This window comes from Pipistrellus kuhlii, unplaced genomic scaffold (genome assembly GCF_014108245.1).
Source record: "Pipistrellus kuhlii isolate mPipKuh1 unplaced genomic scaffold, mPipKuh1.p scaffold_m20_p_4, whole genome shotgun sequence".
Classification (NCBI taxonomy): domain Eukaryota; kingdom Metazoa; phylum Chordata; class Mammalia; order Chiroptera; family Vespertilionidae; genus Pipistrellus; species Pipistrellus kuhlii.
Genome location: NW_023425540.1, coordinates 46738901 through 47027258, shown reverse-complemented (window position 1 = coordinate 47027258; position 288358 = coordinate 46738901). Strand labels below are relative to the sequence as shown.

Genomic DNA, 288358 nt, shown 5'->3' with positions numbered 1-288358 from the left:
TGATATTTTAAAATGCAGACATATTCTTAGAGAACCAGAGAGCATGTTCTTATTTTGTAACTTCAGCAACAATCATCCGAAATCTTCAAAAGTGTTACTCTTTAGAGTAAGGGAATGTAAGTTCTTTGTAAGCCAGGTGGAGTCACTGTTGTGGAAGTTTGCTTTTTATTATCTTATGTTGGTTTAAATTTTTATATGCTAGTGCCAACATGATCCAATGAGAGTCTGTTTGTAAAATATAATTTAGAAGAAGGTAGCAAACTACTTAATAATATATGTGAAGAATTGAATTAGCATATTATTTTATGTTCTTAAAAATATTATTGGTATTGCAAGGTGAATTTTTGTAGTGATATTACATGTTGATAACTGACATTGATTTTAAGATTTCCGTATTATATAAGCAGAAAACACTGTGAATGAAGATTAAGGTGCAGAGATGCTGCTGAGGCAGCATTAACATGAATAGATTCCTATTAGGTAGGTAGTGCTCAGTGGAAGGGGATGTGCAAATGCAGGGTTTAAAGAAACTTAAAAGCAAGAGAGACATTTTTAATTCAGAATGCCAAGCATCGTTTGATATACGAAGTATAGCTTGCAATGTTTTTCCTACAAGCTTTCATCACCATTCAGAATGCTTCCTTTTTGAAATGTGATACTATATTTTTATATAAAATTTATAAAATTAACTAAATTATAGAGAAATCACTTTTTTTAGAGGGAGAAAGAAACATCTATACCACATGTGTCAAACACAAGGCCCGCGGGCCAAATCCGTCCTGCCAGGCCTTGCAATGTGGCCCGCACCATGCTGTCATCACTGCCCTCCGCTGCGTTTCCATCACAATGACAGTTTATGACTGTTCAGTAAACCATTCAGCCCGCGATTTAGGCTGGATTTTAGATTTTGGCCCCTTCTCTGATTGAGTTCGACACCCCTAATCTATACTAATAAAAGGGTAACATGCTAATTAGACCGGGAGACCTTCCAGGCATCCTTCTAGACAAAGCCATGGTGGCGGGACCAAGGCAGAGATGGTTAGAGGTGATCAGGCTGGCAGGGGAGGGCAGTTGGAGGTGAGAAGGCTGGTGGGGGCAGCACAGTTGGGGGCAAGCAGTCCAGCAAGGCGGGGGGTGGGGGGTTTGGGGACAAGTAGTCCGGCAGTGGGGGGCAGTTGGGGGCAAGCAGGCTGGCAGGGGGGGAAAATAGGGGCAAACAGGTGGCATGGTGGGCAGTTAGGGGCAAGTAGGCCGGCAGGGGGGTGCAGTTGGGGGCAATCAGACCAGCAGGGAAGGGCAGTTGGGTGCATGCAAGCTGGCGGGGAGAAAGTTGGGAGTGAGCAGGCTGGAAGTCAGAGTGGTTGGGGCAATCAGGCAGGCAGGCAGGTGAGTGGTTAGGAGCCAGCGGTCCCAGATTGCAAAAGGGATGTCCGGCTGCCAGTTTAGGCCCTAATTTCGTGCACTGGGCCACTAGTCTGATATAAGGAAATAGAGCATGCTGTAAAATTCAAAGCTTCTACTTATTGTATTTTAACTAATTTTTATTAAGCTTTCTTACATTTGTTTTGTTAAATTAGGGTCACTAGTGTTAGTAAATTAAAACTTTTTATGATTCTTTTAATCTGGAACTTTTATTTTTCAATTTATTTATCTTATAGACCATTGATGAATTCATCAGTTTCTTCAAGCGGCTCTTTTTCAATTTTGATAACCACTTAATTTTCTAGGAATATTCTTCAGGAAGAAGTTAAAGTGAATAGTTTCTTGACATAAATAAGTATATTAGAAAACAGATTTATATTGCTAGGCTTTGAAGAAGAAGATCTTTGTGGGCATATAAAACACCAAGAAATTACAAAGCCATGGTGAAGAACAGGCTAGTTAACTAGAAGTTAAAGCAAGATATCATTTTTTACAGATGTGCCATCAACTGAAAATTAACATGAATTAGTCCTGTTGCTAACAGTGAGCTATGGGTACTAACTTCCCCAAAGCACTGAAATAGGAAGTGGTAGAAGAAACTGGTGAAAGAAACCCCCAGGGCATCCTCTTTCTTACCCCTATGATCCCTTTAATCCTTGAATTGTCAAACCACATAGAAAATGACAGAACTGCATAGTTCTAAGACTAAAGTGAAATTATCTTTTTAAAATAAAATATTAGGTCATTTCATATCTCTGGACAAGAATAAGGCATGTATTCCATGCAGAAAGAATAACTTGGAACAAGAGATGCATATTGCTTTTGTATTTTTAATACAATATTATTATCTATGACTAAGCAGGCTGCACCCAGTAGAAAAAAATTATAGCCAATATTTTATTTTATTTTTTTTGAAACAGATGATTCAACGAGAAGCAGATGTAAAAAACAAGGTAACTGCTGTAGCGCTGACAGACTCTTGTCACAATGTGTGGCATCAAGAAGCTGGCAAAACGATTCGAGAATGGATGAGAGAGGTAAGACTGGGTTTTTTTCAATGCTGAGATGAATGAGTGTGAGACTTTATATCCTGAGCCCCCACCAATGTATATCACCTTCCACCCGCAAACACCCTTTCTAGAGGCAGGAATAGGGAGGAAAAAAAAAAAATAGGGAGAAAAAAAGAAAAAAAAAGACATCTACACTAATAAAAGAGAAACATGTAAATTGACTGTGCATCTACTACGCCCACAAGCCATGCCCACCAGCCAATCAGGAGAAGGATGCAAATTAACCCAAACAAGATGGCTGTGGCCACAGAGAGAACAGGAGGCTTAGGTTGTCTCTGGCAATGGAGGAAGCCAAGCTTCCCGCCCTGCCCTGGCTAGCCCTGGCCTCCGCTCAAGGCTACAAAGTTTCAATTATAAAAGATAAATAAATCTCAACAAAAATGGCAGCAGCCACAGAGCTAGTGATAGCAGGAGGCTTCAGTTGCCCCTGGCGATGGAGGAAACCAAGCTTCCCACCCTGCCTGGCTAGCCCTGACCTTTGCTCAAGGCTACATAGTTTCAATTATAGAAAATAAATAAATCACAGATACCAAGGCCTCCGCTTGGGTCACTGGGGGACATGGCCAGCCTGCAAACCACCACAGGCCCTTCACCCAGGCTGCCCCACACCCCAAGGGAACTCCCATCCTGTTCTGGGACACCCTTCAGGGCAAACCAGCTGGCTCCCACCCATGTACCAGGCCTCTATTCTATCTAATAAAAGAGTAACATGCAAATTGACTATCCTGCAACAAACAAAATGGCTACCCCCACGAGGTCAAAGATGGCTGTCCCCATGTGGACACAAGATGGCCACCACAAGATGGCCAGTAGGGGAGGGCAGTTTGGAGGGACCAGGCCTGCAAGGGAGGGCAGTTGGGGGCAATCAGGCCTGCAGGGGAGTGCAGTTATGGGTAACCAGGCCAGCAGAGGAAGGAAGTTGGGGGTGACTGGGCCTGCAGGGAAGGGCAAGTTGGGGGGTCCCAGGCCCTGCAGGGGAGAGCAGTTGTGGGGGACCAGGCCTGAAGGGGAGGGCAGCTAGGGGCAATCAGGCTGGCAGGGGAGCAGTTAGGAGGTGATCAGGCTGGCAGCAGAAGCAGTTAGGGGCAATCAGGAAGGCAGGCAGGCAAGCATTTTGGAGCTAGCAGTCCTGGATTGTGAGAGGGATGTTCAACTGTTTGTTTAGGCCTGATCCCGGTAGGGTCACCGGAGGGCATAGCCGGCCTGCAAACTACCACAGGCCCCTCGCCCAGGCCACCCCACGCCCCAAGGGACCCCCTATTCTGCTCTGGGACACCCTTCAGGGCAAACCAGCCGACCCCCACCCATGTATCAGGCCCAGTAGGATTGGGCCTAAATGGGCAGTCGGATATCCCTTAAAGGGTCCCAGATTGGAGAGGGTGTAGCCTGAACTGAGGGACACAACCCCCCCCCCCCCCCCCCACAGATTTCATGCACTGGGCCTCTAGTATTTGAAAAAAATAAGAGAAAACCCTTCTGAAGAGCAAGTACTCTGAAAGCCCTCTTCCCTTTTTTGGCTTTCTATAGAATATTATATATGCACACGATATACTGAAGAAGTTTTGGCTGAAGAAGGTCATGATCTGTTAAGAGGTTATTATCCCCTGATATTTAATTTTCCCACCAGTGATTTAGCACTGGTGCACTTAACTAAAAGAAAGGAACTTGGCTATACTTTGGTCTCCTCCTTTCTTGAGTTCTTAAGTGAATTGGCTTACCACTGCCAGTAGGGGGAGAAGAAATAAAAAGTTGAAATAGTGTTTTGGCAGACTCTTGAGCTAGAAGAAACCCTGGAGCTGGTCAGGATCCAGCCTTCAGTTAAGAAAGCTTCTTGTCATTTTTTTCAGGGCTATTGAACTTGAAAACTAACAGGGACTCATTGACTATGCTCCCACTTAAAACAAAACAAAACTTTCAGCTCATTATTCCTTTTATTTCTATCTACTGGTGTGTGTGTGTGTGTGTGTGTGTGTGTGTGTGTGTATGTATATATATATATATAAATATATATATATATATATATATATATATATATATATATATATATATATATATATGCCTAAGCATCCATTTTGACTGAACTAATGGAACGACCAGTTGCTATGACACACACTGACCACCAGGGGTAAGACGCTCATTGCAGGAGCTGCCCTCAACCCTCAGTCACTGATCATTGATGGGGCCTGCCTGCCAGCCACCTGGTCCCTACCTCTGGCTGGCAGGCCCCAATGACCTGATTAGGGCTGGGCCCCAGGTTGGGATGGGATACGGGGGATGGGTGGTGGCAGACTCAGTCCCTTTCCCACAAGGGCCGAGGGCCAGCTCCCTCCTTGGGACTGGCAACCTCCTGGGTTTCTTCCCCAGGCTGGCAGGAGCCTCCCCCTCCCCCTGAAGCCAACAGGCCCTGATTGCCCAATTGGGGCCAGGCTCTGGGCTGGGATGAGGAGCTGGGGAGGTGTGGTGGCAGATGTAGGCGGTGAGGGAAGGAGGAGGCAGGGAACTGTGCCGTGGCAATGTGTGGTTAGCAAAGGGAAGGAGGACGCAGGGAGGCAGGCAATTTGATTGGCCCTGATTGCCGGCCAGGCCAGGGACCCCACCGGTGCACAAATTTCATGCTCTGGCCTCTAATTATAAATAAACAGCTGAAGTTTTTATTTATAATTACCTTTCTGATATTATAAGCAGTTGATATCAGCCACATCTTGCTATAGCAGTTGTTTAGTCAGATCATATGCTTATATGCATAAGCTGGTTGATTTTTATTTTTTTCTCAGTTTTTGTTGATAGAACACCCAGACATTTATTCAGCTGACTGCTCACCATAGTTGTGGTGGGTAATGTCTACCAGCCCTCATGGTGCACGGTAGGAACTGAGTTGACATTGGAAGAGTTTCAAAAAATAGTACTAGGCCAATAGTGGGCAAACTCATTAGTCAACAGAGCCAACTATCAACAGTACAACAATTGAAATTTCTTTTGAGAGCCAAATTTTTAAAACTTAAACTTCTTCTAATGCCCTTCTTCTAAATAGACTTGCCCAGGCCATGGTATTTTGTGGAAGAGCCACACTCAAGGGGGCAAAGAGCCACAATTTGACAACCACAGGACTAGGCTATATAATCCCATAGTGGGGTTATAATACCACCTATCTGTTTACACTGTTGTTGTCATTCTCCATTAGAAGAAGTACCTTTATCATAAAAAGTCCAAAATAGTTTTACTCCATTCCTCATAATGCTGTAAACATATAAAGGTGGATTTATTTTTATCTATTCTAACACCCAGGTGTTTCTGACCACATTAATTTTCATATTTCTTTTTTTTTTTTTTTTACTTGTATCTAAATCCTTAATTGTCTCTTCCAAGGGCTTAAACTTTTTCTAGAGACATTTTATGTATTTCATGCTGATAATTTTTGTGTGCTATTTCTCTGTTCAAATGGATACATGGACAGCTTCCAGCCTATGTGGAATTTAGGGCCTCTCCCAAACTAGAAACATCCCTGACCATTCTTTTTTTTCAACTGGGCATTCATTGTGTTTCTTTCTAGCTGACAAATATAACACAATTTATTTATTTACTTTTTTAGGTATTTCTTGCTAAGACTAGATTAGGTGTCCCCTTCAAAAATCAGAATATATTCTTTGGATTTTATCTGACTGAAATAGGCAGTAATTTAAAGCATCTTAATTTAATCAAAACTGCCAATTATTTCTTTGCTAATAGCCTTTGTTAAAAAAAATTCTAATGTTATAAAATTTTACAAATGGCCTATCTCTTAAATAGTTCCTTCAACTCCCTTGATTATGCCTTAGGCATGAAGCAGCGTGAAGAGTTTTGCATTATGACATACCAAAATTCAAACTACCAAAAAGTAGGCTCAGTCCCCTACTTAACTGTAGTCTTAAACAAGTTGTTTAATATGTTGGATATTCTCATCTATAAAATGTAAAACCTACCTTGTAAATATTGTTGGCACTGTAAAGAAGTTTAATAAATCACAGCTATCGTTGTTGTAGTAAAATTCACATCCCCAAATGTGAAATACATGAACTGTATTTTCCTTTGATGGTATGAATGATTTTCATATTCAAAACACCTTACAAAAGAACAGGAGTTAGGAGAACTGAATTTTGATCATGTTTCTGGCTTTGTTACTCTTTAGGTAAATAAATAATTAAGGATCAAGCATGTTTTGGGAAAGCCACTTTTTGTTCTTCTGAGCCTATTTCATAATTGTGAATTAGAGATAATTTCTATCCCATCTACTTCCTGAACTATTTTAAGAATCAAAGATGATGAGCAAGAAAAAAAAACAAAACTCCTTGAAAAGCATGGCACTATATAAATAAATGAAATGTATTATTATAAAAAAAACACTATAATATCCCAAAAATAAAATTTATATCAGAGTTGATGGAGCTTTAAAATTATCCCTGCTCAGAGTTCATCCCTAAAGCAAGAACAAAAACAGAAACTATAGAAGACTATGCCAGGTGTCCTTGTAAGAACTCAATAAATGTGTGACCCCCTTATAGATAATTTATGTGGTTTGTCAAGATAAGAGTCCAGTGTTTTCCAACACTTAGGATGAAACTCCATCCCCTCTTCTTTCACCTTTATTAGTCCTTATCTATTCTGCAAGACTCCTTGAAATAATGAAGATAAACAAGCCTGGGGTCAGTAAACAGAAAGGACGGTTGTCTTGAGCACGGGTAAGCATGGGTATTGGGAGAAGGTGTGGTAGGGGAGCCTTTGTGTCCCTTGGTGTCCACCTCCTCCTCGCCCCTGCTCTAGCCTCATTTAGAATTATCTCAAAAACAGATATTTTGCAAATATCCCTCCCAAGAAAAACACCTTAGCCAAACTGGAATGTCGTCCCTAAAAACAGCAGTCGAGTTATAGATGAAGCCACAGCACTTTCGGCCTCATGGCTGGCTCCATTATTTCACCAAACACTGCTTTAAAATGTGATAGTAGGACAGTGGTACAAGTTGCCGACTCATCCCTATTAGATTGCAAATTAGTAAAACCGTCTTTTGTTCTGTAAGCCAGTTTAAATTAATATTTTAAAGTTATTGATGTTAAGTACTTGTTTTCTATAAAAAGCTGATTTTTCAGTCCTGTTCATTAGCATACATAAAGAATGTTAAGGACTATATTTTTGTATTACTTGTATAATTGTAAAATAATTTTTTTTAAAGAAGGAATGTCGGAGAAGGTTACTTTTGGCAATTACTACAAGTGAAACCTACTCACACAAAAGGCCCAGTACACATACTAACCCTCCTCACGAAGAGCGGTCAGAGGCGGCCAAAGGCAGCTCTGGAGAGACACTTCTCACATCAGGCCCCAGGACGTGGGCTGTGGGGGCAAGGACGATCCTGGGGACCGTGTGCCAAGCGCAGTAAGCCAGACCTAGGAAGGAACATTCTCCATAATCTGACATATATGTGGCATCTAAAAAAGTAAACACACAGAAGAGAGTAGACGGTGACTACCAGTGGCAGGGAGGTGGAGGAAATGTGGAGATGTTGGACAAAGAGTACAGAGTTGCAGGTATGCAGGTTTCATAAGTGGTCAGCATGACGGTCAGCATGACGACTGTACTTAACAGTATTGGATTGACACTAGAAATTTGCTAAGAGAATAGATTTCCATTTTTCTCACCACACACACACACACACACACACACACACACAAATCTATGTGAGATTTGTTATTTAGCTTGACTAGAGTAAGAAATTATTTTACTATGAAATATATATATGTATATCACATCATGTTATATACTTTAAGTGTATAGTTTTTATTTTAAAAGGCTGAGTGGGCAAAAGGCTGACTTACCCCTAGCTTCTGAAAGTCTTCAGCCAAGCCAGATGTATGGTCTCCATAACCTTCAGGAACCCTTACCTATCACCACGCAGCTCTGTGTGCCGGTGCTGAAAACTCAGCTGGCGAATTGTTCTTGTTCTTGTATGATAATGTTCTTGTTCTTGTAATGTACAATACCTGCCACATTAAAGATCAGTGTCTAAGGCATTGGTGATTTACTACTCAGACAAATGAAATAAAAGTGAATAAACCCCTAAGCTCCAGATACTTCCAAATACCTTGCATAGGAATACCTACTATCTATTTCCTCTTTAAACATAATATACTTTCATAAAAAAAATTTAATTCATTTCATATCTACACTAAAATATTGCAAACCCTTGGTTCAAATGTCAAAGAGAGCCACTCAGTACTGTGGCCAAAGGCACTTCTAATCATTATTAATAGTTCCCAAGCTTTTGGATTTCACAAAGAAGACAATTTACCATCTCCAAATCCCATAAGGTCATAATTTCAGAGTAAAAGACCTTTAAATTGAAAACACTTAACTTTAAGATCACTCACTTCTAGTGACTATTTTTCTCTTTTCCCCTCAGACTCAGAGAAACTCGAGTTACATGATCTATCCTCCTATGCTGGCTCTGGTCCAGGGCTTCTTTCTCCATGCTTGTTGGATGGGATGAGGCTCAGACATGGCTCTGTTGGTACCTCTAGTCCAGTGTGCCCTGTGTTGTCTGCTTGGGCACCTGAGAATAAGATCTCCAGGGAATGGGCATACACTCGTGCATGTTTTGAGTTTAGTTAGGGAATCCATTTTCCTTTTTTAAGTATGTTGAGAAAGAGAGAGAGGATAGGTGGAGAAAGTGAGAAAGAGAATCATCAATATGAGAGAGAAACATCAATCAGTTGCCTCCCATACATTCCCTGATCAGGGATTGGACCCCCCACCTAGGTGTGTGCCCTAATTGGGAATCACACCGGAGTCTTTTGGCATACAGGACAACTCTCCAACCAATTGAACCACCTCGCTGGACTAGATAGTGCTTTCCCACTGAGCTCTGTCACCAGCACTTTGCTAGCGTTCATCTCAACTGAAGAACTGGGGTGGGTGGGGAGAGGGGCAAACTCGGACATTGAGAAGAGTGATAGAATAAGCATTCAAACAGGATAGAGATTTGATTTCTAAATTATAGAACACATCTCAGAATAGGGAATTATATTTGACTAGTGACCTGTTGCAGGAATATTCCTGCAAGACTTCTTGTGGGCTTCCCTCCTGCCACCGCCCCCTCTCCTGCCCCCCTACCTCTCCCGCTGCAGCAGGCGGGGCAGGGCAGGGCAGGCAGGGCTCCCCTGACCCACCGCACCCACCATCCTCGCTGCCTCCTGCCTCCTGCTGCCTCAGAGGCCACTGGGTGCTATGCGCCTCGCCACCCCGTATGTGCTGCCAGTGCTTTCCCTCCAGCAGCCAAAGCTGCCTTGCTTCAGCTTACCCTCCCTCTTCCTTCTATGCTGTCTTCAGTCTTCACCCCTCCCAACCTCCTCATATGCAAATTAACCGCCATCTTGGTTGGGTTAATTTGTATACTCTCTCTGATTGGCTGGTGGGTGTGGTTTGTGGGTGTAGCAGAGTGATGATTAATTTGCATACTACTCTATTAGTAGGTAGGATAAGATAGAATTTCAGATAGTTTGACGTAATGTATTTAGCTGTATGTCTTTCTCATCTTTCTTTACATATGTATCCCAGTGTGCTTACATTATTTTATTTCATTATACTCTATGACATGGAAAGTATATTTTTAGCTTGTTTTGCCCATTTTTCTATATATTTTTCCCAGGGTGGATTGGGGGAGGATAAAGATTTCACAGGTGCACACTTTCACATGTATAAATTTGTGGTATCAAATCTTTACCATTCTACTCAGGTACTTTGTCATTCCTGAGAATTTTTTTACATATTTTTTATCTGTAAAGTGTTTATTTTCTACCCTATTTTTATGATAAATCAAAGTCCAAACATGTGCTCTGGCTGATGTGGCTCACTGGTTGAAAATTGTCCTATGCCTCAAGAGGTCCCTGGTTTGATTCCCAGTCAGGGCACATGTCCAAGTTGCAGGTTTGATTCCCAATCAGGGACATACAAGAGGCAGCCAATCAATGTTTCTCTCTCTCATAGATGTGTCTCTCTCTGCTCCCTTCTTTCTAAAATAAATAAAAATATACTTTTTTAAAAAAATTAAAGCCCAAAGTTATGCCTAGATAAAAACTGAAATTTTAGAATCATAAAATGTTAATTCACATTTTACTTTAAATGTTTAAGTTAAAGGTGACCTGGATAAAATCTATTTTGTTCAGCTTTTTAAAGTCAGTGGTAACGAGTTAAAAAATGATTAATTGCCTGAACATTGTAATGTACCATCACTTTTATTAATACTAGAAATATCCTATAAGACATAGTTTTACATATGTGAAGTGTATGTGAGCAGTATTAAGAGTGACATATCACCTGGGTAATAGCTGACTTTCATCAGATTTGGAGGTACTACTAGGATGAATAATAATTAAAATATATGCCTAATCGCTGCCTGTCTGTCGGTAGTGCTAATTGCTGTCATTGAAAAGACTGAATTGTTTAAGAAAGAGAGAGAGAAAGAGAAAGTCATTCTTCATTGAAGCTATCTCCCTGTATCATTGGGAGCCTATTTTTAGTACCTATAGAAGCCATGATTTTTGAATTTATTAGGGGCTGTGATGAATGATAAAACAAATCATCCATTTACATATCTTGACACTGCTTTGGAGAATGCTTATTTCTTACAAGCAAGTGTCACATTGTATATAAAAGCTGGCTAATTGTCTGCTAATCTTCTGCATTATCCAGAACTCTCTGATGTGGTATTCTATCAATAGTAATATTAATTTTACTTATTTCAAATGTATGAAATATCTTCTAAAACCCCATTTCTTTTATAATTCCTGTTCTTTTGCATTGTATAATTTTTCATTCAACTGCTAATTAATATTAGGAGTGCAAGTTAAGAATACAAATCCACTTTAAATCCTCAAGCTTTTATAATACATGAAAATACTAATATTTTATCTATTTTAAATGTAAAAAAAGAGAGAAAGCATTTAAGAACATTACTAGATGTTGTGTTTGTTTTCATGGATTTTTTTCCACACAGTTCAATAGTTTCATTGATCTACTGTTTCTTACAAAAATCTGCCATGCTTTGTGAACTTCACTTTCTAATCTCATACAGCAACCCTTCCTTTATGTTATTCCTGCTCTCCCTGGTCCCAGAACAGTAGGGTTGCCTTGACAAATCTATTCAAAAGCCATTCCTCAGCCTTTATTGGTGGGGACTGGGGCCTTTGAAATTCTCTCCTCACTGCAACACAGCTGACATCTTCTTCCAGACAGAATGAATTAAGAAAATACAATAAGACACTTGATCTACCAGTCAAGGATCTTTCCACAGTGAGGACGGATTCCATGGTGCACAAGCAGGGCAGCAAGCATCTAAAAATACACAATACGTGGTTGTTTACCAGAATAACAATCAGCGATTTTTCCAACATGATTGATAGGATGATTTCTTTTAAAATAAAATCTGTCTGGAAATTCATTGTGTGTGTGTGTGTGTGTGTGTGTGTGTGTTTGGGAAGTTTTTTAAGAGCTACATATGAGGTTAATCACATTTTTTTAAGCCAGACTTCAAATCAGATTTAAAATGTATGGAAGAAATATAAATTATTTTTATTTCATTTGTCTGAATTATAAATTATTATTATCTTCAATATTGAAAGCTTTGTGTCCTCAGACACACAGCTACAATTCACCAGATTGTGCTTCTTTTGAATCCTTTAATACATCCTTCATTGATCCAGATGAAGTAAAAATTAAAAGATGGTATAAGGGCTAGATTTTGAGGAGTAAGTATAAAATCTATTTTCTTCTAGTATAACAAATACAAAGAATATAGTTTTAAAATCTAGATACTTTTTCACATGTTCAAAATAATATTAATTTCCATCTAAAAGTTAATAATGGACACCCTTTTTAGTTTCTTTTAATTATAGTCCTAGCCTTCTCTTGGAAATATATTACATCATCAGAGGCCCGGTGCATGAAATTCATGCACAGGTGCAGTCCCTAGGCCTGGCCTGCACAAGCGTCTGGTGTAGAAGGGTAAGTCCCAGCTGACCTGGGCCCCTACACATCCCCCTATGCCTGAGTCACAGCACCCAAGTCCCTACATGGAGATGCTATGAGCATGGCTGGATGCTGTGGGCCTCTGTGCCCCCCAGTGGTGCCGCACAGAAGCTGGGCAGGCTGCATGCTATTTCCCAGCTGGCCTTGTAACCCGGCTCCTGTGTGAACCCAACTGGCCCCTCTGATCCCGGTGGCTGCAGCCCAGCTCACTCAGAAGACCCCATGCCGGTGCAGGGTGGGATCCTCACAGGTGCCCAGCACCAGAGTACGGAGGCTTTCCTGGAGTGTAAGCCCTGGTGTCCTGGGGAAGGGTGGAATGGATAGTGAGAGCGAGTTTAGAGATCAACCTGCATTCTCACCTCACCTCTGTTCCCGTCAACCCCGCCCCCAGGTAGCCAGTGAGAGGTTGCAGTGTGCTGCAGACACCCACTATGTTCCACGTCACCCCCTGGTGGTCAGCACACATCATAGCAAGCAGTCGAACTCCCAGTTGAAGGGACAATTTGCATATTAGGCTTTTATTATATATAGGATGGTTTTTATAAAGGTCACGTGTCTTCTTAATATCAACACACGTGATTTGCTGAATTGTAGAAGATAAACTTTCACAGTTATGTTGGTCGTGAATAATTACAGAAAGTTTGCATAAGAAAACCTTTTATAGAGTGTGAAAAATAAATTGAGTATACTTCTAGTGGATAAATTAATCTCTACCACCTGAAAAGTTGGTCTTGGCTTAAATCATGCTTCAACAGGAAATTGTCTCTATTACATTGCAGAACTGCTGTAATTGGGTCTCTAGCTCAGAACCATTAGACACATCAGTGGAGTCCATGCTGCCTGACTGCCCCCGAGTTTCTGCAGGTATGTGTTTGATGTGATGTATGGGTTTTGTGTTTTTTAAGGTGGAAAAAAAAAATAAGCTTATGAGATGACTTCTGTTTTGCAAATTAATCATGTTGTTTGGCCATGAATCTTCAAATGAGTTATTGATAACATACAGCATGGGTCTGATCCACTACCAGAAATTTGTTAAGTAGCTGAAAATGCTTACCATCAAACTCTGTAAAGATGAATAGATGAAACAACCTGAGAGTACTGAAGACAGTTGCTGTTGAAGCTTAGGGAAGCAAGATATCTATAAATTAAAAGTTGATTATAAGACAAGGACTGGGTAGCCATTGCAGGATCTCAGAATATTTGTCTCTGATTGACTACCAACTAAATGATACAACAGCAGTCAAGTCTTTGAATTTGGAAATGAGACTGCTGTGACATAGAGTCTTTAGAAAAGGTTTTCATGCAAAAGATTTTGGCTGCACTCTGTGTGTTAGGATTTGGATTGTCAGAAGATATACAGGATGGCATTTTAGTCCAAAGAAACAGAGCAATGTGAGGAGCAAGTGCTAGGATAGATATGAAGATGTTCTCAGGAAACGAAGGCAGAACTGGCTGCTACTGAGTGGAAGGAAGTGGAGGGTGAGCCCCTTGGGTGGGCTCCAGACAGTGGACGGGTGGCTGACACCAGTTCCCAGACTGCAGGCTTTGTGCTTTGGTTTCAAATCTCTAGATTGCTCCTGGTTTGGGCTTTCACCAGTCTCAAGCATTGTTGATAGCAAACACAAGGAGCAATGATATCTGGTTATGACTACAGAACAGAAATGGGCTTGGTTTGGCCATAGACGCCAAAAAATAAGCAGAAGTTTTGAACGTGAACTACTCCAAACAGCATTCAGAGGAAAGAGTGAATCGCTGCATATTTAGAGTTGTGGACATGTTTATGCATTTGAAGGAAATGATTTGGACAACATTTTAAGTACTAGGTAAAGAACTGTTATAACTAAATTTCACTGTCATTATAGCTTAAAATTATGGGAATGGGAAGGAACAGTTTTGCTAGTAGGTCACTAAGGGTAGTAAGAAGAGAGGTCAATCCCATTTCCACCCCTTCATTCCCAGATCTGGGAGATATAGGACAGTCTATTAAATGCTGATTTAGAGAAAAATATCACTTCCTAGAGGTCATTGTCTCATCCTAGAAGACACTGTAACTGAGTCTTCAAAAAAATCATTTCGCCATTCTATCAAGCCTGCTGCGTAAGGGTCATGGGGAACATGGTAAGACCAGTGAATGTTGGCAGGACTAAGGCTCTTTTTTGTCCTGGCACTTGCTCTTTCTGATGGAAGCCAGCTGTCATGTTGTGAGCCGCTCTGTGGAGAGGTCCATGTGGCAAGAAATTGGTGTCTCTGGCCAAGAGCCAGTGAGAATCTGAGGCCTGCCAACAGCCACATGAGTGACCTTGGAAGAGGATCCTGTCCCAGTTGAGCTTTGTGATGCCTGCAGCCCCAGCAAACACCTTGACTGTGGCCTATGAGAGACCCGGTACCAATTACCCAGCTAAGCCATGCTCAGAAACTGTGGGTGATGTGTCTTGTTTTAAGCTTCCAAATTTTGGGGTGATTGGTTCCACAGTAGTAGATAATTATTAATGAAATAGGTTTAAACTTCAACTCTCTTGGTCTTAAGCTTAAGTAAAAGCAACCTTAACTTTTTTGAGACTAAAGCCTTATAAAGCTCATCTTTGTTCTGATACCTTAGGGTTAAGATCTAAAAAGGCATTAAAAAATTTATTGAAGGCAATTCATTCCTCTACCTGTTCCCCTACTGCCTCATTAGACTTGGCTGTTCAGTATATTAGAGAAAAGATGTTAAGTTTCTTATCACACTCATTTGATCTTACATGAAGTCACCTCACTATTCAGCTCTTCTCTGACCAAATTTTTCTTAGGGCAGAACTTACTCTCTGTAACCTTCTATTCTCTGTGGGATTTTATTACAACACATTTGGCTTACATGATGAGATTCCATATACATTCCCCTGCCTATTTCAAATATTTGTTGATCGTTTATTACATTCCAGGTACTAGAGACATAGCAACCAACAATAGCTTGTCATATTTTTCAAAAAAAAACAACAACACATTTTTTAAAGAACTGTTTCCTGGTCCTCTGCAAATGGGTATGTTCTTTCTTGTGAAGTTGGTATCAGCATTAGGTTGCATCAATTGAGAAAAGAAATAGTGCCAGCGCCCTATATTTTCCACACTGACTTACAAAAACTGAACAGCTTTCAGTCAAAATCAGTGATTTCCCTTAAGGAATCCATACAAAAATGTTAACAGGGGTGTAACGTGATCAAAATGGGATTTTAAACAAGAATAGAAGAGAGAAATGAGAAGCCAGAAAACAGTAGACTCAGCAGGCCGTGGTGATAGAGCAGGTCTATGAGGTTGATGGCATGTACCGGAGAGGTGGCAGTGGGAACGGAAAAGGTGGGAGAACTCCAACAAATAGGACTCAACACTCCTTGATGATAAATAGATAGATTGTGGAGGCTAATAGAAAAGGAAGAAACAATGGTAAGTTCCAGTGAAATGTTACTGGAATAATGAAAATATCATTGCTAGAATAGGGGGAAAGGAAAGGGTATCCAATTAAGAAGAAAAAAATGATGAAATTGTTTTATGACCTATTTAATTGAGGTGATAGCAATTCTGGTGATGGCAGGAAATTCAAATGGAAATAACCAAAGGTTGTTGAAATACGTTTGAATCACCTGAAATTCTCTGATCAATAATCCTGATATCTATAATTTAAAATGTTAGTATTATTTGAAGATTTCAACATGTGTACTGACCACTAGTTAGTAATGGGTATTCAGACTATATGTTCAATTTAGCGAAGTCAATTTTTGATGTTGTTGTAATATGCTTTTTATCTTTTGACTAGAAGTATCATAGTCATAGCAATAAAATTACCTATAAAAATTCATGTTAATTTAATAATGTATTTTTTCTATTATTACTACATATGTAGTAATTACCAAATTTAATCCTTTACACAAAAATAGATCTACTGATCATAATAGTTTAATTTTATGAATGTTGTTGCCTATGAATGTATATTTTAAGAATAGATACAATACAATTTTTAAATTATACTTAAAATGTCACTGATAATTATTTCACTATAGTAATATTGTTCTTTATTTTCTTTTGAAAGCAAATGTAATACTTGACAATGCCATGCTTAAGAGTGGGCAATGTTGCACCTTCTACTTAAAATGAAGTCTGACTTTTCAGTTGTCATAATATATAGTGAGTGTTGGAATTTTGATGAATCTTGAGTATGTGTCTAGTGCCCCATTTTTCCCTATTAATAGCGTTTCTTACTAGTAACATCAGCCAGCTAAAAACACTGTTACTCAGACAATTATATAATAGGTTAATAGGATCTGGTTTAGAGTACAGCCCACACTGATTGTTTGTACATTTGTTATAAAATGGCAACAGCAAATATCTGCTCATTTATAGAAATGTTATGAAGATAATTTTTTAAGTGTCTAGAGGGGTATTTGCGTTCATCAGAAGGAAGGAGCTGTAAAAAGTAATGTAATGCGATATATTTTCATTGGTCATTTTAGAACTTAAGACTATAATTTATTTTAGGAGTATTATTGATCATTTTAATCCTATAGGAGTGAAAAGGCATTTCTAAAAATATTCTCCCTTTCATTTCCTTATCTAATTTTATTTTTAAACAACAAATAACTTAGTTATTCATGTTTTCCTATGTTTTCTGTGACACTGATAGAGTCACAAAATACTACACAGAAACCAGAGTCACAGGAAAGTAGAAAGTATAGTGACAAAAATCAAAAGGCAAACTACCAGTGGAAAGAAGAATGTTCAGTAGGTCAAAGAAATCGGGGCACAGTAAAGCTTAAAGCAACATTTGGGTAGTAGCAAAGATGAAATTAGAAATGGTCTTGCATGGTATGCTGCTTCCCAAAGATAGCTAATATAATTTTTGACCATGTCTGAGGAGACATTCCCCCACAATGAACAAAAGGAAAGCAAAACTTGAATGTTGGAAAGCAGATGAGGTTACAGAGCATTGTCTTCTTCTGACTTCTTACAAGTCTGGACACAGCTTGTTTGCCTGGCGCATGACTGACAGGTTGCTCTTTGCCTGGCGGTCTAAGGCTGCTGCTAAGGCTCCTATACTTCCTGCTCCCTCCAGCTGTGCTCCTTACAGACCTCTCTGGGTATGTGCATTCAGTCCGCAGGTATTTGCTGTGGCCTAAAGCTGCTCCAGGGACAGACATAGCAGGGAGTTATGGCAGAGAAGGTCCTGCATGGAGCTTACCATCTAGCCGAGACAGGTATTAAACAAGATAACTAGGAAAGTATCTAGTGTGTTAGATAGTGGGAGTTGGTAGGAAAAATATAAAGCAGGAAGAAAGGACCTGAAACATGCATGTGGAGGGGAGGATTTGAGTTTTTAGGGAGGTGGCAGGAAAGACCTCACTGGGAAGATGACATTTCTAAGCTTCTAGTCCTGACCTCTACCATGTCCTATGGATAAAAACAATGGTATTGCCTTCCTGGCTTTAGAGATCCTTTTCCTAGACTTCAGAGTTTCTATTCAGCTCTAAAATCTGCCCTACTTCCTTCTCCATAGTCTCTTGTCCTGAGTCCTTGAAAAATCTGACCAACACATCACACCTATCTTACCCTAACGTGTATGGTAACCATAAAGCATAGCTACCAGCAAGTGATTAAGGCTATTCCTATCCCACTCTGCCTTACACAGCACACGTAGGAACATCTGCTTGGCACTCTGGAGTTCATAGACAGGGTTGCTTATATCCAGGGGTGAGGTGATGGTGCCCTCCTGGCTGACCTGCAGAATGAGGAGGCAATATTTTTAGATTCTGTGACCACCAGGCACACAGGATGGAAAGCACTGCCCCACAGCTTTAATTTTTCACCTGTTGCCTGAACCTAAATTCACTAAATGATGTGGTCCATGTGTCTTATGCCTATCAACATACTTCTTCCCAGGACTTGTATTATTCTCATTTTTCCTTGCTCTTGTCATGGCTTGAGACAGGCTTTTCTCTGTTATTTCAGCTTACCTAGAAAACTTGGTGTGAATTAGGGCACCTCACAATTAGACCAATAACACCAGAAATGTTTTTTAAAAAAAGAAGAAGAAGTGGGATTGAGGGTGGGGGTGAGAGCCTTAGTAGATCTCTTAAGAGTTAAGAACTAGCCGAAATCCATTTGGCTCAATGGATAGAGCGTCTGTCTGCGGACTGAAAGGTCCCGGGTTCGATTCGGGTCAAGGGCATGTACCTTGGTTGCAGGCACATCCCCAGTAGGTGGTGTGCAAGAGACAGCTGATAGATGATTCTCTCTCATCAGTGTTTCTAACTATCCTTCTCTCTTCCTCTCTGTAAAAAAATCAATAAAATATATATTTTTTAAAAAGAGTTAAGAACTAAACTTGAAAATGACTATATTTAGATGATCTTGTTTTGGTTGTGAATATAGGAGAAGGGGTCTGCTGATGACATTTTCCTAAACTGTCAAGCTCAATTCTCCTCCAGAAAAGACAATGGGAAATTAGTGATTTCTAGGTGAATTTGAATTGTAGAAAACCTGCTAATGTAATCCTGATTTCATTTAGATTGACTGTTTACATTGACTAAACTTACTGAATATTTGCTAAATATTCACTTCACTTTATTGCTGAAAATATGTCTTGAGGAAATGACACTACAGAGTTATATCTCTTTTTTTGTTAGTGAATAATCACTTCCTTCTAAAGATAGCAATGAAAAATCAACAGTAATTGCTTCTAGAATGTGGTGTCATTCAGAACGTATAGACAAGTTGAGTCGTCTAATATGTTTTTAGACTCAGCTCAAACTAATTAGGTAATTGAAAATCTCTACTTTGCCTCACAAGCAGACGTTAAAAGTCAGGGCATATTAGCATATATGATACTGTATCACTTTTTTACTCCATGTACTGCATAAGAATTGTTGCATTCCTCTTTTCATTTAAAGGATATATGTTTTAGTCCTTAAATGATGCTTTCAGTAATTAAATAATACTCAGTTTTTGTTCTTTACTCCAGCATTGGCCTTGTAGCTGTTATTCATCAGTTAGCTTCCCTATTCATTGTTCTATACTACCTAATAATTATTAGTCAATTTAAGGGATAAGTGTTCTAAAAGTTGACCACTAGAAATTCTTGTGCTTTCAGTGAATTATTCATGATAATTCAATGAAATCAGGAATTTTGGGAATTTAAGGAAACATTTAAAATAACATATCTAAATTCTATATGATATTTATGTAGATCACCAATATTTGCATACTTAATCAGATCCAATATGATCCTATGATTTTGACTTAGTTTTCCAATAATCACAGTGAATATAAGTAGTCTCATTCCAGAAATCTCACTTTTAAAAAAATTAAAAATAGCCATCATGTTTTTTACAGCTTTCTGAACCAGTTTGTGAAAATCCTTTCAAGAATTTGGCGGTAAAGGTGGCAATTTCCCTTTACTGAGCTAACTCTTCCCTTTAAAGATAAAAAATTGTAAAACTATTTTTTAATGCTTTGCGATACATAACTGAATAATATAAATTTGTATTTGTACTTGAAAGTTATGTTATGAATTGATTTGGAAGAGCTGTTAACTTCTGTCCCCACAGCAGTGTCTCATGGCTCTTAATGCTATGTTTCTAATTGTTGGAAAAGTAAGTTGAGGATCACTGGTACCTAAGACAGAAACTTTTGTCCTATCCTGTCTAAAAAATAGTCATATGCAGATTGACCATCACTCCAACACATAAGATGGCTGCCAGCAGGGAAGGACTGTTGGGAGGGACCCAGGCCTGCAAGGGAGGGCAGTTGGGGGGGACCAGGCCTGCAGGGGAGGGAAGTTAGGAGCAGATTTTGTTAGTGGATCGAACTGGCCTAAACAGGCAGTCAGACATACCTTGAGGGGTTCCAGATTGAAGAGGGTGCAGGCTGTGCTGAGGGACCTCCTCCCACCCCCATGCACAAATTTCAAGCACTGGGCCTCTAGTTTACCATAAGTATTGGTCTCCTTGCCATGGCTGTGCTTCACTTGTCCTCTATTTCTCTACCCCTGCGTGTCAAGTTCTTCCTGGGTCACTGCTCTTGATGGCTTTCCCTGTTGTGTGTATATATTTCTCTGTGTGTGTGTGTGTGTGTGTGTGTGTCTGTCTGTCTGTCTGTCATCTGGGCTAGTCTCTGTGTATGACTCTTACAGTTTTTGTCTTCTGTGTCCTTCTGACTTCAGTCTCCCCACCTGGGGATTCTTTGTCCCATAGCCTCTAGCATCACATATCCCCAGCCCATAGTCTCTGCCTGAGCCTGCCTGACCTGTGGGGTTCACTGAGTCCCCTGAGTTTTACTTTCCTTTGACTATGGGATACGTGCCTCCCTGAAGTCACAAGGTCTCTGCTCTTGACACATATTCTCAGTCTGCTCCCTCCTACACCCTGCCCTCCCTGCCAGCTCTGTTCTGACACTGAGAGACATCAAATCACCAGAGATAATCTATCAGCTGGCAAAAATACCCCAAAGCAAACCTCATCAGAAAAGTCGCATTGCTTTCTAGACATGATTCAGAACATCTAAGATAAATACTTTGGTATGAAGTAAAAATTCAAAATGAGCATTAGACACCATAGATAGGCCAAATATGTTCTATTTATAAATTCCCAAGATGTTCTAAGTTGATTATCAGTACTTAAAAGAATGGGTATATTTGTTTAAGGTTTTGTTTTATCAGATTCTTTTTTTTAAATATATTTTTATTGATTTCAGTCGGAAGGGAAAGAGAAAGAGAGATTAAAAACATCAATGATAACAGAAAATCATTGATGGGATGCCTCCTGCACACCCCCCACTGGAGATCAATCCTACAACCTGGGCATCTACCCTCTACCAGAATCAAACCCAGGACCTTTCAGTCCACAGCCTACGCTCTATCCACTGAGCCAAACCAGCTAAGGCTGTTTCATCATATTCTTAAAATACAGTCTTACTTTAAAGGAAAATAGTTCTATTTAATTATAAATTTTGAGAGATAATTCGTTTGATCAGTGACTTTAGTTTTTATGGATCAAAATGGATTTAACGGATATATCATGTGCAAATATTTTTTAAGAATTGGTACTACTATTTCTGTCCATGTTGTCTGTTAATATCCCCTCCAGTCATACATATCTCACCTCAAGTATTCAATAGGTTATACTAATAAAGAAATCATGTACCAGTTAGTTTAAGATACTTTGAATAATCTCATGGCACAATCCTTGACAGAATTTTGTTATATTACAGAATTTCATAATTTTTAAAATACCGTAGAAGTTACTTGTTGGAAATTTGGGCATAAATCTCACCACTCTACACCCCCCCCCTCGTGCATGAATTTTGTGCACTGGGCCACTAGTATTGTAATAACTGTTGGTAACAGATGGTTACTAGACTTACTGTGGTGATCACTTCATAAGGCATATAAATGTTGGATCACTATGTTGTATACATGAAACTAATATAATATTGTATGTCAACTATAATTAAAAATAAATTTAAAAAAATAAAGTATCATAATTCTCAATGTTTCTAAGTTTTAAATTGCAGTGTATTGAATACAACTATTTTTACATTTTTTTCATTTTCCTATTTATTTTTTACTTACAGTAACAGGATTGTTAATCTTTTGACAAAAAAAAAAAATAATTAAAAGCCACAAGACAACCATAGTTCCCATTCATTACTATTATTACTTTATTGGTTTCAGCTTGTACAGTCATTTTTATAGTCCCACCACTACTATGCAAAGCAACACATGGTAGTTATTTTATCCAGCCAGTCGATTATATATAGCTTTAGAGAAAGTGTTTGCTACTTTTCAATATTTGAGGAAACTTTCTGTCATTTCTCTCCTGCTTCTGTCTTTGTGTTTTCTATATTATGTAAGTCCTGTTTCTAGTGATGTCTCATTACAGAGGAACTCTCAGAGCCTCTCAGTATATCTGCTACAGAAGAAGTACAGCACTTAACCTTCTCAGTGTTTCTATTCTTCAGTATCCTACCTTATTTCTCATTCTCCTCAACCTACTTAAGTTCGGCGCTGACTCTTTTCCTTTCATTCTTCTTCCTGCTACTGTCCTATTCTTCCCTCTTCTCCACAATGCCTGTCAGTTCTTTAGTACATTGCCCTCCTTTCAAAATGACACCTGCCCTAACACATATTCTTATGAGAAGCTTTTTTAAATGCATTGGCTTCTTCCTTTATGTTTCATCTACATTTCTGTCAATCTTAAAAGACAAATGTTTTCCTTGAATTTAAATTATTACAAGAAAGTCTATGTGAGCAAAATGTCAAATTCTAGCTGGAAGTTGACCGCATTAATGCTGATAGGCAACAAAATGAAAATTGAAAATAAATGCTGCATATTTTCACTATATACCCTTGTATACTTCTTGAACCATGTGAATATATTGTTGGATATTCAGAAAATAATTAGTAAAACTCACATTAAATAAATAATGATAATTGTTTTCAGTTTTTCATTGGCAACTTGTTTGGTACAATTGCCTTCTAAAGTTCTGAAGCTCTCAGAAGATGAAACCTTCATCTGTCTGATGTCATCTGCACACACATAGAAGGAAGAGCAGCTACTGGGGCTGCATGGACTCTAGGCAAATAAATGTGGACTTGGGCATGAGTGTTGCTCAAAAGAGAAGCTGATAGCTTGGTTGCTTGTCTTTAAGACCTTGGGAATCATAGTGATGTGACTTTGAAAGAGAATTTGTTTTATCGGCTGATTTATTGCCTCATTGTCTGAAGCCAAGGGTTTTGTCAGGTTTACAATGCTACAAGGAGTTTTTTAATCTACATATTTAGATGAAGTAACTGTATTGGAACTGGTCATTTTAAGTCTGGTACTGCCTCTTGAATTTTCCATGGTCATTACTGCATGTCATGTTACTGAATCTGTTCTTTTGTTTTTCCCCAAGAAGATACTAGTGTCTTTGTTTCTCTTGCTTCCGTTCATAGCGTCTAAAAGAGATTCCACGGGAGATCACAGAGGCCCAAAACTTATTATAATAATGGCACCAAAATCAATTAATTGGAAGCTAGTTAACAAAAATTCAGTACCTAAAAGAGTTATCTCCTGTAAACAGAAATTTTCATCTATTTCTCATTCACTTCTCTGAGCCCATGCTACAGTCTGAATTACTGGTTCCATTAGTAATAAGCTTTTGGTTCTGTTGAGTGTATTTTACTGTGCAGCATGATAGAAACTTTTCATGTTAAACCAGCTGTGCATCTCCTGCTCTACAGTGGAAGCGGAGCACAGATTGGAATGCAGAATGTGGTGAGTGCGCCCCGAGTGCAGTAGTCAGTGCAAGAACATCCATAAAGCTTTGCTTCTGTAACAGGGCAAACTCACCTAAATCCTGTCCGTAAATCTTGCCTGGCATAACAAGACTTTATATGTCTGTGACTATCTGTGAATATACCTGACTCATCACCATAGTGCCTTTCAACCCATCCCTACTCAACTCAACTGCTCTTCCTGCCTTATGCAGATATTTAAAATTCTTTAAGACTTCTGGTGAAGCCATAGGGTTTTTATACTTAATATTACTTCATAGCACCAGAAGTTCATAACTCATGAATATCACAGATGTATAAAATAAAAGGGAAGATTTTTTTCTGTGTATTCTAAATCTCTTTGTTGTTGGATCATATGTGAGTCATGAGCTTTTATTTCAAAGTAGTAATTATATCACAGCAGTCATTTTTTAAAATGACAAGAATAATGGCAAAAAGTATGTGTGTGTTTTTTCTCTCAAAAAAAGTATTAGTGTCTCTGTTTTTCTTGCTTTTAAAAGTTTCTTCAGTCTTGATCTGAAAATGAGAAATTCAAGGAAATTCTACATTGGCAACATTCTAGCTTTTCTCTGTATTTTGTAAGAATAAAAGCATCTGGTATCACTGTCCTTTGGCCCCTCCTCCTGTTCTCTGTTATCACCTCATCAGAACAGTGCTAATTTTTATTTACCTTGTGAGTTATCTCATAGAGTAATAAATGACTCTGTTTAGTGGCTACACTGATTTGATTAACTCTTTTTTGTGTTATTACATCTTTAATGTTCTTGTATGTAATTTACCTTCGGGTGTCAGTTTTTCTTAACTGTATAACATCTTTGATGTCTCACTTTGTCTTACACTGTTTTCTACTTATAAATCCACACAGCAATTGATAGTTTAATTACTTCAGTTGTTTTGAAGTAGTTTTAGTGAACTAAATTGTTGGAATGTGTGGTGTTAACTGTCTCACTGAGAGGTGGAAAGTGTCACTCTTCTGTATTCAGCTGCCACAGTTTTACTGAATTCTTGATTCTGCTTCTTAGACTCAGAGGGCTTCCCAGTGGATCTTGTGTCCTGCCTTTGCCTTCTGTTTTGCCCCTTGAGTAGTGTGGTCTTAAGGATCTACGCCTGCCCTTTGGTGTCAGCACTGAGTTTTTAGGGCCTCTGCAGAGAGGGGGGAAACTATAAAATTAGCACCATCTCCTCTGCCTCACTCTCTCTAACTTTTAACCATTCTTACATCTGGTCTGCTCTGTTGAGCTAATCACATTTTAAAAAGTTGGGCTTTTATGTCGTGTCTGTGTGTGTGTGTATGTTATTTGGAAACATATATTTCACATATATGTAAAATGAAGCTTCACATACATTCTTTTTTAAGTTAAATTTATTGGGATGACATTAGTTCATAGAGTCATATACGTTTCAGGTATACATTTCTCTGATACATGACCTGTTATTGCATTGTGTGCCCACCACCCCAAGTCAATTCACCTTCCATCGCCATATATTTGGCCCCCTTTACCCTTTACTACCTTGCACCCCCTTTCTTCTGATAACCACCATGCTATTGTCTGTCTATTTCAATTTTATATTCCACATGTGAGTGAAGTCATATGTGTCATATGGTTCTTAGCTTTTTCTGACTGACTTATTTCACTTAGCATAATATTCTCAAGGTCTACCCACATTGTCACAAATAGCATCTTTTCTTATGGCTGAGTAGTATTTCATTGTATATATGTAGCACATCTTCTTGACCAAGGAGCCAAAAACACACAATGGAGAAAAGAACGCCTCTTTAATAAATAATGCTGAGAGAGTTGGAAAGCCAAATGCAAAAGAATGAAGCTAGACTATAGCTTGTCCCCTTGTACAAAAATTAATACACATATATTTTTAAGTGAAACTTGGTCCTGTCTGGAGCATGAGCAGCTCTCGGAGAGATGCTTTTGGGAAAATGAGGAAGCAAGGATTACCTTTCAAGCCAATGAGAGAATTGACCAGCATGTTGGAGTAAGTCAAAGCCAGACTTCCCTCACATCAGGTGTTTTATGCACTTGCTATGCTAAGAGCACTGAGGATAGCATGTGCATTAGCACATTTTTACACAACCACGTACAAAATAAATCATATCTGTAATGTCCGCTTGGGAGGTTCCATATTTTCTACAAAGAGAGCTAAAATATGAAGCTACAGCTAACTGTTTAGGGCAGCCAGAGTATCGAAGTGGAAAGGCGGGGAGTTCAAAGAGGTCGGAGATCACTGTGGTCCTGAGAATATGCCAAAGAGATGAGACTTGAGCCAAGCCCTATAAGGATGCTTGTTATTAACTTGGCCTCCACTATCCCCTGCTTCTTAACCGTTAATGGATCTTGGCAATTGGTTTTGCCATTTTACAATAAAAGATACTTAGGGAGAGCCTAATAATGTGTATCCTAACACTTTGTGCATTTCTGCTCACAAGTTAACTTCTCTTAATTCCTGGATCCTAATAATAGAAACTGTTAAGTTCTCATGCAAGTGTAGCCGTCCTGCTTTCCTGACAGTTTCTTTACTCTCCATTTAGAGACTAAATATATGGGGCCTGGGATCATGTGATTTTTATCCTTACTTCTTAATTCCCTAGGGATAAGACTGAGCTGCTTCTTACATTGTAATCTAATCACTTACTGAGAGGCCTCTGTATTTGTTGAAGGTGATGGATTAGCTTTTCAAGCACCAAGGCCCATACAGTGCTGGATGTCTGAGGCATCCCCATCACCTGCCTTCCCCTGAACTCTATTTCTGTTCCAACCAAATGTGCTCCTGCCTTTTTTCCCGGATCACCCCATTTCCATAGCCCATTAAATACACTTTTAAGGAGATGTCAAGACTTCCCCTAAGAGTATGGGCTTTTATTTGTGACAGCACATATGCATAACCCAGGAGATAGGCACCTTGGCAGATGCGATCTGACCCAGTACAGAAAAAACCTTAATTGAGAGCATCTAAGTTAATTTTTAAAAACTTCAAGTCAATATAGCCTTATTTTTTTAAATTAAAATGGTTTTAGGTACTACGTTTCAGCTCAGTTAATATAATAAGCTTTCCTCAAATTCAGTTGAACTTTTGTCCAATTCACTAAAAAACATTTTCAGTAAACTGTTGCTTTAGACAGCTAATGAGCTTTTTCTCTGTGGTGCTTTTACACAAAGGGGCTGGTTTCCATATGTGGGCCTTGATTTATACAGTTGATCTCTGTTGCTCCTCTTTGTGATCTTTCATTCTGTTCATTCTGGTTGCTTTGTAAGTTTGAAAAAAAATAGCATGCATGGAGACCTGGAAAGAGTAGGTATGAGCAAAATTATTCTTAAGCAAAATTTTATATATTGTAAACTATTTTTCATAGACAATCATCTTGAAACTTGTCTCAAAGAAATATGGAGATCTTTTCACCATTAACACTGCAGAGATTCATCTATTTAACGTTAAACAAATACCTAGTGGCTTCCCACTCTGTGCCAGATAGTTCCAGGTGCTGAGGATTTCACAGTGAACCAGACAAGGGCCCTGCTCTTGACCAGCACACATTCTGACTGTAGTTGCAGTGGAGATGCAGGCAACAAACAAATCATCACATACACAACCCTATCCACAACTTTATTACCTGTAGAGCTGTTGAATTTAGTCTCATGGTGCTAGCCCCCACCTTGAAAGCGGTGTTTGAGGGCTTTATTCTGGTACAGGAGAGAAAGGATGGGAGGGTCAAGTTTCTCATGGTTAAACTGGAGCTAAATGTTCTTTACTCTCAGAATTATAAAGATGAAAACTCATTCATTCATTCAGCAAACCTTTATTGGACAGTGTATCAGTCAGGGTTCTATTATGTTCCAGGCTTTATAATACCTATCGCATACATGCATGCCCTTAAGTACTTCACACTCTAGTTGGAAAGGTGGAGGCATAAAATAAATAATTTCAGATAAATGTTACAATGGAAACATGTCAATGGGAGAACAACAAAAGCAGTAACTAACTGCCTGGGGGAATGCTTTATCATACAGTGACCTCTGACCTGTATCTTAAAGGTGACTAGAAACTCAGCAGATGTTTACTGAGCACCTTCTGTGAGCCACGCACAGTTGTAGGCACTGTAGACAGAAGTGAACTAGGCATAGTCCCTGCTCTCTTGGCAACAGAGGAAGAGACAATAAAAATATAAACAACAAAAAATTATATATTAAGAGGTAATACTGCTAATGCCAAAAAATAAAGAGTACTGAAGTAAACAGAGATGATAGGTGCTGTTTTAGAGAATGTGTCTAATGAGATGACATTAGACCTGAAGCCCAAATGACATGAGAGATTGAGACCAAGAAGTAGGGGGAAGCCATTTCAGACAGAATGAACAGCATGAAAAAGGCGTAATAATCATGAAAGCATGGTATCTTTAGTGCAAAGTGGGATATTTTCACTGAGCATGCAGGTAGGTGGGGTGTAGGGAGTTGGGGGTGTTTGGTAGATGAGGCTGGGAAAGAATTGGCAGAAGGAGGCATGGAGAGAGGGAAAGGGGGAAAGAAGGAGGGGCCAAATGGTGAAAAGCCATGTGTTCCATTCTCAGGAGTTTCAATGTTGACATTGTTTACTGGGGGAAGAGCAGCTAGATTTTGGGGGACAAAATTAAGAGGAAAATGACATGGTTAGATTTTTGTTTGGTCATATTTGGTCTGGTTTTTGGCAAATTACTCTACCAGCAGTATGCAAGATAAAGTTGAAAGCAGATGCAGAGGAGGCTAATTATAATGTTACTAGAGGCCTGGTGCATGAATTTGTGCATGGCTGTGGATCCCTCCGCTTGGCTGGTGATCAGGGCTGACCTGGTGCGGAGGGACCGCAGAAGGTTGGCTGGCCACTGGAGGTTGGTTGTGGGAGCTCACTGGCAATCAGGTAACAGCTCCTGCTTTAAGCCTCTGCCCCCTGATGGTCAGTGTATGTCATAGCTACTGGCCAGTCATCTGGTTGCAACAGACGCGCGTAGGCTTTTATATATATGATGATAATGCAGGTGAAAAATAATGTGACCTAAATTAAAACAGAAAGATAAGGCTAGAGAGAAATGGCAGAGTTCAGATGTTTTAGAAGACCTATTAAATAAGATTTCATTCCCTACAAAGTATAGGCAAAGTCAAGAACCATTCCTAGGTTTAAGCTTGGGTATGATGCCATTAACCAGCTTAAAGAACCTTGGAGGAAAGCAGGTGTAGAAATGCAGATAATGAATTTTATTTGGGGCCCTGGGAAATACAGAACTGGAAATTAAAAGTCAAGACTGAAATCAGATTTGGCTGGGACCAGCATTTCATGGAAATTTGAAAAGGAGAAGGAGCAAGAAAATTAGTCAGCATTGTCCGATACTACACAGAAGTTTAATGGGATAAGGATTTTTTAAAAGCCATCAGATTTGACAGTTGGAAGTTCACCAATTACTTCAAGAAGACCAATTTCAATAGACGTAGGTGAGGCAGAGACACATCATGCTTGAATTGGAGAGTGAACAGGATTGTCCAGCCTAGGTCACTGTCTTCTTAAAAGCTTTGAACTTGATGTTTTTCTTCTCTTCCCCCCACCCCCTCTCTCATTGGCTTTTTCCACCCATACCCTAAAACTGGATGCCTGAACTGCAGACATAGTGAAGGGGAAAATATTGTAAGATTCTTAGGTCTTTGATCTGTGAGAAGCCAGGATTAGAGGAACCTGGTGTTGGTGAGTAGGCATTGCAGAGAGCGATCAGTGGGGAAGAGCTGGTAAGGCCAGGCCAGAGACCTGCCTCCAGAGGGGAAGGGAGATGAAGCACATAGGTCTCCAATATAGGCAGGAATTCTGAACCTGGAAGCTGAAGTAGGATGAGATGCAAAGGACTTGAAGGGCTGGTGGGAGAAACATGGAATTCGTCCAGAACTTGGCCCCAGTGTGAGAATGGAATCTAGCAAAGTGTGGGGGTGAGGGGTAGAACCTGACATCAAGTTAATGTTAACTGGAAAGTCAGGCAGGGTTGTTTAGGTTTCTTGGGGCACACACAGGGTGGGGACATGTGCAAAGGAGAGACTATCAGCAGTACTTGTGACCATCAAGATAGCATGAGGGACAGTTAATGAATTGAAAGCTAGTCCTAGAAATACCTGGCCCATAGACGTTTAACAAACATTTGTGAAGCCGAACTCGGCCGTTCAGATCATGTGGAGGAAAGGAATGAGATACCCGAGTTCTGAAGAGCTGTAAGTAAATTCTTAGGTCCCTTCAGGGATAGGATGGAGGCGGTAACTAAGGAATCCCAGGCAGCTTGGAGGTGCAAAGCCCAGGGAGACCTGCACCTCGGAGAGAGTTGGAAATAAAGTTTAGAGTAGAAGACCCATTCCCTTAAACCTGGAGATACCAAGACTTTACCAAGACTTTACAGGTGGGTCTGTTGGATTTCCCCACGGGGGAGCACACCCTTGGCCTGTTTCTCTTGCCTGCACTGCCATCTCAGCCCTCTGGGGGGCGGGGCTCGAGGGCAAGGCAGGTGGGTGGCTGTTCTGAAGCCTCGAGAGCCATCAGTTCCTACCAGACTTCCTGCGTGGAGTGCGGTTTTACTTCATGGCGGAGCGCAAGCCCTCCCTCTTGTCCCCTCAGCCAGTTGGCGGTGGGGGCGGGCCCAGAGGGCCAATGCTAGTGGGTGTTGACACCCCAATTTGGTTGAGTACCCAGGCGGCCCCTGGCAGCTTGATGGTCAGGCCACGGATCCAAATGGGAGTCTGCCCTGGCCTTGAGGTGTGGGGGGTGCCCCTGAGTCCCCCGTCATACAGACTGCGGTGCGGCGTGGTGCCCTGCGAGGCCCGGGTCGGAGCTGGCGAGGCGGGGGCCTGGCTGCAGGGCCCCTGGGAAGGCGCTCTCCGGGGGCCCCACAGCGCCCTGCGGTACATCCAGAGGCTGAAGCTGCCCGAGGACCTCTCGGCCGTGGAGAAAGAGATGGAGCAGCTGGCCAAGGAGCTGAGGGAAAGGAGGATGACCCTTGGCTACTCGCAGGCCGACGTGGGGTTCGCCGTGGGCGCTCTGTTTGGAAAGGTGCTCAGCCAGACGACCATCTGCCGCTTCGAGGCCCAGCAGCTCAGCCTCGCCAACAGGTGGAAGCTGCGCCCGCTGCTGAGGAAGTGGCTGGAGGAGGTGGACACCAAGAACCTTCTGGGCTTATACAGAATGGAGATGATCCTGCAGCAGGCACAGAAGTGGAGACGGGCGAGCAGGGAGCGGCGCATCGGAAACAACCTGGAGCAGTTCTTCCTGCAGTGCCCGAGGCCCACGGCCCAGCAGATGAGCCGCATCGCTGAGCAGCTCCGGCTGCGGAAGGACCTGGTCCAAGTGTGGTTCTACAACCGGAGCAAGATGGGCAGCCTGCCAGCTAATGATTTCCGCCTGCCGGAGGAAGTGGGGGCTGCCAGGCCTCCCTTCCCAGGGGGAACAGTATGCTTTCCCCTGGCACCTGGGCTCCGGTTCGGTCCTCCCAACTACGGGGGGCCTTACTTTGCACCCCTGTACTCCTCAGCCCCGTTCCCCGAGGGCGGCGCCCTCCTCTCTGCCCCCAGCACCACTTTGGGCGTCCCCCGGCTTTCCAACTGAGGGCCTGCCCTCTGGGGAGAGCCGTGCTGGGGAGCATTCGCATTAGTTCTGGGTCCCTGTCTAAAAAAGTTAAGAATCCACATGTAGGAAGGCGTCATAGGGTGGGAGTAAGTTTTTAAATCTTAGGAATGGAAATTGAAGTTTGTTCTGCTTTGTGTTTTTCCTTTTGTTTTTCCCTAGCATTGGTTTTAAAATACATTACAATACATAGATGGTTTGGATATTTTGTTTCTTTTTTGTGAATTGAATATTAATTGTGTCGCATTCCTTGTGGTTATTAGTAAACAGGGTTTAGTTTTTATACACGATAATGAATGAAAAACTCAAGGCACAGAAGACTTTCAGTATACCGTTTTTATCAAAAACAAGTAGAGCCTCATGAAAACCCAGGGTCCAGGATATTAGTTACCTTCAGGGGAGGGTTTGAGGAAGGAATAAGAGGAGTACACAGAACCTGCCTGGAGTCCTTGAAGAAACACACATGTTGCTTGTTCTCTCCTTCTTGAAAGATGCGGATTTTTTTCTAGTACACTTTTTCATGTAGAGTGCCCCAGCTTACAGTGAGGGTCTCAATTCAGATCTACACCTTATGTAGCACAACAGGTTTAGCTCCTGTCCTGCCGAGTCATTGTATTTTAGACCCATTTGTAACAGAGACTGGCAAACTGGATCGCATTGGCTCAGCTCCCGCATAACTCTGCTTTTGAGCTCCATTTGGTTTACTTCCTGGGAATTTCCCTTTCTAAAAAACCTCTTAAGACTTTTTTTTTTTTAATTCATTCTCACCCAAGGATATTTTTTCCATTGACATTTAGAGAGAAAGTGGAAAGGAGAGAGGATGGGGAGAGAAAGACATTGAGTGGTTGCCTCCTGCACACTCCCCAATTGGGGCTGGGGATCAAACCTGCAACCTAAGTAAATGCCCTTGACTGGGGATCAAACCCAAGATCCCTTGATCTATGGGCCAATGCTCTAATCTAGGGGTGTCGAACTCAATCAGAGAAGGGGCCAAAATCTAAAATCCAGCCTAAATCGCGGGCCGAATGGTTTACTGAACAGTCATAAACTGTCATTGTGATGGAAACGCAGCGGAGTGCAGTGATGACAGCGCGATGCGGGCCACATTGCAAGGCCTGGCGGGACGGATTTGGCCTGCGGGCCTTGTGTTTGACACATGTGCTCTAATCACTGAGCCAAATTGGCCAAGGCTTGAACTCACAGGCTATTTAGAGTATATTTGTGATAGATGACACAGCATTCCCTGGTGGCTTTTCTGGTAGTACATCTTAAGTTACCTTTCCAATCTCTTCTATAAAATTGGTCTTTACTGGCTTTCTATTTCTACACCTCAGTTCTGGTCATCATATGCCAAACAAATACCATTCAGACTCTATGTTTTCCCACATCTGGTGCCATATCTCTGCATGTGATATTTATTGTTTTATAACTTATCTGTCCCTAAATGTTATATCTCAGTGTGTATTCTTTTTGCTTACTAGTCTTGTCAGTTTTTCTTTCTCTACTTAATCAGTCTTACAAAGAAGTCATCCCTGAGTATTTTCAAAGAACAAGCTTTATTTTTTCCAGTTTTTCTGATTTATCTCAATGTATGTATTTTGCTGTTGTTCTCAATGTCTGAAGAAAGAGAGCTTAGTGAAAATGGAGCTAAACTTCAATTGTTTGGCCCTAGATTTAATAGGTGATTAATCACTAACCTACTAAAAGTCACACAAGGACCAACCCCATGCCTTTCTCTGCCTGGGCAGCCTCTGGAAAGCCTTGGAAGGGAGGTGTTCCTGTAGAGGGTCAGGCAGTGCTTACTGCCAGGATGAATGATTGCAACTGAGCTATGAACATCCAGCTCTAAAAGCTGCTAGGAGGGTGTGGGCCAGGCTGCTCCTTGAATTCTGCAGCCCCTGCAGATTCGGAGGAATGGTGACAGCTCTCGGTGTTCAGGAGGGCTCCCAGGGTCTGTCTACCCAGGGTCAGCCTCAGCACCTGTACAGCTGCCCCACTCACAGCTGCTGTGTCTTGGGCTAGGCAGTATCAGCCTTTACATCATTTAAAATGAGATTTTCCATCACTGGTGCTCTTGAAAGAGAAAAGGCTAGACCTTGGGGAAACCTTGATATTTAAAAATTTCAGACTTTTCAGAGATTTAAGATTGATAGTATGATTCCTCAAAAGTGACAAAGAACCACCCTTAGGGTTGGAAGAAAACCAAGTGTGATGTTGGTGGTTAACAGTGTCAAATGTACAGAAATCAAGTAACATCTATCAAGTAAGATATATCGTTTCACTAATAACTGTGCCACTGGTACTTTTAGTGACAGTGATTTCAGTGGAATAATAGAGGCAGATGCCAAACAACAGTCCAAAGTCTTCAAAGTTGCCAGATTTCCCCCTACCTCAATTAAAAGCATAAATTTCAACCACTTGCTTAATAGTATTGCACTGCCATTCTGGAAATGTTTCCTTATCAAGTGTTTCTTTCATCTTCTTTTCTTTAGACAAGGCGGGTATTTTTAACCTGAAGACACTGGGCCTCTTTAGAGTACAAGCAGAATAGTGTATTTGTACAATACATGTTCATTTTCTTTAAAGACAGTGATGATACCTTAATCACATTGTCAAAAGGTACCCTGACTGTAGATATTCAGTTTCAGATTTATGAAACACCTTCCCCTTGGCCACTTTACTTTCAAGAGTTTTCCTTCCCACAGTACTTGCCTAATAGGTCATTCCTAGTGTTCCAAATTGTCTGGGTATCTTTAGCACAGTATCCTGTAATGGCCCTGAAGCACTTCTTATGTAAGCCTTTCCAATTCTGACTAAATACTGTATTATCTATAATAATAAAAGTGTAATTAGACCGGACAGCCTAACAACCTTCCAGATGTCATTCCAGACATTCTTCCTAATGAAGCCGCAGTGGTTAGGGGCGATCAGGCAGGCAGGCGAACAGTTAGGGGCATCAGGCAGATGGGCATAGTGGTTAGGGGTGATTAGGCTATGAGCTATTCCTATCTAATACATAAAAATCTAGAAAGATCTAGAGAAAATAAAATAAAAGTTATTCCAGGTAAATATTGGACAGAAGAGCTGAAGTTGCTTCGTGAATACTGGATACAGGCTTAAAGCCAAAAACACAACTTATGAGATATCAACAAAAGGTTCCTTTCACTAAAGTGACAAGATGGTTCCCAATACTTATACACATAATAGAACATAATTATGTGTATAAGTATTGGGAACCATCTATCAATATTATGTGTGGGGGTTCAGAATGAGCCTCACCAAGATGTGTCTCAGTGGTATGCAGATTTTTGAACTAAGGGCAATTTTAGCTTCAGGCTCAAGTGAAAATTCTGACCCTCCCTTTAACTACCTTTAAAAAAAATTGAATCAGAGGCCTTGCCCATAATAACACATCATCTTATATAATAAAAAGCTAATATGCAAATTGACCCAACAGCAGAACAACTGGTCACTATGACATGTATTGACCACCAGAGGGCAAATGCTCAATGCAGGAGCTGTCCCCTTGTGGTCAGTGTGCTTCCATAGGGGGAGTGCTGCTCAGCCAGAAGCTGGGCTCATGGCTGGCTAGCACAGCAACAATGGTGGGAGCCTCTCCCACCTCCATAGCACCACTAAGGATATCCAACTGATGGCCTAAGCCATCAGTCAGACATCCCCTAAGGGCTCCCAGACAGCGAGAAAGTGTAGTCCAGGCTGAGGGTCTCCCCTCTCCAAGTGTATGAATTTTGTGCACCAGGCCTCTAGTCTATAAGGTTACATTTTAAGGTACTGGGAGATTATGACTTAAATAAATAAATATATATATTTATTTATATATATTTATATAAATATATATATGTGTGTGTGTACATACATACATATATATATATATATATATATATATGACTTGTTTATTTTATATATAAAATAAACACACACACACATTGGAGGATTGGAGGAGCAGGAACACAATTCAATTAATAAACATACCACTCCTGATATAAGGAAAAAACAATTGTGCGTTGGGGATTGGGGATGGGGTGACATAGGAAGGCAGAGAGACTTGTTTATTTTTTTGTACAAAGGAGTCAATATATAAAGGAGGAATAGTGATGGGAAGGAAAGGACCTTAGCTATAGAGTTAAGCAGCCCCAGATCTGCATCTTGTTTCTAGGCACTCACATAGGTAATGTCCCACCCCAGAGTTGCACAACTTCAAGAAAAATAACATTTTTACCTCCCAACCAATAACTTTATGGGTTGAAGAATTTCAGTGCCTACTTATTTCTATCTATTTTAAGAGTAGAACAATTAAACTCTCATCAGTGAAATTCAGAGGCATTATCTCAAGGGGGAAAAAATTAGATATTTTGATAGAGATAATGATTCCTGCTTTCCCTAGAAAAATTGATATGTAAACCAGTTGAGAAAACCCTGTCACTTTCTGTTCAGCATTGTCAGCCACGAATTTTCATCCAGCTAATGTAAACGGACAGTCAAGTGACTTGCCTTTAATTTATTGTGATTGGGTTATATTTATGAAAAGCAGACCTACAACAGCTAATAGTAAGTGTTTAGACACTGATTGTTTTTGTAGGTAGTTTTAAGACATTGCTAAAGCTAAGTAGACACCAAGTACGTTTGCTTAGTATATGAAATGTAAATCATTTTTTCTGTAATAATGAGTCTTTAAATGCATACATATATTATAAATGGTTACCTCATATCAGACATACTTTAATGGCACCAGTCTGCTCACTAAATATGTATTGCCTTTGAGAGTTAAACTAAAGAGGAGAGGTGGGAACAGACCTACCAGACAAAGATTTACCTGTTGTTCTTTTCTCTCCTGAAAAGGCAATCACCCCAACACCATGGATAGAAAAGAATGTTTTGCTCCTTCTGTGTCACATCATTAAAGTAGCTACTCTAAAGCCATAAATTTTTGAATTCTGGGCCAAGAAATTTTAAGTAAAATACTAACAAAAATGTTATGCTTTTAAATGAGAAGTGAAAGAATCCTTATCCTTTTTATTTGAGTTTCCAGAAATGGCACACTTCATTAAAAATATATATATATATCTTTTTTTATTTTTAAACTGAGTTTTTGCATTAGTCAGTAAACAATTTATTTGGTGGAATATTCTCTGTGAACATATATAAAACATGTGAACATTTAGGAAACAGAAGGTGCTTAAATTTGTGAGATTTAAATATTTTCTCACAGTTGATCCAGTGATACTACAGTTGAAATAAAACCACATATAAGTGAAATACCACTTTCTACTAAAAAGCAAGTATAGATTTTCTATCATTGTTTTAATGAGGACAATAATGATTTCACTTATTCAGCGGAACATCTTATAAATCTTTAGCATGTTTACCTCCATATGCATTTATTGACTCACCTATAAAACTCCATCTGTCCTAAACACAAATATGCATATACATTTAATTGCATTATCTGACTACACATATTCTTTTTCTTTTTTGTAAATATATTTTTATTGATTTCAGAGATGAAGGGAGAGGGGGAGATAGAAACATCAACGATGAGGATCATTGATCAACTGCATCCTGCACACCCCCTACTGGGGATCGAGCCTACAACTGGGGCATGTGCCCTAGACCAAAATGGAACCTGGGACTCTTCAGTGCACAGTCCGGGACTCTATCCACTGCGCCAAACCAGCTAGGACTGATTACATGTATTCTTAAACTGCTAAATATTCTTGTAAATATTATTAAAATTTGAGAGTATAAATAGAGCAGTGGTTTGTTTTCTCATTTGTTATTCAAGAACATGTGCACATATGTCCCGGCCTGGTGGCTCAGTTGGATAGAGTGTCGTCCTGCACCAAAATGTTGTGGATTTGATACCTAGCTAGGGCACATGTCTGCATTGGGGTTTGATCCCCTGTCGGTGCATGCAGGAGGCAAACGATTGATGTTTCTCACATCAAGGTTTCTCTCTCTCTCCCCTCACTTCTTATCTCTAAAATCAATAAAAACATATTCGAAGGTGAGAATTTAAAACAATAAAACATGAGCACATATATTTTAATGTTCATATTTCAAATATTATGCTAAATCTGAGCCATGTAGATAAAAGGTAGTTTGCCAGAACATGGCAGCAAAAGAATAATGCCCAGCATAGCAGCTTTTGACCATCTCCCGGATGTCCTTGCTATGGCCTCAAACCAACTCCTCTTCCTCCAGGTTCTACATTTTCACATTCTAGCAAGCAGTAGAGTTAAACCTCTGTACCCTCTCAGTGATTGAATGTGTACTAAGCACTTGTTAAGGGCTAGGCACTGAAGATTCTGGATTAGACAAAGAATATATAGGTTAGAGGAAAGAAGTGAGAAAACAGGTCTCACCCCAAGTCACCAATGTTAGAGGAATAGGCAGGAGAACAGTACAGAGGAAGGAGCACGTGATTCAGTAAGGCATGTCTGTGAACAATCTTAAAAACAGGGCTCTAACCGGTTTGGCTCAGTGGATAGAGTGTTGGCCTACGGACTGAAGGGTCCTGGGTTCGATTCTGGTCAAGGGCATGTACCTTGGTTGTGGGCACATCCTGCAGGAGGCGGCTGGTCAATGTTTCTCATAGATGTTTCTGACTATATCCCTCTCCCTTCCTCTCTGAAAAATTAATATATTTTTTAAAGGGGCAGGGACAACTTGAGCTAATACTTGAAAGTTAGCTAGGAATTAAAGTTGAGGTGTGAGAAGAGAGAGAGAGAGAAAAGACCCAAAGTCAGTAATAGGAGAAAAAGTGAAAAAAATTTGTTTCCAGTGAAAATCAGGCGATTAGTTACTTCAATTGAGAGTTGAATGTGGTGGTTAAAATCCTGACAGCAAAAAGTACAGTTCTCAGTACATGCACCTAATAACATGAGTCTTACAAAATGCATTAGAAGAAATATTGTTTTATCATTAAATGTAAAGATTAATATATCAATCTTAAAGAAACATTGAACAACCCAATAGGTCATTTAATTGTAATACTTTTGTTGATGTTGTTGTTGTCATTCAAGGCACACAATCATTCTTCATGTGGCTGGTTCTTATACTGACTTATGACAACCAAGTCTTAATAGAAAGATCTAAGGAAGTAAAATAATTTTGTGCTGGCATAACTCTTCCTGATGGTTTGTCTTGGCACTGCTCGTCAGTAAATCTAATGATGTACAAGGTTAGCAAATCCCCAGGCCTGTTCTTCTCAAGAGTCACTTGTCTCTACCAGACTTTTGTTAAAAAGTTGTTAATAAATTCCTTTAAGTTTATTACAGTATCATCAGAAACCCTGGGAAGGGTTTGATAATTTAAAAAACTATCAGGCACCAAAGATGTCTTAAGTAGTAGCCTACCTGACTTTGATGACAAAAAAATAATGTCTGATTAGAAAGCCCATTGATTGTCATGGAACACAGTCATCCTACACAAGAGAGTGCCTAGCATGATGCTCAAGGTAGAGTAGATATCAATATATTGTGTCCCAAACAAGTGACTGTAGACAAGTAATTGCTTCATCTGTTTTATTGTCATGGTAAATAGGAATGTCTAAAATAGTCCTGTACAGAGTCAGTCCAAGAACAACAATAACAACAAAAAACCATGAGGATTATTGAAAATTACTTAGGCATAAAGAACAGTGCAGTGCTTAATAATGCTCTTTTTTGCAAAATGAAAAACCCATGCTCTTTGGTTGTTATTCAGTTCAGTGTTGCTTACATCCATGAATATTGAAATGCTTTAAGACTTTTGATAATCCTTACAAACTTTCTATAATGAGTCCTTAGTATCAATGTAAAATTTGAAGATTAATTTTTTCCCAACGCATGCAAACTCACCAGTGTCAGAAGCCAACAATAAATTCATGAGTCTTGACACGCATGCTTTGTCTTTAATTACTGAGTGACACTTTTTAGCATAAGTTATTTCAGTAGACTAATTTTGTTTTGAAGGCAGGCCAAAAAGTCAATTAGGATCCAGTACTAATAGATCTATTTCTTAGTAATATATATTATTTCTGAAAATCCCCAAAGTACATATAATGAAACAGTTGTTAGGTGAATAACTGTGAGAAATCTGCTTACAGTAGCAGACTCCTATTTGATGCATTCCAATGGTCAAGTGCCTCCTCAGACCCTTAGCAACCCCAGAGAAGAGCCAGAAGGTAGATAGCCTAATGTAAGGTTTCTAAAAGGTTACTATTTGAAGTTGTAATAAGGATATTTAGGAAGTGGATGGTAGGTAATTATTCTGAGAACACAGAGATATTGTTATTAGAGTTTTTTATAATTCAACTTGAGGTGGAATATAGCTCATAGGAATCTTAATGCTAAATGACAGTTATTTTCCTGTCAGTTCTTAAAATGGTTTAAATGTTAGAATTTATGAAAATTCATTCTGGAAAACCATTTATTATCCAATGACTTATGCTGACTTGCCCAAGAGAAATAGCTATTCCTAGCTCCCCATTGTTGATGAGTGGCCTATTTATTCAAGGCACTATCTGCAGCACCACTGTGACCGTGGGCCGCTTTCCTTCATTTCCCAGTACTCTGTGCCACTTCCCCCTTCCCTGCATAACAGACTCCTGTGTTCTCAACAAGTGCAAACCTTTTAATTGTGCCAGGAAAACTTATAATCGGGAGGATAAATGCCTTCTTTGCTCCCTTCCCCTCCTCTTTTCATTATTTTAAGCATTAGAAAATTGAATACAAATTACTTTCGATTACTTACCCTTTTTTTTAGTTATCTTTATCACTTACGTGGATGATCCAGAAACTTCTTACCTTTCTAGGGGTGTCGAACTCAATCAGAGAAGGGGCCAAAATCTAAAATCCAGCCTAAATCGCGGGCCGAATGGTTTACTGAACAGTCATAAACTGTCATTGTGATGGAAACGCAGCGGAGTGCAGTGATGACAGCGCGGTGCGGGCCACATTGCAAGGCCTGGCGGGACGGATTTGGCCTGCGGGCCTTGTGTTTGACACATGTGCTTTAAACACACATTAAACATTAAAAAATGCCACCACTGTACAGTTATTTTATAGATTCATATATGCATACATGGATATCAATCTCACATTTTTTACAAGTCGAAGAGTAGAATACGGTCTACTTGTTTCAATTACTGTGCAAACTCTCTTTGTTGTAATTTACATAAGTTCAATTCAAGCGTCTAACAGAAGTAATTTATTCATGTAAATGGATAAACTACTGGACTAGATATTGGGGCTCAAACTCTGTCATCAAGACTTTCTTTCCCTCCATCTCCTTCTTTATTTTGCTTTGCCTAGTGGCTTGATTCTTCTTTTTTCATTAATTTAGGAAGGAAGGGTAGCTACAAGCAGATGTAGCATCTTCTATCATCATCCTATAGAAAAAGCTCTAGCATCAAATGAAAACTCTTAGTAAAAACTCTGATGGGCCCTACTTTGGTACAGTGATGTTCCCTGAACTAATTACTAAGCCAGAGAGATTAAATGTCTGTGCTGGGCCAGCCATAGCAATGAGGGAGTTGGGGCTGGAGCATGGCAGTGAAATTGATAGCACAGCAAGGACTATGTGTGTCGGTTGAGGAGGGGTCCTTCCTCAGAGAAGGGTTTTTGGACATGTCCATCCACCACACTTGTTCTTGTGTCAGTTCTCTCGTTTCTTAGAAAATTTAGGTATGTGCCACAAGCAGATGCTTATGTTACCTGATACGGAGAGAAGAGAAAATGTGGGATAACTAAATACAAAAAGGTCCTACCTTTGAAACACTTGAACTGATCCATCAGCAGACTGTTATTCGAGTTCACAATGCTGAAATACATCTAAATGTGCACAGTCCCTTGGATCATTTTTGGCTGTGTTTACTGATTGCTGTATAGAGCCTGAGTGAAGCCCACTTTGTGGAGAACGTGCTTGCAGTCATATTCATTCCAGTTAGCTTCTTCCACTGGGGTGATGCTCACTCATTTATCCACCTACATCCTGAGATAGTTTAGCAGCATCTGTTCCATAGACCAGTTTTAACATTTGAACATACACAGACTTCATCCACTAGCCAATAGTCTTCATTTTAATCCTACTTTATCTATTGGTACAACCAAATTAATTAATTTTTGCAAGAGAGAGCTACTGATATTTTGAGGTTATTTTTCTCCCCAGTATTTAATTTCTCTCAACCCTATTTTCATTTGGTATCTATCTTTCAACACTTACTAGTGGATTGTAAAAATCTGTGACATAGGAATTCTTTGGGATGAACAGGATCCTATACTTAATGCAAAATTGTCCCTCAACACTCACAGATAAATATATTATGCTTTATCTTTTTTAAAAATTAAAATCTAAGGCCTATTTTGTTATTTATAAATTATTTCTATATCTAATCAAAATAACATAGGTTCTTACTATTTTTTTCCCCAGTTCATTTCCTTTATCTTATTTCCTTAATTATTTTATTGTATGTAATCTTCTTATTTACCATAAATCCTTAGTGGGATGAAGCGGGGACATTAGTTAATCAATAAATTAGATAAGCAAACTGAAATCAGTAATGTATTAGCTGCTCTTTCTCCTCTTGTATCCTCAGAGAAGATAGGAAATAGATGGTCAATATCCTCTCAGTGTTTTATATACAATAAAATTATTTTATATCACCCAGTGATTATATTTCAGAATTGGATTGCTCTCACAAAAAACAATTTATTCATTAAATATATTGATAGAAAAGTCTATGTATTATAAAATATTAAATTTCATTGATTACAAGATACAATTTTAACTACCTATAGTTTGAATATATCTTGCAATCAACATATAAGAAAACATTATGTCATAGCTAAATTGGCAATTTTTCTTTTCTTTTTAAGTAATGGGGTAATGAAGAATTTGAAAATGAATGGCATTTTGGATTTGATAACACATACTCTAATGATCTGTCTTCATTTTCCCAAAAAGTTCATTTAAGTAAGAATTCTGTTGCTCAGCTTCCTTTAAGAACAAAAGGTTTGTTTTAAAGATATTCTTTTGTAAAATAAAGTTTATTTTTTTAACATTAATAGTATCTATTTCATATATTCAAAATTTTGTCATTGTCTTTATTAACTCACATGTAGATTGACTACACTCTTCAGCCATCATTTTCACAAATCTTTGATACTGTATCACGTAGATATTAGGAATTAATTTTTAAGATGTAATTTTATATGTTTCATTCAAAGTGAAGATAGTGTGATATTGAGAACCTGTAAACTGTTATATGTAAAACTATTTACATTAATCTCAGTAACTCAGTTATGACTCTCTACTTTTTAAACCTCTTTGGTATGTTTCTGTTCTGATTTAGTGCCTGGTTTAAAGATTAATGTTACAGAGTAATTTACTGCAACTTCACAGATGGTATTTGAATCTTTGTAAATGGGCTTAGAATCTGCACCATTCCATATAATGTTAGGTTAACATCAGTGTAAATGTTGAACTTAAAATGGTTCTAAAAGATCATGATAGAAAGTGCATTATTCCTTTCTAAAAACCATAAATTTTGAGGGAATTTCATGGGCTAAGTATTTTTCTTCAGTTGCATGGTTAAGATATAACTAGCTCCTTAAATTTGAAATCACACAGCCCCTATCTGTTAAAAATAAACATAAAAAATAAATTACCTTGTTTTAAACTATTCTTAAGTTCTAGTCACAGGAGAAGTTACTGTTCTTATTTTTACAGCTTCCTACATGAAATGCTTTATAGAATCCACAAACACACATTGCTTTTAGTGTCTTTCCTTTGATGTCTATAAAAGACCCTTTCAAAACTGGAGGTAAGTGCTCCTAATGTGTACAACAGAATTTGGCTGAAGTTATTTGAAGCTATTAGAGATAACCTTTCTCTACATGTCTTCTGAGGGGGAAACTGGTACCAACAATACCAGTTAAGCTGTAATTAGTGTAACTAACAACTAATATGAAAGAGCAGACTAGAGGTCATTCTTAAGAATTTAAAGGTATTAACAGGTTAAGGTTGTAGGGCATCATATCCCCTGGCTTAATCTGCTGTCCTAGCTGGTGAGATTTGTTGAAGTCATCAGTGCCCTCTAACCCCAAGGTGTTGCTCTCTCATAATTTATTGGTCACATGCCAAGTTCCTCTTTCCTGTCTAGTGAGATGACTTTGGGAATGGCAGATTCATTTCAAAGTTCTTGTTACAAATGCCTGCAGATTTTCAGCCTTTTAGTGTAGATAAAAGATTAGAGATTAATTTGCTTTAATGTTCTTGGCCTACCAGCCTTAGACTACATTGAAATTGTCATTTTGCTACATTACAGAAAATGATTTGTTGAGGCCATTTAATGTGTATTATAAGAGGAATGCTTAATATCTAACTATTAAATCAGATGTTGTATAACTGGTTCTAATACATACTGAATATTCCACTTTTTATGGGCCACTTCTTCACATTTAATTGCCCACCAGTGGCTTTTGTTTATATTTACAGTCAACTCTAATGCACTTAAAGGATAAGAATTTAATAGAGAAACAACATTTGTTTCCATGAGACATAGTTAACCCCTCCCTCCCAGCATATGACTTTGGATTCTTTGTCATCTCATTACACAATACCAACACATACACAAGAGGAATGCCATCGAACTTGAATCATTCTTTTCCTTTTGCATTAAAGTCATTAAATTTCTAAAATTGTTTCTGTGGCTTCTTTTTACCTAGAGAAGCTACAAACTTTTTTTTCCTTTTAGAGCAATAGGCAGCAAGACAGCACTATTAAAAAAGGAAACTTTTCCCTGTCAACTTTTTATGTTACTACTGTGGTCTCAGACTGTTGTTACTACAATATTATATGTATTACTAGAGGCCCAGTACACAAATCCGTGCACGGGTGAGGTCCGGCCGGCCTGGCCCCAATTGGGTGGACCGGGGCTAGGCCTGTCGGGAGGAGGGGACAGTGGGAGGTTGGCCGGCCTGCCCCAATTAGGGCCAGGCCAGCTGAGTGGAGGGGCTGCAAGCTATTGGCTAGCTGGCCCTGCCCCCTATTGGGAGGGCGGTCAGGGGTGGGGACAGGTGGGGGGTAAGGGTTGTAGGAGGTTGGCCAGCTGGCCTTGCCCCTATTGAGGTAGGGAGGAGGCAATGGGGGGGGCACCTAGGGGAAGGGGCTGCAGGCTGATTCAGGTGGGAGAGGCTGATCAGGGGCAGGGCTGGCTGGGGGAAGGGCCGTGGGAGGTTGGCCAGCCAGCTCCACCCCTCTCCCCAATCGGACCAGTTCACTGGCCACAGTAGGTGTCATAGTGACCAGTTGTTATGACATTCCAGATGCTGGCTTTTTGTATATATAGTTAGAAATGTGTAACTATAGATTATTTATTATCTATCAATTAATTTGGGGCAGGTTCTAATAACTAAACAACATTTTAAGATGATGTAAAATTCAGGTTATCCTGGGTCCTTGGGCACATAGGCATCTGAATACTTAAGGAGTACATACTTTAAAATTATAGTTCTCATATAAGTGACACAAGAAATAATTAGAGTATGGTCTTTCCTTGAGTCCTCCATATCAGTGTTTTATACATCTACTACTGGAGGTTCATGGGTGATCCATTTTTTATTTTAGTAGTTACTTGTTTAATATGAATTAGAAAAAGATGAATAATACATGAAACCCATTTAATGATGTTATTGCTTAGGACTATGCAAATAGAAAAAGTTAGTTGATATAAGCAAATCATTAAAATGGATATTTTAATAGTACTGGTAGTTTGTACATATGGCACAAATGCATAAAAGTGTTACACAAATGACTGAAGTTAGAGAAACAATGCTTTGTCTAAGCTTGAAATTCCCATAATATTTCTTCTAGCCAGCATCTCACAAAATGCTTTTGTCCCTTTATTTTTACATGCTGTCTGGTGGTTATGATTCATTTAATTTATGTGTATGTGTATATGTATGTGTGTACTTGACATCTTTTGTTTCCAAAGCAAGCCAGCTTCTCTGAACTTCAGATTTGTACTAGTTGATGTCTAAGGCTGCTTCCAGGCAATCATCTGTCCTCAGCAGATGAGTTCCTCAAGGTTGAGAAGCTCATCTATATAACTTGATCTAAATAATACTTAGAGCACAGGGACAACCTCAAATCATCATTAATATGTTTTTTCTTATTGGTTTACTGACAGATTTTCTAATAACAAATTTAAGAATGTTTTTGCATATCCATATGCATGCCCCAAACTAACAAATAATTTTAATGAATGCATCAATGATTTAAAACTTTTTAAAAATAAAGAGCAGACCAGTGCTTCTTAAAAGTTCGCTCAGACACCAATCTTTTTTCATGTTAGGATTTCCTGAGCAAGGACAGTATTTGAAAGTCTTATTTTTCCCCCCTTTTTCGTACTATCTTATGATTAGCTAGGAGAGCAAAACATCAAAGCTGAACTGACTTCAAAGCCTGCAGCACTTATGGTTTTCAGCTATTACTGTAACCAGCCGCTTCACCCTACCAGCAGTTCATCTTACAGAGCTGCCTCGCTGGGTTCCACCCCTCTGTTCACACCTTCCCCTTTCCCAAACCTGTCAAATTTAAAAGTGTCCTTAAACCAGCCTCAAAGTTAAGCCAGTCCAGGCAGTTAGCATATTGGCTTAATTTTAAGATTTTACCACTAAAAAATAGACCATATTTATTTACTTTCTTTTCCCAAAATTACTCCTTTTACCACAAGGCCTTAGGCTATGTTCACTATCCTATATAATAAAAGCCTAATATGCAACCAATCAAATTGTGATTTGCTAATGATAGGCTGAGGCCGCTCAACTGCTTGCTATGTTGTGCACTGATCACCAGGGGGCAGACACTCTGACCAGTAGGTTAGCTTGCTGCCGTGGCCTGTCTATCCAGATTGAGCGAGACAGGCTGGACAGCCCTGGTCCCTCCCTGACTGGGACAGCCATAGTCCCTCCCCGACTGACCAACCTCCTGCGTCCTTCCTTGGCCCCATTTTGAGATGTGTAAAAATTATGGATAAATCTTCTGTGAAGGATGAGAAGTGAGGATATCAGCAACACTAGACAATGAAGTAGTGCTAGAGAAAGCATTGCAACCTCATTCTTAACATTTTCATCCTAATCTACTCCCACACATAATGTACTTCTGCAGCAGTAAAAGGATATGTAAAAATCTAGAGGCAATTAACCATGCAATAGCTCAGGATCTACTGGGATCTTTTTTTTCTTGGTGTTCGAATTTAAAGCATTTGCTTAATAGATACCATCTCGTCCTAAGTTTCACATTTGAAAAGGTCTCCAAAACCTAAATTAAATACATAGTGCTCCATGTGAGTGTAAAGAAATGAGCCAGGTCTAAAGAAGACATACAAGACAGAAATGGCTGTGTTGCCTCGAGAACGGAGACCAGGAATTGACATCGGAAGTGAATCTGTAGATTTGATTTATTGGCAATAAAGTGATAGAGGAATCTCATTAATAGATGTTTTCCAGTGAAGAGGAAAGCATTACTACCAAAGAGCCTTTAGAGACATGAGAAGTTAGAAAATATAAAATCTATAAAGATGAAAAATAATTTGCATTGCCATTTATGCATAAACTCAGTAACATGTTTAGGCAGGCTTTCTCAGTGATAAACTACTCGCCAAACGTAAAATGGATAGGCCCTTTTTTTTGTTGTTTTTAAAGCAACTAAGCATTTTCCAAACATGTTAACTCATTTCCTGGGTATAGATTATATACTAGGGCCATACAACTAACTGGGATTTATATGTGACTGTTATTGAGGTAGCAGACTTTAAAGAGTCTACTTTAATACATGTGTCATTACTACTTGTATAACTTGGTATATTATTTTTCCAAGCGCTGGTATTTTAGGTTTCTGAATATCCATACAAAAACTTCTTATCAATGTTCTAAATCATGTTGTATCCTCTATTTTGAAATATAAATTATATTGAAATTATCATTTATAGCAGCACTAATATTATTCAACTCTTAAAATCATTAAATAGTTATTTTCTAATTGAGGACTTTCTGCCCATCCTCTTTTAAATGGTATAGTAATCTATAAATGAAAATTGTCCTATAAGTAACACAGTAACAGAAAGTTAGACATAAGTGTGATTCTGGTTTTTTTGTATCATTTTAAACCTTCAACACTGATTACTGACATGCTCTCCTCAGCTAATTGCCATTAATCCACTTACTGTTGTTCATTGGAATGGATAAAAATTCCTAAAGAATTTTCTATATGTTTAGGTGAATTCCCCTGTATATGTGGACACCTTCGCTTTCTTATTTTCCTATATGTATCGCCCTTTGGAAGATTCTGAATGCCAATCCTCTTTTTACTTTGGCAGGGGGTGGTGGGGGCAACTATGGCAACAGTTCTGAATCCTTTGGCTGAAGTCCAACTTACTGGCTGTTTTGCCGCACTTAGTTCCACACCGCTGAGTTGAGAAGGCAGAAGTGGCACCACTCTGCGATGACCTATTGGTCATGACCACTCCTACCTCATTCTTAACATTTTCATCCTAATTTGCTTCTACAAATAATGTTCTTCTGCAGCAGTAAAAGAATATATAAAAATCTAGAGGCAATTAACCAATGCAGTAGCTCAGGATTTATTGGAAATTTTTTTTTTCTTAGTGTTAGAATTGAAAGCATTTTCTTAATATCAATAGATACCATCTTGCCCTGGGTTTCACATGTGAAAAGAGACATTTGAAAACGTCTCCAAAACCTAAATTAAATACGTATATCAAAGTGTTACCATAAATAGAACTAAGTATATCTTTCTTTGGTCTAAAGAATATACTTTAGCCAAAACCAGTTTGGCTCAGTGGATAGAGCGTCGGTCTGCGGACTGAAAGGTCCCAGTTTCGATTCTGGTCAAGGGTATGTACCTTGATTGTGGGCACATCTCCGGTAGGGGGTGTGTAGGAGGCAGCTGGTTGATGTTTCTCTTTCATCGATGTTTCTAGCTCTCTATCCCTCTCCCTTCCTCTCTGTAAAAAAAAAATCAATAAAATATATTGTATTTAAAAAAAGAATATACTTTAGCCTTCATCAAGGAAAAAAATATGCCTTGTGAATGTCTGAGTGTACTGTGCACATTGAATCAGAATGTCAGAATCTTCTAAATAAATTGTTATTATGGAATAAGGCAGAACTTCAGTTCTGAATTTATATAATTCATTCCATTGTAGGGTTTTTCATTGAAGACTACATATCTCTGCCATAAATTGTACTGAGTATGAACAGCAGAGTCATTTGAGGTTCATTGAAAATATAGGAGAACATCATGTTTCCTGTCCTTTTGTTAAACTTGGCATATTGATTTTTTTTGCACAGCTTGCAGCACAGAAATGTGATATACAGCTATGGCAAGACAAGCTAACCACATGTGAATTTGTTAAGTACTGCTGGATTAGCAGAAATTGCCTGACTGTGCAAATAGCAAGATCTGACTTCTCCAGGAACTCTTTATGACTTAATCAATTAAAATAACAAGTTTTGATTTTATTGCCCAGAATAAATCATTAGCAAAACTCATTTTCTTCAGATCACTCATTTGTAGGATGTTTACATTCATTTCATTTCTGTATTTCAAGCAAAGTAATAACTATGTCAAATTTGAACCAAAAATTGAAAGTCAAATATGGAAAGATAAAGATGTAACAAACATTGCCAATTATTTTAATAATGATTCATATGTTTTGTTAAGAAGGAGATTCAAGGATTTTTGTTTAAATTTGCCATAGATTTTTTTTTTTTAAATACCTCTGTAGTGTTTAGCGCTTTTGTTCCTTTTAGGCTCAAAGGTAGCAAGATTTAGATTTGACTGATACTTTTACTGCATTTAAATATAGAACCTGTGGAGAGGGAGTTCCTAAAGTGGTCTGGTCTGCTCTTCTCTCCTCATCTTATTAAAACCTCCTTGAATGTGTCCATTACACAGTTCACCCTGCCTGACATCAAAGAGTCGAGCTAAAGAAAGGATGAGCTATAACTCAGTCGAATGGGTTGCCCATGGTTTCATAGAAGTGCTAATGCCTTATCTATCAGGTTTATGGAGTTCTCTGTGCTCTTCTGGGAGCAGATAAACCATTGTGTGGTGTGTGCACTGCAGAGCAAAACCGGCAGTCTATCTAAGCCAGGAAATGTCTGGAAAATCATGTACACGTGGTCGTGTTGTCATCTGCCTTTTCAGAAAATACTTAAAAAAAAACAAAAACAAAACTCAATCTCTCTAAATGTAGATTTCTTTTTCAACAAGCAGGATTTTTTTCAAAAAATTTTTCCCAATTTTTTTCTACTTGTTCTCATTACTTTTAAGCAGGTGGGCATCTTATGAGATTGCATGTAAAATTTATTAGAAACAAGTCTTTTAAAATTATCTGGTAAAAGCACAAAGCATGAGTTGTTCCCCTAATAAAAAAGGGGGAAAGGGTCAGAGCAAAGAAGAAAGTGCCACTGGTTTGTGTTAGGTGACACTGTGCCCTGCTTGTCTGATTTGATTACACAGAGCCCCTGAAGCCTCGGGCAAAGCTGATTTTAGCTATAATCAGCTTCTTAACCTTTGGAGAACTAACGTAAACACTACCTAGCAGTGGTTAATTATGTTGCTCTGCTGCACACTACAAAGTGCAAAGGTAAGTGTAGAACTACGGTAACACATGTTGTGACAAAATTTAACAAGATGACTTAAGGGGATAGCAGCAGAATGCAGTTCTATACCTGTGGTAAACTTTAAGTGAATTCAAGATCCTTAAGGATGCTTTTAAAAAAAAAAATTAGCTATAGTTTTTGCTTAAGTTTTACCTGTAAGTGCTGAACATTCACTACTTTTTTTTCCTCTTTACTGTCCTCACGTTTGTACCTTTCACTAAAATCCTCTTTTGAAATCCAAGTGTACTCATATACTTTTCACTCTTTCACTTTCAGAGTAAACAAAAATGATTGCAATGTTTATATAAGTCCTCTCGGTTCACTTTTATAAATAGTAAAAATTCATCAAGGGGAGAATGGAATTTCTTTATAGTTAAATGGAATATTGTGATTATATAGGCAATAGTCTTAACTTTTTTACTTAAAACTGGAGTTCCATTGCGCAGGAATCAGATGTGTCATATGGGAAATTAATGTTAAGGTGATTTTACTGTTCGTAGTTGGTGTAACTCTGGTGTGGCAATGTGACTAATGGGATAGAGAGCCATAACGATTGACTGATATACATATCAAGGCTATCTCCTCTAAGTCATATTTGCTGGGAAAACTCCAATAGGAATATTCTCCTGAGTAAGGATTCCAGGACAATATGGAGGGGATGGTTCAGACTAAAGATTAACTGTTTTTCTTATCTAGGTCATTCCCTCACGAATAACATGAATATGCTACAAGCTTATATTTTGCAGTGTAGTTCATACCGTGGTTACAGTGAGCTTAAAAATTACATGTAAAGAAGTGGATTTGGAGAGGTGGGCTTCTAAGGCCTTTCGCAATTTCTGAGGCATTTGGGGAGCATTCACTGGGCAGCACAGCCAGTTCCATTGGCCAAACTTGGCCACGTGGTAAATAAAGGTGACCTCATTTTAAATAACATAAATTTGCCGAAACTGGTTTGGCTCAATGGATAGAGTGTCGGCTTGGGGACTGAAGGGACCTGGGTTCGATTCCAGACAAAGGCATGTACCTTGGTTGCGGACACATCCCCAGTAGGTGCTGTATAAGAGGCAGCTGATCGATGACTCTCTCTCATCGATGTTTCTAGCTCTCTATCTCTCTCTCTTCCTCTCTGTACAGAATCAATAAAATCAATTAAATAAATAAATAACATAAATTTGTAAACCTAAATGCACCTAATAGGAGTTCAAGTGGTTTTTGTAGCCACATATAAAACTGTGGGATAATTGGAGCCAGATAGCCAATAACTAGACGTTTCTGGACCCTTGCAGAAATGTTTTAACTAAATTGTATTCTCTGTTTTGTAATGGAATTGTTAAAGAAACAATTATATTTAATGGCATGTTGTAGCTATTATAGGTATCTTTTAGACAATATGCTTTTTTGTTTTTGTTTGTTTGTTTGTTTTGTATTAATCCTCTCCTGAGGATATTTTTTTTCCATTGCTTTTCAGAAAGAGTAGAAGGAAGGGAGAGAGAGCGAGAGAGAAACATCAGTGTGAGAGAGACACACCTGATTGCCTCCTGCATGAGCCCTGACCAGGGCCTGAGTCGGGAGGAGCCTGCAACCAAGGTACGTGCCCTTGACCAGAAAGGACCTGGGACCCTTTAGTTTGCAGGCTAACTATCCACTGAGCCAAACCAGCTAGGGCTGGCTTTCTTAATTCCTTTTCATATTGTTCATTACTGATGTAAAGGATTAAATTCATTTTTGCATATGGATTTTCCTGTTCTGTGAGCTTGCTAAAATGTGTTCATGAGTTCTAGAATTTTTTTGGTAAAATCTAGGATTTCCTACATACAGAACCATGTCATCTGTGAACTTTCTTTCTAATATTCATGCCAATTGTTTCTTTTCTTGCCTTACTCCACTGTCTGTAAACTATAGTGTTGATTAGGAGCCGTGAGAGCAAGTCAAGATTCTGAAATTTCCCCTTGAGGATTGTTGTTGCTGATATCTTTTTTCTGTTTTTCATTTGTTTTTGTTTTGTTTTAAAAACATTGCCTGGACTCAATCTGAAGGTCTGTGTGCATGCTGATATTTCTGTATGTTTTTTTTTAATCCTTTTTTTAAAATTATTATTTCAGCGGTAGAACATCAGTCTGTGGACTGAAAGGTCCCAGGTTCGACTCCAGTCGAGGGCATGTACCTTGGTTGCAGGCACATCCCCGGTAGGGGGTGTGCAAGAGGCAGCTGGTCGATGTTTCTCTCTTATCGACGTTTCTAGCTCTCTATCCCTCTCCCTTCCTCTCTGTAAAAAATAAATAAAATATATATTTTTTAAAATAATAATAAAATAAAATAATTATTTTAGTCGGACTTTCTAGAGTTCACTCCTTCACCTGAATAGTTTAAGGGTCAGAGTTCTGTTCAGTTATACCAAGGGAGTGAGGCTCTATGGGTGGGTATATGTGTGAGTTGCAAGGGTATATTCCAAGTTCACACAGTTTCCAAGCCTACTCCAAGCTTTTACTTTGTGCTGGGCTTTCCTGGGACTTCTGTGCCCACACTCAGCCTCCCAGTCAAGCAGATGTGCCAGGGGTTCATCCAGTCCTTCAGGGGCTCTCTCATGCCCAGGCTCTCCCTGTTAAATTTCTGGCTAGTCCACTGGTCTGCCACGCATCCCAACCGAGATCACTCACTACCTCAGAGTAGCAGGACCACAGGTTTTGTGGTTAGTTTCCAATTTTGCTTTATTTACTGGTAACTCCTTTGGGCACCGGATTTTCTCCTACTCCACATCAAGTCAGGCCTCCAGCAGTGAAGCGGCAGGTCTGCTCAGCCAGTCCCACCTGGAGACACGGCTGTGCCAGCAGGCTACCTGCCACATGCTGCCGCTGTGCTGCCCTAGTCGGCGGTTTTCATGAAAACACTTCTCAGTGTGATGTTTGCTTTTATTTGATTTCTACACTGCTCACCTGGTTGTACTGGACAGTTTTGTTGACGTTTTTAGTATTTGGGAGAGGATTTGTCTCACCATCCTTTCTGGAAGTCCTACTTGAGTTCTTTTTGTAAGCCACCATCCTTTTTTGGAACAAGGCAAAACATTAAATACATAAATTTAAAAAGAAGTAAATACATAACATTAATACAGAATAAGATAAAAAAAAAAAAGAAAAGCAGGCAAAGGTAAAGGAAATATAAAAATAGGAAAATAAATTACTTATGAAGCCACAATAATTTTTAACTCCTATAACAGATTGTCCAGTGTGCTTAGGAACGGAAGTTATCTTGGTCTTGCAACAGGTAATTTTACTCTGCCAGAAAATCCAATGACCTTTCTCTCCTTGGGACATCAAAATGGGTTTGGGGGGATATGTATCTGATGTATATATTCAGTTGGATCAAAATGCTACCCTAGGATCCTTTTTGTTTCACTTCATTTTGTTTTCTTACAAAGGCCAGATCCTAAAACTTGTACAACTTTAAGTTGTAGGAAGGCCTGAGAAAATGTGTAGTGAAAGAAACTGCCAGATTGAAGGTTTCTTAAGTGCTACTGTCCCAAATCACTAGGCACACTTGAAACCAGTAATTCTCCTCAGAATACACACTCTTAGTGTGACTGTTATCTTCAGGTGGCAGAGCATATGTGTTAACACCAAAAAGCGTTGGGTGGCAAAGGGAGGGTATTCAACGTGTTGTGACCTATTGTTATTTTTAATGTTTTTCTTATAGTTGCTTAGTTCCGGCCAAAAGCAGACTAACTAAAATATTTTCAAATCTTAAGGGCAAAAAATGGTTCCAAATAAGTTGTGCCATTTTATTTTATTTAACACATGAAACAAGGTTATGAGACCAGGATTTCCCATACAGGAAAAATACAGTGATATCTTACGTAACTGAAATCCAGGGAGTGGGCTCCTCTTCACATGGATTTTCTGTTTAAATTGTCATTAGTCCTTGAAGCATTGCAGTGACTTTTCCTTTTTCCTTTTATAGCAATCTGTTTCCTCCATAGGAAATAGCTGCTTAGGTATGGCTAGCAAATAGGTATGGTTAGCAACCACCACGTAGTATTTTCCAAGAAGTATATTTCTTAATACGTGATTCAAAGTTATCATCTGTGTCTTACTCATAATTTAGGCCTAAATTGAGGAATTATAAATTCAAACACCAACTGATGAGTTAAATATAAGAGTGCAAGTTCAGTGTTGTCAGATTTTTCAGTTTTCCCAAAGAAGGCAGAATCTGTATCATTACTTGAAATCTCTCTTATTTTAGTGTTATAACTAACAAGTTTTCAAAACTATTATATGTCAGATAAAACAAGTACATCCAGGTCAGGCCGATAGCAGCCAGTTTGTGACCTCAGGGAAGAAAGACTAGTCAGAACCTGTTCTGACAACAGCCTCTGCCTGGTTTCCTGTTCATCATGTATCTCTTGCTCATAAAAGAAATCATAACATGCTCCCCAAATGGCGGTCTCCCTGGTTTTATTGTGGAATCATCATGCAGTGTGTGTTAGTGGAAAATGCACTAAACCAGTGGTCGGCAAACTCATTAATCAATAGAACCAAATATCAACAGTACAATTGAAATTTCTTTTGAGAGCCAAAATTTTTAACTTATAACGCCACTTCTTCAAAATAGACTCGCCCAGGCGGTGGTATTTTGTGGAAGAGCCACACTCTAGGGGCCAAAGAGCTGCATGTAGCTCTCGAGCCGCAGTTTGCCAACCACTGCACAAAACTAACCATACATAAACCTAAACCTTGGTTCTGCAGCAGATATCTCTAAAGTCCTTTTTTACATCAACCAGGCCATGATCTAAGCACATTAAATGTATTGACTCATTTATTTCTAGTTTGGGTTTTTTGTTTTAAAAGTTTTATGATGTTAGGTCAGTCATTTAACTTCTGTAGACGTTTCCTCACTTAAAAGAACATAGGATTGGAAACATATAGGATTGATCTAGACAATCTGTAAGAACTCTTTAATCATGAAAATTCTTTTACCTAGTAAACAAAAATAATTGTCAACCAGACTATAGTGTTAATTTGAATGGGTTTATAGCACATTATCACATATAACACAATAGTAGTAAATGTATATGATCTACAATTCATTTAAATTCCTTTGATAATAAGTATCATGCTATGAAGATTTTACTTAACTTGTGAAAGAACTTTAGTATACACTAACCATGGGGTAAAAAGGGCCTAGACACTATCCTGAAGAAGCTTATTATCTCACTAAGACAAAGCATCCTACAATGGAAATTTAGATTAAGCATAAAATTGATACCTAGATGTGGGTTATACCCAGCCAGGCTTTATATTCTAAGGTTCTCAGAATGAATGTATGAGTATGTGTCATGTGTTTATGGAAGTGAGACTTAAAAAAGGGGAAGATCTTAAATGAAAGGTCCAGGGGTCCCTTCAGGATAGAAAAAAATGTCTCGTAAGTTATAAATAAGTATGTTATCATGTCCAAAAAATAGAAGGTGTTGCCTTCATTGTGCTTCTTGTACTGTGAGAAATTTTACAGAAAAGTCAAGATAATTATTTTAATGCACTTCCCAACATTTACTGTTATGAAGGCGGATGACTATAATAATAAAGTATCCCAGTGCTACTCTTGTGACTTTAACAGGAAACAAGCACTTAAGTTGTAGTTGTTAATTTATTTTGTTTGCTGTTACTCAGATGATTCAAGAAAAAAAAGGTACATGGAAGCGATGAAGTGAATGTGGCAAAATATTAACAATTATTGAACCTAGGGGACAAGTATATAGGCAATCATTTTACTATTATAACTCTGATAGGTCTAAATATTTTTACAGTAAAAGGGAGGGAATAAAATAGTGGAGAAAACCTTAAAGAAAAAGTTCTTCAAATAAAATTAAAATATATTAAAATCAAATGTACTATACTAATTATAAAATAGATAAGAAAGTAATTAGATGCTTTCTGAATACTTTGGTAAGTTTAGTGCATTTCAAACTTTCAAAATCTTAAGTGGATCTTGCTTTGTATCCCATAGGCAGAATAAAAGACTGTTTTTGCAAAACCAGAAGGATAAATATGAATCCTTCACTTATTTATTTATTTGATAATTTAAATCTCTCTCTACATTTTGGTAAGATTTTTTTTACTTCTCTAAAGCAAAGCAGAGTTGCTCAGCTTCTAGTGAATTTGGGGTAAAGTATATTTATTCCCTCGTTTTTCTCTTGTTTTGTTTTGGCAGATTTGTAAATATATACTTATGATAACATGCTTAACTATCCAGATGATTCAGTAATCATGTCAGGGAGGCAAGCCTAATCAAACAAATATAGGAATTTTATGAGATTTAAGAAGAGCACCTATGGTACCATCCAATTTTTAATTTTAGCAGGAACTTATTTCACTAATATCTTTCTTCCCCAGAATTATAATAAATAAAATGAAAAAGAATTCTGGCCACATTTTTAATTTAAGTAGAATTCATATAACATAAAATCATCATTGTATTCATTGTATCCATTTAAATTATACGATTCAATGACTTCTAAAACATTTACAATTTTGTGTACCCATTAAGCAGGCATTGCCCTCTTCCCAGCCCTCACAACCACTAATTTGCTTTGTGTCTCTATAGATTTGCCTATTTTAGACATTTCTATAAATGAAGTTATACAATATGTGGCTTCTTGTGGCTGGCTTCTTTCACTTAGCATGTTTTCAAGGTTTGCCCATGTTGTAGCACTTTATCAGTTCTTCATTCTTTTTTTATTGGCAAATAATATTCTATTTTCTGAGTATACCACATTTTGTTTATCCATTCATCAGTTGATGGACATTGAGTTGTTTCCACTTTTTTACTATTATGAATAATGCTTCTTTGAACATTCATGCATAAGTTTTTATTTGGGCAACTGTTTATACTATAGTTCTCTTGACTATATTGGTGTACCTAGGAATGGAATTGCTGGGTCATATAGTAATTTTATGTTTAATTTTTTGAGAAATCACCAAACTTTTTCTAGCCACATTTTATTTATTTATATATATATATAACAACAACTATATATATATATGTATGTATGTATGTATATATATACATATATATATATATATATATATATATATATATATAGAGAGAGAGAGAGAGAGAGAGAGAGAGAGAGAGAGTTGTTGTTGATTTAAGAGAGAAAGGTAGAGGGATAAAGGGAAACATCAATGATGAGAGAGAATGAATCATTGATTGGCTGCCTCCTGAACTGGGGATCAAGCAAGTGCCCTGGATTGGAATCAAACCTGGGACCCTTCAGTCCACAGGCCAATGCTCTAACCACTGAGCCAAACCAATTAGGGCACTGAGCACATTTTTAATATAAGGTTTTAAGGCCAGTTTTTAGGAAGAGGACCTTAGAAATTAAGAACTTCCAAAAAAAAATTTAGCAAGTAATCTCAATTACAAAGTTATTTGAGTTCAACTCTCTCTTTTGGCATAACTAAGAATTTCTGTGCTTGCTTAATTGGAGGGCTTTTATTCTATGCTCTGACCAATAAGTGGTTAGTTGAAAAATATGAGGATGGGGGAAGGGTGGTTACTAGAGTTTGAGTATTTAAAATACATTTTTTCCCAATTTTTTGTCTTTAATTAAAGAGGACACATACTTTACCCAAGAACTTGGAAGCATAATCTCAGGAAGTTTCAGACCCTAATCTGATATGCCTTAAAATAGTTGTAAATTAGGGAGGTGTCTTCCAAGTGCTCAGTAACTGTTTTAAACTTTCTAGTGTGTTCCCGAGGGGGGAACTATCAACACATCTCCATTAGAATCCATGCCAAAATACTTCTCAACACTGCTAACCCTTTATATTTAAAATTCTTGTACTATTAAAATTTCTGAGATATTCTTTGAGAAATAAATACTGGACCTTTTAATGGTATCTATGCTTTGAGGTTTGAGCCTATGGTTAGCTTTCCCGATAGAGCTGAAATATTGTGTACTTGGAATTAAGCCAAATCTCCCAGTTGCATGCATTCAACTTATGCATCCAAGTCCTGGCATTTGAATGGTCTTTTTCCTTCATCAGAATACATCTAGCTTGAAGAAAATAACACTTTCCATTAAAACTTGCCTCTTTCCTCTCCTTCCCCTTTTCACCCCTAAGTAGATGCCTTCACATTGTGTACCTTCAATTCTTGGAGGAGAACAGGCATCTTGATATTTTCCAACTCAGGAAGATTATCCTTAAATAATCAGGCCTTGGGATCCACAGAAGAGCTTTGGGGAGTTCTCTAAGCCCTTTGAAATTCTGTGTTGGGTTGGAGTTATAGAGAGAGGAACCCAAGCTTTTATCATATTCTCAACGAGTGAAGTTGTGCTGGTTATAACAGTGGCCTGGAAACCAGAGAAGGAGATGCCCTTCCTGTGGTGCCAGGACACATGGGATGGTGTGTGGTTGAAGCATGAGTATCTTCAGCCAGGCTGTCACCTGCAGAGTCACAGTGGTAAGGACCAATGATGCTGGGTTATAAGGTCACTGCAAGTCACACTGCCTACTTGGGCAGATGTAAGAGAAAGATGGGTTTTCTCCGTTTGACTGGCTTGTCCATACTTACAGACATTCTCATTTTTAGAAATAAAAACAGATCTTTAAGAAAACTTATCGTTCTCTTGAGTGTTTTTGTTATCTTCAATCATATGCATGTCCCCTAGCAGGTGTCCTTAAATAGATTGAAGGGAGATATCAGTAAGGACTGTTAAGATGCCACTTTCAGTGGAGGACTACAGTACACTGCCACTCAGAGTAGAGCACTAGCTTAGCTTATCATTTCTGGACCTTCGAGAGCTCCTGGAGACCTCACCCAAAGCTCACCAGCTCTGCAACCCTGGAGCAACTGAGAGACCTCAGGGGTTCTGGGCAATCAAGTGGAGCTGCTGAAAGGGAGCCGTTTTCCAGGGGAGATGCTTGTGAACCTGGAGATGTCTTCTAGGAATGGGTTAAGGACTATGGGACTGTTAGGACACAGAGATGGACCAGCCAGAGGTAAGGGTAGGTGGGAAAGAATTGTTTTTTAATTGACTAATGAAACTATTTTTTAAAAAACATGAAAATATTGTTGAACTTGGACAAAGATATATACAATAGATATGTGTCCGGCATGTATTGGGGGTGGGGGAGAGCAGTGGTAAGATATGTACACACATAATTAATTTAATTTAAAAAATAAATACATAAATAAATAGATATGTGTCCAAATCCCTCTGATACATCTGGGAACCCCAGAGGTGAAATGGGCATATTTAAAAAGGAACAGAGCAACACTGGACTGAGAGGTAAGACAACCAAGTTCTTCCTCCACTCCACCTCTACCCAGCCCAACCCCATTAGCAGTCCTGGCTTTCTCCTTTCTTCATTGATTCAAAAAATATTTACAGAGCCCTCTTAGATATCAGATACTGTTCTAGATGCTAGGGATTTGCAGTGAAAGGGATAAACACAATTTCTGTTGCAAAGAGCTTCAGTTTTAGAAGAGAAAATAGATTACATACATACATATACATATACATATACATACACATACACATACACATACACATATACATATACATATATATAAAGTCAGTGACCAGAATGCCAGAATGACTGACTGGTCACTATGATGCCCACTGTGGCCAGTGAACTGGCCCAATTTGGGGGTGGGGCCAGTAGCCAACCTCCTACAGCCCCTTCCCCCAGCCATCTCTACCCTGATCTGCCCCCCACACCAATCGGGGCTGAGTCTGGCCAGCTAACCTCTCACGGCCCCTCCCCCAGCCACTGACTCCCAATTGGCCCCCCACACCTCATTTGGCCGTGGGGCCAATCAGCCCACTGCCCACAGCTCCTCCCCATGGCCAGCCCCATCTCCAATCAGCCCTCTCCTCCCCTCAGTCAGCTCGGCCCTGATGGGGGCAGGCTAGCCAGCCAACCTCCCTCTGTCTCCTTCTACCAATAGGCCTGGCCCTGATCAGCCCCATTTGGGGCCAGGTTGTCCAGACCCCCCCCCCCCGCCGTGCATGAATTCATGCACTAGGCCTCTAGTCTATATATATAAAAGCCTAAGCGACCATTCGACCAATAGCCATAACATGCACTGACCACCAGGGGGCAGATGCTCAGTGCACAGGCATGGAAACATGGAACAGAGGGAAGGGGGAGGGGTGTGGGAAGAGATTAATCAAAGATCTTATATGCACCGGTGGGGTCCCAGATTGTGAGAGGGCACAGGCCAGCCTGAGGGACCCCAGTGGTGCATGAATCTGTGCACCAGGCCTCTAAATAGGTAGAAATAGATATAATGTTTTACATAGATGTGTTAAGATTAAGAGAAAAAAGAATGAAAACCTGATAGATACAGACATCAGTATGATAATTACCAGAGGGAAAGGGGGGTGGGGCCAGGTGGAAGAGGGTAAAGGGGGATAATGGTGATGGGAGGAGACTAGATTTTAAATAGTAAACACATAATACGATCGATAGATAGATAGATAGATAGATAGATAGATGATATACTATAGAATTTTACATATGAAACATATAGCTTACTAACCAATGTAATTCTAATAAAGTCAATAAAAATATTTTTTTTTAAATTAAGTAGGCTAAACAGTGTGAGAATGGCTGGTGGGGGCTCATTGGGATATTTCAGATAAGGTTGTCAGGAAAGGTCTCTGAGAAGTTCCTTGGCTTATTGTTGGACCTTTTGGAGGTTCAATCTCTTCATATATGAAACAAGAGCATTGCTAGGTAGCTGCAAAATTGTGTGATTTCTTTAAAGAATATATTTTTGGGTCAAATAATCTGTTGTATGTAGAAGTTATGGTCTTTGTTGTCCATTGATCTCAGAATGTAATAAAAATGTCCATCGATTCCCAAGGTTTAATTTCATTTTACATTTGAGGAATTTAAACTGAGAGTTAAATGCCTTTCCAAAGATTGCATAATAGTAAAACAGGGATTAGAGCTTTCAATTCCTGCCATTCTCAGTCTGAAATTTCCACCTCACTATGTGATATAATAACTGGAGTTGAAATGTCAGGGCAGTTCAAAGTAGATTAGAGATGTGTAAGCTATGATAGACTAAAATATTTACAAATAAGGGGTTGGATAAGTATGTCCCACTGCACTCATTTATGACAGGCTAGTAAGCCATGTGATATGCTTTAAACCAGTAAAATAGCACACACACCCCAAGAAAAATCTATAATTTTAATCAAAAGTTTGTTTCAGTCATTGAAATTCTGTTATTGCTGCTTACAAACATTAAAGTCAATCAAAACATCAGTAGCTTTGCAAAATCAATATTTTTAATATGTTTGCATTGCAATGCTGCAGATTTTTGGCTAATGGATCGCACCCATATTGATTTCCATGGGAAATGTTAGTCTGATTCTGAAATAATTTTTTAAAAACATAGGGATTATTGGTTTAGAATTTTGAAGGAGATAGAAACGTAAAAATTGGTTATTGACTAAATTACTTGGGGTGAGTGAACCTTGGGCACTTGCAATAAACTTGGTAGCGCTCAGTCATTCCTGAATACTACCTCAGTCCCTTAAACTGAAAATCAATCAATAACCTATTATAACAATGCAAATTGTGGTGAAATATCATACTAGGCATGTGAGAATCACATTTTATCAAAACAGATATGCATAAGCATATGTATGGGCGTATTGAAAACGTCAACTGAAACATAGTGATTGATTTTGACTTTGAAATTCCTGTAGAAGATAGTTTGAGTAGCATTTTTAAAGAGATAAACTGCTACAAAATAAGAGCAAAAAGAAGCATACAATTATTCTATGAACAATAATGAAAGTACAAACACTACAGCATGTCAAATGACAGATTCTGTTATTTTGATTCAGAGCAAAATTACAATTGTTACTCTGTTCTCAAAGCATTGCAGTAATGTATGCAAGCATTAGATTAGATACACACACATTCCCCACAATAGGAATCTATTGCACATTACATTTTCTTGTTTTTCAGCCTTTCATTAGGAGAGCCATATTTCCATCTAGAAAGTTTACTCTGTATTTTCATTTGGTTACCATTATAAATTTATGAATTCTTTATCTCTCAGAGGCAATTTCATGTCTTAGAACATTTTGTAATGTCTCAATAAAAATTCAGACCAGTATAATAGTGCTTAGAAATAGCAGTTACAGATTTTGCTGTATATTTTTATTTACTTAACTTTAAAAACTGTCATTTATATATTATGGAAACATTTGCTTTGAGGGGGACATGGGATTAAGTTAAAAGATAGAACTGAAAATTAGGAATCAGAACTGTTGAATTTTGTTGCCATCTCTATAAGCCTGATCAATATTTCCTTTGGTAATAAGTTGAGCTCTCTTTATAAGTAGAAAATTTATCATGAATCTTTTCATTGTGATAGGTGATAACACTAATACAATCACATTGTCGGTCCTTTTCAATTTAGTGTTAATCTGATCGCCATCTTTGCCAAATTTCTTTCATCCTATTCTGACCTCTTTTTTACCTTTATCATTATAACTAGCATAACTCCCATATTCAGTTGATCAAATCTTATTTCTTTCTATTCCATTTGAAATTTTACCTAAATGTGACTTTTCTCAAACATTTTCTGTCTCTAGCATCAGCGAGGCTGTGAGGACATTGGTTTTGATGGATCAAACCTTCAGAGTGATTTAGGAGACAGGATGCTTCACTGTTCTAATGTTACATACATTATACCTGAAAACAGCCAAGTTACACAGTACATATATTTACTTGTAAGCTGTATAAATAGTCATATAGTCTCTGCTCAGTCATTCATGGCTTTCTGCTATAGGTATTATTAGACAAGTACCCACGGTCTTAAAAATGATTAGATTCTAATTCCCTAGCCTGCTGTCTTCCACATTTTCATATACAATTGTTCTTCCAATTGTTTGTCTTTCTAAGAATTCCAACTGGAATTTGTGTCACTTGTCATTGTCAGAAAATGTTGTTTCTTCAACGGAGAGAAATTTGTGCGATCCCCAGTTAGAATTGCCAGTTGTCTGGTCAGGGAGCTGGCATGATGAAAATGGGAAATCATCAACTCTTAGAAACCCAGCAGAGTGAATGCTAGTTCTGCAAAGCTCCACAGCCCACTCCCCCACCCACACATGCCTCTGCTCAGAGCCCATCTGGATTTGTCACCTAGAGCAGCCTGTACTCAAAATGCTTACCATCTGACAGCTCCCTGGTAACCTGGACGAAGGCATGTGATTTGTAATTGGATCCAAAACGCCCCTGGTGATTTTACTGACTCTAAGCGAAAGCCAGGCCACCATCTCTCTGGGAAGGTAGTGTTGGAGAGTAGGGGTGGGCTCTGGAGGACACATTTTTAAATGTATTTATGGAATTTGAACATTTGACAAAATCTAGTAGAAAGCACTCAAATTAAAAAAGGCTGCTCTCTATTGGAGAATATCAGAAGACGCGAGAGGTTTCCAAAGAGCTGCTGCTAGTGCAAATTTGTTACATTAATGGGTTAGTGAAAACCAGTGTCAGAAGTTCATGCCACAGTATGAACAAGATGATTTGATTTTAATTTTTAAACAAACCAGACTTTCTGAATTCTAGGTCATGCTGATAAAAAAAAAAAAAAAAAAAAAACTCATTCTATAATCACACTATTCAGATAATCCACAACAAGCCTCACCTATAAGCAGCTGGAAAATACCCAGACGACTTTATTTATTAGCGAAGTGTTACCCAAGCATGCTGCTCAGAGAGTATGTGAGATACTGGTTAAGAGTAAGCCTCGGGAACCGTACTGCCTGAGTTCATATCCTTTCTCTGCCACTTCCTATCTCAGCGAGTTCTGACAACCTCCCTGCGCTTCTACTCCTTCCCATATAACCTGACAACGATAATGAGACATACCTCACAGGTTTTGCAATCCTTTCTGATATCTATGCTGTCAGGGGCTGAAAGAAAACACTTTAATCTTAGGTAGTTTTCTCTCTAAAAAAAACATCTTCTGCCCTCTGTCCCCATGGCACCCTCCACCACCTCTACCATCATGCATAGTACTGTTAGTTCCACTAAACTAAGCTTCCTGAGGATGAAAACTATCTATCTTTTCATCATTATTGCTTTAATGCCTAGCATATAGTTTGTACTTTACAAATAATTACTATTAGGTCTAGTAATAATTAATGTCGTTTTCTAATACTTTTTTTTAAATCGAATTTATTTAAACAATACAACAAAATTTAATCAACAATATAGTTGCCGTTGTTTTCTACTACTTGTGCCCAATGCTCAGGAAGCACTTTAATCCCTCTGTTGTAAAATTCTTGTGATTTTGATGCAAAAAATTCGGTCAATGCATTTTTGAGGCATTCTTCATTATTAAATTTTTTTCCAAGAAAAAAGTTTTGCAAAGAACAAAACAAATGGTAATCGGAAGGGGCAATATCAGGAGAATATGCAGGTTGAGGGAGAATTTCCCATTCCAACTGGCACAGTTTTTCAGCAGTGATTCTTGTAGTATGCGGTCGTGCGTTATCGTGGTGAAGAATTACGCCCTTCCGATTAATCAGCGCGGGTTCTTTTTCTCTTAAAGCTTGGGCTAACCTTTCCAATTGGGCACTATACACTGCACTTGTAATGGTTTGGATAGATGGTAAAAGTTCATAATGAAGAATTCCTTTAAAATTCCACCAAACACACAACATCACTTTTTTCGCATGCAAGTCAGGTTTTGGCGTGGGCTGTGGAGCCTCATTTTTGTCCAACCATTGAGGCCACCTTTTCAAATTAACAGACAGCACCCATTTTTCATCTCCGGTAACAATTTGCTCTAAAAACGGCAAACGGTTTTGACGAGAGAGGAGCGAACTGCAAATTGTGACTCTTTGATTACGGTTGTTGTCGGTCAACTCATGAGGAACCCATTTTCCAAACTTTTGGACTTTGCCAAGTGCACGCAATTGATTGGAAATTGTTTTTTGTGAACAATTTAAAGTTGTCGCAAGCTCTTGTTGGGTAATTTGAGGATTTTGCACCAAAAGAGCTTGAAGAGCTTCTTGATCAAAATTGGACACACGGCCTCGACCACTCTTGTCATCTAACGAAAAATTTCCCTCGCGAAATTTCTCAAACCAACGCTGGCATTTTCTAGCGCTAACTGCATCTTGACCAAGAGCACTACAGATGTTTTTTGCAGCCTCACTTGCTTTTCTTCTTAATTGGAACTCGTAAAGCATGCAGTGCCGAATATGCTCTTCATCCACCATCTTCTTAGCCCTAGTTTTGCAACAAAAACCAAACCAAACACAAACTTTTTCAAGCAAAACTTGTTAATTGCACTTCACACGTTCTGTAGATACCACGTGTTTGAAGGTTATGTCAATACAAGTCAACGCCAAGCAAGATTTTAAACGAATGTTAAAAACGACATTAATTATTACTAGACCCGATCAATGTTATCTAAAATATAAAAGAAGTACCACAAATATGAGAAGAGTCATTTATAGAGTTTTCTTTGACTAGTTATTGCCCGGGTTCCACAGAGACTGGCATGCAAGGAATGATTTGTTTCAACTCCTTTGCAATGGCTTCTGCCTAGTATGGTCTACCCATCGATGTCCACAGGCCTCACTCCCTCATTTCCTTCAGTTCTGCATTCACCTGTCACTGCATTCTCAATGATTCCTACCCCATCTGCCTCATTGTAATTGCATCCTTGCCTCTTCTCTGTTCTGTTGTGTTTTGCTGTAGCATTTATGACAGACTAACCCTCTATGTATTTGAGAGATTTGTTTATGTTTATGATTTGTTGTTGGCCTTCTCCGCCCACCACTGAAGTATACGCTTTGTCGGTTTTGCTCAGCTATAACTCCAGCATCTGGAACAGTGCCTGGCCCAGAGTAGGCAGGCATTTTAGAAATGTCTGGTGAATTAATTAATAAATTCAGTGCATTGGGGCTGCCAATTTGGAAATAAGTGAAAGCAAAATTATGATTCAAGGAAAATCAACAAAATTAGAAACGAGAAACCTTGGGTTCCATCTTGAGAGCAGTCAGTGCATGGTTTTTGACTGTGCCAAGTATACAGACTTCACCTCCCTCAGCCTCCAAATTCTGAAAATCACCTTTACCAAAGTACCCCACAAGGTCACTCAGGAATATATTGCAAGTTTTTTATATGAAGTAATATATCTCTGAAATTATGTCTTTAATATGGGATCCCAGTGCTGGAGGTATTTTTAATGGTTAAGCCTGAAGCAAACTGCTTCTTTACATGTATGAACATGAACCTCCCTTAGAATATGAATGCAGAATCTCTGCATGGTTTTAATTATAAGTAATTAAAATAGTATCTGTATTAAGATATGTTTTAGTCTACCACTTAGTAGGAGTTTTATTTCAATATAAGTTTATTTTTTTTTACATGTTGCTGCATAAAATTCTGCATTGAGCCAGTATTAGCAGGGGAAATGTTGTATTTCCCTGGAGAGGTAAGAAACAATGTGATCTATAAATTAATTCCCTGTGTTATTTTTGTTAAAATTTTTTTCATTACGGTTAAACTTTCACTTGGGTGGTTAATTATTTGAATTCATTGTGAAGGCATCACAAAAAAACACACAAATTAGACAAGTTAATTCTATAGAAAGTAGAAAGGAGTTGTATATGAGGAAACATTTAAAAGTACATAGGCTCAGTGTCATATGTGAGCTGAGATTTTTCATTTAGCTTGGTGTTTGTAGGATTATTTAGCTATTTAAATCATATATCGCACAGTGTGTTTCCATCTGTCATTGTTGATCGTGAATTTGGTTCACATTTCTATTATAGAGAAAGTGCAAATAGCAATATTAAGATATTTCTACTAATTAATTTTTTTTCATTGTGCATGAATTTGTGCACTGGGCCACTAGTGGTATATAAAATGATTTTAGTATGCTTGGGTTAATAAGAAGGAAAGTTTCTTTATTATTATTTAAAGCATTATAAATAATAGTACATATGTCTCCTTTTTTCCCCATTTTCCTCCCCCTGGTCACCCCCACTGTCCGGCACACACACCTTCACCCCCCTAGTGTTTGTGTCCATTGGTTATTTTTATCTGCATGTATACAAGTCCTTTGCTTGATCTCTTACCACCCCCCATCCCTCCCCTGCATTCCCACTGAAGTTTGTTCATCAACTTATGATGTTCTTTATATTCCACAAATGAGTGAGATCATGTGATATTTATCTTTCTCTGACTGGCTTATTTCGCTTCACATAATGCTCTCCAGGTCCATCCTTGCTGTTGCAAATGATAAGAATTCCTTCTTTTTTACAGCAGCATAGTATTCCATTCTGTAGATGTACCACAGTTTTCTAATCCACTTATCTGCTGATGGGCACTTAGGCTGTTTCCAAATCTTAGCTATGGTAAATTTTGCTGCTATGAAAATGGGGTGTATATATCCTTTCTGATTAGTGTTTCTGTTTTCTTGAGATATATTCCCAGAAGTGGGATTACTGCGTCAAACGGAAGTTCCATTTTTAATTTTTTGAGGAAACTCCATACTGTTTCCACAGTGGCTGCACCAATGTGCATTCCCACCAGCAGTGCAAGAGGATTCCTTTTTCTTCACATCCTCACCAGCACTTGTTGTTTGTTGATTTGTGGATGATAGCCATTCTGACAGGTGTGAGGTGATACCTCATTGTTGTTTTGATTTGCATTTCTTTGGATAGTTAGTGACTTTGAGCATGTTTTCATATGTCTCTTGGCCTTCTGTATGTCTTCTTTTGAAAAGTTTCTATTTATGTCCTTTGCCCATTTTTTTTATTGGATTGTTTATCTTCCTTTTGTTAAGTTGCATGAGTTCCCTATAAATGTTGGAGATTAAACCCTTATTCAGAGATAAGCAAATATGTTCTCCCATGCAGTGGATTTTCTTGTTGTTTTGTTGATGGTTTCTTTTGCTGTACAGAAGCTTTTTCTTTTGGTGTAGTCCTATTTGTTTATTTTCTCCTTAGTTTCCATTGCCCTGGCAGCTGTATCGGTAAAGATAATGCTACAACAAATGTCTGCTATTTTGCTGCCTATGGCTTCTTCTAAGATTTTTGTGGGTTCTCATCTTATGTTTAAGTTCTTTATCCATTTTGAGTTAATTTTTGTGTATGGTATAGTTGGTGGTCTAGTTTCCTTTTTTTTTTTTTTTTTTTTTTCATGTATCTGTCCAATTTTCCCAACACCATTTATTGAAGAGACTGTCTTGACTCCATTGTATGCTCTTGCCTCCTTTGTCAAATATTAATTGAGTATAATGGCTCGGGTCAATTTCTGGATTCCTTGTTCTGTTCCACTGGTCTATATGTCTGTTCTTATGCCAATGCCAGTACAGTGGCTTTGTAGTATAGCTTGATATCTGGTATTGTGATCCTTCCAACTTTGTTCTAAGGTCATTATTTCTCAAGATTGCTGCAGCTACTCAGGTTCTTTTTTTTATTCCAGATGAATTTTTGGAGAGTTTGTTCTAGGTCTTTGAAGTATGCATTGGTATTTCAATGGGATTGCATTAAATCTATAGATTACTTTGGGTAGTATGGACATTTTAATGATATTGATTCTACCAGTCTATGAACATGGAATATTCTTCCATTTGTTTATGTCTTCCCCTATCTTTTTTTCAGTGTCCAGTAATTTTTTGAGTACAGGTATTTTACTTCCTAGGTTAAATTTATTCCTAAGTATCTTAATTTATTTATTGCAATGGTAAATGGGATTTTTTTTTAGTTTTTCTTTCTGTGAGTTCATTATATGCGTATAAAAAAGCCATACATTGTAGTATTTTTTATTTGTGCATCCCACCAAATAACTTTTTTGTTCCGTATTTTCCCACTTTCACTCACCACAACATTCCACATATGAGTCTCTATCACTAGTGGTAAAATATAAATGTCTAGAATGAGTAGCATATTGAAATAATAGCATCTCCATCCATGCAACAATATTTATTGAGCATTTGCTGTGTGTGCAGTATATTCTGTTCTTAGTAGAGAGAAGATAATAATTTATAAATTTAGTGACTCAAGGGTAAAGGGGATAAGGATCACAATGGAGATATTTAAATAAGTCATAGACAAATTTGGAAGATGTTATTCTATCAGATTATGTAATTCACAAGACATTCTGTGATTGAGGAGGGGAGGTTCATTAGTTGAACATTGAAAAATTGATAGGATTTGAAAACTCACAGAACAGAAAAAGAATATTTTAACTAAGTTTTCCAACATGGACAAGGGTTTGAAAGTGTCGAGTATATTACATGAGTATTGATAAGAGCAACAAGGACATTTGATAGATACATCATGAGTGTGAATGGAGGATAAGGAAAATAAGGTTAAAAGAACATTAAATGATAGGCTAAGGAGGGAGAGGTTTTCTTTAAACCCTGTGAGATCAAAGGTTTTTGAGGAAGGAAATGAACTATCAAAACTCTATTTCAGAAAGATTGATCTAGCCAGTATGAGTAAAATATATTCCGAAGGAAGGCTAACGATAGGGCAAATGCAGTTCAAAGGTCATTATTCAAGTCCCTGCAAAAGGTAATGAAGTCTAAATGCAGGTGATAAGAGTGAGAGTGAGGAGAGGGGATAAAATCCAGTGACCTTCTTTCATAGAATCCATGCGACTTGGCCATGAGAGTCATCTTAAATTTTTTTCTTCAAATATGTCACTTATTTAGTGGAATCACTCAAAGAATGGGACACAGTACAGGTCAGTTTGGTGGAGGTTCTCAAAAGATTTCATGCTTGGAGATTCCTACAAGTCTCGATGGTGCAATTAGACCAAAAATAGCTTTAAGACATGGGCATTGTACAGACTGATAAAGAAGAAGGTGTAGAAATTGGGACTTGAAAATAATTTCCTTGCATTCTTTCAGCTAGCATTATTTAAGTACTGTATGCTATTTCAGCGCACACAAAGTAATGTCAGGAAGCTTTGCTCTTAAGGTTCAAACAAACCAAAAGAAGAGAAAGGCCTATATTAGCTAAGATAAAGCTAAGCTGTTCTAATAAAAAGATCCAATACACACAGCGTATAGGTGTTTCTCTCTCAAATAACTGTCCAAAGAGGGCATTCCAAATAGACAAGTTGCTCCACCCTATACCACCAGGCTCAGAGTCCAGGTCCCTTCCGTTTTCTTTGTCTGACATCACCAGGTATTGTCATCTGCATGGTCACAGCTGGGTTACAGGTTCATCACAGGAAGGGAAAGATAAGAATATGGGGGAATCATACCCACTTTTTTCAAGGCACAAATCAATTTTACACTTGCTGGCACTGGAAACAACTTTGTCATATGGCCTCACCTAACTGCTGGGAATGCTGGGAAATGTAATGTATCAGGCATCCATGTGCTTGGTTACAATTATTTTAGCAAAGGTTTTCATGAACAGTTACCAGTCTCCACAACAGCATGTAAATAAATCATTGCAAAGAATGTGATAAGTGTTTCACTGGAAAAATATGCAAAGTGCTATGAATGCACAGTTGGGAGTCACTAGCTTAGCTTGAGTGTTTAGGGAGGATTTTCACAGGAAGTAAAATTTGAACTGTTTCCAGAGTAATGACAAGAGAAAAATAGGCATTGTACACAGAAAAATAAAATCATAGGCCCAGACACAGGATACAGTATAGGTTCAGAGAATGGCAGAAGTTTAGTATGGCTAAACAGAAGAGCTCATTAGGTGAGGAGTTATAGGAATGAGGACCATAAGATAGAGGAGCTTCGCTGAGGAGTCCTGGGCTTTATTCTCTAGGAGGGATATGGAGAGCCATCAGAAGTTTCCAAGTTTTATACTAGCATGATCAGATTTTGTGGTAGTAGTGTGAGGATAGACTGGAAGAGAAGAGATTAAATAAAAAGAGACCAGTTAGGAGTATGTTATGGGGGAAAGGGGACATGATGAGAATTAAATCAGTCGTAATTACAAAGATGAGAGAACAAGGAATAAATATCTAGGCCATAGAGATTATGACTTATCTGCTGCTTAAATAGAAAGGTTGAGAAAGAGAGATGAGTATTTCCTACTTTTGCAAGGTGATGACTGATGATGCCATTAACCAATACATGCCAATAAAAATAAGTTTCTTAGGGTAAGATTTTTTATTTATTTTTAGACATAAAGAATTGTGGTACCTACTAGATACCACATTTCTGACCCATTTTGCTATGCTTAAGAATAAAAGAAAAGAGAGAGTAGAGGAAGGATGCCTGACTGATGTGGCTCAGTTGGTTGAGCATCATTCCATATACCAAGAGGTCTGTGATTCAATTCCTAGTCAGGGCACATGGCCGGTTTGTGGAATTGATCCCCAGTAGACGGCATGCGGGAGATAGCCAATCACTGTTTATTATCGACATTTCTATCTCTCCCTCTTCCTCTCTCTCTCTATTAAAAAAACCCATAAAAACATTTTTTAAAAATAGAAAATAGAAGAGGGGGAATCTAAGGACTGGCTTAGATAAATATCTTTAATTTTTAATTATGTGAGCAGACTTCTGGGAGAATGTGTCTTAGAAATAAGTGAAACCAGTTGGCCACAGGGATTGGGCCTAAACTAGCGGTTGGACAACCCTCAAAGGGTCCCCGATTAGAGAGGGTGCAGGCTGTACTGAGGGAACCCTCCCTCCTTGCACAAATTTTGTGCACCTGGTCACTAGTTGTTATATATAATTATTGCCCATTTATATCTGCCTTATAAATTATCAGGTCTTTTTTTAATTGAATGTTTTTCATTTCCTTATTGATTTGTATGAGTCCTTTATAAATGGTGGCTAACAATCCTGTTATATGTGGTATGTTTTTGCCCATTTTGCCTTTTATCTTCTTGTTTTACATATGGAATGTTTTTCTTCTTACAGGACATTTTAATTTGTATGGAGCCGAAAATGTCAATCATTTTTCTGTAGCTTTAGGTCTTTTTGTGTATGTGTACCTTAAGTCCCACTCCACAGTTATACACAAAATCCCTTTTCTTTTAGTGTTTTTATGATTTTCTTAACCTTTCATAGCATCTGAAGAGTTGTCTAGTAGTGCTATAGACCCAGTTGTGGTTGATGACTTGTTTATTAGGACAATAACCTGTTAGCCAAAGAGAAGGCAGTCAGCTGGGTTCCTTGAACTTTGGGGTTTTCAGGTGAAGCACATTTAATGGACAGTGGGACAAGGCAATTTAGGAAAACATAAAAATGTTGGATTATGGACTCTAAGCAACTAAGGAGGAAAGTGAAAACAGAAAAAGACTAATAGGGAAAAGGAGAATGAATGGATTTATAAGTCTAGTAAGATTTTTTTAAGGTTGGAAAGGAGTTATTTGAATAATGTGGTTACAAAGATAGGAGATTGTAGTCATATTGGAGGAATGTCTAAATTTACTATTTCAGAAGAGTGAGGCGGTGACCCGAGTTAGAAGTTAAACATGGGTTACTGAAATGGAGCGGAAGGTCATTGATGATCGAGGAATGGAGAGGTTAGAGAATTGGATAGATTATTCATGTGTATATTTTAATCCCCAAGATTATCATTGGTCTCGGAAGAAGAAAAACATCCTTTAAGCCCTGGCCGGATGGGTCAGTTGGTTGGGGCATCCTATACACCAAAAGGTTTCAGGTTTGATCCCCAGTCAGGACACATAAAGGAGGCAACCCATCAATGTTTCTCTTTCATTTCAATGATTAATATTCTTCCTCTCTCTCTCTCTCTCTCTCTCTCTCTCTCTCTCTCTCTCTCTCTCTCTCTCTCTTCTCTCCTCTCTCTCTCCCTCTCTCTCCCTCTCTCTCTCTCTCTCTCTCTCTCTCTCTCTCTCTCTCTCTCTCTCTCTCTCTCTCTCTCTCTCTCATCCCCTCCTTCATATCACCCCTTTCTCTATAAAAATCAGTGGAGACATATTCTAGGATGAAGATTAAAGAAAAAAAACATATTTTGACCATCTGGGTCTTCTCTCACTAATACCATTGTGTAATTTCGTTTATTTTTAGGAGACCCATTCCCCAGTTGCTAAGAAATCAGTAGCAAACTCAGAATCAGAACTGCCCACCCTCTTGCTTCTGGGGAAGTATTCAGGTTTGGGCTTTTTTCTTTTTATTATTTATTTGAAAGGGCAAGGAGGGGAGAGATCTGCTGTTTCACCCATTTATGCATACATTCATTAATTTTTATATGTGTCCTGATCGGAGATCAATCCCACAACCTTGGCAAATAGGGATGACGCTCTAACCAATTGAGCCACCAGCCAGAGTGAATTTGGCTTTTTTGTACATGAAAAAAACTGACAATATATGTAAATCACTTAGATCAGTGCCTAACACATGTTAGTAGTCAATTTATTAGAGCAGTTCTTATCATATTAGAAAGAGATGATTTAAGTTTTAAATTGTTGTGTGATTAGTAGTCCTTTCAAGTTTTTAAGGTTTGGAATTTCAGCCACCTTGGTTCTACATCAATGTGAGCTTGTTTCTGGAAACCCCAAGAAATTTGAATGTGCATCTGAGAAGCAAATAGAGCCCATAGTCAAGCCCTGGGAACAAAGGAAAATAGAAATTAGAAGGAAATTTTTAGATTTTTAGATAGAACAGATACTGGTTGGTTTTCTTTCCTCTCATCTTGACACATGTGTACTCCTGAGCCCTTGCTCCTTGAGAGGTCAGAAGTAAATCCTGGGTGAGGCCCAGGATCTGTTAGACTGCAGTGTCTATACTAATGTTTGAGAATTACTGACTTTGGTGTTTAGGACCAGGAATTCTTTTTTCCAGTCCATTTGTGGGAGACTGTGTGATGAAAAGGAAAAGCGTTTATGGATATTACATTTTTTTCAAGTTGTGTTTCCAGTCTGGAACAAACAGTAAAAACAAAACAATTGCTCAAAGAATGTACCCAGTTAAAATAATTATTCACTATTCTTGCCTTAATAAATACTAAATTATTTGCTGCTAAAATTCATATTTATTTTATAAATTGAAAAAAATAATAAGACTTAACTATAAAAAGGTTACTTTATAATCTGACAGTGCTTTTCTCTTTTTTTTTCTCTCTCTTTTTTTTAATTCTCACCTGAGGATATTTTTCCATTGATTTTTTTTAGAGAGGGAAAGACAGAGAGAGTAGAAGGGAGGAGGAGAGACAGAGAAAAACATTGATGTGAGAGAAACACATTAATTGGTTGCCTCCTGCATTCACCCCTACTGGGGAGGATCCTGCAACTGGGGTACCTGCCCTTGACAGGAATCGAACCTGGGATCCGTTGGTCCACAGGCTGACATTCTATCCACTGGCCCAAACCGGCTAGTGCTAATAGTGCCTTTCCATAGTGAAACTTAAAATGAATTAGAAAATTTATCAGTATCATTTAATATAGGACATTTCTGATGAGAAATACCATGATTTTAAGATCTAAAATCATCTTGTCAGTGACAAAATAAATATTTCAAACTCATACAACCTGAGATTGATTTTTGTTGTCCACTCACAATGAGGCAATTTACAGAAATATAGCTCTTTAGTTGCTGTTTACACAATTTTTACTGCAGTTTTAAGTTAGCAACTGTAGAAGTAATAATTCTCACTATGACACTTCAATGTATAGCAACATTGCAAGAAACATAAATGCTGCAAACTGGATTTGTTGAGATAATGTAGTTACAAGAGTTCTAACATTTACTCATTCGATAATCTATGTTCACTTGTTTTCAAAGTTTACCCTATGTGACTTGGTTACTAAGTAGGGATTTTTTTTTCATTTATATAATTTTTAATATAAATGATACAAACCTCTGTGCTGGGTAATACCAAAAGTTTACAACAAAAATAAAAAAATTAAAAAAAAACACCGATTCTTCAAGGACTAGAGAATGACTAGGACTTGTGACCAGATCTCGCAACAACAGGTTCAAGGAGGAGAAATTCAGTCACATAACTTTTAGAGTGATGTTTGTGTTTTTTAACTGCCATTTCTCTGAACCTTTCCTGCAAGTACACTGAGGGCAGTCAACCCTATCTGTATATATAGACAGTTCCACTTTGATGATTCATTTCTTCACTTAACAACTATTTCTGAGCATATGCTACATTCTTGGAATAGGGATGAATGGCAAATGAGACAACTGAAGATGATGATGATGATGTTGCTGACAATAATAGTGGCTCCCTATGGGCAAGTTTTTATGTGGATTAATCCTCACAATAACTATATGATGCAGATGTTACTACTGTTCCATTTTACAGGTGAGGAAATAGATTTAGACAGGTCACATAGCTATACAAATCTAAATCCAAGGGCCATGATTTTTGTTGTTAACCCTTACCCTAGGATATTTTTTCCCATTGATTTTTTTTTTTTTTAAGAGAGAGTGGAAGAGAGAAGGAGAGACAGAGATGGGAACATTGATGTGAGAAAGACACATTAATTGGTTGCCTCCTACACATCCCCTGGCTGGGGCCAGGGATAGAGCCTGCAACTAAGGTTGTGTATTTGACTAGAATCAAACCCATGACCCTTCAGTCCACAAACTGACACTCTAACCACTGAGCAAAATCAGCTAGGACTCTAAGGGCCAGATTTTTAACTCAAAAACTGTATAGTATATTCTTTTTTTCTCATATAGCATATATTCTAGAAATGTATCTATTTATAAATATTTATTGAGTACCTAGCTTGAGCCGATATAGTTGTAGGCTCTCGAGTAGAGTTTTGAAGAGATCAACAGAATCATTGCTGTCATAACTCATATCTTCCCTTTCTTCTAGAAAGGATTGATGAAAGGAAGAGTACACACATACTAACGCCAGTAATAAGCATAATTAGTTACATTCATAAGAGTTATAAAACTATTGAATATAACACAATGTATAAAAAATTAATACTGTATAGTCAGACATTCAGGAAGGGCAATGTTATTTTTATACTTTAAAAAAAGTTCATTTTCACCTGTGGTTAAAAATGTATATCTTACTTTTAAAAGAAACCTTTTTACTTAATCAAAACTTGAATTCAAGAACTATTTTTTTCAGTTAGTAAAATGAGAAAATTTATATCTAAAAATAAGAACTTTTCATGAGGTAGAAAGTCACTATGGCTTTGTGTCATTTGAGGTTATACTTTATCAAAATTTCAGAATAATTGATGATTGCATTGACAAATTCTGTGGTCAACACTCGGTTTGTCAAGGGGTAAGACCAAATCATTTATGAAGTTTCCAAAGAAAAATACACCATAGTCTAAAATTAAGAAACTGTTAAATATTCTGCAATTATATTGAATTAATTAATTATAATAGATAACCTTTTAAAATATGTTACTGGATCACCCTCCTTATTTAAAATTTCTTCATTGGGGTAGAAATCTCTTTTGAAACAAATGTCCTTTATGTGTAAAAATCTGGTCCTATTTAAAAGTACTTAAGAAAACATTGAGTAGTAGTGTTTCAATATTTAACAAATATTTTTATTATAGTATACATGTAGGATATGTGAACAAAGTTGAAAACTCTTGCCTGAGCAATCACCATTTGACATTTGGAAAAATTGGTTAATATTTCTGTAAATCACTATGTATCTAGTTTGGATTCTATTCTTTTCTCTGGTTTTTATTTTTCACTAATAGTCTCACCATTTTCATTATAAAATGATATCAGATATAAGGATATCTCAGAGGAAATGCAAGTTTGCTTCCACACCACAGCAATAAAGCAAGTATTACAATAAAGTGACTTATCTTTTTGCTTGTGGAAAGTCTTGCCGTCAAAGGTCAAGTGCAATAAAGCAAGGTTTGTCTATGCAAAAGAATGTGGTCAATTCTGGCATGGAGGCCTTGTGTCTGACCTCAGAGAGCTTACTAGCGCAGTCAAAAGAGGCATACATATACATTTAAAACAGCAATACCAATATATAGAGATTATAACAATTTTATAAAAAATGGTTCAGGTAGCAAATCAGAGATTGTATACTATTTTGTTTATTGAGACAATAGAGCCTGAACTGGATTTTGTCACAGAAGTCATCGGTATTTTGTGGAAACAGGAAAGCATCTTAGGGAAAGAAAAGTAGCAGTAGCGAGATCCAAGACAGAAAGAGCTTGGTCAGTTCAGTAATGTTGGCTGGAGTTTGTTTACGGATGTTGTGAGAGATAACGTTGAAGAGGGATGTGCAAGCAGCATCTAGATCTGCGGAAGTTGAAATTTATAGGTCACAAAGCCTCACTGAAAGTTTCTGAACAGGGAAACATGATGAGAGCAACATTCTGGAAGATGAACTAGCTAGTGCGTGTGTAGGATCGGTTGCTGTAGACCAGTTGAAGGAATACTATAGTTGTATGGAGCATTGTTACCCAAAATGCTCTTTGGAATACTAATTCTGAGATAAATAGTAATAAAAGCTCCTTCTTTAGGAATTTTTTTTTTTCCTTAATGACGAAAAGGAAGCATTGTGTAATAAATGTTCCTGTTGGAGTTACAATGCACATAACCCTTTGAAGGCTTATTCCAAAAACTACCCTGAAATTTCACACTTATTTGCACATAAAAATCTTTGTTCATTGTGTCTTTTCATAAACATATCACTGTGCTCCACTAAGATCATTTTCAATATTTAGAAATTTTAATCTTACTAGTTATCTATTGATTAAAAAGCCCATCTAAGAAAAAAAAATGAAAAAATTTTAAGAAAGGGATTTAGACATCAGTTAGTCCAGACCCTCTCTGAAACTGAATGTCAGCCCCAGCTGACTAGCTCAGTTGGTTAGAGTGTCGTCCCAATGCACCAGGTTGCAAGTTTGATCCTGGCCAGGGTATATACAAGAATCAATCAACTGATGAATGCATAAATAAGTGGAATAACAAAATGATGTTCTCTCTCTCTCTCTCTCTCTCTCTCTCTCTCTCTCTCTCTCTCTCTCTCTCTCTCTCTCTCTCTCTCTCTCTCTCCTCCTCCTCCTCCTCCTCCTCCTCCTCCTCCTCCTCCTCCTCCTCCCCCTCCCCCTTCTCTTTCTCCTTCTCCTCTCCTCTCCTCTATTCAATAAAAATAAAAAATAAAATGTCACCTTTTGATTTTGATGCCTTCCTATTCCAATTGTTCATTTTTTCCCCCAGCTCTTTCTGCTTCATAAACTGTATAATACCCAAGAATAAGATTAACCCATTTGTTACCATTTTTGTAATCTCTACATCTGGCTCCTAGTAGGTGGTGGAAAAATATTTATTGAGTTGAAAATGGTGAGAAAATTAGATGGTGGCTTGCCTGTGGTCACACAGATGGTAGTAGGGTACATTGAAAATAAATTAATTACAAGAATTATGTATAAAATTTTAGCTATAGGAGAAATTTAGAGACAAAAGACTTGGTATATCCTAGATATAACTCTAAAAGTAGCAGTATGATCTTATCAGTTAATCTTCCTGGATCTCTTTCTTCATCCATGTTCCAGCTTCAAAATGCTTGGAGGTTTCCATTTTTTTATTACAATAAATAATCAAAAATTAACTGATTGTTATTTATTTTATGCTGAAAATATGTTCTTATGAAGGACCATGTTTAAATACAGAAGACTTTTTAAGTATTTTATATTTGTACTTGTACAATATTGCTAAACTTTACAACTTTTGTATTATTATTTGTCTCGTCTTTCCAAGTTTATCAAGGATGATGGGATCTTTAAAAGTGCACCAGTGTGTATGCTTATGTAATATTAAGACTAAAAATTTTAAACCTTAAAATGTGAAAGCTCCAGTTGTCAGAAGATCATAAAGTCTTTACTTTTAAGGACTGTTAAAAATCACCTTCTGTGAGATCTCAGCTTTTTCTGACATTTCAAGACTTAAATTTGAAAGTGTAGAATCTCTATAAATACAACATTACCACAAGCCCAAAAAAGTCAAGAAATGCAAAAGGTTAGATTCTTACTAACTCCTTTCCCACATTTTGTGCTCTAAATTGAGTTATGGATCTTAGAGTTAAATACGTAATCAGGAATATTTGATGTGAAATACAATTTAAATTATGACATATTAAGCTTTCTCTTTGAATTTTGGAGAATAAAATTGTGTATGTAAATCATGCGATATCACATTTTTTGTATGTGCCCTTAAGGCTTTTTTATGTTTTCTTCACATAGTCCCCTCATTTACAACTTTATCTTGCTGTGGACTAACCATATGGGAAATCCACTATTTTAAACTTAAGCTATTTTTGTGGTGTTGCTGCATAAGAAAATGCCTTTAGAGGAGAAAATTTATATTTTTTTACTAGATTATAAAAATAAAAATTTATTTCTTCCGGGGGTCACTTCTTGGTTCAATTCAAACTATGTAACTTTTAATGCCTAAGTATCTCTGAAAAGTCTGCATTGCCATAGCCAAGTGAAAATGGAGGTGATAAAGGAGAAGTGCATGAGACCTGGCCATTTGCAACATGTTGAAGATTTAAAATTGTGTGTAATTTACATGAGACATATAAATGAAAGGATAGACTTCAGCAAGATTTGATTTTTTTTTTTTTTTTGGCTTTAAAAATAGGGTATTTCTCTCCTGCAGCAGCATCTCACATCTCATACATATGTGCATATTTAGTTTTCTGTGTAGCATTCAGTCCCCAGAACACTATTTATAATTTTAAATTATCAATAAGATATAGGCTTAAAGTACAGTAGATGCTAAATTTCACATCTCTTGTAAGATCCCCTATCTAAAAGCAACTACTTTGTTGCTTTTATTTTCACTTTTTAAAAATCTTAAGAACGTTATAATCACTTATCTTTTGCCTTTTAAATGTTAAGAATTCTTTGTATTTGCAGTGTACAAATGGGTATATAGCTTTTATGTCTAAGAAAGGTATTACTGATGGTAATTCATCTGTACATCATGGGGTAAAGTGGAAAAACCAACACCTGGCTCAAAGTTCACATTGTACCATCTAGAAGTGTTTCTTTGAGGCCCCTGTTGGAAGTGCATACAAAGTGGTTTGCCATGAATTTTTTTGTATGCCTGCTATTTGTTTACCAAACAGCCTTGGTTACACTGCATTTATGTTTTTGCTTGCTTGTTTTTGAAATAGTTCTGTCCTCTGAAGAATGGATACCTCAGCAAAAGTTTGTCAAATAGTTGTTCTCTCAGAATCTTGCTATCTTGTCTTTCAAAATCTCTACCCAGATCTTTATATTTTTCTTCTGTTGAAAGGCTAGCTCTATTGTGTAATTTTGTTGTCTTTCGTATTTAGTACAACACAGACAATCATGTTGAAACTTTTCAGGAACTAAAATGTAATTTCTATCATGGCACCCTTAGCTTTGGGAACCATATACAAAAAATAACGCTTCTCTGTAGAAAATACCAATGTATGGGATTTGGTGCCATATTAGAGCCATCTGTATCAGCCAGCTTCCCAAAGAATATCCTGCTCTTTTTGCATAATGGGATTATTTCTGGAAGTGGCTCTCTTGGCCCAAGATGTGCTACCCTCTCTCTCAAATCATATTTGGGTCCTCTAAGAATTTTCAATGTGCTTTGCATTCATTTTCATTCATTATCCTCTCGTTCCATCGTTACTTTCCGACACACACAGACATTCGGCTACACAGTGGGTAAGAAGTGGAGGTAGGACTGAGAACCCCAGGACAGGGACCAAGGCCCAGTTTGGTCTCTCCTTGGCTAAATTCCATTTTGAACAGCTCATTGTTTTTCTTTGATGTGTGGGATTTAATTGCTTATTTCTAAACATAAGGCTCCATTGGTGGGTACTTGTGTGGGGAGAGCCATTTGCCCTTTCTTGGGTAAAAATCTGAACATCATTAACAGTTTATTTTCCGTGGGGAACCATGCTGTAAGTATGGCACAGAAAATGTGATTTTTGACTGCCCAGTGTTGCCCAGGCTTGTCCCTGATTTATGTCATGACCCCACAATAGCCTCTCTTGCCCGCCTGGCCACAAAGCTTATTTTGTAATTTGATCTTAGTGGGGATTCCAGCCATGCTTTCCTGCTTGTGGGCAGCAGAATGTGGCAGCATGCCTGCTCACTTGCCTGAGCTGCTGTGATCAGATTACGCCTTCTCAGCATTTCTTACATCGGCTGCCTGTGAGATGCAGAGAAGCTTGAAGTCAGCCCACTTGAGTTTTACAGCCTGTAATAGAGACAGAAGAGAAACTATTAGAGAGCTCATGGAATCTGCTGTTAAAGAAGTCACAAAGTCACTCCACGCTGAATATTTCTGACTGTCTGCAAAAAAACGTTAAGTGATCTTCTTTTCATTGTGCTATTTCCAAATGCCATTTTTCCAACTTACATGTTATTTTTAAGATTCATCAGTTGGGTTTTAACTTCCAGCTTTTAGGTATTTCCATAACATGTTAAGGCTCTTCATAAAAGATAGTAAGATTCTGCATTTTCATTGCTTCTTGTTAATAACAGATCATTACAGGGCACTGTAATTAGCAAAGCACACTTCTCTCTGCATTATTGATACAGCCAAATAATTGTAAAATGTTGATACTTATCAACATCTCTATGAGATACCGTAACATGATTGCATCCTATTGAGGTCACAGAAGGAGAACAGTGGCCAGCCTGGCACTGGGACATGCCATAGGAAATTCAGGACCCACTCTGCTCCCTTTCCTTCATCCAAAAGATTAACTGGGCCCCAAGACTGTGCAGGCGCTCTGTGAGGCACTGGAGGTACACTGGTACACTACATTCACCCTTCCTGCCCTCCCGAGCTTACGATTTGGTCTTGGAAATAAAACCTCTTCTACAGTAGATGTATTTAGATGCTTTTAAAATATATATATTAGGAAAATTCCGAATTTAAAATGTGAACCAGAGAAACTGAGAGTTGGAAAGGACTTTAGAGTTCATTTTATAAAGCCGCCTTCCTTTTATAAAGTCCCCTCTGTGGTATTTGTTCATTGGAAGGAGCAAAATATGCAATTCATGTTTTATTGTTCAAAAATGAAGAAATCATGATTATGGGTTAAGATATAATCTAAAGCTCAATTGAAACAGTTTTCTTTTCTGATACTATCATTCATACGTTCAGGGGACCAGCAAAAAGGCTTAGAAAATGAAGCATAAACAATGGGGTGCCAGTTCGCTTTAAAATCCCTAATATATGTTTTGTAAACAAAGCTTATAAAACTTAGTAGTCTGCTAATTAAATAACAAGAAAGATTTTATGAGTACATGAAAAGCCAGAATTTAAAATGCCTTCAGGGGAACAGGTGCTGTAATGACATCACTCTGTGTCACATAGCTTTTTTTTTTTTTCTTTTCGTTGATACTTACATTTGGTCATAATGGAAAGAAATTGATTCCAAATGTGTTTTCTTGACCTCCTCCTCCATTCATGTTAGTGCCTAACCTTAAATGATGTTTCTACAATCTCGGTTGTATTTACAGTAATTATATGCATAATGTAGCATATTATTGTCCGTACTTCCTGTTTAATCAGTACAGAGCTTCTTACAAGTGCAGCTGAAAAGGGCAAACAAAATTAAAGCTTTATATACCAAAACAAGTTTGATTTGCTAAGCTCCCAGCATTCCAAAGTACACAAATTTGTTCCACTAAGTTTTCCGATGGCTTGCAGATGGGCAATGATTAATCAGAGAGCTAACTGTGAAGTAGTTTGCAATTAAACTGGAAAGCTCTGAAGCATGCTAATTGAATCAGAAAATTAGAGACACTGAACAGTAATTGGCTATTTCTCATGCAGCAGGTGCCAGGCCACTCATCTGTGGAACAAGGTATTTAAGGCACATTAGCACTAGTAAAAATACTTCTTGATATGGAACAGTTAGATTTTCTGCTCATTTTCACCATGGATGTCAAAACATACAGCTGTGCTATCTGGTACTTGCAATTCATGTTTGAAGAATTTAAGTTAGGTAAACATATGGGAGAGAAGTGCTGGGCAACCTCTGAGTGCACAGGAAACAGTTTTGAAGTAAAACCAAATATGAGGGGCTGAGATTTTGTTTTTCAACTCAATCACTTTTGCTTTCTTATCCTACAGATTTAGACGTTGGATTTTCTGTTTCGTGTTGGTTTAAAGCAACAACAGCATAAATCTAGTACTGCTGTGAGCTTAGTAGATACATAAAGCCAATTCATATCATGTCTCAGCATGAGTTTATATCTTCTAATTAGTACCACCATTTTATAGAGTGAGCACATGCTATGAAAGTTTGTTTGCCATGCCAACAGGGACCAGGACATGTGGTTTTTCTTTAGTGGAATGATCTGCCATAGGATCGTGAATGACTGTAACCTAACCAGTGGGTAACCAGGCAAGAATGGGATTTAATAAGTTCAAATGTAGAGATTTTTTTAAATAATCGTCATTTTCATATTATCAAGGGTGGGGCATATGACTTCTGTTTCCCATTGCTTTAATTAGAGTTTAGTATTGTTATTAGAAAGTGAAAAGTACCAATGAAAATAAAAGCATACCAAATTATACTGTTTTGGGAAACAGAATATTACAGTATTCACATGCCAATCATATTACTTAGCAGATGACTACAGAAAATAGTGCCTTTGAACCAAGAGACATAAATTATAAATTATAAATTGTAAACAGTGCATAGGGGATACGCTATAACTGTGTCTCATTTAAAATGAGGCAACGGGTTTTCTCTGCACAAATAATGTTCCTTCATTAAGTTTTAAAGTCTCTTGTAATGTTTTATTAAGAACATTTGGCAACATGTTACCAAAAAAAGGTTTTAAGTGGAACACACGGGTTTTTAAAAGTATAGCATGCTACAATCATACACTTTATGTCTTCAAGCTATAGAATTTTTTTTTTTAAGTTAAAACCCAAGCTCCTCTTGGGTAGGTCTCCTTCCCCACCCCCAGCAAGCCCTGTGCATTTTGCATTCTTTAGTTTGAAAGCATTTCTGAAACATTTACATGATCAATGTCTTTTGCTTGAGGGATAAAGTTTGCTCTTCCATGGACAAGTGAGAACATATTGATCATTTTATTCTATTTGCTATTTCTAAATTCAATATAACTCTGGAGTCGATAAGCGAGATCGAGAGCATATTCTTTTTTGTGTGTGCCTGCTTGTAGCTTGTTCTCAAGATTCAAGATACATTTTTGATTAATCACGAATGCTCTGAGGTCATGGAGAGCAAATGTGTTTGTGGAGTGTCAGCTGATGCTGTCAGATAAATGTCTTAAGCTTAGCCAGGGTTCATGCCCCAGCTTTAGGCTGTGCCAAATGTCTCCCCTTGTTGAGAAAGATAACAGCTACACTGGAGGCGACTGAGCTGTTTGTTCACTGAAAGGGCTGACCTTGCCATATGGGGCTACAATCAGGTGAAAGAAAGAGTGAGAGGTTTTAATTGAAACTTTACAAATTTCAACTTTTCATTTGATTCAGATGATCTTGGCATACACTCATTTACATTCTAGGCCTTATATCTACTCTGATTATAACTATGTTTCTTCAAGCATTCCCGATTAGACTCTTTAGGATGAATAATTTCTCCAATATTGTTCTAAGTGTATTCTGAGAGTATTTTGGCACTATCACTGTGTTATTAAAATACTGCAAAAGCATGAAAATGTTTATTAGGGTAAATGGGACGATTTCTCTTCGGATATATGTAGTAGAAATTATTCTTGCTTTGTTGTGTGTTTTTTCCCCGAACCCACAAAATACAAATGTGGTCTGGGCCCGGAGAGGCCACTTGTGTTAATGACCCTTGTCCGTGCACCCTCTTATCTTCTGAGGACTCATTTAATCACGTTTACCCTCACTTACAGTAATTTGTCTTCTTTTACTAGACAGAGTCTATAAATAGGAAATAATGACAAACCTGAACTAACACCTGGAGAATGCTTTGTACAGAGGTTTTCTCTGTTCAAGACCAAAGGCAATTGGATTGATCATATGGTGATGCATAAATAAGTGAACTCTCCAAGGGCTGTTTGTGGGCATTTGCTGCAAAATACCTTTTAAAAAGGTGCCTTTTTCCCATTTTATCTCCAGTTTGTTCTTTTCTCCAAAGAAGCTGGTCTACTTTTCTTTCCCCTTAATAAGTTCATACTGCCAAGGGTAAATCATAAGTGCTAATTAGAGAAAATAAGGCTATTTTTTTAAAAAAAAGAAAGAAAGAACACATCTGTCATGAACTCCCACCAGATCTCTTGGAAATGAGACATTTTAAATATTTTATGCTGAACACAAACTATCTTGAGGAAATGGTTTTATATTCTGTAATCCCAAAACAAAACCATCAGTGTCAGAGAGCAGTGCTGCTTCAAAACATTCCATTTAAAATTTTTAATTTAAAATTCCCTCACACTTGAGATATAGGTTCTGCTAGCTCTCTATAAAATCCAGGTTGTAAAGTAGAAAAACTTCATGAAACTAGAAGAAAAGGAAAGCTACTTCTGTCCTTTCGAAAAGCTTTTCTTTACCAAGTGGTACTGGAAAAGGTTACATTTCAGTATCCAGACATAACTACGCTTCGTATGCATTGGTATGAGTGAGGAAAATGAAAACTGGTTTGGTATGGTTTGGTTTCTGCAGTAGCTAACATGACACACAGACCACGTAGAAATGAGAGAAACTGAGAATAACTTGTAGAGTCAAAAAAAACACACCGAGTTCTGGTAATGTGATTAGAGTCAAATCAGATAGGTATTTACTATCGTTTTCTAAATTATTTAAAGATTAATAATGGTTAGTCCCTGAACCATACTTGTAAATAAGTTTATAAATTCTCTTTTCAAATTTAAGTTTAATTATGGACTAAATTCTGTGGTTATATTTTAAAGTATTTCTTACCCACCATCCTTTTTTTCTTTCTTTTCCTCATTATCTTAAGAAAAGCTTTCTATGCACTAAAATATCAGTGGATTATACATTTCTGTCACTCCCTTTTCTGAAACTACTGCCCAAATGTGGTTAACCCTTTTGTTCCTATTGCCCTTAGTCCCATCATTTTAAAAATATTGAATATTGTCATGCCCAAACCACATCCAGGGAGAGACTTAAAATAGTTTGATTTTTCATATGTAAGTGTGTTGTGTTATTTAGAAGACCAATAACTGATAATGACATAATAAAATACTTCCTTAAGATTTGTAGATAATTCTCAACATAACTTAGACCCACCTGTGCAAGAGCGTAATAAAATAAATGATCTTGAGCAAGACTTACTCAGCTCTTCCCCAAAGTTACTATGTCCTGAGCTAGTGCCTACATACTTTACTGTTCTTTCCATTGAAATAAATGTTTTATTAATCTTTCTTTATACTACCTTCTACCTTTGTTTTTCTAAGTTAGTTTTTCCTTTTCTCTCATTTAAATATTAAGTTTAAATGATCATTTATCTCACCTTCCAACCAGTCAGCCTAAAAATTTTAAGTCAGTGGTATTTTCCCCAAGCTTTGAGTCTCTTATTCAGTGTAAGAGCTTGTTTGAAAAATAGTGCAGTCAATTGAGAATTTCTGAAAATTAGCAGCTATTGCATATTAAAGATATTTTTCTATAAATAAAATTTTGCTTTATTTTTAAAATATACACTGTGATGGTATATTCCATATCTGATTAGAGTGGTAAATCTATTTTTTATTAATCAAATGTTTGGGATGTTTTCGATTATACATAAAGTTTTTTAAGAAAATGAGTTCTCAGTTCTAATTGCCATTTAGAACAAATTCTCAATTAATATTGTAATTCTATTTTATCATTCATTTTACATTTTATTTTTATCTTTATCTTTTACTTCACATTAAAAAATTCATGTTGGGTTTTCTATTTCCCTATTATGATTCTATATATTCTATACTTTCTAGTTGGATACAAACTGTAAAAGTTACTGCTGACAATTATTTCCCAGTAACAATTGATTTAATAGTAATAATGGCAGTCTATATTTATTTTTCATAAACTAATTTGGCTACTTCAGGATTCTGGAAGGGTTGAAATTGCCAGTGTCCTCTTAGATAAAATATATGCAAAATATCTTGTTTTAAGGGTTTTTTATAAAGCTTTCCTTACTAATGAGGAAAACAATTCATCATTTTCAAGTATATAATCAGTCAGCATTTTGAAAGCCCTGGAACAGTGGCCATTCCGGATGCTCCTGTGAAAAACCAAAAGAAAATCATGTTCCTCTGGCAAAGCACTTTTATAAAATCCCCAAGTAAGAAAAATATATTTAGTACAGTTATTTTTCATAGTACAATTGTAAATGAAAGTATTGTGGAACTTTTCAGCAGTGTGAAATGTACAATCACTATTGCATTTTAGATATAAACTAAGGCGAGGTGCACAAAATCCGTGCAAGGGGCTTGGCCCTTGCAGCCACAGCAGCTTGGCCTCAGCCCTCGCAGCCCTGGCTTCATCCAGAAAATCATCTGGAAGGACATCCGGAAGGTTGTTCAGCTGTTCATGTAATTAGCATATTACGCTTTTATTATTATAGACAGGAGACTCACTACTGTCCTTGAGAAAGTCTGTTCCTGTTTAAACTCCCAATTTTTCCATACTTATAAATGCACAAGACGTATTATGCTTATAATCTTCCATTACTTGGTATACATAACTATGTACAACAAATAACTAATGGAATTGTGTTTTGATTTTTCCTGTGTGAGCATTCATTTTTTGGAGAAAAATATAACCTGCTATGTTTTTTTCTAGATTTACTGATATTGAGGGCACTTATAAGTGGAAGTAACAGACAGTGTGTGGCCCTGAATTATGCTATGTCAGATCCACAGAATCATTCTACACACACTGAGAAAACAGAAAGGAACAAAAAGTAGAGCAAGGGGAAGATAAAGACAAGGCCCAAATTATTCAAGGTCTTTTAGACCTGGAGTCTGAATTTCTGCTTTGTCCTTTAAGTACAGTGGGATGCCACTGGAGGTTCTCAAGTTGGAGAGTGATAGTATCTAATTTTTAGAGAGAAGTGGGTTGCTAGAGGAGTAGTAAGAATATAAGTAGATGACTACTTAGAAGCTATTGCAGGAGCCTAAGCAGGTTATGGTGGCTTGAATGGTGGTACCAGTAGAAGTAGGAAAAAATGTCCATATCCTTATTCATTTACATCTACAAGTGAAAAGATAGGAAGAATGAAGGGTGATTTCTAGATGTGTGGCTTGAACATCTAGGTGGTGTCATTTACTGAGATGAAGAAATAAAAGAGGAATACGTTTGGAAAGGAAAACTGCAAGTAAGATTTTAGCATTTAGCCATGCTTTGTTTTATCTATAAGTATTTATTTAAGGAAATATTCCAGAGATCAGAGAGAAGTTTTAGGGTAACAAAGAAAAATACCATACTAGGTGTACTAGGACATGACTTAAATTTGTTTTTACCAATACATGAGACTTCTGAAATGAACTAGAAGTTATTTGACTAGAAAATAAGGATCTAGAAACAGTGACCATTGACTAATACTATATAATATACATCATTAGATTTAGCCACTTGCAGATTTCTTCCAAAGTATGCAAATCAACTGTTTGGTGCTGTGATGGGGTAAGTTTTTCAAGCGCCCCAGCATAACAACAAAGACATAATTTGAAAAGCAATTTCTCTTTTTCTTGATTTCTGTGTTAAAGAACTTTAATGACATTTTCTTAAGAACCCACAGCTTAATGATGTAGCCTTACAAATTTAGGAATTCAGCTTTATCCTCTTTCCCCTCCATCTCCTCCCCACCCCCAACGCCCAATGGCTGAATAACCCTTTGCAAGACTAAGTTTGCTCCTGTCAGCCCCATTCAAACTTGAAAAAAAGGAGCCTCTCGTGCCTTATCTTGTCAGTCAAGTGTAAAAAGAAGGGTGTCCCAGATATTAACTAGTTCTTCTCACATACATGACAGTAGTTTTTACTTAATTAAATTTATTGGGGTGACATTGGTTAACAACATTATATAAGTTTTAGGTGAACAGCAGTTTTACCGTTTTTATGTTATGGTACAATCGTCTGAAACTATACCCTTCAATTTTCTAGTTTTATCACCTTTAAAAAGGGTAACTTTCTCCTAGTCAGTTTGGCTCAGCAGATAGAGTTTCTACCTGCGGACAGAAGGGTCCAAATTCTATTCCAGTCAAGTGCACATGCCTGGGTTGTGCGGGACCCCAGTATGGGGCGTGCAGGAGGCAGCCCATCAATGATGATTCTCTTTCATCATTGATGTTTCTATCTCTCCCTTCCTCTCTGAAATCAATAAGAATATATATTTTTTTTAAAGATAACTTTCTTTTTGCTTGGTATTCTGTTCGTATGTTCGCAAGTTTAAGGAGTAAGGTTATTTGCTTTGGCAAACAGGTGTTTATTTTCATTTTTTATTTGAGTAGAAATATAGCAGTAATAAGGAAAACCAGAATTGGGAAGGGACAGCTTTGATGTTTTGCTTACAAATGCAAATTAGGATGGCTTTTAAAGTTATAGTCCCATCAACTTAATTTAGATACTTTAGAAAGTACCAGTGTTATCCAAAATCATTATTCACACATTTGTGGATCACAAGTTTCTGTGTAATTATCAGCTTGCTTTTGTGAACATCAACTTATAGGCCAATCCAGTTTCCCCCATGGCAGATCGACAGACCTGGTAGATTGAGTAGATGTGATATCCACATTATATATTGACTCTAGTAAAGCTATCCATTGTCTCTTTCATGGTCTGATGATCAATAAGGAAGGAACTTGGATGAATGATAAGACAAGGAGAGGTGACTTTGATAAGAAGCTGGTCTTACCAAATGCAATGAAGCAGAACAGAGTACATAGGGAAATGAAGTTGGGGGATATCACTAGGTTTATATACTTACGCTACTCCCTGTTCCTAAAACTCAAAAACAAAACAAGCAAACAGACATGAAACAACTAATAGCATCTTAAATACATTAAATTAAATGGATTCAAATTTGCATTTTCTCTCTAGCTTTGCTTGGTATTTTTTAAGCTTCTGATTTCTTCCTCCCCTGAGTCCCTCCTTCACCCAACATCCTAGCCCCGTTCTCTTGTTATCCTTATATATGTGGACAGTCACCTGCTTTGCTTTTATAGATCATACATGCCTTATAAGTAAAGTACCATTAACTTAACACAATAATAAATCACTTCTTAAATTAGTGTAACTTTTTCTTAACAACAACAAAAAAAGCACTAAGCCCACTTGTAATAAATATTGATGAAAAAAAGAAATTTAGTAATTAAGATTATTCATCAAATATTTTTATGAAATTAATTATATAATCATGAGCATTTTAATTGCCTTTCTTTGCTCCCCTTTCACTATCCAAACTTTATCTCTTTGAGGTCAGTAAGTGGCATTGAGGTTGTCTTGCCAAATGGTCATGAAATGTATAAGAGCTGTTTTATAAATTTACACATAAGTTGGTGAACAAACCAAAGAATATCACTTGCTAAATTATGGCATGACTTTTTTATTTTTAATGTGTTCTTAAAGTCCTCACAGTAGGCATCTCTCACGAATATTCCTTTTTCCTTGGTACTTTTCCTCCCCACCAATTTTCCCCCATCCTCACTCCACTTCCACCCCCATCTAGTCCCTGCCAACCACTGGTGTTTTTGTTTGGTTCATTGTTTGTGATGGATTTGTCTTTTTTTATATTTCACATATGAGTAGTACCATGCAGTATATGTCTTTCACTATCTGGAATGTTCTTCTTAGAATAATGCCTTCCAGATTTATCCATATTGTTGCAAATGACAGGATTTCCTTCTTTGCTTAAGGCTGAATAATATGCCATTATATATACCTCCACATTTTCTTGATCCATTCATCTGTTGCCAGACACCAGTTGTTTATAATGCCTGGGTTACTATGAATAATGCAGCAATGACCATGAAAGTATCTCTTCAAAATATTGGCTGCATTTTCTTTGGATATGTAGCAAAAAGTGGGATTGCTGGGTTATATGGTAGTTCTGTTTTTGTTTGTTTGTTTTTTAGGAACTTACATACTGTTTTCCATAGTGGCTATACCAGTTTACATTCCCACCAACAGTATATAAGTGTTCCCTCTTTTCCACATCCTTGCGGCATTTTTTCTCTTGTCTTTTTTATATAAGATATCCTAAAATTGTGAGGTGATATTTCATTGTGAAGGGATTTTTTAAATTGAAGTACAATTGATATACAACATTGTGTTAGTTTCAGGTTTTAAATATAATGATTTGATATTCATATGTCCTATCTAATAAAGAGGGAATATGCTAATTGACCCTCACACCATTGCAAAGATGGCGGTGCCCACAGCCAATAAGGAGGGAATATGCTAATTGACTGTCCTGCCCTCAAAGATGACAGCGCCCATAGCCACAAGATAGTGGTGCCCAGTTTCCTCAGCCCCATTGGGGCAGCAGGCACACAACATAGCTGGGCCTACCCCTAGGTGGGCCCAGCCGCTCCGCTCCCCAGTCTCCTCAGTCTCCCAGCCACCCAAGACTTAATTATTTTGTAACTGGAAGTGTATACCTTTTGATTCCCTTTACCTCCTCCTCACCTTTGGCATCCACCAATCTGCTCTCTGTATCTATGAAATTGGTTTTATTTTCTTTTGTTCTTAGAGATTCCATATATAAGTGAGATCATATAGTATATGTCTTTCTTTTTCTGACATTTCACTTAGCATAATGTCCATGCTGATACCTTAGCGTGACAAAAAGCATCTCTCAAGCAACAAAGGAGAGAATGCTTAGCACAATTTTAAAACAATAAAGAGACCATTAAGAGTGCTAATATATAGCCGAAACCGGTTTGGCTCAGTGGATAGATCGTAAACCTGCAGACTGAAAGGTCCTGGGTTCGATTCCAGTCAAGAGCATGTACATTGGTTGCGAGCGCATCCCCAGTAGGAGGTGTGCAAGAGGCAGCTGATCAATCATTGATGTTTCTAACTCTCTATCCCTCTCTCTTCCTCTCTGTAAAAAATCAGTAAAATATATATATATATATGTATATTTTTTTAAAGAGTGCTAATATTGCTAAGAGTGTGAAAGTGCTCATAAAATAATCACAGATAATTGAATAGGTAGAAAAACTGTTGTTAATTGGAAAAACAAGAAAATAGTGAGCCAGTTATAGCATTTCCGATGCAGTGATTAAAAATTTGTTTAAGGTTAGTAGGGGGTAAGTTCAATAAATTTAAGAAGTGTTTATTTATAGATTAAACAGTACATTAGACATGTACTGTATATAAGAAATGTTAAAACAGGAAATCATTTAGGGGTCTGGAATGGATTAATTGAATTTACATTATTTCTAATGGGACATAAATGATTCAGGTTTCAAACAAATCGCTTTTCGAACAGCATTCTGGAATGAATTAAGTTCAAGAATGGTGGTTCCACTCTAATGTCAAAAACTGTTCATTGTCAGAATCTTTTATGTATGCAATCCATCAAAAAGAATTGATGTGACTCACTCTTAATAACTTTACATATTTTTGGCTGTGTCTCAGAGTGTGAATTGTGGTATGGAGTTTACACATCCATTTCTGGATTCTAAAACCATAAAATTTTACAATTTCCTTTTATGAAACAGAAATTATACCACATTTTTAATATTTACAACTCATGAATAAAATGTATATTTAAGATTTTGGCCTATCATTTTGTGTTAAGAGTCCATGTACATAGCTAGCAGCATTTAGTTATGCTCTTCTATATCCAAGCACCACACCAAAACAAAAAGGAAAGTTTCCTAAACAGTGAGTTTTAAACCAGATTTGAAGAAAGTTAGGGATATGGATATGCATTGTTGAGTCAAAAGGTAGGCATTTTAGGGGGCAGATGTTAAAGTGGTAACAATGAAATAAAAATTAATTTTATTGATTTAGTTAGTACCTATCATTCATTACAAGATTACATAGTCATCTTTGGAATGGCCTGTTAACACAAATTTAATAATAAGTCTCCATTCTTTTGTTAAATGAGCGAGGACAATTATTGTTCACTTATACGTTCCTTTAAAAAAAAAAAAAAGTTATAGCAATAGTTTGATAGTTTGATGATTTTGATTTTATAAAATTGACCTAGGTGCCAAGGAGTCAGGATTGAAGTAAAATACACCTTATAATTTTTTTTCCTTTTACAAGTTCCTTGGTATAAAATGTGTTCCCAGTTTTTCATGAACAAGCCTGGTTTATTCCTCATTATCACTGTGGGCAATATACCTTCCTGATGACATTCAGGTGAAATAACTGTATGTACTCCGAATAAGATCTAGACGCAAAGGGCCCACCAGTCTACATTTATTCAAATGAAGGCTGAAGTCTTTAAAGATACCCACCCAGGTATCTTGTGTAATCTTCTATCAGGATTGTATCTGCATTTCAGTTTGTATGACACTACCTGTTTTGAATAGGATAAAGATTCATTGTTACTGTCAGGACTGCTTTCAAACTAAATATTCATCTAGTCCTTTGTGGCTTCCATTTTTATCTAGCATTCAGAACAGCTTCCCTTTGCTGATCTGCCATTTTCCTGCAAATCGTGGTTTCACTTGTATGATTTCTAGTGAGACAAGCTTAGACCTGGCTGCCTTTCTCTGAGTAACAGAGAAAGAAACGTCTCTGGCGCCTGTGCTGCAGAGAAAGTTGATTCATGTGTAAATTATCATTTGGCCTTTATTTGCTTGGCCTGTGGAGAGTACACATGCAGATAAAAGACTCTGTGGGTCAGGGCTCAGTACGTGCAGGTTTCTCCAGTGGCCACACCGACAGCGTTAGAATTGTTGTCACAGATTATCAGACACACTATGATCTCTTATCATTATTTATTTGCAGTTTTCTGTGTAAAATAAACTCTAACATGGAAGATGCTTCTGTAGTAGTAGGATACCATGTATCTTTCTCCCATTTGTTCTATCAGCTCACATTCTAAGCAATAAAAATTAGTTTGTGTTTTCTGGAAGTTAGAACTGTTATCTATATGTTTCTGCCATCAATGTTTTGGGTTCCAGTCTTTCGGGTTCTTCTACTTCATGTTTCATTTCTGTAGACTTGGGTGTTGTCCAAGTTTGTTGTGAACCATAGATAATATCTTAGTGGCATATTCTGTTCATCAAGGTGGATGTATAATGCTGTTTGGGATATGTATAACAACTGCTACTGTGTTTCCCCAAAAATAAGACATCCTTCGAAAATAAGACCTAGCTCATGGAAAGATAAGACATCCCCTGGAAATAAGATCTAGCACAACTTTGGGAGAAAAAAATTAATATAAGACACTGTCTTATTTTGGAGGAAATAGGGTAGACACTGTGCAAAAGTTAGAGAACTTATATGAGCTGCAAAATCTCTTATCTGTGACTCGTTTGTTTGGTTTTTTTAAATAAAATTATTTAACATACACTAATTTTTATCTTCACCATTAAAAGAAGTAAATAAAGGCCTAGGTTTTTTTAAGTACATTACATCAACTCTAAGCATTTAGCTAAATCTGAATGTGTAAGGTGAATTCTTGTATATACACATGACACTAAAATGCATTAATATAAATTCCAAAATGATATGATGCCTTCAAACTGCTCTTGTTATTAAGATCTTATAATATGTGTTATAAGGGTAAAACTGGAATATCTTTTACTGCAACTTCACTTATTTATTATTGATATATATAAAGGCAGTAATCGTAATGACGAAAGGCTCAACCGAACATGGGAAGTCAGTCCTACAGTCATTGCTGCCACTGCAGGCACGGTGACCCAGCACTCACTGCTGAGGGGGCTGCAGATCAGGCCCAGAGAGAGACCTGGAGAGAGAAGCAGGGTTTGCTTGGTAGCCCATGGCAGCTGTTGATCAGCCCTTGCCTCTTTCTCTCTGGGCCTCCACAGGGGCTTCTGATTAGCCCCACCTCTTTGATCAGGCCTGGAGATAGGTCTGGAGACACTGACTGGCATAGAAACTAACCAATCAGAACCAAATCTGGGTGAACTGTGAGGAGCCAATGGCTGCCTAGGAGGCAGAGCTTTTGACGCTGACTGGCATGGAAACTGACCAGTCAGAACTTAATCTGGGTGAACTATGAAGGCAGAACCTAAGGTGGTGCCTGAGGAGGAGTTTTAAGGCAATTAGAGGTGAGATTAGGCCTGCAGGGGAGGGCAGTGTGGGGCGAGATCAGGCAGGCTGAGTCAGTTAGGGGCAATCAGGACAGGAAAGAGCAGTTGGGATAAAGATCAGGTCAGCACAGGAGGGCAGTTAGGGGAGATCAGGCAGGCAGGCAGGTGTGTGGTTAGGAGCCAGCGGTCTCAGATTGCCAGAGGGATGTCCATTGGAGAGGGTGCAGGCTGGGCTGAGGGAATGCTCCCCTCTCAATGCATGAGTTTTATACACTGGGCCACTAGTATCATTATATATTTGTCATATTATTATCCATGTTATTTTTTAAAGTACACTAGAAACCAAGGGAAGATATTTTGTGAAACTTCTCTTACTAAATTGATGCTTATCAGAGGACTATTGAATTTGGTAAGCTTTCCTCTTACATACAGGCATACTTTATTTTATTGTACTTCGCTTTATTGCACTTGGCAGATACTGCATTTTTTTACAGAGGGAGGTTTGTGGCATCCCTGTATTGACCAAGTCTGTTGGTGCCATTTTTCTGACAGCATTTGCTCACTTCATGTCTCTGTATCACATTTTGGTAATTTTCATAATATTTCAAACTTTTTTGTTATATTTGTTATGATTATCTGTGATCAGTAGTATTTGATGTTACTACTGTAATTGTTTGGGAGCAACACGAACCTCACCCATATAAAATGGCAGACTTAGCCCTAACCTGTGGCTCATTTGGTTAGAGCATCGTCCCATATACCAAAAAGGCTGTGAGTTCCATTTCCAGTCAGGAAACATACCTGGGTTGCAGTGGGGAGGCAGCTGGTAGGTGTTTCTCTCACATTGATCTCTTTCTCTCTCTCCCTTCCTCTCTCTCTTTAAAAAAAAAAAATCAATGAAAACATATCCTCAGATGAGGATTAAAAATAATAACTTTAAAAAAAGTAAATGGCAAACTTAATCTATAAATGTTGCATATGTTAAGACTGCTCAACTGACATCCCTCTCCCTCTCCTTGAGCCTCCCTATTCCCTGAGACACAACAACATTGAAATTTGGCCAATTAATAGCCCTACATACAATGCCCTCTAAATGTTCAATTGAAAGAATTGGTCCCCTATCTCTTACTGAAAATCAAAAGCTAGAAATGAGTAGGTTTAGTGAGGAAGTCATGTTGAAAGCTGAAAGTGTCTGAAAGTTAAGCCTCTTGTGCCAAACAGAGTCAAGATGTGAATGCAAAGGAAAATATCTTAAAGAAAATTAAAAGCACTACTTCAGTGAACACACAAGTGATAAAAAAGTAAAACAGCCTTATTTCTGATGTGGAGGAAGTTTTAGTGGTCTGGCTAGAAGACCAAGCCAGCCACAATTTTCCCTGAAGCCAAAGCCACCTCCAGAGCAAGACTCTAACTCATGTCAATTCTGGGATGACTGAGAGAGGTAAGGATGCTGCCAAAAAGTATGAAATCAGCAGAGATTGGTCTTCATAACATAAAAGTGCCAGCTGAAGCAACAAGTGCTGATATAGAAGCTGCACCAAATAATCTAGAAGCTCTAGCTAAGGTAATTAATGAAGGTGGCTACACTAAATAACAGATTTGATTTTCAATAAACACAAAACAGTCCTCTAATGGAAGAAGATGGCATCTAGGACTTTCATAGCCAGAGGCAGTGCCCGGCTTCAGTGCTTCAAAAGACAGGTTGACTCTCTTACTAGGGGCTAATACAGTTGGTGACTTTAAATTGAAGCCAGTGCTCATTTACCATTCTGAAAATCCTAGGAACTTAAGAATTAACTAAATCTACTCTGCTTGTGTTCTTTAATGGAACAACAAAGCCTGGATGATGGTGCATTTAATTACAACATGGTTTACTGAATATTTTAAGCTCACTATTGAAACTTACTGCTCAGAACAAATTGTTTCTTTCAAAATATTACTGGTTATTCACAATTCACCTGGTCACCCAAGAGCTCTGATGGAAATGGACAATGAGATCAATGTTGTTTTCATACCTAATAATATAACATTCATTCTGCAGCCCATTGGTCAAGGGACAGTTTTGACTTTTGAGTTTTATTATTTAAGAAATACATTTCATAAGGCCATAGCTTCCATAATGACTCCTCTAATGGATGTGGGTAAATTGGAAGTCTTCTGGTAGGGATTCACTATTCTAGATGTCATTGAGAACGTCCGTGATTCATGGGAAAAGGTCAAAATATCAACATTAACAGGAATTTAAAAGGAGTTGATTCCAACTCTCATAGATGACTTGAAAAGGTTTAAGACTTTAGTGGAGGAAGTAACTGCAAATGTGGTAGAAATCTCAGAAATAGACTTAGAAATCAAGCCTGAAGATGTGACTGAGTTGCTGCAATCTCATGATAAACTTTAACGGCTGAGTAGTTACTTTTTATGGAAGAGAACAGAAAATGATTTCTTGATATGGAATCTCCCCAGTAAAGATGCTGTAACAATTGTTAAATGACAACAAATGATTTAAAATATTATATAAACTCAGTTGATAAAAGCGGCAGGATTTGAGAGAATTGACTTTAATTTTGAAAGAAATTCTATGGATAAATGGTATTAAACAGCATCTCATACCACAAATCATTCCTGAAAGGAAGAGTCAATCAAGGCAGAAAATTTCATTTTTGTTTTAATATAAGAAATTGTCACAGCCATCAGCCTTCAGCAACCACTACCTTGATCAGTCAGCAATCATCAACATGGAAGCAAGACCCTCCACTTGCCGAAAGATTGCAACTCACCAAAGGCTCATATGATAGCATTTTTTAATCAATAAAGTATTCCCAATTAAGGTATGTACATGTTATGGTTTTTTATATGTATATAAAATGGTATAGCACAGGTAATAGACTATAGTATAGTATAAGCATAACTTTTATATGCACTGAGAAATAATACATTCACGTGACTTACTCTTGCAATATTCACTTAATTGTGGTAGTCTGGAACCAATCCACAATATCTCCTAGGTATGCCTGTAAAAATAAATTAGTTTTAAATAATGCAGTTAATATTATGAGATTTTACCTTTATTCCTTTAAAAAGTTTTCTTCGTTGTTGAAATTACATCTGGAAACAAATTACTTTCACTTGGACAGAAAGATATCATTTTTTTAAAAAAAATTTTATTGATTTTTCACAGAGAGGAAGAGAGAGGGATAGAGAGTTAGAAACATCAGTGAGAGAGAATCATTGATCAGCTGCCTCTTGCACACCCCCCACTGGGGATGTGCCCGCAACCAAGGTACATTTACCCGGAATCGAACCCGGAACCTTTCAGTCCACTGAGCCAAACCGGTCCCAGCAAGATATCATTTTTAATTTACCATCTACAATATATACCCAGTGATGTACTCGAAAGGCTGCATGGGAAGAGATAATAATTATATGGAGATTATCATCTCAGTGTTTCTAATATACATGCAGAATTATGAGGAAGTCATATAATTGTTTACACATTTGTATAATTGATTTAGTTAGGTATACATAAATATATTTCATGTATATGTATATGTGTATGGTATACAGTATGCAAAATAACACTTCAGTATAAGTATCAACAGTTGTGGCAATTTTCATAAGAACATATCATATGCATCTGTGTTGAGATAGGCATGCTATAATTATGATAATTAAGGACATTTAAAGGTAGCAGACATATTTGTTTTATATATCATAATTTACCCTAGTAGCTGAACTCAATACAGTAGCTCCTTTTTAGTTTACTTTTATCCATGAGGGAATAATGTGTTTTAATTAAGCCCTTTTGTCTACCAAGCATAGAGACCCACTCAGGTAACTTGGGTTGAATTTGTAGTTTGTCTCCTAAAAAGGATTCTTACAGAAAATATATAAAACTGAACCCTGTACTGAAATGTTAACTTAAGTCATTTAGACTTGATGATATTGCTCTCATATGAAAAGAACCCATTATGGGTTATTGTGAGGGTACTCATCACCTTGTGATTGTAGTCATTGATAATTAATATTGCTGTACGAAACAGCTCTCTTGCCATTTGTCTCTTATGGACACATGATATTTCTCTAGAGCAGTGTTTCCCAAACTTCTCTCATGATGAGGATCACCTGGTGGAGTTGTTAAAATACAGATTCCTGAATCCCAACTAAGAAGTGCTAAACTATTATAGAATTTTGGGGAACATATAGGTAAAATTTACCTATATGCTCTGCACTAGTGAAGTATACAATTTTACCTATATGTTCTGCACTAGTTAAATATACAATTTTACCTATATGCTCTGCACTAGTTAAGTATACAATTTTACCTATATGTTCCCAAAAATTCTAGTTTAGCACTTCTTAGTTGGGATTCAGGAATCTGTATTTTAACAACTCTACCAGGTGATTCTCATCATGAGAGAAGTTTGGGAAACACTGCTCTAGAGGAATCTCTGACTCTCTCTAATTCCTATTGATCAGCTTCTTCCTTTTCCTTACTCTTTCTGCCCACTGATAACTTTGGCAAATGCATAGCCTTCATGTGTTTCCAATTCTGACTTTACCTCAGCTGCAATCCTCCACCAATCTCTTGGTGTTTCACATTCAGATTCTTAAGATTATTTTTTTTCTCATTTCTTTGCTTCAGATCGTAGGTGATGGTCTAGGAACAAGCTGCACTTAGATCAGTGTCCATTCCTGGATTAATCAGCTGTGGATGGATGATGTGGGATCATGAAATATAAAAGATGGCCCCTACTACTGTCCAGTGAAGCAGATCTATATAAGTAATGTAGTTTTGCTAGAAGCAATGGTTCATAGTAGGTATTAAGATTGATACCTCTGGTATATAACCTGTCTTAAACAAATCACTATCCCTAAGATGAGGCACCAAACTATTAACATCACCCATTGTTTAAATGTCACTTTCTCAAGGAAATCCCAGACTACATTCTATATACCCTCCTAACATGCGCTTCCATTATACTCAATATTACATCATCATCAAAAAATTCATTAGTGTTACTATAATTATTTTTTTAGTGCTTCACAATATTGTTTACCTTTTTATGTGTACACTATGATCAGTGAAGACTGCCCAAGTTCAAGTCTGCTTGTACAACTTATTATCTCAGTAACTAAGCAAGTTCTTACCCTCTATAAACTTTGGCTATGTCATCTCTAAAATGGGGACAATATGGTATCTCCACATTGTGAGATTTCAATGTAGTAATGCAAGTAAAGCATAGTAAGTGCTCAACAAATGTTTTCTATAAAATTATTTGCACATTATTGATTAACAGGTTACTTTTAGATTCCTGTTATGTGTGGACATGTACTAGAAAGAAACAGTAAAAATGGGTTACTGTTCTTGCTAGCAAACAAATCATCTCTATCCTATCACTCAATTAGACTATAAGTTTCTTGCAGGCTCATTCCTACAATCCATACATGCTGAATATCTGCTATCTTCAAAAACCTGGTGCCAGGCACAAGGAATTTTAAGGAGCCATAAAATAAGGTCCATGACCTTCAAGACCATTTTAAGTAAAGCCCCTGACATTGTACTAATACCTGGTGAGAGCTCAGTGAATGTCCATTGGCATCGATGAGCATGGCAGTGCTGCTGAAGTCTCTAGGGCACCTCAAGGTCTAGCCTTCGTAGAGCTGTTAACTTCATTTAGCTTTTTTGTGTCTTCACAAAGAATGGATGCCAGAAAGTCTTTCTCAATTTTTTTCTGTCTGATCAAGACTTAGATAAGGTCTGTTTCTTTGGTAGCTACCGGTATATATCCCCCAACTCAGTTTCATGCTTCAGAAAGAAGATATGGTATTGCCAATGGGACCACTTCACATTTGGGCAACATTATAATGTCTAAGTGGCTCAAATTCAAGTTTCAGTGTAGATCCTGGTTCCTGCATGTTGGCTGTCAAAAACCACTTTGCAGGAGCCAAACTGTGGAATCTTTCAAATGTTAAGTAGTATTAGAAGCTTCATTAAAGTGCTACAGAGTTTCAAAAGATTTTGAAATTCTGATTTTTTTAACAAATTATGTTGACATTTTAATCTGTCCCATGTTTTTGTCATGGGCCTAAAGGCTATTGAGATCCCCATTTTTAGTAGGCTCACAGGTTTTAGAGAAAAGTCTAAGTTGGAACTTCTATAATAATTTTATACAATAGCAGATATATAGGACAGTTCTGCTTTTCAAATGTAGTTGTGAAATAAAACTTCAAGAAGACATAATGGTTTTTTATTTGTACTGGTATATCTTAGTCCTCTCTCTTCACCTTGTCCCTCTTTATTTCCTTGCTCAGCCTGTAAGAAATAAGATGATTATGAAGACACTAGAGGCCTGATGCACAAAATTCATGCAGGGTGCTCAGCCTTGGCAGCCATGGCAGCTTGCCTCAGCCCTCGCAGCCTCGACTTTGTCTGGAAGGTTGTCCAGAAGGACATCCAGAAGGTCGTTCAGCTGTCCAGTCTACTTAGCATATTACGCTTTTATTATTATAGATGATAGTTAAAATAAAGGTATGAAGATTTTATATCTTTGTCTCTAAACATTTTTATTTTATATATAGAGATATAGATAATTATCTAACAGCCTGTGATATGATAATTGTGTTAATTTAATATAAAATTTATCTCTAGCCCTAGCCAGGTTGGCTCAGTGGATAGATCATCGTTCTGCAGATCAAAGGGCACCAGGTTTGATTCTGATCAAGGGCACATACTTCAGTCACAGGCTCCTCCCTGCCCAGGCCCTGGTCGGGGTACATGCAGGAGGCAATCAATCGATGTGTTTTTCACGTTGATATTTCTGTCTTTCCCTCTCTCTTCTACTCTCTCTAAAAATCAATAGAAAAATATCTTCAGGTGGGGATTAAAAGTAAAATAAAATTTATCTCTAGTTTTCTTATCATCAAAGGAAGAAAAAAAATAGCTAATATCTTTTTCACTTGAAAAGTAAAAGCCTATGCACTCATCTGGAAAGATTCTTTCCTTGCAACAAATACCAAAGAAAGATTCTTTCCTTGCAACAAATACCAAAGAGTACAGCCACTATGGAAAACAGTATGGAGATTCCTAAAAATAGAGTAAATAACCAATTCTTTGTGAAATAATTTGTTAAATGTCTACTTTCCCCATTAGTTTTTCACCATTGAGTGTTTGTTGTTAGCTAAGGTTTAGTCACATATGGCCTTTGTTATATTGAGGTACTTTCCTTCTATACCCATTTTATTGAGTTTTTTAATCAAAATGAATGTTGTATCTTATCAAATCTTTTTCTATATCTATTGATAAAACCACAACTTTTATTCTTTATTTTGTTAATGTGGTATATCATATTGATCAATTTACATATGTTGAACTATCCTTATGTCCCTGACTGTGATGTATTATTTTTTTAATGTGTATTGTTTGACTTACTAGTATTTTGTTTAGGATTTTTGCATCTGTATTCAATAGAGAAATTGGTTTGTAGTTTCCTTTTGTGTGTGTGTGTTATCCTTTCCAGGTTTTGGTATCAAGGTATGTTAGCCTCATAAAATATGTTAGAAATTATTGCCTCTGCAATTATTTTGGAAGAGTTTGAGTATGATAGATATCAAACCTCCTTTGAATATTTGGTAGAATTCACTAATATTTGGGCCAATAATTTTGACAAAGGAGCCAAAAAATATACAATGAAGCAGAAAAAAAAGCCTCTTCAAGAAATGATGCTGGGAAAATTAGAAAGCCACATACAATCTTAAAAGTTTCTGCATAGCAAAAGAAGCCAACAAAACAATAAAGCAACCAACTGAATAAGATGATATTCACAAAAAAAAAGTCTGAAAAGGAGTTAATATCCAAAATATATAAAGAACTCATACAGTTCAACACTAAACAAACAACAATCCAATTTTTTTAAAATATATTTTATTGATTTTTTACAGAGAGGAAGAGAGAGGGATAGAGAGTTTGAAACATCAATGAGAGAGAATCATCAATCAGCTGCCTCTTACACACCCACTACTGGGGATGTGCCCGCAACCAAGGTACATGCCCTTGACCGGAATCGAACCTGGGACCTTTCAGTCCACAGACCGACGCTCTACCACTGAGCCAAACCGGTTTTGGCAACAATCCAATTTTTAAAAATGGGCAGAGGACCTGAATTGACACTTCTCCTAAGAAGTCATACAAATGGCCAACAGATATATGAAAAGATGCTCAACTTCACTAGCTATTAGGGATATGCAATCAAAGCTACAATAAGATACCACCTCACATCTGTTACAATGGCTATTGTCTTATTGACAAGTAATAACAAATGTTAGAGAGGTTACGGAAAAACGGGAAGCCTCGTTCACTGCTGGTGGGAATGTAAACTGGTACAGCCACTATGGAAAACAGTATGGAGATTCCTAAAAATAGAGTTACCATATGATCCAGCAGCCCCTCTTCTGTGTATCTACCCAAAACTTGTGAAAACATTTATTCGCAAAGATATATGCACCCCTATATTCATTGAAGCATTATTCACAGTAACCAAGACGTGGAGACACCCAAAGTGTCCTGTGAGAGAGGACTGTATAAAGAAAACGTGGTACATTAAACAGTGGAATACCAGTCAGCCAGAAGAAAGGATGAAATACTGCCATTTGCACTAATGTGGATGGGCCTTGATAATATTATGCTAAGCAAAGTCAATCAGTCAGAAAAAGCTAAGAACTATATAATTTCACTCACATGTGGGATCTGAAACTCATAGACACCAACAGCAGTATGGTGGTGACCAGAGGAAGGAGGCTGAATATTTGGTGACAGAAAATTATTTGATTGGGTGGTCAGCACAATGCAATATACTGGTCATGTTTCATAGAAATGTACATCTGAACCCTATATAATCTTATTAACCAAAGTCACCCCAGTAAATTGAGAGAGAGAGAGAGAGAGAGAGAGAGAGAGAGAGAGAGAGAGAGAGAAAAGGAAATAGTTTCTAGAATACTTAGTTCCATTAAAATTATTTTCAGTTCTCAAAAATCACCTTTTCTCCTATTTTATCAAAACCCTCTCCCTTTCTCATAAGTTTTACTGCTAAGAAAATAGGATAGACATAAATTGAACAGACTTCATTGTATGAACTCACCGCATGTCTAAAATTGATCCATTTAGGCAACTTCCATGTGTTTGGGATGAACTAGCCCTGTATTATTTTCAGTCCCCATGAAACGTCTATGTTAATCATTCGGCAGTGGGCCTACTCATCAGTATGATGAGGCTTTTAGGAAACTAGTTCACCCTAGAACACAATAGTTTTGAGTCAAAATACTTTTGAGAAGAACACAACTTTATTAGTTTGGACAAAAAACAAACAAACAAACAAAAACACATTCACAAAAAATAACCCTACTTAAATGTGAAAATATATTAGAATTCTAAATAATAAATAGTATTTTATTTCTTTTTACTATACTTTTCCAAAATAAATATGAATAGCACATGAATCTTTCAGATTATTTCTATGGAATAGAAACATCTCTTTTTAGTTAGAGTCTGAGTAACACAAAAGCCACTGATCTCAGTTTTTAACCAAATACCTGGTTAAAATTATGTTTCTTGTATTTCCAGAAGCTTTTAACTTGCAATAAATACCAAATTTTTAATGATCCATATTTTTAATGATAATTTTACCCAGAAGATTAGGTTACTGAGAATAACAGACTTATCTAAAGTTTAGAAGCAAAATGTACAATATCTTGTCACTTTTACTATTTAGGATTTAGCACCAATTTTTTTAAAAAGCATTTAAAGAATGTTTTTAATTATTTTATAATAATTTTTTCCCTCTGGAAAACAACATTTGAAGTAAGTACTTATCTCAAAAAAGTGTTTGTATTTCATTTCTAATTCAGTTCACACTGAGCTCCCATTTCTTCAGAATTCTTAACCAGTCAGTCCACAAATGTTGACTGCATGCCTACTCTGTGCCTGGCACTGTTCTAGGCACTGTTGCAGGCACTGGGATGGTTTCCGGCAACAGACATAGCAAAGTTCCTGCCTGGAAGAAGCTTACCCTGTAGTTAGAGCAGATGGATAGTAAACACATAAGCCCTCCCAAAAAAAAAGGAATAAACATTATTTCAAATGCTAGTAAGGAAAAGTGTTACAACAAACATGTAACAGTGTAATGGATTGTAGAGTGACAGGCAGGACGTAAGGGAGTGGTAATACTCTTTAGCTCATTTTTTCACACTTTGAGGCTGCCTACTCCTGCTATTGCTACTGCTTGCCCTTGATTGAATGTACTTGAAATCGTCATGTTCTCTTTGTCCCACAGATCTGTAATATAATATCACTGACTGAGTTGTTTTCTCCAGAACTGATGGAAATACATCAGTCCAACCACATTCTTTGTTTTCTCCCTCTGTCTGCATTAATAAGTAGTTGTAAATAGTGAAACTTCCCATCTGTTCCCCACCACCACTTACATTCTGTAATATTCTCTAAAGCATGGAAGATCCTGGGCAGCAGAAAAAAAAAATCCACAAGTGTCCACTATATGCATTAAACAGAATATTTGAAGGTGATACCAGGTTTAAAGACTCAAATACTTAAAATGATAGAGTCACTCAACATAGTGAGAAAAGTGAGGAAAATGGATAGATATATGGCAAAGCATTCCATTTCCTATTACTGATGTAACTATGAAGCTGTCCTATAAATTGGTTCAATCCAGTTTCCAGTATATATACATAAATATGCAAATGATAACATTAACTAAAAAAAAAAAAAAAACAAAAAAAAAAAAAAAAAAAAAAAAAAAAAAAAAAAAAAAAAGCTCTTGGAGGGGATGTATCTAGAGAGTGAAGAACACACAAATTCCATATATCTGAAACTAACTACTAATATTTACATGTGGATGGTACTTTAGAATGAATGCATCAAGTACTTTCACATGTATCATCTCATAGGCTCCTCAAAATGAAGATGTGAGTTAGGTGCTATTATTATCTCCATTTTATACATAAAGAAACTGAGACTCAGCCAGAAGATTTGCACAGAATCTTAAAGCAGAAACCAGTTTGGCTCAGTGGATAGAGTATTGGCCTGCGGGCTGAAGGGTCCCGGGTTCAGTTCCGGTCAGGGGCATGTACCTTGGTTGCGGGCACATCCCTAGTGGGGGGATGTGCAGGAGGCGGCTGATCGATGTTTCTCTCTCATTGATGTTTCTAGCTCTCTATCCTTCTCCCTTCCTCTCTCTAAAAAAATCAATAAAATATATTTTTTTAAATAAATCTAGAAAGTTTGAGAACTGGACATCTCTCCCATGGGCTGTATCTGCAAGTCCAGTGTGCTCTCCACTGCACCATAGCTACAAACATGTTTTCAAGAGGAGGCAGACACAAAGAGAAGTCGAGTGATTATAGGAATGTGAATCTGAAGCCATGGCTAGCATGCCAGTGAGAAAGGAAGTAACAGTGTCTTTTAGCAACAGAAGGCTGCTGGCATAAGAACAGAAAAATGAATCTCAGCTTCAGTCAGAAAGCTACTCAGGGGTTTTAAGAATGAAAGTTTCTAAGCAGGAAAGTGGAGAGAAAAGTTTTGCTGTTATCAAGGGAGGGTTTGATTTTTTTTTTTAATGGAGGGTTCTTATGCCGAGAGTATGTTCAAGTAATTCAATGGACAGACAGGCATTAACAGTTCAATAGGTGGTCAAGATAAGTAATACATGTGGGGAAGCATGAGCATGCTAAAAGGAACTGGGACAATGCAATGGAAATACAAAGATATCAAAGAGAGGAAAATGCATTTTATGTGATGTTCTCACAGCTAGGCATTCTAAGGCAGAAAGTACATTTCTGTGATCTGTTAAGAAAGAAGTATAGACACAAGGAGGGAGGGTGTCTCAGGCTGAGGGGGTACAGAAGCCATAACAAATGCCTCCACATCATTCTCCATCACTATGTGGTATAATAGTGCCAGTGCATGGACGTAGAAAGGACCACAGGCTTCACCATAGAGGCCAAGTACTTTGTGAACCAACTCAAATAAAAAAAATACTACATTGTCTCCTTTTACTCTTAGAAAACACTAGGCTCATTGCCTGTTTTTTGTTACTTCATTGTCATATATTTTGTTTAAATGTCATAGAATTTAAATTATTATTATGTGCTCATTAGTTCTGCTGCCTTGGGATGTAATGACTCATATTAGTCGTCTTCATAATAAAAAGGGTTGGTGAATTTTTACTGAACTGTCCTTTTGGGACTATAATTTTTAATATTCTCTGGAAGCTTTGCTAATTCTTTGGCAATAAAGTACTCTTACACTGTCTTTATCATTGATAAGTTCATAAGGAACAGAGCTGGCTGTGTTACCTGTGACTATTGAGTGCCCTTTTGATCTGGTAAGCTCCTTACTTCGGAGAGTTACCAAGGACACATGGATTAATATGTGGCCATCTTGTAAGCAAAGAGGGTGATTTTATAACTTTCCAGCAATAATTTTAGGCTTGTCTTTGCAATCCCCAGTGTGGGCCATGCAGGACGCAGCCAATCAATGATTCTCTCATCATTGATGCTTCTATGTCTTTCTCCCTTCCTCTCTCTGAAATCAATACCAAAAAAAATAAATTTTTATAAGATAAGAACCAAGATTTTTATATAGTTCAGTATATTTCACTGAAGCCTATGCTGCCCTTATCCTTTTGGCTATTCTTTCATGTCAAAAAGAGATGTGAGCTATATAAACATGGAAATGTTGCTTTCCTTGTTAAAACTACTGGAAGCTTAATGTGCTGTGTTGAGAAAAATTGTTCTTTTTAAAAAAAAAAAATACTTGCCTGAAATGGTTAGACAGAAACTTCATGTTTAGGAAATGGCCTATTGATTGACTATCACAGGTTAGGAGCATCGACCTTGAGGCTCTTTTCTCCAATAGGTTTGCATTCATGGTTTATGAAAGATTACTATCAGTAGTCAGCTAAGAGCAAATGCTCATCTTCTTTACTCAGGATACACTCATGGTGATGTTTTAGCAAAAAAAGATAATGATACAGATAGAAAAACAGAATACAGAGATATCTCAGCAGTATCATACTGACTTGTATTGCATTAACTGTTTCCTTATCATATCACTGTGGTATGGGTCATCATTTTTATTTGGTGACATGCTGCTACACTAACTTACGTGTTTAGTGTCCACCTTTAAAAGCATTATTAGAAAACTGTATCTTACAACAAGTTTTCATCTGGCTTAAAAGATGAAATTAATGAGTGAATGAAGAGAAGAAATGAATGCCTACAGAAATTAAGTGGAAAAAAATGCATTAATGTTTGTATGCTTTTTTATCTGTGGCATAATGTTAACCCATCAGTAAGAACAAAACTCTCCAGTTGGGGCTATTCTTTTATTGGGCCATTCATGTGTTCCAATTTTACTCCTCTTTGGTAAACAGGAAGTAATTGTGAACATTCCTAAAACCTTTAAATGATTCAGTCTATAGTTGTGAATGAATATATATATATATATATTTGTGTCCTCTGAGTTACTTCTCCCAACTTTCTCTGGAGTGTTATGTCATGATTTCACACGAAGGATATAAGCAAAAAAAAGTATCTGTTCTCCATAACTGGTTTGCAGTTATCACCTCGATGCAGTGATTAATAATCCTATATAATAAGAGCATAATATGCAAATTGAATGGTGGAACGACCAGTTGCTATAACACACACTGACCCCCACGGGAGCAGATGCTCAATGCAGAAGCTGGATCCTGGTGATCAATGGGAGCACTGCTCAGCCAGAAGCCTTGCTCACAGCTTTCAAGCAGCAGGTGGACATCCCCCGAGGAGTCCCAGGCTGCAAGAGGGCACAGGCTAGGCTGAGGGATGCACCCACTCTCTTCCCCCCTGCCCAGTGCACAAATGTCATGCACCAGGCCTCTAGTCAATTATATTAATTTCTTTTAATTTGTCAATAGGAAGCTCAGCCAAAATTTAGTCTTCATGTGGCAGTTGTACAGGTCTTTTTGTATTATTAATCCTTATGTGTCATTCTTACCTTATCCCTGCCTTTATCCTATTTCTCCATTCCTTTTACCCTTTACCCCTTTTCCTTTTCTTCTCCTATAATGAATATGTTAGTCATCTCAAATGCTTCTTTCATAAAGAATTTGAATAAATAGCTATCAAACAAACAAGCAAAAGTCACTCTGCTACTCTTTTCTTACATACTAAAATATTCACTATTAAATGGTTGTGAAAGTGTATAATTTTTGCCCCCTTTTTTACAATTTTTAAATATTTTTCTAGTAAATAGATTATAGCACTCTATATTATATTATAAAGTACTTTTGTCTTGATACTATAGGCTTTCGTAAATTTACAACTTTTCTTAGGAAAGTTTTTCACAATCCATGTTTCTACTGATAGATATAAATTGTAGGCTCAAAATCATTAAAAGACATCTTATTTTCAGCAGTCACCATCTTTTTTACTGTGCAGATTAACCCTCCACCAATAGGTGCCATTCACCTATAGTGATAACCAAATTACACACACAGATAGATAGATAGATAGATAGATAGATAGACAGACAGACAGATAGATAGATAGGTTATTCTTTGGGAAATAATTCCCATCCATTGTTACTTTAGCAAGACCCAAATAATAATTTCTATTCTGATTTTAAAACACTTGTGGGGAAAGGGCCTTTATGACCCTGTAATTAAATTTAAAATGTTGCTTAGAGCCAGTATACAAAGCCAAAAAAGTATAAATAATACGTACTTGCCAAATTTTGTAGTACATTTTCATCCTGGGGTTTGAGATATTATAATGGATGTAATGGATATAACATGTACTTTACATCCATTATAATATCTCAAACCTCAGGATTTCAGATATTTACAAACCCAGAAATAAATTTAATTTCAGGAAAGAAAATTTAATTTCTTTACAATAATGAAAGTTTCCAGCCTGTGAGTCTTTTGGACAGTTATAGAAAAGCCCATATGGAAAGCTCAATTAGCAATTTGAACTGTCTTTTTAGAGTGAAGTTCGATATGGATACAGTAAGAATAATTAATTATAAATAATTTTTTACTTTCTACTAATTATTTAGCCATATCTGGTTCTGTCCAATTTTTATCATAAGTCAGTCCTTACTGGAATTTATTGTTAATTTAAGTGCTAATGAGTTTTCTCTATCTTGATACTCTAAAATATTATCTAGTATTAATCAGTCCTATCTAATATGGTATCATGTAATTTCTAAATTAATATCTAGTAAGAATTCACATTTACATGAAATTTCTGAATTTGTGTATTAATTTAAAATCAATTCATTTTTTGCCGAAACCGGTTTTGCTCAGTGGATAGAGCATCAGCCTGCGGACTGAAAGGTCCCGGGTTCAATTCTGGTCAAGGGCATGTATCTTGGTTGCAGGCATATCCCCAGTAGGGGATGTGCAAGAGGCAGCTGATCGATGATTCTCTCTCATCGATGTTTCTAACTCTCTATCCCTCTCTCTTCCTCTCTGTAAAAAATCAATAAAATATATTTTAAAAATAAATAGAATCAGTTCATTTTTATCTTGAAGGTATTATTCTATATGTATTAAGGGTATGTGTAAATAAGTTCATAATCTTTTAAGGATTCTTGCCATATAGAAAGCAATTGCATTATAGAATGTTTTTTAAAGTACATTCAGAGAGGAAATGCTTTTGGGGAGAGATCTGGGAATGAAATTCTAATAGTACCAGAGAGCGTGGGAAAGCTCTAGTCTTGGAGGTTGAAGATAACAAAAGTAGTTTATTTTGACGTCACCATAACCAGGATGAAAAGAAATCACAGTCCGAGGAGCATAGCTGACCCTCCAGAAGCTGCCAGTGTTCTTCACCCAGTAACAGGGAGTTCCTGACCAGTGGTCAGCAGGCAGATGTTATCACCTGAAAGCCAGGTTTTCTTCAAGTGCATCATTGAAAATGTAATTTTATGCCAGTTTTTTGTTATTTGTAACTTGCTTTATGTGATATTTTACTCACCTCATTAGTTACTTGTATGAATACATTTGAGGCTATTATTTGTATAATTTAAAGTTTTCTTAAATATATGACTAGAAGAAATAAAATGGTTGACCCACCTGCATGACTAACTTTAGTCTCTGAATCCTCCAGAGCTCAAGCTGATACTTTTTGGGGCAAGATCAGCAGATCTAGACAAGATTGTTCTCAAAATTATTTGCAAAGGCAAAGGAACTAGAATATCTTAAACAATTTTGAGGAAGATTAAAGAGGGAGGAATCAGTCTACCCAATTTTAATACATTACTGGCAAATATACAAAGAACTGGATCACTTATACATTACCGGAAGAACTGTAAAGCGGTTTAATGACATGAAACAATGTGGCAGTTTCTTGGAAAACTAAATATGCGATTAATACACAGCTCAGCAGTTGCATTCTTGGGCATTTATCCCAGAAAAATGAAAATTATTTCACACAAAAAAATTGTACATGAATGTTTATAGCAGCTTTATTTGTAATAGCCAAAAAACTGGAAACAACCCAGCTGCCCTTCAACAGGGGAATAGTTAAATAAACTGTGGTACATCCATATCACAGAATATTACTCAGCAATCAAAAGAAACAACCTCTTGATACACACAAAAACCTAGGAAAACCTCCAGTAAATTGAGCTGAATTTTTTTGAAAGCCAATCTCAAAGATTACTGTATGGTTGCATTTATATGACACTAGAGGCCTGATGCAAAAAATTTGTGCAAGGGGCTCGGCCTTTGCAGCCCCAGCTTCGTCCAGAAAGTTGTTCAGAGGGTCATCCTGAAGGATGTCTGGATAGTCGTTCTGCTGTTTGGTCTAATTAGCATATTAGCTCTTTATTATATAGGATTCTTAAAATGACAAAATTATGGAAATAAAGAACAGATTAGCCCTGGCTGGTTTGGTTCAGTGGATGGAACCTCAGCCTGTGGACTCAAGGGTCCCAGGTTCGATTCCAGTCAAGGTACATGCCCAGGTTGTGGGCTCCGTCCCCAATAGGGGGCATCCAAGGGGCAGCCTGTGATTCTCTCTCATCATTGATGTTTCTGTCTCTCCCTCACCCTTCCTCTCTTAAATCAATAAAAATATATATTTTAAAAACTGCTTTGTGGTTGTGAGGGTTAAGGAAGGGTTTGGAAGTGAATTGACTTTTATAGAGAGAGGAAGGGAGAGGAAGGGGGAGAAAGAGAGGGAAACTTGATGTGAGAGTGAAACATCTATTGGGTGCCTCCTGCACTCCCCCTGCTAGGGATCAAGCACAGAACCTGGGTATGTATCATGACCAGGAATCAAACCTACAGTCTTTTGATGCACAGGATGACACTCCAACCCACTGAGCCATACCAGCCAGGGCTTTAGTAAGGTTTTTACAAGGTGTTACTACCTTCGAGGGAAATTATAGCACAGAAGATCAATCTGTGTTATTTCTTACAACTGAATATAATATGTAATTATCTCAGAATAAAAATTAATTATGAATTAATGAAGCTAAAAATGAATACAAAGTATCAATTTAGAAAAATATGATAAAACTTTATTAAGAGGCATCAGAAATCTATACTAATAAAAGGGTAATATGCTAATTAGACTGAGAGGCCTTCCAGACATCCTTCTGGACAAAGCCATGGTGGCAGGACTGAGGAAGAGGCTGTTAGGGCGATCAGGACTGCAAGGGAGGACAGTTGGGGATGAGTAGGCCAGCAGGGCAGTTGGGGATGAACAAGCTAATGGGGTTTGGTGTGGGGGCAGTTGGGGATGAGCAGGTCGGCAGGCAGAGTGGTTAGGTGCAATCAGGCAGGCAGGCAGGTGAGTGGTTAGGAGTTAGCAGTGCTGGATTTCAAGAGGGATTGGGCCTAAACTGGCAGTAGTATATCCCCAAGGGTGCAGGCCAGGCTGAAGGACACCTCTTCTCCCTGCCCCCCCTCTCCCCGCCCTCAGGAATGAATTTTGTGCACCGGGCCGTTAGTTATCTAAATAAATGGCAGGATATAGCATGTTCATTGATTGGGAGACCCAGTATTGTAAATATATTAGTTGTCCTAAAATTGTCCTATAAGCTTTAGTACAATTTCAAATCATTAAGTGACGGGAAAATCTGTAATGGCTAATTGACAACCTCCTCCTTTCTCCACTTCCTTCTTCCTGTTGCCTACAAAGTAAAGAGCTGTGATTTTGAAAATCTGAGAAAACAATACAAAATATTGTCTTCTGAATACCAATAGCACTTTGCTTTGTAAACTCAAAATTTTTACTTTCATGATCTTTTGTATGCATCTCCATTTCCTTAATTTCAAAATGGAAATGATCATCAAAATAGTGTAAAAGCCATAGAAATTTTCTGTGATTTTATGTTTTGTTATTTTAATAACATTTAATAAGCATCAGTTTTCTCATGTATCCTGTCCCAGACTATTGTTTATACAACAAACATGTATTAAGCCACAATCATGATTTTTGAAATAAAAAGTTTTAAGGGATTACCTCCAAAGGATTTAGAGATAAAGCAAAGTATTTGTAATACATGAAATGACTAGCTAAGCAAAGCAAGTAAATGGTAATCTAATATACACCATATACAAAATACTGAAACATAAAGGAAGGGCTTAGTTGGTATGAAGTAAAAGTGATTTATTAGAGGAAATAAATATTGAAATGGAGCTTAAAGCAATTAGATATTCATCTTCTGAAAACTATTTTCATTTTCAGTGCTTAACCAATTTATAAATATTGACTATATTACAGCAAAATGCCTGTGTAACTTTGGCCTATCACAACCTCTCTAAACTTTATTTTTATCTATGAAATGAAACTGTCATAAGAAATTTTATCTACGGTCCTTCCACATCTTTTTATTTTATATTTGATATGTTTCTGTCTACATCTAAATTTGAACCAGGTCAACCTTTATCTTGTGAGCTCTTGAACAGTTAAAGTTTGACTCCCTGTGAGTTCTCAGTTTTGACACTCTTTAACCCCTTTTGATTCTAAACCATATTTACATTACATTTTAGCAGCTGAAGATACCTAGAAGACACTGTCATTGTTTGTCAGTGCTTATCACCTAGTTGCTAAGGGACTGTGGATCCCCTCATCAGTTCATTGGAGAGGCAAGAAAAACACTCTGCTTCCTTCAGCTTTAATTATAGAGTATCCAACTGCCATTACATGACAATTTTAGAGGAATTTATTGCTTAACTCTGAAAGCCAGCATACACTTTAACGTAAGGTATATTTTATCAGTCTATGTTGAACATGAATCAAGTTTGATCCTTGCCTTCAAAACCTTTACAGTGGTTATGTTATCTCTTGTCTGGCTGGACTTCAGAATCACCAGAATCATAGATGCCCAGTTTCTCAGATTTTAAAAAGGTTTATTCAATGTCAATTGACTGAGCCTGGAAGAATAGGGGATACTTATAGAAGAAGAGTGAAAGGATGAACCCAGAAAAGAAGACTGGAACCAGAGAATGGAGAACTTTAAACCTAATTAATTTCTACTTAATTTGAGAAATTAAGAGATCCATTGGATATTTTTGAGCAAAGAAGAGCTATAAGACAAATTTTACTTTAAAAGTTTCATCTGGTACATAACGTATGAGATAGAGAAGGAGAGACTGAAGACACTGAAATTAGGAGGGTATTTCTGGATTCTAAATGATAGGTCATTAAATCTAGAGTGATAACAGTGGGGCGTGAAAAGGAAGAAGACTGAAAAACTTTGCTGATGTGTGCTTATCAGGATTTGGTAACTGATTGGATCAGGAGGCAGCTAACAAGGGAGGGAAAAGAAGCAAAGATGAATGAGAGGCTTTGAGCTCAAATAAAGAGAATGTTGTGTCCATTCAGAAGGGGGAAAAAAAACAAAAAACAACCTCAATGGAAAAGCCTTCCTGGAAAATAAGCCCACCAGTTAGCTTGGACTGCATGCAGAAATGGAATGCTACATTTAGTCCCTGTCCCATAACCTTCCCACTACAGTCCTCCTAAGGGCTGAGAAACCAGTCATATCAGCTCGTATAACAAGAGCAGAATTGTTGAGGAGAACGCTGTTTCTACTTCAACTCCATTTTTTTTACCCACTACTTTGAAATATTATTGTTCTAGAGGCCTGATGCACGGAAGGCCTTCCTTCCCAGGCTGCTGGCACCTGCTTCCCTCTCGCACCCGGAACCTGGGCTTCCCTCGCAGTCCCGGCTTTTGTTCGGAAGGCCATCCAGTCTAGTTAGCATAGTACACTTTGATTATTATAGATTAAACTCTCACCTCTTACTGAATATCACTATTACTGTATCACTCATTCATTCCGGTAAACTAGCAGTGTGTGGGTTTATATTCTGAAGTGTGTAGTAGAAGAGTGAGCCCCAGAGAACATTGTAGCGGTAGGAGGAGTTGTAAATGCAGTCAGGAAGGGTTAAGTCTATCATCCTAACTTTTTAAAATGCTTGAAACTCTGCAAACAGACCATTGCACTTGGAATATAACTGAAACTTGTCACTATGGCCTGTGAGCCCTCACATGGCTTGGAGGCTGCTCACCTCTCTGAATCATCTAATGGCACTTTCCACTCCACCTGCCATGCTCCAGTCACTCTCACTTTTCCATTTCTCCGCTGTCACAAGCTCTACCTCAGAGCCCCTGCTTTTGTTCTTCCAGATTTCTGCCTGCAGCACTCGCCCCATATGCTCATCTGCCTTCTTGCCATTCAGGTCTCAGGTCACAAGTCTTCTCTAAATTGAGGACTTGAGGACTACCTCCATGTCCCTCCTCCTCATCCTCCTTCTCCTCCTCCTCTTCATCCTCCTCATCATCATCTATTCACATCCCCCTATTGTGTTTTCTTCACCGTGCTTCTGACTCTCCGCCTGCTATCCCTACTAACATGTGCTACAGAACAGACCCATAATATAGCTTGCTCACCACTTTATCTCAGCTCCAGAAATATTACCTGGCATACAGTGAATGCAAGTGTGCATTGTATAAATTAACTAATCACAGGACCTCCGGAAAAAGTATCTGCTCACAAAATAAAGAGTAGAATCCACAATTGAGAGAGGACAACAAAAAATTTAGGTTGAATTAGTAAAGGTTTTATTTTACTTGGAAATAAGGGAAGTGTTTTGTAATTTATTCTTTCCCTCACGTGCTCGTGCTCTCTCTCTCTCTCTCTCTCTCTCTCTCTCTCTCTCTCTCTCTCTCTCTCTCTCACACACACACACACACACACACACACACACACGCACACACGCACACTCACACTCTAGCAGCAATAAGCCACATCTACCTACCGATGAACCAACAGTTCTTTTGTTGTTGTTAATCCTCACCGGAAGTGTTTTTTGTTTTGTTTGGATTTGTTTTTTCATTTATTTTTAGAGAGTGAAAGGGCAAGGGAGAGACAGAGAGAGGGAAACAGTGATGTAAGAGAGACACATCCATTGGTTGCCTCCCACACACTCGCCCTGGCTGGAGATTGAGCCTGAAACCAAGGTACATGCCCTTGACAGGAATCGAACCCAGGACCCTTCAGTCAAAGAGCCGACTCTCTGTCCACTGAGCCAACCCAGCTAGGGCCAGTCCTTTCTGACAGTTTTATTCTAGAATGAGGCCCAATTCAGCTCTTTCCTGATTGTTTGGGAATAATCGGAAACCTGTACTTATGAATTAACTATTGTTTGGTTCTTTGTATTACCTTATTTAGTACTCTGTGCTCTTACAATCCTTTGTAAAAGTTTCTTTTGAAAATGACAAAGGGAAACTGGGAAAAGAGAGCCCAAATTTCAAAGGGAAACAATATCCATGGAGGCCAAGCTTGGGGCAACAGTAAGAGTACTGTGTGAGACAAGAATTAAAACCCAAAAAAGCACTTGTACACCAACTTTCTGGGTTTTATAGGTCATTGAATCAATAAAAATGTGTCCATTTTTTATTAGTTAGGAGATGGTTTATTAGAGGGATCTGCCAGATTCAATGTGAGAGAGATTGATAAGAAGCTGAAGGAAAGGACAGACTGCTCCGAAGCTGCAAATGACCTAAAAGTTTCTACCACTGATTTTATGTTCGTTTCGGCCTACCTGTTATCTCTGGTCAAACTTGATGACTTTCTTTTAGGGTCTCAACACAGTCTCAGCTTGAAAGGGCTTGCAACAGTGGTTAGCAGCGGTAAGGGACTTGCCTGTACCTTACACAAGTAATTTAACAAGACAATACAGCATGTTTCCTGAGCCATGTAAACACCTCACCCCGCTCCATTTGTCACCTGCCCCCAGTGTGGCTGAGTCCACACCAGTGCCTTCTAACTGGGAGAGCCTCCTTTAGCACCCTTCACCGTTCAAATATTGGGAAGTTTGGATTTTTTAACGATGGTCTCCTTAGAAGCTTAGGATTCATTTTACGATGAATTTTAGTAGTTATATTTTAAATCTTTTTAGAAGGCACATTATTTTTCAGTGCTCTGGTATTTCTCTAATTCTTTATAACTTTCTAAAAATAACTGCTGATGTGCTCATAAATTCATTAGCTAATCCCGCTGGGACCCAGTAATGCATATTATAGACCTCTTGATTTTTATATATTAGATTTTCTCAAGAATTCCCTTACCTGTTATTATCAACATAGCTATATTGACAGGGTCTTCATTATTTCCTAATTGCCCATATTTCTTTTTCTTGTTAAAGATCAATTTTTAAAATCAAGCCTTGTCATTTTGAAAATATCATAGACAAGTTATCCTGTTAATGTTTCATATCTTTCTAGGGTTTTTTTTCTCTCTCACCTTTTATCATAGGAAACATAAAATGTATTCATTATCTTTTGCTTTAAAAACTAATTCTATGTGAGGGAATAGGGGAGAGGGACGTCAGTGAGAGGGTAAGGGCACATGCTAGCTTTTCCACCCTGAAATGAAGAAATAAAGATGCTTCACGTTCACAGATGACTTTATAAACAGTTGTATTTCCTATTCTAAGCCATACCCTCAAGTGTAAATTATGGATAGACTATAGAAATTATTCCATGACCTTTTGGTCTAGGACCATGTAAAAATAAGGTGACTAGCAATTATTAGAATAATAAATGGCTGACCAAGGAATTCTTCCATATTATCTCTTTGGCGAGGACTTACCGTATTTTTCGGACCATACGACGCACTTTTTTCCCCCCAGAAGTGGGGGGGAAAAGTCCCTGCGTCTTATGGTCCAAATATAGCCTACACATTTACTTTAAAAAAAAAAGTTTTTTTACTTGCCCGGCTCTGTGTGGTCTCTGTGTGCTTGCCCGGCTCTAAAATGGTTCTAAATGCTGCTGTTTACTTTACAGGGCTGGTTACATGTGTTTATGACTGTGATGTTGGGTTTTAATGCACATAAAATATTTTAGGACACTATTTGCTTCAGAATCTTTTTTTCTTCATTTCCCTTCTCTAAAAACTGGTGCGTCTTATGGTCCGGAGCGTCTTATGGTCCGAAAAATACGGTACTTTTAGACCATCAACCCAATTGTACTAGTAAGCCTCATCTCTAGCAAATCTTATTTGTGTGTGTATCTGTGTGTATAATATCATTTAAAGAACGATCATTTACTTTCCCAGAGAATTCTTCAATTTATTAAAAGATTCATTGAAGAGTAAATAACCTACTTATTCCAATATAAGTACTAAGACCAAGTGAGGAGTGTGGACAAAGCAGACTTGTAAGAAACAAATGGATTGAAGCCATCACAGGAAGTAAGGGGAATAGACCAGACAGAAGATACAGCAATGTTTTCTTCTCTCTTAGCTTGTTCTTTGAGAATTCCACTCTCAGCGCTATTTCCACCCATTTTTCTTTAATCTCTAATGCTATTACATAAATGTAGTCTCCCTCTTTCTCAGTTCCATTATAAGACACTTTTTCTTAAATATATAGTCTTTTGGGAAAACAAATGAAACATTTTAGCAATTTGATCTTTCTTATATGATTTATGGTCTCATCCTTCATACTTAAAGTTCCTAATTCTTTCGACCATTTGTGCTATATTTACGGTTTTGAAAATTGCTGCAGTTCGTGTTTTAAAACAAGTGATAAAGGTAAATATTCAGTGTAATATTTTAATTGGAAGGTCCCCTCTCTCCTACCTTTTGATTATTTCACACTGAACAACATAACATCATTGACAAACAGTATTTTTAGAAGAAACATTAAGAGAAATAAAAGACATGTTCTTGTCTGTATAAACATAAAAGAGATAGACTAGGGTTCAGATTATAAGGAATATTAATCTCTAATGTGATTTTTAAAAAAGGAATTAACTATTCATTTTTATTTAAGCTGACCCTTGATCATCTAAATACCTTCTATTAGAAGCATTATGCATTGCTTTTACTATTCTGAAATAAAATCTAGAAATAACATAGCCCATCTACTATTGTAATATACTAGTTAACATATAAAGAGAATAAAAGAAAGGAAACAAAAAAAATAATGTGCATATCAATATTTAAAGTGCTCAGAAAAATCTACATGAGAAGACATAATATGGAAGTCAGATACTTGGGCCAGTGTACAGCATCACCACGAATTTGACAGCTACTAAGGCAGGTGTGTTTGTTGGCAACTCAGGTGCAGTGAACAGTGATGCCATGGGTGATGATATTTTCTCATGTGGTAAACCTCTCTTGGTAATATTCTGAACAACATAACATACAAAATCCCTTCAGTACATGATATTTGGATTCCTGGGAAGTTCTGTGTATGTTAAAATCTGCCAAAAATACTTTGAGATTGTTTATTAAACAGATCTAAATTCTGAGCCCATCTAATTATAAATAAGTTTTTCAGCTACATGTACATATAGCTGGTGGAATATTTAAAATGCATGTATGGTGCAGAACAATTCATAGTGCTGTACTGTCCTGCAAACTGCAGGTTGTCCACCACTCCAGGCCTTCTCCCAATAAGTGCTAATGGCTCCTTCCAATCATCTTGACCACCAGAAACATCACTGCAAATTTCCAAAATGCCCCAGAGGGCACTACTGTGCCCATTGAAAACCACTGATTGAAACTGAGCAAAGCACTTTTTCATAATAAAGCACTAAGGTCCTGTACATTTTCTAGTAATACTGATTTGATTTTATGGATTGGGAGACTAAAGATCAAGCCTCCCAATCCAAAGGGTTAAAAAACCATTCCATGAGAACACGGCAGGCATTTAAATATGAGAAAACCCTTTGTTCCCTACATTCCCTACATCTCTGTATTAAGAAAGTGGTGTTTGGTCCAACTGGCATGGCTCAGTGGTTGAGCATTGTCCTATGAACCAGGAGATCACAGTTTAACTCCCAGTCAGGGCACATGACCGGGCTACAGACTCACTTGAACCCTAGTGTGAGGAGTGCAGGAAGCAGCAAGTCAATTATTCTCTCTCATCATTGATGTTTCTATAACATCAGTGATTCCTTTCCTTCTTCTCTGGAATCAATAAAAATATATTTTAAAAAGAAAAGGAGCCGAAACCAGTTTGGCTCAGTGGATAGAGTGTCAGCCTGTGGACTGAAAGGTCCCATGTTCAATTCCTGTCAAGGGCATGTACCTTGGTTGCGGGCACATCCCCAGTAGGGGGTGGGCAGGAGGCAGCTGATCGATGTTTCTCTCTCATCAATGATTCTAACTATCTCTCTCCCTTCCTCTCTGTAAAAAATCAATAAAATATATTTTTAAAAAAGGAAATGGTGGTTGGAAAAGTGGATCGATTCCCAATCCCTAAAAAGAGGAGCTTTTGATCAGGGTAAAGCTGTGGTAGAGGAAACACCAGGCCCTGACTATCAAACTATGTCTGTCTCCTTTAAATAGCATGGTTAATGCTAAATGGACTAGTTTTCCATGTTACTTACACATAGTTGCAGCTTATTAATAAATGGCTGCTTTTTTTATTGCCCTAAACTTTTCTCTTTTTTATCCTTTTATGAATAGATAATTTAATGGCTTAGTGTTGCAATCCTAATGGGATAATTTCCTCTTAAGTGTTGTATGCTTTAAATACTAGAAAGCTGCTCTTGGAAGTTTCCATTCTAGGTAGGGAGATATGGGGGAGATAAGAGGTCAACTGAATGTTCTCTCCTAGGGCCAGCTCCCACAGCTAAGCATAACCAATGGACGAAAAACTCTGGGGAGGGAGGGCATGTATGGGAGGGGGGGGGGGCAATGGTAAGATATGTACACATATAATACCTTAATTAAAAAAATGAAAAAATAAAATAAAATGAAAATGATGACATTTCCTATAAAAAAAAAAAAAGCAAGTTTCCATTCTCTAAGCATTGCCATATAAATTTGTAAATATTTTCATTGAACTTTGGTCCTTAATTTTTTAACTGGTCTTAAAACACGTTCTTGAAATGTGTATATGCAGTTCCAGATGGACACACATTTACCTAACATAGAAATGCTGTTTTTAAATTATTAAAAATCTACTTTCAAAAACTTCAAAAAGAAAGCCATTGTTTCTATAAAATATTCCTTCATTTAGGGAGAATTCTCCCTCCCCCACGCCATTCTCTGTAATTCAGTTTCTAACCCACCTTGCTTATTACTTTTATTCTCCGCAATTTCCCTTCCTCTGACAGAGTACACATTCTCATTATTTATACTCTTAAATTACAAGAGTCAATGTCGAAAGCCAGTGCAGATACTTGGTTATCTCAGGGACTTTGGTCTTTTCAGCCAAGGACTAATCAAGCAGAGAGTAATCATAAGCTAAAACTAAAAAGCCTTTGTAGTGATTTTATCACCAGGGAAATTTGTTCATCCTTCAGAAAGATTGTCACTAGAAAAGAAAAAAATAAATAAAGGAGTTAAAATTGCTTCAGACCATTGACTCCGCAGGTCCCTCTAGATTCATATATTGAATTGGTTTTCAGGGGGTGGGAGGAATTATGAGAAGAGCTCCCTGAGATAGCTTACAAATTGATCCTAGTCTTGGTAACACTAGTAAGTGTAAGTGTGATCACTATGGAGGAAATGCCAAATGAGCCTGGAAGCATGGGAAATGAGAAGGAAAAGAGACAATTAACACCTTTTTTTTTTTTTTTCTTACTGTGTTTGGGGATAGCCATGAAGTATGCATCTGAGAATAGACTTTCAAAAAGAAGAAATACAATTGGTTTTAAAATATTTTATCATCATTATAAGTGCAATTAGTAGTTATTGTTGAATGAAACTAGAGATGCAAGCACTATAGAAATAGGGATAGGTATTTCATAAACCTTCCCAGGAACTAGGCCCCCTTCTAGATATACCCACAAAATATTATTTAAAGTTGATATTTCTGACCATGTGTAGAACTGCTCAGTTGGGTTCAGAAAATACAAATGCCTCCAAATTCAAAATTATAATTATAAATATCTGGATGTTACATATACTTTAAAGAACTTGACATTTTACACACCTATTGATGCAGACAGGCATACTTGTACTTTCTTTCCCCAAGAATTATGTTAAGACTTGTCAAAATCCAGTCAGTCACTTTAGGATTTGCCAGGATATGCCTAACATGAGTAAGCACATAGAAAAATGACTTTTTTTTTTTGTCTGAATACAGTAGTATTGGGAGATATTTCTCAAGGATATGGCTTCAATACTGGATCCTCGTTTCAAATGCTGGCTTATAAGGTGGATCTGCAAAGAAGAGGACAGAGAGCATCCTTGTGAGGGAACCTATAGAGAGAGGGGTTCTCTCCTAGGGCCAGCTCCCACAGCTAAGTCACATGCACAGATTGTAGCTTTCTGCTCTCTGGTCAACCGAAGCCATAGCATCCTTATTGTTGTAACTCTGAGATTGTGATACTGTCACAAAACTGTTGCTAGGCAACAAATGTGGTTACCAGGTCTCAGCAAATAGCTGAAGGGGAAAGCAAAGTGTTGCACCATTGTAGAGTAACCATAGCAATGACCTACTATTACAGACTAAAGAATTATCATTAACAATGTTAAAGTATCAGACAGAGGCCCTGAATCTGGAGACTTCCAGGCAGTATCTCTCTGCATAATTGAGTGATCTAGGAAGAGATTTCAGCTGTCTTAAAGCTACTCATTCATTATTTCTATGGGAGAGTCTTACTATTAATATTATTTTTTTTATTTAAAAATTGTTCAGTTGTGAATCTACTGGTGAAATGATAGGAACTATCACAAGGAGTCAAAAACAGATTAATGACCTCACCTGTTATGTCTACATCTGTTATTGTTTGCTTGTTAAACTATAGGTAGATTTGACTTGAAGACTATTGTACGTTACTATTAAATTGAAGCCACAGAGAGAAGCTGGAATAAAATAAAATAACCCCATAAGTTGACAAGCGTGTGTTTTGTAAGTTGGATTTCTCCTGAAAAAAATAGGAGATCTAGATACTCTCTTACTAGTTATTGCCTTGAAACATTATTTTTCATAGCTTTTCAAAAACTGCCCCCTTTAAAAAAAAAAAAAAGTAGCCTTCTAGGACACTTCTAGGCAAAGGGTCTTTTGCATCTGGTCCTGCATGAAGCATCCCACACAATTTGGTCTAGTGACCTCGCTGAGGCAAGCCTGACAGCACGCTTTGCCGGAGAGGCAGGAAAAATCCGATTTGATTTTTTCTCCTGGAAAGCAGGGAAACCTGGGTGCCCTGGGGTGGGTGCCGAAGCCGGAGTTCACGCCCAGGGGAAACCAATCCCCGCGCGCGGAGCCCGGCGAAGAGGGTGTTTGGAGGCCGGAGAGGGAGTGGCCCTCCCGCCGCGGGCGCCTCCATGGGCCCCGCGGGACCGAGCCCCGGGGCGCCTGGCCGCGCCTCGGGCGGCCCGCGGGGGAGTCCGGGCCGCGCCCCGCGCCGGGGGCACTGCGGGGCCGAGGCCGGAGGCGCAGGAGGTCTGGGATCGCCGCCTCGGGCGCCGCCCGGGGAGGAACGGACTCTGCAGACGCCAGCCCCCCTCCGAGCCCGGGCCGAGCGGACCCGCAGGTAAAGGTGCGGGCTGGAGGGGCCGCGCCGCGGGGCTGGGCCTGGGGAGGGGGGACGGGGGTTCGGGCTGGGCTCCGGGCGGAGGACGCGCAGCCCGCGCCTCGGCTCAGAGCGAGGCCCCTCGTAACCGAGTCTGTGTGTTTTTTGTAGGCACGGACCGTCACGAGCTCACTTCCTGGAAGAGCCTCCCGTCCATTTTCAAATTCTTCGCCGAAGCCTCGGAGGCCAGGAGCAGCTCCCAGAAGCCGGCGCTGGCGCGGCGCTCGCACCGCATCAAGCACGAGGAGCTGTGAGCGCGGCGGCGGGCGGACTCCCGGCCCCTCATTAGATGGTTTTCTTCCCAGAGCACGGGGTCGCGATATATGCATCTAAATAGCGTTTTGCATTATTTCTAGATGAGTGCAACTGTCAAAGCAATATGGGTTCACCGGCCGCGCTTCCTGCGGGCCGCGCCGGGCTCCGCGCCGCCGTCCGCGCGCAGATTGCGGCTGACAGCGCCCGCCCCGCGCCGCTAATTGCCGGCCCGGCCGCGGCCGCGGGCGCCGGCGTCTGCGCGGTCCTCCCACCCGCTGCTGCGCAGCCGCCGCTCCCTCCCCGCCCCGGCCAGCCCCCCTTAATCACGTTTATTATTTTTTTTTTCCTCTCTCCTAGCAAAAGCAAACTTTTATTCTACACTTCAAACTTCCCTTTTCAGTAGGTTTTTCACTGAGGGCGTCTTATGCCTCCCCTCCCCCCCCCTCACACCCAGAAAAGCCAAATTTAAATTCAGAGCATGAATGCCATGATGTACTGTATGTAGTTTGGGGGAGCGCAAATTGTCCTCTCCCTAACGATCTATTTTCATTTCCAGACCAGAAGAAACACTTTGCATTAAAAAAAAAATCTATGAAATTCTGAATGCACATTACCGCTGAAAATCTTTGCCAGTTGAATATGACTTTTTTTACACAAGTCTCTAATTTCACAAGAGATCATTTAAACCAAAACATAAGGAGGAACAAGTCTTTTAAGTGTATCTGTGAAGGCCCCCTTTTCAATGGGATTTCCAACTTTGTCATTAGAATTGACTTTACTTTTTAAAAATGTATATATATTGAGTGGCATTGTAATTTAGATAGCATACTTAAGTTTTGCTTTTTTTAAATCTTAATGCGGATAAAGTTTGTTTTTGTTGTTAATCCTAACTAGTATGATCTATTCTGATCTTTCATGGAGTTAGACCCTTTTAGGGACAGAATTTTTACCGTAGTCAGGAAAATGTACCTGTGCATTCTTGAGCCTTTCCTTCTGGAAGGCTAAGTGGGCTAAAATGACTCTTAGTTTTCTGCTCCAAGAGAAAGGGAAAGACCTGATGTGAAAGAGTTTCTCCTCTCAACCCAGTGATACAACTTTTAGCAGTCCACTTCCTCTGAAGGGTTTTGCCCTACAGTTTCAACTATTAACTATTTTAATCCAGCTAAGATCTGGCCAACACTGTGAAATATAAGAGGTAAAATAATATTTTGCTGACTTTTACATTCAAATATTAAATCTTAACACTATCATTTTAATTACATGAAGAATTTAATTACCCAGTGAGGAACTGTTTCTAATAGATGAAGATCTGAATTTAATCTTCATTTGTTTGTGAAGTATATGCAACAATATGACTGCCTTACATGAGGACATGATAAAATGTACCCAAATACTTACAATTGTCCGCCTCCTCAGAAAAAAAAAACAATTTAAAATAACCACCTCATGAATAAAATTATTTTATATTATGAACTGATTTCAGCAACATTTTAAAATTGATAACATCTTTTTTTGGTATACAAGTATAATTATTAGTTCCTATAGTTTTAAGAATGGCAAATTAAAGTGATATTTTTCAGTGATCATATATGCATATATTTTGCATGTTAGTTTAGCAGAAACAAATAGGAAAAATCAAAACATCATATTATCCAGCTTCTGGATAACTTAAAATGTGTAACCCCAACAATGGCAAGCCCTTTGGTCTGCAGTCTTTTCTAGGTCAGAAGTAATGGTGAACTGTATGAAAGAGTGGTAATTCCCATTGAGAGGATTTGAGAATTGATGTAGATTGAATCTATTTTTCAAAGTGTTATAAATTGTGTTTTCAAAACATGAAAATATTCATGGGAAACTAATTCTGTTGTCTTTTTTTTTTAAATCAGCACTTATGCAATGCTAAATTTGTGATGCTTCTGCAGCTGAATTAGAGCAAAGTAAATATGCTCAGCTTATAAAACAAATCATTCCTGTTTCTTAGATTTTCTCACCTCTCTTCTTAAAACCGTTACTTTTAACTAGAGTAAATCACTGTTAAATTGCCTTTAATAGTTTAAAACTACTGGGTTGTTAGGCCTTATTTAACTATCCATAGAGCTGTTTGCAATCTTAAGCTGTGTAAATGTAGTTTCTACCTGTGAATCTGAGCTGTGGCCACCAGAAGAGAGCTAAGCAAACTATCCCAGACCTCCAACTGAGAACTGAGAAGGTTCTTTGCGATGTAGGCTTTTTTAACCTGTTGACTGTGGGTCTGTTGGTGTAAATGTAACAATACCTTCACCTCCATTTTCCTGGAGTAAAGATGATCAGTTGGTAGCAGTTCTTCTGCTTGGAGGTGACAAGTGTTAATATTTCTGTTCTGATCTCCCCAGTTTGGTTTCTTTAGACAGGGTTTGTTTTGGAGAGGTTTAAGTTAAAATGTGGATTTTCTTTTTAATTATATACTCGGTTCTTAGAGCAAGTGGAATGGGGAGCAGAGTTGTTGATAAATCTGAGATTCAAAATCATCCTGTTAAAACTTAAAAAGCTAGATATTGCAATGCTTTGGAGCTTTCTAAAGGTACCTAACCAGGCAGCCATTAAAAGTTTTTATGATATTTGAAGGGGGCAGGGGGAGTCTACTTGTAATAATTGTTCTTTTATCAAGTTTCCACCTTGTGCTTCAACCTGGATTACATTATTGTGTATACCGAAAGTAAAGCACAGGAGTTTCCTATATATTATATATTTCTGTTTGTTTGCCATTTTAAAATAAAAACAATTTTCCCAATAAGCAGTGGTGTTATTCTTGTTCAAAAGTTCATTTATTCATGTACAGATGTTAATAAAAGCAGAAACTTGCATGATGGGATACCATTCATCAATATTTTAATCCTTATAGCTGCTTAGTATTACTATTATTGTTGCTGCAATGTAATTTCCTAACTCTGGTTGAGTCACTATTTGGCTTGGACCTTTCACAAAGCTACCATTTTTTAATACATTTGTTTTTCAGTATCTAAAATATCTCCTTAGCTACAAGGAAATTTGAACCCATTTGTTAAACTATCATTTTATAAAATACACCTCAGTATACAGTAAACAACTATGTTTTCCAAAAGGAGTCTGGCGAGATTAAATTGTTTCCAAATCCCAATATAAATCCCTGAAAATACCTTATTTATATTTATTTTACAGCTTTTCCTTTTTCAAAACCTATAACTCCTTTGAGAAAGTTGGGTGACAAAATATGTTAACTGTATTATCAGTGCTAATAAATTAGTAGGGTTTTTTTTTTTTTCATGTTTCTTGGATTATCTGAGTTTCAATCCAAACATGTGTGCCTCCTCAGCATAATCATTGTCTGTAACTGTAAATTGGCAGGTTCATTCTGGTGTCTGTAATCCTGATTCATTAAGAAATACTATTTTACAGAAAGTCTAAAATTTTCTCCAAAACTTTCCCTATGCCGCTGTAGAGAAAAAAAAAAAAGTCTTTAAATGTGAGATATTCTCATCTTTGAAATATGGGTGGCCAGAAAAGGGAGGGATAATGGTGGTGGTTATTTTATGATTACTTATCAGGGGCTGTAATAATATAAAATAAAAGACTCCAGGAGGTACTCCCTTTCAAAAATTGAATACTTACCTTCCTTCCTTGTATGGAGTGACCGAGTGGGAGTCTCTTGAATTGTTCGTCTTCCTTTTATCTAATATTCTATTAATCTCCAAAAAGATCAGTTTGAGTCTGGGAAAGGGTTTTTAATCAACACTTCACAGAGCTTAAAGCTACCCTACCTAAAGTGTCAGCTTTGTTAGACGGTTTTAGATTTAAAGCATTGCAACTGTCATGCACTGTACTAAAAGTAAAGAATGTACACCAAGTGGAAGATGTTGAAAAGAGGGAAATAGCACAAAGTCGATTAAGGGAGATTCAAGAATAGAAGTAACCATCAAAGCATTCCAGCACTTATCTCGAAATCTATGTAGGGTTATAAAAAAGAAAAGCAACAATGATAGTTTTAAACCTCACACTTAGGAGGGATGAATGTTGATTTAATTGATTCATTTGGATCGATGTTTTTAAAGTTTCACATCACTGATCTTTCATGTAGTGATGTCTTTAGCAGTCAGTGGTCTGACATGAGCCTTCTCAGATTTCATCAGTGGGACTCTCCATGACATCTGAAATTATGCAACAGCCTATACGATGGTAACTTTGGAATTGGGAGACCTCAATGCCAAAGAGCATGGTTAGATTGAAGAACTCCTCTTGTTAATTCTTAGCACAAAGGTTTTAGAGGAGTAGTAATTGTAAATGAGCCATAAAGGTTAAAGACACCAAATATTATATAGTGGGCTTTAATTGCTAGGTAGGAGAAAATCATCCTCAAAGATTGACCATTAAGTGGATATCATGTAGTGACCAGAATTTCCCCCTCGAATAGAAAAAAATCCTGAAAATGGAAATTTGACTTAATTCATGAGGCCTTCTAGGAAACTTTTCCCATCCCTTTGCCTTGAGATTTGTCAAAAACCTTTCACTATATTTTTTGTATTGTTGGAGTTGAGTTCTATTTAAAACAGACAGGAAACATGTTTCCAGGGGGGAAAATCAAGGGAAGCCCTTGCATCTTTCTTTCTTGGCTATTACATCTGGTAATATGAGACACTGTCATAGGTAAAATAATGTTAAACTGTACTTTGCAGCCAAACTGCAGTACCAATACAAAGAATCTGAAATGAAAAGACAACCAGCACCCTAAGAATGATATGTCTCTTTTAAAGTTTACAATTTGAATAATGAACTTGGATAGAAACTTGGCAGGAAAACAAATCATGGCACCATCACATCACCAACCATTTTCACTTTTCTGTCCAATTTCAGAGTGCATGTGTTTGTGAGTATTTCACTAGATCAGTGACAGCTCTTTATTTGCATAATTATATGCTCTGGTCTGAAGAGAAAACTAACCCCCAAATTTCATGGGTCACCAAACTGCAACAATCAATGTTTTATCACGTATGCTAAGCAAAATCTAAGAAGCTATATGAAGTTTCTTGGGGAGTTTTTACTCCTCAGAAAATTAAAGAGTTTTCCTCTCCTGAATAGATTCAAAATCTTTCCAAGTTCTTTGTAACTGAATTCTGTTTGAAGGCAAAACTAGAGATTAACATGTAGATCTGGATCTTAGACTCTCTAGCATTACTTCAAAGTGACTTAAGAAGAGCAGCATTTTGGGAACACTAAACTTTTAAATTCTAAGTACTGTCCTTCAAAATTATTGGTCAAAATATGGTTAGCCAAATGAAGTCTGAATTAACTACAATTGAATATAAAGTTCATTTCTTTCTTTGAAATAACTCAGGGTTACTTTAAAGACCTATTAGAAAAATATGTATATATGCCACATACATATACATATTCAGACATGAAATGCATATGCCATTTCACCAGAAGTAGACAATATGTATATAGTAAGTCTTTTCAGTGCCTGTAACATAGCAGGTACTCAATGTATGTTGGTCATCAGGATTGTTTGTAAATTTATTTTCTTTTGAATACATTTTTCATGTTCAAATTCTGCAAGGGATTGAAATAAAAAAAATTTAATGCCTCAAGTTCATTTGTATCTGTAGATTCCCTTTGTCTCTAATGTATGTTTGTGTATAAAGTGGCTTTATATCATTAAAGAAGGGTTTATTTAAATTGTTGGTGTCTTTAGTTTGTAGGCAACCTGCCAGACTTGAACTACAATGGAGCATAGAGACACATGCAGAGAGTGATTGTTTGTTATGAAGTGATTAAAATCCTGGAAAATGCAGCTTTACCTAGGCTCTTCAGGAATACACTAGGTGCATGATTTAATTCTACTACACAGGGACTTAGATATGAGTTTCATTTAAGAGCATATAATAAAAAAATGCCTTTTATTTGAAGTGATTGGTTGTATAATAACAGTTTATCAGGCATTATACTCTCATCAAGGAAAATGTTAGGAAAAAGAAACATTGAGGGGAAAAGTTTAAGAATTGCATAGTTTTGAAATATTTTATTCTCTACCTTGAAGAAGGATGAGAGGTCTTTAGGTCAAGTGCCAGAAGTTTCCTATAATATTTCAAGTGAAAAAAAATCAATTTCTCCCAAGTTTTTAATTAAAGTTGAGTTACAAATAAAATGCTTTTTTTTTCTTTTAGTCTAAAAGTTTAAAGATCTGCTTATAAGTAAGACCACCCACAGCCACCACGTCTCACCTTACTGAAATGTTCACCTAGTTATACTCCCTCTCGGGCCACCCCCATCTTCTACCTCCCCAGAAATCGCTATTTGTACTGAAGATCTTGGATTCTTCTTGGTGAAAATTCCTCCAAATTGAGTCTGTAAAAACAAATACATACAAGGTTAGCATTTTTATCAAAATGAGTTGGTAAGCGAATGAATTATGCTACTGTCTGACTAAGAAATAAAGACAAAGATAAAAAGTAAAACCCTCCTAGATGACTGTTTATAGGTTGAGGACCTATGTACCTCTGAGTTAGATGAATTTGCATTCTATTATTTAAGGTATACATTCTTGAAAGTAATATGCAACATGTATACCTAATTACTTCTTTTTTTCTTCTTTATTTGACCTTTGTGGGAACCTGGCTGTGAGTTTTACGGAAGGCTTCCAGTTTTATACTCTGCCTGGGACATAGCGAAATCTGTTATTTCCCACTGAATTCCACACATGAAGGGATTGACCCTAGAGCTGAAAGGCCTAGGTTTTCTCTTTTTATCATTTTTCATTTCTTTTGGCTCAAGTGCCACCTAAACCCCATTGTGTCTGAGAAAACTATCTCTGATCTAGTTCATCTTCATGTACCTCCAAATATTTTTTCAAAGGTTTATGTTTTGTTTGTTTTTAATCATAAATGTTTTCCCAAGTAAATGTTTATAACTTTTCTGGGTACTTACATAATCAGGATTTGTCAACTAAAGCAATATTAATGTTTTGTTATGGTGATGTGGGTTGGGGGGGTGTTTGTGAGTTTTTTTTAATCTATTGTTGAAAATATTACATATGTTCCCCCCCCCCCCCATTGACCCCTTCTAGCCTGCCTGTATTTTTTTAACTCCTTTTTTGCTTTTGCTTTGTTTCAGTAAATTACTTAATATCATCCCCTGGAATAACCAGCTCTAAAAATAACCCTAGCACAGAGTGTCACAATTTGGCTTTCATACAGTTTTGAAAGAAAACCATTAAAATTTCATTGATCTCACAAATATTGATCTAGTGCTTGATATCAAATATCATATGAGATGCTGTCAGTTGCTGCTGATCATTGTGTCAGCTGTTTGAATTCCTGTCCTTTCCCTTCTTCATTGTCACATGGATTCAAGTTACTGAGACTAAAATTTTCATGAGTAACACAATTAAGATAAATTTTGTTCTGTTTTTCATATTTCTCGTTTGACCATAGTACTCTTCCTGCAGTTTTGTCAAATGATTATATATGTGTGTGTGTGTATACACTCACTTTTGTAAAAGCATGTGTTTTACACCTGTGTGTAAAAACATTTTTAAAATGATTCATCTACTAGGTAGCCTATGTTTCTATTTAGTTCTTCATGAAAATTTGAAATAATTTGTATCTATATCCTGCTTTATTTCTGATCACCTGCCTTTTAAGAAATCACAATTTGTTAATAGAGTGCAGTTGTTTAGAACTTAGAATAAAGTCTTAGCCATTTCAAATTTACACACATTACAATAGGTATATCGCTCCTTGTATTCTTGCTGAAAAAAATATATAAATGCAGCAATTGGCCAACGTGGCTTTTAGAAAATTATTTACATGAAATTGGATCTATATTTTTTAAATACTTTCTCAATGAGCTCCTGTGCTGTGCTTTTGTATCCTATCAGATCTGGAAATAGCTAGGTGCCTTTGGATATGTTTAAAATCTCAAATCACCCTGTTCCTTCCCGCCTTCCTCTTCACTTTTACATCAAGAATTGGTTATCTAGCCGGTTTGGCTCAGTGGGTAAAGCGTCGGCCTGGAAACTAAAAAGTCCAAGGTTCCATTCTGGTCAAGGGCACATGCCTGGGTTGTGGGCTTGATCCCAGTGGGGGACTTGCAGGATTCTCTCTCATCATGGATGTTTCCATCTCTCTCTCCCTCTTCCTCTCTGAAATCAATAAAAATGTATACTTTGTAAAATAATTGAAAGTTACATTACTTTGAAAAACGGAACACTTGAGGGAGGAAGCCATCCTATAAATGACCAGCTAACACTGTGGTCTGCCTAAGCAGGACAGGCTGCGAAAGGACCAGAACTCCCTTAGAGTGCTGTTGGAATCGTACCTCCACAGGCGTACTTTCCACATTCGCGGGGAGAAAAAAAAAATTTTTTTTTTTTCTCAGCCGCTTGGGTTGTTGGTTTCTCTTCTGTTCAAGTGCACCTGAGGTCTGTTTGGGACCAGGGAAAGGAAGCCGCGGTCTTCCCAGCACCATGGACAGCGCTCGGCGCGCCCCTTCTCTCTTCCCTCCCCCTGGAACCCCCAAATCTGCCCCTGATGACTCTCTCCCACCACTACCTCACCTCGGGAACTAGCTCTTCCAACCTTAGGATCCGAGCCCAAAGCGACCATGGGTTCTTTTAAGTATGCACTGTCTGGGTGCTGAATCCTGCTTGCTAGCAGTGCCCCAGAGTCCACACGCCATTCGCCTGCTCCCCGAATTTGCATCTACTTTATCATGAAAGCAGCGCCACTCTCTGTCATTTTCGCGGTAGAAGTCTTACCCTGCAACTTTGTTTGGCCAACTTTTCCCTATCGCCCCGCAGGTGGCCGGTCCGTGCCGCCCCAGGGGAAGAGGTCTGCACTCGCTCCCGGGATCTGCGTTAGAGCAGACACACGCCCAGACCCCCACTCCCCCCACCCCAGGTCCCCAGGCGCGGCCGGGTCGGAGCTGTCGGCGGGGCTGGCGCACCCAGGTACTGGTTAATCACCTCCCCAAAGGAGCGGCTGGAGAGCCTGACAGCAGCCTATTTGACAGCTCTAAAAAGGGGGCGCGCCTGGCTCTGTACCCACCGCCACCTCTGCTCCTATCCCTACGTGCAGACCAACTCCCACCTGCACATCTCAACGCTCTCCCTGTCTGCTTTCTTCTTCACTGTCCGCTCAGAGAAGTGTGGTGAAGGAAGATCACTTCCGTGCAGTGCCTTTTTCATTTCATGTCTCCCTGGAAACACTCAAGTCACCACTCTGCTGAGACAAGGCTAGATCTTACAGATGTCACCTTGCACTTTGCCTCCTGGAAACTCATCTCACTTGTTAGCTTTGAGGGAAGTGGCTTCCCTCCCGCTGCAACCCTATTCTAGTCAGCGACTCCCTTCACCTGACTTTGAAGACGAAAATATTACATTTAGAGCAGGTGAGATGGCCAGAAACACGTTTTTATTTAAATACCAATTGTACAAAAATAGTTTCAAACCAACTTAATCCAAACTTTGTAAGAAAGGGCTGGGAAAGTGAAAAATAGAACCCCGGTATCTTAAATTAAGGGGTTTCTTTCCTATAAGATAGGCTTATTAAACCGATTTCAAACTTGCTTTTTTATAGTAACATACACTACAATAATTTCAGGATAAAATTATTCTCTACTTGACATATTATAATAAAATATTTTTGTGCTTCCTCCTCGTAACAAGTTAGCTTCATAACACTGTAATTTTATGTCTTAAACACGCATTTTACTAAATGCGTCTCTGGTTAACAATGCAATCTTTCTCATACAGCGCTGCTTACAAAAAGTTTCCCCCCTTCCCCCTTTTTTTAGTATGCTAAGTCACTATTGAGTTTTCCCCAAAGATGATCTTTTTCCTCCTAGTCTGGTCATTCTTAGGTGACAAGAGTTGTTTTGCTCAAATACTAAAACAAGTCCGCGCTGCTAGAGAAAGCGGGCCACTGCGGGAGCTGTGTAAACTAGCGGCATGATCCTCCTGCGGAGGAGAATCGTGGAGAACTCGTGTGGAGGCAGCCTGGCAGCTGCAGTGTACAGGAGAGCACAGGGGACCTGTTGAATAATAGTTAACTTGGAGACCCGCGCGTACTCTAGGCTGGGGTGCACCTGCCAAGGTCCGAACCAGCAACTGAAATCTCCCCCTGATGTCTGCATGTCTTTTGCTGGTGTCATTTTCAGGAGCTTGGTCCGTGAACTGAGATTCTATCTTTGTATAAATAATATATTTCCCTCTCACCTTCCAGAGGTTCGGAGCAGAAGCAAGGAACCAGGTGCGGGAAGGGCGGAGCGCTTTGCTTTCGTGGTGCAGAGCAACTGTGGCGATGTGGGTGGAAGAGCTAGCACTCACTGAACTCCTGGGTGCCTGGCGTGTGTTCCCTCAATCCGGGTTTTGGGGAATCTCTTTCCTTCACTAGGGATTTTCCTTGTGAACTAAGGGACAGGGTAGCTAGGACCTCTATTTAAATCATCAGGAATTTCTTCTCACTTTTAGGAAAAGTGCATTGTTGACAGTTTCAGAATGGCTTTTCTGGGTTATTCTAAGTAAACCAGAAACTCCCAGACCTGTGTGGATATTTCAGGGCCACTTTGTCAGAGAGAAAAAATATGTGGAGAAAAAAAGTACAAGAGGTTCTTTTTTAAAAAATAAAATAAAATAAAAAATAAAATAAAAATAATATATTGAGTCATACGGACTAGGTCTCCTCCCCCCAAAAGAGTGTCTCCAATGATGTTTGCTCACCACCTGTTTGTGTTCAATGAACTTCAAAACACTTCACCGGGTAGATAGCATCCCCCTCCCCTTTATCAGGCTTTTCCTTTAATCCCAACTTTGGTTTTCTAGGGGATTGCCGCTGCTTTATCCACTTTCCCCCACTTCAACATCTTTTAAAATAAGTTTCCTTGTCTCTTGCTCATTTGTCAATGTCAAATATACACTGCCCATTTAAAGAAAAGTGTGTATTTCATATGTTATAAAAGAACAGGCTTCTTTATTTGGTTTCTTGGAAATCAATAATCTCTTAAACACTTGCCAAGACCCCTTGGGAAAGGGAAAAATGTAAACAATAACTACCAAACTTCAACATGACAGTGTTGGTTAAAATCTGCAGGACCACAGGGGGAGGTAGGAGAGGGAACTACAGGAGGCTCCGAGACTAAATAGAAAGAGACCAGGGGTGTCTGCTGTTCGCTCCACCCTCTGCCACTCGCCCAGGGAGCTAGCTGTCTTGGAAAGTCCAGAGACACTTATAAGACATCTTAGTAGCCACTTTGGTCTTCAAATTATTGAGCTGGGAAATGGTTGGATGACCACAGTGAGGTTGCAAAAGACAGTTACCCTCATAAAAAAAAATCACCATAATTCCTTTCCTTTCCTCCACATAATTAAAGGCTTTGGAACACTGCTTTATTTTATATCATGCTGTAAAAAAAAAAAAAATTCATCTACTCTTCTAGCAAACCAAACTTTAAAGTAACTTTAAAATAAAGTCAACCATTTAATGTGTGCTTTTAAAAAATTAGTATGTATGTGAGGAAATAGACAAAGCATTAGAGCCATTCAGTTACACATTAGCAATTACACATTAGAGGGAAGAGCTCACCCAGTTTTTAGCCCCTTTTAAAACTATCTGTGTTCCTAGAAAGTAATACCTGGTTGTATTAAATTGGCAGGAGATTCTAAAGTAGGCTCGCAAGAAGGTAATAAAATATATGAAGTTTCTTGAGTTCAGGGTTGGGAGAGATTTATAAGCCTTTGAGGATCCACTGGAAGCACGACTCATTCAAATTTGAATTTTCATGATCAACTTTCAACCCTGAGAAAAGGAGAGCCATTTGCTTAACTTAATCTGGAACATATGTTTGCACCAGTAGCAGGTTTTTTGGTGTGTGGCTGGGGCTGATCAAGTTGTAAATTTTCCGCTTTAGGTTTTCAGCGCCTGCTAGTTTCAGCCTAACACCTAGAGAGAGACTTTGCGGGGTTCCTCACCAAAGCAGTCAAGATTTGACAAAAGGTTTCCAAACCACTAGGCTTTGATTGTTATTGATTTCCCCAAAGGTGGAACATATATATACAAATGGGTTCTCTAAATCCTAAATGCAAGTAACAAGTTAAACTCTCTTTTGTTAAAGGGTTTGTATAAAATGCCTGCATAGAGGTTTTCTTTCTTTTTTTATTTCCTTTCATTTGCCTTCCTCACCTGCAACCCTTTCCCTAAGGGACACACAAGAGTAGGAGGGTGGTGGGTGAGGTGAAAGTGACATCTTCATTGGACAAAACAATACGCAGGTCCCTTTGGCTTGTCTTAATTTTTCCCATCAGAAACTTAGAACTATTGATTTTCTGTCTCATTGTGCTCCAACACAAAGGGGTTCCCCCCAAAAGTGTTTTTGAATAATCACCTAGTGATTAAAGTAAATATGCATTAGAATCCACAAATCATCCTTCATGGGAAACAAGCCTTGTGGCAGCTGGTATTACTAATATTAAAACATATCTCTCTATGGACATACATTTTAGTATCTGGGCTTTAAGCAAGTTATAATAATTTTAGAATCAATTAATTATATACCCTAATGATAAATGAACGTAATAAAGTTTCCTAGGATCAGCTTAATTCATCCAGAAATAGAAGTGGGCAGTAGTGGTGGGAGCCAGAGGAGGACATGGGTGGTAAACCTCAAGGGTTGTAAATACCCATCTGGACCTGCTGGTTTATCTTCTTCCTGAACACCTCAACCAGATTACTGAAGGAAAAGTTACTAACGTGCCTTCAAATGTATCAGAACGAGCCACTGCGCGATGAATGTGCCCTGAACTCAGGTGCACAGTTTCGCTCAGTTTTATTATGCAGACGGAGATGGGCAGGCCCATTTGGATGCTACCTTCATCATAAAATGAACAAGAGTGACCAAAACAAGAGCAGTAACAGCATCACCAGCACTGTGCTAATCAAATGCCCACGAGTAGTTGAGCACAACGGTGCTAAAAAGCGGCTTTAATTCTGAAATGGAAGGTCCTGAGACACCGAGCGCCATCTAGCAAGCAAAGTTAGAATCAAAATGCACACCAAGGAGTCCAGCCCAGAGTGCAGACAGACCAGGGAATTGGGAGGCAGAGGGAGGACTTCAAGATGCACCTGCTGCGACTTAACCACCGGCACAGGCCCAGTTTCACCTGAGCCCGGCGCTACCTGCAGGTTTCTGCTTTGCACCCCAGCAGCCAGCTCAAACAAACTAACTACTGAGGTGAGACAGACCCTTTCTGCCTGGAGCTAAGGCTAAAGGACAGCTCCTCGCAGAGTTGCTTATTGTCTTTAATTAGAACAAGCGGGCCTTCCCCGTTTCCAGCACCCCCAACCCCCAAACCAGCCTAGTGTCTAATTCTGCACCTTCCCCTCCACGTGGGGACAAAGAGCAGCACCTGGAAGGCTCACCTTGGACCGACACGACTCCCAGGGCTTCAGCGCAGAGGAAAGCACATCGCAGGGCAGACCCAGCAGGGTCTGAGAGTCATTCTGAGTTTACCAGGCTGCCCAGTGGCCTCCTGACAGGCAATTCCAGCTCTCTCCGAGTTCCCTAACAAGGCAGGGATGGCCATGGGGATTGAATGCTGCCTGCTAAACATGAATGTATAACTTTTTATTCTTCCACAGGCAACTACATCTTAGATATTGCCTTGGGCTGAAGGAAATCTAAGATAGCTAGAATGCTACCAAATACTCCTGTTGGTTTGTGGCTTTTTTTGGGGGGGGATGTAAAACAGCACCTTTTTAATTTTTTTACATTTGAATGAATTTACACCTAATTACATGAGGAACTGGGTTAACAAAATAATGCTTCTGGGATTGTGATATGAAGAACGTAAAGAGTAATCTGCTGGTTTCTGTATAAGCAAGAATCCCATATCCTTCATTTAAACCAGTCGATCTAAATTCAAAAGACGAAGAGGGTTCATCTCAAAAACATGTCTGCTTTTGAAAGTACTTCTGTTGAGGCTTTTTGGAATTTCATTTTTAAGACTGGGGTTGGGGGGATCCAGTGTACATACATGCTACCCTTAAACTACTCCTAATTCCTTGCTATTGGATATTGCCTTTGTAATAACTCATTGATTCACATTGTTCTTAGACTACCGAGCCAGAGCTTGGGTTTTCTATTGTTCTGCCCTGCCTCCACCCTACACATACAATTTTTCCCAGCGAAGTATTTTGTTTAGAAAACACACACACACACACATATATATACACAAAAAAAAGCCCCACAAACGTTTGAAAATAAGTATTAAACCATTCCAGTTGAGCTTTAAATGCTACTCAGTCTCAGGTCCGCTTCTCCATGAAAACAGGCATAATAGATATGAAATAACAGATCTCTTTAGTTTCCTTCTATGCTATTTACTGTGTAAAACATCCGCATTGAGAATAAAGGACGCAATTAGATGAGAAAGTGCTCAAAGTGCTTATTAAAATATCTCCACAGGTTATAGTATTTTACAGAAAGAGTCCTACAAAAAATCCCAACCCAACCAACAAACTTAAGCCAACACAGAGGGGTTGTCAGAGCTTAGTCAACAGTCTACAAAACATCCAAAAGGGTTCTGTGAAACCTCCTTGTCTCCTTCTGGCTGAAAACATGTGTCAAGACCTGAGGGTGGAAAGACGATACAATTCTCACTGCCTCTTCTTTCCCTCTTCCTCTCTGAACTTCAGACAAGTTCCCAGGCCAGTCTTCCCTCAGATAACAATAAAAATTTAACTTTTTTTTTTTTTTGGTGTCTTGTTAAATAGCACATTTCTCCCATCAAGGTCTTCTTACACACGGAACCTTCCCCTAGACAGGGTGCCCAGCTGTTTAATTTAACATTGATTTATTGCTTTTAAAAGTAAATTTACACACATGCCAGCAGCGCTCCGTTTGTTTCCCCAGACCCTGAGATTTATTCTCTACTTAGCGCTTGTCTGACAAAACAATGTCCTTTAACTTTATTACACATCAATGAGGAAATCCGTCTTATTTTTGTTCGGATTTATTGCTGTGTTGCTCGTGGGGACTTTTGTGATCCAGAAAGGCTGGGGTCCGAGAATAAATAGAAAATTAACCAGAGTTGATGACAAAATAATAGTCAAAAACCTAGAATATGGCCCAGTCTATCCCAGCCAGCTGGGGGTGGGGCAGGGCAGAGGGTGAGGTGAGAGCGGTTGCTGAGGAAGAAAAACCACTTTGAGTGGTAAGGTAGCAGCTGAGAGCTAACGTGGTCAGGGCTGGGCTCTGTAAGATCTCCAAATTCTGGGGGGGAAGTGCGCTGGGAATCCCAGGGCGGGGAGGGCGGCGCATCTGCAGACCTCCCCACCCCGCGGCCGCCCGCACCTCCGCGCAGAACTCCCAATTATCACATGTTCGTGATGGCTGAGCCCAAGGGAATTAAGATAGACTTTGAAGCAGCTTTTACGGTACACTTCATCTACATTTGAGTTTTCTTTGGTTCTCATTAAAAGGGCCACTTTCTTCTTTTCATTAATATACTGTCTTTGTGTCCTTCATTTCACACTCTTTAAAAAAAAGTTCTCTCATCAGATCAAGTGCAGAAAGGAGGGGGTGACATAATAACCATCATAATCACGGTAACAACAACAAACAACGGGAGCTGTGGGCTTAAACCTATTTCAGAGGGAGGTGTTCTTCTCCAGGAGGCAGGGTCCCTCCATAAGGAAAGAAAACAAGCGAGGGCCGAGCGTGGGGATCATAAAAGTGTTCCTAAGGTTAAATTATAAAGACAGGCAGGCTTTTAAGAGCCTGTGTGTGAGCGAGGGGGCTTCCCTCAGAGCTGATTTCTCACAGAGCCATCCGCTAATCACCTCGGGGGTGGGTTGCACGGGCCCTCCCTCTGCTGTCCGGAGTGAAGATGTGACAGGGCTGTCAGGGTGAGGGGGAACTTGGTCCGAGGCCCTTTGTTAGCCTCACAGAGCTCCACCCCGACTCCTCCTGCCACAGGCAGGCTGGCCAGCGAGTCAGAACCGGGCTAGAGGGTTTGCGTCATTTTTATCAACCCAAGGAGGTTTTTTAAAGTGAATGGTTCATCCTTAATCCTGAAACACACAAGACACGTTTGCATAGGCATTTTATACCTTGATGAAGAGGAAGAAAAGGAAAGAAGGAAGGAAGGAAGGAAGGAAGGAAGGAAGGAAGGAAGGAAGGAAGGAAGGAAGGGAAGAGGAAGGAAGGAAGGAAGGAAGGAAGGAAGGAAGGAAGGAAGGAAGGAAGGAAGGAAGAGAAGAGGAAGGAAGGAAGGATAAAAAGAAAGAAAGAAAGAAAGAAAGAAAGAAAGAAAGAAAGAAAGAAGGAAGGAAGGAAGGAAGGAAGGAAGGAAGGAAGAAAGAAAGAAAGAAGGAAGGAAGGAAGGAAGGAGGAAGGAAGGAAGAAAGAAAGAAAGAAAGAAAGAAAGGAAGGAAGAAAGAAAGGAAGAAAGAAGAAAGAAAGAGGAAAGAAAGGGAAAGAGAAAAAAAAGATCTTGGTCCTAAAAGGGGGGAGGGGGAGTAACTCCTCGGAACCTTGAAATTTCGCCTATTCACTTGAGGGGCTGTTTCATCCCTCTCCTGTTGGCCCTTTGAAAAGGAGTCCTGTCACTCAGAAAGGGGCCGGTTCTCCCCCACGGCCCACCCTCCCGCCCGCGGCCCCTCGGCTTCCCGGGCCACCCTGGCCTCCGGGCTCCGCTCCCCCGAGTGCTTTCCAGGGGGACCCGGGGGAGGAGAGGTGCGGAGCCCCCGGCCCCAGCGTCTTTGGGTCCAGAAACCCCGAGACGCCCTCCCCCCCCCCCCCCGCAGTCCCTCCCCGTCACGTGTCCGCGCCCCCGGAGCCTTTGTTCAGCCCGCGGCCCCCACGCGCGGCGCCACTGGGGGGCTCCCGGCTGGGCCCCCGCTCCCGGGGCGGCCGGACCGCCCGGCGGACGCCCCCAGCGCGGGGCGAACCCAGGTTCCCAGCACTTTGGGGGAGGCAGCCCCGGGCCACCCCCCTCGTTTCCACCAAAGGCACAAAGGGGGGCGAGGGGCCCTAGGAGGGCGCGCCTCCGCTCAGGGGTGTAACCACTGCGCGGCTTCCCGCCTCCTTGCCATTCCGCCTCACCAGTTTCTGGTCTTTTTTTTCTCCTCCTTTACCCTCGGCCACGCTCAGAGGCTCAGTGGGTGGGAGTGGGAGTGTGTGTGAATGTATTTGTGTGTGCGTGTGTGCGCGCGAGCGTGTGTGCAGCTAGGTGGAAATTTCACAAGAACATGGTCTGCACCCTTATAAACTCGCGGGGATGGGGAGCCTGCTCTGGAGTGCTCCTCGCCCCGGTGGGAGAGTTCAGGCGAGTTATTTGGGAGGAAATAGGGGGTCAGATGTGGTCTAAGTGGAACATCTGCAAAACATTCGAGCAGCTTATTCAACAAAGAATCTAGCCATTTATTGTAGAAATAATAAAAAGCCACTAATGATTATGGTTCCCACCCCTTCCCCCAAAAGGCCAAATCCTAATGAAATAATTCAAAGGTAGGCCTCATTTCCTAATAGTGGAATTAAACAACAACAACAACAACAAAAAGAGCCCAACTCAGACTTCCCAGCGCGGCCTCCTCAGGAGCCTGGGAACCTTGCTGGGAAAGAGGGTAAATAAAAGGCGAGTTGGAATTTCGGGCGGAGCCCAGGCTGCAGGGCCTTGACTTGCTGCACCCAGTTCTGCCTTGATGTGCAATTAAATTACAGCAAATTCCTCTTTAAATGATAAAATGGGGAAGACTCTTCAGGGTTCGAAGATGTCTGGGGTTAAGGAGCTTTTAAAGCTTCAGTTTTCCAATGGTTTGTGCGATGAATAGCTACCTTCAGCCCCTAAGCCCATTATAAATATGCTATACATCTGGGTGCCAGTTTATCTCTCCATATTTCTTTTTTAAAACGAGGAGAGCATTCATAAAAAAAGCTACTTGGCACACTTTATTTTAGGAAAGCAGATGTTAATTTTTCCACGTATCATTTTATGACCAAGTACATGTGTAGCGTTGGAAAGCATCCAGAACGCCTCTATTATTTGCTAAATGACTGTTAGTCGGAGGCACAGTATTCTCAGCCTCACCATGGTATAGGTTCTATCCATAAAGTAAACATCTGTGATTTTTTTTTTAACCAGGGGAAGGGGGGTCTAAAGAGTTCCTATAAACGAGGGGAGGGGAGGAGTTTAGGTAGGAAGGGAGAGCACACCTGCGTGGCAGCAAATACGATATTTACATTGTTCTGTGCGAAAACAAAGTGGTCCCTGCGCCAGGCCCTCGGGGGCATTTACGTGGCAAGAGATAACGTGGAAAGCCTTTCCCCGCGTGCCAAATGGGGTTCTCCCCGCGGCCTTCTGCGTGGCGAGATAACAGGTACCCAGCGCTCCCGGGGCGCCGGGTTTCCCCGCCGCCGCACCCCGCCCAGCCCTCCTCCGCCTACAGGCCCCGCGAGGGGCGCCGGCCCGGGCTCCCCGAATCCCGGGCTCCGCGGAGGTGTCTGCGGGGTTCCCAGCCCCGAAAGGCGCGCGGGACGCGTCCTCATTTGCCCTGCACCGCTCGCTCTCGAGGATGCCGGCTGCCGGCGCCCAGGACCAGCCAGCGGCGTGATAATTAATGGAATACAATATTTATGGTCCGAGGTATTGACTCTGAGGCGAGCGCGCCGGAGAGACAGCCCGTGGGGGTCTGACAAACAGGGGGAGGGGGGTGAGTGCACAAACATAATGACCGGGATACTTATGTCTATCCGGTTTACTTACTTGCACCCGAGGTAGGTAACCTCGTGATAAATATTAATACCCACCTAGACAGCCCCTGCGCCCTCCTTCTGAGCGCTCCCTTCTTGAGCGCTGCCCTTGACAAAAAGGCCAGAGAGGAGGTTTTGGTGGTGTTGTTTTTCTTTCTTTCTTTTTTTTTTTTTTTAATAAAACCATAAAATGCTGCAAATATGAAAAATAGGTCACCAATAAAATTGGTCTCAGCATGGAGTGTAATTGCAACAAAGTGCCGCCGAGTAAAAATCGAGGAGTGTAGCTGGCTGAGGCGGCACAGTCGCGAGCCATCTGCTGTGTATTAAAAGTGGTGCTGTAAATATTGCTGAGAGCTAATGCATTATCGGCTTCTATAAGTGCACAGGGCCTGTAAGCTTTCCATATGTTAGAATATGTAGATCGGGCCAGGGTACAGAAAGGTGTCCTATCAATCACCAGCTTCTAAAGCATTGTTTTGCCCACTCTTTGTGGAATTTTTGGCCCCAAAGTGTAGGATATCCATTCTTATTCTCTTCTCCCCTCCCCTCCCTCTATCCTCTCCTCTCTGCCTCGCTCTTTCTCTTTTTCTCTGTGGCCCTTTCTCCCAGCTCCTTCCCTCCATCCCCTCCTCCTCACTCCCTTCTCTCCAAGGGGATAGGGCAGGCGTGCTGACGTCACTTCACATCAGTAAAGGAGAGTAACTGTTTCAGAGAGAGGGAGAGAAAAATTCATCTGTTTTTCATCAGTGCTAAAGTTTTGCCTTTTTAATAGAAATGAGCCGCCCTGGCTGAGTACTCCTTCTGTTTTGAAGCCCCCTTTTGGGGGGAGGGGGGGTCTGAAGAGATTGGGAGGTGTTCTTCATTCTGTGAGTCCAATCATCCTACACCTGCACCTAATGCCAAACTCAGCTCAAATAGGTAAACAAAATTTAAAAAAGAGGCAAACCTGATGTCTTCTAGGGAAGATTTCACACCCAACACTTACTAGACAACTTTTGCCAAGGATAGTGGAGGGCTCTGGCTCCATAACACTTGTGCTTTGAGTCCTGAAACTCCTTCCCTTCTCTGTGGTTCCTCTGGTTGTAATTCCGCCCCCCCCCCCCACACACACACACACACACCAAAACCGCCACACACTGCACAGCTCATAATTTCCCTGCTGTCCCTCTACTTTTCGAGGGAAAGAAGTCCGAGTCTTCCTTTTCCTGATGATACCCCAGATTTAAGAATTAACTATAATTATCTCCTCATCTCCTCTGAGTTCCCCATCCCCCATACTTCTCAGCTACAAGTTTTTACTCCAATCTACAAATCTGGTGTTAGGCAATTCCCTCCATTACATGGTCCACAGAGATCATTTTCTGTCTCCCAATGTTGCCCTTGTCTCTCTCATTCTGCCTATTCCACGTCATTCTCTCTTCCCCTTCCTCCACTCCCCACCTCACCCTCTTGTGCACACCCAGTACAAACCTCCAGCACTTCCAGTGTGGACAAAACCTGCTGGTCATGACAAACCAAGTTCAATCAGCAAATAAATAAAACTCTTACTTTTTTTGGCTGCCGGCTGCATTCCCCCTCTGGCCGTTGCCTCCTTTAATTATAGGAGCTATATTTCTTCCCTGGGAGACATTCGAGGGGGTTTTTGGTTGGAAACTTGTTTCTGCTGAGTTATTTTGGAGCCAGGACCAGTGAGTGAGTGGCCGGTACCCAGAGGCTTTGAGTGAAGTGCAGATTGAGACATATCGAGTTCCCTCTAAAAGGATCATTTCATGTGGGAGGTTGGACACAAAGTTTGCACTCGTGACTGGCATTCCAGTGAGAGACATGCATATTTTAAAACAACAAAGCAAGCTAGAGAGAAGGCGTAGGGGAGGGGGGAAACTTGGAAAGAAGTTACTAAGTGACAAACATCTGTCAACATGGGATAATTTGTACACTCTGATGTAAAACTATCTGCCTCCTTAGAAGAAATTCAAGGCACAGGATCCAGGAGAGCAAAGTGGGTACATACTTTATTCCTGTGTGATATGGTGAAAAGACACTTTCCCCCAAAATAGGTATAAGGTTGATTAAAACTTCATAAATGAGAATAGTTTTTAAATGTTTCTTAAAATAGTGGAGGCCTCTGAAATTGCTTCTTTCTGATAGTTAATACAAAATTAGGTCCATTTAATTTTGAATGATGTACTTTATTTAAACAAGAGAGAGTGATAAAGAGAAAAGTAGGACATTTATTGTAGAAAATAAAATGAACATTATCATGACCAAAAAGGGGGGGGGGGAAGCAGAAAAAGAAGAGAAACAAAAAAGCTTCAACAATCCCTGGTTGCTATGCTCTGGAAGTCTTTCACTAAAAACACCAACTTCTTACAAGTCATGTGAGCCGAACATACAAACATCCACCTCCCGGCAGTGTCAACTAGGAGAAACGGCAAAATATTTTCAGGGGACATCATCTCTCATTTATGTCGGAACTTTCCACAACATGTTACACTTTGAGAGAAAAGCAAAAAAGTTCCTTCTTTAGGAAGGAAGTTAAAAAAAAAAAAAAGCAGAGTGAAAGATCAGGCAAGATCCTGGAAGCTCCTCTTTTTTTTTTTTTTTTTTTTTTTTTTTTTTTTTTCTTTTTTCTTTTTTCTTTTAATAGCCTGAATTTCCAACAGCCACATGGAAGTTCAGGCTGCAGCTTCCACCGAGCAACCCCTTTCTCCTCCAGCTCTGAAGACAAAAGGAGAGGAGGCCTGGTGGTGAGCGGGATATCTCTGTTAGTTGTCAGCGCAGGTCCATGGGCCGGGAATGCTAATGAGCCCCTGAGCCCGCGGAGGACGTGGCTCTCCCCGGCAGACCCTGCCGCTCACACACACACACACCCGGGCCCCTGCCTGCCGACTGACAGGCACACAGGCAGAGCCTCGTGCTCGACCCTGTCTCTCTCCTTTTTCCTCCGAGCCCAGAGATCGATCGCTGACCCCACCACTGGGCCAACGCTTTATTTATCTGGCCGCGCAATGATATTATCAGCCTTAAACGTTATATACAGCAAATGTCTTCGTAAATCAACACAATAGGAGAGCCTGCGGAGACCAGCCTGGTCTGCCTTAAAGAAATCCCCTCGCTATTTCCCTCTCCTTCTCCCTCTACCCCCCCCCCCCCTTCCAGACACCCCTTCTCCTTTCCATCTTGGCAACCAGGGACATTTAAGACGCTGGGCTTGGGGATCTGATCCCTTGCTTTCAGCCTGGTTGGAGAAGGCCTTGGCAGACTAGGAGATGGATAGACACCGTTATCCACCCATCACTGTGATCTCCATCAGAGGTTCCCTTATCAGCCAGATCCAATTGCCTAGACCTACTCCACAGACAAGATCCGGATTTCTCTAAACTGGGGTAGGAAGAGAAGGCGAGGGCTGGAGGATAGAGTGTGACACCTTGCACCGTGTTAATTGTTTTCTTTCCTCTCGATTACAGTCAGAAACCTCTCTTCTGCGTTGCATGTTATTTCTTTGTGCTTTAAAATTGAAACCACGTGCAGCCTTCTCCCCTTTGCGCACACACAATAAACGCACTGCCCCCTCCCCCAGCCCATCACACAACTATTTACATCTTGGTTACTCACTCAGGCTCCTCCGGCCCGGAGAGGAAATTGGCCCCTTGGGACTAGGTGAGGCTTTGAGAAAGCCCATCTCAAATCCGTATCCTGGGCCCCCCTCGCGGCCCCCCCTCCACCCTCTCCTAGCACAGGTGGTTGAGGCTTACTTGGGGAGAGCTAGCAGGGGGGACAGCCAGGGAGAAAGGGAGCTGTGTCTAGCCAGACCCAGGGGCTGCTGCCGGCCCGCACACCAGCGGGGCCAGCGGTGGCGGCGAGTGAGCCTCAGCCGCACCCCGTGTCCCAGTCCCAGCGCTGGGCGCAGCGCAAGCCGCGCAGGGAGCAGTCCTCACCCAGGTCCTCCCTGGCAAAGAAGTCCCACCACAAGTAAATAAGTCAGTAAATAAATAGGCAAATAAATAAATAATCTCCAAAGGGGGGAGGGGGGAGCTTGGAAAAATGGATTCGCTGACAGGGAGAGATAATAAATGAGAGGCGCTTTCAGATAGATATCTCAGACGTGAAATTGCGCCCAGCTGGTTGTGTAAGCAAACAAATAGTTTCATGTTAGGAACTCTCAACTTGTGGCTTGATGAATAGAACACGACAGAGGTAAATGGGTCTTTAACTCATTTAGGAATACAACTCTTTGGCTTTCCAAGTTGCAGGCGCAGGGGCGCGGCGGAGGCTGAGCAGGCCTCTAACAAGAGTTTTATTAGTTGCCACTGGTGTCTCCCTGCGCACCCACCCCGCGGCCCTCCAGGCTCCCCCGTCTGCAGACATCCCTGCGATTTGATCTGAGGGATGAGGGAGTTTCTGGAGGTGACCTACACTGTGGGCGATATGAGGACTGCGAAGAAAAGGAGGAGGAGGAAGAGGAAGAAGAGGAGGAGGACCAAGAGGAGGAGGAGGAGGAGGAGGAGGAGGAGGAGGAGGAGGAGGACGAGGAGGAGGAGGAGGAACAGAAGGAGAAGAGGGGAGAGGAAGGGGAAGAGAAAGAGGAGGAGGAGGAGAATGATTAAAAATGAAAATAAACTTTTTGCACACCCCAAACAGACAAGCTCAGGTGGGTGCCCAGTGCCCTTGAACGCACAGCCAGCTCGGCGGGCGGAGGGGCCTCTGGGATCTGATCATCTGAGCCCTTTCGGTCCCAGAGACAGCTCACCCGCACCAGCCTGGGGCGCAGAGCCTGGGAACACCCCCCCATTCCCACGCGGCTTCTGCCAGCCTGGGGGCAGGTTGGGGTGTCATAGGGCAAAGGTCGGATTGGAACTCCCCCAAGCCGGGTCCTGTCTGGCCTCAGAGGAGGCGCAGCCGCACTCCCCAAAGGTTCCCGCAGGAAGGCACCTCCGTCCGAGGTGGCCTTTTTGATGTTTTCAGCAAAGCTTGTAGTTTAAACTGACTTCAAAGCCCTCCAAGTTCTGGTGGCTCAGCAAGTGTTTCGGTTGGAAAAGGGGACGCTTGGCTTTCAGATATTACAGGTAATTCCCGGAGGGGAGTCCTCTTGTGTGGGCCGCTCTGCCCAGATGCATTTCGCTGGGGACCCGTGGGGGACCCCTGGCCTCTGCCTTGCCCCGTCCCCCCAGCCTCCTCCCTGACTCTGCAGGCCGCAGGGGTGCAGGAGGCTCCTGCCTCGCCTGCCTGCGGCCTCACACCGGGTGCCAGGCTCGCCCTGGCGCTCAGTCACCGCGTGGGGGACTCCGGGCGGCCACCCAGGCAGAGGCTCCCACCTGCGCTGCATCGCCTCCTGCCAGGCGGCTTCCAGGGGCCGGGGAGGTGCGGAACCGAGAGGGGCAGCCTGGCTGCTGCTGGAGCTGCCCCTGGGCACTGCCAGGAGGTCCGCGCCTTGGCCACTGCTCAGCCCTGCCCTGCAGCCTGTCCACCGGAGCCCAAAGGACCATTCCTGGGGGTGAGAAGGCTCAGGACCTGGCTCTGATGCCTGGACCTGGCTCCTAAACCTCCCCTGAACTCGGCACATTCAGGGGGCCGACAGCTAGAGAAAGCCGCCTGTCCTGCCCCCAAGGCCCCTGAGCCCCGGAGGCTCCATCTCTCTGGTGGAGACACACAGAGACCCCTGGAGACTGTCTGTGTGTTACGCAGGTGAGGATGCCCCAGCAGCCTCAGAGACAGCAAAGGAGGAAAGCACTGCTGGCAGCCCCCAGCCTGCCACTCACCCCAGCAGCAGAGCGCCCCTTCTCCTCCCTGGCCCAGCCCCACAGCCTCCCAGTTTTTAGTCTGAGCCTGTAGGCTCTTCCTGGGGTAAGGTCCCAGGGGCCCCAGGCAGTGGGCAGTGGGCAGTGGGCAGTGGGTGCCACTCCAGCCTGCCTGGCACAGCCACCTTCGTACTGACACCTTTGGACCCTGGAGCGGGTGCCTCCTATAGTCCAGGCCTTGGCTTCTGCCAGTCCCACACTGCGTGCCTTGTGTGTGGGCCTCAATATTGAAATTAATTGAAAAATACGTTTCTGACCTATGAAAATGTTTATCTGTTTTCATCAGAGGGATCATACTGTAATGAATACATTTACATTTCATTTGGAGAAAAGCAGAAAAGATGGGGAGCTCTTAGGGACACAGTGTGGCTTCCCCTCTCACCCCCCTGGGCCCTGGCTCCGCCATCAGCCTAGAATAAGTCTTGGGAGGCTGACAGGGCTTAAATCTGAGTTCTCCCCAGGACCCAACTGCCTTGGGTTGCCCTAGGTACAAAGACAGTGCTCCTGAGTGTGGTGTGAAGGATGAGGGACATTTCTGAGTGGGACCAGTGGGTTGGAGTGTAGGAGCTTGTTAATGCATTTTTAATGGAGTGGGGTGGGGACCTGGAGACTTCTAGATAGCATATTGAAAGCAAAACTTTGTCAATTGCTTCTAAAAGTGGTGTGCCAGCTTGAAAAGGGCCTGTTTGGGGCTGGGGAAGGCGGTGTGTGTGTGTGGGGGGGTAAGAGGTATTATTTTAAAAGATCTGGATTTATTAATAAGGGTAGAAAAATCTCCGTTGGCAGTATGTGTTCTCCAAGCGCCGCCTGTGATCCTGTAAAACATCCCTGCTCTGAAAGCTGTAAGAGAGCAGCCATGCCCATCCCAAGCACACCCAAGGAGAAACCTGGTGGGAGGCTTCTGCCCTGCTGGGCCACTGGGACCCAAACACCCCTTCTGAAGAGGACCTGCTCCAGCCTAGCTCCCCCACTCCAAGATCTCAGGCTCACACCCTTAAGACCACAGCAAGGCCCTTCCGCTCTCCCCTCCCCCAACACACCTGGAGGGCCCTGCATGGAGCCCCTTCATGGGGTATGGAAGAGGGCAAACCCTCCCCACCTCTCCAGCGGGCCATAGAGGGAGCAAAGCCAGGGCTCCCAGCACCTCTCTCCCAGGGCCAGCGAGAGGCCAGACCTTCCCATCACAGGCATGAGGTACAGCGGTGCCTGAGCAATCCTTTCCCTCCCTTGACCCTCCTCTTCTAGTGCGTCATACCCCTACAGCCAGGCAAGTTCCCACGTGCAGTCCAGTCCCGGAAGCAGGTGGTGCCTGAGCCTAGACCAGCCAAAGGACCAGGTCCGCCAGCCCGAGGCCCAGCTGCACGCAGGACCTCTGCAGCCCCCCACACCGCCCACAGGGACGCAGGGAGGATTGCAGCCACGGCTCCCTGTCGTCCCTGACCACAGGGCCCACGCAGCGCCTGGCCCTCTGCAGTTACAAAACCAAGCACTGACTTGGTTTAGGAAACAAACCTAGCCAACTTGGTACTAGACCTTAAAATTTTCCCCCTCTTAACCCCACTTCCACTCCAGTAAGAACTGAACTGGAGTGGAGACTGATTGGAGTGTTCTTTTGCACTGATGACATCTGTCAAACAACCAGACGCGTGGGTTTTTGCTAAATTCTTTTATTTTTGTTTAAATTTTCACTTCAATTTTAATTCTTGAAGAACAGCCTTGACAACATATACCGCACTCATTATAAGAAGCAAAGGGTTATATCAAAAATTATTAGTATAGAATCACAGGAAATCTGGTTTGGAACCAGAAAAAAATACAAAACAGATATAGATACATAGACACAGGACAATTTTTTTTTATAATTATTTGGAAAATGTTATTTTCCCCTAATTCTTGTTTCCTTTTTTTTTATGTGCATACGATGTTTAAATTTTACAAAAAAATGAAAATAAAGACTAGTATCTTACAAAATGAATAACAATGTTGGGGGGGTGTGCGTGTGTGTTTCTACATAGGATTCAGTCCACTTCCGTGTGTTGTTTTTCTGTACAGAATATATCCACATCCGTCCACAATAAATCCTGGAAGGTCCGTTAGTCTCCTTCTGTTTTATTAAAATTCCTCATGGTCCTCTCTTCCAAAGATGGTTTTCTTTTTCTCACCAGACACAAGGTCCTGTTCCTTTCCTTCCCAGTGGGTTCACAGATCTGATCCTAAGAGTCTCTTTTTCTCCTGGATTGTAGCATTTCTGTAGGGTGGGCTGCCCCTGCCTTCCCGGCCCCCCTTCCCCCCTGCCCAGCCTGCCCAGCACGCTGCACCCTGCATCAGCTGCCTGGTGCCCCCCAGGCTTTGGAGTCCATGGCCCTGCAGGTCCTCTGAGTCTCAAAGGAGTGGGGGCAGGTGGGAAGTGCCCGAGGATTAGGAACACTGGATGGACATGTAAGGCCAGTTGAAGCTGCTCCCGGACAGTAACATATCGCGGATGAGAGTTTCGATGGGGGTTTTACCTACCAAACGGACGAAGAACAGCTGCTCGATGACAGAGGAGGACACCGTGCGCAGGGAGGGCAGGCGCAGCAGCAGCTTGCCGAAGCGGCTGGGCTGGTTGGGGTACTGGCTCCTCACGTACTCCTCCAGGGCACACTGCGACTTCTCCTGCAGGCTCTCGATGTGGGCGGCGTCCGACAGGCCACAGGCGTCTGCCCGAGCGGGAGCCCCCGGAAGGGAAGAGAAGGGGAATGGGCACATGGTCAGGTCGGTGAACAGCAAAGGCACAAACAACAAGCCATTAAAAGAATCTTGTTTTTTTTTAGGAGTAAAGGAGGAAAAAAGGAATAGAAGGGAAAATGAAAGAAGCCCACCCCTCCATGCTTCCCCACTCCTCCACCAGCCCCAAAACAAATAAAATAAACCAAACCCCCACCACACCCAGGGGGGCTGGAGAGAGAAGCACACACAGGCAGACGCAGCAGCCTCTCTCGTCCCTTTGTGCTTCCTCTTTCACCTTTGGATGAAGCAATGTGCGGTGCTGGAGCCATGTTTGCTGCGCGGAGCAACCTGTCTCTGCCTGCAGGGGAGCATCCCTGCAGCGGGCTCATTACAGGCAGGACGTTCACCCCACTCCCCCCTGCTTTCTGGGGGTTCAGGAGCCCTGAAGAAATGTGCAGCCTGAAGGCAGTTCCTCAAGGCTTCGTGGAGCCCCCCTCTCAGCCAATGACCCCAACCAGAACCCTCAAGAAGAACCTAGATTGTGTCGTGAACAAGCACATGAGAGCAGGCAGGGCATCCTGGGCTGGCAGTGCCCGGGACCAGATCAAGCCCAGGCTTTAGCAAGAGAGAGGATTTGAGATCCACTCTCCATGCAAGCAAGGGCTCTGCAGCATAAAGCCTTGGTGAGGGTGTACGCTTCTATCTGCGCCTTACATCAAGTAATTGAAAATTGGTCACATCTCTGTAAACTGTGTAATGATCAGGAAGAATGTGGCTCAGTTACTCCAGGCTGCGGAAAGGAGACATCTTTAGGATCAGACACAAAGCTGGGCTAGAGGCAGCAGCTGCTGCTACTGCTTCAAACTGGAAGATGGGGAGTTGAGGGGGGATTTGGGGAGATAGGCTTCCTTTACAGGGACAACGGGGAATGGGGGGAGGCACCTACACGCAAGGACAGCATCTCAAAACCTGTGTGTTTATCTCATCGATAAACCAAGGCTTCTCTTGGTCTCCTAAAAATATTTCAAGACAGCAGTGTATACTATATCAACTAACTGGAGGCAAGCAAATGGAGGGGATGGTGGAATCAGGGGAATGAGGTGAAGGCTCCCTCCCCTAGTTTTAAGGCCTGTGTTGTTTCTTATATTAATAATGAATATTTCACAAACAGGAAGATCGCAGAGGGACCCTTAGCCAGTCAGGAGGTTGACTAGAGATCAAAGGCAGAGTTTGCTAATATATAGATCTGGGAAGAAATCCATGCATGGCGGCGATGCCCCTGGAAGGACACTGCATATTTGTGAATGGGCAAGTGTGACCCTACAAAGACATAGCAAATAATTCAAAAGTTAAACCTGTGTCTGCTAGGTTTCTGAGCTTCATGTCGTTATATTTCAAGAACTGGGGCTTATCAAACACCCTACCACCTTCATTTACAAGGCTGTGGCCTTGAGCAAAAAATACAAATAAAACTAGTGATGATGATTCAAGAACTTCTGAGGCAAGTGTCCTTTGACCCCGGATCCAGACCGGATTCCTGTCAGATGTCTAATTACTCCAGCCAGCTGCTGGGGTGCATCTACACCCGCCTGCCTTGGGAAATCAGTCAGGTTTTATGGCTGGCAGGGCGAGGGCAGGAGCACTTTGGGGCTTTGCTCCTTAGAGAGGGGACCCCGAGGTCTGCCCTTGGCCCTGCTTGCTAACCTGGCTCTGCTGAATAGCCACCATGCAGACTCATATTTACATATATCTTGCTTTACATGCATTATCTGCCCATTATTCGTCAGGATCCCTTTCAGCCTCAGACAATGCAAAATGAAAAGGACCCACTGATACGCCAGCAGATTTTTTAAAAAAAGACCCATATGGCGTCCCCTCAGGTCCGTAAAATATTTATCTGATATTTATGATGAGGGACCCCAGAGTGCAAGGTCACTACCCTTCTCCCAGCAAGGCCACGCCAAGGGAGAGAAGCCCAGGAAAGTCTTGCCTGGGCCCTGTGCTGGCTGCTTTGATATCTTTCCTCCTTTGAAGGCAGAATGCCTGTAGCTCAGTGGACTGCCAGGTGCCAGGTGGCAAGCCCTATGGCCCTAGTTTGGGCCTGGCTTCCCAGTGTAAACAGTCAGCCCCTCTCTGGATATTCCTGCAACAGGATTCCCCCAACTGAGGACAGACGGTACGAGCTCTTAGATGGATTGGGTGGTTGTGGTAGCAAAGTGAGGTGAGCAGGAGGTGTAATGTAGTCCATATTTATATGCCATGAGTTATATATACCCCAGATCAGAAAGGGAGTCAGCATGTGCAAAATCCATGTCTCACTTTTTATATGGCAGTGTCAATGTGGGAAACCTCAATATTTCTTCTACGGTATATGGAAAAGAAATTATGTAAATAAATAACCATTACTGTTCAGGCCCTCCCGGCTTAGCCTTTGTAGTGCAGAGAATGTATTTCATGTTGTGCATTCAGAAGAGTTTAGTGTTCAGGAAATATAGATGTAATCAGCTGCCATAACTAGAAATCAAAGTTATTATTGTACTGAAAATGGATTTATTGTATTTATGTTAACTAGGTGGCTCCTTTCAGGGAAGGTCTCATTTATTTGAGGGAATATTTAGGTGTATGAATTAATGAATTTTTTTTTTTAAAGTAAGTTCAGGTCATGACCTAGTCTTTGGATGCTGTCCAGAATATTAAGGATTAAGCATACCATCCGGAGGCCAAATGTGAAAACCACCACAGGGAACCCCCCATGCCAGCTTCAAATACTTAACTGGAGCAAACCTCATTGGACAATATGTCTAAAACTGTCTTTTCCATCATTCAAAGTTTGCTCAAAAGTTGGATGACTTTGAGAAGGCTTCCCATGAATTCCCTTCTGGCTGGCAATCAAAACAAGTTTAGTCAAAAGTGGAAATGTGTTGTATGAAAGAGGGGGGTGAATTACTACTGACAGCTCTATTTCCATTTTCAGATACTCTGCTTGCAATTTTCCAGCAAAATAATGTTATTGTTCACTTCTTGCCTCCCCCTTGCACCTTGAAGAAACTTCTTTGGGCCTTTTTTTTTTTTTTTTCTTTAAGAAACACTTTTCACAGGGATGTTTTAGGATGAAAGTTGAAAGAAAAGCCAAATAATTCCACAGTCTACTCTGCAGCCTTGCCACAGTTCTCGCCTCTCTCTCTGGGAAAGGGCAGGGGATCAGAAAAGTCAAGGGAGTTCAAAGAACCTTAGGAAGGACAAGGCCAAGGGAGGAGAGACCTCTCTTGAGAAGACCTCTGTCCAGCTTCGAGTCACATATTCTGCTTCAAGACCCCTCACTGGACTAGGCTGTAAAACCCCAGCCTCCCTGACACTGGCTTGCTTCCTGATTAATTTGGCTAAAGAGCCGGGTGGTGGAGAGCCAGCCAGCCAGGCCCAGGCCTGCCAGAACTAACGCAGCCTGGTCATTGCTTCCCAGGCTCTTTGTCACTTGTGAAAAACACGTTTCTATCAAGAAGACTTATTAAGATAAAATGCATTCAAACTCCAAGGAGGCCATTCAATAAATCTTCCATTTGTTTTAAGGTTCTCACTTTATCCTCTTGCAGAGAACAACTCCCTCTCCCACGAGCAGACCTGTGTTTTCACTGAAAGTGAAAGGGGGGCAGTCCAAGTCCAGAGCCATGGCCACCCTGCATACAAATGAGATGCTCTTGTCTAAATAAATTATCTGCTGCTCCGATCGATATTAATACTACATTTGCTACATTACAATATTGTGCAAATTTAAGAGTCATCTTAATACAACGTAAATACGATTCTTCACGCATGAAAGCCAAGAGATACTGATAGATTGTACCACTGCTTACTGTTCAGCCAGGCCATGGGGAAGGGGTTTCACCATCTCCGCTCAAGAGTGGTTTTAATTTGGCCTTTGGGTGTCCTGGTTCTAGGCTAGATTTATTAGTATAGTTTATTTGTTCTCCGAACGGAGGAATGAAAAACAATAGTGCCAATACTGGAGGTAAAATTGCAGCTCTAACCTGCTCACAGTGGGCAAGGCTGAGATCCAGCCTGGGCCGCTCTGTTCCCCACCAGCGTCCCTTCTGGCTTTGTTTATATTTCCCCCATTACCTGCTGTCCCGGGTGTTTATATGTTTCCCTCTTGCAGGTTACAATAATAAAAAAGGCGGGCAGTGTTCTCAGAGGCTCAGACCAGAGCCTTCAAAGGCAACACTAATGCACTTTCCTGGAAGTTAATTTGAACCATCTATCATAAGAGGAATTGTTAACATGCATGTTACCACCGCCTACACTTAATTTGATATTTTTTAAGGCACTCTGTTAAATTTCCGAAGCTCAAGTGTTTTGCATGGCGATGAGATGAGATTTACCTCCGGGCAGGGGAGCCTACCCACACTTTCGGATTCCCCAGCCTTGCTTTTTTCTTTTCTTTTTTCTTTCTTTCTTTTTTTTTTTTTTTATCTTTCTTGTTTAGATCGAATCCTTTTTTTTTTTTACTACCCTCAATAACCCCAAGCAACTGCAAACATGAATGGTTTCCGATAAGGGAAAATCGGGCAGCAATAAAAGGGGATTATTTATGATTTACTTGTACGTATTCTTCTCTTTCTCACCTATGTGTATGTGTATGTGTGTGTGTGTGTGTGTGTGTGTGTGTGTGTATGCGCGATCGCCTTTCTGTCGGGAAACTCATCCCTGAGCATGCCGCACGGAGGAGAAAGCCGCATTCCCACGTTCTCTCCTTCCTTCCCCTCCCCCAGAAACACACACACACACACACACACACACACACACACACACACGGACACACACACATACACCGCGCGCACACACACACACACACACACACACGCACACCGCACACACGCGCAGCCAGGCGATCCACAGCACCGCTCCCCCACGAGACCCGCACCCGCCGCCGCCCCGAGCTGGGGTCCAGGCTGCTAGGCCCGCAGCCGCATCCTCCTCTCCCTCCTGCACCGCCAGGCTCTCAAGATGGCAGCGCCGCCACCAGCCGCGTCTCTAACGCGGGGGGGAGAGGGAGGAAGAGGGAGGCCCCCAGCAGGTCTGGGCCAGGCCCGGGGTCCAGCGGCGGGCGGCGGCCGTGCAGAAGGCGGCCCCGCCGGCCCAAAGGCGCCCGCGGAGGCTCCCCGCGCGGCCTGGCCTGCGAGCGAGCGAGCGAGCGCAGCCTCACCTGACGTGAACAGCACGATGGCCTTGAGGCAGCTGTACTCGGCCGAGTCGACGTGCAGCGCCTTGAGCTTCTCCACCTGCTCCTGGAAGATGCGGATGTGGTCCATGAAGGCCACGACGCGGTCGGCGGACATGGGCGAGGCGTGCAGGCCGGCGGCGGCCAGCAGCGGCGCCACGTGCAGCGGCATGGAGCACTGCGCCGCGTTCAGCACGAACAGCTCGCTCCAGGTGAGGCGCAGCAGGGACACCTGGTCAGTGATCTGCAGGTCCGGGAAGAAGGGGATGTTGCGGGCCCACTCGACGGCGCTGAAGAGCAGGCGCGCGGCCAGCTCGCAGATGTTCTCGATGCCCATGATGTTGTTGGGCTGCATGCACTGGCTGCCATAGCGCGAGGTGGGGTAGGGCTCCGCGCGCAGCAGCAGCGAGATGTAGCCCGACAGGTAGCAGTGGCCGTTGAGGGGGTCCCCGTTGGTGAGGGCGTACTGGCCTGGGTTGGGTTGGGTGGGAGGCATTCTTCCTCGCTGAACCGCTGGCGGAAAGAGAGAGAGAAAAGAGGCAATGTGCATCCAGGGGGCTTGCGGACAGAGCCGCGCTGCAGAGCGCCCGACACAATGTAATGCGGAGGCTCTTCCCACAGTCACAAGCTCCCCGAGCATTTTCTCCTGCGCTCGCCCTGATGGCCTGCACCCGGAGGAAACCTGGGGTGAGGCCCTCTTGCTCCGCTGGTCGGTCCATCCATCGCCTGCGCGCACCTGGTCACGCAGCCCTGCCAGAGCTAGGCCTGACTTCAGAGCCCCCAGGCCCAGCATGCCCGAAAATCCCACCCAACCCCTCTACCACCGAGGGGTAACACGCAGATCAATGAAATCCCACTCAGCCCCTCCAGAGTGAAACAAATCAGGGTAGAAAATAAACAGCAGAAACCAGAGAGAGAGGTTGTGGTTCTAGGCAAATGCCTAGCTGCCTCTTCATTTGCAAGCAAGCAACATTCTGCTAAAAAAAAAAAAATGCTTCCATAATCTCTAAAAATGCCATCGAATTACCCTTAAAATAGATACAAGTTACATATGCTACTAATCACGTACAACTTTTCAATAGAAAACAAGTATCCTTCTTCCCTCCCCTCTCCTCTCCACCCCATCGCCCCACACCAAGTTCTCGCTGTTAAAAGCAACAGAAAATTGAAAAAATTTCAAGAAAAAGTTGAACTTACAGTAGCCAAACATTATGGGGAAAAGTAGGAACAATAATTAATGTCTGTCCTGCGTGGTGCCACTGCAACCTGCAGCCAGCGTTTGCCCAGTGAATGCACGAGCTTGCAACTGCAAAAACACTGGATTCATTAACCATCTGAATGCAAAACGTAAGCATGCTTTGAGTTCTTAAAGCTGACCAAAGTTTTTTTTTTTTTTTTTAATGTGTATGTTTTACTTCAACAGTGCCAGCGTTTTAAATTGCCATGTAAACAAAGACAACTCTAGGAAAAGTTAGGGCTACTGAACTCCCCCCCCCCCCAACAAATTAATGTAGATATGTCCATGTACATGTAGCTGTCTTACTTCAGGTTGTGCACTGTTTTCTTAAGTTTGCTTTGATTCCATTTGTAATGCAAGTCCCAATGTAATCTCAGCTCTTGAAACATAATGGCTAGAATACTTTTTCCTCCTAATTATAGTTTTGAACTTGGCAGTTATTTTTCAATTAAATGAGAGCACAATTCAAAGTTGTTGGTTTTTTTTCTCTCCCACCTCCACCCCCCAGATGCCTACAAAAATCTTCCTGGAGCTAGAAATGAAGTCGTCATATTTGCCTGCTCTTTGAGATCTGAAGGAATTCAATTTCTTTTTCCTGTGGCATATAAAATATAATTTTAAAGTCAATTACAAGAAGGAGTAATCTGCATTCTGCAAAATTGACTGGTTCGCTCATTCGACTATAAGACATCTTTAATGATTGTCAGGAGATAAACTTTAACTGTAAGTGGCTAAATATATTTATAAGATAAGTGCTGCATCTCTTGCCACATGAACATGAAGCATATCTAAATACAACATCAAAAGTTGCGTTAAAAGAAACCAAAGCCACACAACACAGGGATTAAATGATGTGGAAGCTCATGCCAGCTGCAGTCTCTCTGTGCCTTATAGCCAAATCAGAAGGTTCGGTAAATGCCGTTGTAAATTGTAATTTGTATGCAGTATTTAAGCAGAGGGTGGAGTTTGATGAAGAAATAAAATGAGTATCATGCTTTTTTAAAAATGACACAACTATGAAAGCAAGGCTCAGTCACAAACTTTCCTTTCAAAGTAGAGGGGTGAAAACAAGGCCACGGCTCCGGAGGAGGCGGCCCCAGCTCCTTGAAGAGGAGAGGGAACCAGTGAACAGGCCAGAAGCCCCCCCCCCTCCCCTAATTAGACCTACAAGTGCAATAAATCTCACTCCTCTTTTTCCATGCTAAGCTTCCACAAGGATGATGCAGCAATGAATCTACGCAGGGTACTCCAGTCCCCAGCCCTCCCCCATTTCAAATAAAGAGAAGGAAGAGGTGGAGGGGAAAGTGAGATGCAAAAACACAGAAACAAGACTTTTCTGGGGGTGGGACGTGAGCACCCCTCCCCAAGTTCATGCCAGCACAGCCCCAAGCATCCTCACGCACACGCGGGAAAGAGACACACATCGAGCACATCCAAGACAGAGGAAGAATGGGGTGTTTCAGCCACAGCTCACGATCCCAGGGACACAATCCCGAGCAGGCAGCGAGAGGGATGGAGGAGCCGGGAGATGAGCGCAGGCCGGGAGGGGGAGGCAGCGGCAACGAGCTGGGGGGGGGGGGCACACGCCGGGGGAGGAAGGCAGCAGCGGGGACAGGGGAAGCTGGGACGGGCCAGGACTGCGGGAGCCCCAGCCCCATCCAGCAGCCACCTCTGTGAGAGGGGGAGAGAGAGAGAAAGAAAGAGGGCCGGGGAGGCGGGCAAAGCTCAGGGAGAGGAGCAGAGAAGAAGAAATATTCACCTTCCCGCCTCATGCCCACTTTGAGGCACTTCTTGAGACGGCAGTATTGGCACTGGTTGCGGTGGTGCTGGTCGATGGGACAGTTCCTGTTGGCACGGCATGTGTAAGTTAAGTTCCTGCGGACGCTCCTCTTGAAGAAACTTTTGCAGCCCTCGCAGGTGAATTGGCCGTAGTGCTTGCCGCTCGACTTGTCCCCGCACACCACACACTCGATGTGCTGCTGGCTCTGGCCCGAGCCGGGCGGGCCCTGGCCCTTGTCCCCCGCGGCGCCGGGGGTGGCGGGCGCGCCGGGCTGGCCCGGGGTCTGCGGGGTGTGCGGCGCGCCCGAGCCCGCCTGCTGCTGCTCCCCGGCGCCGCCGCCGCCGCGGGCCGCCTGCGCTGCGGGGTTGGGGCCGCTGGGGTTGCCCCCGGCCACGTCGTCCTGCGGATCTCGCCAGCTGCTAACTACCATTGCCATATCTTTGGGCCCGGGGAGCGCTGGGGGGGAGCCGAGCTGCTCGCCGAGGGCCGCGGGGCGCGCGGGCGCGCCGGGAGGGGAAGGGGAAGGGGAAGGGGGGAGGGGGAGGGGGTGGGGGGCCCGCCGGGCGCCCCGGGGTCGCGGGAGCCGAGCCCGAGCCGCGCACCGGCCGCTGCCTCTGCCGCTGCCGCCGCCGCCGCCGCCGCCGCCGCTACCGCCTCGGCCGCCCCGCCGCCGCCGCCGCTGCGCGCCCGCCCACCCTGCTGGCGTTTTGTTGTGGTTCCTGCTGTTTTCTTTCTCTCTTTTTGCAGCCCCCCCAGGCTCTCAGGATCCCCCCCCCCGCAACACCCCTGCTCCCCTCGCCCGCTCCCCCCCGCGCTCCGATCCTGGGGGGGCCGCGCTCTCCTTCCCCCCCTCCCCACCCCCCCGGAGAGCGAGCTCCCTTCTCTCTGGCTTTTTTCTTCTTCCCCAAGTTGCAAAATCAGAAATGGCACAGGCGGCAGCCGGGAGCGGCGCGGGGCGCAGCGCCGGGGGCGGCGGGCATGGGCCACGGCGCGCGCACACACTCGCCCTCCGCCTCGCCCGCACCCCCGCGCGCACACACACACTCACACACTCTCACACACACACAGAGAGAGAGACACACACACACACTCGCACACACACTCGCTCACCCGCGCCAGGCGCCTGCCCGCCCGGCGGCCGCCCGGGCTGCGCGCGGAGCGCGGGCTGAGCCGACCCCGAGGAGGACCGCGCGGGCGGCGGCGGCGGCGGCGGAGAAGGAGACGGAGACGGAGGTCGGGGCTGCGGGCGCCGCTGGAGCCGCCGCCTCAGCAGCTGCAGCGCCGCGCGCTGCCGGCGGAGCCGGGCCCGGGCCGGAGTCCGAGCCGGAGTCGGGGCCGCGGCCGGAGCGCGAGCCCGGGTCGGGGGCCGCCCGCGCCGCCGCCGCCGCCGCCGCTGTCCCGGCGGCAGGCGCCCTGGCTGGGCTGGCGGAGCAGGGGAGCTCGGGGAGCCGCGCGGGGCGCGGGGCGAGGCTGCCGGCGGCGATCAGGGCGCGCTGGAGTCGGGGGGCCAGGTCCAGGGCCGGACGCCGCCAGCCATTCAGGAAGGCAGAGCCGGAGAGCGGGAGGCGGCGGGCGAGGAGGATCACACACACTTTGCTCTTTTTGTTGTGCCGGTGGCGCCGGGCGCTCGCTGCCTCCTTCTTCTTTGGGGAGGTGGTGGAAAGGAAGGAAAAATAGGAGATAATTCACGCCGCCGGCGACGAATTCACAGCGAGATGGAAAAAACAAAATTCAAAAGAAAAAATGAATTGGAAAAAAAAAGCGAGAGAGATATCCAAAGTAGGTCGAATAAATAATCCTCTTCTTTTCCTCTTTCTTGCTCCTTCTTCTGCTTCTTCTGCTATAACACACAGAGCTAGTTAAAAAAACCCTGGAGATCGCCCAAAAATGTTCTTTTTTTAGTATTTTAAATAAGTGCTCTTCAGCCGGGAACCAGCACCCTCCCTCCAAGAAAAATCATATATGTATAAAATAACGATAAGAAGAATACGAAGGGGGTGTCTCCTCCTCCTCCTCCTCCTCCTCCTCCTTTTTTTTTTTTTTTTTTAAGTTTAGCCCTCTCTTCTACAGGAATGGAGTAAAAAAGACAAGAAGGAGGGAGAAAAAGAAGAGAGAGAGAAGAATACGGGGAAAACAACTAAGAGGATATGTAAGAAAAGAGAAAAAGGAGAGAAGAGAGCGAGGGAAAGAAGAGAGAGAGATTGAGAGACTGAGAAAGAGAGAGGCAGAAGAGGAGGAGAAGGAGGAGGAGGAGGAGGAGGAGGAGGAGGAGGAGGAGGAGGAGAGAGAGAGAGAGAGAGAGAGAGAGAGAGAGAGAGAGAGAGAGAGAGAGAAAGAGCGATCCCAAAATTGAATGCGTTTAATCGGGAGGACTCGCAGAGCAATGTTTCCGAAAGGGGGATCTGCGCGAATGTCTGTATATAGTGAACTTTGACACTACTATTGAAACTGACACGTTTCTATGGAGATCGCTGCCTTATATGGAGCTCGTGTCAAGGAGCCAGGAGAAGGGCTGCTGGCAACTGATAATCAAAGGAGACTGACTGGTCAGAGCCCTGAATGGGAGGGGGGGAGGAGGGAGGAGAAAATGGGAGGCTAAGGTTAGCCATGCCTCCTGCACGCCATTGGTTGGAGAGTCCCTCCCCCCTCCTCTTTCGCTCCCCCACCACTCAGCTACCCACTGACGGGGATGGGGAGGGGAGGAGGAGAGAAAGTGAGGGAGGGGGGTGTGCTTCTGACAAGCGCAATTTACATTGAGATCGCCCTGCTCTGCTATTTACTCTGAGACCTGATTAGTATGGGTCGTCTATGGTCACACTCACACACACACACACACACACACACTCACTCACACTCACACACATGCGAAAGCCAGAGGGGGGAAGGGATGGCGAGGGGGAGAATGCCTTCCTCGCAACGTGCAAATGAGAAGGAAATAACGTTGATTTCTTATGAAAAGTTTTTAAAATTAGGTTTCATGAGCTTGAAGAAGAGTGCCATCAAAAAATGTTAGGATTTTTTTTTATATGGGAATTTAACTCTCACCATTTTAATGACTCGTGAAATACACTGGGTTTTGATTGTTTTCTTCCTTCACATGTAAGCATAACCCAAGTGTGGACTGCGTTGATTTTATATCCTTTTAAGAAACGAGGCAGACAGAGACTCCTGTGTTCCTTTTTTTTTTTTTTTTTTTTTGGCTCCTGAGTTATAACTTGGTTTTAAAGGTTTAATTACGACAGGACACTCGTGGAATCTGCAGCTATTGCCACAAAATCAATCAGAATTCAACGGTTCCTATTGATCCCAGAGATGATTTTTTTTTTTAAAAAAAATAAACTTTCCAATCAATTTGATTTTTTTTCTTCTTTCTTTCTTTCTCCCCCTCCCCCCCCTCTGCTTTGGTGTCCCCAGGCTGTCCCAAACTCCAAACAACGCTTCAATAATTATTAAGAAAGCAGTAATAAGTCCTCATATTGTTGGGGGTGGGGTGGGGAGTTAGTGCGACTGAGTCAGAAAAAGAGAAAAGGAGCGAGAGAAAGACAGGGGGAGAAGATGGGAGAAGTGGGGGAGGGGGGGAGAGGGGATGGGAGAGAGTGGGAGAGAGGCGGGTGGGAGGAAGAGAGAAAGAGGGAGGGAGGAGGAGGAAAGGGGGAGAGAGGGAGAGAGGGAGGGAGGAAGGGAGGGAGGGAGAGCGAGAGAGAGAGAGAGGGAGGGAGAGGGAGAGAGGAGAGAGAGAGAGAGAGAGAGAGAGAGAGAGAGAGAGAGAGAGAGAGAGAGAGAGAGAGAGAGAGAGAGAGATCCCCGAAGGCGATTGGTCGCGGGAGGGGGGAGGAGGGGCGGCGCGGGCCGCGGGAATCGCTGGCTCGGGCTGCCACCTAGCGGACGGGAGCCGCGCCCGGAGCGCACAGCCGGGCCCTCCTTCCCCGCTCTCCGCAGGCAGCCCGAGCCTTTTCTCCAAAGGAAGACAACACTTTGAAAATTCTTTCAATGGATTTTTTTTTTTTACTTGAAAGACCGTACTAGGGGAAAACGGTACTTCTGTTAGTGACATAGTCTCCAATAGCACACTCGCACCCCCCTCGTTTTGGGATCGCTCCCCTAGGCAGGCTCCGGCGGGCGCGGAGCGGCGCCGTGACAAAGCCGCCGCCGCCGCCGCCGCCGCCGCCGCGGGTGGGAGCAGCGCCCGCCCGCCCGCCCCGCCGCTCCGGGGAGCGTGAAAGTTTGTCTCCGCTCCGGCACCCCGAGCCTCAGATAAAGGTGGGAGGAAATGGCCACGCTGTGTTGACAGAGGTAGGGTTTGTGTGTGTGTGTGTGTGTGTGTGTGTGTGTGTGTGTGTGTAAGTGTAATACTCGTTCTCCCTTTAAATTCCACCAGGGAGGGGTTTGGGAAGCGCTGCGCTTTGGGGTGCGCTTGGCGCTCCCCCCCGTCTCTCTCCCTTTAAGTGGGGAGTTGGCGGTGGCTTGGCGAGGAGCGACGGTTTTTAAAGAGCAGAATAAAGGCTTTCCTGTGCCGGCCCCGAGCCCCTCCGGCGCAGAGGACGGGAACGGCCCGCGTCCGCGGCGGCGAGCGGCGGCCCATTGTGCGCCGCGGATGGAGAGGAGGCGCCGCGGCCAGCGGGGGCTCCTGCCCTCGTCCCCCTCCCCACACAGACGCGCTCACGTCTGCTGGTCAGTTCAAAGGTGACACGAACACGACAGGAAAAAAAAATAAAAAAGAAAAAGAGAAAGAAAGGGGAAAAAAAGGAAAGAAAGAGCCAGCACCAGCGCTGTATGCATGTATCCTAACGGTCCCTCCCCGTGCAGCGCAGAGACGCGGGCGGACGGGCGGCAGGGAAGGAAGGAGACAGAACCGGGAGGCGGCCGGAGCCAGTGGACGCGGAGGCGAGCGCGGGCGCCGGGGAGCGGGAGGTCCAGGCCCACCGCCCCCGGACCCTGCACCGAGCGCCGCGGACACCGGAAGCCAGGCAAGTAACGCAGGGGTTGTGGTTTCTTTTCAACTCGGGGTCGACGAGGCGGGCCTGGGCTCCAGTGGCCTGGGCAGGCCGGGGCCGGCGTCCAGGCAGCCGGGGCGGGACGCGGAGAACTTCCCGCGGGGCCTGCCCCGGAGCCGCCCTGGCCGGGCCGCCGCCCCGCTGCGCGGAGGCACGGAGAGCGCCCGCGGAGCCGAGGATCGTGCCGCCGAGCGTTAGTCCGAATTCAAAGCAGAATTCTCTACCCATCCTACCCCCCCCCTCCCCCGCCATACACACAGGGAAGCCGCTACGGGGCCTCCAGCTCGGGGGCTGGTCCTGGCGAGCCCGGCCCCGGCCGCCCACCTGCGGGCGCCTTGGGGAGCGGGATCCCCTTGCGCAGTGCGATCGATGGCGGCCTGTGTGATGCGGGCGATAGTGTCGGGAATGAAAGGGGCCGCGGAGCCGTTTTCTCCGGCAGAGAGAGCGCCGGGTCCGCAGCCTCCAGCCCCCATTCCCGCCGGGCTCCCGGCCCGCGGCTGGAGGGCTGAGGGTGCGGAGGGGTCACCGCCCGGGGTGGGAGGGGACGAGGGGGCGTGTGTGGAATGCGGAGCCTGAATTAAAACCAGCGACGGCGCTCCCCCTGCGCGGGCCGGGGCGCGCGTCTGCGTCAGAGGGCGCGGGGCGGGGCGGGGCGGGGGCCGCGGAGCCGTCCGGGGCGCGCCCGGGGCTCGGGGGGCGCGGGGATGGGCCGGGCTGGAACCGTGTGCCTCGTTCCGGCCTAGCCGGCTGCAGTGGGGAGGGGGAGGGGAGGCAGGGGGCGCGAGGATTGGCGAAAGAATGGGCTGAAACTCGCCGGGAACGGCGGCGCCCACTCCTGCTCGCGGCGGGCTCTTCCTGCCTGCCCCCAAGCTGAGCTTCCAAGTTTGGAAGAGACCCCTGGAGTCCCCCGGGGGATGGGGGGCTGCGGGCCCTCGCTCCTCCCGAGAGGGAGGGAGGGAGGGGTGCAGCCCCCAGCCCCTGCCCAGGAGGGTGGCTGCTGCTGGTGGTGGTGCGCGGAGCAGGGGAAGCCCTGGGCTTTCGATCAGGAAACAAATGCACCAACTTTGTCTCGATGGGGTGGTGGTGGGGGGGGGGAGGGGCCAGGAAGAAACCTAAACTTTTCGAGGAGAGGCGCCATCCCCTTCTGGGACTTACCCAGCCCTGGTGGCACCCAGGCCTCGGTTTCTCTCCCTGACCACGTTTTCACACCCTCAGAGCGCCTCCCCTGGTGCTCACAGCTTCCCCAGCAAAATGGCTTCTGTGGAGGGGCTGAGGGTCCTGTCCTGGGGACTCTGGGGGAGCTCTGGCCTGCGTTTGTCACTGGCTCAGCTTGGCACACTGGACCTAGAACCCGGGTGATACTCTTGTTTGGGAGGGCACCTAATGGAAAAGTGATCATATTTTGTGGGAGCACGGAGGTCCCCAGGTCGTGCATTTCCACACACGTGTCCAGGCACCCTCAGGTGCAGAAGCAGAAAACGCAGTTGCAAATTTCCTCCCATTTTTCACTCGTCCTCTCTTCTCCAGATCTCTCTCCCTACCTTCTCGCACAAGCGAGAGCTTTAACATAACCTTAGCCTGTGGACTTGGCTGTTGGACTCAGGCCAGCTGTGGGGTAGGGGCAGGGGCAGGGGCAGGGGCAGGGGCAGCACCCTACTTGAAACCACCAGCCCCTTGGCCCCATCTCCTTGGCCTTCTTCAAGGCTTCTAGTGAGGCCGGTCTAGGGATCAGAAAAGCCTCCCAGGACCTGGACTCCTGGGCCTCCCTCCTTAAGTCTCTCCCTGCCTTCCTGTTTCCTACCAGCTACTTCAATGCACACAGAGTCTGCAGTGTGGTTCTCCCAACAGATGAAGAGAAGGAATCAGGCTGTAAACTTAACACTGCCCTTTTCAGACTGCGAGCATCATGGCCTAGTCTTAATCACCTTTTAAAAAGGACTTCCACACAATCCCTGATCTCTCCTAGCCAGACTGCCAGTACACAGTTGTGACCTGGTGGGAGGAGGGGAGCAGAGATCTCGGCATTGACTTGCATGCCAGGCCCCAGAGTCTGATCTAAGCAGACTTTCCAACTGATTAATACCCCCTCCCCAATAGCTTTCTTCTGAGGAATGCTGAATCATTCTTCACTAATCCCATGACATCTTTGATAGTGGTATTTTGCTTTCCCGAAACTCACTGGATCATTCATTTTGGCTTTTTGGCAAATCACACTGAACAAAGGTGTCCTTGTAAAAATGTTTTCAAAATCTAGTTCAAGAGCCCTGAGATCCTACAAATGACCAGATGTGTGTAAAAGATTCTCTCCCATACCTCTTCCCTACCCTCTAAATAATTAAAAAATGGTATTATTCTGTTTAGAGAGACCACAGAACAGAAATAGCCCTGTTTTATGAAGCCCATCTGGAGAGATGAACAAGCCTGCAATCGTTGGGAGAAAGGTCAGTTCTTCTGATCTTATTACAGACCTTTCCCAAAGAGCTTATTTTAAAGGTGCCTAATCAATTAGTCTCCGTCGGCATGAGATTAATGCTGGGAAGGATGCAGTGGAAGATGTATTTAATGTGCTCTTGCGGAGATACTTTGAAGAAAACGGAGGAGAGAAACCCACTGGAATGCCTGCCTCATGTTTTGTGCTTATTAAAAACAACAAAAACAAACAAACAAAAGCCTGGCCTATGTCGGAAATCCCTTCCCAAAAGGTTGAATTCCTCTGTGTTGTAGCATCCCAAGTGTAAAAAGTTCTGTCTTTGACAACCTGAAAACAAGGTGGGAAGGCCAAGTTGGGAGTGGGCAGTCCTGCCTGCTCTTGCCCTGTTCATAGAGTTGAGCAATGGATTTAGCAGACTGCTGTACTCACTAGCACTCGGCAGACTGGGCATTTCTTCTTTGTCACCTTTGGGGCGAAACACTGAGAGATAACTGTTTTACTTTAGAAGCGGTTTAGTTTTCCATCACAAACTGGCCATGTAAAGCATGGGTTTTGGAAAACAGAGATAAGCGAAGTTCTTTCCCTTTCTGCTAAGACCCCAAGTTAAAGGGCCCCTGTGTAGCCACAGAAGAGCAAGTGATGACCTTTGGATGCAAAACAAGTTTTTTGTAGGAAGAAAAGTGGCAATCAATCAGTGAAAGGGGTAGGTGTGTGCGTGCTCGCGAAAATTTTACTTTTTGTAAAAATCAAGTCTTAGCGAGATAAATGCATTTCTACAAAAAAGAAAATGGAGAAGTTTATGTTACAAAATGCATTTTAAATGCCAGACTTGAGTGAAGACTGAGTGTAAGGCTCTACTTCCCAGAGAAAATGGGTTGGATTTGGATGGAAAGTTTTGGTTTTAAAAGGAGTTTGGCGTTTATTAAAGTACCCTGACAATACAGTCAACTAAACTATATTATCATTTTTCTTAATAATCACCTGTCAGGACACAGATTTCTTTTATTATAGGATTAGCCCATCAGAAGTAGATTTGAATTGGACATTCATTGATTAAGGACCTCTCAAGTATGTTTAACTTTTTAAAGTCTTCACTGCCCACAAACTAAACTGGTGGGAAAGTACTGGCTCACAAAGGCAGCGGATCTGCTGGTAACTATTGTCATGCTTCACTGGTACCCACCTCTCATAAAGTTGATCTAAATAATAACCCTAACCTTTCCTTCTAAACTGTCAGTGGAAAGATATGTTTATTACAGTGTCCTCCATCAGTCTCCATCAGGAAGGAGAGAGGGGATTTAAGTAAAGTTTAGATGAAAAAGAATGAGCGTAGCACACCACTGATACAAACCACATGGGGCAGTAAATAATTATGCCCTCTGTTATGCCATGTATATTTTATTTACCCATTTCAGAAGTGGATAATAAACCTCGCCCATCTATGGGAGGAGTTAATAAGGTATTTCAAATGCATGATCTAACAAAACTCTAGGATAGTTCTATGTTTTATTGTTAACCGTTTGCATGAAATCTTCTGAAGCTGAAAAGAGAAAGGAAAGGGCCTTTGTGTGTGTTGATCCTCGCCTAGTCTAGGGCTAAGGTTGGTGTGAAAGGGACAAGGAGGTCACTTGAAATCTCCTTTTATCTACTCGTATTTTCTCTCTGGATCAGCAACTTTGAATAGATATCTTCTAATCGCTCTTAATGGAAAAAAACTATGGGAGCAACGAAAGAAACTGCCTTTAGAAGTGGATACACATGTGGACAGCTAGCTAAGTTTGCATATGACTACATCTTTACACACATGTGCTTAGAGTTTTCTGGAGTGCATGATGTAAATGTTTCCCACACATTTGGTGGGTTATGGATTGGGTGGGTCCTATTTGCCCTAATACTGAAGTATGCACGCACACCCACATTAGGATTCTCTATCAGGTCTAGGTGATTCTTTCAGCTGGTTCACCCTTCAGCTTTTTCTTGCCCTCACTCTCTGGGATGTCATATGTAAGTTCTAGAAAAAGAGCAAATAATTGAGAACACTATGGACAGTTTTTTGTTTTGTTTTGTTTTGTTTTTTAAGTAAAGACATCTTATTTCAACTGGAAGCCACACTGACAGGAGGATTTCTCTTCAAGGGCAGAGATTGTGTGACAGGTGGGAGGTGATGGGGTAAGATGAGACTATTACTTTCAATCTCTCCCCCATATTTTTTCTTTTTGGTCTTTCATGGAATCAAATTGGTTAGAACACAATAAATGGCAAACAAGAGGCTGACCTTAACGCAGTTGAGGTTTTTTTTTTTTTTTTTTTTTTTTTTTTTTTTTTGTGTGTGTGTGTGTGTGTGTGTGTGCTATAGGTTAGTATCTTCAAATATTTGAAGCTGAGCAAATTGATTATAATTGGTTTTGAAATTGGAATTATTTTAGTAATTCTATGCTGACTGAAATACTACCTAAGTTGTCTTCTTTAGGTGGTGTTGCATTCGTATGTGCTTCAGAAAACAGAAACAGGTCTCATGTTGTTAAATATGAGTGGCCATCCAGAAAAAGGACATTAGATTTCTAGGACTGAAAGCACTTGGCTTTAGCTCCTAAGAAGTCTCTCCCTGCCCCCAAACCCCATGTTCTTCCAACTAAAATTCGAATTGCTCCCAGAGCCTGGGACACTTAGCTGTGAATTCTTTTAAGGGAATGCTCTGTTACCAGGGCTACAAGTTCCCATCTCAACCTGCCAGCCTTCCGGCCCCCTGCTGCAGACCTCGGAGACCCTGGGCTGTCTGGGCTGGGACCTTGAGCCCCCTCTGCTCCTACCCTGGCCTATCAGAAATCTCAGCGACAGAGTCCGAGGCTGGGTGGGAGAGGATTAACCCCTCTCCCTCCCTCCCTCCTTTCTGAACACCAACAGATCATTTCCCGGGTTTCCTGGTGAATAGGAGTGTAGGAGCCACCCTGTCCAATAAAGATTAAATTAAGTAGAAGAATCTCAGCCACTGGATGCTTGGAAGCTCTGATGGGGCATCAAACCAACGTTTAACACATTTTTTCCACTCACTGGCGCAAATCTTGGACCTATTGGGCTTAACTTTAGACAAGAAAGAAAGAAAAGAAAAAAAGATAAGGAAGGGAAAAGGGGAAAATGAAAAAGGAAAAAAAGTCACAGAGAAACTCCAGCTTCAAGGGAAGCAGTGACCTTGTACTCAGAGAGAGAGAGGATGAAGGCAAAAGCAGGGCTTCCTGCCCTATCTAGTCTTTTCTTTCTACTACAAGGATTGGAGGCTCCCTCTCCCAGCTGAGGGCTTGGAGCTTGGCAGTTTGGGCTGGATTTTGAATCTGTGTTTGCCCGTTAGAGATGGAGGTACATATGGCTTGGGGTCAGAATTGGATGCCTAGGAGGAAAGGTGCATGCAGAACCCAGTCAGCTCTTCTACGCTGACTTCCTTTTTTTTTTTTTTTTTTTTTTTAAAAAAAAAAAACACACACTAGGGTTTTGGTTTTGGGAACTGAAGAGTTTCCTTTAGTTACTGCCCAGCAGGAGAAACAATGGCTTTCTCTGTCAGCTGGTTCAGGGCGCTGGACACTGACCTTGAGGCCGAGGCAGGGTCAGGCACTTCCTCCCCTGGGAACCGGCCCAGCCCCCGAATATTGGCCTTTGGCTCCCACCGGCTCCCCTAGTCCCCCTGGCGCAGTCCGGAGGGGCAAAAGGCAAGTCCCTCTGTGGCAATAGCTTCTCCACGCAAACACAACACTGAATAAATTAACCTCAAACCAGCTAGTTGGGGTGTAGTAGTTTAGCAGGACTAATTGCAGACAATGGAGCTGAAATGACTTTTCCAATTAGCTGCTGGTTGGAGTTTAGTTGGAGAAACTGTCAGCTCCAACGATGGGTAATTGCTTTATTGCTCACAAAACTATCATCTATTTAGAACATATGTGCTAATTACTCTGGATGGGCCTCGGAAAAAAGAGACCATAAATCTAATAGCACTTAAAAAAGTCTACGGTGCTTGTAAGCAACCCCAGGCCCTCACACACGCTCTTCTGCCCAGGTTGGCGTGATGGATGGCTGTCTCTCAGAGAGGAGACGGTTTGGGCCGGAGGCACTGACGGGGATGCTCTGGTCAAATCGCTTGTGCAGGAGAGAGCGACCAGCACACGCTGTGCCCAGGCCATACATCACTGTCATCCAAACCAGTCCCCTCTTTAGCCATGCACCCCGCCACGCGCCCCCCCCCCCATTTTTGCAAAAAGATTATTTCAGAAATCTTTTAATTGGATTATGCTAGGAAATTAATCCCCGTTAGCCGTGGCTAAATTTGTGGCTACTGTCCGGAGGAAAGTGGCAACAGCTCTAAGCACATGTGGGTAGAGATGGAGTCCTATGCACACTTCGCTAGCTGTCCACACACTTGCCTCCACTGCACGGTCGCTGCAGTGAGGCCACATCTTCTTGCTCCTTTCCCCTCAGCCCCCAGATTTCCCATCGTGGGCCGCAGCCCCGGCCCAAGACCCCAGGAGTGACTGGGGGTGAGAAAGGGTGGAAAGACTCATCTGGGCGAAAGGCCGCGGCAGCCCCGATGAATCCCCCTTTGTTTAAAAGCCACGTTTCTGCCCCGGATTCCCTAGCTCTCAATGGAGCATACCCACAGCACCCCGCCTCCCTCCCCAGGGGGTTCTGGGGCCGGTGCGGAAAAGGAGGAGGCCGGTCTGCGGCGGGAGGAGGAAGGAGGGTGTGTCGGCAGAGGCAGCCGGATTAATTCTCCACTGTGCCCTCTCCCTCCTCCCTCCCCCCGTTTCTGCGCAAAAGCGCCCGGTTCGGCCCCCCCCCCCCCCGCGTTCTCCCCGCACAACTTTGGAGACACTGTCCCCGGACAGGCACCGCGCTTGAGGTCTGAGATCCCTGTCCCGGCGTCGGTGCCAGCCCCGCGGCTCCGGGTCCGAGCTTGGCCCAGCGCCGCTCGCTCGAGCGGGTGGGGAAGCTGCAGTGGGCCGGGTCCCACGGGCTGCTTATCTCAGCGGGAGGTGACAACATCTGCCTGAAACGGGATCTCTACTTGTGCAGCTCAATTGAGCTCTTAATAGCAGCCCTCTGAGGTGTGGTTAATTGATGGGGATAAAGGCATAATGACTTGACGGGGGAGACGCCAGCGATCCTTTGATATACTTTTTAAAAGGACACCAAACCACCCCAAACACTGGCCAGTGGTCGCTGGGTGGGAGGGAGGGAGGAGGATCTGGAGGCAGGAAAAGTGGCGCTGGCGCTGCTTTTATCGGGAGGGGCGAGCCCGGCTCCCTGGCCGGGCACCTGCCCACAGCCAGGCGCGGTGGTCACAGAGGGTTGGGGTGACAGGTGACAAGTGACAGGACTGGAAAGCGGGGAGGATGCTGGAGCCAGTGAGATCGCAGCCCTTCCCAGGCTCGGTCACTCAGCAGCCCTGGCCCTGCGCGGGGCTGGGTCCTCTGCTGCCCTCCCCTCCTCACCCAGTGACAGCGCAGGGGTGCAGGGGCCGTGCTGGGCGGCAGCGCGGGCTCCGCTGAATGGGCCTCCTCAGAGGCATGTGTGTGTGTGTGTGTCCCTGACACACGCAGCCTGAGCCCAGCAGCCCCTGAGCACGTGGCCCTGTTCTGCCGGCCAGCCCAGAGTTGTCCTGAGATTTCCCCCGAGCTGGAACGGGCGTCATCGCGGGTCAGAGTAGCCCTGTGCACCCCCCTCATCCCTCCATCCCCCCAGATTTCCTTCCGTCCACCACTTCTCAGCACCAGCCTTTCCGTGTGCCTGATTTCCCTTCACTCGGGTCTAGTTTCGCTCCAGGGTGTCCCCACGGCTCCAGCCTCCAGCCCAGGACCGCACAAGCTCTCAGCAGAACACTGTATCCAATCGCCTTTTCTATTGGCAAAGGGGAGCCCCCTCGGGGTCCAGGCCGAGGTCCCCCCCCTCCCCCTGCAGGTATCCTGTTTACACCTTGGAGAGGGAAATCCTGATGCTCCAGGTCTGAGCTCCCCCTGGAAACGGAGGGAGAAATGATTCCAACCACGTCCACACTCTGTGGTTTTGGGAATTCGCAGGTGTTTCGGCTGCTGTTGTTCTTTGCCCCCCTCCATGGCCCCACACAACAGGGATCAGATTCCCAAGGAACTTAATTTCCCCAAACCCTCCTGTAGAGAAGGTGCACGTTGTCACCCTACGACGCTTTGGGGTCAAACTTGCAAGAGATGCCTTCCTCCTCATCTAGCACCATTCCGCCCTCTGCGAGGTCAAGGGGATGGGGACTCACTGTCGTTGAGCCAGGGAGCCCCCGTGACCCCCCGCAGCCCCACCCACGGAGGACTGCGTGTCCTTGGGCTTGTCCTCAGGCACCTCAGAGTCAGGGCCAGGGTCCGGGGCCAGGTCCCTTCCTCGGTCAGCGGCTCCCGCCGAGAAGAAGCCCGTGACCTGGTGGCGAGTACCGCGGCAGCCACCCGTCCCGCCTAAGCGCTGGGATCGGCGTGGGCCGGGCCGCAGGGGCCCGCAGGGGCCGAGGGGGTGCGGGGGCACCGTCCCTCCCGCAGCCAGGACCCTGCTCCGCGTGGCTCCTCACGTCCTCACCCCGCAGGGCGCTCCCTTTGGGAGATCAGCGCGCTGAGCACCAGGCCGCCTGGGGAGGGCCCAGGAGCCTCCCTTCCTGCCCCGGAGGCCCGGGAGCTGGACCCTGCGCTGAATGACCCCGCCAGCAGGAGCGGCTCCCCAAGCCAGGCGCATCCTGCGCGGAGCCTCGCCTGCGGGCACGGGAGGGACCTGGTCGGACAGCAGGAGCCGCGCCCTGGCCGGCGCTGAGCGCCCTCAGTGCCCAAGTCCCAGGCCTGCTCCGGGGAAGATCCCAGGAGGAGGCCAGGCCCCACGGGGTGGGGCTGCTGGTGGAGCAGGCAAACCTTTTAGGAATGGGCCCCAGGGGAGTGTAAGGCAGCCTCTGCACGAGGAGGTGAGGTTCAGGGACCCCGTGGATGGAGAGCCCTTGGCTCGCCCTCCTTTCTCCTGCCAGAGCCGCTGTGCCTCCCGCGCCCCCGGGGCTGCTCCCAGTGGCCAGGCCCGGGGCGCAGCTGGGGTCGGTGGCCAGGCCCCCGGGCGCAGCTGGGAAACCTTAAACCCGGTTGTATAATGTGAGCGGGAGCTTGCTCAGTGGGAGGGGACGGTGGCCTTAGGCATTTTCTAAAACATCCATCTACAAAGCGGGGATCAGCACAGAGACACTGCTGTGTAGTTCATCTAAAAAGAGTTTTGGAGAAGCGTTTTCCTAGAGATTGCTTTGTCATCCCTCACATTGGAAAGCCGGTATGTGTCTCAGCAGCAGCACACTGAACCGTGTCTTCCTTCAGACAGGGAATGAGCAGCGGAAGCGCCGCCAGCCTCCAGCCAAACTCGCGAGGAGGACGGATGGCAGGGGGACCGGTGCTCCAGATGTTGCACTGGAGGCGCTGCAAGTGTGAGCAGGTAATGTGGAGGAGAGTGACATTGTTAACAGAAAGCATCTAATTAACAATGACTTCATTTGATTGGGAGGATGAAAAAACCTTTTTAAATCAATCCAGATTCACTGGCCTAAGCTCAGCCAATTTATGAATATGGAGCCTGACTGGGGTCTGCTTTCTTTCAAAGATGTCATCTTAGGGGTAATAGCATAGGTGAAGTCATTTGGTTACACTGTGGAAACTTTTATAGTGCCTTCCTTGGGAATTTAATTCAGTGCTTCTTCATTTTATTAGGAACAGACTGACTCCATCAACTGCGCTCTCCCTGTTTAGAGGCAGGACTGCTTGAAGCAATTAGGCTCAGCAATTAGCATAGTTTTACTGACCCCAGCAGCAGTGCACTTCTTAGGTTATCCGTTTCTTCAAAGTCGGGAAAAGCTGGAGCACAACGTGCTTCCCAGGTGCCCAGGTTGGGGGAATAAGCCCACAAGCAGGGTAGCACAGCAGCGCAAAAAGCTTCCTAATAGTCCTCAAGAGTTTGTTTCAGCAGATTCAGGTGGATCCCACTCCCTCTAACCCCCTGATTTTGATTCTGCATCACATAATACCTCCTTCCTTTGAGATAGCCTTTAAAGCCTCTCTCCTTTGGTTGTATTTTTAGCAGGATGGCTTTTGAGAAAGTGAATTTTCTCCCTTCTTTTCTGTCTGCATCCATGATGCTGTGGATAACGTTTTGAAGGAGTACCTGCAAGACGTTGCTGTAGTCCTTTCCCTGTCACCTCAGTCTGTTGGTAGCCAAGGCCTTAGAAAATGTTTGGAGCCCAAAGCAGTCTGGGAAAGAAGGGACACTGCTTTAGCCACTGTCCTGGGCAATGAAGGGATTACATTTACATAGCTGTTTAGTGTCTCTCACTCCTCTAAAATATATATTCCTCTGCAAGATTTTGCCAGATTAAATCGCTGACAGTTCATCAGTAGCAGCAACAATGTAATACCCCTAACCTTATTAAATCAATAAATACTAGATCCATGCATTGAATTAAAAATACATCAGCGAAGCCAGGAATTACAATCATATGGCATGAGCCTCAGAATCAAAGATGCCACTCAAAAATTGACTAGTTAGCATTTACTTAACCTTCTTTTTCTGTTTTGGGTTGATGATTAGATATTTGGTACCGTTGTGACAAGTTTTGCTCGTTTATTTCTTGAAAATCCTTTCCTTTTACTAATTCCTCATATTTAACCATGAAAATGATGTATGTATTTAACAGTAGTAATATACTTTGACTTTATAGTTTTTCTTATTAGTTTTCATCTAGGGAATATACTTCCATTCAGAATGCATTACTCTAGTAAAACATGCTCAGGTGCATACATTTCTACATAAGCACCAATAAATTTAGCTGCATATGTTTTTGTATATGCATAAATAAATATACTCAGTGTGAATGTATGGCTATACATTGATTATAAGTTTATATATATAAAAAAGAAACCACATTTAAATTTATCTTTCGGCACTGTCAACTATAATACAAGCCAAAGTACTATTTATGGTTTTAAAACAAGTTGTTGATTTAGAATCGGATTTGCTTATTGAAATTTGTTCCACAAGAGAAGAAATTAAAATTTTCAAGTCTTTAAACTTAACACAGTACTTAGGAAGTTGTACACATCTTAAGTAGTTACATTTTATGTGTAAAAAAAAAATATACCTCAAATATGGTTTACCAAGAATTGGTCAGTTCAGTTAAATTGTAGCTTATTATGTAAATTTACAATTAGTCCCTACTGAAAATCGGGAATGTAGTTAACACCTGGAACTTTAATGGAAAAAGTAATATTACTCTAGCCAGATATTTGTTCATACTGATTAATGACGCTAATTATTTATAAACATTCATCCCTATTGATGTCAGCAAGCATATATGGTACTGAATTCTGAAGATAGAGTCACTGGGCCCTGGGTTCCCCACACTGTGAAAGAAAAAAAAATCTTTATTTGACAAAATAGGCAATCAACTGAAATCTATCCTCTTTAAATAAACTGATTCCTCAGTATTTTCCCAGTATTGGTGTAAGTTGTTGTCTGTGATGTCCCCAGGGCTCCGTCCTCTGCTCTCTGATTTGGTATATAAAAGCAGCTCTGAATGATGGATTACTGTGTCATTGCAGCCTACGAAGGATTAATTTGTTTCATTGATTTCTCTTTAGGCAGATTGCCAGAATTTGCTGCTTCCCACCTTTCCTTAAGACTTCTAGAAGTAGTAGACAGTAATAGCCTAAGACAAATCAGCTTCTTCTCTTAAAAATACAATCATGAAACTAGGGGTCCTACAAAAGCTGTGTGTGTCAAGCTTTTTATTGGCAAACTGGGAGAGCAATTAATAGGGTACTTTATTTGCTTTAGAAATATTTTTAATTGAAAAATTTCCTTGACATGTTGACTAAAAACACATTATGTTAATAGCTCTTATGTAAACATTTATAATGTTTATCTTATAAAAATTTTCCCTATTTTGTAAGGATCTTGTTTAACTCAGGATAAAAAAAAAATGTGTTGTCTATGTAATTGACAAATACTTTTCTTTCTATGCCAGATTTTAGGATCAAATAACATATCAATGTAACTTAAATTAATTTACCTAAAATATTTATGACTATTTGACCCAAAGAATCTTCAGAAACTTTGGACAAGGACAGAGAGTATTAGAGCATAGAAATAGAATTGTTTAATTGTTTAAAGAAAAAATAACTTTTCTAATTGAAAAGTGGTGTCTGCTCATATTAGAGAATTTTCACAAGTTAAAAATGACATTTTGTGTATTTTCTCTTAAGCTTTTTTCCTCCAAGCACTTATATGTTTTATTTATATTATATTTATAAAAATATGTAGAAATCACTTCATATTCTGCTTTTTTCAGTTTATGTAGTAGAATAAATTTTTTTTATATAAGTAAAATTATTATTAAAGACATTTATATTGACGGTATAATGTTTTAACATATATAACTTAATTAATTGTCATTATACCACTGGAGAGTTAGATTTTAATTTTCCATTATAAATAAAGTTATGATGAATAACATTTTAAATAAATCTTTAATCATTCCTGTGATTATTTTCTTATGTTATTAGAATAGAAATTACTTGGACTGAGGTATAGACTGTATTTTAAGGTTTTTAATATTGATTGCCAAATTATTTTCTGGAAAGGTTCTTTCACTTTATACCACTACTGTTTTAAAAAAGTTTCTCTGTAAAGGCAGCATTCCAATTCATGTTACATGAGCAAATAAAACAGAACAACAATCTTTTCCTTGTGTTCTGAAAGCAGTGGTAGTATTTTGCATATACTTAATTTCTCAGAAGTATTTTCCCAACTGCAGATGTGAAATAGGCTGGTTATACAAATCTATTTGTTTCCCTTCTGTAGTGCTGAAAATTATATTGATTTAATGATCTCAAGTTATACTTTTTATGCAATTAGTTGTGTAGTAAAAACTAATATTGTCATGTGCTAATGTCTTTTTTCCTCTATTGTGCTGTGGTAGTAGTCCATGCAGTATCAGCAAGTTTATGCTTTTCCTGTGCTTTGCTGAGAGGAAAAAGGAACATCTGTTTCCATTATATATCTGCATCATAATGATAACAATTAAATAGCTATTATGTTAGTATACAGTAAATATATTTTGCTGAATGACCTATACTTTCTTGTTGGAAAATTTTAGAGATTTTAGAAGCAGTTAGTTTTACAGGTAATTTCGTGTAGAGGTTTGGAAAAGTGTTTGCTTACTTTAGGAAAATCATTGCAGTTTCTTTTTGTCTCAGTAAAAACAAACAAACAACCTGATGATTGAGTACTAGGCTCTCAGATGTGACTCTTAAATATATTTCCCTTAGACATGTTTAGAGTACCGACTATTGTTGTTTTTCTCAATATATATATATTTTAACATTTTGAAATTATTGATTTGAGAGGGAGAGAGAGAAAAGATAAATATCAACTCATTGTCCCACTTATTTATGCACTTGTTGGTTGATCCTTATGTATGCCCTGACCCGGGATTGAACCCACAACCTTGATATATCCGGATGACTCTCTAACCAACTGAACTATATGGCCAGGCCTCTCTCAATATTCTTAAATGGGTAATAATGATAGTAAGAATACAGTTTATTTTGTGTTTTGTGCCACTTATGTTCTGTTGGTATTTTACTAAACTGGAAGATTGTGTGTGTGTGTGTGTGTGTGTGTGTGTGTGTGTATTTATTTACAGCCTATTTCACTTTCTTTTCCTTATTTAGGGGGACACAATGATATTTACCTCACAAACTCAGCAGAAGAATATTTGAAACCATATACTATTTCTATTGACCTTTAAATTTTCAGAGAAATGTTTTGGTTAAAGATGTTTTGGTGGTTACTTAAAAAAAATGATTAGAAACTATTTCAAACAAACAAAAAAATCATACATATAATTCCCTGTACTCCAAACTCAATTTGAGAAATAAAATGTTACCAGAACAATTGAAGCTCTTCCTAAAAAGATAACCATCCTAAATTTTATTATTTTAATCATTTTTGCCTTTAAGTACCTCTTTTGACATGATATAGAATTTTGACCTAAGTGAACTCTCCTTTTAAATGACTGGATATGTTCCTCTGCTTTATTGCCCTCATCTGTGAAGTCGGGGATAGGTCTACATGTTTTCTGCTGGCCTCCTGGCCATAATTACAAAAAGTTTTTTGATTACCTTCTTGTTTTCCATATGAAACAAAATAAAACAAAACAAACATAAGATAGAGGCCCAGAGAAGTTAACTAACTTGCCTGAAACAGAATAGTAAATCCCAAAGCTGGTTATACTGGTAAAACTTAGATCCCCCGACTTCCATTCAAGCACTCTTTTCTTTAGTTGACGTTGTCAGCTTTTGAGTACCAGCTGACTGACCACTGCCCTGGATTATCCACAGGCTTGTGTGATTTTGGGATTGTGCATGCAGGAAAGATTTTTCTCTTAAAATATCTTTTCTGTGGGTAAAAGCATTGGAGCCATACCAGTCTGTAAGTTACTTTTAGAAGAACACTGTGCGTCCTGCAGAGCCTGTGGTTCCCTCCTGGACTTTTCTGGAAAGAATAATAGCTTGAGTATGATGAGGCTTTTGATAGGCACCTCACTTTACAGTTAATTTTCTGATCTCTGTATGGTAACTGGACCAGGAAAATGCAGTGTCTCTTTATGTGCACATGTATCTCAATTTCAATATATTTTGGCAGTCAGGATTTGGACAGATTTTTTATATTTTTGTTTTTTATATGTTTTTATTGATTTCAGAGAAGAAAGGAGAGGGGAGAGAAAGATAGAATCATCAATGATAAGAGAGAATCATTGATCAGCTGCCTCCTGCACGCCTCCTATTGGGGATCAAGCCTGCAACCTGGGCATGTGCTCTTGACAGGACTCGAACCCTGTACCCTTCAGTCAGCAGGCCAACACTCTATCCACTGAGCCAAACCATCTAGGGCTTTGGCAGATTAAAGAAATACGTATATATAGCTTATTCTGTGGTCAAATCACAAACCACTTTCTATTTGAAAATAAGTTTGCTTTTTGTTTCTGTTTAGCAACCAACTTATTGGAGCACTGAAGTGAAAGCAGCACAAATAGAATAATGTGGAAACACATTTTAAAATCTCTTTGGAGAAAAACCCTATTCTAAAAATGCAAACTTAGAATTACATGCATGTATGTTTTCTCTCAGGTTTTCACTCTAGCAAATTTAAATCATTCTTAGTTGAGATGAGCAGGCTTGACTCATAATATTCACACAGTATCGTGCCTCTTCTATGAAAAAATAGCTTTATAACCAGATGTGGAGTTATGTATCTTATTGTAAAACCACCTTTTCCAAAATCTGTTGCTTCAAGACCAAAAAGTTGGTTTAATAAATTATTTGCTTCCTTCTGTAAATACATACTTGAAAACTTGTAATAATAGAACCATTTTTCTTTAGGGCAGATGAAGCTAAGTGGCTTTGCCAATGCTATAAATATTTTCAGGGTGGTTGTGTTTTAACAAGCAAACCACATACTATTTTTTTTCTGAGTAGTTTAGGTCAATTATCTTATGTGTTCAGCAACTTCTAGTAAGGAAATTTCCCTAGCATATTAGGTTAGGGAGGAGAGATCCAATATAATCAGATATCCCCTTTTATTTAGCCTAAATTATTGGTTTATTTGCTTGACAAATGTGATCTCTTTCATTTCAGTAGCATTTTTATCTGGAGGAAAAGGTGTGTGTGTGTGTGTGTGTGTGTGTGTGTGTGTGTGTGTCTAGTTGAAAATTCTGGTGAACATCTGTAATATGTAATGTAAGGAATTTTCTGCACTGGTTAAATTTCCCCATGTTGCTGTAGCAAGTTTATGAAATTCATGAGAAAAGGTGTGGGTACAGGAAACAAGCCCCTGGCTAACCTGTTTTCTCCCTGATCATAATATGAATCTGTCTGATGGTGGTGAGAATATGGAATCTTAACCACCAAATCAGCAATGCAAAACCAGAACGACCCAGTGAGACATGAGAATGGATAGTCCATATACAATCCATATGTGTTACCTTACTCTCTTAGTGAAAATTGCTCTCTGTGGAAAAGTTATGTGGTGTTTACAGAAATAACAGAACATGGTAAAAAGTTATTTATTTATTTATTTTGCCATATAGAATAGTAGGATTATAGTTTCTTAATATCTTCACTTTTTCTACTCAGTTCTTAATGACTTCACTTTAGATCAATCTGACATTATTTCAAAACTGGCACTGGTTGTATATTTTCTATTGACACAACCAATGCATAATTTTCATCTGTGACTTAATAATTTGTTTATGGTAAGAGACAGAATTTTCTTCTATTAATGTTAGATTTGCCTGCTCACTAGGATTATTTCCCATAATTCTTAGGATAATTATGTTACTGTGGTACTTACTGTTTTTGAGATATAGAAAATTATACTTTATTGAGTTCTTGTCGCATTTAAGGATTATGAGGTAGATAAAGGCATAGTTCCTGCCTTCAGGGGTATAATAATCAGTATGCCCTTTTTGCCAATAATTTAATAGATTATGTTTTCTTAATTTAATATATTTGTGTTATTTATTAATATTAATATTTTAAGAAAAAAGAAAATATATTTAGTTTTTTTTTACTGTTATTTACATTTTGAAAAAAAATCTTAGAATTATAATTTGGTGTCTATCCAAATGATATTGTATTATTCTTAATAGAGTATCTTGAATAAAAAGAATATGGCCATTGCTAACTTTAAGTCAGTTTTAAAAAATATAATATCTAAGAATTTTTCTTAATACTATAATTAATTTTGTTTAACTTGAGTATGCCAACCTAATTATTTCTCTGCAAAAAAAAATATTTGTGTAACAATGTTTTTGGAAAAGTGGACTTTATGTTGCTTATTTAGCAAGAAAGAGGTTCATTTTTTTTTTTTTTTTTTTACATCTTAACTAACAAAATCTATATGAGTTTAAGTTAGGAATTATACTAAGTATGAAGGCAAAACATATTTTCATAAATATTTAGAAAAACACCTATGATTGGTCTTGACCCCACATTATTTTGATGCTGAATTTAATATAGCATTCGATATGTCTTTATAGTTCACCAAAGTGTAAAAGATGCTCAGAATAAATACTATTTGGCTTTCTCACAAGAAGTGGATTATTGATATATTTTCCAACAGATTTGACCAATGTAGACAGAGAACCTTTATATGAAAAGGTTAGCAAAAATACTACCATTCTCTTTATAATATTTGCCATCATTTTATACATAATTATTTAGTTTCTTCTATTTAATGTGTAGATGTAGATATAAATTTTAGTTTATAAGTACTAGTATGACTAGCAGTGGTATATAGTTTGTATCTTGTGTAGAATGTTTATAAGATATAATAGGTCCTTTTGAATTTTGGTGATCAACTGGGTTTTGCATTATTTACACACTTCTCAAAATGAGTATATAAATTCCAAAGTAACTCCCTTTTCAACTAGTTACATTTTGAGATGTATATTTCAATTTAAATAGTTTTATGTTTAAAAAGAGCCAAAAATTAGAGCAGTAATACCTGGTAGAAGGGTACAGTGGATTGTGTCATACTATTACAGTTAACCTGCTACCAGTCTAAGTTGTGGTTTTTTTGGACTAGCTAGAGCTTAGTGTTTTGAGGAAAGAAAGGAGTATTATTATAGGAGCTTTGAAAGCCACATTCCAACTGATGTCTATCATGGAGCCCAAAGTCACTGATATCCTATTTGTATTTCAGTTCCAATATTAATAAGTTTAAATGTGTCTTGAGTTTTAACAAATGGTTGAAAGATTTTGAAGGTCCTACATTTTATAGTAAAGAAGTAGCCAAAGGCAATAGTTTTATTCTCATATAAGCTTTTCTAATTATTGTCCTACTCTAGCAAAGTATATAATTTTGTTAACCAGGGTCACCTCAATAAATTACAAATAAAGGAAAAAAGTAAGCCCTTAATTTATGAATTTTACTTTTTCTTTCTTTCTTTTTTGGTTGACTATTAATTTTTATATAACTATTAAAACCCCATTATCATCATTATATGTTAAGCACATCTCATATTATTTGATCTATTCACGTAAAAATATAAAGTTTCCATTTTACTGATGAATTTAAAGCCCAAACATGGTTAAGTTTTTTTTTGCTTAGATCACATGGCTGATGAGTAACAGAGCAAAGGTTCGAGCTGAAGTCTGTCACTCCAGAGCCCATTCCTGATCCATGGTTATTTCATTGCTCCTTATCATGTAACTCATTGAGAAGGAGCTACTTTATGATTTTATGATAGGCCAAATTAGATTCTCACAGGTATGTAAAATTCCACAGAAAACTCTTACAAAACAAAGGGACATCTACTATGTAATTTCATGTTATTCTCATGTTCCAGAATTTATAGGGTGATGACATTCTTCAGAGTTTATGTGATGCTGTACATATAAAATGTTCTAAAGGATGAAGGATGACTCATATCTGAGAGATTTTTTTTTTTTTGCAATAGGTTGGCTTAGCTATTAAATAGCACTTTTGCTACCAAATTGAAAAATTAATATCAAGGAACTTTATTATTTCTGATTTGCAACCTTTCTTCAAAATGGTTTTTTATTTTTAGTGACTTTCAGGGAAAATAATCTTGGTTTCCCTTAGTAGGTATATTATTTTGCTAGAGCTGCTGTAACAAAGTAACAAATATGGGGTAGCTTGATCAACAGACATTTATTGTCTCCCAGTTCTGGAGACTGAAAGTACAAAATCAAGGTGTTGGCAGGGTTGGTTCCTTCTGAGGGCTGTGAGGAAGAGGATCTATTTCATGCCTCTCTCCTAGCTTGTGGTGATTTGCTGGCAATCTTTGGTGTTCCTTGGCTTATATATGTAAATCACCCCAATCCCTGCCTTCCTCTTCATATGGTGTCCTCTCTGTGTATATCTGTCTCTGTTCAAGCTTTCTCTATTTTATAAGGACACTGGTCATATTGGATTAGAGCCCATCCTAATGAACTCATCTTGATCATTTGCAAAGATCCTATTTTTAAACAAGGTCACATTTACAGATGCTGAGAGTTAGGATTCCAACATTTTTTTTTTTGGGGGGGGACATAATTCAACTCATAGCAATAGGCAATTTTTTTTTCTATAACAATAGATTTGGAAACACTTTAGTAGTGTTTTTTTTTTTTTTTTAAATATAATTTGCAGTTTATCAAACCAGCAGTGTAATTATATGCACATCTCTATATATAAAAGACTAATATGCTAAGTGTCCTTCCCACTGTCTGACTGGTCACTATGATGCATACTGACCACCAGGGGCCAGACACTCAACACAGGAGCTGCTGTGATGCACACTTGCCATTTACAAGAAATGGCAGCACGGACCTGGCCAACAAAGCAACACTCGGCTTCCCTCAAGTGGGACACAGGCCCTGCCACCACCCCACCAAAATTCAGCTGATGCTGCCGAGATCCCCTGGCCAGCCCAGAATCAGTTGCTGTGGGCTCTGGGTAATGACGTCACGTAGTAACACCCAGCCTCCTTTCCCTAGCATCTAGCCTCCTTGGAGTTTCTTTAGCCCAGGAACACAACTTGCTTTATAGCCAAGTGGAAACATTTTACACTTTAACCAAATGTCTGTGGAGTGTTTTCACTGCAAAAGTCCTGGAGTAGGTAGCTAGGAGACTTGGTGGAATCCTACTTTTGTGATCCCCACAAAAGTCCTGGAGTAGGTAGCTAGGAGACTCGGTGGAATCCCATTTTCTTTTCATTAGCTGGAAAATGGAGATTTAGAAAGCTTAGAAACTTGACCCAACTGAAAAGAAGTAAGTTGAAAATGACTTCAGGTTTTCTCACTGTGCAGAATTTAGTCAAACTCTGCTGCAGTTAAATATTTTACCCTTTGTTCTCCCTGTGTGACCTACAATAATAATCTGCCTTGTGTTGATATTTACTGCTGTGTTGCTGACAATTACCTGAAAGAGAAGTTGGGGTGCTTCACTCGGCTGGAAAAACTTTAGCTAAGTCAGAAAGTAGGTCTAATTAAGCAAGTTTATTCTATATCTATAAAAGGCTAAGTGACTCACACATGCACGCATGATACCTATAAAGCTCTTGCATGCGGGTGTTTCCATTTGTCATTGTTGATCGTGAATTTGGTTGACACTTCTAGGGCGAGTAGCGATATTAAAATATTTCTTCTAATTAATTTCCTTTCAATGTGCACAGATTTGTGCACTGGGCCATTAGTATATTTGTAACAGACTCATGTGTGAATATTTGTTCTAGAATAGAACTGATGTTGCACTAGTATTATTATAAAATATTGTTGGAAGAACAAATTTGAGAACTGTTCAAAAAGGATTTCAATAAGAGATGATTGGATATCATGATGTGTGGGGCATATAATAAGGTATTGGTATTGTATGTAAAAATGGGTATAGCTGATGGTATGATCAAATTGGGATACAGGTAGGCATTCAGGGTAAGAGGATGTTGCAAAAGAAGCAAAAAGGACATGAGTTTAGGTCCTAATGTAGGAATGAGCATTTTATGTATAACTAGAGGCCTGGTGCATGGGATTCATGCACTGGTGGGGAGCATGGCCTATGGGTATTGGCCTGCTATGGGAGTGCCACTCATCCTGATCAGCTGAAAGGCTGTGGACCCGCTCTTTGAGCATCTGCCCCCTGGTGGTCAGTGTGCATCAGAGTGACTGATTGACCAGTCGTTTTAGTAGTTCTGCCGTTCAGTCACTGGACTTTTATATGTATAGATGGGGTTGGTGCTACAGGGAGGTTTGGGGGCCAATTATATTCTCAAGGAATCCTGGCTCTGACCCTTTAGGGTTAATGCCAGTTTTAGCTAAGTTTCAAGCAATTGCTCTAGGATATATTTTAAATATTATCATGTAGAAAATTTGAAATATATCAGTAACAAAAAGAAAAACATGACCTGTAGCCCCACTACCCAGAGCTAGTCATTATTAACATTTTGGCATCTCGATGTAATTTCTTTGTAATTCCTGATATGATTTTTCATTGAGATCATACTGCATTAACAGTTTTCTAAAATACATTAGAGTCTGCATTCTCTAAATATATATTTAAGCCCCAACCAGCTTGGCTCAGTGGATAGAGCATCAGCCTGTGGACTCAAGGGTCCCAGGTTCGATTCCAGTCAAGTGCATGTACCTTGGTTGCGGGCACATCCCGAGTAGGGAATGTGCAAGAGGCAGCTGAATAGATGTTTCTGTCTCATCGATGTTTCTAACACTCTATCCCTTTTCTTTCCTCTATGTAAAAAATCAATAATATATATTAAAAATAAATAAATGTATATTTAAATTGGAAATATATTGGGTAACAGACTTAATGGTCATTAGTGATGAGTTGGGTGACCATAATTATATAAGCCATTAGGTCATACCAGCTTTGTCTTATCCTGTTTCGTCCTTTGCCTTTAGTCTTGTTCTTCCTCCCATCCTCCCCGTTGCTTTCAACATCTTTTCAATGCTCATGTCATCCTCCTGGCTTACCTCCTTCAGTCAGGACAGAGGCCCAGCTTTTTAGCATAATAAGGCATTTCTGTATTATTTCTTTTGCCTTTTTCTTCTCACTGCTACTTTCCCAAAAGTTTCTTGAAGTTCTCAGAATATCATGTGCCCCTTTTTCATCTCTTGTCTTTACTGAGCATGCCCTTTCTGTATTTCTCCCTCCGCCCAGGAGCTACTCATTCTTTAGTACTCATCTCACATGGCATTTCCTTTCCAAAGCTTTTATTCTGAGCCAGTTTTCACTTCCTTTTATTATAGTATGTATAGCACTTTCTACAAAACTTGTTATAAACTGATTACAGGGTTTTATAATGGCTAATTTCCATCTTTATCTTTTGTACTAGACTGAGTTATTTAAGGACAGGAATCAGGTGTTATCATATTTACACTAGAATCCATTGTACTTAACATAGTACCCAGTAGGTGATCAAGCAAAAATATTTACAGAATGAATAATAATCCTGTCTTTTCATCAGGAATGGTAGCTATAGCTAGAATAAGTGATTATTGAGGGTGGGAGGGGTAATAGGTGAGGGAGTAAGATGACTAGTTAGCTTCAATTTATCAAACATTTATTAAACATTACAGTTTGGAAGGTGCTCAGCTAGGCATTGTGGAAGTGGGAAACTAAAATGAAGAGGAACTTTAGGGGTTTGCAGTTTAGTGGACAACTCCCAATTTTGTGGGATGATGGTAATGAATGTAATAAAGAGTTGTTAAAGACAATGATTCATTAAAATGGAATTGTGATTGGAAACATTTTTAGTGTCTTAAAATTAATGAAGTTCATTTGTCTACAGGTGATGGTAGACCTACATCAGAGGTCGTAGCAGATGTTCTCACCATCTCTATTGAAGTTTCCTTCTCTCCACTTGCAAGAGGAGCCCCAGGGCCTCATCCCTCTGGTAGCTGCAATGAGCTGGTGTGATGCCATGCTTTTCCACCTCGTATTTTATTTTGGCGGAGGATCTGGGTTAGAATTTAGCTGTTTATTATTGCAAACAAGTATGTAGAACCGAAAATGGAATGTTTCCAAAATATTAATATTGTGATTTCTTTGAAATTGTGTATCACCTGTTCACAGAACCACATGAGTGCTTTGCTCAGAGATACTTAGCATTGTGAGTTTATTTAAATTATGCCTAGTTGTTGACTCTTTCTCATTGATTTTTAACATGTTAATCTAAGCTTTTTATTTTCTTAAATAATAAAGAAACACATAACATTAATTTTACTTATACTTAAGAACTATGTCTTTGAATATGTTTAATCAGCTCTTCAACTCTTATGGAGATTGAGCAAGGCAACTGATAAAATTTCATATCAGGAATATTTAATTACAAAACCTTTGCATGTACTAGCATGAATGAACACTGTAGCTAGTAACAAAAATATTTTTCTTCATAAAAAGTTGATATTTTTCAGAATTATGGAAATGTCAAAGTAGTTTTGCCTGTAGTCATATTATACTTAATGCTGTTGAGAATATCACTAACATTAACAAAAATATTCTGTAATTTCCTCAGTTATTGCACTTGTGATGAGGAATGTCAAATAGGCATGCTTTCACGTTCTGAGCATTTTCATTATATACTTCTGATTTTACATGTCAGAAGCAATCTCTGTTTTAGCTAAGACAGCTCGGAAGATTTTTATTTAGGGATAGAGGTCAGACTCTGATTGTTTGTATTTTTAGTTCAGTATACATAGAATACAGTGAATGTGTCTAAGGAAATATATGTGCAACTTTATATGTAAGCATTATGTAGTATTTATATATTTTCATGGCTTCATTTGTAGGCCATCAGAGCATAGTGGCTTGGAATCAAGGCACAAGTTTTATTTCTATGTTGATTATTTAATTTAGATGTTTTTGGTAACTACTGGTAACACTCATCCTGCAGATAAAAGCTTTCCTTCACCAGGGAACTTTGGCAAGGGAACTGGCTAGATCAGCAAGTCCATTTCCATTGTGGAAAAACAACTTGAAACTCTTCTATGGATGGTGAGTCATTGTCATTTTCATACAGGAAAGATCATGCTAGTGTTATTTTATGTTTTCAGTGTTTTAGATTTTGTTTTGTGAGATTTTAAACCATAATGCTTTATTACTTGAATATAGGATCACACAGAAATAACCTAACAATGAAAAATAATGGAAATAATAATTTGGTGTTTATGCTAAAAGTAGTTTGATTACTTCCCTCTCACCTTCATCTTATTTTTATATAACACATGCTAACTAACTTATAATTAATGACTTTTATTTGGATGAATATTGGCTGAATGATCTGTCCTATACTACTTTAAAATATATTACTGATTTTAGGAAATTGCAGTATCAATATGAAAATTCTCCTCCATTTTGGTCTTTCAACTGGTAGCCATCATTAATGCTTGCTATTCAGAGATATAGTCGATGACTACATATGTTTAATTTTATAAGAGTTAGTAGTGTGTATGCTTAGCAATCTGTAGTTCAGGTCAATATTATTTAATACATATTTAATAATCATAACTTCATTTTATTCTACTAAGTACTTTTGTGATTTGACCCATGAGTCATATCTGACAATGAATTATGTACATATATGTAAACATATGCGAGTATACAGAAATAACTTGATGCAGTTACTAATGTTGCTTTGATCCTCATTTTTTTCTAGTTGTTTTCGATTGAGTCATTTCTTTGTCAGGCTGTCAAAGTAAATTTTCTTTTATAGTCTTGCTTTGTTAGTATTCTGACTTTTTTTTGTTTGTTTTGTTGCTGTTGTTATTATATTTTTATTTTCCTTCTTTCAGGCTATAAACAAATCCCAAGGCTGCAGAATGGTAGGACTGATGCTCACTGAAGGCAGATGAAAGTCCTGACTGTAAGGAGGGGTTCCTTATACTACAGGTACATGACATTACATGATTATAAACAGCCTTACTATCTATACTATGTGTTTTTTTTTGGAAGAGGCCATGAAATTTAAAACAGTAATAACATGGCACTATAATTTGAGAAAAGTTTTATTGTACAATTTTCTTTTCCTTGCAAAGTCTCTGAGTATTTCTATATTAAGATTGGATGATTTCAATGTTTCCAAATTCCCTACTAGATGATTTAGACTATGGTTTTATATTTGACCTCTTATGAATATATGATTTCTAGAATAAAACGAGATACTTTTCCCCTTTGGATGTTAAAAATTCAATATTGGGGGGGGGGGGGAAAGATTGGACTCTCTCTTCCCATGCTTTATAAGTAATTAGTCAGTGTAACTTGATGCATTTTTTAAAATTTTGTTTCTTGAATACATTATTTTATATCATTTGCCTCAGTATGATGATTATTATTTTCACATTTGGCCTACCTCAAACATTTTCAGTTGGACTAGACTTTGGAAATTTCTTTAATAATCCAAATCTAACAAAATTAGGTAGCATATAAATTTGAGTTTGTCATAACTAGAATAATTTTTAGTATAGTTGTAATAAAATACTATTTATTGATATTAAATAATGAATATTTGCTCAGTTCCATGCTTAAGTGCTTTCTATGTCTCATTATATCTTCACAACAGTTATATGGGGTAGGAGTAATTGTCCCAAGTTTATAGATAAGAAAACTGAGACTAAAAGAATTTAATAAGTTGTGCAAGTAGCTGACCCAGGATTCCAAGTGTGGATATATGACCTCAGAGCTTCTGTGGTCTACTATTTAGAAGTTCTGTGTTAAGCTGCATGAAGCTTTTATGTATGTAACTCAGGACTGAACTGCTTCGCTTATGAAACATTCTGGCTAGTTCACAGTGATTTTATACTGCTGATCAAGGCACACCAAAATGTCACTGGCCACAACATTTGCTTTTGTGACTTCACGTGGGCATAACTTGTGACAGCCTGTCAGTAGATTATGAATATTTAATGTTGTAGGTATATGCAAATGCATATATCACATGTATGAGTTCTTTAAGTAGAATCTTGGTGATTCCCTTGGAAATTGGTGTATCTTTAGTATCTACCTCACTTTTTAGATAATAGGATTGTTACTTTACTCACAAGTTTGCTAGAGGCTGAGAACCTTGTTCTGGAAAATCATTTGCATATGAATATAAAACAGGTAGGCTAAAACGGTGATGGTTCTCTAACAGACACATAATGAAATGTGAAATGTTGGTTTGATCTTTGTTGAGGAAAGCCAAATGCATAAGTTGTTTAGACATCATGGAAATCTATGATCCGATGATTTTTATACTTAAAATCCTTTGATGGTTTCTATTGTTTATAAAAGATAGACTGTGTTCTCTTTAGTGTATGTATAATACAAGGTCTTTTGTTATTGAGCCATTGCATACTGCTTTAGGCTTACCTCTGGCAGCCCTCATATATACTACTTACATGTTAGTCTTAGACTAAATAGCTTGTAGTCATCCTACCATGATTTGTTATTTGGTACTTTTAAATCTTCATTAATATTTTCCTTCTTACTATTATAATTTTTCCTCTTTGCTCCTGGTAAGTAGCAACTTTTCATTTAAGACTCGGCTTTGTTATTTTTTTGAAGACTTTCTTGACTACTGACCTCTGCCAGTGAATCTTACCTTCTTCTTTTTAATATATATATTTTTAATTGATTTCAGAGAGGAAGGGAGAGGGAGAGAGAGACAGAAACATCAATGAGGAGAGAGGATTTAGATTGGCTGCATCCTACATGCCTGGGATTGGGGATTGAGCCCGCATCCCAGGCATGTGCTCTGAGCAAGAATTGAACCATGACATCCTGGTTCATGGTCGATGCTCAGCCACTGAGCTACTCTGGCCGGGAGAACTTTCCTTGCGTTAAGCCTTTCCTGTACATAGGCCTATCCTAGAACCTATATTTTATTATACTTATTTATATGTCTCTTTTTATCTAGACTATAGATTTATTAAGGGCAAATAAAAAGGTGGTGTGTCTAATTTTTATATCCTCAGTTTTCAGCACAAGGAGGAACATAGTAGCTTCTTAATAAACATTTTTGAATGACTGAGAGAATGAATGAAGGAATGGTTGGTTGATCTTGATAGGAAAGAAAATATTTTTTTTTATTTTTTAAAGAAAAGATGATTCTAATAGTTGGTATGACAGGGGTGATAAAGTAATTCTAAGATGGAGTATGGCTATACTTTTCAGGGGCCATTCAGTGTAGAAAATAGTTCTCTGAGTTCTCACTATAATCACATTGACTTCTTGGAATTCAAGATACTGTTATCTTGAACAAACAAACATTTATTATTGGGAATATACCCATAAAATTTAGGTAGTTGATTTTTCATAAATATATTTCAATATGAGTATGATAGATCTTGACTCAAGGACTCTCTTACTTTCCTTAAGGACGCCCACATGTGTTCTGGTGTCATAATCCATCGAAAGTTGGAAAAGGACCCCTTTGCTTGAAAATTATGGAAAGTAAGTAAAAAATGAGCCTATTTGGTTATCACATTTAAAGTTCCATTTGCTTTAAACTATAATTCTTATGTAATACACTCCTGATTAATGGTCAGTGTTATCAGAATGACAAAATCTTACATAGCTTAGTAGTTTTATATTTTGAAAAACACTAATTTATCACATTATCCTTTTAATAATATGCCAAGCCTTAAATTGGTTTATATTTCATCTATTTATCATTTAATAAGATTATATGGATTAGGGGTAAAATGTTCTTTGGCCATCAGCTTATGTTATAACTTTAACTGAGGAAATGCTATGCAATGAAAATATTAAAAGCAAGCTTAAGACTTCTAATAACAACTAGATTCTGATAAATGATTTTATTTGTTTTAGACTATATAAAACAACTTAAGAAAATATACTGAATTAGAATGAGCTATGCTGAAATAGCATATTCACCAAATAATTTAGATAAAATGAGGCAAGTGTTGAGAAGGTTGGAAGGAATGCAATTTTCTTTACTTCGGCTATAAACATGAAAACTTTTAATTTTGTAGGAAGACATTAAATACTCTGGTCATTCAACTTGTATATCCTTTAGCCTATTTAGTAGTAAAAAAAATCTAAGTAAATATGTGATTTAATTTGTGATGCTGAGAAACAGAGATTAAAAATAGCAATAAAAGTCACATAATGAAATAAGAATACTAAAAAAATCCAGGGGTTTTACTGTGGCTCATTATTCATTCAACTTCTGGCAGCCTTCATGATTACAAATCACTTGATTGACTAACTAGACATTCTCAAAGTGAATTATGAATCATGTTCATTTTTCCTGGTTGATAGTTGGCACATGCTGTAACTCTTATATTTTGTGATATATCAGATTCTTATAACAGTAACAAGAGATATAATCAAGTCTTTATTTCAGAAAACTGAATTGCCTCTTCAAAAAATGAAATGTAGTTGCTAACATTTTAACAGCACAATTTAATTCCTGCCTTTGTATTCCAGAGCAGAATTCACAATGATGATGTTATTTTTCGCATTAAAAAAATCTTTAGAATGGTTTACAATCAGGCATAAAACTTATACTTAAATCAGTTCTATAGCCTCCGTGAGCATTTGCCTGAGTCAAGGTTGCAAAAACAGTCAGTATTTAAAAAAATGCATGATGGAGGAATTGTACATACTTAACATTTTCTTTTAAGGGAAATGCAGTTTTCTCTAAATACCTAATTTGTAATGAGGCTATGATGCTGCAAACTTAAAAGTGTGGAGCATTTTAATGGTTATTAGTAGAGAGGATCTCTTTTTGAGTAGGGAAAAGAGTCTATAGTGACTGGAGTCTTTCCATTGGTAAAACTGAATCCAAGGGGTCAATTCTGCTTTGAAATGCATTCTGTTCCCTTTTGACTTAATAAGAATTCTTCATGCACAACTACACTGGCAGTTGAGTAGCAGAAAATTCTTATATTAGGTCTAGTAATAATTAATGTCGTTCTCTAATACTTTTTTAAATCGAATTTATTTAAACAATACAACAAAATTTAATCAACAATATAGTTGCCATTGTTTTCTACTACTTGTGCCCAATGCTCAGGAAGCATTTTAATCCCTCTGTTGTAAAATTCTTGTGATTTTGATGCAAAAAATTCGGTCAATGCATTTTTGAGGCATTCTTCATTATTAAATTTTTTTCCAAGAAGAAAGTTTTGCAAAGAACGAAACAAATGGTAATCGGAAGGGGCAATATCAGGAGAATAAGCAGGTTGAGGGAGAACTTCCCATTCCAACTGGCACAGTTTTTCAGCAGTGATTCTTGCAGTATGCGGTCGTGCGTTATCGTGGTGAAGAATTACGCCCTTCCGATTAATCAGCGCGGGTTCTTTTTCTCTTAAAGCTTGGGCTAACCTTTCCAATTGGGCACTATACACTGCACTTGTAATAGTTTGGTTAGATGGTAAAAGTTCATAATGAAGAATTCCTTTAAAATTCCACCAAACACACAACATCACTTTTTTCGCATGCAAGTCAGGTTTTGGCGTGGGCTGCGGAGCCTCATTTTTGTCCAACCATTGAGGCCACTTTTTCAAATTAACATACAGCACCCATTGTTCATCTCCGGTAACAATTTGCTCTAAAAGCGGCAAACGGTTTTGACAAGAGAGGAGCAAACTGCAAATTGTGACTCTTTGATTACGGTTGTTGTCGGTCAACTCATGAGGAACCCATTTTCCAAACTTTTGGACTTTGCCAAGTGCATGCAATTGATTGGAAATTGTTTTCTGTGAACAGTTTAAAGTTGTCGCAAGCTCTTGTTGGGTAATTTGAGGATTTTGCACCAAAAGAGCTTGAGAGCTTCTTGATCAAAATTGGACACACGGCCTCGACCACTCTTGTCACCTAAAGAAAAATTTCCCTCGCGAAATTTCTCAAACCAATGCTGGCATTTTCTGGCGCTAACTGCATCTTGACCAAGAGCACTACAGATGTTTTTTGCAGCCTCACTTGCTTTTCTTCCTAATTGGAACTCGTAAAGCATGCAGTGCCGAATATGCTCTTCATCCGCCATCTTCTTAGCCCTAGTTTTGCAACAAAAACCAAACCAAACACAAACTTTTTCAAGCAAAACTTGTTAATTGCACTTCACATGTTCTGTAGATACCACGTGTTTGAAGGTTATGTCAATACAAGTCAACGCCAAGCAAGATTTTAAACGAATGTTTAAAAACGACATTAATTATTACTAGACCCGATAGTACAGCTGCATTTTCTTTAATCCCATCTACCCAAGCAATTAAAAATAAAGTGGGTGCTTTTTAATGTGATATACTCAAAATTTAGACTCTTGAACAAATCCAGTTATTACCTTAGTAAAAGTGAGGTTCCTTCATTGAAAATTCTCAGGCATGGGAATGTAAGGCCCCAGTTGTTTAATAGAGTTATTATGAGATCCTCTTACTAACAATAGAATTGCATATGATAAAGTAATTCTGTCTTTCCAAAAAGGCAAAATCATCAAAGTTAGGGGAAGCTTTGCATATATAAGGCTCACAGAATTGTGCTGTTATACTTTAGCCATATGTTAAGCAGAGTAATTAGTGTGTCAGTGTTCCCGTGCTTTCTAACTTAGTTGTTTTAATAAATAAGATTTATTTATATTATATCTAAAAGTTGTTTTGTTGTCATTTCATTGTCTATAAAATGTTATACAATTTTTTTCTGAATAATATTCTACTATATTAACTTATATGAAAATGGAGTAGTAATGTATAATTATACCTAGTTATATAAACCCATTATAAGCTAATTTTTATTTTAGCATTTTATTATCTTAAAAATTGTCTAAAGTTCTTGAATTTATGCTTTAATCACCTTGAAATTTAATTTTTAAACCCCTAGCACCACTAATGATGTGCCGAGTAGTTAAAGTTTCTATTAAACATCTCTTCTAGGATTAAAATTTTATTCCTGATTAGGCAATTATTTATGCATATAATCCATTATGGAGGTTTACCTGGAAAATTTTTCTTCTTTTTTTAATTTATTATTCAGATTATTACAGTTGTTCCTCTTTTTCCCCCCATAGCTCCCCTCCACTCGGTTCCCACCCCACTTCAGGCCCTCACCTCCCCCCACCACGGGTGGCCTGATGGTAGTTATGCCTGATGATAGTTACACCTACCTATGTCCTCATCCATAGGTGTAAGATCTTTGTCCAATCTCTTCCCCCACCCCCACATCCACTTCCCTCTGAGAATTGTCAGTCCGCTCTCTTTCCATGTCTCTGATTCTATTACATTCACCAGTTTATACTGTTCATCAGATTTTTTATTCATTTGAGTTTTAGATTCACTTGTTGATAGATATGTATTTGTTGTCACTTAGTTGTTTGTAATTTTTTTTAATCTTTACCTTTTTCTTTTTTTTCCCTTCTTCTTAAAGAATATCTTTCAGCATTTCATATAATACTGGTTTGGTGGTGATGAACTCCTTTAGCTCTTTCTTGTTTGTGTAGCTCTTTATTTGACCTTCAATTCTGAATGATAGCTTTGCTGGGTAGAGTAATCTTGGTTGTAGGTTCTTGCTATTCATAACTTAGAATATTTCTTGCCACTCGCTTCTGGCCTGGATAGTTTCTGTTGAGAAATCAGCTGACAGTCACATGGATACTCCCTTATAGGTAACTATTTTTCTCTTGCAGCTTTTAATATTCTCTCTTTGTCTTTTGTCCTTGGCATTTAATTATGATGTCTTGGTGTGGTCATCTTTGGATTCCTTTTGTTTTGATTTCAGGTCTTATATTTAATTCTTTAATCTATTTTGAGTTAATTTTTGTGAGTGGTATAAGATAGGGGCACAATTTAATTTTATTTGTATCTGATAATAGAGGTTCCTCCTTGTTTTCTTTCCCTTTTCCCCTCTGTTCTTCTTAGTGCAAAAGTAACCTCACTGAAGTCGTAGGGGTGAGGCTGGGAATGGGAGGGCATTCTAGGTATTGCCTTTGAGGTCCATCTTAATATGGAGAGGATTTCCTACTAGACAACCCCCACTTTAGGTGGGGCTCTTTGCCTTCAATATTTCTGAATTGAAGTTTAAATTTGCCAACTAATAAATGTCCTCAAGTTAATATTGGCTTTGGTGTTTGATGTTCTACTAAAAGAAAGATAGCACTGGGTTTGATATTTCATTCAGAATTTGACTTGAAAAGTCCCTATTATGTCAGCTCAGTGCTTTAAAGTGATTGTATATTTGTAAAAGTTCTGCATTTTTAGTTTTCAGCAGAGCGGATAGTCTAAACTAGTGCTTGTTAGGTGGGGATGATTTTGCTTTCCCAAGGAATATTTGGCAATGTCTGGAGACATTTTTGGTTTCTGCAATTAGGGTTCGGGAGCTAATGGTATCTAGCCAGTAGAGATCAGCAATGCCACCCCAGTACATTTAATTACAAAGAAAAAACACATAAGGTTTGATATTAAAAGACCTGGGTTGGCATTCTCACGCTATTAATTTATTAGCCAAGTGACCTTAGAAAAATCAGTTAATCTTTCTTACTTTTATTTTTTAAATTAATTTTTAAAATATACATATATTTAAAATATATTTTTATTGATTTTAGAGAGGGAGAAAGAAGGAGAGAGAGATAGAAACATCAATGGTGAGAGAGAATTGTTGATTAGCTGCCACCTGCACACCCCACACTGAGGATTGAGCCCTTAACCCAGGCATGTGCCCTGCCCAGGAATCGAACCATGACTTCCTGGTACATAGGTCAACACTCAATCACCGAGTCAGGCTGGCTGGGAAATCTTCTTTATTTTTAGCTTCTTCATTTGTAAAATAGGAATGATGATATTACCTCACAGGATTATTGTGAAACTCAACTGAAACATTTATAAAGGTGATTTATAAAGAAAGCATAAAGTTATATACAAGTACCATAATTCTAAATGTTATTTTATTTGTATATTTAGTTAGTTTTTTCTAATGCCATCCCTGGTTTAAGAGGCAATTAAGTCACATTGCTTAAGTTTAAATTCCAAATCTTTCTCTTGCTAACTTCTCTTTGCTTCACTTACCTGTTCCATAAATGAGAATAATAATTATATTAATTTCATAGGGTTGTCATGAAGATTAAATTATATAATCTATATAAAGTACTTCCAGCAGTGTTCAGCACATTCAATAAATGCTACCTACCTATCATCATCATCATTGTCATCATTAGATTAAACACGGAAGCTCTTTTCCAAAATTAAAAACCATATTTACCATTTATCAAGTGGTAAATTGTTAAATCAACTTCACGCTTGTGATCAGTGCAATTAATTTTTTCTTAGTGGTGAATGCATATGTAAATACAATGATACAGGTTTTTTTTTCAATTAAGAAAATTCATTGACATTGTACTTATTTCAAAATAGTTGATATTCCTGATAAATTGTGTGTACGGTATATAAGTTTTGGCAAATTTAATTATATTTTGAGTACAGTAAGGACATTAATAAAATAATTCCTGAAAATAAATCCATTGAATAATAAAGGACCCTTTGAAATGTGATTGCTCACTAATTTATTCATTCTTAAAATAAATTTTCACATTTAAAAAACAAATCTGACTATATTTATACTCCTTAATAATTTGTGAGACTTAAATTAATTATATAATCTATTTGAAAGGAATCATCAAAATAATCAAAGCAGTAGCATTGAAGGGTCAGTACTAATATGCTGGTGATAATGAACTTAATCAAGTAATTTCTTTAGGTAAATGCCTAATGTAAAGTCAGACTAAAACAAATGCTGAGTTTTGAATACACATGAATTACTAACTGAAAGATTGTGTGATTAAAATTTTTTTTATTGATCCAGAGAGGAAGGGAGAGGGAGAGAGATAGAAACATCAATGATGAGAAAGAATAATTGATTGGCTGCCTTCTGCACACCCCCCATTGGGGATTGAACCTGAAATCCCGGTATGTGCTCTGACCGGGACTTAAACTGTGACCTTCTGTATCATAGGTCGACACTCAACCACTGTGCCACACTGGCTGGGCAAGACTGTGTAATTTTTGTTGTGAACTGATAAATTTAGCAAGATCTAGGATAGTATAATAGTTGAGATTAACTTGTAATATTCAGGTTTAAATTTATGCTTCTCTCTTCTATGCAAGGCATAATTTATACCACTTATAACTCAAGTATGCTTGCTTTTACTTTTTTTGTGTTTATAGTTTGGTGAAGTGTTCAACATAAAAATGAATTAAATGATTGATGATTGCTACACAATCCAATACTGATTTCAACCAGTCAAAATGTTACAGTTTTGGTTTAGTTTTAAGAAGAGTCTGAGGCACATAGTTTCTGGGACAACCCAGGTCAGGTGACCTGGTTATGTCCTGCCAAGCTGATCTTATAGAACAAATAGGTTGTTTGCAAATAGTAGGATGGCAAAGCATTCTCTCACAAGATTTCAAGTTCACAAAGTATGAGGCAACTGGGTAAAAGGTCAAAGGTGAAAGGTAATAAGCCAGTTAGGACCCGTTCTTTTGTGGAGCCTTTGGCTGTTTTTCAGACTGAGGTCTTGGAAATAGTTCATGCACAGGCCTTTTGCCAAAAGACTACTGAGAGTTGGCTCAAGCAGGATTTATTACAAAGTCCTCTCCTCCTCTTTTTCTGACTCTCTGTCTTGCTGTCTGAAATTTATAAAAGTGCAAGGATTTTAATAAGAACTAAGTACAGAAATGAAGCAACCAAATAAATTCATGTTTTACATAAAATAAATTTAGAATGACTTTTCCATTTAGGGACAGAGGTCCACAATTGAATCTATTGTTATAAATACTTGCAAAATTGATTGCAAAGTACATTAAAAAAAAGACTAAGTTTATCAAAACAACAAAGAAGATTAAAACTATTGACAGGACAGCTAAAGGCAATGTAGACTGTTAAAACAGGCAGTATATGTCTGTTTCACTTAAATCATCAGAGGCAGAGGCAGTCTGACTGTATATTTTAATTAATGAGCTCTTCTATGAGTGTATGTTATCTATTGAGTGTTAAGATTTGCTATCTATTATGAAGAAAAAAAATATAATTAGGCTTCCTCAAAATTTCTTGTCTCTTTTTAGATTTACTGCTGTTGTTAGAATAGGAATTCATTCTAGAAATAATAATAAAAGCGAATGTTAGATTTACCTTCTCTGGCATTAAAACTTGGCTTGATGAACCTTCTTTAGTTCCTTGGCTATCCTATTTGTCTACATCACTAGTCCGTTTTATCTTGTTTGTTTTATCTAACTACGACAGAGTTAGAACTATTGTGGTTAATTTTGGTATGTTTTCACCCTTGGATTTGAAATATTTTGTTAATAAAGTTCTGGGACACCAAATCTTCTTTAGGTTAGAGAAGGTGGGGAAAGAAACAGTGAAACAAGGGCAAAAAAATATTTCCTAAACACAAAGTATGAGCCATAGGCTTTTTAACTATAAATACACTTTTTTGGGATAGTAGCAATTATAAGAAATCAGATAAATGGGAAATAGAATAGTTCCTAAGAAATTTAGTGTAAGTTCTAGTGGAAACCAAAGCATGCAGTGTGGATCATAGCCAGTGGGACCTTGGCTTTCCTTTCTTTATTGTACTAATAAGGACAGGCATGGAAAGGATGGGACTTTCCAGTGTGTTTCGTAAAGTCTGTTTCTTCTTTTCTTGTAGAACAATAAAACAAACACATTTATTTTTTAAACAAAATTTTCTGAGAATATATTAATACACAGGTGGTCTTGTCTTTATCTACTTTCTTCAGAAAACTAACTCTAAAAGAAAAATACTTCCCTGAAGTTTGGGAAGTCATTGGCCATTTTCCTTTCTTTGCATTTCTTGGTTTCAAGAAAACTGCTGCGAGTATGTTATTATATTGTTGATAAACAAAGTTCTCTTTTAAAAAAAATGAAACAGAATGACAAGTTCATTTTATTTATTGACGTCCAACCAGACTGCGTTGGATAAATTAGAAAATGGCAACTTTTAAAAGATTGTATTTAAAGAGTTTGTGCAGATCTTCTCTCATGTAAAAATTGTTAAAGAAAAACTTGAAAGATATTTTTTTTCCTTCTTTTTAAGAATTAAACTTAAGAAAAGTAACCCTGGCTAAGTCACTGAGCTTCTTTGAATCTGTTTTCTTGTATATAAAAATAAAGGTAGAACTCAATTTTTAAGGTTTTTCCCAGATCCAAACTATATTGTATCTGGCCAAATATTGTTTCTAGGATTGAAAAACTCTGACTTGCTATAAAATATGGTATTTCTGTTTTGTTTTTTTTCTTCAGTGAATTACAATGTTAGGGAGAAAGTAAATTAGGATCCTGAGGTATGAAAAATGCCATGAATCCCATATTCAAAAGGCAGTTAGCATCATATCCCCTTGTTTGTCCATTTCCTTTTGCCATTCTTTTTTTTTTAATGATTTCTTTATATATTTTTAATTCTTTATTGTTGAAAGTTTTACATGTCTCCTTTCCCCTTCATTGACCTGTCCACTCCCACTCCACAGCTAATGCCTTCACCCCGCTAGTGTCTGTATCCATTGGTCATGCTCATATGCATGGATACAAATCCTTTGGTTGATCTCTTACCTTATCCCCCTCACATTCCCCTGCCTTTCCAAACTGTCTCTTTGATGCTTCTGTGACTCTGGATCTATTTTTGTTCATCTATGTTGTTCACTATATTCCACAAATGAGTGAGATCATGTGATGTTTTTCTTTCTCTGACTGGCTTATTTGCTCTCCAGGTCCATACACGCAGTTGCAAATGGTAAGAGTTCTTTCTTTCTTTCTTTCTTTCTTTTTTTTTTTTTTTTTTTTTTTTTTATGGCAGTGCAGTATTCCATTGTGTGGATGTATCACAGTTTTTTAATCCACTTATCTGCTGATGGGTTCCCAAATCTTAGCTATTATAAATTGTGCTACTATGAACATAGGAGAGTATATATTCTTTCTTATTGATGTTTCTGATTTCTTGGTATATATTCCTAAAAGTGGGATTACTGGCTCAAATGGGAGTTCCATTTTTAATTTTTTGAGAAAACTCTATATTGTTTTCCACAGTGACTGCACCAGTCTGCATTCCCACCAACAGTGAAGGAGGGTTCCTTTTTCTCCACATCCTCACCAGCACTTGTCACTTGTTAATTTGTTGATGATAGCCATTCTGACAGGTGTGAGATGGTACTTCCTTGCCATTTTGATTTGCATCTCTAGGATGATTAGTGACTTTGAGCATGTTTTCATATGTCTCTTGGCCTAATGTATGTCCTCTTTTGAAAAGAGTCTATTTATGTACTTTTTTGATTGGATTATTTATCTTCCTTTTGTTAAGTTGTATAAATTCTGAATAAATTTTGGAGATTAGCTTTTATCAGATGTAACATTGGCAAATATGTTCTCCCATGTAGTGGGCTTTCTTATTGTTTTGTTGATGGTTTCTTTTGCTGTACAGAAGCTTTTTATTTTGATGTAGTCCCATTTGTTTATTTTCTCCTTAGTTTCCATTGTTCTAGGAGATGTATGGGTAAAGATAGTGCTACAACATATGTCTGCTATTCTGCTGCTTGTGGCTTCTTTTAGATTTTTATGGTTTCCTGTCTTATGTTTAAGTCTTTTATCCATTTTGAGTTTATTTTTATGTATGGTGTAAGTTGGTGATCTAGTTGCATTTTTTTTGACATGTATCTGTCCAATTTTCCTAACACTATTTATTGAAGAGTCTGTCTTGACTCCATTGTATGCTCTTGCTTTCTTTGTCAAATATTAATTGAGCATAATGGCTTGGGTTGATTTCTCAGTTCTCTGTTCTGTTCCATTGGTCCTTTTGCTACTTTTACTACTATTAAGTATACCAGAGGCCTGGTGCATGAAATTCGTGCATGGGGGGGTCCCCTCAACTAGCCTGCACCCCCTCCAGTTCAGGACCTGTTGGGGAATATCTGACTGCCAGTTTAGACCTGATCTCCAGGAACAGGTCTAAACTGGCAGTTGGACATCCCTCTCACAATCCTGGACCACTGGCTTCTAATCACTCACCTGCCTGCCTGCTTGATCGTCCCTAACTGCCCCCCCTGCCTGGCATGGTCGTCCCATGACTGCCCTCCCTCACTGCCAGCCAGGTTGCCCCAAACTGCCCTTGTTGCCAGCCAGGTCTCTCCCAATCGCCCCCTCCCTGCCAGCCTGGTTGCTCCTAACTGCCCCTCCCCCCACTAGCCTAGTCACCCTTTTCTGCCTCCCCTGCTGGCCTGGTTGTAGGCAGCCATCTTGTGAAGGCGTGAGAGTTAATTTGCCTCTTTATTATATAGGATTACTTTGGTTCTGCCTTGATCAAGAGGAAAAGACTAGACCAAAGAGGCCATCAAGTGAGAACTTTCTAAAGGTCTAAAGGAGAGAGCCAGTTGATCCCTGGTGAAAACAGAAAGTCATATTTCTGGTACATTGGTTTGTTTTTGGGCTCTCTATTCAGTTCCTTTGATACATGTGTTTGTTTTTGTGTCAATACAATACTGTTTTGAATACTATAGCTTTGAAATGTAGTTTGAAATCAGGGAGCATAATACCTCTGGCTCTGTTCTCCTTTCTCAAGATTGCATTGGCTATTCAGGATCTTTTGTGGTTCCATTCATATTTTAGAATTTTTTCCCCTATTTCTGGAAAAAGTACCACTGGAATTTTGATAGGGATTCTATTGAATCTATAGATTGTTTTGGGTAATATGGACATTTTACCAATAGTAATTCATCTAATCTATGAACCCAGACTATCTTTACATTTTGTGTCTTCTTCAATTCTTTCATCAATATCTTATAGTTTTCAGTGTTGTTAAATACGAGTTTTTACTTCCTTGATTAAATTTATTCCTAGTTATTCTTTTGGATGTGTTTTTTAATGGGATTGTTTTCTTAATTTCACTTTCTGATTGTTAATGTACAGAAATGCAACTGTTTTTTTTTGCATATTGATATTATATCCTACAAATTTACTGAATTTGTTGATTAGTTATAATTTTTTTTTTGGTGGAGACTAGGTATTCTGTATATAATATCATGTCATTTGGAAATTGAGGTAGTTTTACTTCTTCCTTTCTTATATGAATGCCTTTTACTTCTTGTTCTTGCCTAGTTGCTCTGTCTATGACTTCCAGTACTATGTTGAATATGAGTAGGTATCATTGTCTTGTTCCTGATCTGATAGAAACACGTTTCATTTTTTACCATTGAGTATGGTGTTGTGTGTGCCTTGCATATATGGCCTTTATTATGTTGAGGTATGTATCCTTAATATCATGAATGGATTTTTAATTTTTTCAGATGCTTTTTCTGCACCTAGTAAGATGATCATATGATTTTATCTTTTATTTTGTTAATGTATGTTACATTGATTTGTGGATGTTGAACCATATTCATATCTCTGGGATAAATCCCACTTGATAGTAGTGTATGACTCTTTTAATTTACTGTTGAATTCAGTTTGTTAATATTTTGTTACATTTATGTTCATCAGGGACATTGGCCAGTCATTTTCTTTTCTTGCAGTGTATCTGTATGGTTTTGATATCAGGATACATTATAATTGGATAGCATATAAAGAGCTTCCCAGAAAAGAAAAAGATAAAGGATTTCATCACCACCAAACCAGTATTACATGAAATGTTAAAGAGTCTTCTTTAAGAAGAAAAAGAAGAAAAGGTAAAAGTGTAAACAATAAAATGGCAATACATGCATGTCTATCAACAATTGAATCTATTGGGTCGGCAACTAAGTACGTGCGGATTTTTTAAAGAAAATCAAAGACAATTTTTTCATGGAACTAAATAACTTTATTCTGTAATGTATTGCCCATTTTGATCAATGACCTTTTGCCATCTTTCAGGCTGCATCATAATCCCACGTTCAAAAAACTTCTGGTTTTTATTAGCAAAAAACTGAATCAGGTACGATTTGACATCATCATCATTATTGAAATTTTTACCATTCAAGGAGTTTTGTAAAGATCGAAACACAAAGTAATCAGATGGTGCAAGGTCAGGACTATATGGTGGATGTGGCAAAACATCCCAACCAAGCTCCATTAATTTTTGCCGAGTGACCAAAGATGTGTGTGGCCTTGCATTGTCATGATGGAATACAACACCTTTTCGATTTGTCAATTCGGGCCGCTTTTCTTCAACTGCATTGTTTAATTTCATTAGTTGTTCAATGTAGACATCAGAATTGATCGTTCTGTTGGGTGGTAAGAGTTCAAAGTAGACAATTCCTTTGTAATCCCACCAAACTGATAACAAAACCTTCTTTTGATGAATATCAGCTTTTGATGTTGTTTGAGTTGGTTCACCTGGCCTGCTCCACGATCTTTTCCGCTTGATATTGTTGTAAACAACCCATTTTTCATCGCCAGTTATCAGTCATTTTAAAAATGGATCATTTTCATTATGTTTCTTTAGCAAATCGCAGCTGCTAATGCGTTGCGTTAACTGTGATTCTTTCAGTTCGTGAGGAACCCAGGTATCGAGTTTTTTAACATAGCCAAGTTGTTTTAAGTGATTTTCAATGCATGTATGTGATACATGAAGCTTCTCTGCAATCTCACGTGTTGTACTGTGACAGTCCGAATTGATTATTGCTTTGATTAGGGCGTCATCAACTTCAACTGGACGACCAGAGCGTTTTTCATCTTTGAGTGAAAAATCACCAGAACGAAATTTGGCAAACCAATTTTGACACTGCCATTCTTTTAAGGCTTCGTCACCATAAACAGCACATAACTTTTTATGAGCTTGCGATGCGTTTTTCCCTTTGCGGAAATAAAAAAGCAAAATATGACGAAAATGTTCCTTTTGATTTTCCATTTTTCAACGAACGCCAAACGAAAACTACAAAACAGATCAAAAAACTTTTTTTACTGATTAACAGCTGAATAGCCAACTATCAAATAACAAAATGTGTTTTACATTTGTACTACGTCTGCAAACCTAAAAATTCAACTGAAGCCATATATGTGTGAAACACGCAATTACTTAGTTGCCGACCCAATAAAAAATGAAATAAATGAATAAGCAGAACAGAAACAGATTTATGGATACAGAGAATATTTTGACTGTTGCCAGATGGGTGAAAAAGGTGAAGGGATTAAAAAGTATACATTAGTAGTTGCAGAATAGTTATGGGGATATAAAGTACAGGGAATATAGTCAATAATATTATAATAACTATGTATGGTGTTAAACGGGTACTAAATTTATGGGGGTGATAATTTAGTAAGTTATATAATGTCTAATCCCTGGGATGTGCACCTGAAAATAATATAATATTGTATGTCAACTGTAATTAAAAAATAAAAATGATTAAAAAATATATTGAATTTTAGAAAACAACAAAAATATAAAGTTAAGCATATACTAAAAAAATCATTTATAAGTGGACGTGTAAAATTCAAACCTATGTTGTTCAAGGGTCAGCTAACTGTATTATCATTCATCTGTTTATTGATGAAGTACTGTGACATTTCCAAATGTTTAATTTTATAATTTCCATACTTGTTTTGGTCAAAGAAGTATAAAAATCACAGGTTCTTTATTTTAACTACGGATATGTAGAAGCTTTATTTTGCTGCAGAGGGAGAGCACTATGTTATTCTTGTGTTTTAACTATGACTGTGTTTTAACTATGACTATCATCTACATTTTGCTCAATTAAACAATTTCTTTTGTTTTTGATGGAAGATGAGAATTTATTGGGATTCACTGGAGGAATCTCTATCACTGTGTGTGCCAATCCACTTATGAATATACTATGTTACTCTTGGAAAAAAATTTGAAGTTCATAGAGTGGTGATCTGGCCCTAGATTGAATACTTTCTAACTTAGATCGAGAAATTCTTCATTCAGTAGAACTTGAAAATTTCTCCTTGTTGAATGAAAAAGGATATTAATACAATAAAATTACTTTTGTTTGATCTTATTAAAATTTTAATGACTAGTTTACTTGTCTAGAAACTTTCCCTTGGATAATTAAGTGTGGTGAATATGCGAAAATGAAATTGTGAATTAAACAACTTTTTATGTGTGTAGCTTTCATTCTTCAGAAATAGGACAATATGGAAGAGTTCATTAACAAAAAAGTAGAGACTAGCCAAAACAAATCTATTTCCAACCTTAAAATATGAAAAAATAAACAGTTAAAAGTTGAAGTATTATAAACAACTTTTAGTTTTTGAGAATGTGGCAACTATTATAATAATATGTATGTAAGTATTTCTGTTTCTAAAAAAAATAGACCACATTTTTCTTTTTGAACTATGTGATTTACATGGAGTTTATTAGGACATATATATTACTATAAATAATTGTGAATATGAATTTGTTCTTAAAAACCCTGATTCTTAGCATTTAGATTTTAGGTACAGTAATGCTCAGTTTTTGTTTCTATAAATAGGATTAAAATTTTTTTTTTTTTGGCTAGGAGAAATGTCAGTTTGTACTTAGTCATCAGAGATGAGTAATATTCTAGAAACTCTTTCTCCTAGTTTAGACTTCTTAATGTTATTTTAGTGTAATTTTTCAGCCACAGTGTATTGTATTTTAAGTGGTATGTTGAACAAAATATGTAGTAACAGCTGTTGTAGAGTCCTTTCCTATAAAAGATTACAAATGTGATAGAGTTGGATATCTTTATGTCAAACATTAAGAATTACTGGGCAATAGGAACAGACAGGAGACTTTAAATAGCATTGTTTTAGTAGAGGATGGGGATGTGATATTAACTATCAAGTATGTTATTACCAAAATATACAGTATAGAAATAAAAATTAAGGGTCCTCTAAGCATCCTAAAATGTTATTTGCTTTCATTAAAAATTTTCAATAGATTACCAAACTATTTTAATCTACCTTAAAATATATCTAAATAGATTTATCTACCAGGTGTATCAGGATGATTTATCATACATGTGTCAAACACAAGGCCCGCAGGCCAAATCCGTCCCGCCAGGCCTTGCAATGTGGCCCGCACCGCGCTGTCATCACTGCACTCCGCTGCGTTTCCATCACAATGACAGTTTATGACTGTTCAGTAAACCATTCGGCCCGCGATTTAGGCTGGATTTTAGATTTTGGCCCCTTCTCTGATTGAGTTCGACACCCCTAATTTATCAGATGCATATCATAGGGAGCCCAAAGGAACTTAATAACTATGGGTTATATTATCAACTTTGGTATTTATCTCCTTTAAGCCAAGTTTCTTTACTCGTTACTGTTACCATCCTACATTTGTGTGTGGATTTTTTTTTATACAACATGCAAAGTATTTTCATGCATATCATTTAATCTTGCCTGTCATGTAATTGATACTCAATACTTGAGGAATAAATGAGAAACTGCATCATATACATATAATGGTTTTCATTTAAAGATAAAGAAGCTGAAGTACAGATGAAAACAAATGTATTGTCTTGCAATGAAAATATCGAGGTTCATATCCCATTTCTGAAATTATGTGCTCTTTGGAAAATTTCTCCTTTTGAGTCTCTGTTTCTCATGTGTAAAATGAAAATCTTTTTCTTCTTGAGGGTTATTGGGATGATTGAATAAAGTAATCTACACGAGCCCATCTGATGTGGCTCAGTGGTTAAGGGTCAACCCTGGATCCAAGAGATTGACAGCTTGATTCCTGGTCAGGGCACATGCCCGGGTTATGGGCTTGATCCCTGGCAGAGGCTGTGTAGAAGGAAGCTGACCAGTGACGTTTCTATTTGTCTGTCCTTATCCTTTCCTCTCTCTCACTCAAAAAAAAAAAATCAATAAAAACATATTTAAAAAATCATCTACATGAAAATGTTTTGAACTCTAATGCTCTATACAAATACAAAATCAGGATTAAAATTTTTTAATTTACTACAAATTGTAAATCATCAACTTAATAGCATATTGGAAAAGAAAAGTTCAATGGTCTTTCTACTGTGTCTATATCACTTCAATTCTAGAGACGCTAAGTCTATTGTAGGTCTGTATCACATTATTAATATTTATCATTGCAAAGCAATTGTTCTCATGAGCCCAAGACTTAAAGGTCATTTTATTCCTATTATATATTATAGAAGTTAATATGCATGTAATATATTGTAAAAGTTAATATATTGTAGAAGACCATTGAATGAATGTTTCTTTATTTACTGATTTCAGAGAGGAAGGTAGAGGGAGAGAGAAACAGAAACATCAATGAAGAGAAAGAATCATTGATTGACTATCCCCCACAAGCCCCCCACTAGGTATCAAGCCCACAGCCTGGGCATGTGCCCCTGACTGGAATCGAACCCAGGATCCTTCAGTCTGGAGGCTGACACTCTATCCACTGAGCCAAATGGGCCAGGGCTCTTTTTTTTCCTCCAGTTGAAACCTATTTAGGTTTATAAACTATAAAAAAAAGTAATGTAGTAGGTCACCAACAGTTTCATTTTATTTGCTTTAACCAGGTCTTCCCCAGAATATGGGATAAAGGTTCTGATGATAACCTTATTTATTTCCTTTATCTCTTCTTAAAAGAATATAATCTTGATTAATTATGATATTTAACCTTTATGACAAGTGTATGAAAACAAGTTACCTAATTATTGCCCTGTGACATTCTAAATCTACTAGGGCCCAGTGCATGAATTCATGCACCTTGAAAGGAGCTGTGGGCTGCGAGACTGTGTTGGGCACAGGGGCAAGTCTCAGCCTATCCTCTGCACCCCCACCAGGCCCCTCCATCCGCTGCCTCTGGTCCCTGAATGCCAGCAGCCCTGCTCCCACTTGCTGATGGTGCCAGCCCTGTTTGCACCTGCTGATGGCACAGAATGATTGGGGCTGAAGCCAGTAGCGGGTGTGAGTGGTGGCTGCTGCCCTGATTGCCCCTCAGGAGCAGGGGGAGATAGAGAAGTCTTGAGGGGTAATCAGGGCTGGCACCAGGTGCTGGCAGTGGCTGCAAGCAAGGCTGGTGCTGGCAGCAGGTGAGAGCTCTGGGTGAAACCATGGTGTGTGAGAGCAAAGGACAGGGTCCCAGGTTCGATTCTGATCAGGGGCATGTGCCTTGGTTGTGGACACATCCCCAGTGGGGGATATGCAGGAGGCAGCTGATCGATGTTTTTCTCTCATCAGTGTTTCTAGCTCTCTACCCTCTCCCTTTCTCTCTGTAAAAAATCAAATTTTATATATATATATATATATATATATATATATATTTAAAAAGAAACTTAGGTGGATAGAACACAGAAAGTTAATATGGACTGGAACTGGAACACTCATGTAAACAGCACTGGCTCCTGGTGCAGTGCTATTTTCAGTGTTTTATGTAATGTATTTTAATGGTTCTAATTTATTAGATGAATATATGGTCCATTTGTTATATTTAGAATCTAAGTAAAATAAGACATTTTAAAAATATCTGTGTTGGGAGAAACCAAGATGGCGGCATAGGTAAACACCTAACTGCAGCCTCACACAACAATTTCAATAAAATACAACTAAAATACAAAATGGACATTACCCAGAACTACAGGAAATTCGACTGACTGGAAATTCTACAATGAGAAGGAAAGAGAAAACCAGAAGGAAAAGCAGAGGAGCTGTAAAAGCCTAAGGTATGGAGACACACTGCATGCACGGAGAGAATGGAGCCGGAGAGGAGGGGGAGGCTGAGTGCCTGGTTGGCATTCCCTAGTGGGAAGGAGATAAAAGCTCCAGACTGCTCTGAATCCCACTTCAAACCCCATTTCCAACTACACTGAACCCCAGTTCCGGGCTCATTAGGGGAGAGCCTAGACTGTTTGGTAGCGGGCGAAACTTGAGGGCACCTTTCTCTCAGAGGTGCTTGCAGCAAGTACCGAAGGACACCGAGGAACACTGAGACTCAGGAGCCTCATAGGGTGGGGCTGACAGAAGCCAAGGCTATAGGCTCCACCCTGAAACTCTGCCCCATCCAAGCTGAACACAGAGACTTTTAAGGCTACCAACTTAGGGAAGCTGTGAAAATGCCGAGATAAGGAAACAGAACACAAATGAAAAAAATGGAGGACAAAAAGCAACTGGATATAGAGTTCAAAACCACGCTTATAAGGTTTTTCAAGAATTTCCTAGAAAAAACTGATAAAATAAATGAGACCTATGAGGATATGAAAAGGGATCAACTAGAAATAATAAGGGATCAACTAGAAATAATAAGGATCAACAAGAAATAAAGAATACATTGTCTGAAATAAAAAAAATATATATATTACAAAGAGTCCTAAAAACAGAATGGAAGATCTCAAGAATCAAGTCAAAGATTTGGAACATAAAGAGCCAGAAGACACACCTCTGCAGAAGCAAGAAGATAAGAGAATCCAGAAAGTTGAAGATAATGTAAGAAACCTTAGGGACAACTTCAAGTGAACCAACATCAGAATTATGGGGGTCCCAGAAGAAGAGAGAGAGCAAGATATCGAAAACATACTGAAAGAAATAGTGACAGAAAACTTCCCCCATCTGGTGAAAGAATTACACTTACAAGTCCAGGAAGCACACAGAGCCCCAAAACAAAAGGAATCTAAAGAGGACCACACCAAGACATATCATAATTAAAATTCTAAGAGCAAAAGACAAAGAGAGAATATGAAAAGCAGCAAGAAAAAAGCAGGTAGTTACCTATAAAGGAGCACCCATATGATTGTCAGCTGATTTCTCAACAGAAACCATGCAGGCCAGACGGGAATGGCAAGAAATATTCAAGGTGATGAATAGCAATAACCTACAGCCAAAAATAATCTACCCAGCAAAGCTATCACTCAGAATCGAAGGCCGGATAAAGAGCTTCACTAATAATAATAAAAAAAAGCTAAAGGAGTTCATCACCACCAAACCAGAATTATATGAATTGCTAAAGGGGGTTCTTTAGGAAGAGGAAGAAAATAAAGATAAAAATTATGAACAACAAATACGTAGCTATCAACAAGTGAATCTAAAAACCAAGGGAATTAAAAAAATCTGATGAACAATATTAACTGGTGAATATAATAAAATCAGAGGTATGGAAGGGCTGTGAACTGACGATTCTCCGGGAAAAGGGGAGATGGGGTTGCGGGAAGAGACTGAACATAAACTGTGCACCTATGGATGAGGACAATGGGGGTGGAGAAAGGGCAGAGGTTGGGGTGGGAACATGGTGGAAGGGAGCAATGGAGGGGGTAAAAAATGAGGAACATTTGTAATAATATGAACAATAAAGATTTATTAAAAAATATCTGTTGGATTTTTGAAAATAAATTATAAAAATCATGTAAGTTAGGAGCTACTTGAGTATATTGTATCAGAGATTTTGCTTTCTTGACTGTTTTTCTTAATTTTATATGTATCCATTGTGTCTATACATATGGTAGTTGATCCCCTGGGTTTAGCTCTGCTTGTATAGCAAAGGTTTAAATACTGTTTACTTTCAGAAAGTTATTTAAAAATTTAAGTTAGTAACGATTTCAAAGAAATTAAAATGAAACATTTAAAAATGGAAATATTAGAAAAAGTAAATTAGAAAATTTCCAAACATACTGAAAGGGAAAAAAAAGAGACTAATTTATTTGTAACAAATGTTCGTGATTTGACATGTTTGCTTTATATGTTTTTGTTGTTTTAAAGAAATAAAAGGTAATAATAACTGTTGAATCCCTTCACATCCCATCCCGCCCCACTCCACTTCTTCAGAGGCAACACTATCCAGAAATTGGTGTGTTTCCTTCCTCCAAGTTTTCATATTTCTATATATGTGTGTATGTACCCATAAATTATAGCATATACCTGTTCTGCCAGGATGGTGGCCTTAGTCAAATCTCTCTATTTATATTTAAATTAGTTAAAAATCCTATATAATAAAAGGGTAATATGCAAGCCCACCGAACGGCAGAACGACCGGTTACTATGATACTGACCACCAGGGGACAGATGCTCAGCACAGGTGCTGCCCCTGATGGTCATGGCGCTCTCACAGGGGGAGCTCCACTCAGCCAGAAGCGGGGCTCATGGCTCATGGCTGGCGAGCACAGCAGCAGTGCCATTCCTACCTCCGCCTCTGCGGCAGTGCTAAAGGTATCCTACTGATGGCTTAGGCCCCAGTGGGCCCAAGCCGCCAGTGGGACATCCCCAAAGGGCTCCCGGACTGGGAGAATGTGCAGGCTGAGCTGAGGGACATACCCCCACTTCAGGTGCACAAATCTCATGCACTTGGCCTCTAGTATAAAATAAAATACATAAAATACATTTAGTTCAACAGGAGCACTGGCCACATTAGAAGTGTTCAGTATCCCCACATGGTATAAGCCAGTGGTCGGCAAACTCAGTCAACACAGCCAAATATCAACAGTACAACGATTGAAATTTCTTTAGAGAGTCATTTTTTAAAACTTAACCTTCTTCTAATGCCACTTCTTCAAAACAGACTTGCCCAGGCCATGGTATTTTGTGGAAGAGCCACACTCAAGGGGCCAAAGAGCTGCATGTGGCTCGGGAGCCGCAGTTTGCCGACCATGGTTTAGGCCACTATACTGGACATTTTCATCATTGAAGAAGTGCTGATATATACCATTGTTTGCATGTTCTTAAACTTCATACTAATGGTATCACACTAGTCATATTCTGGAGCTCTTTTCACTCAATAGTGTATTTGAGGTTTATCTATGATGACACACTAATTTGTGGACATTTAGGCTATTTTCTACTTTTAAATGTTAAAATAATGCTGTAGGGAAGAGGGTTATGCTTATTTTTATACACACGTGTGAAGTTTCCTTAGATATGCATTTGTTGGTTGTAATCATTTTTAACTTTATATGATGTGATCAAATATTTCCTTAAAGTAGGTATGCCAATTTAAGCTTCAACTAACAGTGTGTAATACTTTCTTTCCTCATATCCTTGCTGATACTTAATATTATTAGACTATCATATGTTATTTTGTTTTAATTTTTATTTCCCTGATATTTAGTGAAGATGAATAGCTTTTTATATGTTTATTGCTCATTTGAATTTCCTTTTCTGTAAATAGTCTTATATTTAAAAAAATATATATATATTTTGATTTAGGAGTTCTTTATAGTAATTCATTTTTGGTGATGCATTATAAAATTGTCCTATTTTGTGTGGCTTTGTATTTTTACTTGTCTATGGTGTCCTGAGGCCTAAAAATTAAAAAGTTTATTATGTAAAATTTTTAGCCTTTCCCTTTAATGTTTGTACATTTTTAGGTCTTGCTTAAGCAAGTTTTTCTTATTTTGCTGCCATATGGTTCATTTCCTCCTTTTTTTTCTTCTTTCTAAAAGTTTTATAATTTTGCTTTCTAGATTTAGGTTTTCTCAATCTACCTGGGATTTATTTTATGAGACAGTGATCTAATTTTCTCCATAAGTATTACTAATTTTCTAAGCATCAATTTTTCAATAATTTCTCCTCTCCTCACTGATTTGTATAGTCATTTTTAATATACCAAATTGCTACATATGGATAGGTTTTCTATTCTGTGCAGCTGATTTGTTTATCTCTGTCAGTATCATGCTATCAAAATTATTAGAGCTTTATGACATGACTACAGGCCCAATGCACTAAATTCATGCAAGAGTAGGCCTTCCTACCCCTGGCTCCCGGCACCAGCTTCCCTCTGGCACCCGGGCCCAGGCTTTCCTCCACAGTCAGCAGGCACCTCGGACCTGGGCTTCCCTCTCAGCCCCAGCTTTGTCCAGGAGGCTGTCCGTAAGCACACCCAGTCTAATTAGCATATTATGCTTTATTATTATAGATGATGACAGTTAGGGTAAATCACCCACCTTGTTCATCTTTTTAAAAATCATTCTGTTTTCAGTCTTTTCTCTCACATGTGAATTATAGGGTTGTACTATTAAGTTCTGTTAACAATCCTCTAGGGATTTTTATTGGAACTGAATTTAGAGAGTAATTTAGTGAGAATAGACATTTTTATGAAACTTAGTTTTCCCAACCACCAGCATGGTTTATTTCCCCATTCATTTGTGTTTCTATTTATGCCTGACAATAAAGCAGATTGCCTCTATAGATGTTTTCTTGTGGCCTGGTGCTTTCTTGTGGGTAGATATTTGACTCTTGATTTAACTTTTTTGATGTTTATGAATATATTCAGTTTTTGATACTTTCCTTGAGTCAAATTTAGGTTACTTAAACAAAATGTTCCAAAAGTATTAGTGCAGTTTTAAATTTAAACGACTTCAAGAGTATAAAATGCCACAGAGTTGTACAACAATTATTTGGACATTTATTTAAATTTCTTTTGAGTTTTATGGTTTTTTGAATTGCAATTTATAGGTTTTCCCTCTTTTTTTTTTCCTTGTGCAATTTATTTGCTGAAGACATAGCTTGTTAATCTAAAAAGTTTCCACTGTGTTTGGGTTTCCGAAGACCACCTCCAGTTTCAGTGACTCACTGGGAGGACTCAGGGCATTTATCAGAGAGTTGGCCTCGTGGCCATGATTTATTACAGCAAAAGGGCACAAAGCGATGTCAGAAAAGGGACAAGGTGAAAGGGGGCCAAGTCCACAGGAAACCTGGCACACACCTCTTAAGAGTCTTTTCCTAGAGGAGTCACACAGGATGTATTCAATTTCCTCAGGAATGAATTGTGACAACACATGTGAGATGCTTAAAAGGGAAGTTGACTGGAGACTCAGTGCCCAGGGTTTTTGTGTGTTTTTTGTTTTGTTTTGTTTTGTTTTTAATATTTTGTATTGATTTTTTTACAAAGAAGAAGGGAGAGGGATAGAGAGTTAGAAACATCCATGAGAGAGAAACACTGATCAGCTGCCTCTTGCACAACCCCCACTGGGGATGTGCCCACAACCAAGGTACATGCCCTTGACCGGAATAGAACCTGGGACCTTTCAGTCCACAGATCGAAGCTCTATCCACTGAGCCAAACTGGTTTTGGCAGCCCAGGATTTTTAATGGAGGCTCGTTACATAGGCATCCTCTGCACCCAAATCCCAGACTCTCAGAAGGAAAGAGGCACACTGAGCACTCTTATCCGTTCCTAGAGTGGTGGAACCCTACTGAAGTCCAAGTTCCCAGACACCAGCCAAGGTCCAGCCTTGCAAACGGGATATATGCCCACAACCAAGGTACATGCCCTTGACCAAACCTGGGACCCTTCAGTCTGCAGACTGATGCTCTATCCACTGATCCAAACTGGTTAAATCTACCATAGCTTTTTTTTTTTTTTTTTTTTTTTTATCCACTCATCTACTGATGGGCACTTAGGTTGTTTTCAGATCTTAGCTATTGTAAATTGCACTGTGATGAACAAAGGGGTGCATACATTCTTTTTGATTTTTTTTTTTTTTTTGGTTTCTTAGGATATATTTCTAGAAGTGAATCCCACTAAGTATTTGCAATACAATTACTCTGATCTGAAGTAACTTGAAATAATTACTCAGTGTTTTTAAGCCATCAACTTGATACATAGAGTTGTTTGTTTAATTTTACTTTCACTTTTTAGGAATTGCTTTTTAAATTCTTGATTCACTTTTGTTTTATTATATTAGATATTTACCTTATTTTAAAATCATATCTAGAAAAAAATAAATTTGGAGAAGTCTAGCTTCTGCTATTCTCTCTTCTACCCTTTACTCTCCTTCCCACAGTCAGTAATTTAATTAGCTTTTGATTGATCTCCTCTTTGTTTTTGCTTTTTAAATGAGCCAACTATGTGTTTATATATTTATATTTTCTTTCTTAAACATATGCATACTATTCACATTGTTCGTCACCCAGCTCTTTTCATTTAATATTTTCTGGGAATCATACCATAATAGTATCTAAACATTCCTTATTAGGACCTGTTTTTTTATCTAGTGTGGGATTACCATACCATGAATGTAATGTAAGTTTGGACCCCAAAACTATCTTTAGGTTTTACTCTTTCATGGGAAACTGTTTTGCTATCCAGAGCTTTGAGCAGAGACCCAGCTTCCTTGCTGCTTTCCTGAGCTGTGAGAAGAGTTTTTATTTTTATTTTTAATATTTCTTTTAACAAAATATTTTTATTGATTTTAGAGAGGAAGGGAGAGAGATAGATAGATAGAAACATCAATGATGAGAGAGAATCATTGATCAGCTGCCTCCTGCATGCCCCCTACTGGGCATGTGCCCTGACTGGGAATTGAACCATCACCTAGTTCACAGGTCGAGGCTCAACCACTGAGCCAAACTGACCAGTCTTTTAATACTTCTTTTTATGGAATAAACACTCTTTTGACTTCCTGACCTTTTTACTCCAGTATCTCAGTTATTTCATTCTAACTCTCCTACTTGTGTGTGGGCCCCAGACCATATATTCTGTCCCTATATATGGACGTTACACCTCAGCTAACTAGCTCTTGGGTCCTATTTCTGCTCTGTAGAGTTTCCTTAACTGTCATGCTGTCAGCTACTATTGTAGCTCTGGGATTGAATTCTCTCTGTGTTTCTGGAAGTTGGGTATTTCTAAGCTATGTTTTAATTTTTGGTATGTGTTTAATCCAGCATTTCTTTGTGTTTGGAGCAGGAATAGTTCACTTTGTCATGTTGCCAGAAGTAGATCAACAGCATTTATTTCTGTCATCCATGTTTGTCATCCCTTTTCTATAATTAGCTGGTTGAAGGAACACACACATACATTCACACATATGAAACAATTTTATAAGATATTTCTATCTTATAACTGAAATTATTTTATTTTCTACCAAACCTTTTACCCCTTCTTTCACTTGAAAAGATTATTGATCTTCTGCAGTAGTAGTTATTTTCAAGTGCTTTTCCATACATTCTTTTCCTTTTTCTCCTCTCTGCCTTGCTTATTTATTTATTTATTTTCACATCTTTTTCTTAGTCAAAGAAAAACTTGTGTAGGAAACACAGGTCAATTAATCTTAGTGCTTCCTCCCAAAGGGCAATATATATAGTCACAAGGCTTTTAGCAATAACACTATAGTAAATATAGTCTTTTTAGTAAAATAAATAAAAATTACCTGAGTATAATTTGTGGATATTAGTGTAGGTTCTTTTTTTTTCTTTTTTTTTTTTCTTTTCTTTCTGGAAAAAGGTTTATTGTTTTCATTTGGTCCAATGCATGGAGAGGGCTTCAGGTCGTTAAAAAAATAGCTAGTAGTTTCAGGGAAAGGCTCAGGCAAAAGCCAAACATCAGGGGGATGCAGAGAGGCCCCTCAAAGGCCTCAGGGCTCCACAGGCGCCTAGTTGTGCTTGAGGGTGAGCCTTTTAAAGAGATACTCCCTCTGCTCAGCCTGGGGGCTACCAGTCTGTGGAGGTGAGTCAGGTGTTGCCTATTTTCTTGATGAGTTTTACCCTCTCTCATCCTGGAAGTGGTTCTCCAGGAAGTCACAGAGAGGAGGGTCTGTGCAGGTAGAACTTAGGGCCTGCAGCTCCACAAGGGCCTGTTCAGGTTCCTCTGCAAGGCCAGGGCGACGTCCATGGCGTCTTGAGTGTTGCCTAGTTATCTTGGGAGGCTTCAGCATCCTGGAAGAAAATGCGGCCACCATGCTTGTGCAACTTTAAGTGATACTCCGCGCCCTCATGCTTCTCTGCCAACTCTTGGAAGAAGTGGCCCACGCCCTCAAGAGCCACATCTTTGGGGTGAAACAGAAGCCCAGAGAGAGGTAGGTGTGGGAGGCCTGCAGAGGCCCGGGGGCCAGGGGGTTGACTGCAGCCTCCACCTCGGAATAATTCTGATGACTTTGGGAGCTCATGGCTGTTCGGCAATAAGGAGTGAAGGTAGAAAACTGGTGTGTTGGCTGGTCTCAGAGCTGGTTCTGAAGGTGGAGACAAGATATGATGCTGTGGAGTGGTCAGAGGCTGTCCCTGGGTCTGTTCTGTCCAAACACTGTTGAAGCAAGAGACAGGTCTGGGACCGCTGAGGGCATGCTAGATTTTTGATTTAGGATATATTTTTGTCTTTGAAGAGCCCTTATCCAATGACATTCATTTCTGTTTGGATTTATGATGTTTGTTTCACTTGTACTCCCCTTTGTGCAGGGCAGGTGTTTCATTAGAACCGTACCTGCTAATTGCATGCCACCTAAAGGAACTTTTGTATTTCCTGTATTTCAGGTAGATCTTTTGCTATGCATTTTTTCAAGTTAAAATATAGAGGCAATATTTATATATAGTAAATAGCTTAGAAATATGTAAGTCATAATTAAATCTACAGATTTCTTAGAGATTGGTAGCTCTGGAAAAATTCTCCTTTTTCCAAGATACATTTACTTGTAACTTTAAATTTTTAAAAAAATTATGAAAAAAATTGTTTTGAGTTTCTTAAGTGATTAAAATTTATAGCAATTTCATTCCTACTTGTTTTTGTTAGCTTTTAACTCATATTATATATAATATTTTAACCAGAGAGAAAAATAATACAAGAAAGAGTATTAAATCTTTCTTTGGACTACTTTGATTGGCTCCAAGGGAAGTTAATTTTCAGGATAGTTCAAAGATATTATTATTATGATTTTCTTGCTATAAGTTATTTTTAAAGAAACTTCGAAGCATACTTCTTCATTTATTTTTAAAAAGAGCACAGAAAATTTCAGTGCAAAAATGGCATACATGCCATTGAAAGCTGCGCATTGTTTAGCAAACTTAAAAGTGAAATGTTTTACCCTACTGGATTGGCTCAGTGCTTGACCTATGAACCCAGAGGTCACAGTTCAATTTTGGTCAGGGCACCATGCCCGATTGTGGGCTCGGTCCCCAGTGGGGAGGAGGTAGCCAATCAATGATTCTCTCTCTCACCGTTGATGTTTCTATCTCTCCCTTTCCCTTACTCTGAAATCAATTAAATAAAGGTGATTTTCCTATTATACCTTGATTCTAATTATGAGCGATCATGTAGTGTAGCTATTTACTGACATGTTTAGTGAAAATGTGAGGAAGGTGGTAAAGCTAATGAAAATCTTTTATTTTTTTAATCCTTGCCCGAAGATAACATGTTTTACAGATTTTCTTTTTAGCGAGAGGGGAAGAAAGAGAGAGAGAGAGAGGGAGCGAGGGAGGGAGGGAAGGAGGGAGGGAGAGAGAGAGAAACATCAGTGTATGAGAGAAACATCAGTGTATGGGAGAAACATCAATCCATTGCCTCCTGTACATGCCCCTACTGGAGATCAAACCTGCAACCTATGTATGTGTCCTGACATGAAATTGAACTGGCAATCTTTTGGTGCACAGGATGATGCTTCAACCAACTTATCCACATCAGCTAGGGTGAATGAAATCTTAATGTGGAATTTTCCTGATATTTTGGGCTATGATATTTGTTACATTCATGATGTCACCTCTGACAAAGTTACATCAACTTAGATTTATAAATATGTATATATAAATGTTTATACATTTGAGTATAGTATATATACATTTAAATATGAGTTTGTAGATGGAGACAAAATACACATCAAAATTAATAAGTATAAACAGTGTTGCTCTGGCTGGGTGGTTCAGTTGGTTGGAGCATTGTTCTATGCACTGAAGGCTGAAGGATTGATCCCAGTGCATGTGGGAGGCAACCAATGGATGTCTGTCTCTCTCTCTCTCTCTCTCTCTCTCTCTCTCTCTCTCTCTCTCTCTCTTTCTCTTTCTCACTTCTTTCCTCTCTCTCAAATAAATTAATCCATATCCTTGGGTGAGGATTAAAAATATAGTAAATAAAGCAGTGTTCAACAAGATAACAGTTGAAGGCCCTATAGTTGTCACTGTTCCACAGTGATGTGGAACTAAGAGAGAAAGCTCAATTTTTCCTCTAGTTGAATTTTTTAAAGTAGGATCTTTCACCCATATTTTTTTTAAATAGGAGCATGTCTTTGCTCAGATCTTGCAAACCAATGAGTTGAAAGATTGACAGGTTGGTGAAGAGAACACAACTTTATATTTGGTTTCAGGGAGCCGGAGTTTTAATTACAGCTCTGGTGATGAGGGAAGTGGGAAGGTTTGCATTTCACACAGCAACTCAAACAAATACAGCATAATATCTCCATTGCTTCCAAGTCATTTCCTGCTTCATCATTGTTCACGCACATCCTACACTTTGCAATAATAGAGCCTGGGCTTTTGAGTTATCTGGTATCTACCACAGTCTATGGGAATGACTAAAGTTACTGCTAATCACTGAAGCATGTGAAACAATACCTTTTTAGAAAAGCACTCTATTGAATGTATTACAAAAATTTAAGAAAGGGCTACATGTTAGAAGTCTATTTCAGAGTCATTGGATATTTTCTCATATAGTATGTAAACAGCCTTATTGAAAATCTGTACCATTTAGTGCAGATATGTGTTTTTACAGTAAAGAGGAAGCTAACGAAAGCAAACACTTAGAAAGTGACCCACATACCTGCATGTAATATATATATATTCTGTCAAGGGAGTTGACCGTCTATCATGCACCCAGGAATCTTGAATCCTATAAAAGGATCATAATTAGGAAACAAGTTATTGTGCTTTGAGGTACCAAAGATAAATATTCAGTTAACAAAACAAACAAGAGAAAAATATCACAAAAGTCAGGGTGTGTAAATTAATAATGCCTGGGAACAATTACTCTATATGGCAAAGCCAAAAAGACTAAAAAATCACCTTATATTTCTATTTTTAACTTATGAAAAGATAAATGTAGAAAACATATTTACCTATTCAATGGAGCAAATAGTTTCCATAATGCATATATTAGAAGAAGATGCCTAACTATTTCAGAATACTCAAGGTGGGGAGACATAGTAGAGAGAGAAGAAGATAATAGCCAAAATAATGAATAAAAGCAATTCTGACAAAGAGGTGGGGGTTCTTTCTACAAGGGCCCACCCGTGCCATGTTTTCAATTCTGATTTTTTCTTTTTGTTGTTATGATAACTTAAACAACTTTTTAAATTTAATTCATTGGGGTGACATTGGTTAATAAGATTATCCAGAGTTTAAGTATACAATTCTATAATACCTCATCTGTATATTACCCCAAATCAAGTTTCCTTTTGTCCAATTCTGATTCCTTAAATAGATTTCTTACAAAGTGTATTTTCCCTGGATTCTAGAATTTATAGGATGGGCTTAGCTAGCATTAACAACAAAGCAGTTTATTTTCCTTATAGACAAACCTGCTTGAGCAAAGCAACACATAAACAGAATGCTTTGCTAATTATTACATAAAGACAAAGATGAAATGTGGGTTTTGGTGCTTATTTCATATTACTGTCTATGAAGAGTAAAGGAATTTAGAGTTTCGTTTTCTTTGTTTCACTTTGATTTTATTAACTTTTGGGGATACCTAATAATATTTTAAAAATGGATATTTAGTCTTAGAGAAATAATTCATTTTTTACTCCTAGTCTTTTAGCATGTGGATATTGAGTTTTCTTCTTTTTCTATTCAGATCATGTGCACAATGTTTAGCAATAATACTATCTATATTCTACAATAGTTTTTAGAATTGTATACTGTACTTAGTTTATAATATCAAAAAAATATTATTTTTCTGGTTTTAATGTTGTAAAATACATCCAGAAAAATTGATTGAGGAGAACATTTCCAAAATAATTTCTAATTAAATAGTGTTTTTATTTTCTCTTAAATAAATTTCTCTTAAATAAAATTATGTAAATTTATTTTTTCTTAAAAGTGAAATGTCCAAAATATCTATATTTGTACATACAAATATATCTTAGTACAAAATTTCATATAGTACATGTAGTTATATGTTAAAGATTGATAACATTGAGAATAAATGATTATTTCCAAATAGAATAAAAGGGTAGGTATTAGGAGCCTTAATTTAATCTCCATAACATGGTCTTGAGCAGGCCTAGGTTCTCCTGTCTCTTGGTGAAAAGCCTGTAAACATTTACATTACATTATAGAAATTGTGCACTTTTAAGGCTCACATGTTAGAATTTTGAAGAGGTTCTCACTCTTTTGTATACACACAGACAATACATACAAACCTGATTTGTTTATGCATTTATCCACTGATAAGCATTTGGGCTCTTTCTATCTTTTGGCTACTGTGAATAGTGCTACTATAAACAAGCATGTACAAGTTTCTGTGTGGACATATGTTCTCATTCCTCTTAGGTATATGCCTATGAGCAGAATTTCTGAGTCATATTGTAATTCTGTGTTTAATTTTTTGAGGAATAGCCAACTTGTTTGTTTTCCACAGCAGTTGTACCATTTTACATGCCTACCAGTGATGTACAAGGGTTCCTATTTTTCTGTATCCTTGCCCATAATTATTTTTTGATTTACACTTTCTTAGTGGATGAGAAGTGTTTTCTCCTTGTGCATTTTCTTAAATATCAATGAAACTGAAATCTTTTAATGTGCTTGTTTGGCTATATATAATCTTTGGAGGAATGTCTATTCAAGTGTTTTGCCCATTTTTTTATTTGGGTTGTCTATTTGTTGAGTTGTCAGGGTTCTTTCTATATTCTGAATATTGATCTCTTATCAGGTATATGACTGGAAAATATTTTCTTCCATTCTCTAGCTTGTTCCTTCATATTCTTGATAATGTTCTTTAATGTATAAAAGATTTTAATTATGAAGACCAGTTTGTCTATTTTGACTTTTATTGCTCATGCTTTTGGTGTCATATCTAAGAATTCATTGCCAAATATGACATTAAAATTACTTCTATATTTTCTTCTGACATTTTTTTAATCTCCTGAATTTAGGCCATTAACTTATCTTAAATTAATATTATATAAGAAGTAAGATACATATTCAACTTACCCTAGTAATTATTTGTATGTGGTTATCTATTTGCTCCTACATTTGTTGAAGAAATGCTTATTTCCTTGCTGAATGATCTTGTCAAAAATCAAGGTAATAGATTTGGCTTATTTCTGGACTCTCAATTCTATTCTGTTGGTCTATATATCTATCTTAATGCCAGTATAACACTGTTTTGGTTACTGAAGCTTTGTATTAAGTTTTAAAATGGGAAAAGCATGTCTTCCAATTGTGTTTTACTTTTTCAGTATTGTTTTGGCTATTCTTGAAATTCCATGTAAATTTAAAGAACTATAATTCACTTTGTGGAGTATTGTTATCTTAATATTAAGTCTTCAGTTCATGAACATAGAATACATTTCCAGTTACTTAGGTCTTTTTAAATTTCTTTCAGCCATGTTTTGTAGTTTTCAACAGATGTTTTTCAACTTCTTGGTTAAATTTATTCCTTGGCATTTTATTTATTTATTGCGAATGAAATTGTTTTTTTAATTTAATCTTCAGGTTGTTTATTGCTGCTGTAAAAACAACTGACTTGTGTGTGTTGATCTTCTACTCTACAGCTTCACTGAATTCACTTTTTAGTTCTAGTAGTTTTGTGTGGATTCCACAGGATTTTGTATATATGGAATTATGTTACCTACAAATATAGTTTTACTTCTTTCTACTCCTAAAAAGCATCATCAATTTTTATATTTTTCTTGACAAATTGCTTTGGCTAGAACTTCCTACAGTGTTATCAGAGGTCAAAATGGACATTCTTGTCTTGTTGACCTAGGGAAAGCTTTTATTCTCTCACTATTGAGTACGATGCTAACTATGGGTTTTTCATAAATACCTTTTATCACGTTCTATCTTGTTTGTGAGTGTTAATATCACGAGCGGGTGTGAAATGCTCCTTCTGAATGTATTGAGATGATCATGTAGTTCTTTGCTTCATTCTGTAATGTGGTATGTTTTACAATGATTGATTTTCATATGTTGAACAACTATTTGTTCCTGAGTTAAATGCCACGTGGACATAGTGTATAATTTTTAAAAATGTTGGATTTGCTTTGGTGGTATTTTATTGAGGAATTTTGTGTATATATTCTTAAGAGATATTGGTCTGTACTTTTCTTGTGATAGCTGTTCGTCTTTGACATCAGGTTAATGGTGACAGCATAAAATGTATTATAAAGTGTACCTTCTCTGTGATGTCTGCTTTCACCACTCTTATTCAATGTAAGTCCTAGCTACGGCAATCAGATAAGAAGAATTAAAAGACATCCAAATTGGAAAAGAGGAAGTAAAGCTGTCATTATTACCAGATGACATGACATTGTACATAGAAATCCATGAAGATTTAATAAAAAAAAAACTACTAGATCTAATAAATGAATTCAGCAAAGTAGCAGGATACAAAATTGATATCTAGAAGTTGGTAGTATTTTTATACACCAGTAATAAACTCTCAGAAATAGAAACTAAGAAAACAATCCATTTACTATTCTAACAACAACAAAAAAAAGATTCTTAGGAATAAACTAAACCAAGGAGGTAAAGTTTTGAAAAACTTTAGGACATTGAAGAAAGAAATTGAGGAAGATACAAACAAGTGGAAGCTTATACCGTGTTCATGGAATGAAAGAATTCACATAATTAAAATGTCCATACTACCCAAAGCAATCTATAGATTCAACACAATTCCTATTAAAATACCAATAGCATATTTCACAGATCTGGAACAAATATTCCAAAAAATTTATACGGATTTCCCCCCCCCCCAAAAAAAAGACCCTGATTAGCCTCAGCAATTTTGAGAAAGGAGAGCAAAGTTGGAGGGATCATAATACCTGATAACAAACTATACTACAAGGCCTTTGTAATCAAAACAGCCTGGTACTGGCATAAGAATAGGCATATAGATCATTGAAATAGAACAGACAACCTAGAAATCAACCCACATCCCTAGGGTCAATTAATATTTGACAAAGAAAGCAAGACCATGCAAAGGAGAAAAAATAGTCTCTTTAATAAGTAGTGTTGGGAAAACTGTTTCAGTTTATGCAACATAATGAAACTAACCAATAACTTGCACCATAACAAGGATAAACTCAAAATGGTAAATACTGAAATGTAAGTTACAAAACAATAAATGTAAGTTTTTGTCTATTAAGTGCAATGTTCCTCTTAAGTGCAAAGAGTTCCCACAAGCTCATTAATTGTTTTGGTGGAGGGACTGATTCTAGAGCTTCATCCCTTGCCATCTTTCATGGTGCTTTTCCCTTTGGACAATAAGTTTTATGGTTGCCCATTTGTAATGAATGACAGGGGCAAGAGAAATAGGCACACACAAGTTCTCACACAACATATAAACCATGGGGATTATCAATAAATATTTATTGACTTCTGAAAGAGTATAGCTGTCAGGTGAATGCTATAAGTTTTTTTCTAGTTTCAGCTCAATATTCTTCCTGTTTTTTAAGGTAGTTTTTATAGTAGCCCAACATTGGTACACTAAATGCCTCTGTTGGAAGGGGTGACATGCCACATTGATTTTTCATCCTGAGTTTAGATCCAGATTATTGTCATTGTAACATGTGTCCTGAAAGGTGGAGTCTGTGGAACAGCCTTAGCTCTTACTGCTGACAGGGGTGCCATTTGCCTGTCTTTCTACTTGCTCCCCCTTTCCAAGCCTGTGGGTGGGTCACGAACAATTGCTTCATGACTGTGTGCAGTCTGCAGACCTTATGTTGTGTAGGCCTGCTGTAGACAATGCTCTTTAATTGGGCAGAAAAGTTGCTGCATTGGCTTCTCTCCCATTTAAAAAAGCTGAGTACACGCTGTTACCGCAGCATTTCCAGGCTATGCCAGCTCGAGGAGCAAGATCCTAGGATTAAAAATCAGACGAGGGGCTCCACATGGTGATAAATAGCACTATTGAGTCTGATTATTTTATAACTGTAAGGAGGTGCTTTTTTGAACGTGGTTTAATATGCATTTACTCATTCTGGAAATTCACTAGATTTTAACTGCTTTTAAAGTCCCACTTAAGATGATTTTCATTAAAGATTTTGGTAAGTACTCAGAAAAGAACAATAGAGTACATTTGGGAAAAATGCTTTCAATGAGAGATCTTGGGTTGATTGACTCTCTCACACATACTCAGAATGCTACAGGTGATAGAAAATTTAATCTCTTAAAAGTGTGAGTGAATAAAAATGGAAACCTGGGAGTGACCTGCTTTTCTTTGATCTATATTAAATGTGAATAAATCAGTTTTGGTGAAATTAAGTAAAATCATTTCCTTTTTCTATAAGTAATCACATTTTATGGTTGAATATTAAACTCTGGAAAAAGGGGCAGTTGTGATGGAACTATCAAAATATAAGCTATGTCATATGAAAGGATTGCTTTTAGTATGTTGATAGTATAAAAAATTCTTTAAAAATCTTTTCCTTATAATTAAAATGTCTAAATTATAATCATCTATGAAGAAACAAATAGTTTTAATCTATTCCATGGTTCTCCATGTGATGTTAATGCTATGTACATTAGTATTGATGCTTGAGTTTAATATTACTTTCACTAGCATTAAAATTGCTAACACTATAGCTTTGGTAATGCATATTTGAATATTTAATCATGTTGCTATAAACAGCTTCTCTAATGCTACATTTTCAGCGAATATGATGGGCCTTCTGTTAGTGCTGGCGTTTAAGCCTTCTTGCTTTCTATTTTCCTGTTGTATATACAAAGCAAAGTATTCCCACCTGAGATTTCCCCAAAGTTTCACTTTGGAAACAGAACATGATTTGAAAGATGTTTTCTGTTGCATGTTGCTCAAATCAGGTTTTGCTTTGAATCAAGCCAAATGATGAAAACATAGTCCAGCCTTCTTTCCAGCAGAATGCAATTACCTCTAAGGCCTATACTAAAAAGACCAACTAATTGAGAACACTTGTCTTTGTTTTCAGTTATCAAATATTTTTTTTTATTAAGAATGCCCATTTTTTTTGAAATTCATAAAGGTGGGTTTATTTTTAATGAACTTAAGAGTTGGAAGCTCTGATAAGTAAAGCAGGTTATCTTCCTCCTCAAGGGGACATATACTAATGCTATGCTCGTGTGAAGTAACACCGAGATACCATAAGCAAACAGTAGATGATTCATGTCAGATGGTTCTCCAATAATGTTAGGGGGTGGGGGTGGGGGGAAGCAGCTGATGTATGGGATATTGAAGGCAGATTAAGTTGTTAATGTATATTAGTATATTCTTAATTTCCTTTTAATTGAAAAAGACATATTGACTTTAATTAGAACCATTTCACAGGAACTGTCAATTAGCACATGTCAAACTAGTTAATTCAGAACAGAATTCTTTTAATTAGGGTCTGCTTTCCTTTAACTATGGGGCCAATGAAATCAGCCTTTCCTTATCTCGATTTTAAATGTCTCTAAGACATATAATACAAATGTAGACTCTTATCTATTATTAGAAGCCCATATGGATAACATTAAAATGATGATGCTGGCATTGTTCATGCAGCACAAATCAGGGTCCCTTTATGACTGTTAGGAAAAAAATGGCTTTGAACAAAGACTATTTTAAATACCAGATTTATCCTCCTTTAAAGAGACTGCAAAATTTATGACATGCATGTTCACATTTAAAGTATTATTTAATACGTCTGCTCAAATAAATGGGCCTATTCAAACGTTTTGTGTGTTCTATCAGCTGAAGACACATAAAACATTGTCAAGCCATATAGCAACATTTTTTTCCTTAAATGAACTGTAATCAAAAAGGGAAAACAGACTGAATGATGATTTTTTTTTTTTGCACAACATAAAAATAGCATTAACTTTCATTGCACCCAAAGATTTAATACTACAGTTGATACAGTGACTAAGTCACTAGTAGTGGGCTAATGTGATCTTAGTAATCAGACAGTGTAAAATCTGAAACTTAGCTCTTGCTTAATGTACTGATGTGGAATTGTAGCTTTTAAGGTGCAGTTGGTATAAGAACAGACACATACAGTGAGCTTGGGGGCGGGGCTATAGGGTTTTCACCTACAAATAGGTATGCTCAGAATTAAGAGAAGATTTTAAGTGAGCTGTAAAGGGAGAATTAATGTGAAATCTAGCCTACTTCATTATGTGAGGTTTAGCCACTGTTTTACTGAGTTATACCAAGCAAGTATACTGAAACTCAATAAAAGGAATATTTAATAAGCTAAACTCTGGATTCCATGAGAATTATCTGGAGACATGTTTTATGTACTCTGGTAGTGTTCAGTTAGTTCTAAAGTGTGCTGCACTATGACTGTCAGTGGCTGCATTTGTGCCAGTTGAACTACATGAAGAATTGTAGCAACCTTTTAATCTTTTAATTTTCTCTAACATAGGCAAAACAACAAGGGCAACAAACAAACAGATGGAAAAACACAAAACCAAAAGCTCCTTTGTTTTTCTTCCAGAGTTGACCTTTCTCTTCTGAACTATGTCTAGGGTGCCTTTGCTCTCTACTTTGTGTTTGAGAAGCACAACCTGTATTCAGCATGTCTATATATTGTACATATATATATTTTTATCTTCACCCAAGGATATTTTTTCCACTGATTTCTAGAGAGTAGAAGAGAGGGAGGAGAGGGAGAAAGAAGGGGTGGGGAGAGAGACAGAGAAAAAAGACACCCCATTGATGTGAGAGAGACACTTTGATTAGTTGCTTCCACACTATCTCCTACAGGGGCTAGGGAACCTGCAACTGAGGTATGTGCCCTTAACTGGGAATTGAACCGGCATCCCTCTGGTACACAGGACAACGCTCTAACCATTGAGAAAACTGGTCAGGGTAGCATGTCCATATTTTATTTAGTTCTATAGATTTTAACACCTTTGGTCATATAATCTCTGATGAAAAATATGGATTCTCTTCCCAGAAAAATCCACATAGGCATACATTTACTAAAATGTTCAGGATGGGAAATCTTAAAAAAAATAATTTGACTTAGACTGCTGAAAAATATATGCTCAGCTTGATATGAGTTACTACTTGCAATGCTTTAGCCACTATGCTTGGTTCTGGGGATATAACAATGAGTGAAATGAGCAACTTTAGCATCTGAGTCACTGTGACAAATAATTAACAAGTTTTCAGAAATTATTATGTGATTTAAAAATTTTTTTAATCTCTGAACTGGTTAAAGTTTGATCTATATTTAAAACTCTTGTATAAGTTATAAATGTGACAAGATTGACAATTTTACATAAAAATTTCCTGAAAAATATAATTATTGAAACATTAAATGAGATTAATTTTATAAATGTAACTTAACAGATTTTATTAATCCATTTTTATCTATAATTCTGTTTTGGTTAATAATCTCAGGTAATATTAACTAATACAATAATTTTGATTCTTTTTATTTAAATTATATTATTTATAATTATTTATAAAGACATAGGCATCCTATATAATAAAGAGGTAATATGCAAATTGTCCATCACTCCAACACACACAATGGCCGCCCCCATGTGGACACAAGAGGGCCAGCAGGGGAGGGCAATTGGGGGCAAATCAGGCCTGCAGGGGAGGACAGTTGGGAGGGACCCAAGCCAGCAAGGGAGGGCAATTGGGGGTGACCAGGCCAGCAGGAGAGAGCAGTTAGGGGTATCAGGCTGGCAGGGGAGGAGGGCAATTAGGGGCAAGCAGGCCTGCATGGAAGGACAGTTAGGAGTAACCAGGCTTGCAGGGGAGGGAAGTTAGGGGTGACCGGACCAGCAGGGGATGGCAGTTGGGGGCGACCATGCCTGCAGGGGAGGGCAGTTGGGGGTCACCAGGCCAGCAGGGGAGGGCAGTTAGGGGAAATAGGGCCAGGAGGGAAACAGTTAGCTGTTGATGAGGCAGGCAGGGGAGTGGTTAGGGGGTGATCAGGCTGACAGGCAGAAGCAGTTGGGGCAATCAGGCAGGCAGGCAGGCAGACAGGCGAATGGTTGGGAGCCAGGAGTCCCGGATTGTGAGAGGGATGTACCAGATTAGAGAGGGCGCAGGATGGGGCTGAGGGACACCCCCCTCCTGTGCATGAATTTTTTGCACTGGGCCTCTAGTAATAATATAATTTTTATAAATTAGTCTCATTTTAAACTCAAACTGTGCCCATAATCTTCAGTGTGGGGGTGGTGGTCGTAATTAATTTCTTGATTGTTCATAAGTAGGTTATCTTTACTATGCCAGGGTTTTAAATTTGAACAGTGGCTGAGTGAGGTCTGCTTTTCAAAAATTAACATATCCAAACTCCATTATTCCACCAGATAGTGTTAATTCCTTTGTATCTTAAAAGGGGTAGTGTGTGTGTGTATGTGTGTGTGTGTAGTCTTTACGAGTACACTAAAGCGTTAAATGCAGTTTTATCTAAGCACCAGTGACCCAGTGCATGAAATTCATGCACAGGAGGGGTGTCCTTCAGCCCAGCCTGCACCCTCTCCAATCTGTGACCCCTCTGGGGATCGGGTTTAAACAGTCAGATATCCCTCTTGCAATCTGCGACTGCTGGCTCCTAACCACCCACCTGCCTGCCTGCCTGATCACCCCTAACCACTCTGCCTGCTGTCCTGCTTGCCCCCAACTGCCCCCCCCTGCTGGCCTGCTCACTCCCAACTGCCCCATACTGTTGGCCTGCTTGCCCCCAACTGCCCCCCAAGCTGGCCTGATCACCTCCAACTGCCCTCCCCTCCTGGCCTGATCACCCCTAACTGCCTCTGCCTCGGCCCTGCCACCATGGCTTTGACCAGAAGGACGTCCAGAAGGTCTCCCAGTCTAATTGGCATATTACCCTTTTATTAGTACAGATACTTACATACTTTGTGTGTTTTAGTCCCAGTTGGTCCTTGATTGTCTGTAGCACTTTAAATGCATTTCTCTATTTTAATTTATTGAATGTTGACCATTGGTACATTTATCAGGAAAAAATTTTTTTATTTGAAAATTTATAGGACACATGAGCCTTAACTTGGTTTAATCATCTTGATGGTATAGATGGTGTAGGTTTTATATATTGATAAAAATAGGTTTTTAGATAATATGTTTGTTAATGAAAACCACTGTTATTTAATTCTGATGACAGATTAAGTTATTAGGAGCTATGATTTCAAGTAGTTTTATCCAAATAGGAAAACTCTAGAAATCACTGTAGTGCTTCATTTAAAAGGAAGTAACTTTCAGATTAATTTTTTAATTGTTTGATTTTAAGAGTTAAAATGGAAAATTGTAAAATTATTTTATCCAGTCCTAGATCTTTAACCAATATAGTATTGAGTTTTTTAGGGACTACATACCACACTCTGAGCATGGTATTGCTGTTTATTCTGTGTAGAATTAACCATCCCCATCCCTTCCCTTTTTTTTTTTTTTTTTTAACCTAATGATCAACAATTATCTAATATTAATATTATAATTTGGTAAATATTTATTACCTTAAGTGATACTGTGTTTAGCTTTTGGAAGTGACAGGGAGATACCTATTGATACTTATTTGTTTCTATTTTTGTTTTTGTTGGTTGTCTCAGGTTAGTTGGTTTGATACCACAAGTATTTATTAATACCTATTATTTCCAGAAACAGTTAATATTAGACATTGTCCTGTTGAACAATAGTTAAAACATTTATTTGTCTTTCTTTTAACTATGAGGAATCTGTTAAAAACTATTTAGTAGTTTTTGTGTGGAGTCTTTCAAGTTTTCTATGTACAATATCATGTCATCTGCAAGTAACTTTACTTTCTCCTTTACAATTTGGATGCTTTTTATCTCTTGTTGTCTGATCACTGTAGCTAGGACTTCCAGCACATTGTTGACATTCCTGCCTTGTTCCTAATTTTAAGTGAAAGGTCTTTTGACTATTGAGTATGATGTTGGCTGTAGGTTTATCATATATAGCCTTAATTATATTGAGGTATGATCCCTCTATTATCACTTTGCTGAGAGTTTTTATCATGAATGGGTGCTGGATATTATAGAACCTTTTTTCCTGCATCCATTGATATGATCATGTGATTTTTATCCTTCATTTTGTTTTTGTGCTGCATCACACTTGGTCATGTTTTATGATCTTTTAAATGTGTTGATGGATTTGATTTGCTAATATTTTGTTGAGAATTTCAGCATTTATGTTCATCAGGGATATTGGCCTATAATTTTCTTTCTTTGTCATGTCTACATCTGGTTTTGGAATTAGGGTAATGCTGGCCTTGTAAAAAGAATTTTAAAGTCTTTCTTCATTTTGAAATTTTTGAAATAGTTTGAGGAGGAAAGGTGCTATTTCATCTTTGGGTGTTTGATAAAATTCACCTGTGAAGCTACTTGGTCTAGGACTTTTGTTTGGTGGGAGCTTTTTGATCACTGCTTCCATTTCATTTGTTGTTATTGGTCTGTTCAGGTTTTCTGATTCTCCTGATTCAGTTTTGGAAGGTTGTATATTTCTAGGAATTTGTCCATTATGCCCAGGTTGTCTAGTTTCTTGGCATATAATTGTTCATAGTATTTTCTTATAATCCTTTATTTTTTCTGTGATGTCAGTGTTACTTCATCTCTTTTGTTTCTGATTTTATTTATTTGGGTCCTGTCTCTGTTTCTTGATGGACTCATTAGCTAATGAATCTAGCTAAAGGTTCATTAGTCTGTTTTTTTGTTTCATAGAACCAGCACTTGGCTTCATTGATCTGTTGCATTATTATTATTATTATTATTATTATTATTAGTCTCTATGTTATTTGTTTCTGCTCTCATCTTTATTATTCCCTTCCTTCTACATACTATGAGCTTTTGTTGTTGTTATTTTTCTAGTTCTTTTAGGTGAGATTTTTCTTGCTTCTTGTGTCAGACATGAAATACCATGAACTCTCCTCTCAGGACTGCTTTTGCTGTGTCCAATAGATTTTCATTTGTTTCCAGGTAAATTTTTATTTCTTCCTTTTTCTCATTTTTAATCCATTATTGCTTAACTAGAGGCCCAATGTATAAATTCTTGCAAGGCCCAAATTCATGCAAGGACCTTGGCTCTGACCCCTGCTTGCTACCTCAGGCAGGGGCCTCTGTCGTCTCTGCCATGCTCCCCATCTGCTCTGGTTTTGTCTGGAAGGAAGGATGTTTGGAAGGACATCCGTTCTAACTAGCATATCACACTTTCATTATTATAGGTAACATGCTAGATAGCCTCCATGCGTTTGAATGTTTTGAGTTTTTTATTTTATTTATTTACTTATTTAATTCTTTATTGTCGAAAGTATTACATATGTGTCATTTTCCTGTAATTGACCTCAGCCAACTTGCTCCCACCCCTCTCCAGTTGAGTTTTTAAATTGTAGTTGATTTCTAATTTCATGCCATTGTGATCCAAGAAGATGCTTGATATGATTTGTATTCTTGAATTCATAGGGACTTATTTTGTATCCCAACATGTGCACCTTTGAAAATGTTCCATGTGCACTTGAGAAGAATGTATATTCTGCTGCTTTCAGATGAAATGTTTTGTAAATATCTATTAAATCCATCTGATCTAGTATATCATTTAAGGTCTAGAAGATCTATCCAGTGATGTCAGTGGAATTGTAAAGTCCCTTATTATGACTATTGTTGTTGATCTCTCCCTTAAAGCACACCAATAATTTAAAAAATATATATATTTAGGTGCTCCTATATTGGTTGCATATACATTTCCCAGGGTTCTATCTTCTTGTTGGATTGATCCTTTAGTATTATATACTGTCCTTAGTCTCTTTTATGGCCTTTGTCTTGAAGTCTGTTTTGTCAGATATAAGTATTGCTACCCCATTTTTTTTTTCATTTCCATTTGCATGGAATATTTTTTCCCATCCCTTCACTTTTTTTTTTGTGGCAAATTGATTCTTTTTTAACTGATTCAATTTGGTACTAATTTAGAAAGAGGCCAAGTAACACTCTAATGACTCATGTGAAATTGCCTGTAATTTATAAAAAGATAGCTTTTAATTTAAAAGTAATGTTCAAAGTAATATTTGGTATAAGTGGTAACTGGTTTGCCAATTTGACATAATCTTATCTTGATTTTTGTTTGTATTATAAAGTCTCTTCTGGGCTAATTTCTGTAGTAACTTTTTATCGGAACATGAGATTCTTCTAATGTGCAATTAAAGTCTTTGCATTATTGGCAATATATTTTATAGAGAAACTTAGGGGTAAAAATCAGCTCATTTTATTTTGTAGTAAAATCAGAAATAGGGAAAATATGCTAACATGATAATATCTAATGAGGGAAATGTTCCATGCAGATGTCTGTTTTTCTATTAATCCCTAAAATGATTGTATGCTTTTATTTATATGAGTAACATAAGATACAAATATGTTATTAGGGATATATCCACTTCTAAAAAAGTTAAACACCATATGAATTTAGAATTTTAACAAATTGTTTTAAAAGTGATTTAAATCTTTAGATAATGTAAGATTTGAGATTTCAACAAAGATATAATATCTATGTATGCTCCTTCTGAGAATTATTTAGATATTTTTTTCTTGTTCATCTGCATTTATTACAGCTTTTAACATAAGGGAATGAGAACTGGGTGTTGAATGATGAATCTTTTATGGGTACAGAGAAATATTTTCCTTAGTTATCTTTGAAGTCTCCATCTAGGCACACTGGTAATTTTATTTTTATTATAGTATGTAGATAATAGGGTCATATGTTCTCAAGCTATCAGAGAGGGCATGCTAAAGGAAAAGAGAAAACATATTTTTTGTTTTTGCTGTTGTCATTAGGAATTTTCATATTTTCTTTGTACATTGGGCACCTTTTCATGTTTATTGTACTATGCTGATAGTAATGTCAGATTTCATTAAGCCAACACCAAGTTAGTGAACATGAAAAGCAGAATATTTTGCTATTAGTATTGTTCTAGATTTTTGTCCTTTAAGTACTTATTTTTTATGGGTTATAATTTATTTTACAATGTGAATTCTTTAGGAAGATGCACTAGTATTTTGTTTTAAGCTACATTAGGCTGCTAACATAAATTTGGACCTATCCCTTCATTATTAGTAAATATGTTGCAGAACTAATACAAATGATTACTAGCAGTTCTTACATTCTGTACTTTCCCATTTTATACTGCATACTAGAGGCCCATTGCATATTTGTGCAAGAATAGGCCTTCCTTCCACTGGCTTCCCTTCCACCTTCCTGGGATCCTTGCTTTTGTCCAGAGCACTGCCCCTGTAGCTCCGTCCTCCCACCTCCCCCTCATAGCAGGCGTCCGGCCCCTCTCGATGGCTCTGTGCCTGCATATGCAAGTTAACCCACCATCTTTGTTGGGTTAATTTGCATACTCACTTTGATTGGTGTGGGCATAGCAGAGGTATGGTCAGTTTACATGTTTATCTATTACTAGGTAAGATATGTCAGTGAATTCAACAGCTTTGGTGAGGGGTGGAGAGAGACATATCTATCTATATATATAAAAGGCTAAGTGACTGGCCATCTGATGGTAGCTATGACACACAATGACCACCAGGGGGCAGATGCTCAAAGCACAAGGTGCCAAGCTCTGGTGACTTGGCAGCAGCAATTCTCGGGGGTGATGACCCTGGAACCAGAGAGGAGGGAGCCTGATTCCAGGGTGTGTCACCTGAGAACTGCCCTCTCACAATCCAGGACTTCTTGGGGAATGTCAGAGAGCCAGTTTCAGTCCAATCCCCAGAGGCCAGGCTGAGGGACCTCACCTGCTGGAGGGACCCTGTTCACTCTGCCAACTCCCTTTGAGCCATGGCACCACCCCAGGTGCAGCTGGCCTGGGAAGGACTGCGGGAGTTTGGCTCTAGGGTGTGTCCAGCCCTTCTCGCCCAGTCCTGCCCCACCAGCCACCTTCTAAATAATTAATTTCTTTTCAATGTGAACGAATCCATACACAGGCGCATGTGCGAGCACGTGTGTGCGCACACACACACACACACACACACACACATTGTTTCAGCCTTTTACATGGGTATTAGCATCCTTCAGTTTTAGAATTAAGAAAAATTAATAATTAAGTCGCACTGCTAGTTATACACATTTTACACTAACCCTATCAGACTTCGTAGTACTCTAGACTTGAATGTACAATGAGAAAGACAGGGAATGTGGGTATGGGAAATTGGAAAGATGAAACATGGAAAGACATGGAGAAGATTAATACTCTTGGTTTTTGATATTTAATTTATAGAATTAACTTACTTTTGTCTTAAGTCTTGAGCTTATGGTTATAATTGGAATTAATTTAAGTATAGTTACCAATATAATGGAATAAATTATTTAAGACTGGGTACTTTGTTAGTTATTGAATATATTGATTAGCTCTAAATAGGTCATCATGTAGTTTATAAATCTTAATGCCTTATCACTTGTACATATGCCTGATATTTAAAAAATTAAACCTTTGTTTTTTGTTTTGATTTTTCTTTGTTCCTTAGGATTAATGGGAAAAACATGAACTTCACAATAAATTTTTCCTAAAATGTTGATTTACAATTTACTTTCTCAAGATTCATTTTGAATTATGGAAATCATCTTCTACTGTAACCTCCTACAGAAGGATTTAAAAATGAGTAAGTCAACCTTCTGAATTTTCAGAGGTACTTGATTGAAATTAATAGATATTATTATGTTGGTTGCTGCTAATGTATTAGGAATTATTATTCAAAGAGTCCACTTAAACACCAAGCTCAGTGTCATTTAGTGTGCGGTGGGGTGAGGCATATATACACAATTATTTATAAGCCTTACGGAACTGCTTGCCAGTTTTCATTTATTTTGGTAAGCACCAGGATCAACTTAATTTAAAAAAAAAGATAATGCCAGGTTTAGATTTTGCCAAATATGTTAGTGGATGTGGCATAGATTTTTGTAATGGAATGTCAGATAGAAGTCAAACATGTTGTCTGTTGTATAACACTACCTATAGTTAATATATTATTATGCACAAAATATGTTAAGAGGGTAGATCTCATGTTACGTGTTCTTACTACAGAGCAAAATCAAAACCACAGAAGAATATAAAACTTTTTTTGGAGATGATATATTTATAGTAGCTTGATCCTGGTGATAGTGTCATGGGTATATACATCTGTTCAAACTCACCAAATATATATATTAAATATGTGTAAATAAAAATATTAATTATATCCCAGAAAAACTAAAAAAGATGTTGGTTATATTTTAAAGATATATCCTGGAGAAAGAATAAAATAAAATTAAGCAGATGAAATCCCAAAACATTCAGAATTCATTTTTTCTTTAAATTTTCAATTATAGTTGACATTTAATATTTATATTAGTTTCAGGTGTACAGCATAGTAGTTGAAAGGGTGAAGGGATTAAGAAGTACAAGTTGGTAGTTATAAAATAATCAAATAGTCAATAATATTGTAATAACTATATGGTGCCAGGCCAGTACTAGATTTTGCATTTAGAATTCTTGATGTAGCAGGTGAAAGGGAATGGCTTCATGATTCTTTGCTTCAGCCTGTTGTCTTCATGATGAGTACTTGATACTGATGATGACGATGTTGGTGTTATCTTTGGCATTTAAACCTCACCCAATGATATATTTTTAAGTTGATTTTATTTATGATTATTATTTTAAAATATATTTTTATTGATTTCAGTGAGGAAGGGAAAGGGAGAGAGATAGAAACATTAATGATGAGAATCATTGATTAGCAGTCTTCTGTATGCCCCCCACTGGACACTGAGCCTGCAACCTGAGCATGTGCTCTTACCTGGCATTGAACCCAGACCCTTCAGTCCGCAGGCCAACGCTTTATCCACTGAGCCTAATCAGCTAGTGCTACATTGATTTTAGAGAGAGAGGTAAGGTGAGAGAGAGAAACATCGATCAGTTGCCTCCTGTATGCTCCCCGACCAGGACAAATCCATAACCTAGGTATGTGCCCTGACCAGGTATTGAACCCACAACCTTTTGGTGAATAGGATGATGCTCCAACTACCTGAGTTACCTGGTCAGGGCAGAATATCAAATATACACTTAACAGTTTCTCATTAGAGAGCTTTTCTTTTATTGAGACTGCTGATTGACAGGGGGAAAAATCCTCTTTAAGGGCAATATACAAGTGAAAAACAATTTAGGGCAGAGGAAGAAAAAGAGAAGGAGGAAAAAAGGTGGCAAAAGTGGGTAGATACTGAGAGAGGAAATATGAAGAGAAAGAAAATGAGGAGAGACAGAGGGTGGGATACAAAATAAGATAATTTTCTCCATTCTGCTCAGGCCTTCTTACTCCTATTCCACTGTCAGTAGCATTTGCTGAAAGCTTTTCTAGAATATTCAAATCTTCCCACTTAGTTAATTCAAACAGATTCACTGTCAATGATAATTCATTGTCACTTTATCACTTTTTTTTAAAGCCCTTACCCAAGGGTTGATTTTAGGGAGAGAGGAAGGGAGAGAGAGAGAGAGAGAGAGAGAGAGAGAGAGAGAGAGAGAGAGAGAGAGAGAGAGAGAGAGAGAGAGAGAGAGAGAGAGAGAAAGGGAGGGGGAGGGAGGGAGGGAGGGAGGGAGAGAGAGAGAGAGAGAGAGAGAGAGAGAGAGAGAGAGAGAGAGAGAGAAACATTGATGTGAGAGACATTGATTGGTTGCCTCCTGTGTGTATCCCTATATCAGGGATCAAACCCACAACCTAGGTATGTGCCCAAATTGGGAATTGAATCTGCAACCTTTTTAGTGTATGGAACAATGCTCCAACTAACTGAACCGCCCAGCTAGGGCTCTGTGTCACTTTACACCAGGCAATGTTCCAGGCTCTGGAGATATAATATAGTCAGTGAGATGAAGTCTCAATCCTCATGGATCTTACATTGCAACAGATGAATAAATGTATATTTGATTTGTTATGGGGGGAAAAGCAGATGAAGCTGATAGAAAATAACAGAGTATGTTACTTTAGAAAGGGTAGTCAAGGAAGTTTTCTCGACAGAGGTGATATTTTACTAGGAATCTGAACGAAGGGTGGGGAACAAATATGTCAGTTTCCGGGCAGTGTGTGCCTGGCGGGAAGATGAGTTAGTGTAAAGGCATATGCTTGATGTGTTCAAGGATCAGCAAGAAGCACAGTGGATGGAGGGGAGAGTGGTAGGAAATGAGGGTAAGACTAATAGACCACAATGAAGTAATAGGATTTTATTCTAAATGTCATCACACTTAGAGACCGGAGAGCGGAGAGGCAATATGGACTCATTTCACTCAAGAAATACTTTCTTATATAAAAGCAGAGCTGCAGCTGAAACCGGTTTGGCTCAGTGGATAGAGCGTCAGCCTGCAGTCTGAAGTGTCCCAGGTTCGATTCCGGTCAAAGGCATGTACCTTGGTTGCGGGCACATCCCCAGTAGGGGACATGCAAGGGGCAGCTGATTGATGACTCTCTCATAGATGTTTCTAACTCTCTATGTCTCTCCCTTCCTCTCTGTAAAAAAATCAATAAAATATATTTAAAAATAAATAAATAAAAGCAGAACTGCAAAGTATCAGGAGAAGGCTTAGGTACTTACCCAGTTGCATTTATTAATATAAAGAGTGTAGCAGGAATGGGACGTGGTTGTTCAAGGACAGCTTGCACTATTGTACCTTTGGAAGAGTACACAGTACCGTGATGGGATAGGTGATTGTTTTCCTAGAAAGATTTAATTGATTAACTCTTTCAGAGGTGATTAGAAGTGAAGTCAGTGGTGGCTAACCAGCAAATATTTTTGTATAAGACCCTGTGTAGATGCTTTAAAAAAATGTTAGTTTGTGCAGGTATTTGTCCCCATTTTACAGAGAAGAAAACTGAACCTCAGAGGTCCTATTCTGCTATAGCTGCTGGAAACACTTGGCTAATTATCAGAATACTCACACTAAAGTAGGCACTTTGACTGAATTATTGGGGTAATTGCAATAGTGTAGATCTAGGTATTAATCATGATTAACTAGGCAATTAAATATCTAAGAATATACTAAAGGGGTAATTGAAAAGACGTCTTTTATTTTAAAACACACACTTTCTAATTATTTTCTGGAAATTAAAGGACTACATGGTCATTTTTAAAAATGAGAAAATATAATTTTATACACATACACACACACACACACACACATTGTGACAACTTCTGCTTCTTCCTTGTTAATGCCTCAAACCTGTACTTTTTCTGATATAAGCCAATAAATTCTGGTTGTATTATTATTGTATTTATTTAAATAGTTGAAGAGTGAATGAGTTTTAATCACTTTGTCCATGAAAACCAGTTTGGAAAACTTGGTGAATGTGTTTGATAGCTGAGTTTATCTAGTAAAATTGTTACAGAGGTCATCTGAAGTTCTGTAGTCCAAGTAGTAGTGATTCAGAGTCTTATGCTCTTGTGGCCTATCTGCAGAGCATATTATCAAATTCAATATTTATTTGGTATAATACATCTAAAGAAAGTAAATGAAACAAAAATGTTTCCCCATCCCTTGATAACCTCCTTGCCTACAGCATACTATGGAAATGTATCTCAGTCTACAAGGTCAGATGTTCAAAGTATGCTTTTTGTAATTGTTTTATAACTCAGTTTCTATTTTTGAACTCATATTCTGCACAGATGGCTGAAATTGTAATGTTAGTGAGGGATTGCTTACCTTTTCCTAGTGCTCTGTTAATTCTTGGGTAGAGGTGATGGGTCCTACTAGACATCACCATCTTTCCACACTGGTGGCATCTGTTGAAATATTCATCCTTCATTTTGTTTCTGAAGTTAGAGTTGGTCATCACCCATTGCTGCTGACTTAGCCTACATTCTCATCCACAAGGTTTTAGCTGGCAGAGCAATTCTTTTTGCAATTGATTAGAGTGTGATCTTTCTTTGGTCCCCAAACTCTATTAAGACCATGGAGAATTTTCTGAGAGTGCTACTTGTCTAAGTCTCTTTGCGGCTGGATGGGGCCTGGGGAATGGAATGAGGCTAATAACCTTGTTTGCCTCACAATATCCACCCAGTTCTGTGTGATCTTCCTGCCTCCTGTGTCTAGGACATGGGATGTAGATTGCCTCTGTCTTTTGTAAAAACAGTCTAGCCATTGTTCCTTTGATTCTTCTTTTCCTTCTTCCAGGGAATTTTCTTCAAGTCTGGGAGATGAGAAAATCTTTTTTTTTTTTTTTTTTTTTTTTTTAAGATGTTTTAAATCTGTGTTCTATGCCAGATGCTGTAAATCCATAGGCTGAATTTGACCCATGGAAGTGCTTTTTGCTTGGGAAGTATTTCAAAAATTGGGAAAATTCACATAAAAAGCTTTATTTCTAGATTTCTCTTTTAAAGGAATAAGTATCACTCAAAGAACTTCTAATTCTGTTACCTCATTTTTATATGTTTTTATTGATTTCAGAGAGAGGAAGGGAGAAAGAGAGATGATAGAAACATCAGTGATGACAGAGAATCATTGACCGGCTGCCTCCTGCACGCCCCCCACTGGGGATCGAGCCTGCAACCCAGGCATGTGCCCTGACCAGAACTGAATGGTGACTTCCTGGTTTATGAGTCTGAGCTCAACCCTGAGCCCGATAGGCTGGACAGATTTCTTTTTCCTCTTTTTTTAAATTGAAAAAAAAAATTGTTTTTTCATATATAATATATATATATTTTTTATTGATTAATGTATTACATATGTGTCCTTATCCCCCCATTGTCCTCTCCCCATCCCCTCACTCCCCTGTTGTCTGTGTCCATTGATGAGGCCTATATGCATGCATACAATTCCTTAGGTTGATCTCTCCCCCTTACCTACCCCACCCTCCCCTTTGAGGTTTGATGGTCTGATAGATGTTTCTCTGTCTCTGGATCTATTTTTGTTAATCAGTTTATGTTATTCATTATATTCCACAAACGAGTGAGATCATGCGATATTTATCTTTCTCCAACTGGTTTATCTTGCTTAGCACAATGCTCTTCAGTTCCATTCACGCTGTTGCAAATGGTAAGAATTCCTTCTTTTTTATTAGCAGCATAGTATCCCATTGTGTAGATGTACCACAGTTTTCTAATCCACTCATTTGCTGATGGGCACTTAAGCTGTTTCCAAATCTTAGCTATGGTAAGTTGTGTTGCTATGAACATAGGGATACATATATTCTTTCTGATTGGTGTTTCTAGTTTATTGGGATATATTCCTAGAAGTGGGATCACTGGGTCAAACGTGAGTTCCATTTTTAGTTTTTTTGAGAAACTCCATGCTGCACCAGTCTGCATTCCCACCAGCAGTGCATGAGAGTGCCTTTTTCTCCACATCCTCACCAGCACTTGCTGTTTGTTGATTTGTGGATGATAGCCATTCTGACAGTGTGAGATGGTACCTCATAGTTGTTTTGATTTGGGCAGATTTCTTTTTGGGAAGAAATGATCTGACAACACTGAAACCAAATTTTCATATGGTAAAAGTCAACTAGAGCTTCATAGTGGATCCTGATGGGATTTGCTCCCTCTTGTTCCTACATTCTCTTTTGTTTACTCTGCTTTCATTTTCTAAAACAGTTTTTTAGAGTTGATATTTCTACCTTAAATGTTTGGTAGAAATCATAAGTGAAGCCATCTAGACTTGGAGTTTTCTTTGTGGCAAAATTAAATATGTAGAACTACTCAGCTTTGGTAATTTATTTCTTTCAGGTAATTTGTCCATTTCATCTAAATTTTCAAATTTACTGGCATAAAATAATCCATAATTTTATCTTTCTATTGTCTTTTGTTTATAGTATCTATAGTGATTTCTCCTTTTCCATTTTTGTTCCTGGTAAATTTTTTTCTTGACCAGTTCTAGATAGTTTATCAATTTTATCAGTCTTTTCAAAGAGCTAGCCTTTTATTTCTTCTTTTTAAAAAAAAATAAAAAAATTTATTGATATTTTACAGAGAGGAGGAAGGGAGAGAGATAGAGAGCTAGAAACCATTGATGAGAGAGAAATATCGACCAGCTGCCTCTTGCACACCTCCTACCGGGGATGTGCCCGCAACCAATGTACATGCCCTTGCCTGGAATCGAACCTGGGACCTTTCAGTCCGCAGACCGACGCTCTACCACTGAGCCAAACTGGTTTCGGCTAGTCTTTTATTTCATTGCATGGGACAACACCCAACTACCTGAGTCAAAATGATCAGGGCCCTGCTGGCCTGATCTCACCCCCAACTTCCATCCTCTAACTGCCTCTAACTGCCTCTGCCTCAGCCCCCACCACCATGTCTTTGTCCAGAAGGAAGTTAGACTTCTGGAAGATGGCTGGTAGACTCAGTCTAATTAGCATATTACCCTTTTATTAGTATAGATAGATTATATGGGATAAGATTGCTTAAATAGAGTGGGGGAGCCTTTTTCAGCAGGAGAGATGCTCTTAGTAGACAAAAACATATAATCTCTATATCTGGACTGATAGCCAGCCATATGAACTATACTGCCAAACTGGTCATTAAAAAATTGAATCACTTTCTTACACTTTACGCCAAACAGCTCTTGCCCTTAAAATCTATTCTCAGCTCCCACCTTAGGTTCCACCTTCACAGTTCACCCAGAGTAGGTTCTGATTTTTATGCCAGTCAGCATCCAAAGCTCCGCCTCCTAAGCAGTTCACCCAGATTTTGGTTCTGACTGGTTGGTTTCTATGCCAGTCAGCATGTCCAGACCTATCTCAGGGCCTGATCATAGAGTCAGGGCTGATCAGCAGCTGCCCCAGGCTGCTGGTGAGCAGGCTGAACTGCTGACCTCAGGGAGAGAGAGTGTGCTTCTCCAGTAGCCACTGCCACTGCTGATCAGCTCCACCTCTCTTTCTCTCCAAGAGGTTAGCAGTTCAGCCCACTTGCCTGCTATGTGTTCAGCCTGGTGTTCAGTTGATCCTTGGGTCATTTTGGATGTTATGACCCTGGCTCTATATATATAGACATTCATAAGAGCCACATGACTTGAAGTCTATTTATTCAATTCCTCTGATTTTTCCAATTTTCATGCCTTTTACTTATTATCTTCTGATTGATATAGCTAGAACTTCTAGTAATATATCGAATAAGGTATAAAAGCAGACATCTTGGACTTGTTCATGATCTTAAGGGAAATGCTAGTAGTTTTTGCCCATTGAGTATGAGGTTGGCTGTGGTTTTGTCCATATATGGCCTTTATGGTGTTACGATATCTCCTTTTTATTCCTCATTTGCTAAGACTTTTTATCAGAAATGGATGTTGGAATTCACTACATCGATTAATATGAACATGTGATTTTTATCATTAATTTTGTTTATGTGGTTTATTACAATATTGATTTGCAGATATTGTACTAACCTTGCATCCCTGGAATAAATCCCATTTGATGATGGTGTATGATCTTTTCCATGCACTAATGAATCTGGTTTGTTATTTTGTTTAGAATTTTAGCACCCATGTTCATTAAGGTTATTGGCCTATAATTTTCTTTCTTTATTGTATCTTTATCTGGTTTTGGATTTAGGATAATGTTGGCCTCATAAAATGACTTTGATAATCTTCCCTCCTCTTGAATTTCTTTGGGAATAGTTTGAGGAACATAGGTGTTAGTTCTTCTTTGAAAGTTTAGTAAAACTTGCCTATGAAGCCATCTGGCCCAGGAATTTTGTTTGTTGGGAGTTTCTTGATTACTGCTTTGATTTCATGTGAGTTTCAAACTTTTAAAAGCACTATTTGGATACCAATCCCAAATATCAATAAGTAAAAATGATGTTTCAGCTCAAAAATTGATATGGATATGTAAAAAAAACTCATAGGAATCAGAATAAAGGAGTTCCCACTGGCCAAATCAGAGACATTTTGAGCTTCAAAATAATGAGGTCAATAAGTTTTAATTCATTAAATTAAAAAATTCTTGAGTCCACACTTATAACAAATACTAGTATAATGGATAGAATACCAAGTATTAAGTGTGAGAGAAGTGGTAAAAGAAACCATTTTAACTATCAGACAAGAAATTTATGTAAGTGACCATCCTTGTTCTTGGAAAAGCCTTACTGAAATATTTAGAGGTAATGGAACATGATGTTCATAGCTTTAAACAATTTAGAAAATAAAAGATATATTAGTATATAAAGAGAGAAAGAAAAAGAGGAAAGAGAGGAGGGGAGGGAGGCAGGAAAGAGGGATAAGGCAGTTATGGCAAAATGTTAACAATCTAGGTCAAGCACAAACAGGAGTGCTTTATACTAAGCTTGCAACTTTTTTTGTAAATTTAAAATGATTTCAAAATAAAAAATTATATTAAAAAAGCAATGGTGTGCTGGAGTTCATTCTCTTTGGTATCCCCCATTACTCATTTTCTTCTGAAAAGGGCCCCTGATGTACTCCTGAATACAGTTTGAAAATCTCTGCACTAAAGTGATCTTTTCTTCCAGCAAAGAAAGGGGAGAGAGCAAATAGTTATACATATACTAATTATTTTATATAGGGAAGGGGATATTTTATATTTCACTAGCTGTAAGAAGAGACCAGTTACCTTTTAAAATATTACTAATGTGCAGATATAGTTGGTAAATATAAGTAGACACTTAAAGGAACATGCGGATAAAATTAGGCACCGGGGCAAAGTCTGTATTTGCCCCCAGGGTTTGTGGAATTCTAAGAGAGACTGCCTGTATGTAGTATGAAGGAACTTATTTAGGTAGCTGCAACAAAGCTTATTTTTTATTTAGGTTTGTTTGTGCAACCAGAATGAAGCATAGGCAGGAGTGAAGTTGGAAATCTTAGTTCAAGTTGATAATCATGATAAGGTTGGCTGCTATCACTAGAAAGGCAAGATCGTAGCAAACTTTAAGAGAGCAGATGTTGAAAAAACAATTCAGGATTGACCAGAGAACAGTCAGAGGAACAATGTTAACAGCATCCTCCTGTGGCCCCTTCAACAGTTGTACTGAGTCAGTGCCATCAGTATACTTCTTGGAAATGGCACCCATAATGTCAGAGAGGAACCCAACCCGAGGGCTATTTCCTTGTGTTTCCCGGAGTTAACATCATAATCCCTATGCAGTATAGTACTTCAAAAAGTACAGAACTGGAAGGTCTAGAAAATATTGTACAATACCAAAATTATGAAATTATTATCAGCATGTGAATAGCCTATAGGTTATTTTAGTTTGGTTGCAAGGGAATTCTAGTGTCCTTAAAGGAAAAACAACCAACAAAGGAAACAAAGTAAGTCATCATCTTCTGATCTGATTTGTGTTAAATACTAAACTCTCATAAGTGATGAGATATAACAAAGTGGGGAAGTTTAGTATATAAGACGTGAAAGAATGTTGTTTTCAGAGCTGCCACAATGTATCAGAAATTACATGGAGCAGTTTTGATGTGGAGAGCAGGTAAAGAATGAAAGCGTCTATCAAGATGAAGAGCAGCAATGCTTGCAATGAACCAATGAGCAGATGTACAGAACATGTGGTTTCTTGGCAGTTTAAAAAATAAATGAAAAATGACTTCGCATGGACAAAGATGATGTAGGAGTAAAAAGGACAATTACTGCAAAAATAACCCTTTCTTAGATATTAGAGAAAATGTAAATTAAACAAAGAGATGTTAAATGGAAAAGGATCTGTAATTTGAACATTGGTAGGCCTGGTGTGAATGTAGGCAGAACTAAATCAAGGGGGAAAGCATGTTGACAAAAGGAACTGTAATTGTAGGCAATATATAGACAGGGTGCTTTGTAAAGCTCTGCCACAAAACAGCAATAAAGCATCAGTGGTAGTTGGGACAAAAGAGTAGAAGAATGGATAATTTAATGACCACATATAATAGTTATTACTCTGTACAATATGGTAAGGGCAACCAAATCCAGTGCTCCAGGGCACAAAGTGGTTGGCTAACAGAATTAGGAAGAAGTATTATTTCAGTTAGTGCAGCTGGCTTAGCTGCTTAGGTACTCCCCCCCGCCCCCCCAGTATTAGCCACTGCTATCTGCAGAACTCCGACACGGACAGCTCAATGGTCTGCTGGTTTTTAGAACACACTGTATTTTAATGATCATAATAAATACTTAAGAAATACGTAGCAAATACAGAGATATTGGTGTTTCAGTAGAAATTAATGTCCACGTCTGTCTTTTGATTGGTGTTTTCATTTAAATCATCAGGCTTAGTGATAAGTTCCCAGTCACAGATTTTATTAAAAAGACTGACTATATATAATATCTGACATTTTTTATTCTTATAATAGACTAGGTTTTAAACCCTGGAACCACAGTTCTGCCCAATGAAATACATAGTTGCTCTGGCAAGCAATAATAACAAATAAGATGTGGTGTTTTTATTTTATAAAATAGTGTGCACACATATAGTGCACGCAACGTTCCAGAATACAAAGCCGATTTAATGGCAATCAAATTTTAGTAGAATTTACTTGATTGTAACATCTTCCCTTTTAGGCTGGAACACGGTATATTACAGAATATCAGACAAATCACTCATTCTGGGAACAAAGACTTTTGAAAACTGTCAGCTCACTGACAGTTACGATGAGCATGTATTTCAGGCTTATAAAACATATTAATCAAACTTGTTCAGAAGTGGTGGTCCAAAGAGGGTTATTTTATTTTTTGAGAGATACTTTAAATAACTGAGGAGCGCTGGTGACATAGTCTTCATGAATAAAAAACTACAATGTTGTCTTCCCCTTACTCCCCCAAAAATAGTAAATGATTTTCTCAGGCTTAAAGAATGAGCATAATGCAGGAATCTGTTTATTACAAAACTATTTGCAAAAGACCTATGCACCACTCATTGAACCTTGAAAAACACTTGAAAATATGGGTTGCATTTGCAAACTTCAGTGTATGACATAGAAATCTGGCAAGCTGCCTGGCTTCTACTTAAAGGATTGTCATTCTGGGAAAAATAAATTTCTCTAACTAGACAAAAGTCAATGTTTTCATGTTTTACTGCAATCAAACTGATAGAGCTGACAATCTAATGTCTCAACACTTAAAATATCTGCGGATAATCAGTTACCTCAATCAATCATAAACACAAATCCTTCTATTTTTGAAGCTTGTGTGTCTGTGACTAAGATATAAAACAGTTTGACGAGGCCCTTCCCCCACAACACCTCATCATCTATCCACCACCACCCTCCCAATATTCCTGATTTGTTTTTAGCGATGCAGATATTTATACACACTATGCATCTGGAAATAACTTTGAACAACTCAAGTGTGATCAAATTTAGAAACTTTTCTTTCACCGTCCTGTTTTATTTAATTTCTTTGGAGAGTTTATAGATGGTATGCCTGTCAGGGAAATGTGGAAGCGCTCTGGCATTCCAGCTGAAGACATCATTACGAGTGAAAAAATGCTCAAGGCTTTTTCAAAGTGGGTGCTGAAACATACATTTCCTTTCTCTGACTCGAGGGGATGCTGGTAGCTACCCCAAACAGACAGGTATTTTGGGGTCAAATGGCGTAGCGCTGGCCCCTTAGGATTTCCTGGCAAGCACACCGAATGGCTTACTTCTTCTGGAAACTAATCATAATGATGAGGATGATAAAGCCAGGGAGGCAGTGACAACAACATAAAAAGCTGCCTGAGGAATTGGATTCCAGGTAGCTCTAGATTTGGCAGAGCTGACAGGTTCAGCTCCTTAAGCTTTGGTATTGATAATGACGGGAAACTTCAGACAGTTTTAGAAATCTGTTTCCATTAAGATATGTACCAGGGCGTTTCTGCAGCTGTGAGAACAAGTTTACTGAGGCTCACCATCCTCCTTCTAACACGATAAGAACTGGATGTGAGTGGTTTTACATTCTTACAGATAATTATTGTGAGCACTCAATAAGCCAGATTCCTTATTTGAAATATTCTTTACCTATAAATATGGATTTATGGATGGTGTACATGCATGCATATGCATACAATAGACATACACATTCACCACTACTGCCTCTTTTTTTTTGTTTCTTTGATGATTCAGGGCTTTGCAATCAAACTAAGCCGGAGTTTTAGGACCCTTGGGGCAGCATCTTTTAGTTCCCCGTCAGGCTACGCTGAAAAACAATCAATCTTGTTCTTGCACTCACTTGGCGGAAGTGCCACCGCACGGATTGTGCAGTGCTTTGCTCTTGCCATGAAGCCTGGGTGACAAAACTTTTTACAAGAAGCTGACTGTATTTGGGGTTATGAATATGCAATGACTCTCATTAGTATTGAAGCGCCAGAGCAGGGGTTGACATCCCCCACCACTTTGAGTTGCTGCAGAATCAGCTAATGAATCGTCTTGCTCTTTGGCGCACACAGCCTGCTGCGGTGGCTCCTGCGTTCCAAGGGGAGTTGCCCAGTTTGGGAAGACCACAGACTGTAGAAATTAATTGTCAAGATCTACTCTCGGTTTTGTGAAATAATGTTTGGACGGTGCTTAGATTGTTAAAACAAAAGGGCACTAAACTTTGCATGAAATAATATCCCGAATAGGAAAATTCAGAAAGAGAGATGAGAATGCACGTATATCCTTACAGTCACCACTGTGTATAGGCATACTTCCATCCTACATCATTGTACAGTGCGTGTATCTATATATAGATGAAATCAAATCACAGAAATCTGACATTCTGCTTGTTTGTCTATTATCCTTCCAAATAGAGCAAACAAGTAATAGAAAATTCACAAAATGAATGGGGTAGAAACAAAGCTATTTCATCAATTCTTTACCATATTCTTTCTTTTCTTTTTCTTTTTTTTTTTTTCCACTCGTGGGTCTCTGCCAAACATTTTGTAGCTCATACACATACCATCTTTCATGAATATGTTACCAGTAAGGAAAGGTTTCTAACCACTGATTAAGATATCTAAGCGGATTTGCAGTCTATGAGAAGATGCAAAAGTGCTCAGAAAACACTTAGAATCATCCCTTTTCAAAAGGATGAATTAAATGTGTGTTTCCATACTCCTCCTCCCTTGAAATTTCCTTTCAACTGGAAGGGAAGTCCTGCGGCTTTCTACAGATTGTAAAATAGGGCTTGAATTGAAATAGATCATGCTAAAAGGTAGGGGACGTGTAAGCTGTGCAAATAAGGCAACACAGACTAAGTTCTTACATTCAGGTATTTGCTCTTTAGTCATTTGTTTAATTTGCAATGGAAAGGCGCCTCTTGCAAGGAAGCAGGTGAGTTATGGTGGTAGAGCTTTAGAGGGTAGTGCTGTTATAATTTTCATATCTGTTTAACCCATCACTAAAAACAAGAAAAAAACTAAAGTCCAAGAACATCCACAGATAGTACCGAGTATGAGTACAGCTTAAAATAAATGCAGTATGACAAAGTGGCTCAAGCATCATACATCAAACACTTGTTACCTCTGCTGGTCCTGGTGACTGCACATGACTAAGAACAAATCAGTGATAAAAATCTCAGGAAAGATGAAACCAGTCTGAGCCTTTGCAAAGACCATCAGTCATCTTACAGAGCTGTAGTATTATTTGTTCAAGTAATTCTTGGTTTCCTATTTAATGGACACAGTACACCCTCCACTCTTAGACCAAAGCCACCAAGGGAAATCTTTTTATTTCTTTGTTTAAAATATTGGACACATCTTAGGACCATCATAAATGATCACATGACAAGGTACTAAATTATCTTATTTTATTCCTAAATTTGCATTCTTGTTGCACTTCACTGTCAGTATAAGGTTTAAGAAGCTTACTGTTTTAAAGTTCCTTTATAATTAGAAGAAAAGTTCTAATCATGGGATGTTTCTGATTTTTTATGGTGTTTTCCTAAGTAGCCAAACATTTTTTAAAATTATAAGACAAAGTTCTGCCTGGGTATGTAAAATAAAGTGTTCAGCTCATGAGGTACACACTCAGATTTTAAAATATAAAAGGGGGAACAGATCAGCTGAAATTATAGCTAACCATAAAGACTATTCAAGTTTAATGGAAATATTAACTAATATCTGTGACTATGGATATGAGAATCATATTATGAGTGAAAATATTTTAGTTTTATGGTAATTATAATTATGATGGTTTTGATTTGGCTCTGTAATTAGCATCTATACTCTAGACATTGTGACTACTGTGAAAAAAATATTTATAAAAGGTTTATCCAAATATAATTTGGCACTTGTTGCCTTTATTAGAGTTTAATGGAATAAAATACAAAGAACTTGTGCTTTTGTGTGCTTTGCTGATAATAATTTATTGCACCTCTTTTTCTATATATAACTATGATACTATTGTGACAGCAGACAAAGCAAAATGCTGCATTGTTTCTGTTCATATTATGTTAGGCTGTTCTGCTACACAACAGAGTTTTAACACCTGCAGGGCAACTTCAAATGTACCTATGGATTGCCCTGGCCAGGTGGCTCAGTTGTAGGAGCATTGTGCCATACACCAAAAAGTTTTAGAATCTGATTCCCAATCAGAGCACATACCTAGGTTGCGGGTTGATTCCTGGCTGGGGAGCGTATGGGAGGCAACCAATTGATGTTTCTCTCTCACATCAATGTTTTTCCTCTCATTTCCTCTCTCTCTAAAAATCAATGGAGACATTCCAGTCAAGGGCATGTACCTTGGTTGCAGGCTCGATCCCAATAGGGGACATGTAGGATGCAGCTGATCGATGTTTCTACTCTCTATCCCTTTCCCTTCCTCTCTGTAAAAAACCCAATAAGTTATATAAAACTAGAGATAGTCATTGTATACCCTGTGGTAGGGGGAAACCTATTCCTTTATGGGGTCCCTGAAAACTGTTATAATTGTTTAATTCTAGCCAGGCAAGTAAAACTTCAAGCTTTGTTTTAAATTTATTCAATTCAATTCAATTTAGTGAACATTTCTTGAATGTCTCTTCTTTGCCAGGCACTGTGTTAGATGCTAGTGGTATAAAGATAGTCTATTTAGGGAAACATTAGAAATAATTATAATACAATTCACTGAATGCTCTTATGGAGGCATATACAAGGGATCATTGGAACATATGGGGGAATAATTAATTTGAAGGAAGATGTTAAGGAATGCTGTTTGAACAGAACTTTGACGGACAAGAAGTAAGACTTTGCCAGAGGACAGAAGGAGTTTGATCATTTATTTCAGGTGATGGGAACAACACGAGCACATGTGTGAATACACCTTGTATTTTTTGGGATATGGAAAGAGTGGTACACTGCAAGAGTGGTAGATTGTAAGAGTGGTCACACATTCTACCCTTTCCTACACCCAACTCCTGGCAATGTGGTATTGAAGATCCTGCCATTAAGAAGTGGAGATGTTTCCCATCTCTGAATTTGGGGTTGGCCGTGTGATTTGCTTTGGCCAGTGGACACTAGCAAATGTGAAAGTGCTTATGCACTGGGGCTTCTGTGCTTCGAACCCTGAGGACATATTGCGAGTGAACCTAGGTTATCCTGTGGAAGAATAAGGGCCGCCTGCAGGAGGACAGAGGCTCTGGCTGACAGTCTACTAACCACCAGACGTGTGAGTGAGATTGTCTTGGACCATCTGGTTACCAATTGATACCCCAGACAATGGGAGTGTCCAGGAGAAATCTGTTGTCAGCCCAGTCAGGAAGACCCAAATTATTGATATTTGCACAATTATGGACTAAATATCATTTAGCCAGTAGGTTTGGGGTGTTTTGATATATAGCAAAGCTGATACCTAGTAGGTCTAAGAGTGTAGGGGATGTGGGAGTAGGCATTTCCTGGAGATGAAGAGGATGGGTAACATTTGCAATATCATGTTAAGAAGTTTAGACCTATTTTGTAGGACCAAGCTTCCCAGACTTTATTCATTGATGTACCACTTTTATGTTTTTAAGAATATCTGAATACTATCGGAATTAATTTTTAATTGTTCAGATTTTATACTAAAATTTATTTTGAAAGCAAACTCAATATTAACTTAAAACCCTAGGCTGATCTGTGTATTCTACTTTTCTAGACCTATCTAAAAGTAGGTCTGGGTGCTATCAGAAGTCATTTTGTATTTCTCTTATGCTTTGCTGTGTTCTTGGATTTCCTGTTTTAACCAGTAGGAATCAGGAGCATGTGGAAACTAATTTGAAGTAGGAAAGTTAGGAAGGAGTGAAGAGCCTACTGCAGAGGTCCAAGTGGGATATGGCACATGATAGACAGACTTAAGATGCGTTCTGAGGAAGAGGGGAAAGGATCTGGTGACAGATTTGATATATGTGTAGTGGGAGAGGGGAGTGTGAAGGACCCCCTGAGTGGATGTTATAAAGAAAGGGAGTAAAAAAAATAAAGGTAATAGATCTGTGGCTATGCTTGTTGAGTTTGTTAATAGGTTATTTGAAAACAGAGGCCCACTAGGCATTTGTGTATATGGATCAGGCTTATTAAAATATTGTTTTTTAAATATCAGCATCTAAGTGATAGTTGAAATCTCAGGAGTAGATAATGTCAAAAGGAAATACCCTGTTTCCCCAAAAATAAGACAGTGTCTTATATTAATTTTTGCTCCCAAAGATGCACTAGGTCTTATTTTCAGGGGATGTCTTATTTTTCCATGAAGAAGAATACGGTACACATTTATTGTTAAATGAAAATAAAGGAAATCTATTACCTGTATATGGTACGGTAGTACTGTAGTTGTCAACACAAACCAGACAAACTGTGAATCCTAAAGTATCAAGAATTTACTCATTTATTCAATGACAATCATGTCATCATCTTCTGGAACATCATCATAACAATCCAATTCCTGAATTTCCTGGTGAATTTCTTGTGACTCCATTTCTTTCAGAATCAGTGGACCAAATCTCTCATGTTTAGCCTAGGGGGTCCTTATTTTCAGGGGGATGCCTTATATTTCACTCAGAAGGAGACCTGTAAGTAGGTCTTATTTTCAGAGGATGTCTTATTTTCAGGGAAACATGGTAGTTAGTACAGATTTTCAGTCTTTTATTTTTCTCATCCCCAAAATCTTAGTGATGTGATTTAGTGCACCCCATTTTCAAAAAGGGGTGTCTTTGTAGTTTGAAAAAAGTGTTCTCCAAATTATTTTCATGTACTACCCTTCACCCCCTCCCCCAGTTGAGTTAGTGAAATGAGGACAGGGCTGAGGAAGAGGAAGAGAAGTTGGTAAAATGGACAGAGTGATCTGAGATGTAGATCCCTCTAAGAAGGAGAGAGCTTTTATAAAAGCGAAGGAACTTTAAGATGAAGGGACATGCCGTAGTACTAAATTCTACAGAGGATTATTCTTTAACCCAAACTGGCTCATCACAGTGTATTACATGGCCTGTAATGGGGGCACAGTAAATATTTGGATGAGTGATTTATGTAGAACTGTTTTGTGTTTGAAACACTCCATAAAACTCAAGTATTCAAGTCAAACAGGATGTGTAATTGTACTGCTTTGGGCTCCAACCAAAATCAACGAGAGTTTTAAAAAGTTGTGTTTCTCTGCCCATGCTCTGTCCATGGTCGTTGTCTTAAAAGAGCGGCCCCTTAGGCATTGCAGCCCTATCTCAGTGCAAAGTAGTGTTTAAGGCTGTTTTCAGGGAATAATGTCAATCAACAACCCTACGGCCACTCCACTCATGGGCCTCCTCCTAACCTGTGCACCTGTGGTTCCCGGAAGTAAGTTGCCTTATGATGATTTGGGTTGATGGAATAAATATATTGGATTGGCAGAACTGAAATGCCATATCTGGTTCTCAATTTTTATACTCATGTTAGCCGCTCCTTTTAAAGTGTTACTGTTGTTTTTAAGTGATATCAATTTCTACCCAGCTCTGCCTGTGGTTAAGGAAAGGCCCTGGATCGGGAGAGCGGAGCGTTCTCAGAACCGCGATTTGGTGGCTGCGCCTCCTGCTTGCAGCGCGCTCAGCAGCACGCACCGGGTTGACATCTGGCATTCACGGCTCCTGTGAGACTGGCTTCCCCCTAAATGTGCCCTGAAAGCATCCCTGCTGTGCCCCTTCTGTGCAAGTGTAAACACATCACAGGAAATGAGCAAGTAAAGACCTACTTTTCCTGAAGGAATGGAGAAAGCCCCTCACCCAGCTGGAGAGCGGGCGTTGGGGTCCAGCTTCAGGAAATTGGACCAGCCACTTGGGCAGAGGCTGCTGTCTTGTGGCACCTTAGTCCCTTGCTCCCTCTCATACCCCTTTCCCCCGGGTGCACTGTTCTCAGTTGTCTGGCTGAGGAAAATTGCTCCAGGACCTTCAAAATGTGAAATAAGGGGTTGTCTTTCATTGTATTTAGTGCAGCTGGATTTAGTTATTTACTAAATATGTACATTTGGCACTGTCCTTACTGAGGTAGAGGACTTGTTTTAAATGACTGAAGCAGTCTAAAAGTTAATCCTAAAAATAAATGTATCTATTTCTATTTGTTTTAATGTGAAGCCAGACCATTATAATGGTTAGAGAAAATAGGCACATATTTTGAAGCTAAGACAGCAAAATAATAAAAGCCTTTTCCCTCCCTTTCCCTTGCTGGCTTCCCAATCCCGTTGTATTTGCTCCAGCCTAATGGGTGCATTTTATTTATTTATTTTTTGCATTTTAATTTCTTTATTGGTTAAAGTATTACATATTTGTCTTCATGCCCCAATTACCTTCCTACCCTTGCCCCCTCCTCATGCAACCCTCACTAATGGGTGCATTTTAAATAAAATCCACTCACTCCCTTTGCCCTCTGTCTTCCTGCCACTACAAATAGCTCAGCCCCTCTTTCAGATCCACTTCAAGGAAACACAGGCTTGCATCCCCCCATCCTGGTTTTGTCTGAACTGCTGCCTCCTGCAGCACCCCCAGGACCCGCTGCTGGCATGGGGGCACCAGGAGGTGAGGCAGCCAGCAGAGCCAGCACAGCCCAGTGAGTCAGGCGGGCCTGTGTGGAAGCGCGTAGGTGAGCCAGGAGCTAATGAGAAAAATAGGGGCCCGCCGCTAATTCTGATGTGGGGAAATCTGAAAGGCTCTCCTGCATGCCAGGGTATTTGAATATTTGGCAAACAGCTGGCTGGGCTCTGGGAGAGCGCCTCTCTCGATTCGCCTGCTCAGATGTTCAAAGATAAAATGAGGCAGCCGGCGCGCCAGCACATAGCTCATAGCCTTGCAGTCAGTTTTGAATTTAGATTTGAATTGTGATATCAATGTCATGGTGGCACATGCTTTGAGAAAGTACTTACAGAGAATAATTGAAAGATTCAGTGTGAAGCTTCTGAAAGCCATAATTTAAAGTTCCAGAAGCCTCCATATTATTCTCACCATTAAAATTTAAAGTGACAGAGGCCCAATTATGATAGTTATTTTCTTAAATAAAATCATATTTCTATCCCAAGTGAAAGATTCATTGCTGCTCACTAATCTCTGTCAGGAGAACCCATCTTGGCCGTGTCCAGTGTCAGCAGTGAAGGTGGCTCGCTTTATCCTGGGGACGGTGAGGCGACTGGGGGAGCAGAGCTGGAGAGAGAGCCTCCTCTGGGGAGCTGGCCTTGCAGGAGGCTGATTTGCATGATAATCACCATCATGTATCCTCTGTGGTGCCAGCCTCCACACTTAACCAAATGCGGTATAACTTTTAATAGCAGCTGAGAAGGCCCAGTAGGAGCCCTAGCACACATTTTGCCAAAACCTAAATGATGTCAAAAACGGCTAGTTAAGAGAGTTGTAAAGCTAAACCCCACTGAGGAACGGAGACTTGTAACTTAACTTTAAAACCTGATTAAAGAGAGAAATACTTGAGAAAGGCCATAACTTTGGGGACCATTCTAAGATATGAAGCTCTCCCTCCTCCTCCTCCCCTCCTTTATCCTCCTCCTCCTTCTTCCTTTTCCTCTTCCTCTTTTTCTCACAGAAATCCGTTTGCCAGAAGAATTGGTTTACCAGAAGGACTTCTGTGGCCATTGAAACCACGACATGGAAATAGATCAGTGGGACTACGGAAACATTTCAGTGCAGACATTTCTTTTATCAGTTAAAAGCATGGAGACAGACTTTTAGACTATGAATCTTTCGAAATTCTCTGGCCCATTGGTTTTCCGCCATCCTGCCTGGTGGAATTTGGGGAATATCGTGTAATGATAGCCAGAATTGCGATGAAAAAGTGCACAGGGCCAGTCAAGCTTCAACAGGGACAGAGGGGCATGTGAACCAACTAATGCTGTGATGTCCGATGGTGAATGATACAGAGCGTATATCCATCGATACTAATCTAAGCAACATCTTATCAATAATAAATCATGCAATTTCTCAGAAGTGTCACACTGTGATAAAACATTTACAAGTAGGTTTTGGGTTTGCTGTTCTGTCATGACTTTAGCACAGCCAGTCTTGTGGCAGTTTGCAAGTTTAAATTTTGTTGTCTGGCGTTAGCCCCAGAATCTCTCTCCACCTTTTTTACAAAACTGATCCTGTGATATGAACTCAACTTCTTTTCCTTCATCCTCGTCTCGAATCATGTGGCTTTCCCTCTTCCTTCCATTGTATTCGCATCTCAGTGGTGTCTCGTCCACCTGCCACATTCGATGTTTTTTGGGTCCACCTGCCACATTCGATGTTTTTTGGCCTCTTGCTGAAAAAATTCTTCCCCAAATTCCCTATTCTGTTTTTCTTCTTTTTATTCTTCTTAAGTTGTCTACTTTCTTGCCTCTTCCTTTTCACTATATACTCTCTAACCTGTTGCAATCTGGACTCAGTCACCACTGACACTACCGTCACAGGCAAAGTCTACACTCCTACTTCATGGACCACTCTTCTGCCCTCAGGGAGAGGGACTTTCATAACTGACACATGTGGAATGAATAAGTGGGCCAGCTCAGCTTATTGCCACCCTTTTTCTACCCAGAGGAGGGCCTGCCTACAGATAGTCCTCTCTCCCCCTGAGTCTGGGAGGCTCCCTCTTCCCCCCCCCCCCCCCCCCCCACCACACACCCAAACACACACACTCCCAGGCTGCATGAGCCTGGCTGTGGAGAAGGCCTGAGTTGATGGTTTTCCAGTGGTTGCCAAACTTTCAGACCTCCCCGACTACCAGTGGTCCACGGATCACAGATGGGCGACCCCTGGAGTGAGCTTGGTCTGGCTTTCACAATAAGCTGCCTCCTCTACTCTGGTCTCCGTTAGTGATCAAGGTTATACTGTACCCTCTCATCTCTCTTATTTTTGTATTCTTAACATTTTCAGAACCCAGGAGAGGAAGGGGTGTTCTCAATTTTGGGGAATTGCTTGGAAACCTAAATAAATGCAATGGTGTATACAAAGCAAAAAGTTCAAGTCCTCTCTTCCTAATCTACCTCCCCAGAGGCTTGATTCCTCTCTCTTTCTCTCTCTCCCTTTCCCTCCCTTGAGAGGACACAGCAAAAAGGTGGCTGTCAGCCAGGAAGTGGACCCTCAACAAGAATCAAATCTGCTCCTATCTTGATCAGCCTGCAAAACTCTGAGAAAGAAATGCTTGTTGACTTAAATCTGGTTCCACCGCCTACCCACAAGGCAGCAGGCCTACAGCGTTAGTTGGGCTGCCCTTCACCTAGATTGTTTTGCTTGTATCCCAAGGCTGCTCCCCTGGTAGAGAGGCCTGTGGTAGCTCATTTACAAGTTGACCTAAAGACAAGAAGAAACCTCCATGTGGTGTGACTGAGCCGTGGGATCCTGCCTGCTGCAGGTAGGCCCTTTTGGAGGCTGGTAGAATTGGTGTGGAATCAGCTACCCTGTGACGGCCTGTGTGGGAAAACCCACGTTGTGTATCGGGGATTTGGCTCTGGCGGCAGACCTGTGCCTGACCCACACACTTGCACATTTTCCTCACCCAGGATGCACATGGACGCATGTCTTCATTAGACACAAGTGCAGACGGAGCAGCCAAGAGGGCCTGTTAAACAGCCAAGAATTCCGACACGATGCGCACATTGAGACGGCCCTGCCGCGAGGGCCAGCAGCCTGGCTCTGTTAGGTCATTTCGCCGCTCACCAAGAGATTTGAAATGGACTTTTAATTATTATTGCCGATTTGCTGTGGCTATATTCCTTAATATGAACATGTGATTAGGATTAATTTTCTGTAATTGATGAGTAGATCTCTAAACTTGTAGGATTGAATTTGTCGTCATATATCGCCATCTGTACTATATTGTTGTATTGACATATGTTATGCGTTATTATTTATTATTATTATTATTATTTTTTGCTGGAGTACAAATCACAGGCACTTCTTATCTGTTTTAGTTTTGAGGTTCCTCCTCTTCCTCCCTTCACCATTGTGTGGCTTTTTAGATTTATTAATGGAGATAGAGCAGGTCTAAGTGTCTATTAAACCCTTTTTTATATACAGTAAAACCCATTAACACGGACCTCACTAAATTTGGAATTTTTTGGTAATGAGGGCAGGGCCTGGGTTAAAGTTTACTTTTGCATTGTTTCTGAAGGAAAGCTTTTCTGGGCTAACACATAGTATAAATACAATTACAGGGGGTGGGGTGGCACTGTCACTTTAAAAAGCGGTCTTTTCCAGCACTCCAGAGACAGGCCTCACAGGAGAGGGAGAGAGGTGGTCTGCAGAATGCACGGTGCAGACTGCACCGCTCACCGGCGATGTGACCTTGGACAAATGACTCAGCTTCTCTGAGGATCTTTCCTCGTCTGCAAAATGAAGACAGCTATCTAATTTATGGGGTTGCTGTGAGGGTTACATTTAATGTGTCGAAACTGCCTGGTATGAGTATGTACTTCATAAATGGCAGCTAATTATTACCTATCTAAAGTAGCTAATTTCAAATACTTCTCATTTATTTTTTTTCCCACTAAAGCAGGGTTCTTTAGTGCTTCAGAATTTTGTTAACCTGATCTGAAATATTGCTTTCCTATTATTACTGATTAAAGGAAGACCTAGAAGATTGGTGCGGTAGAGAAAATCATGCATGTACTTTAGAGTCAGACTCAGGTTTGAAAGTAATTCTATTACTCATTAGCTACATGGCCCTAAGCAAGTTACATAATGTTGCTCAGGTTTTATTTTTCAATTTGTGAAAATGAGCTGATAATACCTCGCGGACTTCCATGAGGACTCAGTGAGATAATGATGTAAAGTGGTCAGCCAGATACATGTAGTATCTCTCAGACATCAGATGTTGCTATTATCGTGATCTTTTTGACAATGGTCCACACTCAAGACTTTTCATTAATTCAGACTTGTCTTCTTCAGTTCACCTAATTAATGGGTTTTACTCAAGATGTAATCTTCATTCTGATGAGAATTTTAAATATGTAAGTACAAAATTATAGAGAAGCAAAATGGCTATATAGATAGTAGAGTAAAAGAGGCAAAAATAACATATTAAAAGTGGAAGCACAAGGCATTAAGTTAGACTTAAATTACGGGATAGTAAAAGTTGCGTAGGATCTTTGTCCTTTATGAAAGATCTTTATGTTAGCCAGGAAGAAACAGAGCTGCAGGCATACAAATTAGAAAGTGTAGCTTGGGACCAGCTCATATCATTCATCGGAGAGGGAAGCAGTAAGTCCATGTTCAACTTTATTTTCATCTTGTTGCTCTCCCCTGTGCTTCATTGGCTGTATGGATGAGAAATTGAAGCACCATCATGTCCTGCAGAGAGACTGTAATCTCTCCTCCCCTAATGACAGGCCTTCACAGTGTGTCAGAATACATCACCTCAGACTGTATTACTTTGATGACTGGCAAATGGGTGCCACTTGTGAAATGAAAGCAACCAGGTGTGTGTGTGTGTGTGTGTGTGTGTGTGTGTGTGTGTGTATGTGTTTATTAAGTACTCTTCAATAGGAGAAATGTGTTTTACTGAAAACTCACTCCTGTTATTTTTGTAGAAGCAAGACGTGCTCATCTTCCTTTGGAAAGACATAAGAATTATTTTTCATGAGATTATGAGCTATGATAATACAAATTCACAACCATAAATATGTCATAAAATCAGGTTTTTTTTTCATAATATGCATGCACAATGAAACCCTGTGATAAAAACTAGAGGGAGCAGAACCAATTATGTTGGGGTTGTGTGCCTTTGACTTTTCAGGGCTGCTCGATTTAAGCAGATTGTTTTTAGACGTAAAATTAGTTCTTTAAATACTTATATAAGAATTTTCATATAAGTATATTCACAAGTCAGACAAAACCTTTTGTTAGACCATGTTTTCTAAGATTTGGGTCAGAAAAATATCACCACTCTAATGCACAACATATTGATTAGTTGTATTATTTCAATATGTATTTTTTAAGTACTTAATAGTTAATTGTTAAAGTGACATTATTTTTTCTAGGTCAGCATATCAACAGAAATAGCAAGAATAACTAATTTTTATTATATGCAACAGGCTAGAAGCTGGGGATATAATGGGAAGCAAAAGAAAAAAAGACAGTCTTATTTGCTAACAACAACCTATTAAGTAGGTATAAAAAAGGAAATGAGTTCATAGAGTTTAAATAATTTGTCCAATGTTGGAATAGGTAAGAGCTAGAATTATAGTGCAATATTTGTTACAGTAGCCTAACCTACATCCAGGTTAAGAGACTAAAACACAGTGGTTGAAACAAGAGAGAGCTCCCTGACAATGTAGAGTTGTATATCATCTCCGACTGCTTATGCTTAGACTGTTGGGTAAGGGAGAAAGAAACTTCCATCTTATTACCCTCTGCTATTCCTCTGTTTGCCTCACTCATATGTCTGAGATATATAAGAATTCTCTTTAATATATATTTTTAAAAATTGATTTTTGAGGAAGAGGAAGGGCAGGAAAAGGGAGGGAGGGAGGGAGGGAGGGAGGGAGGGAGGGAGAGAGAGAGAGAGAGAGAGAGAGAGAGAGAGAGAGAGAGAGAGAGAAAGAGAGAGAAATTGATGTGAGAAACATTAATCAGCTGCCTCCTGTATGCCCCCTACTGAGGATGGAGCCCACAACTCAGGCATGTGCCTTAACTGGGAATCAAACCAGTGACCTTTTGGTGCACAGGATTACGCTCAACCAACTGAGCCACACCAGTCAGGACAGAAGTATTCTCTTTAAAGGCATTCCCTAGATGTTGGACTTCTAATTTCTACTCACATCCTGCCTGCCATACCAGCTGCCAGGAAGGCCTGGAAATATACTCTTTGTGGCCATGTACTTCTCAAAATCCAGAGGTTCTATTAATAAAGAAGAAGGGGCAATAGGGAGAATTGCCAGTGTCTGTATCGCATGCTAATTAAGAGCATTTTTTCAAAGTGAAACTTTGGCCCCAGGCTTGGACAAGTGACAGATGATCTTATGACTTTGGGATAACCTACATTCAGCATTTTATTTCTTTTCAAGTAGTACATCAAGGTTATGTGCATATGTATATAGTGTGCGTATAATATATTTAAATATTAAAAATACATGTGCTTTAATGGTTATTACACGATTCTACAGTGGTCTCTGGCCATCTGCAAGTGCTAATTCAGAATTTCACAACAGAGGAAGCCCACTGGCTTTCATCTTTGGCAGGAAGGCTTATAAAAGCCCCAGGAGTAGTCTTGCTTACATTCTCACTCTGAAAAAGATATAAAATTACTCTAAGGTTTTATTGAAGCACGTATTAAATACATAAATCATAAATAACCCTGATCCAGAACTTCAAAGTCTCCTACAATTCTTGGTCTATCCTAAATAATGCTTAGGCATTTACTATAGAAAAATTAATTCACATGTATTTATTGAGAATATAATCAGATAGCAGTTACGTTGAGATAGACCCACAGAACCTGGGGCTACAGGTTCCTGGAGGAGATAAGTACAGGATAGACCTCAAGTACATACACATATATTCCTGTTTGTTAACTAGGGACTGCCCTTCCCAACCCCCACCCCAAACCTAATGTAGTCACTGATAAGTGCAGCTAGCTATGTAGAGCTGCTTGGAAATACTGTGTTTTGCACCGATAGGCCTTCTTTGTTCCTTTCTCCTGGGTCCACCTCTTTAGATCCTATTTTGCTACATGAAGTAGGAGAAAAGCAAAAACAAAAGATAAAGTTTTAAGTTAGAGCTAGTCTAGCTAGTCTACCCTAGGCTTTATCAGGGTGGGGGTTGGTATTAGGGAACATTTCCCAAGTGGAAAGCAGTTCCAGACCTGATTGCCTCTTTGGTGACATAGAAGTACAGAGAAGCAATCCAAAGGGAAAATCTCAAGAGACAAACTCCAAGCAGACCACATCCTGCAGAAGCCAAAACTTGAACCTTTTCTCTCATTATACCAAAACCTATATCCCTTTAAACAATAGTTTCGTTTTTTGTTCAGTAACTTGATTCAGCCGCTTCCATGCGGTGGGTTGGTGAGTGGAGTAAGGGCAGAGAGAAGATGGAAGTGGAACTTTGCTCTCTCAGTGTAGGTTAATAGGACTTGGACATGACTTTTCTCCAAGTCCTCAGAGAACTAGCAGTCTGTCTGCAGAGCTAATGTCTCTGAAAACATTTAGTGAAAACCAAGTGCTTAAACTGTGTGATAGTGATTACTCCAGAGGAATCCAGATAAGAGATAAGTCAATGCAGATTTGTTTATTGGAGAATGCTTCTTAGATAATGTCACAAATGAGGTGATTAAGAAGGCAGAGATAATTAAGAAGGTAGAAGAAAGGGGATGAACAAAGATTCGGAATGAGCTGAGAGGTTAGTAGACCTCTGTGCCTTCAGTGGAGATTTCATGTTGGAGACTAGGAAATGAAGTGGAATACTTCAAAAACATGATAGTGATAAAATTTGTCTGGGCTAGGAAGAGTATCTCAGCATTATAGGTTGGCAGGAGGCAGGAGGAAGTCAGGACTAAGTGTATCATGGGTTGAGAGCCTGGCTACACTAAGGTTGGCCAGCAATCCAGTCCTCAGTGACCAAGAGTAGTGGTCGGCAAACTCATTAGTCAACAGAGCCAAATATCAACAGTACAACGATTGAAGTTTCTTTTGAGAGCCAAATGTTTTAAACTTAAACTTTTTCTAATGCCACTTCTTCAAAATAGACTTGCCCAGGCCGTAGTATTTGTGGAAGAGCCACACTCAAGGGGCCAAAGAGCCGCATGTGGCTCACGAGCCACAGTTTGCTGACCACGGACCAGGAGGATGTGATGACCTTGAGAGTGGTTCAGGGAAAGTGTTGGTTCTGAGGAGACCAATTCAGGAGGTGTGGGCAACTAGACTGTAGATACAGGTGAGGTTCAGAGTCAGGAATGGTGGTGTCACGCCCTGGGGATTCTGATCCCAGCTGGATCCCAGCCGGCAGCAGGAGTCCTGGAACCGAATCTGGGGTTCTAACACTACAATATTCTGAAGATTGGGCCAATATGTTGGAGTTAGTAGGGAAATAGAGGGAGAAAGAATAATGAAGGAGTGAGGAGCAAATTCAGTGTATTTTAGTACAAAAGGAATTCCAGTCATGCTCTCTGGCAGGCTGAGGTTGTTTCTCCGTTGCCTGCCTGGTGAGGGTGGGCTGAGGTCACAGCTACTCTGAGCCTCTTAAGTGGAGACTTCTATAGGGCAGGACAGGAGCTCAGAGGGTCCTGGAATGAATGTTGGAAGAGGAGGCCCAGTGGAAACAGCATCACTTGGAAGGAGTTGCTACTATAGCTGAGGAGACCTAGGAATAGTGAGGAGGCTGCCACATTCAGGGTGAACAGAACAGGGTTTGACAAATAGGGCAGGGGTGGTGGGTGGGGGAGGGGGGGACTTAGTAGAAATTAGAAGAAAAGGAGACTGCAAAAAATATTTCAAATTAAGAAGTAATAGGCTTTAGTGACAAGTTTGATATAATGGATGGAACCTAAAATGATTCCAGGTGGATTTTAAATGTTCATGTAGTATGGCATTTTGCTCATGAGCTGAAGGGCATTGCTAACGGGCATTGTAAACACATATGCAAAGGTTTTTGGCCTATTTTTAAAAACCCAAATAAATAAAGTAAATTAGTAAATAAATCGTGTTAAGGCTAAGCTTACCTGTGTGTTTGCTGGCTTTACCGCTCACTGCCGTGGGTCTGCTTGGAACATTTCAGAGATGTGAATAAAGAGAAATGTTTCTTGCAAAGGTGTCTGTCATCCCTGGTCTATAACACTGTTATTAATATACCTGTACAAGGATAGGCACACGGATATGCCTAAGGTGGAACCTCCCTGGGTCCTAGCATGCTGCTCTCATGTGGCAGGGGCTTTACCCTGACTGGGATTGGTGTTGGCAGTGCTGGTACATGCCTTTTACCCACCTGGTTCGCTCAGAGCCTTTGCTGAGGAAAGCATGCTCCTGCCCGGCCAGATTGCTTCCTCACAGGCTTCTCCATCTGCAGCTGCTGCTTCCCAGCCATCCACTGGGTGCTAAATGATGGGCCCCAGGCATGGACTTGATTCACGAAGGTGTAGGTCTTGGCACCTCGGGAGGGATTTTATTCCTGTTTATCAAGGCAAGGAAGACAAGACAGAATCTGCTTGGGTAGGGAAACCTTGCTTTCGAAATGCACAGACATGTGGTGTTTCTGATTCTGTGACACGTGGATCTACACCTGGAGGTGGCATGGATTCGAAAGTCATTATTTAAGGTAAGGAAAGAAAACGTTAAACAGCATTGAAGTTTAATCCTGTTCAAACTTTCATTTACCATAAGAGAGCCTGTAGTTTTGTTGTGTTTTGAACTGGCGAGCTAAGTAAATTTAGTGGTCAGCCAAAGACCAGTCGTTGTAGTTGTGAGAAGGTGTTTTAGAAAGGCTTGGATTAACAATGTGTTTGCGTTTTGTTCACAGTTGTACTATCAATGGGACAAGAATAGGCGGAACACCTGCTTCCCTGAGTGCCTGCTTCACACCACCTTTCACATTTTCTAGAAAAACAGCCATTGGAGAATCAACACGCTCCCTTCAACAAAAACAGAAACAAGTCAAGACCCTAAGAATGCCACCGCAGCCAGCAGCGAATCATGCGGGGGCTATGCAAGCAATCTCCAGCAAAGGAAGTTCTCAAGAGAGTGTGCACCTCACCAGCCAGGAATCAGGAAAGGTTGAACCTATCCATTTCATCTCAGTTGCTCCTTAAATCAGTGCAACCCTTCCAAATGAACCTGAATTGAAACATGCTCTGGCTTTTCAACTTAATTGAATAATTACTACATGTGAATCACTATACGGAGCGGGGGAAGGAGACAAAGGTGTGGTCCCTGCCTTCCATAGATTTACAATTAGTTTCAATGAATATTTTTATATGTGTCTTCTGTTCTTAATAAGTGTGCCTCTAAGACGGGAAACAAATGGAAGAGTGTATTTCTATAAGTAATTTAAGTTTTTTAAATAAAAAATAAAACTTGTAATGTGAACAATTCAGGACATCTTAATTCCATTTCTTTTTGGACTTCTGATAGGTAGGATCCTTTTTTGTTGATTCCAAAAATGTTCTGTAGACTTTAGAGAAATCAACACACTATAGTTGGTGTTAATTTGAATTAAATTCATTTTTTTCATTTAGGTATAGAGTGTCTGTTGGAAAACTAGATTGTGTTTGTACATTTGGTGGGGAGTGGGTGAGTGAATCACATCTGTTGTTTCAATAGGCCTCTACCTTGAATGGCTAGGGGCCTGCAGTACTGAGTGAATTATTAGCATGGAGGAGGGGAAGGTTTGGATCAAGCTTGGGTTCCTTACTCATGGATCCAAGACAGGGCATGACAGGAGCCAAACAGACCTGGAAAATGGCTGTGTGTGAAAATTTGGCTATTTCAGTATTCATGGTGTTGTCTTCTATGTTCTATAAGTTGAGTGACTATATAGTTTTTCCAAAAAATTACTTCTGCTCTGTAAGTCATGATTTTTCCAGTGTTAAAACACAAATATGATTGTAGACACTAGACATTTTATGTAGTGTCTGTGACACATTTTGTTGTGTATGAGCCACCAATCGACATGTCTTCGTCTTGAGAGTGTCCATCTAAATTGAAAATGTGCCAGCGTTTTAACATTATCAACAGACTTCTTAATTAAGCTGCCGATACGTACTGCCAATAGTGTGTGTCGTCTGAGAAATGAATTGTGTAAATGCTGTTTTTCTCTAATTAAATAAATAATGTCACTCCATATAAAAGTGATTTCAAGTGTTCTTTGAGTGGGGTATTATATTTTTCCCTAGAGAATTTGATGATAATTCTCATATTATTCCTTTTTATTTAATTTCTGAAAACCTTTCTTTTACTTCTCAGGAAAGAATTATTCTAATTTGACTTCAGTTATATGATTCACCTTTAATAGGATATATTTGTATCACCCAGCTCCCAAACCCTGGTGATATTGTGTGTTTGTTATGGCACTTTCAGTTTGCATGAAGTAGCTTTCAATAAATCTGAGCTATGAACTTGTTTTGTACTAAATTGTAGGTATTTATTTTTTATTCTGGGAGTTTTGTTAGAGGCAGCATCTCTGTATTCCAGGTGCCTAGCACAGTGCCTGGTGCATAGTAGGTATGGGTTCAATTAACACTTGGTAACCAAGGTGTGTAAAGTATAATAGCCTTTTTAAATCTATGGTTCATAAGGCTCTGTAAAAGAGAGCAGTCTTGCTAACAGAGTAATAAGCTTGCTATTGGTTTGCAGTTTATAATTGGATACTTTATATATAGTTTAGTCTTCTACGTTGGACCTCTAAACTGCAGTTTTGGATTCAGGAGCTCAGCTCTATGACTTGTACCAACAGCCCCTCTGCTTCCCTGTCCCAGTCCACACCGGGGCAGGTCCTGAGGGCTGTCCCACCTCTCGCTGACTTGTTCATCAATGGAAGGGCAATCACTCAATTCACAGGGCACCCCTGATGCTCCAGGCACTGCGCTAAGTGCTTCACTCATATCCTTTCATTAATTATCTCACTTAAACCTCACAACAACCCCCTGAAGTATTACCCACTGCAGGGATATGTATCTTGCTTAAATCATGGGGATGTAAATCCAGATCTCTTAGATCCCAAAGCCTGAATTATTAACCCCAGCTCTCTGCTGCATCCCTGAAGAAATTTCCAGTGCCAGGTGGTGGGGTGGGGGCACTCACATCTGGATGTAGTCCAGATTCACTGCATTTAGTTTTCCCAACAGCAAACTGTCTAACAGATAAAACCCAGCCAATCACAATTGTTTTAAGGATGGTGGAAAGCAGAGCAATTGAGGGAAAGCAATGTTGGAACAAACCAGTTTGAGTCAAACCTTTAGCCTTTACCTCAGAGTGTTTCTGTTTGATTTTTTTTTAACTTTCTTTTTTTAACATGGCCTGACACCATGTGATAAATCAAAGCCTGATGTAATTGACCCAGAATTGATCCCCGAATGTCTTTTGGGGGAACATGCTTTAAATCTGGTTGTTGATTCTGAGGAATAATTGCTACCCTGGAAAGGTAATTACATATGCCATTGTTTATACACATAATAGGCTCAGAACGCATGTTCTGCATAGAGACGAAGAGAATCCTGCGAGCACATTAGGGGTGTGTGGTCTGTATTGTGTGAGCATGCCACAAATAGCATTTGAGCTGCTCCCGATTACTGCTGATGTCCTGATGTGCGGGCATGTGTGTGTGCGTGCGTGTGTGCGTGTGTGCGTGCGTGTGTGTGTGTGTGTGTGTATGTGTAAGGGAGAGGCTGGCAGTGAGGAAGGGGCTGGGCCATGGGAAGCGGCACGTTGTGCTGAAAGGGCAGTGGTTTGCTTTTCCTTAGTGCTTCAGTTTGCCAAAATATCTTCTGGATCTGATTCACTTAGCCTGGTCTGGTAAAAAGACTGTTTTTGTGCTGCTTGGCATATGCTTATTAATGAGTTCTCATATTTCTTTCCATCAAGGGCTGTTTACTTTGCGGAAATATAAAGTGAGAATCGTCCTCCGCAACATCCTGCTAAATGCCCTGGTTGTGACCACCCCTTTAAGTAAATCAAGCCGTCAGCGAAAATGGTAGCAAGTGCCTTTCCTCTCCCTCGCGGTGCGTTCTGGTAAAGCATAAGTGGGACTGAGACCACAAATGACCGATGAAAGCACTTGATGCTTTTCCCTGTAGCTGTAAGACAGTAGCGGTTCTAAGTAAATACAACGAACAGGCTCTTTTGTGGCAGTCTAACCCCAGCAACACGTACATATCTATTTAAATCAAAGCTTCACAAACACAAAGTCATGACTTTCCGGAGTGCTGCCCAATGAAAGAAATAGACACGTATTCCACTGCGGAACCGAGCATTGTTTGAGGCCGAAGCGATCCATCCCTGCCGCAGTGTCCGGCCCATCGCATGACCCGCATGTTGGGCTTGACAGCAGTGCGTTACCTAACAAAGGCCTCGCAGCGCCAGGCAGCCGTGGAATGTCAGAACGAGCACATTTCACACACAGATGTGCAGCTGTAATGGCCTGTAAGAAGATGCATGTGGCAGGGCTCGGAGGATGGGGGCTGGGAGCTGGGATCGCGTGGCCTGTGGGTGTGCAGGTTGAGGGCCAGCGGGAGGAGGAGGGAGGCCAACAGTTAGCAGTGGGGACATGGCCCCTCTGACCACATTTAATCAGCCCTCTGTAAACAATTCAACGTTTTCATTGTTCTCTGAAAACTAATAAAGAGAAACAAGCACTTTTCATTCATCTTGAAGTAATTTTCTGTCAGGTTGGAGCCCCTCGTGGCCTCCAGCGCATGCAATGCTAGCTGCGTGATACAACAACGATTGCAATTTATTTTACAAACTCTGGTCATTCACATGTCAGTTAGTGTTCACGAAGCCAGCATCTGAAATTGTGCAGTTAACGAGTTTTACAACATTTCTATCAAGAGAAACTGTTTAGCATAACTGACTCTTAAGGAGTTATTATACCTCTAAAAATCCATTTTAAGGGGCATTATTTAAATAAAATAGAAAAACGGTTCACTGCCTTTTAAAGGGGCTGCAAAAAAAGTCCATCAGCTCCTGCACCGTAATCCTCAGCTTAAAGCACTCTTGAGAGTACTTCTGGGAATTGTCAGCATAATGAAATGTTTTGTGAAATGTCCAGATAGATTCCTCTGCTCAACAATTTTACTGCGCCATATTTATTTTCCTTCCCGTTTTTAAAGAAGTGAATTACTTTTTTTGAGAGGATGACTCTGTGCTGTGCAGATGAACTGAGCGCATTATTTACCCAGGCTGCAGCGGAAGGGATGGTCCTGCCTGCGGTGCCATCTCCACGCTTCTGCAGACAGGGCCAAAGCAGAGGAAGGCCGCTGTCCCCCTTTCGTGCTTCAGCTACAAGAGGGTTAAGTCACAAGGAATTAAGTTATGGAGTGTCACGTGCCCCTCAGACTTTTAGACTACTTTGGTACACAGTAGCGCTTATCATACTTTCTTTCAACTTTACAGAAAAGACTCTGTTTTCTTTCCCTAAATAAATAAATGCAGAAAAACCGATAAACATGTATATCGGCACATGCGTGATGATGCGTAGTGTTTGAGCGGCCCACTTCCATGGGAGATGCTAGTGACCATGTTACTTCAAAGAAGAATAGATTCCCCACATTAATGGAGATGGCCAATGACCCCAAACCAATTAATGGCTAGAATCCATAATGGAGCACTATATGGCATAGCAGCAAGTTCATTTAGTAAATTATATTACCTGGCAGACGTAGAAGCCGCCACTTGTAATGTGAAAATGGCTTAATGGTGCTTTCTACTAGAAGCAAGATCAAGAGAAAAATTACGTCCTGCTGTAACAGGAGTTATTCCATATCCTTAGGAGGTGTATCTATAACACGGCACATTTTCATTTTGCCACAAACGGTCCTCTAATTCCTGAGACTGATACTTGTGCACACGACCATAATTTTCTGAGGGAGACAGGCAGGTGTTCTTGTGCCTGTTAGCTCTATCTGCCCATAAGAGGCACAGTAACATCCATGAACCAAATACAATTTGACATAATTCATGCCTTTATTACCTCCTACGGAATGATATTATTTCATGCTGGCACATTAATGTTTCCAGCACAATACTGTCATTCCTAGAAATTTTACCTTCTGAAGTTCAAATATTGAGGAATGAGTTTTAAAACCCTCTAACAGCATTAGATTTGGGGAAAATGCAACTTATTCCAAGGTCAGCTTTTTCCAAACTCTTTTGATATTTGGTGGCACTGCAGATAATGTTCAGACAATGGCAAGATCATATCTGGAAATTCTCACCTCCTCCTGACCAAAGAAGAGCTTGCTCCAATATTTTGAAAATACTATTTTAATTTTTGCAAATAATATTTTGTCAACTTCTCTTGCCATACATTGCTGCTATTTGTTCCCTTGTGATGTAAACCAAAATTTTGACCAAAAATGTTTGAGTACTATCGATACTTGAATCTATTTGGTGTAGTACTCAGGTCTGTCCTAATACTCCAGTATTCAAATGTGTTAGGGAGGTGGAGTATATAAGTTTCCTATTGTTACCATAACAAATTACCACAAATTTAGTATACAGATTTTTTTTATCTTATGGTTCTGTAGGTCAGAGGTCTCACTAGGTCAATGAAAGCATTTGTTGACTGAGCTGTATTCCTTCTGGAGGCTCAGGGGACAATCTTTCTCTTGCCTTTCCTAGCCTCTGGCTGCCTTCTTTCATTGGCTCATAGCCCCTGGGCTCTCACATGTCACCTATCTGACCTCCTCCCATCGTCACATCTCTCTCTGCAGCCAGGAAAAGTTCTCCATCTTTGAGAACTCATCTGATTACTTTGGGTCCACACATATAATCCCGGGTAATCTCCCTGTCTCAAGATCCATACCCTTTTCACACTTACAAGGTCTCTTTGCTGTGTAAGACTTCACATTTAGGGGTTTTAGAGAATGGAACTTAGACATCTTAGAGGCAGGCATTAGTTTGCCTACCACGTGGAGTCTCTGTGAATTCTTTCTCAAACTGATATTTGAAGGATTAATAGCAGTCTCCAGCCTTGCAGTCTCTTAAAATCATGCATGAAAATGGTTTTAAAATTTTGAGTATGCACCTTAAATTGTATAAATCTTCTTCTAAACTACACTACTATAAATACTAGAGGCCTGGTGCACGAATTCGTGCACAGGTGGGTACCTGGGCCTGGCTTGCTATCAGGGCCCTTTGGGGCAGCTGGCCCTGGGGAGGGACCAGGGGACGCTGGCCGGCCATAAAAGGTTGGCTGTGGAGCACACTGAACACCAGGGGGACAGCTCTTGCATTGAGTGTCTGCCCCTTAGTGGTCAGCACGTGTCATAGTGACTGGTTGTAACAGACACTTAGGCTTTTTATTATTTTTTAAAAATATTTATTTCTTTATTGATTTCAGAGAGGAATCAAGAGGAAGAGAGAGATAGAAACATCAATGATGAGAGAGAATCATTGATTGGCTGCCTCCTGTATATCCCCCACTGGGGATTGAGCCTGCAACCCAGGCACATGTCCTTGGCTGGATTCGAGCCATGGACCCTTCGGTCCGCAGGCAGATGCTCTATCCACTGAGCCAAACCAGCTAGGGCATTTATGTATATATATATTTCTATTAGTAAAGCTTTATTTCGTAGAATATAAAGGAACAAAAACAGATCTTTGGGTGGTTCCTTTGGGCCCAGTGCCGCATCACCTTTGTGCCCCTGGGAATAGGAGCACCCTATTTGGGAGAAGAAGGAAAAAAGATGACGTTTGCAGTAGCTTGTGTAAATGTGGCTCTTTATTCTTTCAGACATATAAGGCTCTGAGGAAAGGAAGGGGCTGCAGAGATTTTTGGTCTCTGATAGCTATTTATTTGCTTTGCTTAAACTATTATTGGCATTTGTAATTATATAGTGTAAGGGTATAGAATGTAACATGTCCAGAACTTTCCTGAAATCTGAGAGCTGTAAATTATAGAATTATGAGACCAATGCCATTTTATTAAAGATTAGAGATTGTTGACAAAAAGCTCTAGAGCAGTGGTTCTCAACTTTTCTAATGCTGCGACTCTTTAATACAGTTCCTCATGTATTAAAGTGACCTCCAACCATAAAATTATTTTTGTTGCTATTTCATAACTGTAATTTTGCTACTGTTATGAATTGTAGTGTAAATATCTGTGTTTTTCCGATGGTCTTAGGCTCTACAGCAGCAGTTCTCAAGCAGTTCATGACTCACAGGTTGAGAACCACTAGCAGGGTTGCCTAACAACATAGGAAAACACAGATATTTACATTACAATTTATAACAGTAGCAAAATTGCAGTTATGAAGTACCTACAAAAATAATTTTATGGTTGGGGGGTCACCACAACATGAGGAACTGTATTAAAGGGCCACGGCATTAGAAAGGTTGAGAACCACTGCTCTAGAGTAAGGCCACGTCTCCACAGAACAACTACTTGTGTGCGCATGCTTAAAAACCCAGAGAACCTGATTGCCCCACAACTACTGTAAACACCAGTAGCAAGGTCCCCGTGAAACTGACCCAAAAGCAAAGGTAAGTCTGCTAAGTTCACTTTAAGTCATTTAGAAAACGTGTATCAGCCACACTTGATTTCCGTGGCATGGAGGCTTACTGCAGCGCAAGACACCCAGACATTGTAACGCAGGCCGACTCCGTAAGTCCCCCTGTGTTAAAATGTGAGATGTTTTCAGAGCAGTCACCCTCAAAAGGGTATGGCATACCTCTGACATCGAAAGGAGCATCAGCTGGCGAAGGAAAGTAGTTGCCACAAAAATGTACATCAATCAGGGAATAAGTCAGCAGGTGTTTGCCAACTGCCATGTGCCCAGGAGCAGTCTGGGCAGTACTTCTCTATTTGATCCGCCCCAGGCCACTCCCATTCTCTTCCTGGAAGGAGGACAGGTCGTCTTCTTACATCCTTCACGACAGTTTCCATTAAAGATCCCGAAAGGTAACTGATAGCATGTCACTGATTACTGTCTAAAGCACTTAAACATCGCAGCTAAATTTCCCCACTGAAACCCAATCCAGGGATTAGCAACAATAGGGAATCTGTTTTATTTGCATTTAATTTGTACCTTCACACTATTATCGCCCATGTTTTAGTTTCAGGAAATGTGGTCTCGGGCTATTATAACCACATTTCATGCTGCTGTTGCACTGTTATTTGATCTCTATGGTTGGAAATGACTTACTGAAAAAATAAAGCTGGCATACTTTATTTTAATTATACCAGTGCAGTGTCTAAATAAAAAATGTACTTTATATTTAATGTGGAGCACAGATTAACAGTTTTATGGGACATAAAATCTATCTATATCATTTTCTATTTACACGTCGGTTATATATCTTTCTCTCAGCAAAACAAATGCGCGTGGTGTGAAAACGAGGAAGGCGAGCTTCGAAGTTACAATCGCATGGGCAGTAAATAACATCTTAATTGGTCTGGAATGCCGGAGTTTGATTTTTTCCCCCTCCGCCTGGCTTTTATTTATTGATCTCTATAGCTTATTTATCTTCCCAGTGATTTGTACAAGTCTATCTCCTTTCCTCAATAAGCCAATCTATGGTGGTTTTATATTGCAGATCCCATCTGGGGAAATGGTCTAGCGAGGGAAGTGCAGTTGCCCCCGGAAAGGCCATAATTTAAGAGGCTTTGTGGAGGTGAGGGGGACTTCTCAGTTTTTACACTTTGTCTTCTGGAGAAAAGGAAGGAAAGAAGAAGTGCCGCTATTATGGAGTTGCCACCCAATGTATGTTCCAACAATTCTTTACTCTCCGCTTGTTTGGCAGCAGTGAGCAAACAAAGAAGGATTTAGTGTGTGCTGGGAAATGTCTCTTAAACGTTCCTGTACGTGATGTAGTGCCTCGTGAGGGGAGCAGACAAGAATGGATGGTGCATGTCTAATACATCATATGTAAACCCTGGAGTTTCCTCTGTATGCATTTCCACAGCCCCGTTCCTAATATCTTTTTAAAACAGCACTTTAGGATAAAGTACACTTCAAATGACACATTATGCTCCACAGTGCCGTGGAGAACCGGCAAATGGGACCATGCTCAGAAAGCTGGTTGACAATGTCCCCCCACTTTTTCTAGGGTAGAGACACCCACCGCTGAAGTCACCCTGGAAAATGAGTGGCTTTTCCCCCTTTTAAATCAATGATTCCCCTTGTTTGTCAAATCAGCACCTGCAGTGTTTGCCTCGACTCTGGTTGTCTTGATCTCACAGAATGTGAGAGGAGTGTGCGGGAAGAGGTCCTCTGTGGATAGCTGAGGGGAAAACACGTTTGCAGATGGCAATGCTGCTATACTTATGCGAAGCAAGCGGCACCTTGCAAAGCAATCCTGTACACACATTCCAGAGAAGAGACTCTGGTATCCCTCTTCACCCTAATCTAACCTTAACTGCCTTAAAATGAGCTCATGAAAATTTGGGGCAGGTCTTTTAGCGAATGCATTTGCATTTGACATAATTAGTGGCAGGCAGAGATCTCAGTACATCCAGGGGAAATCTCGAGGCAACTGCTTGGTGGACTATTAGCGCTTAATTTCTGAATGTCAAACCCCGCACATCTTAATTTCTAGAGAATAAGCTCAATTGAACTCGCTCCCCCGTTATGCAAAAACTGCTCAGATAAAACCAAGTGGACACCAATGTAATGAATGTGGTTATTAAATTGTTTCAATTGAAAGAACCCTATTCTTACACCATCATAATGGGAACAATTTATCCCCACTGATCAGCCTGTCTCTCTCTTTCTCTCTCTCCCCCCTCTCTCTTTTTCTGAGCTCTCTTTGATCTTGAGGCATATTGCGGTGGTGTGGCCTATTGAAAAGCGAAACTGGGGCAATTTTAATGCTTTTGTACCTTACCAGTGCTCTATTTTTTCGCTGTTTAAAAATAGCTGATAATTATAAGTGCAGTTTAAATGTCTCAAGTGACCCAGAAATGCAGGTTGGAATGAGACAGATTGTGTGTCTCATATAAAACAGATGTACTTTCACAGAGCATTCTGAATTCAGACTTCCCTCTGCATCTCCTCTTGGGTTATTTCCATCAGGTATGGAGCTGGTCTAGCACCGTGCTATAAAACCCCATGCATTTGAACAAGGAAAAAAAGAAGCGGATCTTTTTTTTTTTTTTTTTTTTTTTTTTTTGCACCACAAAGAAAAGCCTCTTTTGTATACCAGTCCCTAATATGTGTATGAATCTGGTGCTGCTGGTGTTAGATAGTGAGACAAGGCTACTTCCCCAGTCGGGAAGACCCAACGATTTCCCAGAGATCCCCTCTGCCTGTCTCTTGGGCCGGGGGATCTGCATTGAAAGAAACTGCAGCCGTGACACAGGTATCCCTTGAGTTCGTTCTTGCTTTAGATTCAGTGATGCCTGAGGACACATTAGCCTCCTGCTAGATTTCAAAGAACTTCGGTTCTTCACCTGTTCACAAACTGTGTTTCCAGACCCTTGCTAACATTTAGACCCTGGGGATGGTTGCACTGCCACTGCTGGTCCCAGGGCCCCCGGCTTAGCAAGCCGTGTGCTTACTCGGTGAAATCCCATTATTCTATCAGTCTTCAACCGGGTGCGCCAGTCTGGTCCGTCCCTAATTACACGTGCTTGTCCGCAGCCAGGGTGAAGGTGCGGTTCCAAGAAGTGATTTCAAAGTTGAGTTTAAAAGGCGGTGCATTCCAGTGATTTGATGGGTTTTCCCGCCCATCTTCTTTAAGATCTCTGGGACACATTCCAAAGCCACCTGAGTCGGAACATTTGGACAACGAAGGGGTTTAAAAGGTATCCCCTGTCTCCACTTGGATTCACATTCTGTGGTCCAACTTCTCTTGCTACCAGGACAGAAATATGTCTGGAGGGGGTGGGGGGGCGTTATATGCATGGACTTCTGGCTAGAAGTGCCTGCCAGAGGAGTTGTTCATTCCACAGCAACTGCACAGAACAGAGAAATGGTGTGGGCATAGGGGCCCCTTCTTTAAGATCTTTCTAGAAAATTTATGAACATGCTAGTCAAGTTCTCAGTGCAGACACTGATCTGAACATTTTTATAGCTAATTTTCCAAAACTGCAATTTTAACCTAATTATTAATTTGATTCTAACATAAGCATTCTAATTCTAATCGTTCTGATTTGTCCAATAAGATTTATCCCATTTAGTGTTTATAATCTTGTCAGTGACAGTCTGAAGCACTTGGGTTAGGGTCGCATGCCACGCAAGTGGTTTGTGTTCAGGAAGAGAGGGTGTGACAACATCAGGTAAGTTAAAGAGAATCTGCATCAGACAGAGTTGGAGCTGAAAAGAAATTCAGAACAAAAATTCTTTAGATCCACGTATTATAAAACGATCCCATTCACTGACATACACTTATGCTGCTTTTGGAAGCGGGATGATAACACATTGATAGACTCAATAAAAACAATACAATTTCTGAGTACAGTAACTCCAAAAGGAGAACTGTGGGGAGAGGCAGTCTCCTTTGTGCATGGGAGTGGACTTGGGGCCTGGAACCTTTCCCCCCAGGAGACTGAGAGTCCTCACAGAGTGTGCTAGACTACCGTATTTTTCGGACCATAAGACGCACTTTTTTCCCCCCAGAAGTGGGGGGGAAAAAGTCCCTGCATCTTATGGTCCAAATATAGCCTACACATATACTGTAAAAAAAAAGTTTTTTTACTTGCCCGGCTCTGTGTGGTCTCTGTGTGCTTGCCCGGCTCTAAAATGGTTCTAAATGCTGCTGTTTACTTTACAGGGTTGATTACATGTGTTTATGACTGTGATGTTGGGTTTTAATGCACATAAAATATTTTAGGACACTATTTGTTTCAGAATCTTTTTTTCTTCATTTCCCTTCTCTAAAAATTGGTGCGTCTTATGGTCTAGTGCGTCTTATGGTCCGAAAAATACGGTAATCACCTTGTGTGGGCACATCTTTCCCTGTCTCAGACTCTGTATGTGCTCCTTTGCTTTGCTCAAGGCATATGGCACCTGGCCGACCTCACTGCTCTAACCTGTCGCCAGTGGGGAGGGGAGAGGGGTCTTCATTTGAGGTGTGCAGGCAGGCCAATGGTCCCGAGGCTGCCAGGAAGGGCCACTGGCCTGGGCAGTGGTGCCCATCGCAGAAGCTGATCTCGCTCTGTCTCTCCTCTAGGTAAATAAAATGTTATTCCATCCAGTGCCTGACTGCAATGTGTTTTCCTTGGCAACTCACATACCAAGGTGCAGTAGTGTTCTGATTGCTATTCCTGGTGATGGGCACAGATGCCACTTCTCAGTAAGAACGGGTTAGAGTGGAAGGCGTATGAGTTTGCCGTGGGATCCCTTAACACAACCCGCGTGGTTCAGGGTTCCTCTTCAGGGTTCCGTGCTTTGGAAAAGGCCACACACAAAATGAAGAGAGGCTAGAAAAGAGTTAATTTGGGGAGCCAGGCGGGAGTCCACCTCTAGGGGGAGGACTACCTGGTGCTCTGGCCTTTTGCCATCCCTTTTATTGAGGTTCTGAGATAAAGACATCCTTTAGGCGGGAAATTCCAACAATAGAAAAATCAACAAGAATTTACATATGATTAGCAAGTTAAAGTTGCTTTAACTACAACTATCTCAACTAAACAATGAGTTGCTAGCTCTGACCATTCAGAGCCATTAAGGATGGCCAGCTCTTTTTACATTTGGCTACTAGTGACAATGTTCAGTTTCAGCAGTTTGCAAATGTCTTTGATCCTTATTTTCTAAGGAGGCTCTTGATGGAATTGGAAAAGACTGGTTTGAACCTGGGGACAGTGACAGTTCCTGGTTGACTGTGGACACTGAGCAGGCATTGGGACTGTGAAATCCAGGCCGGGATACAAGTCTGGATGGATGGTAGGTGTGGGAGTGGGCGAGGCTCTGGGCAAAACCTGGTTTTGGGAGGTCAGCAGGCTGGGATGGGAATGCCCTGGCTCTGCAAGCCAGGTGTGGGAATTATCCGTGGAAGCAACAAAGGAATGAGGATCAGAGCAAGCAGTGAGCTAGAAGCCATTTAAGAAAAAAGGAGCCCCAATTCCAGATGTCCGAATGAGGAAGTAGTCCCAAACCAGGCAATTGGAAGCAAGGAGGTGCCTGGGGAGTGGAGGAGGAATGACCAAGCAGGCATGGGCACAGGTACGAGGCCTCAGGAACAGAAAGGGCGATGATGGATGAGGCAGCTTCCCAGCTTCTGGTGCTGAAGAACGGGAGGCACCTCACTCCGCTGTCCAGGGGAGTGGACAGGGTAGGGCGTCAACTGCTGACTTTGCCAAGGTGAGGGCCGACTTCTGGCAGGCAGATGTTAGGAGTGGTGTGTCTCAGGAGTCTGTCTACTTAGTGCTTTATTCTCCAAGCCAGGGGCCCCATCTCCCTGTCAGCCAACTCCCTCCAGAAATTTCCCAGTAATAATCTGGTTCAAGGTTTTTCTCGGGCAGCCATCTCACATAAGGGCAGAAGGCTACCCAGAGAATACACAAAAGCTATGGGTAATGATGGATGTTCTCAATTTTCTTCTCATATTTGTATCCTCTCCAATGATCCTTTATTACCTTTGTAAGAATTAAACAATTTATGTGTCACAGTGACAGATCCTGGATTCTCTTTTACCTCCCAGCTCTGTGACTTGTGCAAGTTACAGTCTGGAACGGCAAGTGGCTTGTCTATAAAGTGTGAATAATAAGACCGAATGCTTTTTATTCCCCATTCTGCCACACATAGGAGGGAATTTGCCTTCCCTGGGAAAATCAGTGAAGTGAACACTGTTTCACCCCCTTCCTTTCTCACTGTGCCCACTGGGACTGGGAGTCATTTATTGACCAGGTAGATGCTTGACTTCCTCTTTCCTCTGTGGATTATTTTTCTGCTATAAACTAAGCTTACTGGAATAGGTCTTACACTCGTGGTGGAAGCCTTCCCTTTTAGGGGTATACATTAAAAACCTAATTTGATAGCAAATCTGAGTCACAATTTCTCATTTTGATTAAAATTGACATTTTAATTTCCATTGTTGTAATACTCAAGTATTGTTTTTTATCTTTTATTTTACTCATATATATATATATTTATTTTAGAGAGTGAGAGAGAAATAGAAACATTAGTGATGAGAGAGAATGATTGATCTGCTGCCTCCTGCATGCCCCCCACTGGGATGGAGCCCACAACCCAGGTATATGCCCTTGACCAGAATCAAACCCAGGATCCTTCAGTCCGCAGGCCACAGGCCCATACTGAGCCAAACCAATGAGGGCCGAGTATTGTTTCTTAATTGGGTCCACACTCAGAGTGCCAGTAGGCAGTAAACAATACCAAGAAATAACACCACCTATCTAGTTTGGAAGTCACATGTGAAGTGCCCAGCAGCATGCCTGCCAAGGAGTAGAACTCAATAAATGGAAGTTAATGATTATGATCATTGTTGTGGTTGCTTTCTTACTGCCACTACCAACAACGGTCACGGGCGCATCACTGTTCCTCTGGGCTGGCAAGTCTTTTTCTTTTTTCCATTTCCATTTATTATTATAGACCAGCATCCTCTTTCTGGGTTGTTGAGAAAATGTTTCAACATCATCATTTAAATTTGTCTCCCTGGTTGAAAAGATCCTACCTTTGTAACACTCTGTGGGTTTCTAGTCCTCTGTGGTGTGGTAAGCAGGAATTGCAGAGCCCTGATCCTTCAGGGGGGTATCCCCCCTCGTTCTTAAGCAGAATGTGACCTCCTGTGGGTGAGGGAAGAATCCACACCAGGAGAATTAGGTTCCTCAGGACCAATGAGAGACCAAACCATGTGCAAGGAGGAGCTAAAGTGAAAGAAAAAAAAAAAAAATCAGAACTCCTGAAGCTGATGGTGTCTTGATAATATTAGATAGCTGTTCTAAATTAACTTGAGTTGGTACATTGGAAAAATACAAAGATTTGATACACTAGTGGCAGGTACTGTATAGTTAATTTATATAATGTGACAAGAAAACTAGCACTTGGAAACAAATTGGCAATTATCAAAGTAATTTTTGCATCTCCTTTCACTCAGTCTTGGGGAATTAGCTTTTGGGTATTGCCTAGGTAACAATGTTTCAATTTCATTCAAAATGATCACTATTATGATAGTAAAGATCAAATTTCATTAAATCTAGACACACGGTACTTTTCATTTTAAAAGCTCAAAATCTATTATCTTTCTTAAAGAATATCATGTGTACTAAAAATCATGCTAATAACAAAATGTTTTCCATAGCTTGATACTCAAAAAATTATACTAAGTACCCCCTATGTGCCAGGGACTGTGCAAAGAGGCTTTATATACATTCTTTTAGCTCTCCAGTGAGAGAGGAATTACTGAGGCCAGTTTACAGATGTGGAAGTTGGGAGTCAGAGAGGTTAAGGAACATGCTCAAGGTCATCCAGAGAGCAGCAGATGCAGGATTTGAATGTGGGCGTATCTGACCATCAAAGCCTTTGGAACCTGTCTTAATACTGTGGGGGAGAAACAAATTTTTCTCTATCCTTTTACGTTCTTTCCGCCAGTCCAATAATTAAGTAAACATGAAGCAGATTGACAAAAGAAAAGAACCAAATTCAATTACATAAGTATGTTTGAAAACCCCACATACATACATAGAAGAGGTTCAGAGACAGAAAGTTAAAATGAGGTGTAAATAGCATTCTGAGTTAAGGATGAGGCAAGGCACCTGGGGCTTCAGAGGGGAGAAAGGTCATTCACAGAATGATAAGAACAGATGTTCAGTAAGTAGTAGTTTACCTGGCCCTATAGATAGATCATAACAAGTTCAGGTACTAACTCTTACTCTGAGCAGGGCCCCCAATTTAGATTCATTAAAGGGAGATGCAAAAAGTATCTTTTGAGCCTGCAGCATCTCAATCACCCTCAGCTCAAAAGTGGCATATTTGCGGGGGGGTGGGGGGGGAGCTTTTCTGAACCCCTTCAATACCATGATGCCTTCTCACTCCATATAAACAAATGATGCTCCTCATAAGGGCCAATAATATGTTGAGTGTGTTCCAGGAAACAAACGCTAAACCCTGGATGCTGACAGAAAATGACAACCTACAAACTGTTCTAACAATTTGTAGAACATGGGCAATGTTAGACATGCTTCACCAGAGTGAGGATGACTAACACATACCTTGCAAAATGTGCAGATGCGGTTGTTCAGAATTAATTATTTTTAAACTAAATGAGTTCACATATTTCTCTTAGTACCTTCATTGGGGTTCTTGTAAAACCACGGGTATTCAGTGAGAGTCAACCAGACTGGAACTTTGTGATTTAGTCAGTGAGAATATTTCTTTTATCTGGAAGCCGGCAGTATTTCAGCATAAGTACAAGAGTAATTATTTTTCAAGCAGAAGTGAGCCGGGGTGCACTACATCCCTTTACTGCTACCTCCACTACCCCAAATGGCAGCAGGGGACCATGTGGTGTGAAGACAGAGCATCACTTAGTTTCAATTCTTTGATACAGTGCAAATAACAATACTCCTTTTGCTCTGAATTTTGTAGAACATCGAAAGAAGGCATGAAATTTTAATACCTATCAAAGGAGGACATGAGTTTCAGAAAGGAAAACCACTGTGCTAGCGAGAACGTCATTTCTTTTCCGCAGTTTGCTTTCTACTCATTCACTCGCGCAGAGACAGATGTTAGACTTGCCTCGAGGGTGAGTCACTGAGAAAAACGGACGTCTCACTCATTACAGGAACACTCTTATAAGATAAAATATAATTTAAGAACCTAATACATAAATTAGTAATTTCCCCTGAACTAACAAATCCATTTTGAAACCTCTTTCCACAAGTGATATACCTTCCTAGGTAAAATGTTTTCCGAACTCACAGTCCATTTGAAGTTTCCTGTAAGCCTCTGAGTCACTTTCATAGTGTTTGGTCAGTTCAGTACTTTTCTTTTGTAATAAAGCTACTGCTAACTGTCCCGTAGAGTCCAGGCAGTCAGTGTCTTCAAATGATTCCTGGTTTCTTCCAGCCAAGGGAAGTGTATTATAGTTCTCAGCTCTTTTCTGCTATCTTGTGTTGTCTTGATTTGTACTCATCTTCCTTTTCTCTTGTGGAATCGAGCTGCCTTTTATCAAGTGGAGGCACCCTGTAAATATCTCCATTGCTGCCCTGTCACTTCTGACTCCATTCTGCAGTTTTCACAATGGAGTGTACTTGGCTTTTTAAAAGGGACCATGCCTTTCCACTCTTTAATTCAGAATAAAATAAAATATGTGAGAGTGATCTGATTAAAGACGGGGCAAAGGAAAGAACCAACATTTACTGAGTACATCTGATGGACTGAATGATGGCTGGATCTTCCATATGTTACCTTATTTGATCGAGGTAGATACTAGACACATTAAATCCATTGCATTTATATTGTTGTAATGATAGCATCATCTCGGTTTCAGGCTCTTCTGTTGGTACCTTCTGATGAACACTTTTGTGATTTTGGTTGATGTGTAATTGAGAGAGAGAGAGATGGGGTGTGTGTGTGTGTGTGTGTGTGTGTGTGTGTTCTAGAATACTACATGTTGACAGATCAAGGTTGGTTAGTACAGTAGAGAAGGAGGGTCAGAATGTCTCCAGATCAGCTGTGTTTCTGCTTATGGTGAGGGCCATGTGCATGGCATATGGATACCCTGAGGCAGCCTAACTTAGATTTCAGCTCGGTGGGCTGTTCCTGGTGACAGATGACACATTGAGCAGACAAAGAGCAAATGAGATATTTTTAAACCACCTGGTTAGCTGGATGTTAATGCCTTTCCCAACATTGACTGCAGTCTCCCTTTAAATCTATTTGCAGCAAAACACATTAACCCAACTTTGGGGCCCAGTCTGGTGTCAGTGCAGTATAGTAGAGTGGTTCAGTGTGCTGATTCTGGAGGGAAGCTGCCTAGGAATGAATCCTGGTTCTACCACAGACTGCCTTTGTGACTTTGGATAAGTCATGGAACTTCTCAAAGAATCAGGTATTTTCATCTGTTAAGTGAGTATAGTAATAACACATACAAAGTAGATAAAGTATGAAGCACAGTGCTTGGTACACTGTTAGTGTTCAATTGTCATTGGTGTCATCATCATCATCATCTTTGTAGTAACAACAAAAATTATTATTAAAGCAAGAGCTCCAATAAGAATAAATCAACACTGTGACTTCAAGGAGGCAAGCTCTATTAACATGAATCCTCTTAACTTCCCATTTAATGCTAATTTATGCATTTAATAATCTTAATAGTCAGGAAACTTTTCCTCATTTATAACCTAAATCCTGAATGCTATAGATAGGTTCTCATTCCTCTTGAACTACCCATGGAGATTGTTTTCCTTAGAGTCTTCATTTTCTATAAAATTTTCTCCATCCTACCCAGAAGGCCTACATTTCATTAGATTTTCGGAAGACATGGAATCTGAGTTTAACCCTTGCAATAGTCTCATTTCAGTCTATTTTGTCACCTCAAATAAATTCTTTAGAAAATAAAAGGGTTCTTTTTCTTTATTATTCATGGCCATTTTATAGGGGAATGATCCATATGGATTTAAGCATATCACAAAATCATTCTTTGGCAAGGGCAATGTGCCTGAAAAACAAAATTAGATCAATTTAATAGGATATTTTGCAAAAAGAGAAAAAGGAAGGTCATGTGGTCCATGATTTTGTTTTGGGCACCTTTTGGGGGATGAGGTTATTTTATAGGAACTAGTTTAATTTCCCTCATTCTTTCCCTAATCGGTTTGCATAATTCATGTTCATGCTAAGTGTTATTAAAATAAATGTAACTATTTTAAATTTGATAAGCACATAAATTCTTTCTTTCGGTGGAAGCATATATGACATGAAAAATTTCACTGTCGGACAATTCATATCAGTAGAGACAGGTCTTATAAGATGTCTTCTTATTCCAGTCACAAATCAGAAGGGCTTCCTGCTGTACTGCAGGGAAGACGTGTACATGCATTATAAATTCTCTCTTTCACAGTCTAGAAATTATAACCAGGAACTTCAGATAGTGTTGAAAGCTTTTTAAAATGACCAAAGGCTATAGGCTAGACCTTTTCAAGCTTTAGTGCATGGAGGAGTCACACAGTGGATCTTGTTCGAAGGCAGATTTTGAGTTAGCAAGTTTGGGTGGAGCATGAGATTCTGCATTTCTAACAGGTCTCAGGCGATGCTAATGCTGCTGGTCCTGGAACACACTTTGAGTAGCAAGACTCTGGGCTTCCCATCCTCTCTGTGACTTCTACCCATCTCAGAGAGTCTACAGAGTCTTCTATATCCAAAAAGTAAAGAGTAACTGATCTCATCAAAAAAGATAATAAAATAAATGTGAGTCCCAGACAAAGCCCTTGGGTCCCTATCATTTACAATTTCTTAGGATAGCCAGTGGGTTTGAGTCAGCTCTTCTGCATTATGGCTCATTATTCACGATTATGATTACTATTATTTTGCCTTTGCCATTTGCATGGCTTGTTTCTTTTACAAAGGACGGGAAACAATGCAGTCTGCAAAAGCTGCAGATCCAAGGAAGTTCTGAGCTCAGAGAAAGAGAAAGATGTGGTCTTCACATGAAAGTAGATATCAGCCTTGAAATTTGATGGGATTACTGCAATGTTTACAAGCAGACATTACCTTCTACTATTTTTACATGCACCAGAGTGCCTAAAGTAATGTCAGGAAGTATGCAACACAGAATTTTTTTTAGCTGAATTCCAAATTTGGGTAAGAGACATCATTTGCACTAGGGCACAATTCTGAAAGAGGGACTGAGCATTATGTCTGTCAGGAAAGAAGTAGGTTGGGATGGTGCCTTACTTCTCACCCACCAATTTTTGGAGTTTATTGTAGTTCAAAAAGATAGTTCAATACTAGATCACACTGTTTTTTATGTTGAAGAGAGAGAACAATCCGAGTGTTATTCAATAACAGAATTAGTTACCGAAGGCAGTGCACTTGGGAAATGTAAGAAAACCTCTGCGTAACTCTCTTTAAAAATAGAACAAAACAAAGTAAATAACTTTTTCTTGGTTCAGTTTTGTTTAAAGTTCAGACAAAAAAATGTATAACTCCATCAAAGGGCTTAAAGGAAGGTTTCTAAGGAAGTTAATTAGTAATCTTTACTATTATGGAATTAATAGGACGTTTTACAGCCTCAAAGGGTTCTGGAATGAATGGTTAAGAACTTATTGTCCAGAGCTCCCTTGCTCTTTGAAAAAGAGGCTGCTCTGGGTTTTCACTGGGCACTGGGCTGCTCACAGGGGGTTGGTGGAGGATTGTCTCACAGTGTTTTTTGCCAATTGAAAGGGAGTCGCTAGTAGTCATGCTCGGTGAAAGAAATAAAGAAGGGCGTCCATGCAAAAGAGAGGCACAGAGGGACTTCGGTCCAGAAAGTTAAGACAAAACTCAGGGGAACCTCAAGGCCTTTTTTTCTTTCATCTGAGTAAGAGTCAAAAACTGCCATGGCAGTTACTCAACGCAATATAAATGGTTGACTAAGTTGCCAGGTACCATGAATCTCTAGAATAGTCATTTGTTGTTGTTGCTATTATTATTTTTGTTCGTTAGTGTGGGGGGAAAACCCTAAGTGTTTTGGGTTTTTTTGTAAGGAAGCATAATATTAGATTAAGAGCTGTCTGATAATATCCATTTGAGTGGGTATAAGAATCATAGACTGGGCAGTTGAGGCATGGAGCTCAAGAAGCAGACTTTTGTTTAAGCTCATAACCACCATACAGCAACGTGTTTCTTATTCTCTAGCTGTGGGATGCAATTTAGGAAACACATTAGCTTGTGTCATTCTTTCCATTTACTTTCCACCCAAAGGTCCTTTTCCAATTCCTTTTGAAATCTTGCGGCTCTGCTGCTTGAGAAGGGGTCACGGGAGGAGAACCCCTCATGGGAAATGAATCAAATTCTTGGCTTTTAAGTTCTGGGGAGATCCAGGCATTCAATGAGATGATTGGGAAGAACAGTTAGGATCCTTCCTCATCTTGTAATGTGTGCTGGTGAGGGAGGGCCCCTGAATATATGAGAAGAGGATCAGGCTGAATGAAGCAGGAGGGATGTTGGTAGGTCCTGAGAAGGGGCTGCTGAATAGAATCCTACTGCGAGTGAGAGCCATTGGTAGAATACCACATTGTTTTGGAGAGCAGAACAAGACAATGCCCTTTTCCAGGAAGGGTTTAGAAAAACAGAGTCTCTCACCCCCCACCCCATGACAGGCAGAAAGGAGAGGACCTTTTTCCTCCTAACACGGGATTGCTAGAGAGACCCTAAGCATCCCAGCCTGGCTTGTTTTCTGAAAGCTGCTAGACCTGCCCAAAGGACCAGGACACCTGAAAAGAGCTGTGCAGCCAAGATGAGGAAGTGAAGGCGTGGTGATCCCTATGAGAGCCAAGTCTAGGCAGGCAGAAGGTAGCTGGTGTGGAGAGAAGCTGATGACTGGAGGTCAGGAATCTCCCTTACCTTACTACCTCCTGGCATTATCGAAGACTCTTGAATTCAGACATAGGACCCAGACAAGTGTAAATAAGGGAACTCTGCATTGACTGATGTTAAGCTTTGCCACTTGGTGAAATAAGGATTTGCAATAGAAATTAAGCTCTATAAAAAGTGGAATA

At 39.6% G+C, this 288358-nt stretch overlaps 3 protein-coding genes and 1 long non-coding RNA gene across 13 annotated transcripts in view; 3 read left to right on the top strand and 1 right to left on the bottom strand.

Annotated features, from left to right (window-relative positions):
- FAM172A (family with sequence similarity 172 member A) overlaps nucleotides 1-126434 on the top strand; it is a 338830-nt gene extending 212396 nt beyond the window's left edge. For 3 of the 6 annotated variants that reach the window (XM_036408793.2, XM_036408791.2, XM_036408787.2), the window contains 3 exons: nucleotides 2343-2459; nucleotides 13326-13410; nucleotides 124416-126434. In XM_036408793.2, the coding sequence (XP_036264686.1) occupies nucleotides 2343-2459; nucleotides 13326-13410; nucleotides 124416-124558 (345 nt within the window). In that variant the 3' untranslated portion in view covers nucleotides 124559-126434. Of the gene's footprint in view, nucleotides 1-2342; nucleotides 2460-13325; nucleotides 13411-18522; nucleotides 18589-33616; nucleotides 33891-48855; nucleotides 49053-124415 lie in introns of those variants that run through there. The other 3 variants (XM_045571736.1, XM_036408790.2, XM_045571735.1) reach the window with 3 other exon arrangements.
- On the top strand, nucleotides 28787-31493 carry POU5F2 (POU domain class 5, transcription factor 2). Its single transcript, XM_036408798.2, has one exon. The coding sequence runs from the start codon at nucleotides 30443-30445 to the stop codon at nucleotides 31460-31462; it is 1020 nt and encodes a 339-aa protein (XP_036264691.1). The 5' UTR covers nucleotides 28787-30442; the 3' UTR covers nucleotides 31463-31493.
- A 21395-nt stretch (nucleotides 126435-147829) lies between the features above and the next one.
- Nucleotides 147830-160835, bottom strand: NR2F1 (nuclear receptor subfamily 2 group F member 1). Of its 3 annotated transcripts, XM_045571734.1 has the most exons (4): nucleotides 160037-160835; nucleotides 157026-157553; nucleotides 151507-151815; nucleotides 147830-147868 (listed from the first exon to the last, which is right to left on the bottom strand). In XM_045571734.1, the coding sequence occupies exons 1-3, from the start codon at nucleotides 160491-160493 to the stop codon at nucleotides 151535-151537; spliced, it is 1266 nt and encodes a 421-aa protein (XP_045427690.1). In that variant the 5' UTR covers nucleotides 160494-160835; the 3' UTR covers nucleotides 147830-147868; nucleotides 151507-151534. The 3 variants fall into 3 exon arrangements, with proteins under 3 accessions (XP_045427690.1, XP_036266025.1, XP_036266027.1); XM_036410132.2 differs by lacking the exon at nucleotides 147830-147868 and having other exon boundaries at nucleotides 150768-151815; XM_036410134.2 differs by lacking the exons at nucleotides 147830-147868; nucleotides 160037-160835 and adding an exon at nucleotides 158238-159807 and having other exon boundaries at nucleotides 150768-151815.
- Nucleotides 160836-163838: 3003 nt separating this feature from the next.
- On the top strand, nucleotides 163839-268179 carry LOC118703470. 3 transcript variants are annotated; one of them, XR_006739784.1, is made up of 7 exons: nucleotides 163839-164350; nucleotides 174832-174946; nucleotides 187872-187993; nucleotides 188976-189076; nucleotides 189874-189970; nucleotides 192437-192511; nucleotides 204586-204739. It is a non-coding gene; the product is annotated as an uncharacterized LOC118703470 (long non-coding RNA). The 3 variants fall into 3 exon arrangements; XR_006739783.1 differs by lacking the exons at nucleotides 163839-164350; nucleotides 192437-192511; nucleotides 204586-204739 and adding exons at nucleotides 166757-167492; nucleotides 237302-237436; nucleotides 266570-268179; XR_006739782.1 differs by lacking the exon at nucleotides 163839-164350 and adding an exon at nucleotides 166757-167492.
- Nucleotides 268180-288358: the final 20179 nt, after the last annotated feature.

Coding starts and splice junctions, on each gene's coding strand:
- POU5F2 (XM_036408798.2), top strand. CDS start 30,443: ATGGCGGAGCGCAAGCCCTCCCTCTTGTCCCCTCAGCCAGTTGGCGGT.
- NR2F1 (XM_045571734.1), bottom strand. CDS start 160,493: ATGGCAATGGTAGTTAGCAGCTGGCGAGATCCGCAGGACGACGTGGCC. Junction 157,554..160,036: donor AGTGGGCATGAGGCGGGAAG/GTGAATATTTCT, acceptor TCTTTCCGCCAG/CGGTTCAGCGAGGAAGAATG. Junction 151,816..157,025: donor CATCGTGCTGTTCACGTCAG/GTGAGGCTGCGC, acceptor CCGCTCGGGCAG/ACGCCTGTGGCCTGTCGGAC.